This window comes from Triplophysa dalaica, chromosome 18 (genome assembly GCF_015846415.1).
Source record: "Triplophysa dalaica isolate WHDGS20190420 chromosome 18, ASM1584641v1, whole genome shotgun sequence".
NCBI lineage: Eukaryota > Metazoa > Chordata > Actinopteri > Cypriniformes > Nemacheilidae > Triplophysa > Triplophysa dalaica.
This window is the reverse complement of record NC_079559.1, coordinates 19,986,994-20,259,374: the sequence shown is the minus strand read 5'-3', so window position 1 is coordinate 20,259,374 and position 272,381 is coordinate 19,986,994. Positions and strand designations below refer to the sequence as shown.

The 272,381-nt window shown below is 39.6% G+C and overlaps 10 protein-coding genes across 35 annotated transcripts; 4 read left to right on the top strand and 6 right to left on the bottom strand.

Annotated features, from left to right (window-relative positions):
* Nucleotides 1-1,521: 1,521 nt before the first annotated feature.
* ubiad1 (UbiA prenyltransferase domain containing 1) lies at nucleotides 1,522-4,185 on the bottom strand. The gene is made up of 3 exons (XM_056772933.1): nucleotides 4,005-4,185; nucleotides 3,011-3,609; nucleotides 1,522-2,594 (listed from the first exon to the last, which is right to left on the bottom strand). Exons 2-3 carry the CDS (start codon nucleotides 3,561-3,563, stop codon nucleotides 2,107-2,109), a joined length of 1,041 nt encoding a protein of 346 aa, XP_056628911.1. The 5' UTR covers nucleotides 3,564-3,609; nucleotides 4,005-4,185; the 3' UTR covers nucleotides 1,522-2,106.
* A 10,892-nt stretch (nucleotides 4,186-15,077) lies between these two features.
* On the top strand, nucleotides 15,078-28,118 carry mmp23ba (matrix metallopeptidase 23ba). Its single transcript, XM_056772928.1, is given in 9 exon segments — nucleotides 15,078-15,907; nucleotides 23,359-23,498; nucleotides 23,805-23,931; nucleotides 23,933-23,945; nucleotides 24,988-25,155; nucleotides 25,283-25,447; nucleotides 25,930-26,040; nucleotides 26,512-26,638; nucleotides 27,129-28,118. Coding segments are annotated over 9 exon segments (1,146 nt in total). The 5' UTR covers nucleotides 15,078-15,787; the 3' UTR covers nucleotides 27,304-28,118.
* A 482-nt stretch (nucleotides 28,119-28,600) lies between these two features.
* On the bottom strand, nucleotides 28,601-39,367 carry cdk11b (cyclin dependent kinase 11B). 5 transcript variants are annotated; one of them, XM_056772913.1, is made up of 20 exons: nucleotides 38,191-38,287; nucleotides 37,840-37,889; nucleotides 37,482-37,610; nucleotides 37,165-37,280; nucleotides 36,878-37,005; nucleotides 36,515-36,665; nucleotides 36,050-36,198; nucleotides 35,181-35,318; nucleotides 34,800-34,895; nucleotides 34,577-34,708; nucleotides 33,225-33,293; nucleotides 32,922-33,121; nucleotides 32,622-32,834; nucleotides 32,310-32,415; nucleotides 32,108-32,229; nucleotides 31,675-31,782; nucleotides 30,845-30,961; nucleotides 30,407-30,555; nucleotides 29,256-29,445; nucleotides 28,601-29,016 (listed from the first exon to the last, which is right to left on the bottom strand). In XM_056772913.1, exons 1-20 carry the CDS (start codon nucleotides 38,270-38,272, stop codon nucleotides 28,924-28,926), a joined length of 2,538 nt encoding a protein of 845 aa, XP_056628891.1. In that variant the 5' UTR covers nucleotides 38,273-38,287; the 3' UTR covers nucleotides 28,601-28,923. The 5 variants fall into 5 exon arrangements, with proteins under 5 accessions (XP_056628891.1, XP_056628893.1, XP_056628892.1 ...); XM_056772915.1 differs by having other exon boundaries at nucleotides 33,225-33,290; XM_056772914.1 differs by having other exon boundaries at nucleotides 36,515-36,662.
* A 481-nt stretch (nucleotides 39,368-39,848) lies between these two features.
* On the bottom strand, nucleotides 39,849-47,837 carry si:ch73-236j9.2 (solute carrier family 35 member E2A). The gene is made up of 9 exons (XM_056772927.1): nucleotides 47,369-47,837; nucleotides 46,609-47,019; nucleotides 45,474-45,609; nucleotides 44,798-44,925; nucleotides 43,484-43,604; nucleotides 43,354-43,407; nucleotides 43,198-43,270; nucleotides 41,362-41,507; nucleotides 39,849-41,228 (listed from the first exon to the last, which is right to left on the bottom strand). Exons 2-9 carry the CDS (start codon nucleotides 46,886-46,888, stop codon nucleotides 40,997-40,999), a joined length of 1,170 nt encoding a protein of 389 aa, XP_056628905.1. The 5' UTR covers nucleotides 46,889-47,019; nucleotides 47,369-47,837; the 3' UTR covers nucleotides 39,849-40,996.
* An 8,263-nt stretch (nucleotides 47,838-56,100) lies between these two features.
* On the top strand, nucleotides 56,101-57,165 carry rho (rhodopsin). The gene has a single exon (XM_056772931.1). It carries the CDS (start codon nucleotides 56,101-56,103, stop codon nucleotides 57,163-57,165), a length of 1,065 nt encoding a protein of 354 aa, XP_056628909.1.
* Nucleotides 57,166-83,324: 26,159 nt separating this feature from the next.
* magi1a (membrane associated guanylate kinase, WW and PDZ domain containing 1a) lies at nucleotides 83,325-118,787 on the bottom strand. Of its 10 annotated transcripts, none has more exons than XM_056772889.1 (22): nucleotides 118,668-118,787; nucleotides 117,766-117,974; nucleotides 110,937-111,132; nucleotides 109,709-109,791; nucleotides 109,036-109,074; nucleotides 108,572-108,629; nucleotides 108,135-108,238; nucleotides 106,557-106,673; nucleotides 106,041-106,226; nucleotides 104,299-104,940; nucleotides 102,113-102,147; nucleotides 101,140-101,401; nucleotides 99,225-99,316; nucleotides 97,390-97,582; nucleotides 96,171-96,482; nucleotides 94,944-95,147; nucleotides 94,622-94,709; nucleotides 94,346-94,394; nucleotides 90,125-90,268; nucleotides 89,533-89,671; nucleotides 89,156-89,244; nucleotides 85,386-85,582 (listed from the first exon to the last, which is right to left on the bottom strand). In XM_056772889.1, the coding sequence occupies exons 2-22, from the start codon at nucleotides 117,842-117,844 to the stop codon at nucleotides 85,526-85,528; spliced, it is 3,168 nt and encodes a 1,055-aa protein (XP_056628867.1). In that variant the 5' UTR covers nucleotides 117,845-117,974; nucleotides 118,668-118,787; the 3' UTR covers nucleotides 85,386-85,525. The 10 variants fall into 10 exon arrangements, with proteins under 10 accessions (XP_056628866.1, XP_056628862.1, XP_056628865.1 ...); XM_056772891.1 differs by having other exon boundaries at nucleotides 109,036-109,071; XM_056772888.1 differs by lacking the exon at nucleotides 89,156-89,244 and having other exon boundaries at nucleotides 83,325-85,582; nucleotides 110,937-111,176.
* A 20,125-nt stretch (nucleotides 118,788-138,912) lies between these two features.
* On the top strand, nucleotides 138,913-187,284 carry ift122 (intraflagellar transport 122 homolog (Chlamydomonas)). 13 transcript variants are annotated; one of them, XM_056772896.1, is made up of 34 exons: nucleotides 138,913-138,928; nucleotides 139,028-139,157; nucleotides 139,858-139,953; nucleotides 140,873-141,035; nucleotides 141,550-141,618; nucleotides 141,769-142,191; nucleotides 142,569-142,635; nucleotides 146,008-146,092; nucleotides 148,105-148,183; nucleotides 148,344-148,420; nucleotides 149,328-149,394; nucleotides 149,500-149,646; nucleotides 161,007-161,082; nucleotides 164,651-164,842; nucleotides 165,556-165,694; nucleotides 165,855-166,057; nucleotides 169,574-169,711; nucleotides 169,882-170,046; nucleotides 170,179-170,376; nucleotides 170,604-170,744; nucleotides 170,820-170,873; nucleotides 171,880-172,041; nucleotides 173,024-173,190; nucleotides 175,728-175,899; nucleotides 176,096-176,198; nucleotides 179,109-179,249; nucleotides 179,407-179,504; nucleotides 179,730-179,830; nucleotides 182,201-182,366; nucleotides 184,555-184,666; nucleotides 185,252-185,380; nucleotides 186,082-186,158; nucleotides 186,498-186,662; nucleotides 186,795-187,284. In XM_056772896.1, exons 6-34 carry the CDS (start codon nucleotides 142,133-142,135, stop codon nucleotides 186,879-186,881), a joined length of 3,567 nt encoding a protein of 1,188 aa, XP_056628874.1. In that variant the 5' UTR covers nucleotides 138,913-138,928; nucleotides 139,028-139,157; nucleotides 139,858-139,953; nucleotides 140,873-141,035; nucleotides 141,550-141,618; nucleotides 141,769-142,132; the 3' UTR covers nucleotides 186,882-187,284. The 13 variants fall into 13 exon arrangements, with proteins under 13 accessions (XP_056628874.1, XP_056628883.1, XP_056628885.1 ...); XM_056772903.1 differs by lacking the exon at nucleotides 138,913-138,928 and having other exon boundaries at nucleotides 138,938-139,157; nucleotides 141,769-141,878; nucleotides 142,065-142,191; XM_056772905.1 differs by lacking the exon at nucleotides 138,913-138,928 and having other exon boundaries at nucleotides 138,935-139,157; nucleotides 186,501-186,662.
* Nucleotides 187,285-188,486: 1,202 nt separating this feature from the next.
* Nucleotides 188,487-191,609, top strand: exorh (extra-ocular rhodopsin). Its single transcript, XM_056772930.1, has 5 exons — nucleotides 188,487-189,112; nucleotides 189,388-189,556; nucleotides 189,725-189,890; nucleotides 190,600-190,839; nucleotides 191,117-191,609. The coding sequence occupies exons 1-5, from the start codon at nucleotides 188,752-188,754 to the stop codon at nucleotides 191,243-191,245; spliced, it is 1,065 nt and encodes a 354-aa protein (XP_056628908.1). The 5' UTR covers nucleotides 188,487-188,751; the 3' UTR covers nucleotides 191,246-191,609.
* Nucleotides 191,610-191,752: 143 nt separating this feature from the next.
* plxnd1 (plexin D1) lies at nucleotides 191,753-242,671 on the bottom strand. The gene is made up of 36 exons (XM_056772882.1): nucleotides 241,351-242,671; nucleotides 238,551-238,727; nucleotides 232,785-232,916; nucleotides 230,991-231,091; nucleotides 227,254-227,383; nucleotides 225,910-226,087; nucleotides 225,463-225,571; nucleotides 222,825-222,921; nucleotides 222,481-222,579; nucleotides 219,330-219,422; nucleotides 219,085-219,175; nucleotides 216,871-217,028; nucleotides 214,701-214,846; nucleotides 214,248-214,353; nucleotides 212,233-212,372; nucleotides 211,965-212,144; nucleotides 210,656-210,740; nucleotides 210,278-210,544; nucleotides 208,797-208,946; nucleotides 207,807-207,924; nucleotides 206,751-206,858; nucleotides 204,049-204,161; nucleotides 202,913-203,017; nucleotides 201,164-201,294; nucleotides 200,368-200,566; nucleotides 200,091-200,237; nucleotides 199,788-199,944; nucleotides 199,548-199,651; nucleotides 199,314-199,377; nucleotides 199,169-199,203; nucleotides 198,436-198,540; nucleotides 196,547-196,710; nucleotides 196,020-196,167; nucleotides 194,748-194,888; nucleotides 194,365-194,439; nucleotides 191,753-192,564 (listed from the first exon to the last, which is right to left on the bottom strand). The coding sequence occupies exons 1-36, from the start codon at nucleotides 242,569-242,571 to the stop codon at nucleotides 192,448-192,450; spliced, it is 5,691 nt and encodes a 1,896-aa protein (XP_056628860.1). The 5' UTR covers nucleotides 242,572-242,671; the 3' UTR covers nucleotides 191,753-192,447.
* Nucleotides 242,672-245,460: 2,789 nt separating this feature from the next.
* tmcc1a (transmembrane and coiled-coil domain family 1a) lies at nucleotides 245,461-260,455 on the bottom strand. The gene is made up of 5 exons (XM_056772926.1): nucleotides 260,075-260,455; nucleotides 255,133-255,390; nucleotides 251,995-252,680; nucleotides 249,392-249,527; nucleotides 245,461-248,408 (listed from the first exon to the last, which is right to left on the bottom strand). The coding sequence occupies exons 1-5, from the start codon at nucleotides 260,168-260,170 to the stop codon at nucleotides 248,109-248,111; spliced, it is 1,476 nt and encodes a 491-aa protein (XP_056628904.1). The 5' UTR covers nucleotides 260,171-260,455; the 3' UTR covers nucleotides 245,461-248,108.
* Nucleotides 260,456-272,381: the final 11,926 nt, after the last annotated feature.

The window sequence follows — 272,381 nt, the reverse complement described above, 5'->3', positions numbered from 1 at the left end:
ATGTTTCCTTTAAATTATGTTTTCATCAGGACAAGCACATGACATGTCAGTAAATAATAATGTTGTTTCTGGCATGAAATCAATTTCATTTCCAAACTTTCATCATACAGAATCTCTGCTTGACTGGAGATCATAAGCTGTATCATTTGGGTAAAGTAAGTCTACTGTAGTACATTGTGTATTTGTCTGGTCATGTCATCTGTGCAGAGTTTAACAGATCACAAAAAACGTATGGATTTAAAATATAATATACTAAAAGTATTATTATCAGTTGGCCCGTTATCATGGCATTTACAGTTTTGACCAGCATGTGTCGCCATTGGTATGTGTTTTGTGTATCTGTTGCGTGTCTTCCTGGATTGCAGCGTGTTTCTGGATTTGTTGCGTGCTTCTGTGGGAGGATAATTAACTCAAATCTTTTTTTTTCATCAAGAATTTTAAATAGGTGAGAATAGCTTTATTCATTTCTGTTGTATCATCTGTTAAAGTAGCAGTTTCCTTTTCTATTCATAGCACATTATAATAATATCCCATAATATCCCAAGCTGTAATTCTATTTTGTGCAGATCTCGGATATTTTAACTGGCTACATGGCTTAAACCAGATTGCAGATCTGAGAATTTTATTGTGAATTATTGTTACTGTTAAATGAGAACCATACGTATCTTTTCAAAGGTGGATCTGCACAGAATTTTCATCATCCCCTAAAAGATCACAACAGCATAGGCTATAGCACTGACATTTTTTGGCCCATCATTTACTTCCATATTGGGAAAAATCCCTTTATCATTTTAAATGATAGAGTAAGATATTTTGAAGAATTTAGGAAAGCAAACAGATCTGGGTTGACTACCATTTAAAAAAATCTGTATTGCTAACGTTCTTCCATTTTAGTAGGCCAATAATTCTTCGTGTTATTCAGAACAAAGAAATGTATAAGGGTTTGGAACAACAAGAGGGGGATTTACATTTTTGGGTGGAGTAGCCTATCACTTAAAGGGAAAAATTACAACCTGGTTAAGATATCATGATTTAGGGTCAGAATTTCCATTTCATTTGAAGGATTGCAGTCTGAAAACGAAACAATTCCATTTAAATGCTAGAAAAGTATAATATAATAATCAATATGTGGTGTATTCTAACTGTTGGTGCTCACTTTTATTGGTTCAGATCTTTCATGCCTTAAAAGTACGAGACAATAGATTTTCCCATATATATTACTTGAATCCCTAGTTTATCATCCTAAAGCTGTTTCACCACATGCCGCCAGAACAACTTCAATGTTCCCTGCCGTCGATCATGTTAGTCTACTAGGGTAAGGATATTTCCTTATTTGGTGTACTGATGATGGTGTTGAAGAGCATGTCAGTCTGAAATCTCCCTGGAGACTGAAGGCCACAGCATAACACACATTATTTTTATACTTATTCAAACATTAAGTGAAACTCCCTTGTGACTTATGGATGAGGCACTGCCATTATGGAAGAGATCACTAAGATAGAAATGTTTCATCACAGCATAAAGGTGACATATACAATAATATACACGGTTATTTTGTGAAAGTCTTTAGCAAGACCTAACACACGGTCAATGGCCCTACAACTAATCAATTTTTTTGCTGATAACAGATTTGCCTTCATGAAAACACGCATCATAGCTCACCAACTGTATCTTTGTCTCTCAGACTGAAGCGAGTGTTCATGAACACAGATAGATTTAGATTTTGTACTTGAAATGTGTCATTGGTTTTATAAAATAACAATCAAAAACATGATCAGAAACAGTTTCTTTACAAAACATGACATAATAAGAAGTGTCCTAAATATATCTGAAACTCCGATTTCGCTAGTAAACATATAGATATCATTTTATTTTTTATAGTCGTCCGCTTTTACCATACTGATGTCCCTGGACAGCCTACGTACCTTAGCACTGTACTGAGAACACTTGCTCACTGCGAAATATAAATTAACAACAATAAATTAAAGTCTTTCAACCTTAGATTAATGTTACTAGAAATACAAAAAGTATATAAAGCTTTTACCAATCTAAGGCCGTTTAAAACAAATAGGAAACGATATTAAAAAGAACAGGAACAAAAAGATCTTACAACAACGGCAGGCTACCCTTTGGCGCCAATATAATCCCAAAAACATAAAAGAGTCCCATGAGCAAATTGAGTTTGGCAGTCTTATGAGGAATCTTTGCGTAACACTGTCGGCGAAACTGCCTCTCAAGAGGAAAGGCCATTGGCAGTGTCAACAATGGAAGAGCCATGCTAATCGTATAGCGTGTGGCCAAGATGCAGAACAGCAAATAAGGAACAAAAAGCAGCAGATTGTAGATAACGTACGACATCGTGGGCCCCACCAAAATTGCCAGGGTCACAATACCCGCCTGCTTGTCCGAGTCCATGTCTCGCGTGTTGTTGCTGTGCAGGATGGCTTCGGTGTTGAGCGCCAGCGGCACAGCGTAGACCAGCGGCAGCACTGACAGGTAGCCCACCTGCACCGCATGGGCAAACATAACTGCCAGAGGACCAAAGGTGATGAGGATGACCACGTCGCCCAGAGCGACATACTTCAGCCCTATGCCTAAAATTAAAACGCAAAACAAACATGTAAGAAGCAAGAACTGGACAAGATTAAGAAATAACTACATATAGTCCGGGTTTCACAGACAAAGTTTATCTTAAACCAGGACTATAATTAAACTACGATATTTAAGTCACTTTATTTTAATGCCTTGGGTAATAGCATTACTGATTTGTATCTAGAGACAAAACAATGACAATGACATATTTTCATTTATTTCCAATTAAGACAGCTCAAACTTTCATTTTAGTCTGGGATTAGTCTTAGTGCCCGGTTTCACAGACCTGGTTTAGGAACACAAGCCTGGAAGATAAAGTAATTGTCAAAGTTAACAAACCCTTTAAATGAAGTTAATTGACAATTATTCTGACAAATGCACAGCTATTTTTGCAAAGTATATTCAAGTAAATGTTCACCTCCAGTATATAAAAAAGAACTTGACAGTCCTCCAAAATAAATGAGAGCTAAATGCTCTAGTTTTAGTGAGGACAGGAAGTACAACAGAGTGGCACACAGGCACCCTGCAGAGTACAATGCCGCCCCGAACATCACCACATCCTGTGGCTTCAGGATCTGATCCACCAAAGTCCTGTCATCGCTCTTCTTATGGTCGATTCCCTTGGAGAAATCATAGTAGGTGTTCACCAAGTTCCCAGCCCCATGGACCACCAGAACCGCAACGGCACAGACCAGGAGAATGAGGAGGTCCACAGAGCCTTCCAGTTTGTAGGCCAGAGCGCTACCCAGAGCCACAGGTGTGAGGGAGGCGCTGAAACTCCATGGTCTTAAAGCCAACACGTATGCAGCACATTTGCTCTGCACGTCCAGGGCCATCCTGCCCGCACGGGACAGCCTGCTGGAGTGGTTACCGTCGACGGCCGCAACTCCTGGTGATTTCGCCCCATTCAGTCCATTGGATCCTGAAAGCGAGTAGGGTTCTGTGCTCATCTGGTTTAAACTGGATGCCATAGTCACCTCAATCTCAGAGCGCTTCAGAAAAATCAGGACGACGCAGCTGTCAATCACACAGGCAAATGTGAGTTATGTTGGTCAGAAGAAATTAAATGTTTATAAAAACAAACGACAACTGAAAGATTTGACCATGGTAATATCATGATCGTCTTTGATCTAGTACAGTTACTTTGCTATGGTACAGTCTCATTTTTTTCCAAGGAACATTAAAGTATTATTTTGTACAATGATTAAAGTGACATGTACCCACATTATCCTTACACGTTTAAGATCACCTGCTGATCTACTCGTCATTTAAGACATTAATATTAATTGTCATTGTAGCAAATGAATCAGTGGTTCTCACGACTTTCTTCACTGATGATGGTCAGGCTGCTAAAGGCTAATGCTAGTTAAAGAGATTATAAGAGATTATGAAAGTGTCTGTCAGGATCATACCTGCGCCACAAACACACACAGAGAATTCAGCAGATGACTGTTAATCCACTAGCAGTTCCCCCATCATTCATATGTCCCTCGAGGGCACAACAGCAACAGAGTGTCAGTGAGTGGATATTTACACGACATTCCCAACATTAGCTTGAGAGTGTCTGACAGCAGCAGCCATTTCCGTCCAACACTTCAGAGTGCAACCGCTTAAACCGCACGTACAGAAACAAGCACAGGAACGTCTTCTTTCCGAGATGAAAATGGCCACATGCAAAAACGTTTTTCTTTTCCGCACGATTTGAATTATGCTGCATTTCGTAACTCGACGAAGACAAATTGAAAAATAAATATATAAATAATAATTAAAGATAATCAACACATAAACAGCAACAAAAATAGGATTTTACTGAGGTATTATTTTCATGCCAAAATGTTTCCCATGTTGTCAGTCATGAACAATAAATAAATAAATTAAAACAAAATCCTTCGCCAATGGAAGATCCTTCGCCGATCAATAAATAAATAAATTAAAAAAAAAATCCTTCGCCGATCGGTTCTCATTTACAAAGGATCCTCATAAGATAAACATATTTTAGTATGAATCAGACACTGAGACTGAAAATCTTATTTTCTGTTCATTGTTTTAGATTTATTATAGAATTTGCAGATATATCCAGAGATTGGGCGTTTAAGGAATGAATAGGGATTGCGTACAGTTTAGAGATTTATCTTCCTCATTTTTAAAAAGCATTTCCCTCCCTCTCATCCAGATTTACAATGACAACAATTTTCCATCAATAAGTACAAACTATGGTGTTGCTTTCAACTACTGCCACTTTTCTTATTAAAAAAACATTGAATGTTATATTTACTGCATCCAAGATGGGGTAGTGTTTAAGTGGAAACCTTCTCAAAAAGTTTTTTTTTGTATTTTTAAGTAATTTTAGGTATGCAGTAGGCTACTGTTTGGTCACGCTATGGCACACTTCAGTTTTAAAGGGGATGTGTGTGATATTTAGGAGGATTATTGACCAGTAGCGAACCCTCAGGGCCCTCTGTGATGGCCTAAACTATCATAAAAAATATATTTAAAAACGTTAAAACACTATTTTCAATTAAAGTCGGCCGATTGTATACAGTATTTGACCTTCTGGGTCGATTTGGACTCTTTCCATGTGAGATTTTCAAACACTGTCTGCGCAGCCTGCGCATGCTGCAAGAAGTCAAATGTGTGCCTTCTAGTAGCATCCCGCTGGCTGAGAGTACAGTAAATCAATGGGAGATTCATTTTGAGTGACAGTAAAACTGACCAATCATATCATTTTCCAAATGTGCACGCTTTGTCTTTTGCTAATTTTCCACCATCTGGGGGGTTGTTCACCAACAGTCTCGTAAAACGGAAGAAGCACAAGAAGTTGGTTCACCAAAAAAAGAAGAAATGTGGAAAACGTTGTTCAAAACAACAGGAGTAAGTTATTTATGATTTATTAGGCCGCCGTGCCTCAATTCATTCAAGTCATTCTCAATTCGTGCATCCTTAATTTAACATATTGTGCATATTTGCTGTTATTCTGCATAACAGTGACATTTAATCAGAGAAAGGCGAAGTTTACTATGGTCAGTTGCATACCTTTAGTTCACTGTACCCGTTTAATATTAAGATTTATTATAATCAAGTTTTTTCGCTGGTAAGGCTCTGTTTATTGTCGGCTAGTGTAGCACCGGTTTTCTTTGCTATACTCATTTCTATAGGAAAGCACAGTAAGGAATAATACATTACTGTACTGTGGTTAGTGTGTGTGTATTGGGGGGGGGGTGTGGCGTGTCCGCAGAGGGCCAAGGCTCAAACGGCATGGTTCACTATTGCTTTTGACAGAAATGCGATTTAATATACATAACAATGTCTTCAGTTGTGTTTTAAAGACCTTACATATGACCTTCAAATTAGGTATTTTTACATACAACTTACATGGAATTCGCCATGTTGTTTCTACAGCAGCACTAAACAGACAGACTTTACACATTGTGTTACATAAATATGAATGTTATCTCCTTCAGCAAAACGTGAAAATCTTAGTTCTTTGTCACCTCAGTAGTGCTTTGTAAGTAGTGTTGGGTAAGTTTCTTTAAAAAAGTAATTAATTACTAGTTACTAATTACATATTCAATTGTGTAATTAGATTTCTGTACAAATGACTCTCTCCAAAAAGTATTTCATTACTTATTAATATTGACTTTATATATCATATATCAAATTTGATTAGAATTGATTCAAGGATTGACGTAAAACGGCTTATTTAATTAATTCAAATAAATACTAAATAACGACATAAATTATTCTTATTAACCGACCAAAGTATTTAAATGTGAGAAGGATATATTACAGCAAACATTATAAAGTTAGACTTCAGATTACATCAGAAATAACAGTTAATAAATTACAGTAAAACAAGAGTAATCACTTACTTTACTATTTCAGGGGAAAAGTAAGTGTTGGGTGTAACTAGTTACTAAGTAATTAGTTACTGTAATTTAATTACTTTTCCCTTGAAAAAGTAAAGTAAGGGATTACTCATATGTTTTCTGTAATTTAATTACAGTTACTTTTGATGTAATTAAACTAAATACTTTGTGAAATATATGCTCGTGCAATAGTGTAATTGATATCAAAATTCAAAGTCTTACTTTAAAATCTGTGCTCACATTTGTAATACTTTGGTCAGTTAATAATATTATTTGAATGAATTCAATAAGCCGTTTCATGTCTATCCTTGAATCACTTAACTAATCAAGGTTGATGTAGGATATAGAAAGTAATTAGTAATGAGTAACTAAATACTTTTTGGACAGAGTAATTTGGACAGTAATCTAATTACACTATTGAATATGTAATGAGTAACTAGTAATTAATTACTTTTTCAGAGTAATTTACCCAAGACTGCTTATTACCTAGTAACTAGTTAAACCAAACACTGTTTGTAAGGGAGAGGGTAGCGTTTAGTCTCAGCCTCAGATGTCACGAAGCCCACAGACCGTTGGCTAAACGTCCATTGGATAACTTTGCTGGAAACACTTCAGCGGGTTGGAAGTCGTCATCTGATTGATTGAATTTCACAGGATTTCCGGTAGACACGTGTGTCGCGTTGTTTAACTGTGCGCCTGGAAACAACATGAAGCTGTCTGATCTAAGAGGTAAGCTGTCGTGTTTAAAACAGTTGCTATAAAAATTCATCACGATCGACTACTAAACGCTTAAAGGTGGACTCCAACCAAAAAAGAAAATTCTGCCATAAATTACTCACCCTCAAGTAGTTTAACATCCATAGGACCTACGTTTTTCCCCAGAATGCAAATTGAGGTAGCTTTGAAAGTTTTGGAAACTTTCTAATATAGATTGCAATGCAACCAAACACATGAGCAACTTGACAGAGCATCCGGTGTCAGCATCTCTCGGTGACACAAGTAGCGCTGTCGTTTGGCTCTCGGCAACACGTGCTGGATACTAACACTCAATTTCTGTAAATTTTCAAATATAGTCGTTAGCTTTGTTTGTTTGCAAGTATCCTTGTCGTATTATATTAATTTATACTGAACCACCTGTCGCGTGGACAATTTTACGATGTCTTTACACACTTTCAGCGCTTTGAAATTCCCCTTTAATTCTTAAAAGTATGCGTGGTTCACAGCATAAACGTATTATTATTTTGTTGTGGTTAACTTTGGACACGTTCGTGATTGTACACCGGTCTGTTGCTGCGGAGACATTTGTCAGCGGCCGATAGCTATTTAATAAAATCTATATTCAAAACTTTTGTTGTAGCCGACTACGCCACCTAGAGTTGAAACAGAGACCCCAGGAACTCACTTTTAAGAACAGGTTCTTTATCGGGGAATGGAACAGTGGAGAACAACACTCAGAAATAACAGCAGAAACTAGTTTATTTCCATAAAATTGTTAAAGGAAAATGATTTAAAAATAAAGTAGACAAAGCAAGAAACAAGTCCAAAGTCCAAAAATCCGAGCTCAGGGGACAATCAAAGTTCAACTCAGTCTCTGCTGGGCATCTGAATTGCAACTGACGTCCATACACTCTCAGTCCCACAGAGAGGCGAATATTCACTCGAGACTCCTTTAAAAATGTTGGCTGATTCAAATTCACTCATCCAGTAGAGTTATTGCAAGCAAGCTCGATCTCTTCCGTTACCGGCAACAAACTGGATTTAAAAAGGCACACCGCTAGATGAAAGTCAACGTACTCACAGCATGCCTGGACAGCAGGCCTGCTATCCAGTCCAATGTATTCACGACAGAAGAACCACGTCAGTTTTCACTCGTCTCGTCAGCCCTCACGGTAGTCCTTCTCAATCTTCACGATAGTACCTCGCAGCCGGTCATCGACCTGTCTCACACGCTGCTACTCCAATAGTGCTCCGCGACTCATCGACTGGTGTGCTCTGCTGCACTCGCTCTCATAGCTATAAGCTGTCTCACCGCAAGTGGAACAAACACTCACTCCTCGATGCAGGCACACGTGATTCATCTCGCTCTTGCTGTGTTGATTTCAGTTACGGACACACAGCGCTGCCACACAGTCTGTCACAGTAGTTGCACTTTTATAGGGAAACATTCACAGCTGATCAACCCCAAAGTTGATCACTTATTAGTTAATTGAATAATAGGAGATAGAGGCGTGGCTTGGGAATACTGCTTGCAACAAAAACACAGCAATCAATACAAAGCAAAACACAGCAATTCACACAAGAGAAAACACAGCAATAATGTGAACATGCATATATATATAAAATACATTGTGCAACACCTTTGATCCACAACACCCCCCCACATGAAAATGTAAGCAGTCCCTGCCATAAGTTATACAATTCACTCTCTATATCTAATAGGTCGCTGTCCAACATTTGTACGTGCAGATCGTCTAACAGTCTCATTTCCCATATTTACAGGTTCAGGGGCCGGAGCAGCCCAAATACTATATGGTACGGGATCCCGAACCATGACTATAGGCGTGGTATCAAGGGTACTAGGGGGTGCTAAATCTTCCACTTCAGAGGCAATACACAATTTAAGTGCATTACGATGCAGGACCTTTTCCTTCCCTCCCTTTTCAGGTCTTACCCGATACACCAAACCAGTCTCTCCCAGTGTTCCAATTACAACATGGGGCACAGGGCCCCACCAGCCACACAGCTTTCCACGACCTTGCCTATTCCGGTCCCTAACCCAGACTCGCTGACCATCTAGTAGAGGTACATCCTTAGCCCCACGATCATAAGTCTGTTTCATTTTCTCAGCAGCATGATCCATCTTATTCTTAGCTGAAGCATAGGCCCACTTTAACTTTTTGTAATGATCTTGGACCCACCCTCTTCGATCCCACTTTTGCTGATCAACCACTACACCCAATCCCAAATCTACAGGGATCCTCACTGTACGTCCAAACATCAGATAGGATGGAACGAAACCTGTGGCGCTATGTACAGTGTTGTTGTAGGCTTGCATCAGCTCAGGGAGGAAGTCAGGCCACCTATCCTGTTTCTCTTGCTCCAACGTACGGAGCATATTTAACAATGTCTGGTTAACTCGTTCTACCCTACCATTTCCTGCAGGGTGATAAGAAGTCGTTCGACTCTTAGTTGTTCCATATAACTGACAAAACTCCTGAACCAACTCGGACTCAAAATTTGGCCCTCTATCTGAATGAAAACGCAAAGGGCAACCAAAAGTCTGCACCACATGAGTCCAAAGGGCCCTCACTGTGGTCTGAGCAGTCTGATCTTTCGTTGGAACTGCCCATGCGTAGCGTGTAAACATATCAACCATAACTAATAGGTTTTGGTAGGTATCATTAAGCCTTCCTAAGGACAAAAAGTCTAAAGCCACTACTTCTAACGGACAAGACACTGAGATGGGATTAAGGGGGGCTTTATGACTGTCCCTACCCTTCTGCAGGCTGCAGGCAACGCACCCCGAATGGAACCCTCGCACCATCTCCTCCATCTTGGGCCAGTAGAAGTGGGACCGCACTCTGGTCAGCGTACGTTCAACACCTGCATGGGCCAGTGCTTCATGATATCGCCTCCACACCTCCTCTTGCTTGACAGCTGGACAAACAATCTGCAATTGACACTCTTGGGTATTTGGATCAATCATCTTTTTGTACAAAACCTCATCGTGGATTGTAAATCGTGACACATGGCGAAGCAACTGTTGTACAATCAGGGGTAATGCCCTTCTCTCAAGGGTGGTTGGTACACCAGCAGACCTTACATACTGCATCACCAACTGAAGATCCTCATCCCCTTGTTGTGCCTCTCGCCACTCATCAATCCCCAAAGCACCAAGAGCGGTGGCACCTCCGCTGGCGTCAATCTGCTGCACATCTGCAACCCGGTTCTGCTCTGTTGGGGGCACAGACAATCGGGACAAACTGTCTGCATTGCCATTCTCCCGCCCCGCCCGATATTTCACTACAAAGTCATAACTGGCAAGTTGGGCAACCCAGCGTTGTTGCACGGCCCCAAGCTTAGCTGTTTGCAGATGGGCCACAGGGTTGTTATCCGTAAACACTGTAAACTTTGATCCAGTCAAATAATCTTTAAATTTCTCTGTTACAGCCCACTTCAATGCCAGTAACTCCAGTTTAAACGAACTGTAATTTGCATCATTTCTCTCCGCAGGGTGGAGGCTTCGGCTAGCATAAGCAATTACATGCTCCCTTCCATCATGTGCTTGTGACAGAACAGCGCCTAAACCTTGATGGCTGGCATCTGTATACAGAACAAACGGTAAAGTGAAATCAGCATATGCTAATACGGGGGCTTTTGTTAGGCAAGACTTCAAGGTCTCGAATGCAGCCTGGCATGCAGCGGTCCACTCAATCTGACGTGTACCAGACTTTTTATCAACAGGGATGCCAACCAAGAGAGCATTTAGAGGTTGAGCGATTTTGGAAAAATAAGCAATAAAACGCCTATAGTAGCCTGCAAGGCCTAGAAAGGCCCTTACCTCCCGGACTGTTGTAGGGGTGGGCCAGCCTTGGACTGCTGCTGTCTTTTCAGGGTCAGGGTGTACGCCAACCTTGTCCACCACATGGCCGAGAAACTTCACCTGCTGTTGGAAGAGCCGGCACTTATCAGGTCTTAATTTCAACCCATAATGGGACAGCCGCTGGAATATCTGTTCAAGGTGGCTAAGATGGGTAGAAAAATCAAATGAGTACACAATAATATCGTCCAAGTACACTAGAGAAAAGTCTATTATATAGCCACTTAGGCAACGCTGCATTAACCGCTGAAATGTGGCGGGACCATTGCACAGTCCAAAAGGCATACGCTGAAATTCATATAACCCCAAAGGGGTGGCAAAGGCAGTCTTTGGGCGATCCTCCGGGTCTACACCCACCTGCCAGTAACCACTTGCCAGATCCAGAGTGCTGAACCACTCAGCCCTCTTTAAAGTGGTATAGTCCACGCAGAATCGCCAGCTCCCATCCTTTTTCTTCACCATCACCACTGGGGCTGCCCATGGACTGGCACTCTCAGAAATTACTCCCTTATCCAACATGTCTGTCAACAAGGTCTTCATTTCTTGATACATCATGGGAGGCAATGGTCGAAACCTCTCCCGAATGGGAGGCACATTTCCAGTGTGAATTCTATGCTGCACCACTTCGGTGTACCCCACATCATCCTCACTCTCAGCAAAAACTGTAGACCATTTCTTCAAAAGTGCATTGAGATCTTGGCACTGCTGCGTAGTCAAATCAGATCTTTGGGAAAGTTGACATATACCAGGGGAAATTGCATCTTCTGCATCAATCAGACTCACCTCCACAATACCTTCGGTATCCAAAGTTAGTCCAACGTCCCTGCATCCATAAATATCAGGGCTATTGACTTCATATAGCCGCCCAAGCTTCTGATACTTTCCAACGAAAACACTGTAAGGATGTATATTACAGAGTCTCACAGGGATTTTACCGTCTCTTACCATGGAAATTGTTCGTGCAGCAGTCACAGGTTGTTCCGACACAGGTTCCACAAGTCCACAGTAATCACGCTGTCGCAGACCCATTCGAGCACGTCCCCAGACTATGACTTCACTCCTTGGTGGAACACGTACACCTCGTCTGTTAGCCAGCCACACATTGCCTAGTGAGCCGTCTTCTTGAATACGTGCCGTAACACGCTGACAAACTGCTGTAACCTGCTGCCATGCTTGTCGTTCTCTGGTACTCTGAAACAACGATGAGGAATGCCCCTCATTCTGGAAAAGAGCACTCCAACATTGTGAAATTACATTCATGCCAATTATTAGAGGTTTTGTAGAAAATTCATCTTTTACAATGACAACACCCCGCTCTGGAAGATGGACTCCAGCAACTTTAAAATCAAACACAGCATATCCAATGTAGGGGATTTCGAGGCCGTTTGCAGCTCTTAGAGTCAAAACAGGGGCTTGGCCCAACTTGTACTGAGGGAACTTCTTCTCAAACATACTATGTTGCATCAGAGTGACTTGAGAGCCGGTGTCCAACAGTCCTGTACACTCAATCTCCTGAATCAGGACACTCACCATTGGACAGCCACCAATAAAAGAAGAAATGGTCCTTGGATTTTCTGATGGTTTTGCTGGCCCCACCGCCTGGACCTCTGCAGCAGGGCAAACTAGTTTAAATTCCCATTAGGAAGCACACTTTCCTTGCAGTACCTTGCTATATGTCCTGACTGTTGGCAACGCCGGCAGATCGGCCTCCCCTCTGCATCCCACAAATTCGAGGAAGGCTGCCCCCTTCGTCGCCTAGAAGAAATATTTTGTGGCTGGAAATGCACATAATTAGGTTGTGCATGATTTGATTGTATGACTGGACTAGATGACTTCAGCTCCTTCATCACCTCCTGTGTAAATTCTCGCATCTGTCCTTTAACTTCCTCCAGAATTTCTCGCTTTAATTCCGCTTTCCAGTCAGTCCCCTGTGAGCGAGAATCAATCCTACTAGGCCCATTAGTAGCAGCACAAGCCAGTTCATACCTTGGTTGACTGTATTCTGCTTCCAACAGTAAAGCCTCCTGGTGGAGATCTGCAAACGTTCCTTCTGGGTTTCGGCGTGCATACGTTCTCAAGGCTCTCAAAAAAGGTCCATCCTCCAACCCCAACAACAGCTGCTCTTTCAGTTGATCTTCAACAAGGGCCCCTTCTGGACTGCGTCGCCGCAACCTGCAATAAAGCTCTCGTAATCGCAACACAAACGTCTTAAAAGACTCATCTTGCCTCTGTCTGCAACTGAAAAAATGTGATCGAAGGACAGGAAGAGGTATTTCTCCAGCATACAAGATATCTAAATGCTCAAAAATCTTATTGGCTTTATCCCTATCTCCATCGGCCAAAACACTTATTTCCCGCTTTGCATCCCCACCCAGGGCACCCATTACGATTTTAACTTTCTTTGCTTCAGGTATTTCTTGGGCTTCTAAAAGCCCTTGCATTTGTTCTTTCCAGTCTCCATACTTCAAATCACAATCAGTACCTGTAAACTTGGGCACCCAAGGGGCACCAGGAAACACTGGCATCATCATCTTTGGAAAAAAAAACAATTTCTATCAAGTGCTGTTCCACCGTTCCCGTACCCGATCCTGCCGACTGCGCCAAATTATGTTAGCGGCCGATAGCTATTTAATAAAATCTATATTCAAAACTTTTGTTGTAGCCGACTACGCCACCTAGAGTTGAAACAGAGACCCCAGGAACTCACTTTTAAGAACAGGTTCTTTATCGGGGAATGGAACAGTGGAAAACAACACTCAGAAATAACAGCAGAAACTAGTTTATTTCAATAAAATTGTTAAAGGAAATACAAAGCAAAACACAGCAATTCACACAAGAGAAAACACAGCAATAATGTGAACATGCATATATATATAAAATACATTGTGCAACACCTTTGATCCACAACACATTTCCACGCCCCTCTAAACATGACGCAGCACAAAACGAAACATGATTGGTTGCCTTACCTGTCAGTCATATGGCCTCTCGGGCAGGCCTTGGTCAAAGAAAGCGGCACTAAATTCGGTGTGGCTATGCCAGACTAGGGAGCGATGGACTGAGCCTTTGGTTGCAATTTGCAACCTCATCACTAGATGCCGCTAAAATCTACACACAGAGCCTTCAAGGATGCAAAACTGTTTGGTGGTGCTGGCACACCTCAGTTTTAAAGGGGTCCTATTATGGAAATATAACTTTTACTTTACTTTTGGATGTCAGCTCCAAAGAGGATTTAAAAATGTTGTGTTTTTGGATAGTCTTCTGAATTTCATTTTTGGTAGCATGTGAGGACAGCATGAATCCATAGCTATGGTTTCTATGCCAAAGTGGAATTTTGAATGCTGTTTTGGTATTAATGCACAGATTTTTTTCTATTCTTTTGTGAAGTCAGTACGTACATTAATGATGACCTGGGACAAATATGATTCCAGAGTGGCATCTGAGAGTCACCCCTGGTTTTTCAAGACACAATGCTTTTGTCCAATGTCCGTTGTGTACGCTTTTAAAAGACGCAAGACAGTGCTTCTCGTCCGCATTATGTGACTCTTTTTACACCATGGCTATCTACACCGAATGTCAGCGGCAAGTCACTACGAAAGAAAATAGAAGAGCAAGACATTAGTTTACTGGTTTGTTGAATATCTGATTATACAAGATTCTATTGTCCTTTGTTGCCATGGTGTAGACCTGGTGTTAGCTTTTCTCCAGATTTGTTTTTCACACAGTGTTACTCTGAAAGTGGGTATTATGTCCTTTTTCAGTGCAACAAAAGAAAACAGTCATTTGCGATTCATAGAAGAATGGAAGTCATATGGGTTTGGAACAACATAAGAACATTTTGATGAACTACAGTATCCCTTGTCAATGAGACTATATCTTCAAACTTATTTCACTGTGCATTTCAACTTGAATTGCTTTATTTATTCATGTAATATACACATTTTGGCATAGTGCCAAAATATATTACAAAATTATAATTGTAGTAAATTGTTGCAGTACTGCTGTTTTCTCAGATTAAAATGAAAATGTGTTGGTCTACTGGTTTTCATATTCTTATCTTAACCTACTTTGATAGGCTAGTTTATATCTGCTTAAGAACGCATTTCACATAAACAAATCAGATCATTTTGATTGTTTCTTTGCATGATTATACACCAAACTCATAATTTATGTTCATGGATAGACTTGATAGACATTGATAAACGTTTAAAACTAATTATGAATACATCATCCATTCTGTGCAGACATTGCCTCACATTGATATCTTTAAAGGTTCAGTCAGTGAGAGTTGTTGTCTTGGACATGACGAACACAATTGTAGTCTTATACCATTTATATTTTCGAAGACTAAAGTAAAAGAATAAAACAATGTACATTTTTTATTTGGCAAGCAGTTTGGAAGGAACTTTTGCTGTGTAATATTCTAAACAGGAGAATAATGCATTGACTAAGAAGAATCACATCCAGATGTCTTTAAAAATATGATTAATCCTACAAAAATGACCATGAAAGAGATTGTGTGGTAAAGCAGCATTGATTGCATTACAATGTGTTCAGTCCTGCAGCAGTGGTCTTCATCTGAGCTCCAGTCTGGCAGACTGAAGCTTGCGCTGAGAGAGAGAAAAAAACGGACTCTCCGTGAAGCACCCAATGGCCAGCCAAATAACCCAAAGGAAATAAATGGTGAAGTTCGATGCTTCTTTGTTAACGCCAAGCAGAAGTCGCAAAGATGGTCGTTCACGGCAGTCTGCGAAGAGAAGAATACGTCGCCGGGCTGATTGTGCTGTCGGTGGCGGCGTTTGGGCTCTTCGTGCATGAAGTCTCAGCTTTTCCTGTCTGGAGATTTGAGGTATGTTAGTTTTTCATCAGGATTGTATCAGCGACGAGACATTTTCGCTCGCATAACTATAAACACGCGTCAAAGCGGCTACGGGGTCTTCGTGCATTATTCACAATGAATTAATATTGTTATAAAACTACAGCTATAAGTTAAGCAGACAGATTACGCGCAGTGGAATACGACGTAAACGCTACTCTCATGAGACTGACGCGACGCAACCATCGCAAGCTTTTATGACGGCCAGTCTGGAAATGATGATATCTTGGTAGTTTGGAGACACTAAGAACAATTATGTCATCGGAAGGATTGTCTCTCAGTAACATTTAAAGTGTGTTTGTGGGTCAGTGATGGAGAAGATTAGCCTATATATGGATTGACTGCCCATGCGCTTGACACAGATAAACAGCATCATTAATAATGACTGACGTAAACTAAAGACATTAAGTATTTTTACGAAAAAAACAACTTTCTGTTTCGTTTTGCACACGAGTGATTTCTTGGTCTTTAGCATATATGTCATCATTTACTCCCCTTCGAGTTTTTCTAAATCTGTATGAATGTCTTTGTTCTGATGAACACAGAGAAAGATTATTAACAGTTATTGGACCCCATTGACTACCATAGTAAGAAAATTACTTTGTAATTGAGATATTTTGAAGAATGTAAGATTAGCAAACAGTTCTGGGACACTTTTGACTTTGGCGTTTTTCTTACTTTGGTAGTCAATTGGTTACAAGCAGACCGGGACCCAATTGTATTTCTCTGTGTTCAAGCCAAAAAATGTATACAGTTTGGGAACAACTAGAGAGTGAGGAATTCATGACAGAAATTCCCATTTTTGGGTGAACCTTCCATTTAAAATCCAGACTAAGACTAAATAATACTAAATATGCTTAGTCTGCAAGAATGCAAATCTGTCTTGCATGTTACATTAGGTTTCTGTTAGAAACTAATAATATGGCTATTTATGTCAGGCACTGCCAAAAACGTTTGTGTTAAAGAGTCTAATGGCTGGGGAATGCAACCCCATATATCAGCTGGCTCATCACTGGCAAAACATCTACAAAAATACCATGAAAATTATCCAATTTCTGTGTAGTTTCCAGTCTATTAGAATTCACAACTACCTTGAATGATTGTCATGGAGAAACATGCCTGCAGAATGGTCGTATTATTGCATAATTTCCTTACCCTGATGTCATTTCAAACTTGTATGACTTTCTTCCTTCTGCAGAAAATAAAAGAAGATATTTTGAAGATAGTCTGTAACTTAACAACACTTCTCCCCACTGACTTAAATGAACACAAAACCTCTGAGATCTTTACCAAAATGTTCTTGTGTTCCAAAGCAGAAAGAGTCTTTAACAGGTTTTGAATGACAAGTGTGTAAATAGACGACAACACGGTTTTTAGTGTTAAAACTGTTTTTCTGTCAATCTCATATTAATCTCGAGTACCTATAGAGTAGTATTGCTACTTCATATCTTCGAAGAGTATTTAGTTTGATCACGTTTACAAAAGATAGATACAGCTCTACGAATGTTTCCGAAAACATACGGCGCGTGCAGGGGGGGAGGGGTAGGCTGAACTAAAGCACGTGCGCACCCATTGTCAACGAAACACAGACATCAGTTTCATTCACCCCATGAGGTTCATGTCCGGCATCTTTTAGCGCTGGAACAGCTCCATATATCAGTTTCAGACCATCTCCAAATCCAGCGTTATATCCACCATTTATATAACATTCATCACCCAAATGCAGTCAACAAACAAACACCTGAACTTCACTAACGTATGCTCTCTCTCTCTCTCTCTCTCTCTCTCTCTCTCTCTCCTGCACACAAGTGAAAGTGACGTCTGCGTATGCTCCTCCTCCTGCTCTCCTATGGCCGTGCGCTTTTCGAGAGAATTGTCCATTAAGGGACTAAGAAAAGTTGTTGCGAAACAGTTTTATATGTTCGAACAAAAAAAATCTGCAACCTGTACGATCGCTGGGGAGGTGTATCGAGCACAGAAATACTATGTAATATGCCCAACTCGTTTTTTGACAAGTTGACCATGTTTAACAGAATGCATGACACATCTTTACAGGGCTGCTTTAAGTGACTACACTATTCTGGATGCCAGAAGAAACGGTGTAGTCACAACATGGACTATGTCACTAACTGGTCCAGAAGCAAGATATATCTGTATTCAGTCTCTGGAACAAAAGCCATATGTAAAGCTTTAGAGTGAGGATACAACAGGCACTCCATCTCTCATGCAACAGTTTCCTTGAAAACTAGAAACATGGGTGTTTGGAGACCAGTTGGCAGACCATAAAGGAAAGCATCAATCTTTTTTTCTGTTGTCTTCACTCTTTATACTTCTGCATATGTTGTATATGGTTGTGTTTATTTTAGCAAAGTAACTAAAAAACTGTCCTAAAAAATGATTGTGTCAGATATAATCCAACCCTCTGTCCAAGATGGATGGACTCCAGAGGATGGATGGATTTGATGCCACAACCCTCGAAAAAAGAAACTCCAAAATAATCAAATGGAGCCTGTGATTAAACACTTGGACAGAAAGGCCCCACGGTCAAACACTGCTGTGATATTTTTTGCGAGATGCTAAAATCTTTACAAAATTCACATCCCAAGACTAGCTCGAAATTGAAAGCGGAGGGTCAAAGACATCGAAAGGATAAATAAGGGCATTTGCCAGTTCCAGCAGACCTGGACCTATTTTTCACTAGATGTTATAACACAATCTGTCAACTACCAAAAGTTGTCCATTTATGTTCTTTGCCTGTTTGTTTTTGAAATGCCCAATTGTGCTCAGTGCGTTGTGTCTCTTGCTGGACCCTCGCCTGTTTTGAATACATCTTTGAATAGTCCTATAAAATGTTTGCTTTGGGTTGCAGTGGCACAACCTCAAGAAACATGCAAATAGAACGGATCGCACTCGAGTCTTTGGCTATTTCACGTTTTAATCAGGGAGGCAAGCTGATCCCCAAAACACAGAGATTTGAGGGTTCCACGTAATTTTGGCTGTAAAACATGTTTTTCCATTTTCAACTATTTTCCACAGGAAAAGATTCTGGAGCTCAGAAAACGCGTCTGCTTGTAAATGCATGCGAAATAAAGACAGGCTTCTGGTCAAGTGCTGTAAAGTCCTCACTGTCCTGTCAGATCAAAATAGTCTGCATCGTCTCTACCAGTAATAGCTATCTTCATTTTACTGCTGTTATCACTCTTTAAAAGCAGAGTCTGCCAGCTCTTTAAAACCACTCAAACACTCCAGACATACTTGACAGTATTCCAGAAGATTAAGTTGGAATGCTTGTGAAGGGATGTGACAGATGTAGAAGACTGACTACATATGAAGAATTTCACATTCACATGCATTCATCTGATAGGATTATATGTTAACGTTATGTGCATAACAAGTCAAGATTTATTTTTCTAACCCAGAAACCAGAACCCTGGCATACTCTGTGTGTGTGTGTGTTTGTGTGTTTGTGTGTTTGAGAGTTCAGGGTCAGATAACCAGTGAAGGGAAAGAATGAATGCTTTGTAAATCATAGCATTACCACTTCTGAGGTCAAATTCCGGTCATATGCCTTCTGATACTAGAATGTAAATTGTAATGTTAAACTTATTTCTTATGATCCAATCACAAGTAGTCAATACTACAAACAGGTGTAAACATTGTCTAAAACCATACAGACCACAAGCACATTAGGCTTAATAAACTGATATATGTAAGGTCATGTCAACACGTAAATCTGTTTTCTTTCTCCCGCTGCATTTTTAAATACTAAACAGACTATTGACAATAACGTCACTTCACGTATTACTGCATGTCATCATTTACTCACCCTTTGTAACGGAATGGCTGCAATGAAGCGCATGACGAAGAAATTATAATCAAAAGAGTACTTAAACAGGATAATGCCTACCACACGTAACAATATTCAAAAGCAGACAAAGAAATCAGGAACAGACAGGCCTTGAAAACAGAAGGGGAACATCACTGAGATGAAGGTGTGGAACTAATTTAACTAAAATTGAACACAGAAGACAAAACCAAAAATGAAGAAAACGTTGACACCCTTAGATTGTTCCAAACCTGTGTATATTTCTTTGTTCTGATGGACACATAGGAAGATATTTAAAAGAGAATGTCAGGAATTTCATTTTAAGCTGATCTATCCCTTTAATGCAGAAATAAATCTCTTGAGGAAGGTGGAAGCAGGGCAACTATTAAAGTTTTATTGCCCAAGACAATAAAACTGAGGGCCTGTTTACACAACAACATTTTAAATAAGGATGGAAACATGTTCTGGGGCCTGAAAACGCAGGCTTTACAAAATGGGTTTTGAAAAAACTATTACTGTCATTGTCACTGTAAACTGTGTAAAAATACATTTCTGTGAAAACTGTGGCATCATTTGCATTTGCATAATATTACGTGTTCAGTTTATAGAAATGCATGAGTAAGTGTAAATTTACTGCACCACAACGACCAGCGGAGACACATTATTTACATATGCCATCTTTAAACACATGTACGTACTGTAGACAAAACACAAAAGGAAAACGTATCTGTTTTTACTACATCATTGTAAACATATCGTCGCCTTGGAATTATAAGGTGCTACCCGTGTTCGGAGTAGTTTTGAGGTATTGTGAGCTTATGATATTGTTCCTCATATCACCGGCAAAAATGATAGGAGGAAAAAATCTCTTTCATACATGAAAAAGACAGAGACCCTAAATGTAATACAAATTTCAGAAAATGTTGATATTGTACATTAAAATAGAATTATTCTAAACGCTATAAATCACATTTGGTTTTCGAAGTTCTATCTGCAAAACATTAATTAAATCAAAACATTTCCAAGCAACACAAACAATTTATTTATATTTTTTGTTCAAACATGAAATGAGTGTATAATAATTTGTAAAAAAATCACGTTTTTATGACACTTATTTCATATTTTAGGATGCCTTGTTCAAGTTAAACATAAAATGCCTCACAATGCACCGCAAAATACAGGGTGGGGTGCACAGATTTACTTAACATTTAAATGTAATAATTTATGCACGGATATGTTTGAGAATAATGAAAGTGTTTTAATAATGTACTTTAACTAGTGTTTGAAAATATTTGTTACATATGTTTTGAGAGATTTTGGTTTTTATGGTTGTTGATAATTACCAACTGTGAAGTATCATAAGCTTACGCTGTCACGTCACAGGAAAATCAGTGAACAGCTTCCCAATGTGAAGTGAGCCAGGGTCCTTACCAGTGCCCCAACCCATGTACATGATATACTGTACTGATGCACCCTGGGAGCTGATTGCTGTTGTGTCTATAACTTTCACCGCCATTGACGAGTTATCTCGTCAATTAATGAAAACGGTTCCCCGCCATAGACGAGTTATTACGTCAATCAGTGTTTGTACTGTTGTACAGCAGGTGGCGCTGTTACACACCTTCGGGAAAAAGTACATGATCCCAGAACCTAGAACGTATATGTTTTTGCGGTTTTTAATGATTGTTCTTAGTGTAATCTGGGCGGAATCTTTGACAAAAAACGTAATTATCTCAGCTGTTTAATCTAAGTGATGCATTTTTGAAGAAACCTACCCACATCTATGAACAAATGAAGATAGAAGAATACGGATTCTTTTGTTTAAAAGCTGAGACTCTGTCCTTTCATTTGACATATTGTTTGTCCATATATTCTTTACAGAACATTTACTGTGAGCCGTTAAAGTTGGGTGAAAATAAAAAAAAGAAAAAGAAAAAGAGGCTGGCGGCGAATAAAATAATATACAAATAATCTAAAAACCTAAAACAAAGCAGAAAAATAGTGTTGTTTTAGCTGCTCTCCTTGACAAGACTATAGTATCAAATAAAAATCAACCTTGACGTTTCTTTTAAACATTGTTTTGTGATGCACACTCAGGAGCCCAGTCACATGACAAAGAAAGCTGATCCTGATTGGATCTCTTGTGGACATTCAAAGTGCAGATTGACTCACAGATGGAACCTTATAGAACCAAATTATAATGTTATTTTGTAGATAGAACCATTTTGTTTTCTTAAAAAAAGTCATCAAATTCTACACATGTATATAAAAAACATGGCATACTATAAATAAAGTGTCACAGAATAAGAATATGTGAATGAATTCTATGGAGTTCTAAGCCGACGATAGTTCTGAGTAATAAACCGATAATCTTATTGTTGGTTAACAACAGACGTTTCACCTGTAAATAGTTGTTGTAGTCATTTAATTGTTTTTTTTTCTTGTCTAAATCTTGCTAATCACTCATAACGGATTAAATAGAACACCTTCAAGTTCATATTGGATTATAGGCACATTCAGTCAGTTTCAATCTAAACCTAAATCATTATTTGGAAGTTCTCTGACAAATATGTTTTCATTTCTGGGCGAACAGATTTTCAAAAGAAATCTTTTTCACCTCTTTTGACTTGTGCAAAATCTGCTCGCCCAGAAATGAAAATATATTTGTCAAGACAACTTCCAAATAATATGTGAATAATTTCAGTGCTATTACTGGTTAAGTAGCAATAATGCAACAATGAGAAACAGTCAATGACATACTGCAGTGAGAGTGAATGGAATCTTCAAAGAAACATTGAAGTGAAAGCAGGACTGAAAATGAGCTTTGATATTCACCCTACCCTAGTAACGTTTAAATATCCTACCCTAAATATCACTTTTACTATAGAAAAGATATAAGTCTTTAAATGTGTGAAGCACACAATCAAAACTAATGTGACAAATCTATAGTCATTGATTCCACATTCATATCTGAGAAGATAGTTTTCCCCAATGATGTGGAAAACCCGTATTTGACCCTTTTTTCCCTTGGGACACAAAAGAAGATATTTTGAGAAATGTGTTTTGTCTAGGTAAGGTTTTGTGTCCATACAGTGTACAAGTTCAGCGGGGTCCAATGTTGTGTGGTTACCAACGTTCTTCAATATATCTGAAAAACTGCAGTGGGATCATATGGAAAAACGATAGGATTTTAACAAGACGCCTCAATTTAAAACAAGTCAGGTGAAGACTTTTCTATTTGGAAATATGTGTCTAGACTGAAGCTGAAATCTTTTCTCTTACATCACGCTGCAAGTCTGGGTAGAATATAAAAAGAGACGTCTGGCTTCTTTATTAGTCTGACTTCTTACCAACTTTGAATCAACTTTCCTCTCTTACAAAGTCATTTGAAAGATATTTAAGGGCTTTCTGCAAATTGTGACTGCGCTTACTTCACTGCAAATTAATCAATGCAAGATGTGTGCCTGGCTTTACAAGCAACCTGCTCTTTAAAGATCTTCACAAGCAGAGTTATCAAGAGCAAACGTGGCACGAACCCGATGGAAAATCTTCATCACCGATTAATCCCTCAACTAATATGAGATTTTTTTTGTCCAAGGAAGAAGCTCTCATGTCTGGTGTTTTAATCATTGGTATTTGTAAAGACGCCCGCTCCCATGTGCTTCACCTTTCAAGAAACAAACGCTACACGCTAACTCCAGAGAAACTCAAATGGGACAAGTTCAAGCTGACCTACAAGTAAGAGTCTTGTTTTATTTAAGGTACATTTTTACTGTGTCACAGCCCTCTTGTGAAAACCTTCTACGCCTGGACTGCACAACATCTGCTTTGTTTATGTTCAGCAAAACATTTGCATTTTTCCCAAGGAGGCCCTTTCCAAGACCTTCTGCTCTTACAAACCGTTTCACAATAGGAAAATTAGGACGGAATTTGATTTTCTAAGATTTTTCTTTTCATATATTTTTGGTATGTTTAAATTAAATGTCTGGAAAACTCTGCACTGTGTTATTTGACTGTAGTGTGTTTACTGTTGTGTTTGTGCAGACTCTTGTCATTTCCAAGGAATCTTATGAACGCCAGTGACACTCGGAGAGGCATAGACAAAGCTTTCTCCATGTGGAGCGATGTCTCGCCCTTCAGTTTCCGTGAAGTCCCTGCTGATCAAGAGGCAGGACATCAAAATTGGTAAATGACATCGAATGTATTTTAGCTTTCAAATGTAGACATACAGAGGAATTTAGAGTTAAGGAATGGGTCTAGATAGACGGCGCAAATAATAATGTCAAGTCATTGTACTAGGTCATGTCTCTATGGATTGGTGATCTCAGTGATCTTTGACGGCCCTGAAGAGTCCCCATTACATCATTCTATTCAACATTCACAGACAAATAAAACCTGTCACGTATTGGTTAAGCCTCCCAGCAAACTACAAGACTGCACCGACTGCACATGGGTGTCCTTTACCATCCCAAAACTCCCAACTCGAGAACCTAGACTGAGATGGTTATGGCACAGAGGAGAGGTCCTGTGTGACTCAAGAAGATATCCGTAAATTGGGCACTAAATCTAATTCATTTGAAAGAACTGAAAAATATGTCCAGTGGATAAATGTGGACATTTATGCAAATAGAAGATGATCCATTGCGCATTTACTTTCAAGACAGAGAGTCCACACTGGCTTGACTGAACCACCACTGTGACAGCTTTTGGAAAGATTTGTTTGTTGGCTGAAACTAGACATGGCATAACCTAAACAATAAAGGAATGCTTCACCCAGAAATGAAAATTCTGTCATCATTTTCTCACCTTCGAGTTGTTCCAAATCTGTTTTAAAGTCTTCGGTCTGATGAACACAGAGAAAGATATTTGGAAGAATGCTTATAACCAGACTGATCTTGCCCACCATTGACTCCCATAGTGGGAAAAATTACTTTATCATTTTTTTTGTACTATTGAACACAAAAGAAGATATTTTGAAGAATGTAGGACAGCAAACAGTTCTGGGACACTTTTAATTTTTCCTACTATGGGAGTCAATGGGGTGGGCAAGATCTGTTTGGTTATAAGCATTCTTCCAAATATCTTCCAAGACATGTATACAGATTTGGAACAACTCAAGGTGAGTAAAGATGACAGAATTTTCATTTTTGGGTTCACTTAACACAAGTTCTAGGATTACCAAAGTGTTTTTTCCGAAGCATCTTTGTCATCAATTCTGTTTCGACAGGTTTCTACTCTGTAAACCACACCGATTGTCTCCAGTCGTACCTGCACCACTGCTTCGACGGTATCACCGGTGAACTAGCCCACGCCTTCTTTCCACAGACTGGAGAGATCCACTTTGACGATGATGAGTACTGGATTCTGGGAAACATGCGCTTCAGCTGGAGTAAAGGCACGTCTTCTTTTATTTACAAGAAGTTCCTTTTTTGTGTTTTACTAAATGCAATATATATGCCTAAAGTGTACACGAAAGTGCCAAATTAGACAGACACCATCTGATTGTGTATGTGTTTGTTCAGGAGTGTGGCTGACGGATCTTGTTCACGTGGCAGCTCATGAGATCGGTCACGTACTGGGTTTAATGCATTCCCAGAACCCCAAAGCATTAATGCATCTCAACGCCACACTGACAGGACGTAAACTCATCACTCAGGATGAAGTCTGGGGCATACACAGACTCTACGGTATGTCCCTAATGTGCACTTAAAATAATTACGATGACTCTAAACGTAACAATAACAAAAAAATTACCTAACAAAGTACAGTGATTTATTTTGTGGAGAAGCAAAATTTTACCAGCCTTTTGCATGTGATTACAATGAAGCGGTGTTTAAAGGGGTTGTTCATCCAAAAACGAAAATTCTGTCATCATTTACTTACCTTCAAATCTGTATACATTTCTTGATTTTGATGAACACAGAGAAAGATATTTGGAAGCATGCTTGTAGCCAGACAGATTTTGGACCCCGATGACCACCATAGAAGAAAAAATCCTTGATTGCGTAGATATTTTGAACGTTGTCAATGGGGTCCGAGAACTGTTTGGTTACAAGGACGTCAGTCTAATTTGTGCATGAATCATTTGATTGAATGTTGGTTAGGGAACTATCTCTGTAAGTTTCTTTTATTATCCGCCTCCTTTATCCTTTCATCTCTTTTATTTCAGGATGTTTGGATCGACTGTTTATCTGTCCTGCCTGGGCAAGAAAGGGTTTTTGCGAGAGCAAGAGGAGGTTAATGCAGAAACACTGCCCTTCCAGCTGTGACTTCTGTTATGGTAAGACCTCCATGATCTTCAAAACAAGCCTTTATTAACTATTTTGATGTTTAGGTATCAAGTACAACTTCGTCCCGCTTTAAATTTCACTCCATGCCCCCCAACGTCCCCTCATTTCAAGCCCTTAAAGCAATCAACACTAGTCCAAAACTAGCATAAAACCACCAACACAAAGAATATGACTATATCAACATGGTATCACAAGCATAGTAAAGGATCAGATTCGAGATTACTAGATCAAAAAAACATTTTTGTGTGCTTTATGCATCAGATGCCAGTCAGAACTAACATTTTTAGAATTTTCTAGATTAATTTAACCTAGTGGTTGGTTCTTGGATGTATAATTGATTGCCAGCCAAAAAAAAAAGAACTCAGGTTAGACCCAAGAGGATTGTAGCGGGTTCCTCTTGAATAGTCTACTGACATGCTTTATTAGACTTGCAGCAAATAATCCTGATGACTTTTCAACAGAATTCCCATTTCCCACTGTCCCACCAACTGCAGCCCCTCCACGAACTAAACATAAGTTTGTTGCGGAGGGAAGGAATCTCACCTTCCGCTGTGGTAAGAAGATAGCAGCCAAGAAAGGCAAAATCTAGTGAGTACCTCATTTAACACACACTGGGTGCTTGTCATCTCTATCCAGTGCTTCATTCACATAAAGAAACCAAAAGTTTAAAGTCTCTTAATCATTCTTCCTCAATATTTATTTCTCCATATAGTCAACTCATCAATACTGTGGAATAACACAAATGTTGAAGAAAAAAGACCCACAATATACAAACTGCTGTATATTATAGCAATGCGATACCCTTTGTTTAGAATTCAATAAAATGGCTTTTTATTATCTAGAATTTCATACTCAACCCAAATAGTTTTTAAAAAGATTTCTAAACTTCTTTATTTGGTTATCTGTTTTACTTTTGTAACAAAAGAAAATATTGTGTTATATTTCATTCTACCAAAACATTTAAGCATGCATCTTTAAATAGAGCAAATCCTACATGTGTCTCTCAACCTTTGAATGGTAGTGTGTATTTTCAAAAGGGTTTTCAACATTCTAACATTGAACATCATCTTATGTGTAGTTGGTATAAGGATGGCGAGCTTCTGGAATCTTCTCACCCGGGCTACACTTCCTTGAAGGACGACCACATTACTATTGTTGCAAACGCCATCAATGAGGGCACATACACCTGCATTGTGAGGAAGAAGAACAAGGTGCTGACCACGTACTCTTGGAGAGTACGAGTGCGTTTCTGAGGGCTGGAAATTCCCTCAGATGATATAACCAAAACATTCAAATGGGTAAAAGCAGACCCGAACCGGCCTCCCCTGACCCTGTGTCCTTATTGGAATAGCACTAATCTCAGGATACCTTCAGTGTTGAAGAATCACAACTGTAGTGATCAGGGTAGAAGAAATAACTCACCAAAACTGAAAATTCGGTCATTTACTCACTCTGTCAGTTCCAACATAATCCACTCTAAAAATTGTTGGGTTATTTCAACCCATCGTTGGGTTAAAAAGCAGACAAACCAAACTCCTGGGTTGAATTAACTCAAAGAATGTTTATATTTGACCCAACAACGGGTTAATAACCCAGCATAGGTTAATTTATAACCCAACGGTTGGGTTTGTCCATTTTTGACCCAACGTTTGGTTGAAATATCCCAACATTTCTTTAGTGTATGACTCTTTCTGGACAACATAAATGGTGATTTTTATGATGATGTATTTTTCCATATAATGAAGTTGAACCAATAAGATCATGATAAGATTACAACAATAGGTCTGTTTGTGGGCCCAAATGAAATTATGTACGTGTATACAGATCACGAATGAAACATTGGAGACATTAATAAATTCAAATGTAATGACAATGAGTAAAGGATGACTAAATATTCATTTTTGAGTGAACTGTCACTTAAGTTCACCACTGAAAAAAGAAACATGGAGCACACTTGAGCACATTCAAACTCATCAAAAAAACACAGTATTTTTAATGTCAGGGTTTTAACATTGGTGTGTGTTGTAAATACATTCCTTATTTGCTAATAAAACAATTTATTCTGTGATTTTTTGTGAATCGAATCGAAAGTAGTAAATAAATGAAGCCATTTTGCTATACAACCTGCCCAAGGAGCTTGAGCCATCACGTATTTGAGCAAGAACTCCACATGCAGCAAATACTCTTGACTTCTACCAACAATGAGCAGGATTGTGCTCATCCAAGCTAAATATAACAATAAATAAGGGCCACAAAGACAACACATTTCAGGTAGCAGTTTCCTCAGTTCGTAACGCAGGGAAGAAAAGGCGGCCAACAGGAACGGTGGAGGTCCAGTTGAGATCTTGAATACCAAGATAGTTTAATGAGAACCCAAGATTCCTAAAAGGGAACATTGAATCCCAAGTTGCAGCCAGTGCCATGTCACTGGTAGAGGAGAGACGCAGTTAAATAAAACTTTCAGTGAGTAAACATCACTGTAAAGAAGACTTTTGGACTGGACATACATGCAATTCTTGTAAATGTACAGTATTCAGAAACATAGTAGTATGTTGTTTTAAAAAAAAGTTTTATTTCATATTTAAGTGTCAAACGGGTTTTGGGGGTCTTCCTTCTCACAGAACTACGATTACAGACAGCACAGTTCAAAATTTAACAAGTTCTCCACTTTGCTGTTGGTAAAAAAGATAAAAGAGCAGTGTTGTAAGTCAGTTGAACATCAGGAACATGAAGGGCTCCTCAGCGCCAGAAAAAAAAGAGTCTGTCTCGATGAAGCTCGGTGAGCTATAGTCTTTCATCTCAAATGAGTCTCAGCATCATGTCATTCATTCAAAGACTGCTCGTGGCTCTGAATCAAGCTGCCCGGTGGCCACTTAGAACTTCAAGCTGAATCCTGGACCGGCTTTGGAGGCGCCCTGGTTAGCAGTGGTCAGATGGAAGCCAGTCTCCTTCAGGTCATCATCACCCTACAGAGAACAACAGGTGAATAAAATGTTGGTTATATTTAGAACAATGTAACAAAAAGCTAATCCTCATTTAGGATTGGTTGAATTGAGTGTGTTGTAATAGAATAAAACACAATACACCCTCTTTAGATCGCACATGTCAGAAAGACAAAAGATGAAAAATTGAGCTTAATAAGGAAAGTAACCGGGGTAAATGTTGCCGTCATGTGTACTTTAAAACCATTAGAAAGCTTTAATACCAGCTGGCTGAAGCCCAGGCCTCCTTCTGGGGGTCGCGGGCTGGTTCCTCTCTTCACTCGCTGCTGCTCGCTCTTGGCCGGCCAGGTGGGAAACATGGAGGGCTCGATGGGGAGCGGCGACTCTCGGAAATACTCATGCTTGAGTGCTTCATCCGCAGTGATCCTCTTGGCAGGGCAGTAAGTCAGAAACCTGAGGCGGACAGACTGTTTGTCAGACGAACGAATGGAACAGCAGAAACAGAGGAAGTGTGCTCTACTGTAAACGTCTAACGGTTAATGAGCAACAGGGAATTGGGTCAGAGATCGAGTTTGTATAAACCTCTGCGTTTCAGCACTGGCCTGAGATCAAACCGTGTCTGTATTTGAGAAGGTCAAGAAAAAGGTTTCGGCGCTCGCCAAAAAAAGCGTTCAACAAAGGACTGAGACGAACACAATAAAAATGGAGATATTGAAGGAGAGTAGTTACTTGTCTTGTTACATTTTTGTACATGGATGAAAACCATAAGATCACAGGGTTGTGGTAGAGCTGTAAACTTAAAAAGGGGGAAACCAGAAGGCCATCTATTCTTCACATTTACTTTATTGGCTTCCTGTGTGTATATACTGTACTGATCCGTCATTTTTTGGTGGTCAAAACCACAGAGCTCCAACAGGGGAAAAGGTTCATATTTCAAAGCATTTATTTTTAACGTTACCCATGACCTTCATTTTTTCTTTTCTCATACGCTTGTGGTATTTACAGCTCAGTTGTGAACAGATCTCATGTATTTGAGTTCTATATCATCACTTCACAAACAAATGTTTCTTTCAGGTGGGACTTGACCTTCATGTGTGGGCCAAATGAGATCACAGGTGTACAGCAGGCAGTCAGATAGAAAAACTACAATTTCTTTGAATGATAGTTTACATCTGTATCCAAACAAACACCATTGTCACTCTTTTATTGAAATTTGGATTATTTAACATAGAAATGGGTTTAGTGGTGGCTCGATTCCACTTTTTCCTTAACTGATCCCAATTCCAGTACTTGAGTTGTACGTATTGTCGGATACCGATCCAATACTAGTACTGTGTTTCCTTATCACTGTAGAAAGATTCTCTCTGTAAGATGTTCAACACACAGACATGGTGTTGGCATGCTGATCTCTTACTTGTTCATGAGGTCAAAGCCCTGGTCGGACAGCAACGCTCCAAAGCGCTTGCGGAGGTTGTTGTAGGGGTATTCAGTAAACGTCATCTTCTTTACCGCAGGCAGCTCACTATAACCTGGCCAGATCTTCTCACTGGGAGAGCCCAAGTCCTGTCACCACACACACAGAACAGGAAGTACTGATGAAAGTGGGAAAACTAAAACAACATACAGACATGACGAAAGACATTGATGTAACTGTGCATCCGAGATGATTTTTTAAAGAATCTCTTTGTCAATCTAATTGACCCCGTTGACTTTCAGTGTCTGGGAGAAAATGCTTAAAGATGCATTATACATATTGCAATGTCATACAAACACATGTGCTTTCTCACAGTTATAACAATGTTTCATATACTCATGTAGTATTTGAGATGTGTGGCACGCTTTATAAACATACCTTGAAAAGTTTGTTAATTTGATCAATCTCAGATTTGCCAGGAAACAAAGGCTTCTGGGTCAGCAGTTCTCCAAATATACAGCCTACAGACCACATGTCCACCGCTGTAGAGTATTCCTGGAAGGGACATCCATGTGTGATTATTTCAACAAGCCGTCAAAGTTATAAAAAAGTTTTAACCTAAGATAACGGAGTTAAGAAATACTTAACCCATGAGGTATTGCAACTAATAATATTCAATCTGAAACGGCTGTTTAATATAAACCTTTTGACTTATGTCTGTGTGTATATATAACTATATAAACAGTATGACAGTGATGACCGTTGGACTGCATCACTTGCGATGCTTGATGGGAAATCGTGGTTGTATCTGCACTTTTCATACTGTGGTTTACAAACAAGCAGTCAAGTGTCTGATTGATCTTTGCTAGTAATTCAGTAATTGGCTTCGAGAGCATCATAGTCAATCACTCCAGTTAATGGTGTGTCTGTCTAACAAGGCTTAAGGTCTTTGCACATACAGTCCGTTATTTTGTTATTTTACTTGAAATAATTTCAGAGACATTAAAGTCGGAAAACTACAAAGTCTTGCTTTAACGCTCCAAAAATTCTGAAGTAAATTTCGGACTCAATGTGCGATGACCTTTAGAGACGTCTTAGAAGAGAACTGCATTTCTAACTTTGGAACCGGACTCTTGCACTTCAAAAAAAGCCTGCCATAAATGTTTGACTTTTCATAATAAATGATTTTTGAGGTGAACTGTGAAACCTGTTCTCATGAAGACATTTATCACAGGTGAATGTCCTGTTTGAACATGTGTTTCACTGACCTTTGCCCCCAGCAGCAGGTCAGGAGAACGGTACCACAGTGTGACAACCACAGGAGTGTAGGGTTTGAGCGGAGAGCCGTACTCTCGGGCTAAACCAAAATCTCCAATCTAGAAGAGAAAAAAGCATTTCACAAGTTTACATTAGGAAACAGACAAAACTCTATTTTCCTAGAAATATATTAGAGTCTCAATGAGTGACACAAACGCTATCATTTATCATCACACATTGACTGAAATGGTCTTTTCTATTATGAAAACAAAATATATCTTTCATTTTAGAAATATTAACAACTTTGACATTATTTATTTTTACTGCGCATTGCAGAACCTTCTGAATGACCAACAATAAAAGAAAACATATGCTTACTAGTATATAGGCACATTTCTGTATCATGGGACTCATTTGCAGCAAATGCAACAGGTGGAAGTTTACCTTTAAAATGCCTTTGTGACTCAGTAGCAGGTTGGAGGTCTTCAGGTCACGATGAAGAATCCAGTTGTCATGGAGATGACGAACACCTCTCAGAAGCTGAATCATCAATGTTTTCACCTCACCTGCAGAAGAAACAAACATTCAAATCTTCAGAGATGTCACACTACATCATTCATCTAAACTAGTGTGTGTGTGTTCATACCGGGTAGAAAGGGTTGCTTCATGGTTTCCATGAGACTTTTCAGATCATGCTCCACATAATTCATCACAATGTAGATTTTATCCATATTACTGCCCACAACAATCTCCTACAACAGCCAGAAAAATCAAGAGACATTTCCTTACTTCATTCAAACTAGGAGGAAAGTCATTTGAAATCAAACAATATCATCTTTAATTATTATTAACGCCTACAAAAATGACTACTGTGTTATTTAAAACTATTATTATTAATCATTAACAAATGGAGCATATTGATAAAGTAAATCTGTAGAAGAGAACACTGCTGTCTGACCCTGACGGTGACGATGTTTGGATGCTGGGCTTTCAGGATGGTGTTGATCTCTCGGAGTGAGGTAATGGGAAAGCCCTCTTTCTCCTTCTCCATCTTCAGTCGCTTCAGGGCCACGATCTCATCCGTTTTCTTGTCTTTGGCTCTGTAGACGACTCCATAAGTGCCTTCTTCAATACGGTTCAAACACTGGAACTCCTCGACACTCCGACAGCCCTAAAGCACAGCGAAAGGAAGAAACCCGATGAGGGCTAAACATGTGTTGCGTGACGGTGCAACAGCAACGCGAGTATGTCTGCATACCTGTAAAGCAGGCAGGTATTTGGGCAGCTCTTTCTTCAGCTCGACGGGAGAGATGGGAGGCGATTCAGGGATGTAGTTGTCTTCTGGAGTGGCTGAATGAGAAGGAGACTGAGGCGTGACGTCTAAGGCCTCCTCACCTTCCTCTGCCTCCTCTTCCTCAATGCTTGCCTCTGAATCATGATCAAACCGTGACCCTGGAACTGTTGTAAACAGCCGGTGTTACAGAGACAACATTCCATGCAAAGTAAGAGATGTTGTACACTACCAACTAAAAAAAAAAACTGATGTCTATCCAACACTCACTAGGTGGAATGTGAGTTCCATTCTCTCTGTCCTCGTCCTCCTCTGACTGGTCTTCATCGCTTAACTCTACTGAGAAAACAAATGTACATATAAGGTATAATAATGTGAGAAAGAAATGTACATACAGTTTTCAGGTAACCATGAAAATAATGTCCAAACAAGATAGCTTCCAAGGCTCCTTATGTAAACTCATAACAATGGCTCAACGTTAATTTAATTATTCATAAGAATTTAAGTTGTGAAAACGCTCATTTATTAATAACACTTCATTCTGCTTCCACTTAATTCTTACTTGACTTTTGACAGCACTGGTGGAAGTATTATCATTCGGCCAATAAGCATTGAAAGCGGGACTTTTATTTAAACGGCATAAGTTAGTATCGGCTAATGACATGCATTTTTTGTGTCCGTGGGCATTATTTCCTTTTAAAATAACATAGTATAAATTCATTTTCTGGATTTATTTACCATAAATTTTTATTATTTTATTTATTATATTAAAATGTTTTGTTATCTCAAACTGGTAAAATGGCAGGCAGCGCAACTGTCCAAAAAAAGGAAAAGGTAAGGACTATTAGAACTATAACAAAGGGTGTCTAAAATTCAGAATATGACACTGTGGCATTATTTCTATTCATTTCGAAACCTTTGCTGTAAAAAAATTCACAAATGTGAGTACTTCTTAAGATAACTGAAACACTTTTGACCAACAAATTGGATGTTCTTAATGTCCCTGTGAACCAGAAGTTGCGATCGTTTTACTTCCGTATTCTAACATTTCTGCGTGAAAGGGAATTTCAAAAGAGAAAAATAGTGGGCGTGGCTTGTGACAGTTGAAGGGGAGGAGTCAACAGATGCTCTGGCCAAGTCGTCTAGTCTACATCATGTGAGATGGAAAGTCAGTTCAGGGCAGAAGATTTTAAGAGAAGATTATGAGGGTACATGCATTTTAAAAAGAAAATGACCCACATTGATCAGCTATTTACTATAAACGATGCAATATTTCATGAAAAATATGAATCGTCATTTTAAAATTCACTCGGACTTTAAATGTCAGTGTGCTACAAACACAAACATTGAGATGCATTGAAAAGTTTTTCAACAAACTAAACTTGTCTAAACACATTGTCTCGAACTGAAAAATGGGCATTACATCCATTTTTGCATAATTTAAAAGAAATCAGGTTTGTCATTGACCCGCGTATTACCTGTTAAGCTGTCTTGCAATATGAAAAACTGTGTAAAGCACAAGACAAATAAAACTGAATGGAAAGGAAAAAGGCACAAGCTCTCATTCTTCTCCCTTCTCATCTTTTTTAATATAGCCTGTGCAGGTGTGTTTATAGACCAACCTCCGCTCTGTTCGGACCCCTCAGTGTCTGATACTGATTCACCATCCTCGTCTCCGTCACTCGGACTGCTGGACTCCTCCTCCTCATTCTCATTCTCATTCTCCTCACCATCATCATCCTCAGATCCAGATCCTGAGCAAACACATACATGCAAACACATGATCAACACACATTTACCCCACCAGATACGAACAGACTGACAGAGACAGAAAGTGTGACGTACCCAGTGAGGATTCTGGTGTACTGGTCTTCCTCTCGCTGTCACTCACATCCTGAAGATCAGCCAGAAGATCTTTATCCTCAGTCTTCCCCTCCCGCACTGCATACAAAGATAACTGCCATTAACCCATTAAGAACAACACAAACTGTGAGTTACTGGAACATGAATTCTCTTTTGAACATCTTCTATGTAACTTTTCATGAAAGAATCATTTAAACAGGGAACATGTTCCTGGAGGGCCGGTGTCCTGCTTAACTCTGCAGGAAACAGGCCTTTCAGGACTGAACCTGGGTACTCCTGCATTAAAGTGTTTAGTAAACAGTATAAAAGCAACATCACACAGTCAAAAGTGAATATCCACATGTCATGCAAGATTTCTAGTACCTGCTCGCCGTTGTTCGCTGCTCTCTGCTTTCGGCTCTCTCTGCAGGCGAACAGGGCTCCGACTGCGGCTGCGGTGCCGAGAACGACTTTTATCCCCATACTCTTCAATGGGAAGCCCTCTATGATGAGACACGGGCCCTGAATGCACCAAATCATGTTAACAGACTTCAAATCAAGCCAAAACATATAGCAGCTTATTTCTCAGATTTCTGATCATTTTACGAACTAGGATACATTTGATCACTATGTGAAACAAGCACATGATGTGATGTATACGTTCAGAGATTTAAACCATCCAAACTGCACTAAACTGGTTCTCTCTCAGAAGTGCTGAAAGCCTATAGACCAATTCATTGGATGCAGGTGCGCCTGACCCCCAATAAACTTCCTTTTTTTATTTTTTATTTAACTATTTATATTATTATTATTTTGCATAATAATGGTCTCAAATGTTACATTTTGTTGTATGTACAATTTATTAAATAAACAATTTGTTGAATGGCTTCTGCAGCTTGGTCGCATTTAAACAAAGCGTACATTCACTGACATCTAGTGGTTGAGCTAGGTATCACAATCTAAATTCTAAATATTAGCATGACATGTTTAGCCAAGTAAGGGTTATCAGAAATAACCTACAGTCACTCTATTGTTTGTGAACGTGTACCGGAAGTTCAGCGGGGGTCACGAAGACCGCATGCGCAGTAACGTTTGTTTATGTTGTTGAGATGAAACCCTCTATACACAACTGATCAAATCCGTGCTGACCGAATCTTGGAACTTGTAAAGTACGCCAGTCAGATTGGCGCTTGGGATTTTATAAATGTCATGTTGTCTAAGAATTAAGGTCATGTGCCGTGTATGTTCCATACCTTCTCTGCGGGTGTCTCTTTCTTTGCGACGTTCCTCGGCTCTTCTCTCTCTCTCCTTTAGCTCCCGCTGTTCTCTCTGCTCTTTGTGCTGCTGTTCACGGAGCTTTCGCTCTCGTTCCCGCTGCCGCTCAAGCTGCTCCAGGCGATCCCTATAAAATAAAACACACGGTAATGCCGGAATCTCAGGGGTCTCCACCCCTGCTCATGGAGATCAAACAAACCATTCAATCAGGGTCCTCAGGATCACATGAAAACAGTCAAACAATGCAAATCTTCACGATTTATACATCCATTTTAAATGTATATACTATTTTAGTTTGTTCATTGTGTAAATAACTCTACGCAGTCCACCTTTAGAAGAGTTAAGATTGACCCAAGCTCATTCGAATGCTGTTTATATGCTTTAGGAAGCTTCTCCAGGAATATGTTGTTTTATTCTGACAGATGGCTGTGTGTATGATGTACCTCTCTCTCCGAGAGTGATCTCTGGCCTGATCTCTCCGCTTCTGTCGATCATAATCTCTTCTTACTTTGTTGTCATCCTGCCACTGTCTCTTCCTTCTCTCACTGTCTCTCTTCTCTTTCTCTTTGTCTTTCACACGCACGTGTTTCCCTGCTGGAGGGACATACGGTTCATTTAAACAAAATCTGATCGTCTTATTGAAAAGATTTATGGAGTTGGAGTATGGAAAAGAATTAAATGTGACAATAGTCATAAACATTGGCAATCGTATCGGTCTAATGGTTGTCTAAACTATTCTAGTACATCCTTTGTAAAGGTCTAAATAGCAGTAATGCCACTCATTACTGATTATCTTTAGATCAGACCTCCTTCTGCAGAATGGCTCCTGCGTCTCCTCTTATCTTTTCTTTTCTCCTCTTTTCTGTGGTATGATTTGTCTTTTCTGGCCATCTGCTGAGGGGGTTTAATGGCCAAAGATTCATCTTCCTCTCCTCTGCACAAAAACATTCAACATTTAAAATACGACTGTGCTAAGACACCCGCAACGTCTCGCATGCAACGTAAATTGTAGTGATCGACTGATGTTTGTTAAGAAAGTCCGAACTCTATAAATTGATCTTATTGGACAATCAGACAGAGTGATCGTAGTAACCTGTCTTCCGTCGAGTCTTCCCTCGCATACGGTGAATTGTGTATTGTTATTTCCATCCTTTGGTCTCGTAGCTCCCCTTCCTCCGGAGTATCCCGTTTGGATTCACGATCATCCGTCTGTCCAGAGACGATACAAACAAACAAGTCATTTTATGCATTTAGCTTTAAAAGAAAGGTTGTTCATTCAAACGGTAAAACACATTCACATGACTACAGTTCATTATTACAGTTGCTATAGCATTTATTTACTCCGACTTGTTACTCGTGTTGTCAATGGCCAGATGATCAAAGCTCTCGATTGTGAAATGATTTTCTTACATTGTTCTGGCGTTTAGGATCGCTCTTCTCCTCCAGCTCTCGTCTCCGTTTCTTCTCTTGTAAAATCTCGTCTAACGTTTTTACTTTCCAGGTTTCCTTTTCGTCCCCCATCAGCTCCAAATCGCCTCCCTATAAAACCCAACACGCCGTTATTGCTGAGGCTTTTATGTTTAGCTATACACATCAACATGCACAATCTTTCCTAAACATAAAATGACAAAACAAGCTTTAGGCAAGTTAGATTCTAACATTATTTTCAAAGGTTTGTGTAACAGTGTACAACAGACGTGCAGTTTAATAAACTGTGAATCAGACAAAAGTGTTTTGTGTGTGTTATTCAAAAGAAACATGAGCTTACATCAAAATACAATTCATCATTTATGACTTCAATTTCTCCCCTCCATCCATCTGTCAAACAGAGAACACGGTCCACCACCATTTCAGTCTAGTCCGTCCCACATGTTTTGTCTACTCCACAGTTCTCAATAAATACCACAAAAATGAACAGAGTGGTCCAAAAATATGGTAATAAACACCCAGTACCAGTACATACTGTCATTCTGATATCTAACACTTTCTATAAAAGAATAATAGGATCATTCTCACAAAACCACCGAAACATCACGGAAGCAAAGATTACATGCACAAAGCATTATTATTAACATGAAAATAATCTATTTTAGTATTTTTCTGCTTAAATTATAATTACCGTAACATGTTTTTCTTCTGAAATATAAATAACTGGATGTTCTACTGGATCCCAAAACCAGTCTTAAGTAGCAAAGGAACATTTTTAGTAAAAGACAAAAACACAATTAATGGGTCAAAATGATTGATTTTTCTTTCATGCCAAAAATCATTAGGATATTAAGTAAAGATCATGTTCCTACATTAAATATATAAAAACTTTATTTTGTGAGTGGATGGCCTGCCACTGTGCCCTTTAATTAACAACTTTAAAGGCAATTTTCTCAATATTTTGATTATTTTTCAGATATCAGATTCGTGAGTTTTATTATTATTATTTTTTATTAAGCTTTCAGATTATGAAAAAAAAATCAAAATTTCGAAAAATTGACCCATAAGACTGTTTTTGTTGTCCAGGGTCACAGTTGTGCTCATGTGTTAATAAAAACGTGCTTCAGCATCACTAATTTTCTAGTTTTAGCAAAAGACGGCACAAGTTTATAAATGGTGACTGTAATGAGATTTTTAAAGCCGTTTTGTATATAACATTTTAAAATAAATGTTGGTTAAGTGTCAGCAAAGTAAAGGATTTTTATAAATGCTTTCAAACACGTCATCCCTTGTTTCTAATGGAAAAAAAGCTTGGCGCGAGAAAATCGTATTTGATATCTTGAAACCGTGATTTCGTGAGAATCATGCAGGTTTCTAAGCATCCTAAACATAATTAATATATATTTGCTATGCAAGTGACTAAACACACAAACAAACTAACGCAAACACATAACGAGGACCATGACGACACTGAACAATGGCGCCAACGCGAACCATAGCATTACAACTTATGTTTCAAATACAGCAGATTAAAGAGTGATTTGAAAAGATGACAAAAGTCATCCAGTATTTACTAACATGGCCGTTCACTCTTAAGGATGTTTGTGTTATTTTGAGGAGGCTTACGTTAGCTCAACGCCGTTATAGTTACGTTAACTCGATCATTAAACCCGTGCGTGTGTTAGCGCACTCTCATAAATCACATTCAAGCACTTGGTAAATCTTTCATAGATGCTCATTTAACGTGCTATTAATACTGATAACTTAAGCGCTTTACCCACCTGTACTTTATTCGGCGCGTTTACACCACACCGGAAGAAAAACTAGTCATTCCGCGAGCTTCCGTCCGATAGCATCCGGTTCTAAAGGGTTCTCTGGGCGTCACGCGCAAACGTTGAAGATCTCACAGCGCCGCCTGCTGGCTGAACTGATATGAACTCTGTCATAATCTTTTTATTTGTAGAGTCTGAGCAGCTTTGATTTGAATCATTTACAATATTGACAAAGATTGACTGAGAATAGATAATAATGATGAACGCATGAAAACTATGTAAATAAGTTTATTACTCCTCTCGCATTCACCCTTATTAGGAGCGGGACAGGCAGGAACATAAGTTTTATTGTCTTTTTAAATAATTTATTTTATTACATTTCATTGGTTGTGTTCGATTCTCTTTTTATATTTATAAAAACATTGTTTTCTTTTCTTTTAATGGAAACTGTTGCGCTGTCCTTTTGTATAGAAAGGAAAAACCACAAATGTTTTTCCCCTTTGCCTGACACACATTTCTTTTTCCTCCTAAATCAAAATCAAGTCTTACTTGGCTAAATGCATAAAAAACACAAACGTTGAAGCTCATATATTTATTAAAGAATTGCAAAATTCGTTTAAATCGACTTGTGTTAAAAATGTACATATACAGACCAAATTATACAATTCCCATCACTAATTATTTAACACGGAATATAAAATACAGGTTATCTTATTGTACATGTCATTTATGTGCAACCCACCACAGCTGAACCATAAGTTTACTACCTCAAACTTCGACCAGTTTCAAGTATTCTTTCATCATATCCGACTTGTCTACTTCTCGTCTTGTCAGTTACGCAACGTCAGCAAACAACTTGAGGGAGATTTACAACAAATTACAAAAAATCGTATTCACTTAAACAAGCTCAAAATACATTGTGACTAATAGCAAGTCATCGAGTATTTTCACAATCATCCAACAGTTACAAGTGTGATGATATGAATGTTCTTGATCCAACATGTGCCACGTCACTCGAGAAACTCTTTGTTTCATAGCATGACCTATGGTTCCAGTAAATCATGACAAGACAAGTGAAAACACAGGGAGCTAACAGCCATGCCTACAATGACTGCAATCAGAATTCAGAGTTCTGTTACAGAGGACGGTATGTGCACAGCCCACATGACAATTGTTATTTAAGAAAAGTGGTGGAATGTAAAAGCATTACATTGAACTCCGGAAGCCTGAGAAAAAGGTGCTTGCTATCATTTTATGCAACGAACTTCCAAGATACTTCGCACAAAGAAAATCTTTGCCCCAAAATTAAGAAAAATAAATCATGCTATTTTGGATGAAATGTGATCTGCATATTTCTTGCAGATAAGATTTCTTCCATAAATGTGGAATTCTTGAGTCTCCATTTATTTTCACCACTCTAAGGAAAACTGATGGGTCCCGAAACCGAAAAGAATGAGTCATATAAAGGCACAACTTCTAATTCATGCGATACCAAAATTTAAGAAAGAGCTTGTGTAAAAAAGACCCGACCTTTTTTTAATATCCTTTCTGAATTTTGACCACCATTGAAATAATTGTCAAGCATATAAATGTTAAAATCCGGTTTTAAGAATGTTTACGCCCTTTGTTTTCCTGCTCGGATATATCTGCCTGGCTGGGTCAAAATCTTGGAAAAGACTGAAATCCACAAACCTCCTTTGGGGTGGAATACAACCATATTACAGTTTATTTGAGAGGCGTGGCTTCGCAGTCTTGGATAAGGGGGTTCTTTTCCGAATCTGATTGGACCTGAAAATGCTGGACAAGAATGTCTCTCTGCACTTGTTTTGCCTTGTTATAAAGCAGAACTCCCCCGAACACCATGACCGTGCCCACTGCAGACACCACAGTGATGGGGTTACTGAAAACAATGATGCTCAGCCAGATGGAGAGAGCGTGCTTCACTGTGCTCGCGACACTGAAAGAGAGGATAAAGTCATCGTTACTTTTATTCATTCATATACACTATCAATACGCTCACACCGAATGGTGAATCTCACAAACAATATTTTTATAAAATAGTTATTTTCCCAGACGGGTCACATACAGACCTGAAGGTGACGGGAGAGATGCGGCCCATGAGGGCATATGCTGTGACGCTCTGTAAGTGGAACAGAGCACCATCGAACAGCAGCAGCAACACAATGTCCTGGGACAATTTAAAGTTTCTCTCGCCCTTCCCGATCACAGGCATATCCTACAGTACGAAAACATCATCAGATACTAATGCAGTTTATGTTGTCGTAAACACACAGCAGCTGATGGACTAACGACAGCATGAAAGCTAAAATACATCTAGTAATATAAAGTTATTGTACATAAACCAATGATAAACAATTTAATGCCAAAGCATTGTTATGGTTTTATAGGTTATGTTAAGGGAATAGCCGCATTCTTGTCAGGGTGTTGCGGGAGGCTGCTCACTGACTAAATTCAAGGCTGTCGCTGCTCGTTTTACAGCCCATAAATAGTCTGCAGGTTGAAAATCTTAAGCCTTGTCACACCTTTCCTGAACGTGCCACTCACGTGCATCATTCATGTCCACAGCACAAACGCTGCAAAACAAGTTATGAGCCAAAGCTGAATACTCGGGGTTAGTGATGGCTTCAAATCTCAGAAGGAAAGTTTGTGCAAAAGTAATAATGATGCATGAAGCATTTAGTACATGAGTCCGCTGGTGTTAAAGGGGTCATATGACACGGTTAAAATGAATATAATCATTTGTTTACACACGATTTAAGGTTAAAAAAGCTTGATTTTCCACATACTGAGCATGTTTGTATTTCTTCTTTGCTCCGCCTCTCTGAAACGCATTGATTTTTTACAAAGCTCATCGCTATGAAAAGTGAGGTGTGCTCTGATTGGCCAGTTAACCAGTGTGTTGTGATTGGTGGAATACTGCAAGTGTGTGACGGAAATGTAACGCCTCTTATCATATTTGGAACATCAGGTTCCTCTTCAATTGTACTGACAGGTACACCACCTTACTTGTGTATACATTTGAGCGGTCTTATTCAAACTGACGTAGATTTGTGGGGGTGTCGTAACACGAGGTGTTTCAGGCAGGTCTGGGTGAGCGTTCGCTTTTAGATAGAATGCATCTTTTGTTCCCACACTTTAATTTGTGCAATTTGACATGTCTTATACATGCATTGGCAACTTATAACTAGGGCTGAACGATAATCTATCGCGATACCACTAAATCCTATTGAAATCAAGCTGGTTGCGATATGCAATGTGTCTATGCGTAGCTTGTCAGCGAAGAATGGTTTTGGGATCAGTAGGAAATGCATTAGGAAGAACAACACCCGTCAAAAATGATCATTATAAATATACTTTATTATCATAAAAATACCTCATGAGGTTTTGGTAACAGCGATAAAAAAGTCCTAAGGCATTAACTAGATTCTAGAACGTGTTATGGTCTTCTTCTGCAGTGTGTATTTGGAGTTCCTACACATGAGCGACCTCTGGCTTTCGGATGCAGCAGCACCGTACTTCACTCAAAAGCTGTGCATAAATCACGAGATATTTATCGTCGGTTTATCACGACAGCCCTACTTATAACACACCAAAGACACAAAAAAACGTGTTTTCACGCCATATGACCCCTTTAAAATGCATAGGAGAAATGACCAGAAAGCGCTATATAAATAAAGTTCACTTGACTAGATGCTGCATCTAGATGCTAGATCCACTGGATCTTTAATAGTGAAAGGGACTCCGGCTTGACTGAGGTAAAGAGACTTAATAACAAACGCCTCTAATATTATATTATATTATGTCTGTGATTCCTTGACCTTTTTTTTTCCAAAAGAGCTGATCCTAACTGATTAGCATGTGTGAAGTGTGCTCATGTTAGAGTTGTGTGTGCTGTGCCAACTGACCATAAGAAAAACCCAAGCTGGTATAAGCATGATGACCGCTGCAGCACTGGTGTAAAACTGAAGCTCTGAAGGACTACACAAGATAAATTACAAGGACAGCGTTGACATCCAGTGCTTTACACATCCTGCAAATGTTTACGAATCTCCAGCACTCACCTGAACTTATACTTTTCCCCACTCAAGAGTTTCTTAGAAAACACATTCTGTAAACTGAAATATGACATGTAATGTTTACTGCGAAAGCATAATTTTCACTCAAGAAAGTTTTCATCATTGAAAGCATTACCAGTCCATGATGTTGGTGGAGAGAGCGGCAGAGAAGCCAAGCATGTTAAAGCTGACCTCAGTGGCCGTGCAGAGAGCCAGACCTGCCATCACAGGAAACAGAGACAAATTCACCCAGAAACCTGCCACAGGACACACGGAGAAATTATTATATAAACCAAGACAAGCAGTGAACATGTACATCAGGACATATTGTAGTAAATGCAGTAGTTTTCGCTTCAAAGGTGGACACTAAGTGGCATGAAATGTAATTTCACGAGTTCACACATTTAATGAATAGGGAGGGTTATGCGTATTTGGCGTGCTGTCCGAGGGGAGGGCTCTGAGTCCAGAACTCAGCCCTGAGTCTAGAATTTTGCCCCTGGTTTGGCCAAACCCTGAGCACCTCCTTAGAAGTGAGATTTGGGGAGTTGGGGTTGGTGGAGGGATGCTAGAAAGCTGTCGAAGAACTGAGGAAAGTGATGTAAATTTATAGCCCTTGGTTGAATGCTTACAGGGTGTGCTCTTCCCATGTAATTAGGTTGATTATCTGACGTGTTCTTTATAAAACATCATAAAAACCGTTCAAACAAAATGATCAACACAACAAAAGAAAAAAAATACAGCTCGGTTTAGTGCAAATACAACACGAGAAGTTTGATTTATCAGCTTCTTACAACAAACAACGGACTAAATATCGTAGTAGTTTTTTTTTAAGTTTTGGCACTTTTACACCTTTATTTGGACAGGACAGTACCAAGCTGACAGGAAATCTTGGGAGAAAGTTCAGCACAAGACTCCAGAGACGGGAATCAAACTCAGGTTGCGGTCAGCGCTGTAATAGTTATCAGCAGCCGGAATAATATATGATTGAACTTTTTTTCATATTTATTTCGCAATACTATGCATGAATGTTGCTTTTCAGTATTTTTATTGTTTTTCACTGCTGTCATTCAACCATTTTAGAACCAAACTATTTCTACAACATTAACAGCTTGTTAAGTGTTGTGTTGCATATTACTTCAGAAAACGATACGAGTGATATTTGCACCCCGGAATATTTGGGGTGTCAAAAGAGTCCACTTACACGTTTTAAGGACACGTCCTACAGCCTAGAAAAGTAATAGCAAGCCGGACTTATGCATTTGCCAGAGGCTTTAATGCATTGAATGTATATATTTTATCAGTATGCGTGTTCCTTCAGAATGAACCCAAGACCTTTGTGCAAGTAATGCAATGCTCTGCCAGTTAAGCTGCATCAATCCCTGTCCTCAACGAGCCACATGATTCAACCCTGTAGCTAAAACTGTGACAAGCAAGTCAGAAGGCACAGTACCTGTGTATTCTCCCAGTATGAGTCGGGACATGATAACAGTAAAGATGGGCGCTGAGCTCTTCACTGTCTCAGCGAATGATACTGCAACATTTTTCAGACTAATCAAACCCAACACGACAGTTGTGAACCTGACACCATACAGAAAAGAGGACAAAAAATAACACAAGTAAAACAAGATCCCCTGGCCTTTATCCTCATTGATCATTTGAAAACAAATCTCAAGCAGATTCGGTTGTCCAACTAGCTTTAACTCCTAATGGGTTCGTATCACAAAAACTGTAAAGAACAGTTGTATTTTGCCAATTGTAAGTAGTTTGGTATAACTAAAAACTGAAAAAAACATTACAGTAAATTGAGATGAACATTTTTAAAGAAAACACTAACAATAACACTAACATAAAGTGCTAAAAATGTGCATTCATTTCCTATATGCACAGTATTGATTGATTTAATTTGATTCGGGGTGAAGTATTACAAATGTGATTTCAACACAATTTAAAATAGTACGATATACATGACCAATATCACATCAAGCCCAATGTATCGAGCATGTTCCTAAACTAAATAGGAAAAGATAGTGGTTAATACCGTATACAGCTATATTGTAAGGCAACACAATTGTATTTTTCTGTATTTTATCACATAACGATGAATGTAGTGTACAGTGCAAACACACCTCATCAACCCTACAAAGAGCATTATCATCAGAAAGTTGGAGGGGAATTCAGCACGGGATTTGTGGTGGTGCAGGGGACAAGGCACGAACATTTTAACACAGCCAATGACAGTGGTGGAGAGCATCTGGACCGCACCTAAAAGATAAAATCACGTCAGGTCCAAAGAACAGTTCAATACAAAACAAGTGCTTATTAAATAGGGCAAAAGAGGTTAAATTACGTCTTTGATGCTGAATGGATAAAACTCCCACAAATAAACATGTCTAAAACAAATTGAATTCCCAAATCAAAAGTGATATAAGTTTAGAGATGCTATATAAGACAGTGTTAATGTAATGATAAATACGCAAATGTATCTTCCCCTGCAAACTCTCATAACCCCGGGTTTTTCTCAATGGCGATTTTATATTTAACCTACATATTTCTTATACACTTGCTCATAATTTTAAAAAGCACGAACAATCCATGTATTAAGAATTAAAATTAGATTATATCGAAAAAAAACATTTGAAATGTAAGATAGGGATAGATGAAGTTTGGCCAAATTTTCCAAATACATGTTATGCCTTCTACTCACTGTAAAGCCAGAATATCAATGTATTAATGTGACCCTGGATGACAAAACCAGTCTTAAGACATTTTAAGTAAAAGACAAAAATACACTGGGTCTCATTCACTAATAAGTGTATAGATTTTTCGTATTTATATTTCTCAAGAAAACTTTCCGCCTAATTGACGCAATGTAAATTTAGAAAATTTGACCCATAGGTTAGGGTCAAGACATAAGACTGGATTTGTTGTCCAGGGTCACATAGGCTTAATACAAGTACAACAAATGCATATTTTATGATTCTTTAATTTTAATATTTATTTATATTATATAACGTCTCTTACAACCGATTGTTTTACGTATGGTAATGAGATGTTGGGGGTGAACAAAATCGCAAGCAATATTAATGGCCTGAAACATATTTTTCCTTCACTTGGAGCGGGGCCCAAATAAACTGATATGATATGACGGCTCAATTTTTTATCAAGGCAACTGTATTACAACTTGTTTGTTGGACTGAATTTTTTTGATCAGCACAGATCACAAGGGATGATTCAGAATGTAACATGTTTTCAGAAACTTACCCAGCATGCTGGGCTCTCCCTCCAGAAGAGAGAGGATGTACTTGTTGAGGAAGAGCGTGCAGAAGCTGAAGAAGTACCAAAGCACCAGATACACCAGAGCTCTGGAGTTCCACACACCCGAGTCAGACTCAAGTACTGTGGTCTCCGTAATGGTCACTTTTAAGACGGGTTCTCCTGGCACACTTTCACTCCGGGCCAGCATGACCCTCTCCATGCGTGTCCTGAAGCCAGTGAAAGGGTGCCAAAACCTGGACTTCCCTGGGCGCTCATTGCCAGTCATTATGATGGAAGGGCACCTTCTATGTCCAGCAGGGCAAACTCCAGAGGTAATAAAGAATTAATGATCTGAACGTTTACTCCATTCTACAATGGTAATAGGTTTTGAAGAAGTTAAGCCAGACCTTAGAACATCTACAAAAGCAGAAGAATGAATGACTTAACAATCCTAATACACCAGAATAAAATATATCAAGACAAAAAACGTTATTATAAAAACGTTTAATTAAATATGGCTGAAGGTATTGGAATATGTTCAAGAAAAACACAAAAAGTCATGTGGTTTCCATAACAATTCATTTATGAATTCGTTCGCTTTTGTTCGTTTGTTTTACAATAAAAGACCCGTTAAGATTATATCTGACTATGTAAACAACCGATTTAAGTTAGAAACATAACAGTTTGCGATACACACAATACAAAACATATGCACCTGACACATAACGTTACAGTACAATCTCATATAAACAATACATTAACTTACCCATTGTGTCTATCCAAGACACAATACACACTTCATTTTCTGCCACGCGACAAAAAGCGCTTTTACATGTCTTCATAATATTTAATGTCTAAACATCTCCACGAGTAATGAATGTACAACATTCTGTTATAATGTTATTTGTATTTGCGTGTTCAGCGTTGTTTCCTGACTCTTGGCTAATCTGGAGCACAGAATGCGGAGATTCGCAGACATTTGAGGTTAATAACTAACATGAGGCACAACAGAATGCGCTCGGTTTCAATGCATTATGCGCATTCAATACGCAGCCATAACCACATAAGCGTTTCATGGCGGAAGTATGCGAAATATCTTTTTATTATTAAACGTCAACAGAAAAAAAAGAACGATACCTGACGTTTAGATTCGCAAATTATTAAACAATGAAACACTTTAAAATCTGAGATTAAAATAAATAAAGTCTGGTGAGACTTTTATTTAACCATCAAACGAAAAGCGGACCAACAGAAATAGAAGAGAGTAGAATGGACATGCGCAGAAAAAAGAGTGCAGTAAGGGGCGGCAGCAGAGTGTAATCTTTAATGGCCCGGAATAATTTACATGTTTACATTTATGCATTTGGCAGACGCTTTTATCCAAAGCGACTTACGTTGCATTCTTCTATACATACTTAGTTATGTGCAATTCCCTGAGATCGAACCCACAATATTGCGTTGTTAACGCAATGCTCTTACCACTGAGCTACAGGAAAGAAACAATTGTTTTCAATCATAATTAGTTTTTAGAAATCAAAACTGTGTAATTTAACTTTATAGACCTTTATAATGCGGAAGTGGTTGTTGATGCATTATCGTGTCTTCCGAGAGTCAGACTACTTTGTCTTTATAAAGTCGTGATTCTGTGCGGTGAACACATACGAGCCCCGCACATGAAATGCGGGGAAAAATGATATCGTGGTCATGGCCGTACCCTGTACGTACATCGTGTGTAATACCAGTCGAGAAACATTTGTGTATTACTGCCAACTCTCATATCTTCTAACCAAGTAGTCCCTGCTGCAGACTGGAGCGCGGAGACGTCATGTATTTCGACGTCATGCATGTTTAAGTGCGCGTGCGCATGCGCAACGTGAAGTACTGTACCTTTAAACCACATGCGCCGTACAGACGAGGCTTGTTTACTTCCGTATACGAACATGTTCAAACAACACGAGGATGGATTCGATTTCAATTCACTAAGCGAATGAGCATATTTATGGTGTCTTTACAATTGTGTCTTTTTGTTTACGGATAACACTACTGGCTTTGTCAAAGTCACAGAGGATGTCATTAAAAAACATTATAACATTCTGTGATACGTGTTCACATTTAAAACGGCTTGGTTTCTTTTTAATATGTTTAAAAAACAGACCATGAACAAATTAAGACTTGAAAATATCAGCACTTTTACATTTTTATTATTAGTATAGTTTAGCTGTCTGAGTACTGCTGGTTTACATCAACTGCACTTCTATTTCTAATTTATTTTTCTTTTGTTCTTATTCTTTGTCTCACATTTTTTATCAATTTTATTGCCGTTTTATCTGTTAAAATCGTAAGTTTATTTGTGATCGTAAATAATTAGCATTTTAAAGATACGTTTTATTTCTCTTTGTCAATCGTTTTTTGTAAAGCACTTTGAATTACACCTGTGTATGAAATGTGCTTTATAAATAAACTTGCCTTGACTTTCCTATGATTCACTTACTCTAATAAAGAATTGGGGTACTTAGCGCGTGTGCAAAGTAAACGTTTTTACAGCACGAAATGACATGAATAAAGTCTCTACTGTAAGCTTTATTTATAAATTAAGATCATAGCGATTTGGCTAACTTTATATGCACCGACGCCGCGTGATTGACATAATATCCGAGGTCTGAGTGTACACATTGACCATGACATCAAAAAACATGAAAACATCACCTGTAAGGTAAACAGGACACACATGCGCAGTAACGAATGCTTGACCACAACACTTTAAGATGACGTCAACATGCATGACGTGACCACGCTACAGGCTTCAGCGAGAGGTATCTCCTTCTAACAGAGGTCTTTAGTGTCAATCAGATTGAGTTGGCAAATCAAATGAAGGGAGGCGAGGATTACCGTCCAATCAAATGAAAGAAGGCGGGAGTTTTAACTGTAACGCAAACTTCAAGACGCCAAAAACATAACATTTACGTGTTTACTCGTTTATTATCAGTGTGACCAGATAAAAACATTAACAGAACTTCCATAGTTTACGCTGAAGCGCGTGGCTTTGCTTTGATTCAGGTCTATTAAGGTTGTGGTAAAAACTAGCTTTGGAAACATTTAAAGGAGACATCATATGAAAACCCCACTTTTTCTGTGTTTAAGTGCTATAATCGGGTCCCGGGTGCATCTAGCAACCCAGAAAACGTGGAAAATAAGAACCCAGTTTGTTTTGGTGTGCCTTTCCCTGCAAGCATGTGAGAAATCGAGCCCATCAGAATTCGCTCCGGTTGTGATGTCTAAATCAGATTTCATTATAATGTTACAGCCCCTTAATCTACACAGTTCCACCCATCACGCTCCGGCATTGTTGTTTTCACAAGCGACAGCGGTGTACGTCATGCCGTGGCTTAAGTTCGTGGACAACATGCAATGTAGTCGCTGCACAAAGTCCAAAACTAGGAAGAGGGAGGAGTGGATTTATTTTATTTTTGGTGGAAATCCCTCAGAAACCATAAGTAAAAACCTGCTTGTTTGCGCAAATCACTTCAAACCGGAGTGCTTTTTCAACCTGGGACAGTACAAGCAGGATTAGCTTCAAAGTTATTCCTTAAGAGGTACCAAAGCTGTTTTGACAATGAACAGGCAAGGCAAGGCAAGGCAAGGCAAGGCAAGGCAAGTTTATTTATATAGCACATTTCATACACAGGTGCAATTCAAGGTGCTTTACATAGAATGATTGACAGAAAGAAATAAAATCTATCTTTAAAATGAAAAAAAAACTTTAGGTTTTTAAGAAACAATAAAACAACAATAAAATTGATTAAACAATGTTAGTGTATATATGAAAAGAATAAGAGCAAAATAAAAATAAATTAGAAATAAAAGTGCAGTTGATGTAAAGCAGCACAGTGCTCAGGTTGTGAATGCACAGCTAAACAAGTGTGTGTTTAATCTGGATTTAAAAGTAGCTACTGTAGATGAACATCTGATGTCATCTGGAAGCAGATTCCAGCTACAGGTGGCATAATGACTAAACGCTGACTCGCCCTGTTTTGAGTGAACCCTTGTTATCTCTAACTGACTTGATCCTGATGATCTGAGAAGTCTGTTTGGTTTATATTCAATGAGCGCACCTGAGATGTATTTAGGTCCTAGACCATTGAGTGATTTATAGACATTTAATAATACTTTGAAGTTGATTCTAAAAGTAACTGGTAACCAGTGTAAGGACCTGAGGATTGGAGTGATATGCTCAGATTTTTTGGTTCTGGTTAGAATCCTGGCAGCAGCGTTCTGTATGAGCTGCAGCTGTCTGATGGTCTTTTTGGGAAGACCTGTAAGGAGTCCATTACAGTAATCTACACTGGTGGTGATGAATGCATGAACTAGTTTCTCTAAATCTTGGCTTGATACAAAACATCTGATTCTGGCTATGTTTCTGAGATGGTAGTACACTGATTTGCTTATTGCTTTGACATGACTGCTGAAACTAAGGTCAGACTCCAAAATGACCCCAAGATTCTTAAGTCAAGGTATGTGTTTGCCTTGTTAGTTTCATCCTTATTACCAAAAACAATGACTTCAGTTTTGTTTTTATTTAACTGAAGGAAGTTTTGACACATCCAGCTGTTAATTTAATCAATGCATTGGCAAAGATAGTCAATAGGCCTGTAGTCATTGGGTGAGAGGGCTAGGTAGATCTGAGTGTCATCTGCATAGCTGTGGTAGGGAATTTGGTACTTTTTGATTATTTGGCCAAGTGGGAGCATATACAAATTGAAGAGGAGCGGAGCAAGAATTGAGCCCTGTGGAACACCACAAGTCATGGATGTCCAGTCAGATTTATGGTTGCCTATGTTCACATAGTAACCTCTCCCTTTAAGGTAGGTAAAGTAACCTCTCCCATTAAAACCATTTAAGTACCAATCCAGAAAGCCCTACCCAGTTTTCCAGCCTATGTAGTAGTATGGTGTGATCTACCGTGTCAAAAGAAGCACTGAGATCTAGTTAAACCAGAACTGATATTTTGCCTGAATCAGAATTCAATCGAATATCATTTATTATCTTTATGAGCACTGTCTCTGTGCTATGATGCTGACGGAAGCAAGACTGATAATTGTCCAGGTAGCCATTTAAGTTCAAGAATTTGGTCAGCTGATTGAAGACAACCTTTTCAATGATCTTGCCAATAAAGGGAAGATTTGATATTGGTCTGTAGTTAGACAGTATGGTTTTGTCTAGATTGTCCTTTTTTAGGAGAGGTTTGACAACAGGGCGAACACTGCAGGTTAGTTTCGTTTTAAACGTCTCAAATCATTTGTGCTAAGGTTGAAAAATCATTCACAGCTTACTAGTTATGCTTTAACGTTGTGTGTGTAGTGTTATAACTTGTCAATGACAAGCCCTTAAATCCATGTTATTCCGCTGAGATCTCAGGTGTGCAATCCGTGATCACAGGCAAACATACTCGCACAAAATGAGCGCTGTTTGCTGTGACAGATTTTTTGTCTTCGGACAAATGATTTGAGACGTTTAGATGAAACTAACCGCAGAGGAATTCATGAAACATAATTTAGCTAAACCATTGCCATGGAAGTCCTACACGTGTGTTGTGTTGATAAGCCAGACAGAAGAGGGGGTGCGCTGTGACACATTATCATTTAAAGAGACATGCACTAAAACGGGTTGCTGTGAGCAGAGCTGTTTCTGACGAGGCAAGAAGGGTTTTATTTACAAAGCCATTGAGTGTTTTTAAGCAAAATATGTTCCAGACATTTCATCAAGAGCCTAATAAATCATACCAACTTGTTGAAAGTGGTCTTATGAGGAGACCTTGAAACCCTATGACTTTTAACTAAGTTCTCATTCTTTAATTCTGTTTGTACATTATTTTATATGACCTATTTTTAATAAAAAAGGGTCTGAAACTTTAGTAATTTGATGTCATGATGGAAATTCTGTTATCACTCGCTTTCCTTGTGTATATATGTCATTCCAAACCCTAATGTTCTGTAATGAAAGACAGATTGCATTACCATCTTGTAATATTTGAATAAAAATATCAGTTGAGCATGTGTTTTCTTTCTTCACTGATAGTGTGGTCAGTCATAATGTTGATTTTGTACTTCATAGCTGATATAAAACAATATTTGATAGCAAAGTCTAGTTACACCATGTCATGGTCAGTTTAAATACATTACCTTATATTATATTTACATGTTCATGCTGATTTTAATTTCATTTTAAAATCAATTTGTTGCTTAGACTGTACTGGCCTTCACTGTTAAATGTTTTATTGACTTTGTAACATGGCATGAAAGGTCTTAAAAACATTAATATTTATGAATTATAGTGCTATAGAATGGTTTCCGCATCCGTGTGTTGTTGTGCTATGTTATGTTGTGAGCTTGGTTTTGTTGGCCGCACCTGCACCCGCACCCGCACCTGCAGGTGCAGGACCTGCAGTGCAGGACCACTTTTTACTCCCAATCTGCCCTTGTAAACATAAAAAGAAAGACATTGTTTTAGCTATGGTTATCTAATTTGAACTCAATGCACATATGTAGGTCAAGAAGTTTTGTTGTGGTTTACAAAACTTTGGCCATGGATTTGCGGGTCTTGTTTTTCTCTGCCACAGGTGATCAAGCTGGCGGCGTAATTTTTGGACTTCTGTATTTCAAAAATCCTGTAGACGACTGCCCTGGTCGTGGTTACGAATTATGATGAGAGCTTGTTTTATAAATTTGTTTACTCGTTCGAGAGACCCTTGTTCATGCTTAACTAAGTACAAGAGCAGTTGGCAGAAACTGAAAGTCACATCACAGTTAAAATAATCTGTCAAGACGACTCATTGCGCATGAAAATGAGGAATAAACAACAATTAGTTTTTCCTTTTTATTGCATGGAAACCTGTAAAAACAAGTTAATACAGGTAAGCATGCACACACTTCTACTACACACATACTGGTAGTGCCCCAATACTATTTTTAAATTAAATAGTTATTTTTAAATTAAATATTAAATAGCAGATTATATACACAAAAAGGCAAACCCACTATACAATCTATACACACTGTAGAATGAGTATTTATGTATTTAATTCAATATAATATATATAGCACTTTTCATAATTTTGCAATGTTGCAAAGCAGCTGCACACACATTTAGACTGTGGTTACTGAAGTAAAGAGAAATTATAGATAAATAAAATAAAGACATAATACATGCCATTATAATCAGAGGCAGATTTATTGATTTGGGGGCCATTTGCAATGCCCCAACTATGCGCCATTTTACTTTTGCAACCCTTATTCTTCTTCATCCTCAAAGCACACAATTTAAGTAGAGTTGCATGCTGGATTAGAGCATATTTCTATCATCTGCCATTGGCAGGGAAATATACTGGACAGGTTGTAGTCCAACACATGTATTAATAAAGGTTTAATGAGGAAACCGTGCTCTGTTTTTGCTTTAACTTTTGCAAATCTGTGTTTTTGGTTGCGTAGATGTTTTGTGTGGAAATCTTTCCAGATTATTGCAATAAATATAAATTAATTGAAAGAAAATTTAGCTACAATGTATGATACCTGTAGAGCCAATGCAAGGTGGGACCAGCAAGTAGATAATATGCTTAGGGATCCTTATTGTAAAGAAACTGTCCTGTAATCTGTAAATCCTCTTCAATTAACCCACCTGTGTGAACATTTGCTGAGCCTCATCATATAGTTATATTCATTTTTTATATAAACATTTATAAACATTTTGATTCAGTTATACATTTTCTGTTGGTTGTACTTTGTTCAAAAGTTTATTTATTGTTAAAACCTATACCTGTATATAGTCCAAAAAATAAAGGTATATATAACTCTGGTTGAAGGACAAATAACTTCTTGTTTCAGTTTTTTAACACTACACAAATGTTCAAAATGTAGGTTCTGCTTGCTGTCTCCAACAGCGTTGGCGGCCATAATTTCTGCTCAATGTGAACCGTGTTCCATCGGAAAACCGCACTGAGGCCCATGAAAGGCCAAGACGCCTGCGCCTGATGGTGTGGTAAGGTACCCTTGCAGGTCATCTAACGCAGGGGTTCCCAAACTTTTCAGCATGCGACCCTCAAAATAACAGTGCCAGGGACTTAAGACCCCACTGTCTTTGGAGGTGTGTGAAGTATACAAATATTACATGCAACCACTCACATGCACTTATTAGGTTTTTCCAAACATGTGCATGATGACACCACAAAAGAACACGGTCTAACATAATATGACTTAATAGTTTTTTAAATAATTAATTCACAAAATTAACCATATCCATTGCATAAATTTTACTAAAATAAAAATATCTGAGGGACCCGGATCCCCACAGCCCCCCTTCAATTCCAGCACTGACTATATCTACAGATGGTCAAATTTCATCAAAGTGATTTGAGTGCTGATGGATGTCCTCTTGATGTAAACGCCGGCCTCTTTTCGTACCTGAAGACGATGGCTTTTCTGACCGCGACCCTTCTCCGCCCTCCACCACTGGCATGCCTGCGTTTTCTTTGGTTGATTTTAAACAACGCTTCATTTCGACAAATAAAAATATCCTAAATTTAAAGCCAGAAAAATAATCTGCGTGCACATATGGGAATGTTTAATGTGGTACTGTTAATTGACTTGCTGCTCCTAACCTAATGCAGTTGCTAATGTGACGTAATCACCTCAGGGGTCTCAATCGAGGGGGGTGGGAATTCCAAAGGCTGATATCTTTTTATTTACATGGTTTTATTTTTAACTTAACTCCTATTTGTATGTTTTGTTACACTTATTGATTAAATACGATATTCCTTATAGTAAAAAAATTATTGGAGAATGATGGAGACTTGCCCAATAAAAGGAATAGGATCCCTGTTACTAAACAGGGATCCAGACTTATGAAAAACTTTTCAAAACAAGTTAGAGTGCTGGGAGAGTGTATCAAGTAAAGAAATATTACGTCATACGCCCAACTATAAAAATACAAGAATACACCTAGAAAGTGAATTGAAATTCCCTTTAATTTCAGAGGACAGTTATGGTTTGAATTTAGGGTTTATGATAGTGGTTCTTTGACAGGAATGTTGTTCAAGGACCAAGAAAAGATTTAGTTTTCAACGGGGGGGCCACGATATTACTTTTTGACCCAACTAAAGTCATGGTGTAATGCTCAATAGCGTATCAACCGCATTGCATTGAGTTTAACATACTTCGTCGTTGAGTTTTCAGAGATTTTACTGGTCATTTGCTGATACAACCTTAATAACTTGATAAGTTGCCAGATATGCAGTGCAATGATGGCTGAGATTATTTTATTAGCTATGACCTAAATAGTCTTGTGCTGACAGCCTGGAAAGGTTGTTTAATCCCAGGTGAGTCTCTATAAAGCAGGGTGAACACGCAACCCATCAATTTGTGGCGCTGTCCTGTCTCTTTACTCAGTCCTGACAAGCCAACCAAACATTCCTACAGAAGGGGCTGACATCTCCAAGAAAACACCACCATGAACGGAACAGAGGGAGATGCATTCTACGTGCCTATGTCTAATGCCACCGGCATTGTCAGGAGCCCATATGAGTATCCTCAGTACTACCTGGTGGCCCCGTGGGCATACGCCTGCCTGTCTGCCTACATGTTCTTCCTCATTCTCACCGGGTTCCCTGTCAATTTTCTCACGCTGTACGTCACCATTGAGCACAAGAAGTTACGTACACCCCTCAACTACATTTTGCTGAATCTTGCTATTGCTGACCTTTTCATGGTTTTTGGCGGTTTTACCACGACGATGTACACCTCGCTGCACGGCTACTTTGTGTTCGGACGCCTCGGCTGCAACATTGAAGGCTTCTTTGCTACCCTGGGTGGTGAAATGGGGCTCTGGTCCCTGGTTGTGCTGGCCATCGAGAGGTATTTGGTTGTCTGCAAGCCCATAAGCAACTTCCGCTTCGGAGAGAACCATGCCCTCATGGGTCTTGCTTTCACTTGGTTCATGGCCTGCACCTGCGCCGTGCCTCCCCTGGTCGGCTGGTCTCGTTACATCCCTGAAGGAATGCAGTGCTCATGTGGAGTTGACTACTACACTCGTGCCCCTGGCATCAACAACGAGTCCTTTGTCATCTACATGTTTGTCGTCCACTTCCTTATTCCAGTTGCTGTTATCTTCTTCTGCTATGGTCGCCTTGTGTGCACAGTAAAGGAGGCTGCTGCCCAGCAGCAGGAGTCTGAGACCACTCAGAGGGCTGAGCGTGAGGTCACCCGCATGGTCATAATTATGGTCATCGCTTTCTTTATTGCTTGGCTCCCCTATGCCAGCGTGGCCTGGTATATCTTCACCCACCAGGGAAGTGAATTTGGACCTGTCTTCATGACAGTGCCAGCCTTCTTTGCCAAGACATCTGCCGTCTACAATCCTTGTATCTACATCTGTATGAACAAACAGTTCCGTAACTGCATGATTACCACCTTGTGCTGTGGCAAGAACCCCTTCGAGGAGGAAGAGGGTGCCTCCACCACTGCATCCAAGACCGAGGCATCATCTGTGTCTTCCAGCTCCGTGTCTCCTGCATAAACACTGGAAAACAACACACTCTAAGCAGCAACATTCACTGGACTTCAGCAATCAGCAATAAAGAGTTCAGCCCAGGAAAACGAGTGACCACTCCCACTTACAGAAATAATGTCTATATCATCGTGTTTTTTTTTTGTTGTATTTTTTCAAAACTTAATTTGTTCAACCTAAAGACAGACCAGACAGACAGGACAGATCGTGTCCGAGTTTCTGTACATTCAATGAGTTCAATGTAATACCTGCATACGTTTCTTTTTGCTTTTCTTTGCGAAATGCAGCAAAAGGAAAAATATCTTTACTCTTGCTGTTGGACTCCTTACTATACTGGCTTTGTTGTGATTGTAGAAGCATGTATTCAGGGCAACATAACAATAAAAAGCACTTTGCAAATTAAATCACCCTGTTTATGTTTTGATTGAGCTATGCTGTAAAAATGAATGAAAAAGTATGACGAGAGCTTTAATGTGATGTATATGATGAGTTTGGTTCCAAAATGATACCTCTTCTTTAAAACAAAATCGAAAATCATGTTTTTATTGTGTTAGTTGAGTTATTATGCCTTGAATCAAAACAAACCAACTGCAGTTTGATTGATATTAATTGGAATGCACAATAAAAAACATGATTTTTGAACATTTTAAAAACAGAGCAAACTTGGAACCAAACTCTTTATATTTTCTTGCTTAATTAGGGAAGTCTTGTTTCAGTTTAAAACAATGTATAATCAAAATGTTAGTTCAGACTATTTAAATAAAAAGAGGCTATAACGTTTGAACAACAGGTATCCTGTTTTGTTAATATTAAATCCCATGATGGGGGAAGGGGACTCTCACTGTCACCTTGGATTATGGATTTATGCAGGATTAGAGAACAGATATGTATGGTTATGGGTATGAACAATAACCTTAATCTTGCTCCAGATAAGAGAAGTGAAAGATGTATAAGCAGATTATTTTAAGTAGTTTGCATTAGGTGGCATATTTATAGGGACACCTACCGTACACACTCGGACACACAACAACATATTGTCACTTAGTGTCAAGACATTGTTGCTAAAATTTGCCACCCAAACATTGTATTTGCTACTGATGGTGATTGACATGTGTTTCACCTCTTGTTGAACGAAGCTTTTGTTTTGATGATCGGCAGCAGCATGGGAGAATACGCTGGCTAATTTAGAGATACACAAGAATGAAGCATCCTATTTTAAGTAGGTCTCACTATTAAGCCTTGGGATAAGGGTCTCTGAACAATTTTTCATTGTGTAAGTGAACGTTAGCCTCCATTAGCAGATTACAATTAGATAAGAGAGAACGCTTCCTCACATGCATTGTGTTTACATCAGGGGAATCATAATCAGACTGAAGAGAAACAGGTGCGGGATAAATTAACTACTATGGATGTCATGAAACACTGGAAGAATCCAATTGCAGGCAGCAGTTTTAAGGGGTTTAACAAAGACAAGATTTAATTAAACACAAAACAAAGACCCACAATGGGGTTAAAACAACAATAATGATAACTTAGGCACGACAGAACAAAGACTAACTGAAACTGGACTAAACTAAAACAAACTTGACAAGAACAATAACGCTACAATATACTAAAATTTAACTTTGTCTTGACCAGATAATCCTTAGGGCATACAGAGACGAAACGTCCTTTAGAATCAGAAGCAGAAAGAGCTTTATTGCCAAGTACTGTATGTTTGCACATACAAGGAATTTGTTTTTGTGACAGGAGGATCCAGTACACAGAATCAGCAACAACACACAGAGACTATGAAACAATACAAAACAGTTACACAAATGATTTAAATAAGGGCCTATGGGTATAAAAAATTAAGAAATACAATAGAATAAACATAAGAGTTAAGATATGGAGAGTAAAGTTATGTGTGTATGTATATATGTACAAGTACAAAATTTGAATAGACTATTGTAGTAAAACGTATGTGTTATAAACCGCAAGATGAAAAATAATTTACAGAAAAAGTTGTATAGAAATAGATAGCGTATTATCTGCAGGATATATTTAAAATTGAACTTTAGTATTATTGCACAGAGTTAATTGCACGTAATTTTTTTTTGTTAAAGTTCTTAAAGATGCATGTAAAAAAACTTTAACTGTTCAAGAGGTAGACGGCCTGAGGGAAGAAGCTGTTTTTGTGTCTAGTTGTTTTGGTGCTGAGCCCTTTTTCTCACTCTGGATGTATACAGTTCTTGGAGGGTGGGCAGGGGAGCACCAATGATCTTCTCAGCAGTCCGAACCGTCCTCTGTAGTCTTCTGATGCCTGACTTTGTGGCTGAGCCAAACCAGACAGTGATGTGCAGAGAACAGACTCTATTACTGAGGAGGAAAACTGTTTTAATAGAGTTTGTGGTAGGTTTAACTTCTTCAGCTGATGTAAGAAGTACAACCTCTGCTGGGCTTTTTTAGCAATAGAGCCACTGTGATTGTCCCACTTCAGGTCCTGAGAGATGGTAATGCCAAGGAACCTAAATGACTCCACTACTGCCACAGTGCTGTTCATGATGGTGAGAGGGGGGAGTGCAGGGGGGTTTCTCCTAAAACCCACAATTGTCTCCACTGTTTTAAGCATGTTCAGCTCCAAGTTGTTATGACTGCACCAGACAGACAGCTGCTCAACCTCCTGTCTGTAAGCAGACTCATCACCATCCTGGATGAGGCCAATGAGTGTGGTGTCGTCTGCGAACTTCAGAAGTCTTACAGAAGGGTCCTGGGCAGTGCAGTCATTTGTGTACAGGGAGAAGAGCAGTTGGGAGAGAACGCATCCCTGGGGGGCGCCAGTGCTGGTTGTGCTAGTGCTGGATGTGAGTTTCCCCATTCTCACTAACTGTTGCCTGTCTGTCAGAAAGCTGGTGATCCACTGACAGATAGAGCCAGGAACAGATAGCTGGGTTAACTTTGTCTGGAGCAGTGATGGGATGATGGTGTTGAAAGCGGAGCTGAAGTCCACAAACAGGATCCTAACGTAGGTCCCTGGTCGATCGAGATGTTTCAGGACAAAATGCAGCCCTATGTTAACTGCATCCTCAACAGACCTGTTTGCTCTGTAGGCAAACTGTGGGGGGTCCAGTTTGGGTTCTGTGATGTCCTTCAGATAAATCAATACCAGTCTCTCGAATGACTTCATGACCATTCTTTGGGATGGGGATTATGGTGGAGCACTTGAAACAGGAAGGAACTGTGCACAGATCCAGTGATCTGTTGAAGATCTTTGAGAAGATGAGGGCCAGTTGAATAGTACAGCTTTTTAAGACAGGCTGGGGAGATACCATCTGGGCCTGGTGCTTTTCTTGTCTTCTGTTTCCTAAAGACTCTGCACACATCCTCTTCACTGATCTGAAGGGCAGGAGGTGCAGGAGGTGGGGTGACTGAAGGTGATATGTGTTGTGTAGAGAGAATGTCAGAGTTGGTGTGAGGTGTCAAGTTAGCATTTTCAAATCTGCAGTAAAAGTCATTCGGATCATTGACCAGGTGTTGATTGCCTGCAAAATTGGGAGTACAGGCAAACAAACACAAGCACAAGGCACGGGTAAGTACAAGTACAACGAACGATGCACAGAACAATAGACACGACAATATTTTATATGGAGACAGACAAAGGAGCATTAACAAGGAAACAGGTGTAGGGAATCAAACACTCAAGGAAAGCAAACGAGGAAACGAGATGGCGGGAACAGAGACGAGGACCGGAGAGAGAGTATAGAAGGGCGAAAGTTTCAAAATCTCTCTCCACACCTTAAACTTAAGGCTTCACCATGAATCTGCCACAAGACCAAGAATAGACATGACATGATAAGGCAGATTTATCACAAAGGAAATCAGGCAAAAGGGAACCCAGAAGAAAGATCCAAAACAGAACAGAATTAGCTGTGACACTTTGTCTACAAAGTCCAACTGAGGAGGGAGGGGGTGGCTAGGGAGCTGGACCTGTTATTAAACACAGACCAGCAAATTTCTTATCAAATTATTTTAGGTACATCATGCCGCGTGTGTCAACCCGACATTTACCATCCTTAAATTGAGCCTATACAATAGTACTTTGTGGGGAAAAAATATTCCACAGAATAAATAGTCCTATGTCATCATAATATGTCATTTTCCAGGACTCTCAAAAGAAGGGAAAAATATTGAGACTTACTTGAGGCTACATTGTCTGCATGTTTGTTGAGAGAGAAACGAACACAAAGAGAACTGTTTAATTAAATATAACTGATAAGACACTCATTTTGGTTGGTCTAATTTAAGTAGGTGTGACGGGGTAAGAGAATATGACAGACACAACTGGTAAGGCAGAGCAACCCCAGTGGGGAATTTAATACAAAACATAAAAGAATGTCTAAAACTGTTATGGGAGCACGCGGCTTTTATGCCCGGCAGCAATCGGTGTCAGGTGACCTCAATCAGCATTAGTCGCCGGGCCGTTTCCCAGGTGACGCTGATCCCAGAACGGCACCTCGTCACATCCCCCCCCAAGCGTCAACCTGGTCTCCGGGCAGCTCCTGTAGGCGCCTCGGGAAGATAATCGGGGTGGGAGGGAAAATGCCGCCTGACAGTCCGACCCATACTGACTAGAAGACGGACTGTACGACGGGCTGGAAGACGGACTGTACGACGGGCTGGAAGACGGACATGGTGGCTGGCTAATCCACGAAGGGGACCTCCACCTAGACAGCGCTCTCGGACGGCTGAGCAGCGTCCTCCGTTGGCTGGGCAGCGTCCTCCGTCGGCTGGGCAGCATTCTCCGGCGGCTGAGCCAAACTCTCTGGCAGCTGGGCCACGCTCTCTGGCGTCTGGGCCGTGCACTCGGGTGGCTATACAGCACTCTCCGGCAGCTGGGCAGCTCAGTCGGTCAGCTAGGCAGCGATCTCTGGCAGCTGGGCAGCTCTGTCGGGCAACTAGGCAGCGCTCTCTGGCAGCTGGGCAGCGCTCGCGGTCGGCTAAGAAGCATTCTCTGCCGGCGGGGATAGTCCCCGAACTTCGATGCCAGGAGCGTTTCCGTCCTTCTTCCGATCCAGGAAACGCGAAAATAAGGGAAACCAGATAGCCGAGACGGTCTCTTAACTCCACACCCGCATTCTCCACCAGTTGTGATGAGGTAAGAGAATATGACAGACACAACTGGTGTGCTGTCGTCCGATCCGTGCTCGGGCAGTCTGGTGTCCTGTGTTTCCCTCGCTGGCCTCTCGCACTCTCTGTCGTGGGGGATTTAGAAAGGACCCAGCGTTAGGTGTCTCATGGTTCGGGACCCAGAGTGGGGCCGTTTCCCAGGTGACGCTGATCACAGGACGGCACCTCCACACATAGGTAATAGGCAAACAAATTCACTAAGCCTTTAGTGTTAAGGGTGTGTTTGTGTTTTCGTGTGTGTTTGTGCTTTCGGATGAGTATTCACTTAAATAGATATAGTTCTTTATTGTGAGTACACAATTAAAAAGTAGACAATTTGAAGGTTATAATGATGTCTAGCAGTAATCTATGGCCTAAAATGACACCGTATTTTACGTGGTTTTCGCTGTCATTAGGAAAAATTCTTCAGAATTGCCAGTGCATTCATCGGCCAGAGTTCAAAGAAAACGTAGTAATTCTCAAAAGTGAATAGCATGACTAGATAGGCTCATAAGATGCGCAATATGTGGGTAAGACATGATTTTGAATTCATTAAGTTTTGTCAAGTCAAGTCAATTTTATTCATAAAGCGCTTTTTAAAATGTTTATTGTAGCAAAGCAGCTGTACATTAAATTTGACTATAAGCAAAACAATGAAGTTCTATAAGTTAAAACAAAAGGAGTGACCATATACAGAGTTCTTACACACCCACATGCATAGCACAATATACACAAGCAAGCATGCACGCACAAACATACACATACATTTAAGATAAAAGAGAGAAACACAGGTCAAATACTATAAGGACTATAAATGTATATATAAATGCGACAGTGCTTGCACAACTAGGCTTAATAAAAAGAAAATAAACTATCAATGAAAATATTATCAGTAATAATCTAATAGTAGTTGACATTTTTTCGCCGCTTCCTTCTCTCAGCTCTACCATGTCAGCTCTTGTCAGGTCGCCGCTTCCCTCTTTCAGCTCTACCACCAAATCTGAGCATGGACTGGATCCTGCTCGCTGCGGTACCCTCGGAACAATGAGAATAGACAACTGAGAGTAGAGTACTGTTCTACACTCTTTAAAGCAGGAAGTACATCAGTTGTTAAGGGAGGTGTTCCTAGTTCCGGTTGATCTAACTAATGCAGCCTAAACCTAAAGGATTTGTATTATGGAAGTGTAGTACAGGCAAAATTGCAAAGATGCGTCTTTAATCTAGATTTAAACTGACAGAGTGTGACAGTACAAGGAACAGTGTTGCAAAGTTAGACGCTAGATAGGAAAATGATCTACTTGATTCAGCAATTTTTACGTTCTCAGGAGCTCTGAGAGAAGTCGCGATGCTGCATTTTGAACTAGCTGGAGTTTTTGTAATAGGCCCACAGGGCAGCCGCCTAATAGTGCATAACAATAATCTAGTCTTGACGTCATGAATTAGCTTTTGTTTTGTAGAAAAATTTGTGAATTTAGAAACAGTGATTTCGTTTTGTATAAATTTTATCTTAATTTAATTATATCTTAAATGTTTCGTCAAGCACTTGTCCGGATTAAATAAATAGGAAGAAAACCTAGAACGTCCAGTGTGGAATGGATTGAAATGCCTAACAAACGAACCCAAATTTGCCTATATGGGTTCCCTTAAACCCTTGTATTTCTTTCTTAATCATGCTGCCAAGGGGGCCTGCACTGGGGCCTGTCATTATGTTACGCCACTGGCAGTAGTACAGTCGTGCAACATTTCGACACAGCAATAACCCAGTATGGTGTGTCGTCAAAAGTGCATTGTGATTATGGTGTCGAGAACGTTGATGTAGAGATAGTGATCCTATCGGCTTGCTATACTCTCTCTCCGGTCCGCGTCTTTGTTCCCGCCATCTTGCTTCCTTGTTACCTTTCTATTAGTGTTTCATCCCTGTCACCTGTTCCGTGGTTAATTATCCTTTGTGTGTCTTTCTTGTAATGTCCCCATGTTTCATTGTACTGTGCCAGTTCATTTGGTTCCTAGTCTTGTCTCCAGTGATCATTTCCAGTCCTAGAGCTTTCCATAGATTTAAGTGTAATTTTAGTGTCAAATTAAGTGTAGTTATTGTTTGCCTATTGTCATATTGTCTTTTTTTGTATTAAGTCTATGTCAGTTTAAATTAAGTTTGTTTATCTGTCAGTTAAAGTGTCCAAATTGCTACCAATATTACATCTGAGTGAAGTATCTTTTTGGTGAGCAAAACTCATCCCTATTTAAACAATAGTGAAAAGCACTTCATATTACAAACCAAGTATGAGAGTTTTCATGTTACTAGATCTAACAAAAATAATTTGTACCAAGGTGGGGTAAATGCTAATGATTAATGATGCACTTATTAACTGACTGTGATGTTCTGCAATACATATTTACGTCATTAGTGGAAGCTTAACAGTGAGTAGCCTATTTCTACATCATTCTTGGCAACGTAGTCCATAGCAACAACACAGAAGGAACTTGACATTTATTTTGCATCCCAGACACTTCAGATTTGGGATATTTTCCACCTCAAAATGTATTAGGTTTTTACTATTTAGTATTATTAAAAGCATTTAGTAGCATTAAACATTAATGTTATTAGTGATTTATTAACTTTAAAACAGAATTTTTTGTTACCATAAAAAAAGAGGTGTTCCAAATAAATTTGGGATTGAGGTGGGAAACATCCCATATCTGAAGTGCCTGGTACACAGGATTAGTGGTTATTTTGAGGGGAAAGTATGGATGCTTTTCACCCCAAGGGGGCGTTTCCCACTTTACCATATTTTAAGTTATCGTGGAGAAAGATTAGCACTCACTCAGCCTGTTGTACAATAAAAAACATGTCAGATCTGAGACATAGATCACGTCTCATAAGTTTACGATCACAGATAAATGCTAACTTTGATAGGTTGATGGGGCAAGCAACTCTGGCAAATGAAGACCAAGATGGCAGTTTAAGGTAATTTGCAGTTAGTGTGTAGTCATTAGGATACTGCTAGATAGATACTTTATTTTATATAATACCTGGCCATGAATAATTTCTGATGGGTGATTGACGAGGCACAGGTCTCTAAAATAAATCTTAAATCATGTGAACGAGCTTTAAGGTTACGGTGTTAACGTTAGCACTATTTGTATTCCAAATGTAAAATTTGGTGTAACTTTTGTACCTGTATATTGCGAGTTCAGAAATTAGACAAATCCAAGGCTGAGGAGGGTAACCAATCCCCCACAGAGCTCCTTTCTCAAATGCTTCTTTCTTAAAGTCTTTTGTTTAAGCCTTGTAGTTTCTGGATGCTTGGTTGTACCTGATTTACTCGCGTGGGGTCCCTTTATAATTTGACTGTCGGAATACTCTTTCGGGTGCTTTCTTTTAAGGTGGTTAAAAAGATTTGTTGTGTTGCCATCCGTTGAGCAAATGTCACCGATGTTAGGGCCGAGGGCCAATAACCACACTCCGGAGGAGCAGACACCAGAGGACACCAAGAGGCGGACAACAAGAAGTGGATTTAAAAGGGTAAGTATTTTATTAACTTAAAACAATAAAAGCAGTGATGCAAATGTTCGTGGGTGAGACAGTGGCTTCCTTCGTCTCCTCGGATGTGTTCGTGAGACAGGCAGCCGACAATGCTCAGACTCAGCTGGTGTGTAAGTTCACAGAACAGTCCAGGGGATGACAGCAACTTCTCCTCTTCCCCGAGGAACAGACAACGACGGTGTTCGGGCTCGGCTGGTGTGTAAGTTCACAGAACAGTCCAGGGGAGGACAGCAACTTCTCCTCTTCCCCGAGGGACAGACAACGACGGTGTTCGGGCTCGGCTGGTGTGTCAGTTCACAGAACAATCCAGGGGAGGACAGCAACTTCTCCTCTTCCCCGAGGGACAGACAACGACGGTGTTCGGGCTCGGCTGGTGTGTGAGTTCGTAGACCAGTCGGCGGAAGGACAACAGCTTCACCTCTTCCCCGAGGGACAGGCAATGACGGTGTTCAAGCTCAGCTTGAGTCCGTCGCCACTCCGGGCACAAAGGAAAACCTGAACACAGCTTTAGACAGATCAATTCAAAAGGATCTTCATATGCAGACGTCAATTGTCATTCATCTCAGTTTCTGAAGAAACACAGTCGTTAGACCTCACCACACTCGTGCATAAATCACTCTTAGAAATCCTCACGCGTGTGTATTTCACTCTCTCAGACACTGCAAACTCACTTCATCTCCACAGTGATTAGTCGACCTGTTTCTCCTCTTGCTGTAGGGTGAATGACTCCAAGGATGGCGACTGCAGAAGTTTGACGTGAACACATCAGCGGCCTTCCCCTCTGCTGTGTAATCTCTTCCCACTAGAACACCGATCAGACATCCAACCTTCAGCTCTCTCCGGTTACGCCACCGTCAAGACACACACCAGCCCAGATACACCACTACCTTGCTTGCCCAGAACACCACTCTTTTATACCCCCTTGTCCTGAGCGCGTGCTTCAATGAAGCGCAGCTTAATTCACTTCAGCTGCCGCTTGTTATGGCCAGCAATCAAGCCACCCGGTGACACCCTCCCCCACCGGATCCGTTCTAGTCCCGAGAACGGGGTCCCGACTCCCATTCTCCGTATCTTGCCGGGGGTACTCCTCTAGTCTCCCGTTGGGAGCGTCGAGCTGGGGCCTCGGCCTCCCCCTCCCTGGGCTCAGGAGTGGGGGCCCTTCGGATCATAGGCCAGCCCACCCAAGTTGGTGCAGGGGCCACAGGTGCTGGCGGCGCCTCAGTCTCTTGTCGCAGGTAATTTGGACAAGGACGCAGCAGGTTTCGGTGCAGGACTCTCACAGGGCCTGACTTACCCTCGGGACGGATGGTGTACACGGGTTGGTCAGGCCTTTGCTGTTGCTCCACTACGTAGGGGGTGGTTTCCCACCGGTCGCTGAGTTTACCCTTCCCCTGGCGCCGGTTATCCCGCACCAGTACCCGTTCTCCGGGTAACAAAGGAGCCTCTCGAGCGGTGCGGTCGTACAATCTCTTGTTCTTCTTTGCTGCTGCCTCCAGATGCTTGGTTACCTTGTCATAGGCAGAGTGGAGTTGACGATGGTGTCGGTGTACCCATTCAGTGGTGGTGGCGGGGGCTTCAGCCGGGACTGCTCCTAACAGCAGATCTGTGGGCAGGCGCACATGCCTCCCAAACATCAGGTAAGTCGGGGCATACCCCGTTGTGCTGTGGATGCTGTTATTATAGGCCTGCACCAGAGCCGGCAGGCTGTCCGTCCAGTAACCTTGGTGGTCTGCATCTAGTGTTCCCAGTAGACTCAAGAGCGTCTGATTGAAGCGTTCGCACCCTCCGTTCCCCTGTGGGTGATAAGGCGTGGTGCGGGTTTTCCGGCATCCGTACAGACTGCATAGCTCCTGGATGACACGGGACTCAAAGTTCGGCCCTTGGTCAGAATGGAGCGTCTCGGGACATCCAAAGGGCTGGAAGACGTGTCTCCATAGGGCACCGGCAGTGGTGGCGGCGGTCTGGTCCAAGGTTGGTATGGCCCAAGCGTACTTAGTGAACAAGTCAGTCACTACCAAGATGTTCTGGTAGCGGTCTGTTGGGCGACTTAAGGTCAGGAAGTCCATAGCCACCATATGTAACGGGGCTCTGGGTCGCACCGGAACCATAGGGGCCCTCACGTCTCGCCGGGACTTGAACAGCGTGCAACGGGGGCATCCTTGTACATACCTCCCCACCGACTCTTCCATACCACTCCAAAAGAAGGGTCGACGCAGTAGTGATACGGTCCGTTCTTGGCCCTGATGTCCTAACTGGTCATGATAGGCCTGGAGCAACGGCTGAATCTGTGCTTCGGGCACCACCACCTGAGACACCATCTCATGGGTCCTCGAGTCCAGAACAGACCTACAGATCACACCATCTCGCAACTTCAGCCTCTTCCACTGCCCCAGAAGCTTCTTTACCCTCACCGGATGTCCCTGTCGTTCCTCCACCCCAGGGAATTTGTTCCTCTCCAGGTAAGTCCACAGGGTAGCCAGCCCTTCATCCTGCTCTTGCCGTTCCCTCCATCGATGAGGGTCCCATCCCCAATTTGCTGGTATGCCTTCCGCTCGTGCTCCAGGTGCTTCCACCACTCCCACCATCAGCCCTTCTTCTGGTTCTGGCCCTGAAGTTCCCCCTTCCCTAGCTGGTGGTAATCGGGACAGGACATCGGCATTTATGTGCTCTCGGCCTGGTCGATATTGTAGCCGATAGTTGAAGTTGGCGAGCTGGGCCACCCACCGCTGCTCCACCGCTCCCAGCTTCGCGGTCTGCAGGTGTACCAGCGGACTGTTGTCGGTTACTACCAGCACTTCGGCTCCCCACAGGTAATCCTTAAACTTCTCGCACAGAGCCCACTTCAGGGCCAGCAGCTCAATTTTAAAAGAGCTGTAATTGGCATCGTTCCGTTCAGCAGGGTGGAGGCTCCGACTGGCGTAGGCAATGACCCTTTCTGTCCCGTCTTGTCGTTGGGCCAGTACGGCTCCCAGCCCGCTATTGCTAGCGTCAGTGTAGAGGACGAAAGGCTGGGTGAAATCGGCGTAAGCCAGAATGGGGGCCTGCAACAACTCCTGCTTGAGTCGGTGGAAGGCGGTCTCGCACTCCTGACTCCAGGTGATGGTAGGGGAACTTCGGCTCCGCGAGGTACCGGTACCGGCCAGCAGCTGATTCAGGGGTTTTGCAATTTTTGAGAAGTCCTTTATGAAGCGTCTGTAGTAGCCGACGAATCCAAGAAAGGACCGTACCTGCCTTACGGTCTTCGGAGGGACCCAGCCCTGCACTGCAGACACCTTCTCCGGATCAACAGCCACTCCTGCAGCGCTCACCCGGTGCCCCAGGAACTGAACCTCTCTTCTGAGGAGCTGGCATTTCCCGGGCTGGAGCTTCAGTCCATACCGTTCCATTGCCCGGAAGACTTGCTCCAAGTGTGACAAGTGACCATTGAAGTCAGGGGAGTACACGATCACATCGTCTAAGTAAACCAAGGCGGAGTCCATCAGCTGCCCTCCCAGGCATCGCTGCATGAGCCTCTGGAAGGTCGCAGGAGCGTTACAGAGGCCGAAGGGCATACGATCCCATTCAAATAGGCCGAAAGGGGTTGTAAAGGCAGTCTTCTCGCGGTCCTGTTCCTCCATCTTCACCTGCCAGTAGCCACTCGCTAAGTCCAGGGTAGAGTACCAGCTGGCGCCGGTCAGTCCCGTAAGGGAATCCTCGATCCGGGGCAAGGGAAAGGCATCCTTCTTGGTGACCAAGTTCAGTTTCCGATAGTCTACACAAAACCTCCAAGAGCCTGTCTTCTTGCGGACCAGGACAATTGGGGCGGCCCATGGGCTGCTGCTCTCCCGGATAACTCCTCGTCCCAACATTCCTTTCAGTAGGGCTCGTACTTCCGTATACAAAGTCGGAGGGACTGGGCGGTATCGTTCTCGACTTGGTGGGGCGTCTCCAGTAGGAATGGCGTGCTTGACTATGTCGGTACACCCATAGTCTTCGTCGTGGGTGGAGAAGACGTGTTGCCACTTGGCCAGTAGACTCTGGAGTTTGCGGGTTTGTTCTTCCGTTAGGCCCTCTCCTTCCAGGGACTCGCTCTGAAGGTGGCCCGGCATGCCCTGTGCAGTGGAACCAGGACGAGACTCCTTCTCCGCCAGGCCAACCTCGACCACTGTGGCGCTCACTTGGCAGAAGCGGACCTCCTGCTCCTCCCTCACCTGGTGGGGGTCTACAGGCGTGATACGGGTCAGTCGTTGGTGACGGTACAGATGGACGGGGTAAGTATTCGGGTTTCTTACTTTAACTGCGACTCGGCCACGACGGGCTACTGTTAACCCCCGAGCGACTTCAACAGTCTGGCACTCCCAGTGGGGTTCAACAAGGAGGCAATCTTCAGGGCCATAGGTCCGACCTGGCAGCCGAACCCAGACCACAGCTTCGCTCCGGGCAGGGACAGAGACAGCATACCGGCAGGCCACCCGACCCACGTCCTCCCGGTCGCGTTGGAAAATCGCCACCTGCACCCGCCGACAGTCAGTCACAACACGCTCCCACTCCTTCTTCTCGGCTGTGGAGGTGTAACGAAGAGGTCCAGCCTGGAACAGTTCCTCCCAACAGTCCATGATGACATTCATCCCTAACAGGGCTCGATGTTCTCCCAGACAGGAGTCTCGCACGATCACTACCCCCTTCTTCGGGATTGTGGTGCCGTGAATTTCGAAGTTGGTGACCTGGTATCCGATGTAGGGGATGCGCAGGCCATTTGCCCCACGCAGGGTGAGCCAAGGGACTTCAGCTTCGGGTAAGTGATGAGCATCAAACAGATCTTTGGACAAACTCTCAGACAACATAGTGACCTGGGACCCTGTGTCTACCAGGCACCGAACAGTAACGCCATTGATCTTAATCTCCAGGAGGGGACAGCGTCCCACTAGGCCGTCTCGTGGAGCTGAGTCCACACAAGGGTCTATCCGGGGGGTCCCGACCACTTGACCCACAGTGGCCGGTCGTTCTAAAAACCCCCTTGCGAGCTACGTCGGGAACCGCATTGGCGGCTGTAGTGTCCGGGCTCTCCGCAGGTGTTGCAGATCGGGCGCCCCTGCTCATCCCACTGGAACCTGGAACTGAACGGACGGCTGGTGCGTCTTCCCGGATCTCTCCCTCCGTCAGAATACGAACGTTCTCGAGGTAGGGGCAGGGGCTCTGGCCGTCCACGGCGGAGTTCTCCAAGAATGGATTTTGAGAGTTCGGCCATTTCTTCTCGGACGTCTTTCATTAACTCCGCACGTAGGGTCCGCTTCCAGTCGGTCGGTTCGGGCTGTGTTGGGGCACTCATTCCACTTGCAGCCATACACACCGGTGTTTCTACAGTCTGATGGTGATCTTGTTCCAAGGCTAGGGCCTCCTTACGTACATCTTCGAATGTCAGGGTGGCGTCCCTTCGAAGCTGTAACCTCAGACTCTGCCGTATTGGACCTTCTCGTAACCCCAACAGGAACTGGTCTCTTAACAGTGTCTCTTCCTCTCCCAGTCCATGATGTTCTCGATTCTTCAGCCTGGAGAACAGTTCCCGTAGTCGCAGAGCGAATGCTCGCAGTGTCTGCCCAGGTACCTGCTTACAATTGAAAAACTGCGTTCGTAACACTGCCACCGGAGTCGAATCACCGTATTGCCCAGACAGAAATTCGAATATGGCCCGTGTGGTGGCTCGGACGGCTTCAGGTGCTGCTCGGACTTCTCTCTTCGCCTCCCCCTCAAGTGAATTCAAGACAAACTGTATCTTCTGGGCTTCACTGAGCCCTTGCAGTCCGGCCAAGTACTCCACTTGCGCCCTCCAGTCCGAAAAACTCAACTCAGAGCCAGATCCACCATACTTTTGAGCCCACGGAACTCCCATGAACATAGATGCCATCGGCTGCCGGACGGCTGGCAAGTCCTCGTCCGCCATCCTGGGTCCTCCGGCCGCTCAACTCCGAGTGGTAACCCTGCCGATTACGCCAAAAGTGATGTCACCGATGTTAGGGCCGAGGGCCAATAACCACACTCCGGAGGAGCAGACACCAGAGGACACCAAGAGGCGGACAACAAGAAGTGGATTTAAAAGGGTAAGTATTTTATTAACTTAAAACAATAAAAGCAGTGATGCAAATGTTCGTGGGTGAGACAGTGGCTTCCTTCGTCTCCTCGGATGTGTTCGTGAGACAGGCAGCCGACAATGCTCAGACTCAGCTGGTGTGTAAGTTCACAGAACAGTCCAGGGGATGACAGCAACTTCTCCTCTTCCCCGAGGGACAGACAACGACGGTGTTCGGGCTCGGCTGGTGTGTAAGTTCACAGAACAGTCCAGGGGAGGACAGCAACTTCTCCTCTTCCCCGAGGGACAGACAACGACGGTGTTCGGGCTCGGCTGGTGTGTCAGTTCACAGAACAATCCAGGGGAGGACAGCAACTTCTCCTCTTCCCCGAGGGACAGACAACGACGGTGTTCGGGCTCGGCTGGTGTGTGAGTTCGTAGACCAGTCGGCGGAAGGACAACAGCTTCACCTCTTCCCCGAGGGACAGGCAATGACGGTGTTCAAGCTCAGCTTGAGTCCGTCGCCACTCCGGGCACAAAGGAAAACCTGAACACAGCTTTAGACAGATCAATTCAAAAGGATCTTCATATGCAGACGTCAATTGTCATTCATCTCAGTTTCTGAAGAAACACAGTCGTTAGACCTCACCACACTCGTGCATAAATCACTCTTAGAAATCCTCACGCGTGTGTATTTCACTCTCTCAGACACTGCAAACTCACTTCATCTCCACAGTGATTAGTCGACCTGTTTCTCCTCTTGCTGTAGGGTGAATGACTCCAAGGATGGCGACTGCAGAAGTTTGACGTGAACACATCAGCGGCCTTCCCCTCTGCTGTGTAATCTCTTCCCACTAGAACACCGATCAGACATCCAACCTTCAGCTCTCTCCGGTTACGCCGCCGTCAAGACACACACCAGCCCAGATACACCACTACCTTGCTTGCCCAGAACACCACTCTTTTATACCCCCTTGTCCTGAGCGCGTGCTTCAATGAAGCGCAGCTTAATTCACTTCAGCTGCCGCTTGTTATGGCCAGCAATCAAGCCACCCGGTGACACAAATCTTCTCAATGTAACATTTGCAAAAAACTGTTGTTTGGGCCGTTTCAGTTGGGGAAAACCCAAACCATTTCCATATTACTGATGTAGATTTTTTTTTATGGACTAACTCCTCTTTGTTTACCAACATCGTCACTGACTGTGTCGCTTAATCTCACTGAATTCACGAGCAATGTATACAAGCTTGTTAACATGGCGCCATCTATCGCAAGGATGTTGACGAATTCAATAGAACTTGCACTATATAGGACGATGTAACGATTATTCCGAAAAAAGTGGATTGTGCAGTCGTTTTAATTGTCTGGGTCTCTTGTTTATTGCATGTTGAAGCATATAGCCTTTGTTATATGGCTTGGTTTGTTTTGTGCCTCTCAGTGGCTTTTGTCCCCACCCCTCTTGTTACTCTCATTAGACCTTCATTAGACTGTCCAGCCATCCCAGCCAGCATACCATAATCTAAATCCTTCTGTTTGCTTTGACACTATACCAGCAGAAGTAACACTACTGTCCAATGTTATGGTAATCAGTGCTCAAATTGAATCAAGTCTTATAGGTGATCTTTTTTGGGGGGGGGAGGTGAGGGTTAGATTATATACAATTTATACAAAAAACACAATTTATTTGATCAGAATATGCATAACTATTTACTATTTATTAAAAACAGGCTTACATAAAAGATCAGGCTTCTTTTGCATCCAACAGAATAATTCTAGCATTATTTACCAATGTAGAATTTACTATTTTCCCTAAAACCAACTGGATGATTGACACTTTTTGATAATAATGTTTGTTATAAAAGAGTAAAATGCAAGTAACTAGTTTATTAGATATTTAAAATATAAATTTTGACAAGACCCAAAACTTTGCAGCATGTATGTGGCCGGTGGTTAATCTATTTTTTATTCTTATGGGGGGCCCCAATGCCTTGTGGGGGATCCCTGTTCCCCCAAGCCCCCCTTCAATTCGAGCACTGGTGGTATTTGAATGTCAATTTCCAGATCTGCCTTTTCAATCTTGCAGTCCAAGTATATAATTTCTTTGTTGGTTTCATATAGTTTTAAAGAAGTCAATATAATCTCCTTAACTGGTAACTAGGGATGGGTATCGTTAAGATTTTATTGATTTATCAATATCGATATCGATACTGCTTATCGATACCGGTACTTATCAATACTGTTAACGATACTGCGCTATATAATTTGATGCAAAAACACAGATGTGAAAAGATGTTAAACATTTTCAGTTTCATAACAGCTGAGCTTTAAAACTGCAGTTTACAAATGCTTCTCCGCTAACAGAAAATGACAAATAACAAAACGTGTGTGTGTTCCTTAGCATACCGCTTATGTGCATAGGAGCACATCATAATGTAATTCATCATATTTACTTTACATCACTATGGTTATTTGGCTGGTAGAACGTATGTCATGGAAACTCAGGGAAAGAACCCAATTGCAAGAATAGACATGACATGAAGGCAGACTCATTTCTGTTGTCCAGGGTCACATATGTACGTTTTTTTTAATAATTTTACTAGCATATTTACTAAAGTAAGTAAATATACGCTCTGGCCAAATTATTACAAACAATGTTATCGCTTGTTCCCAAATAAAGGACTTTTATTTTGATGGGTTGCCGCAAAGGTGTGTTTGACGGAGACTTCCACAAGCGCAACCGTGCCACTCTTTCACCCATAAACATGCAAAACAAGTAGATTACAAAAACATTGCGGAAATCATTTGGCCCTACTATAGATATCACACATATGTCGAGCAAACTTCGGCCATTCGGACATCATTCAGGGATGGAATATGACAGGCAGCAGCCTCTAATTTGCCATTTAACACCTGAATAAACAGAGATAAAACAACGCAAGTATCGATAACAGTATCGTTTGTCATGAAGCTTATCAATGTGGTATCGACACAATTATGTACCCGTTCTTGGTACCCATCCTTACTGGTAACTGAAAATACAGTAGATTACAGTTACATAATGTAGTACTACAGTACATTCATTCTACAGATTTAATCTCTGGAATCTACTAAACATCAATGAATTGTGTTCATCTGTGAAGCAAAATTTTATGGGCCCTCGTCCTGCTGTTCTTCCACATTCTGGGGGATGGGGAGAGATAAGACTGTCAGTGTCATGATTATGCCTCCTTTTGGTCATGTTTTTCTTAGACTTGTGGTAGGATTATGACAGATTCAAACGTTTAGTGTGGGAGAGAAATGGCATTGTTTGTTTTGGCATGCCATGCACTCTCTCCGGACTTGTCTCATCTTGTCTCTAGCTTTCCTGTAGCTCAGTGGTAAGGGCATTGCGTTAACAACACAAGGTTGTGGGCTCGATACCAGGGGATTGCAAATACCTGTGTAAAATGTATAGGATAAAGCATTGTTAGTCGCTTTGGATAAAAGCGTCTGCCAAATTCCTATATGTAAATGTAAATGTCTCATAACACCGCCCTATCTTTTCCTTATTATTGATTGTTAATTATTTCATGCCCTGCACCTGTGCCCCTCTTGATTTGGTTCCCTATTTAATGCCCTCGTGATTCCTGTCCTGTTTCATTTTGTTTGCTCTGTTTACCGTGTTAATACCTTGTGGATTACCTTGTCCATGTCTTGAAGTTTCATGTACTGTATATCTTGTCTTATCATTATCGTCCTGTAAAGTAAGTTTTAGTTATCCAGTTTCCTTTGCTTTTGCCCCCTCGTGGGAAGTCTTTTGTTTCTGTTTTTGTGCCGTACTTGTTTATTCCCATCGTGGGTCAATTGATTATTAAAGTTTACATTTTTGTGAATGCCTGCCTGTATTGGCTGCCTGCACCTGTGAACATTCCTGGCAGTCATTTTATACTTGGTTATAAACTTAAATTCTATAGGCTATGTAGAAATGTGTATGTATAGATTCAAACACAAGTGTGGACACTTTATTAATATTACCTCTGTAGGCCTTTCTGTTGCAGAAGTTGTCATCCTCATCATCCTGTGAGAAATAGTATTTTGTTGTCACATCTACTTATCACAATTTATGGTTTATTTAATGAGCTACTTACAACTGCCTGGGGTTCAGGAGGCTCCAAAAGGTAAATATTACCATCAGAATCTGTTGAGATTTACAAAAACTTAAATATCAAAAATAGCCTATATATAAAAAAAAATATAGGTAGGCCTCTCACACCTTATAAATGCACTTGAATCATGGGGAGTGTCTAACTCAAATCAGCTGTTCTGAAACCAAAAACTGGAAGTTTCTAATTTCTAAGTAAACCAATTTGGAGATCAAGGTTTAACCTTGTGGTTGAACCTCCTCATTGAAACGGGCCCCAGGATTTATGCTGGAGCCAGCGGTTGAAACACGAAAGATATCACAGTCCTTTGTTTGCTTGGGAGTCACGAAGAAACATCAGGAGTTGTAGAGTTCACTGGGAGATCGCTAGGAAACACAGAGGTGTGCGTAATCCACAAGGTAAGTAATTCGGGATCTATTAAATCTCTAATCCACAGGTTTAGAGTCCTTTTCCACTTTGGAGATCATACAATGACTGTGGCTGAGGCTGGCTTTATAGTGCAGAGTGTGGTGATTTGTGATGTGGATCAGGTGCGCTGGCTAGAACTCGGGTGATTGTGAGCATGGAAGTGGGGTGGAGCCTTGTGTGTCCGTGACATCATGTTAACAATAGTTGTTGCACCAGTAGTTATTGAACAAACATGAATAACTGTAATAACATTAACAAAGGACTTAAAGATGCAAAAAAACCTAAATTGTTCATTGTTAACTTATGTTAGCTAATGTATTTACCACTGTTAACAAATATCATTTTCTTGTAAAGTGTTTCCCAAAATTATTTTTGAAATGTGTTTTAGGCATTATTCCAGTAGGATTTAACATCCCACCAATACATCACATACTAGTAGACACCATTAAAGTTTTCATTAAAACATTTTCTATTTTGGGGACTAATTTTGCCTTGCTTTAGTGAATAAATATACTTTAAAGTAAACTTTAACAGTAACATCCATCTTAAACCAATTTCCATATTCAAATCAAAGCTATTAGCTTGAGCTGTTTTTTTTGTTTCTGTATCTACTTTTCATAATCCACATTAGTTCTGTGAGCCATCAGCGTTAACTAACAGTATTTGAGGAATTTTTCCGTTTTTATTCTTATTTTAGGTAATTTTTTTTTCTCAAATATTGCTCACATAAAGTCACATCAGAAGCTATATATTTGGTGGACTGTGCTTTTTGAAATATTTTGATCGTATTTAAAGAATACTTTTGGATGACTACAAACTACAATACTATAATGTGTTCATAACTATTAATATGTACACTAAATAATATTAAATGTTCACTTGTATTGATTAAGAATGGGATTTTTTTGTGTGAACTTTGATGGATTTTTACTTACGACGCTGTAATAACAGAAACTGAAGGTCTCCAGTTGTGTAGTATGCTTGTCAAAAGGATGTGACATAAAGAAGCCTGTGGAATACACCCCGATACAGGTATTGCAAATTGGTATATTTACAAACACTTTATGATTCTGTTTAATGTAGCTTATCTGTACATTTCTAAATCTGAAAATTTTTGAACAACATTTATTTTTCTCTTTTTTGTAACGGCGACCTTTGCTGCCGCGTCGAGGTGGCTTTCATCCAAGTGGGAGCGGAGGAGTTGCCACCGTCTGCCAGAGGCCGGAGCCTGCGTCCGCCGCCAGAGGCCGGAGCCTGCGTCCGCCGCCAGAGGCCGGAGCCTGCGTCCGCCGCCAGAGGCCGGAGCCTGCGTCCGCCGCCAGAGGCCGGAGCCTGCGTCCGCCGCCAGAGGCCGGATCCTGCGTCCGTCCCCCGAGGGGGAGGAGCAAGGGGCGGGAAGTGCAGAGTGCGGCCACCGACTGCCAGAGGCCGGAGCCTGCGTCCGTCCGCCGAAGGGGGAGGAGCAGGGGACGGGGAACCCGCCCAGACTCCCAGATGAAGGAGGGGGCCGGACGGTCGAGCCGTCCACCGAAGCCCCAGGGCCACCGCAAGGCACCGCGAAGGAGAGTACTCCTGCTGGTTGAGGACCGAGCGGCAGCATGTCGGGGAACCGGACTATAATCTTTTTTCCTCACTCCCCTCTCTCTTTCCGTTCACTCCGAGGGTTCCCGTCTCCGTTGTCTTGTCTCGTCGCTGCATAAACAGGGATGTGTTTGAAATTCTGGGGATTAACCTCTTTCAACGCCGTTGACGAGTTATTACAGCAATCAGTGTTTGTACTGTTGTACAGCTGGTGGCGCTAATACACACCTTTGGGAAAAAGTACAGAATCCCAGAACCTAGCGGTTTTTAATGATTGTTCTGAGTGTAATCTGGGCGGAATCTTTATTAAAAAACGTTAATTATCTCAGCTGTTTAATCAAAGTGATGCATTTTTTAAGAAACATACCCACATCTACAGAGTGATAAAAAACGAACAAATGAAGACATAAGAAAACGGGGTCTTTTGTTTGAAAGCCGAGACTCTGTTCTTTCATTTGACATATTGTTTGTCCATATATTCTTTACAGAAAATTTACCGTGAGCCATTAAAGTTGGGTGAAAATGTAAAAAAACGCTTGCATAGACTGGCAACTTTTTTTAAAAGAGTTAAAAGGAGCTTGTGTGCGCGTATCTTTCCCAATCCAATGGATTGGTAGAGAAAATTGATGGGACAATACAGAGGTAATATTATTATCACTATTTTAACATAATGTAATACATTTTTGTCTTAAAATACAAGGGCCCTGGGAAAACTTGTGAACAGCAAACCAAATACATGGAACCTGCAATTCGATGCAGTGATATTTGGACTCAGAACGAAGAAGCAAATCACAACTAAACACTCTCCGTTTTTCCTTATGCTAGGCCTGGTTCCCCTCAGAAATCCCAGATATCAGGTTTGAGAAAGTAACCAAGATTTGTTATCTCAGTCTGGATATCTGACCCAATATTGTAATTGTTTAACTCTTGATTACTATGTGTAGGTTGGCAGTGGGGCGGAGGAACCACTGATGCCTCCAATTCCAGATATCCTCCCATTACCACCAATGCCTTCCAGCATTCCCTCCTGCTCTGCCTAGGTCGGTCGACTCTGGACTCCACTCCGCTGGCAGCCACTCGTCACTCCATCGGGCCTCTCCTGCTCAGCTCCTCCTGCTCCGGCTCCCTCCTCTCTCCACCCTGGTTCCTCATACAATCATCGCCACCCTGTATCTCTACACTTGCTCCTTCCTCAATCAACCCCTCCATGACCATCTGCCTGCTTTTACCATCGGTTGTCCCCTGTTGTCACGGTCCCCTGTCTGCCCTCACTCAGAACCTGACTTCAATTCCCACAATCCTCTGGACCCGCCAAACATATTTGATAATATATGCCAGGATTTAACATCCCACCAATACATCACATACTAGTAGACACCATTAAAGTTTTCATTAAAACATTTTCTATTTTGGGGACTAATTTTGCCTTGCTTTAGTGAATAAATATACTTTAAAGTAAACTTTAACAGTAACATCCATCTTAAACCAATTTCCATATTCAAATCAAAGCTATTAGCTTGAGCTGTTTTTTTTGTTTCTGTATCTACTTTTCATAATCCACATTAGTTCTGTGAGCCATCAGCGTTAACTAACAGTATTTGAGGAATTTTTCCGTTTTTATTCTTATTTTAGGTAATTTTTTTTTCTCAAATATTGCTCACATAAAGTCACATCAGAAGCTATATATTTGGTGGACTGTGCTTTTTGAAATATTTTGATCGTATTTAAAGAATACTTTTGGATGACTACAAACTACAATACTATAATGTGTTCATAACTATTAATATGTACACTAAATAATATTAAATGTTCACTTGTATTGATTAAGAATGGGATTTTTTTGTGTGAACTTTGATGGATTTTTACTTACGACGCTGTAATAACAGAAACTGAAGGTCTCCAGTTGTGTAGTATGCTTGTCAAAAGGATGTGACATAAAGAAGCCTGTGGAATACACCCCGATACAGGTATTGCAAATTGGTATATTTACAAACACTTTATGATTCTGTTTAATGTAGCTTATCTGTACATTTCTAAATCTGAAAATTTTTGAACAACATTTATTTTTCTCTTTTTTGTAACGGCGACCTTTGCTGCCGCGTCGAGGTGGCTTTCATCCAAGTGGGAGCGGAGGAGTTGCCACCGTCTGCCAGAGGCCGGAGCCTGCGTCCGCCGCCAGAGGCCGGAGCCTGCGTCCGCCGCCAGAGGCCGGAGCCTGCGTCCGCCGCCAGAGGCCGGATCCTGCGTCCGTCCCCCGAGGGGGAGGAGCAAGGGGCGGGAAGTGCAGAGTGCGGCCACCGACTGCCAGAGGCCGGAGCCTGCGTCCGTCCGCCGAAGGGGGAGGAGCAGGGGACGGGGAACCCGCCCAGACTCCCAGATGAAGGAGGGGGCCGGACGGTCGAGCCGTCCACCGAAGCCCCAGGGCCACCGCAAGGCACCGCGAAGGAGAGTACTCCTGCTGGTTGAGGACCGAGCGGCAGCATGTCGGGGAACCGGACTATAATCTTTTTTCCTCACTCCCCTCTCTCTTTCCGGTCACTCCGAGGGTTCCCGTCTCCGTTGTCTTGTCTCGTCGCTGCATAAACAGGGATGTGTTTGAAATTCTGGGGATTAACCTCTTTCAACGCCGTTGACGAGTTATTACAGCAATCAGTGTTTGTACTGTTGTACAGCTGGTGGCGCTAATACACACCTTTGGGAAAAAGTACAGAATCCCAGAACCTAGCGGTTTTTAATGATTGTTCTGAGTGTAATCTGGGCGGAATCTTTATTAAAAAACGTTAATTATCTCAGCTGTTTAATCAAAGTGATGCATTTTTTAAGAAACATACCCACATCTACAGAGTGATAAAAAACGAACAAATGAAGACATAAGAAAACGGGGTCTTTTGTTTGAAAGCCGAGACTCTGTTCTTTCATTTGACATATTGTTTGTCCATATATTCTTTACAGAAAATTTACCGTGAGCCATTAAAGTTGGGTGAAAATGTAAAAAAACGCTTGCATAGACTGGCAACTTTTTTTAAAAGAGTTAAAAGGAGCTTGTGTGCGCGTATCTTTCCCAATCCAATGGATTGGTAGAGAAAATTGATGGGACAATACAGAGGTAATATTATTATCACTATTTTAACATAATGTAATACATTTTTGTCTTAAAAAACAAGGGCCCTGGGAAAACTTGTGAACAGCAAACCAAATACATGGAACCTGCAATTCGATGCAGTGATATTTGGACTCAGAACGAAGAAGCAAATCACAACTAAACACTCTCCGTTTTTCCTTATGCTAGGCCTGGTTCCCCTCAGAAATCCCAGATATCAGGTTTGAGAAAGTAACCAAGATTTGTTATCTCAGTCTGGATATCTGACCCAATATTGTAATTGTTTAACTCTTGATTACTATGTGTAGGTTGGCAGTGGGGCGGAGGAACCACTGATGCCTCCAATTCCAGATATCCTCCCATTACCACCAATGCCTTCCAGCATTCCCTCCTGCTCTGCCTAGGTCGGTCGACTCTGGACTCCACTCCGCTGGCAGCCACTCGTCACTCCATCGGGCCTCTCCTGCTCAGCTCCTCCTGCTCCGGCTCCCTCCTCTCTCCACCCTGGTTCCTCATACATTCATCGCCACCCTGTATCTCTACACTGGCTCCTTCCTCAATCAACCCCTCCATGACCATCTGCCTGCTTTTACCATCGGTTGTCCCCTGTTGTCACGGTCCCCTGTCTGCCCTCACTCAGAACCTGACTTCAATTCCCACAATCCTCTGGACCCGCCAAACATATTTGATAATACCTGCATCTGATGCACATTACTGAAATCTATATATACTCACCCACTTCATTCACTCGTTGTCCGGTATTCTACGCTGTTTGTGTTTTGCTGCATGTGGTCCCTGTCATATTGTCTTCTTCTTGGATTACCATTAAAATATATTTGATTATCTTTGTCTATCGAGCCTCCCTCTGCATGAACATGTTTTGCAGAATGACTCCCGCTTTTTCATTTATAGGTAATAAAGAGGACCTGGGGCCGTTTCAAAAGGGAGGTTCAACCAACACAAAGCTCAAAGTGAACTCTAAATTGATTGGTTTCAGAACAGCTGATTTGAGCTAGTTCTATCAATTCTGGGGAGTCTTGCCTCGAGTTAAGCGCTTACACTACAACTACGACAAGCCATGATCAAGGGAGCTCCGATATGACGACTCACCATGGCAATGGCACCTAAAAAAGCAACATGGCCGCACACTTTCCTCTGTTCAACTGGATTTACCAATGTGCTGAAAATGACTTAAATTTAAATTGATAAATGTACCAATAAACAAACACATTTATTAGTAAATGAATGGACAAATGAATGAAACAACAGAAATAATAAAAAAAGTCTCATGTTCTCACTTATTAGTGCTCGAGTGATGAGTGCGAGACGTCATGGTCTATATCCAGGGGGATATATGCTGAGGGGCATCACGGTGCTGAGGAGTTCGAGCAGCACGGACGAGGGACGTCTGCCAGCTGGCTGCCCGATGTGGTGGTTCTGGAGCGAGGATTCGGCTGGGACGGAGAGCTTGCTGGCGTGCTCCTGGGCCGAGGTAGGGTCGCGGCCCTCCAAAAGGGAGCGGAGGAGTCATTGCCATTGGCCGTGAGACTGAATCCTGCTGCCAACAGCCACAATGGTGAGGAGCAGGCAACGGCGGACTGACTCGCTGCCAATGCCCCTGCCAGAAGGCGGAGGAGGATCAGGCCGTCCACCGGACATCCAGCACCACCGCTTAGCAACGCGAGGAGTACCCTCTCGGCTGGGCTGAATTCCAGGCGACTGTTTTTTTTCCTCTCTCCCCTCTCTCGTCCCTGTCGATGAATGTTCGTCGGTTCCCGCCTCCTTCCTTCTATTTATTGAACCGTATAACATCGATCTCGGCAAAAACATATTGAGGTGCAGTCTAGAGCCCTGGGTTAGTCAATTTAATTCAATGCAATTGTTTAAAATGCGCAGCAAAAGTCTACCAAGATGTGATCACGTCACAGTCAGCGGCTGTTTGTGGATTGATTGGCAATCCGAATATCAGCAAATCTTTTTTGGACAAAAACTATTTTAAATTTAAATTACATTTTAAATAAATAAATTCAGTAAGTAAAGAAAACAATATTAGATTTTTTTAAATTAAAACAGCCAACACCAATTTATTTTTAGGTACAGGCACACACTGGCACACCCGCGGCCATGCCACTAGAACCACTTGATACAATTATCTTGTGTAATTTTATTGAAAAACTCTTCTATGAACGTTAATTTGTATGGAAAACTTTATTTGATAACAAAAATAGCATTCACAGACTTTATCGTGATAGCTACATATACAATATGATTCATCCAACTAAGAGGAAAAGCTTTACTGGGTAAGTCCAAATCTACTTACAGACAACTTATAGACTAATGTTATGTATAGTTTCATGAACCGAATAAACCTATGGACAATGCAGGATATGCATAGATTCATTAAAAATGGCATATATACATGTATTTCTTTTATCAACACAGAAAAAGTCTGAAGTCCATCTAACACTGCAGAGACCACAGACAGTATATAAGAGCTCTAGAATAAAAACAGATGTTCAGCCTCCTCCCTAAACAACATACAATCAGTCTCTAGTTTTAGTCTCTCTTGCCATCCCTTGAAAAAAATATATGTCTTTACACATTCTGATATTCTATCCACAGTTCCTGTGTAAAAACGTTAGCATTGCTTTTTTGCGAGGACATCCTTCATAAATTATTATTTTGTTTGTACAAAGAAAAGGCAACAGCATTAATAACTACAGGTTAGAAGTACATACAGTAGTCAAAGTCTGTACAAAGGAAAGCGGCTGAAATGGTCCTTTTAAAAGTACGATTCAGATGTCAGTGGAAGAATTCCCTGTTCCTGTAACGATTGAGAGATGCTATCAAAACAGTTGTGCTCAGTTCACAAACAAACACATATTTCATGTAAATATACAGTAGCTTAATCACTGTCAGAGCATGATGGGAATTGTGGGTCAGCTCATCAGGGCAGATTGTGGCAGGTTCCGAGTCCTAATTTTCGTATCAAAATTGACGACCTGAATCTTGAGTGCTCTTACATGTTCAGTCTGAGAATCACTTCACATTTTTTGTTTCCTATATTTTGGGTGCCGCTGTCCTGATCAACATAAAGACAAAGTCCGATGTCAATCAGTAGACTACATGTTTCAACTCTTCAAAATAAATATACATCTTAAATATATTATTCATTAAACAGTAGCATCATAGTTAGAATTTATATTAGCTACGATTATTCGTCCATATAAAAGTACAAACAAGCAATAAATGCTTGTGCTCTTGTCGTCAATGATCACAGTATAAAGGAATGTGGGACACACAAAGCAGAGAACAAAACTTTTCAAACTAAAAAAGCCATCTCTAAATCTAACATGCATCTCACTTGCAGCATATAAAACCAAAGAAAGAACTGAAAACTAGAAAGATTATTCAGCTGTGGTGAACCTCAGCCCGCTCAACTGGTCAGATTCTGAGGTCTGCGTGGTTCTCTTTGTAAAGTCATCTTTTGGACTGAGAATTCCGGGCGAGACGTCTGCCCACATCGCTCTCGTTCACTCTGCTGGCTTTCATTGTGTTGTAATAATTCCTAAATTTCGGAGTTGCACCTTCTTCCAGAAAACTTCCGTCGCTGCTGCTGTCAGATTTCCAGCTTCCGTTGGTTAAATATGCTTGTCTTTCAGCTCGGACGGACGGTAAGCTGTCATGCAGGATGTTTCTGTTTTTTAAACCACGCTTCGGTGTGTGTCCAAGAGTGAGTGCCTGGGTGCTGTGAGATCTCTCGGTAGTAGACATGGAGTAAGCCTCTTTTCTGGAGCCCCTGGCGGATGGTCCGGACTCGAGCTGAGCTCGGCATTGCCTTTCAGGTGTGGAGGTCTGCCAAAGGACCTGGGAAGAGGCTGGAAAGCTCCTTTCTGGGGACTGATCTTTATGTGACCGATCTGTGCGTCGATCCATAGACTTGGCCCTACTGCGGTCTGGAGAGAGGTTACGCTTCCTTGAGGAGGAGCGATCCAAGGATCCACTGCGCAACTGAGATCCAGCTCTCCCTCGAGTCTCGGAACGTCTGTGGGCTTGACTCGCAACATCCTGGATGGAAGCCTTTCGCCCAAATCCACCCTCTTTCCTTAACGTTTTGAAAAGCTTTGTGATGCCGCTCTCGGACTCAGACTTCTTTACCTTGCGGCGGAAATGATTTTTTCCACTGTCAGGGACAGATGAAGGGCTGACATGATTATTCCTGTCGTGTTGGTGTTGAGCGCTGGAGTAAAGGTCTGTGTTTTCTGCGTCTTTCACTCGGCCCCTCGCTTGCTCTGGCTCTCGGTTTTTCAACTGGTCCATCTTGGGTTGGGGTGGTGTGTGATGTTCTGATATATAGCTGGGCTCCGAGGGCTGATAAAATGGGCCACTGGTTAGAAATGTTTTCATTTCTGAATAATTTTGTGGCCCGGGCGAGGAAGGGTAGCTGTCATTGGGACCATCTAGAAATAAATGATGAGAAGCATTACGTTAAACTAAAACCACAGTAAAATCACATTTAAGAACTTCCTGCAAGCCTATGACATACGCACCACTTCATGTCAAACAACATTTTATGTACTGTATATATTAATCAGTGTTGGGCGTAATTAGTTACTAAGTAATTAGTTACTGTAATTTAATTATTTTTCCCCGTAATTTAATTACAGTTACTTCTGATGTAATTGAACTAAATACTGTGTGTAATATATGTGTGTCCAATAGTGGAATTGACATCAAAATTCTAAGTCTAACTTTAAAATGCACGTATTCATATAACTTTCACTTATTTGTAAAACGTTAATCAGTTAATAAGAGTACTTAATGTAGTTTTATATTATTTATTTGAATGAATTAAGAGTCTTTTCATGTCTATCCTTGAATCACTTAACTAATCAAGGTCGATATGGAATATAGAAAGTGATTAGAAATAAGTAATGAAATACTTTTTGGAGAGAGTCATTTGTACAGTAATCTAACTACACTATTGAATATGTAACTAGTAACTAGTGATGAATTACTCTTTCAGAGTAACTTACCTGACACTAATATTAACAGGTCAACAATTAATTTGTCAATTACATTTGTATACAAATGTAATACAATGCTGCATTTACCAAATTATAGAGCATTAAATGAGCAAAGCCTTTTTTCCAAGTATTTGGCAGTATTTTGCATTTAACGCAAACATTTAACGCAAAACACAAGATGAAATTTCCCTGACAAATGGATGGACAACTCAAGTCCTGCAGAGTTTAGCATCAGTCGTAATGAAACATGCGTGCGTGTCATTTTCAAGTGAGATTTTGATAACATTTTTCACCAAAGAAAAGTGGTTTTACACAACGACATTTTTGACTTCACATAAATGATTTGTAATTGAAAAGGCAGTGCACAGTATATTATATAGGGGACTTTGCTCACCCACCAGTTAAACAATCTGGAATGTCTTTACATTATTCATTTATATATTTCCATCTAACCTCTTCCTTAACCATGAAATATTAAAATTCCATTTCAGAACTTTTCCTTTCCACATTCAGATCACAACCAGGGGTTTCCTCAGATGAAGTTCTTCTGGCAGTCTCAGAAACTTTAAGACGCAGTCCTGCAGTGTGGCTTCTCTTATTGTAATAAGACGTAAACTTCTGTACGAGTCTTCTTGCTTGTGTTTCCTGTCATAAAGTCTGACATTAATTAGGTCCCACAGTGTGGCGTGACTTCTAGCTCCGCTTTCTATTCAATTTTTTTATAACGCTTTTCACCGTTTTGTTGTGATGTAGCCTTACATACAATTAGGCAGTTGTTTTTGTAGTAAAGAAAAAGAAAGAAAAAGAAACAGATAAATAAAGCTAAATGACACAATATATAGTAGGAGTATAAAATTTCCGTGTTACAATGTGCATTGATGAAACTTAACTGAAATAAATATTGTGTTGGATTTTCAATCAAAAGCTGTCGACTGTTTGAAAGCAGTATTATAGCATAGTCAGTAAACATCTTTAAAATAACCCTGTCCGATAGATTTGTCCTCTAAAACATCAAGAAAATTACACCGTTCCTGTCAGAGGATGCTAAAAAATCTATGTACAAGCTGCAGGGGCCAGTTACATACAGATGGCTGCTAAGACTCGGTCTACAATAGTGCGATTTCATTTGAAAACTGAGTTTTCTTTATCAAAACACACTTCATCCACACTAGCGTTTTCAAAGGTTTCCCAAAGGTTACCCATCCACACGGAAACAGCATATGTCATTTCTGTCAGGCGTTTATTTACTTTCTGCCTTATTATGTCGCTGCAAATGTGAGACACAGAGAGTGAGATAACACCGCAGGTAGTAACACAAGACTATAATGCTGTGAAAGTGAAACTTAACTCTGCCAAACAATAACACTGTATTCAAATGAATCCACTTTCGAGTGCGTTTTTGAAACGCTCAGTTTTGAAACGCATTAGTGTTGATAGGGTCTACGTCCCACTGACTAGCAGTTTGTTAGGAGTCGGACTAATCAGTTTTACTTTCCAGATTGATTTTTATTAGACCAATCTAGCTTTTTCTGTAACTGACATAAAGAGGTTCAGACGAGGCAAACGACAGTGATGTAAGCTGCCACACAGAGGAGACCTATCCTATTAGAACAAAACGAAAAATGCTGCCTTCATCATCAGTTCTTTGATCGATGGATGCACTTTTTGAAGCGCTCACATTCTACCGCTTGGACGTAAAAGGATACGTGTTAATATAACTCTGACTGCATTATTCTTCAAGAAGAAAGTCATATTCAGTTAGGAGGCCTTGAGGGTTAGAAAAAAAAGTCTCTTGGCTGAAATATCACTTACATTGCTGCTCTCTCTCTCTCTTTTTTGTAAATTCTTGGCATGTTACAGAAGCTTTTTACTGCCAAGCATGGAAGAACATTAGGGACTACAGCTGGAAACATATATAATATATGAGCATAATCTATAGTATAGTCTATGAGAATAATCTGGTGTAAGGATGTAGTATCCTGTGCTGTGCACTGTCCTTGTCAAATGAACTCAGTAGTTACATAATATTAAAATGAAGTTAACTTCCATCTCTGAATTTGAAACGTATTTCAGTGTCATTTTGTGGGGCAAGTTAAACCACTGGCTCTCATTCCTCACAGCATTTGGCTCACTTTGCTCCATATCTGCCATTTTGGAAAAGAAATGCTAGATAATTTAAGATAATATTTAATCTAAATTATTTGCATTGTTTTATTCGTAAAGAAAAGACCAACACGCATCATAAACATATTTTGACCAGGATAAATTTGCTTTGATGTAGTAGACATTATATCAGATATGCTAATATTCGACTTTGACAAGCCCCAAACTGTTTTTAAAGGGAATGTGCAACGGTGTTTCATGCATTCTGACTTCTTTACAATGTTTAATGTGCTGTCTTCTCATGCTTGATATGGTCAACTTGTTTAAAAGTATTCCTGTGCTCGATGCACTCCTTCAAAAAAAAAAAATGAAAGCATGCCCATGCGTCAACCAGCGGCCAGATGAAAGAGCACGCACACTCATCAACCAAGGAGAGTGTAAGAAAGGACAATGAGAACACGTCAACCAGCTGGAGCAAGAGAGAGAGAGAGAGAGAGAACTGCATTCCCGAAGTTCAGCTGTGTTTGTTTGTTCACTGCATTTCGGTGAGGAATGTTATATAAGCGGTGGATTTAACGCTGGATTTGGAGATTGTTTGAAACTGATAAATACTACATACTTCTCATGCCTGTTCTTGACCAGTTTTGCAAGCTTTCATTTAGCAAAACAATATTAATGTCTATGTGACATGCACTTGAGCATTTTTCACATCACCTATCGTAAGAAACATGACACCATAGAATGGATTCACCACGGTGAGATGAAAGTTTGGTGTAAATAAAGTACAGCACAGGAGGGGGTGATGTACAGTGAATATACAACACAAACAAGCCTAAACAGGGCATATTAAGTGCAACAATATGATGGGGAGATATGGCACACACAGATGAGTGCTCTACAAACCGTGGCTTGGTTTTGACTCATAAGGTAGAAGCAGGGCTCGCCCAATTTATCATTCCTCAGACAGGCGGCGAGATGGGGGCCCATCATTGCTGAAGAGCCCACCAGAGAATAAAAGATTAGGAAAAGAGAGAAACAGATAAGAGAGAAGAGTGATGTATAACACAGAATAGCAACCAAAATTATCGTTTTATTTGTAGAGTTGTGCTGACTGATTCGTCAAAGAATAATGAAGATCTGATTAGAAGAAAAATCTGAAGAATTCAATTAAAGAGAACCTCACTGATCACAGAGGAATAATTTACCCTACGAACAAAAGTAAAAATTCTGATGCAAATATGACTACTTCATAAAGCATGACTCTGCTATTTGTTACCCACCATACTCTGGAACGGATCCATCTCCTCTCTTCAGCACCAGTCGAGCTCGTCGCCCTCCATTTTTGATAAGCTCGATGGCACGAGAATGATTCATATTTTTTGTACTCTCACCATTGATCTCCAGGATTTCATCACCAACCTGAAAACAGAGCAGACATTATAAATTGCCTACACATAAAATACTTTTAAAACTCTGGTTTTAACCTTGAGTAAACTTGTGTTTTTATTAACTGGGTCGGCATAACCATGGGTAATTACCCTTTCAATCGTTTGAAACAAATGCTAACGTTTACACCATAACCAGTAGACTTGACATTAAGATGGTTTAAAACAGTCAACATGGTCTAACATGGCATTGCTTCCCCATTCAATTACATACGACAATGAGATAACATGGTAAACATCTGTAAAATGGCAATATATATATTAGTTATATAAATCGAACTGCAATTGTATTGTTTTAATTAAGTGATAATTACAAAAAAATACATGATTTTTGATGTTTTTAGAATAATTCCATATTCATATACAGTACATATACAGTGTACAACCATGGTACAGATACTCTATGAAATATACTACATTCACTTACTCTGATTTTGCCATTTCTTGCAGCTGCTCCATCCTCAGCTAGCCGAAGCACAAACAGGTCCATATTATATTCATTTCCTCCTCTCAGACTGAAACCAAAGCCTTTATTGTCTCTCTCTAAATCCACCGAGTAAATCTCCGCCTCCTAAACACAAACACACACACAAACACACAAACAATCAAACAATTGACAAAATATGAAACAGAAAAGTTTTGTTGACTTCTGCAACAGAAAACGAACATCTCAAGAATAAAAATCTTTTTTCCAAATCTTTGTTTACAAGTGAACAGTGACTCAAACAAACTGAATAAGACAGGCTTTTACACCCTTGTTCTGTCACAAGAGAATAATTAAGACCTAATAACTAGTGGGAAAAGTACGAAATCAGATCTGAAAACCCTCAATTAACTTAGTGTTATCCACCTTATTTTCAAATGTGGAAGTAAATCATATGACGTTCTTTCTTTAGATGTTTCGATGCAGGTTAGAAACAATGTATTAGAAGCACAAAACATTATAACAAGACGTAATGATTAATATTTAACACACTCGCTGCGGGAAGATGAAATAAAGAAGTGGCCTGACATTGCTCGGAATGTGCAAGTTTTCCATGCGTAATTTTAAAAGCACCGAGGCATATCAGTACATCTGCAGTACATGGGTTAATTCATTGAGACTGTGATGATAAAACATCATGTTTTTTTCCCCTCATAAATAAAGCGAATATGGGCAAGCAAATGAGCCTACAAATACAACGTGTTCAATAACATGTTCAGCGATGCCATCCTATAGGCAACCGTCGTAAATTATATAAATATATTATGTGGGTTGATGCATCAAAACTGTGCTAAAAGTAATAAAAATAAAAATTATTATAATCGTTATAGTGTACATTTTTAATATCATATTAATGTCTTAATTCAGCAAAAGTTCATATTAAGTGATTTAAAACATATAGTGTCAGTCTGTCGATGGACGGTTTATGAAATAATAATACAAAATAATTTATAAATCAATTATGCTTTTTAAAGCAGATCTGAGTCTCAGTCAAAGTGGGATAAATGTTAACTCTGTCCGGGGATCACACATCCACATTCAGCTTTATGGATTATGGTCAAAAGAAGTGTTTTGCAGATATTCTTTTCATTTGCACCAACTATTATGTCGGTTTCTAAGAGCTCAAATGATGCATTTGTCTTTCTGGAATCCATAATAAATGTAAGATAGCCGGTTAAAAGTACTCAATCGTGCAAAGTTTGTATGTTCATTATCAGGTGAACTTTTGCCTTTAAGGTAAACTTCTTTTCATTTTTTAAATGTTTGCACTTTGCATATCTTTACATTTTACATTATGGTAAATATTTTGGCTATTGCATACATTGCTCTGATGTGAAAATAGTAGTGAATAGGTTTTTTACTGTTTTTATTAATGTTTACAATATATCTGAAACTCAAATAGTAAACTTCATGCAGTAGGAAATTACTTCGCTGTATGTACTAGAAAGATTTTAACTTTGAAACCTCTCATACAGGTCCTGCAGGACAAACTTCCGGAAAAGATGCCCGAGCCACCTCAGCTGGCCCCTCTCGATGTGGAGGAGCAGCGGATCTACTCTGAGCTCCTCCCGAGTGACCGAGCTTCTCACCCTATCTCTAAGGGATCGCCCGGCCACCCTGCGGAGAAAGCTCATTTCGGCCGCTTGTATCCGCGATCTTGTCCTTTCGGTCATGACCCACAGCTCATGACCATAGGTGAGAGTAGGAACGTAGATTGACCGGTAAATCGAGAGCTTCGCCTTGCGGCTCAGCTCCTTCTTCACCACGACAGACCGGTACAGCGTCTGCATTACTGCAGAAGCTGCCCCGATCCGTCTGTCAATCTCCCGTTCCATCCTTCCCTCACTCGTGAAAAAGACCCCCAGATACTTGAACTCCTCCACTTGAGGCAGGAACTCTCCACCTACCTGAAGTGAGCAAGCCACCCTTTTATGACTGAGTCCAACATGCACCGGGAACAAGCCTGACTTACTGCCGGCAATGCGAACCAAGCTCCTACTCCGGTCGTACAGGGACCGGATGGCCCTTAGCAAAGGGTCCCGAATCCCATACTCCCGGAGCACCCTCCACAAGATGCCGCGAGGGACACAGTCGAATGCCTTCTCCAAATCCACAAAACACATGTGGATTGGTTGGGCAAACTCCCATGAACCCTCCAGCACCCTGGAGAGGGTATAGAGCTGGTCCAGTGTTCCACGACCGGGACGGAAACCACACTGTTCCTCCTGAATCTGAGGTTCTACTATCGGCCGGATTCTCCTCTCCAGTACCCTGGCATAGATTTTCCCGGGGAGGCTGAGAAGTGTGATCCCCCGATAGTTGGAGCACACCCTCCGGTCCCCCTTCTTAAAAAGAGGGACCACCACCCCAGTCTGCCAGTCCAAGGGCACTGTCCCCGACCGCCACGCGATGCTGCAGAGGCGTGTCAGCCAAGACAGCCCCACAACATCCAGAGACTTGAGGTACTCAGGGCGGATCTCATCCACCCCCGGTGCCTTGCCACCGAGGAGTTTCTTGACTACCTCGGTGACTTCAGCCCGGGTGATGGGCGAGTCCGCCTCTGAGCCCTCTGCCTCTGCTTCCACAAAGGAAGACGTGACGGCGGGATTGAGGAGATCCTCGAAGTATTCCTTCCACCGCCCGATGATATCCCCGGTCGAGGTCAACAGCTGCCCCCATCCACTGTAAACATTGTTGATAGGGCACTGCTACCCCCTCCTGATGCGCCGGACGGTTTGCCAGAATCTCTTCGAGGCTGACCGATAGTCTTTCTCCATGGCCTCACCGAACTCCTCCCAGGCCCGAGTTTTTGCCTCCCCAACCACCCGGGCTGCAGTCCGCTTGGCCTGTTGGTACCTGTCATTTGCCTCGGGAGTCCCACAAGCCAACCAGACCCGATAGGACTCCTTCTTCAGCTTGACGGCCTCCCTTACTTCGGTGTCCACCACCGGGTTCGGGGATTGCCGCCTCGGCAGGCACCGGAGACCTTACGGCCACAGCTCCGAGTGGCTGCGTTGACAATGGAGGTGGAGAACATGCTCCACTCGGACTCAATGTCTCCAGACTCCCTCGGGATCTGGTCGAAGCTCTGCCGGAGGTGGAAGTTGAAGATCTCTCTGACAGGCGATTCGGCCAAACGTTCCCAACAAACCCTCACAGTACGTTTGGGTCTGCCGAGTCTGTCCAGCTTCCTCCCCCGCCATCGGATCCAACTCACCACCAGGTGGTGATCAGTTGACAGCTCCGCCCCTCTCTTCACCCGAGTGTCCAAGACATACGGCCGTAGGTCAGATGAAACAACTACAAAGTCAATCATCGACCTCCGGCCTAGGGTGTCCTGGTGCCATGTGCACTGATGGACACCCTTATGCTTGAACATGGTGTTCGTTATGGCCAAACTGTAACTAGCACAGAAGTCCAATAACAGAACACCACTCGGGTTCAGATCAGGGGGGCCGTTCCTCCCAATCACGCCCCTCCAGGTGTCACTGTCGTTAGCCACGTGGGCGTTGAAGTCCCCCAGCAGAACGACGGAGTCCCCAGTCGGGGCGCTTTCCAGCACCCCTCCCAGAGTCTCCAAGAAGGCCGGGTACTCTACACTGCCATTTGGCCCATAGGCACAAACGACAGTGAGAGACCTACCCCCGACCCGAAGGCGCAGGGAAGCGACCCTCTCGTTCACCGGGGTAAACTCCAACATATGGCGGCTGAGCTGGGGGGCTATAAGCAAACCCACACCAGCCCGCCGCCTCTCACCCTGGGCAACTCCAGAGTAGTGAAGAGTCCATCCTCCCTCGAGAAGTGTGGTTCCAGAGCCCAAGCTGTGCGTAGAGGTGATCCCGACTATCTCTAGTCGGAATCTCTGAACCTCACGCACAATCTCCGGCTCCTTCCCCGCCAGAGAGGTGACGTTCCATGTCCCTAGAGCTAGATTCCGCGTCCAGGGATCGGGTTGTCGAGGCCCCTGCCTTCGACTACCACCCTATCCACTTTGCACCGGCCCCTTACGGTCCCTCCTGTAGGTGGTGGGTCTACGGGAGTTGTTTACATTATAACATTTTTAATTATTTTATATAAAAATGCAATAATATTCTTCTAAACACAAATCAAGGAGAAAATATTTACATTATTCAACTTTTAAAGATAAAATGTTCAATCTTGTACCTGATTAAAGGTTGCTGGTTGGATCTGGGCTTGTTTTGGTTTGCTGTTCCTGTTTGAAATATAATTGGATAAGGTCAAACTATATCAATGCCAATAAAGCACAAAATACATGTGAATCCAGGTTACATGTGAATCAACTAGAAAAAAATGTAGAGATTCTAATACAAAAAATAAAAACTATTTTTGACTTCCTGTACAGATTCCCTTGGATAAAATCAAAGAACAGTCCACAATATTTAATGAAATTGTATTTAATTGGGTGTGTGTGAATCTTACCGAAGCCCAGTGTTGCTCTGAGGTGAGTGTGCTGTGGTGATGGTGGCAATTTTCTCTGCATTTGTCAGTAAAGAGGAGTTTGACATCTCTGTCCAGTCAGAGAAAAATACAAATAATACTTAAACAGACCACTTTATTTGGTTTAATAAGTATATACAAAAAACTGTGGTAAAAATCGTAACGCCACATTTCCATGCCTGAAAAACTGTCATGCAATGGTATTATTTGAATAGCATTCTTACATGCTTGTAAGCTTTCTTACAACTTCCATACATGGTCAAGACAGTGCTCGGTTCACTTTAAATGTTAACAATTAACTCACCGTCTCCAGGTATGATGCGCAACATTACAGTGTTGCCGGCCTCTTTGATCAGATTTACAATGTCTGAGTGGGATTTGTTGGTGATGGAGCAGCTGTTGACTGCCAGGATACGATCACCCACCTTCAGCTTTCCACAGCGGTCCGCAGGACTGCTGTCAATGATCCGACCTATTTTATGAGGCATGGCCACACATGTGTTTCCGGCTGAATGATCACAGGCGTGTGTATGTGTATCATACATCAGAGCAAGAAAAGACCCAAAAAGAGACAGAATTATGAGATAAAGAAAGATGAAATGATAAACATAAGCCCAAACGTACAGAGTTGACTGAGTTAAAGAGTATGATTGTATGAAAGAACTTCATTTCAAATAACAGCAAGCACTAAACTTGCCAAACATGAATGAAATCAAAAGTACAATTCCTGAATTGGAAACTGAAGTTAAAAACAATTCTTCGCTAAGCTATTGGGGTTCAAGGTCGAGAAATAGTTCAAATGAATTTTTAGTTCAACTACTGACAAAACGAAGCAACAGAATAAACTATGCACGGAGCGCAGCCTAAATCTGAGGGGTGAATCAACAGAATAAACTATGCACGGAGCGCAGCCTAAATCTGAGGGGTGAATCAACAGAATAAACTATGCACGGAGCGCAGCCTAAATCTGAGGGGTGAATCAACAGAATAAACTATGCACAGAGCGCAGCCTAAATCTGAGGGGTGAATCAACAGAATAAACTATGCACGGAGCGCAGCCTAAATCTGAGGGGTGAATCAACAGAAAAAACTATGCACGGAGCGCAGCCTAAATCTGAGGGGTGAATCAACAGAATAAACTATGCACGGAGCGCAGCCTAAATCTGAGGGGTGAATCAACAGAAAAAACTATGCACGGAGCGCAGCCTAAATCTGAGGGGTGAATCAACAGAATAAACTATGCACGGAGCGCAGCCTAAATCTAAGGGGGGGGGGCTGTGTCCTGTTTTATGAAGCTTCCCAAAGTTTTAACTCAAATGTCACTTTAAGTTAAACTGTGGATGTATATGAATAAAACAAATCCAATTTTATGAAACATACATATTAACTTTCCCCTTTAGTATTGAGTTTTTTACTGGACTTACAAAGTAACGGCCAAATATTCAAATCTGCATTAAAGTATGTTTCTGGCCTTTTTTGCCCTTGGACATTTTAAAATGATAGCGTACTGAAAGAACACTGAAAGTCTTACCAAGCGTAGTCCCTGGATCAGTCCGTGACACAGACGACACAATGACGAAGCCGAAACCTTCATTCTCTCCACGCTTAATCTCAACATCATAGGGCTGTAGAGTGGTGGGAGCCATGGCCACTACGGTGCTTCCACTGCCACCTCCCCCTCCACTGCCAATGCCACTTGTGCTTCCAGACCCTGAGCTAACGGTGTTGAGTGAATTCTGGCTGCCCTGTGGTGTCCTTTTCTCCTCTGTAAGTGACGGCGCCTGAGTGCTGCTGTGGTGAGATGATGTGGGTGATGGTGGTATATCAACCTCACCCTTATACCCTATAAAAACACAGTGTGTATAAAACTTATTTTTATTTCAATTAAGGTATTTAGGCCAAAAATTAAATAAATATGTTCAGTCTGCCCTTAACATTTGGGAATTGTGTTGGGAATTATTAATCGTATTATTCAAGTTTTTTAAGCTTCACATAAAACTTTTTTATTTTAAAGAAGTTATGATTAGTAGTAGTCAGGGTTAGGGATTTCAGTTGTAAAGTCACCTGCTGGTATTACATATAAGGTGAATCAATTAGCGTACATTATTGATTTATTAAGATGCAGATGTTTTCACATTACATATAGGCAATAAGATTGCGGATGCATTTTAAAATAATAAACTAAGGATTCATTCAGAAAGGCTATGCTGATTTAACTTTACCAATCTCTTTAATGATGATTAATTATTAACTATATTTCTTCCTGGTATTTATGTAATAAACATACAGTGGTTTCTTTGCACGACTAAAGTACTTGAAATAAAATAATTATTATACATAATTATTAGGCAATTATTTAATTAAATAAATTACTTAACAAATAATCAAATGTGTCCATTTATTTTGCAATATTACAAAAAATACAACATTTATTATTGTTTTATTAATATATTTATTTAAAATATTTCACAATATCCCCTTACCATATGACCACAGTGTTTAAAAACAGGTATCTTTCATAACAGAAAGTGACGAATTGTGTATTTTGAATCGATTTTAGTACATTGTGAAAGTGCAAATCAAATGTTTTGTTATTTACCCAAATGGCCCATATAAATAGCACCTTATGTGAGTATCAGAGATAAACAGGGAACAGGGGATATACTACTAAACATTAACTAATAAATAATGAAATCAATTTTAAAAATAAACAAAGTCTAGTGTGGATGAAAACAAAATAAATAGTTTACCTCCATAACCAGTTTTGCGTCGAACAGTAAGGTTGACATGTCCTTGTTTAGCCGCTTGTTGCATGAGTTGAACCACCAGTTGGTGGGATTTGCCCACCACAGCAGTGCCATCCACACAGATAAGTTCATCGCCAGACCGAAGACGGCCATCCTCATCTGCTGCCCCATACTTAACTATGTGCCCTATGTAGATCTGGAGGATGAAGATTCAAAATGAACCAGTGGCCCTCAGAACTCTGTTAGAATGTGAAACTGCTATCCAGCCGGCTAACTAGAACTTAAATAGCTCACCAAAAAATTGAAATTCATTAATCATTTTAAGCAAAAATGTGCCATAACAATAGCATCATCCGGGCCCCTAAAGTCTATGTGTAGGCAAATCCGCAAAATTGTTTCTAAACATATTAGAAATATTAGAAATGCATTTCTGATGCATGACTTAGAACTGTGCACTGAATTGTGGAGTTAGACCGTTAAACAGTTTCTGTTTGTTTATGTTTGTTTTTGCATGTTTATGTTCATATGTACAAACAATCATATACTGTGTATTTAACCTTTGTGCGCTGTTTTGTCCATTTCAACTTAGTTTTCTTTGTCGTTCTGGTTGGTTAATGGTTTTTAAACTAGGTACATACAATTGTTACACTCACAAAAATGTCCTCATTGAAACCCATTAAAACATAAATGTATTAACTGTTTGCCATGCAGTCATTTATCATACATTCCATTGAGAAATCCTTTGATTATGTTGGCAAAGGTTTCAAAATTACGGAAATATATAAATTTCAAGAAAATTTTACATTTTCAAATGTGTGCTATTTACCTTTTGCTTATGCTATTTTTCTCCATTTTAGTCTATGGAGCATTTCAGTATTTCTGTGTCTGCTGTATTAAACAACACTGCAGGCAAACCAAAAGATACAGCTATAACTGTGTTTATGTGTTAGTATAGATGTCAAAGAGTGGGTTGTATGTGTGCACTGAACATTTTTGGTGTGTATGTATACAGTTTGAAAGAAAGACATCATATTTTACAGCTAATCCAACTCCTTAGATTTGACAATACTTTTTTTATTCAAACATGTTTTTTTATCCCTTGTTTGCATTATTATTATTCATTTTGAATAGTTATTTTTAACTGAGATAAAAGTTGAGCTGGATTTACATGTAGAAGTTCAGAAGCCCCTCAGTACAGTGATTACCATAAAGGCATAATAGATGTGGCATTTTGTAAACAAACTAGGTTAAAACACTGAAAATGAATGAATGTTCGGTAGTTTTTATCTGGAAAGGATCTGGTTAAAAAAATTAAAGGTAAAATACATTTTTTAACACATTATCATTTTATGAGGATTTTTGAATGATGAAATTTTTGTCCATTTTGAACAAAAGTTTGATTTTATTTAGAAAGTCTTACACTGCTCAAAATAAAAGAATTTTAAAATAATAGGGTTAAATTGTAAAAATGAATGGTTATGATAAGAACTGATTCTGAAGTAATTGTAAGTGTGAAAAATATGGATATATAATATTTTTATGACCATTTTTGGATATGGACATTTCTGTCCATTCTCAGACTAAGCTTTTTTATCAATGCACAAGAGTTAAAATTTGAATGTAAAAGCAAACAAAACTGTATGTAGCCAAGTATTTATTTTTTTCATTAAAAATTGCTGGGTAAAAGCAGTCCCTGCTCTAAAATGGCAGATGAAGCAACAGAATTAATGAAATAATTAATAATGTAATAACTTAACACATTTAAAGTCAAAAGTTAACCTAAAAGTTATATTTTAATATTTGTGGTTAGAAGGATTTGTGTGTGTTATCAGACTTACCGGTTCTCCAGGTTCGCTTCCCCCCAGGATCCTAAAACCAAAGCCTGTGTCTTTCCTCCACAGGAAAACGTCCTGTTCTTGAGATTCTGGCACTAAAGTAAAACAAAGAGCGGACAAGAACACTCACATCAATCTAAAATGAGTGCTCGACCAAGAGAGTATATGGAAGTAGTAACATAAGTGAGCAAACCAGAGCTCTAAAAATATATAAAAAATATTTTATTATTTATAAGACTATCCCACAGTTTTTTAAATATATTTTTGGTGTAGCGACTTCGGTTACTACTAAAGTATAACAAACAATTTATTATAGTGATTAACTGCAAATAACATACATCTTACTGTCTAAGAAAAAAATTAAGAGACCACTTCAAACTTATTTTTGTTCATTTTGCAAACTAGTTACAATCTTTCGCCCAAATTCCAAATAAAACATTTTTTTTATTATTTATTTATTATTATTTGCAGAAAATTGAAAGAGCACAAACTGGTCATAATAACAACAACAATATGCAATGTTTGGAGATCTGGAATGGTGCAAAAAATAATGAATCTACATTACTTAAATCAATACAAATGTTTTACAGGTATTTTGGGATCAGCCCATAAATGAGCAATGTTTCTCTTGTCATTCCTTAGGTTTGATTTTGTTGAAATTTACCAGTCACTGGAATGAAATTGTCACAATCCAGGTTTAAATGGTGCTATGTCCTAAAATTCTATATATTTATAATAAAATTCATTGATATATTAAATAAGTAGTTCATAAGTGTAAGTCTATTTTAACGTATCATAATTGCCCATTCTTGCTCTCTAAAAATGTTTAATACTGATTATACAGCAAGTCGAGTACAGTACATCTATTTGACAGAAAATACTTGCTTTTTCTGTTTATTTATCTTAATTCTTGATTTGCATATGGAAAATCAACCACAGCAGATCCAACCACAGCTTCTTGGCCCAATCACATCTCACGCTGACTCTCAGCCAAGTAACAACATATTGTTCATCATTGCTGCTTAGCATGCATGTTTAACTGGTCTGCTCGGGTCAAACTGTGGTAAACAGCTCATTTAAAAGATTTGGACCTCCCCTGTTACTCAGCATGAACCACTTAACAGACTGGACTGGGAATTGGCATTGTGGGACAATCTGGCATGAGACTGGCCTGCATGCACATGGTCACATACTAAAACGATAGCATCCTCCTCCCTCTAGAAGCCAAGCTATCGCTTACATATCCCATTAATAGGTAGCACTTTATGTAACAGTCACGTTCTTCATGTATATATGGTATTTTGATGAGTAAGTACACTGTAAGTACACTGTACTGTAGAGAAAGTGTGACATGCTATTAAATAAACTACATAACTAAAATGCTGTTGTTGTAATATTAGATGTGATGGAAAAGTTTTGAGTGTCACTGTAGGTAGTGAGTTCATGACTATATTCATAATACTTTATTTGAAACATAAAATATTGGCCAAGTCATCATTTGTAGACAAGCGTTGACTGTGATACATGACGGGTGTATATCACGCAACGCATCTGGTTAGGACATGAGTAGTAGTTAGTTTGCCAGATCAAATGATCATATTTGACAAATAAATATTTGTAATTTGTTTAGTCAGCTTCACAATATATATAGATTATATTTCTTATCTTAACATAGTTAAATTCTAACCCCCTCATCTTGGCTAAATAAGCACAAAATATGAATCGGTTTTCCTTACATTATAGTGCTGCTACCAAAGACCCACCTAACCCACCCGGTGTCATATGGACTAGTTTAAGTGTAACCAATTTAGTGATTTAAGATTACTATTCCGTTGCTTACATGTTTTTACTACAACTACTTGTCACAGCAAATATATGTACTCAATAAGGTGTCAGATCTGTAGATCTTAATACTTACTGCGACTCTCGTACATGCTCCTGGACTGAGCCCAGATTTTGAAAGGGTCTGGTTTTTTCTGGAGCGTCCCATTGGCTGCTGGAGGGTCAAAGGGGGGCAGCACAGGTAGTGGCTGGTTTGGGGGTGGAGGAACGGGTGGAGGAGCTGTCAGCATCTCTTTGGACATGATAGCCACTGGGTGTCCAGGTGAGTTTGTGTGAGTGCTGCGACGACTGCACACGCTGTGCTGAGAGCTTCCCTGACTATCTTTCCTTTCCAACTGCTGAAACAGAGAGATGACATGTTTTTAAGTGAAGAAACAGCTCACCCAAAATCTCTAAATGGTGATTTAGATACCATTAAGTATGATTATTGATCCATATTCTTTTCTGCAGTATTAACCTATTCATACAATAGCTTTGAGTACAATTTAAAGTGGAGGTCTGATGGAATTTTTTTTCTTCCAGTTTAGTTAGTGAGTGGTATAACTTTTTGAGCAGAAACGACATCGGCCAAGTCGCAACGCTCGACGTACACAAAAAAAGGAAGGAAGTTATTTTCTTCAATAGATATCTCTTTTTGAAGACTTCAAATAAACTGGAAATAAAGTAATGGGTTGTAGGTAGAAGGAACACAACAACGGTCAAAATCTCACAAAATCTTGTTGGATGAGCTACCCCCAAACATAAGTTTCACAAGATTTTAGCCGTAGCTGTATCCCTTCTAACTTATATCATATCAATGGTCTGAGCTGGTGCGATTGAGTGGGGGCGGAGATGATGTGTATGGTACATTAGGTAAGGGTGATTATTATCACAGGTCTACATGTGCTTTTTTTAAGCTCAAAGATGAGTTTTAAGTGTTACATGATCAGATGCAGTGGGACTTTAAAAGTATATAAACATTACATTTCAAAAGTACAAGACATGAGAGCCCTACAGGGGTGACTAGTCAACGAAAGTGTGTTGATCAGAGGCAGAAAAAGTTGTCTTACCAGCACTTTGGGACTTCTTTTGGGCTGCAGGACTCCTGTGTGTGAGAGAGCGACAGACAGACAGAATAATTATCATCAGCCTCACACCGCAGTATAAACATCTGAACATTTGTTAGTTTTTCCAGATGAAGTTGGTACAGATGGTTTTCCTCCTGTGTACTGTGATGAGCTGGGTGAGAGTGGCTCAGATGCTGTTACACCCAGCTGTGTGTGTGTGAGTGTGTGTTCCACACCAGCCCATTTTCTGCGACTGCCATGGAAACATTCACCTGTTCTTTGACATATACACATTCTGTCCTAACAGTGTCTTTACATCAGAGAGACTTCAGGCACGTTTGCACACATCCATCAGACACTAGATGCCATTACAATATGCTTGTAACATAATAACATTAATATATATAATAGAATATTGTATTCACAAGTACATTATGTAGCATACTGGAGTGGTTTCATGGACAGGGATTTGGTTAAATCAGGACCTGGCTGTAGTTAAATTAGGACATTTACATAGTTTTACAAACATGCCTTACCAAATATATTACTTGTGTGCATTTTGAGACGAAACAATGGCACTGATGTTTTTAAAGATAAGTCAGTGCAAGGTGTTTTTAGTTTAGACAACTCAAACAGTCCCCCAAAGTGGTTTTGTCATGGTTCGTGTGCCTTGATGTTTTGTGGTGAGCACATGGCTTTGTTTGACAGCCAGCCATGTGCCTTCTTGTCCTCGTGTTGTGACCCCGCCCGCTTGTTACCCTATTCACTGTTCTCACATGGGTTTGGTCATTGTTTTCTCCCTCTCCACTTCTCTTCTTTGTTTGTGTTCTGATTTTCTGCCCCTTATATTCCCTGTGTTTCTATTTCACAGTGTCAGACCGGTGTGATATGTCTCTTAGTGCTCATTGCCTAACCTTGTCTTATTTCGTGTAGTTGTGCTTAGTTGGACTCCCTGTCTGTCAGACACCTCGGCGGCTCTCCCCCCAGTGAGTTTACTACTCATATCGTGAGTCAACTCTCCCCCCAGAGGGATAATACCCTCTTTTTGAGTCATCTCATCTCCGCCGAGGCTTGCAGCCTCCGCCGCCATCTTGTCAACACCCCCCCGCTGCCGTTGATGGGAGCCGGTCTGCCACTGCCTCATCTACCCGCCTCCTGCTGACCCTTCCCTGGACCCGACGCTGCTGCTGGTTGAGCCAGTCCTTGTCCCCATTGAACTGCCTTTATCTTGTGGTGTAATAAAGTCTGTTTTTCACTCCTGCCTCCTCTTTCATGACAGCTTCGTCAGTCATAATCAAAGACGAAACCAGACAGCTTGTTAGTGTGTGTTGCGGACTTAATTGGAGTTAATAAGGGAGAGTGATGATATGTGGCTTAATTAGGAGTTAAGTGCAGGTGGGATCCCAGGATGGATTATGGGAAATGTTGTGCGGTTGTCACAGATGCTGGTGAGCAGAATGTGACATTTGGAAAGCGTGACCCAGGTCAATAGGAGGTCAGAGGAGGATACAGGCAGGACAGCAAGTCTCCAGGATGATATGATAAGAACATCATCTGTTATTGTGAAGGTTCCAGTTCTGAAGTTTAAAGAGTAACTGTCTTTAAAATTATATTTCAAGCAGTAATGTTGCTGTGTGTGAATGTGAGCAGCCTCCCGAGTTGTAAAGCCGAAAGTGAACAAATGATAAAGTTATTGGTTTGGGATAAAATGAGTCGACTCTGAATCACGTAATTGAGTCGTCTGTCGTTCTAATTTCAGCTCCGGGTCGGATTTGCGTCAGTCTGTGTAATACCTGCCTACGTTCCATTTGCGACACTGCACGCGGCAGACCAATCAGAGTAGACTAGACCATCTGACCAATCAGATCAGAGTAGGCTGACAGAAAGGAGGGGATTTGACAGATGAGTCGCCGAATGATTCATTTGAGAGTCAGAAGTAAGGTGACACTAACTGCCAAATATTAAAAAATTTAAGTGTTTTTACACTGTGTATGTACATAATCTTGTTGGACACTCCATAAACCAAAGTAGGACCTTAAAAATCACAAAATTAATCTTTAAAATAACTGAGTCCAGTTCGAAGATAAAGTTGTGTTGTGTTTTTAAAACAAATCATTATCTAAACTACAAATTCAATAAATGTGCCTTTTGTGTACCACTGCAGTCTTATTAGAAACACAACTGCTTACCTCTTTGCACCAGCATGTTAACTTCCCCTCCTTGTCCGAATTTGCTGAGAAAATCCACCACCTGGTTGTGACTCATTCCCTGAACGTTCCTCTTGTTCACTTCTACCAGAATGTCTCCTTCCTTTAGCCCTCGGCATCGTGGGTAATCCACGATCTGCTTGACCTTTTGTCCTTCACCAGCAAGACTATCAGCGATTGTAAATCCAAAGCCTTTATCCCCCTTTTCAATGTGAACTGTTATCAGTTCAGGTTGTGTAGCTATAGACGATGCCAGAGTCACCACATCATTACCATAATTGAGGCAGCTATCACCTGCAACTAAAAGAGCGCTTTCTGACCCAGTGCTGTAAACGGAAGGTTCACTGGAGGTCATGCCAGTGGCACCAGTTGCCATCTGAACAGCCATGCCAGGGATGTGATCAAACCCCTCCTGACCATTGACTATAATTGGTTCTTTATCAAGAATGGCCACAGAGGTGACCAGGCTGGTATTGGGGTCATTAGGGTCAAAGGGCAGAGGGTAGCCGCGGCACAGCTCCAGCTGGACCATGGAGCCGATCGGAATGGACTGAAAAATCTTCACCACCTGGGCATGAGTGTATCCCAACACTATTGTGTCATTCACACTGACAATAACATCACCTGAAAGAAAAAAATGCACACACATTAGGGGCAGTATTCCTGACAACCACACTATGTGTTGTGTTTCCTGCTTATATTATCACATTAGTGAAAATGTGTTAGTTGTGAAAACTGTAGTTTCCCACTTATAGGGAGAAAGTGTTGGAAAATGGCTTTCATTCATACAAACAGCTATGCAGTTTTTTAAACACGTGTCTGTTTATGTGTTTCTATCAAAATGATCTTAAAAGTACCATAATAATATTTGACTATGACCATATGAAACTGACCCATAGTGGCTGTTCAAATGTTGTGTCTTTTGCGCTTTAGTTATTATTTTAAAGAACGAGGCGTTTTGATGTATTATGTATCGTTGATTATGTATTCTTTTCTAATAACCTAGATATTTATAAGCTTGGAGGATATCATAGACTGTATAAAACATGGATGTGGTGTCTGTGACGTCCCCCTAGGTTTCTGAGGAGCTGTTTTGAAGCTTTAAGGGTTGTGGAGCTTCTTAGCAGCGCATCACTCCCTAATAAACGAAAATGGGCAAAGAGGCTTTTTCCTCTTAACATCATTTAGAAATCATCTTAATTAATTTGACAGGTGTGCAAGTGCAACATGTTGTCATAGCAACGTGGTACTTCCTGTTTCCTTTTCTGCCAGTATGTCGTACGAAGGATGTCTTGTTTAATTCTAAGTTGAGAATCCTTCATTTACGGTATCCTTTAGAGGATGATACCTCCAGAGGACACAAAGACGCAGCCTTACGAAACAAGAAAGCTTTAAAAGATGCATTCTGGATGAATGGTCGGACACAGTGCAAAAGTGAAAAGGGACCCCATACACTGATAATGCGGTATATTAAAAATTCATATCATAATAAAAATACACACAGTATTCGATATGAACCGGTATATTGCCCAGCACTACTATATAGTTTTAAATCATTTTTTGTACCAGGCTGTATACATGTTTTTCTGCTCTAAAGTTCAATGAGATTCTGCTGTCTATTGAAGCCAGTCTCTAGCGGTCAGTCGATGAATTGCAGTTTAAGTCACTTCCTTGTTGATTTCTCGAGGTTTGCCAGAAGGTTGACACTTGGAGAATACACTAACCTGTTTCCATTTTGCCATCCGCAGCAGCAGGTCCATCTAGCACAAGACTTTTGATCTGTAAAAACTCGTCAGGTTCATCTCCACCTACTACAGTAAAGCCAAATCCACGCCGGCTCTTCAGCAATTTAGTACTCATGAATATCCCTTTCAGTTCAGCTGGATTACGGGTGAAGAATGGTTTACTTCCTGAAAACACACACACATAACGTTTTACTTTCCATAGACGTAATGGATTTTATACTGTACTAACTGTTTATCTTATTCTGTCAACCTACCGCTAAGCTTTTGCATTTAAAATATGCATTATTACTGTGTTAAATATTCATTTTACATTATGGCAAATGCTAGTCACAATTGGTCACCACAATATTGTAATCATACACACACATTTTTTATGAAATATTATTTTATTAAAGAGTTATTCAATAGTATCATTAAAAGTATTAAATAAATAGAAATATTGAGTATTTCTGTGATTGGACGTCGAAACAAAAAGGACAATATATAAATTCTCACGCTTGGGGCCCTGGCCTGGAGCGGGTTGGCTGGTCTGAGGATCTCTGTATGTTTCCAGGTGACTTGGCACATAAGAGCCAATCACAGCTCCAGCAGATGAGTGCTCCTCAATCCATTCTAACAAAATAAATTGAAAACTTGCTGTGATGCTTTACTTGTCTACAAGCTTTATTGTACTAAGAATGTGACTGTAATAAAGTCATATTTTTCTGGGAAATACCACTTGCTTTATGCTGTTATTTTAATCAGTTAATCACCGTTATCAATTTGACCTTGTGGTGATTTTGAGATTTGTCAACATAATTTCAACCCTAAGGCTATGTTCACATTTGACAAGGAAAAGTTGACAATGGCTTTTTCAAAAAAAAATCTTGCAGCGTTGTGGTTACATATAGCAGCTGAGGGCATCTTTTCTTGCTATAATAACAGCTGCACCAGTAGCTGTCTATATGTATGTTCTCTGTGGCTCCCCGTGCATAGGATTAAAATGTAAAACAGACGCTGACAGCTTATAAAAAGAAGTCAAATGTGAACATAGCCTAATGGAATGAATAGTACTGTGATTTTTCATTTTATAAAAAGATTAACTTTTAAACTTAGTTTTAACCTAGAAATCAATTTTTTTTGGCATTAAGTACAGTACCAACTAGCCTACAAAATAAAGATGCATTTTAGCAATGGGCCAGCCCTTCCCAAAGTTATTAATAAAAACAGGCACTTTAACAGGCAACGCAAGTATACATGGCACATTGCATAGAAAGGTAGTAAATGCTTAATACATGTATTTTAATAGTGGCTACTGTTGGTGGACATATCTGATTTCAGTTACAGATGGCCGAAATATTACAAGCTGACTCAAGGACTTTACACACTGGATGCAAATTAAACAGTGAAATATCCCACAGGTATGTCTATGATCTGCGATATTGCTTTTTGAACATAACCATACATCAGTCTTTTCTGACGTAAATTTAAATGATAGATTAAGATGTGTTTATAATTTGATAATATGCTTACACACAGCTATAAGCAGTCCTTTGACAGAACTCACAGTTTGCTAAAATGCCACAACACTGCCATGGCTGTGAAAACCACAGGGAATTTAACTTCGCAAAATGGGATAGCCTTTTGTTGTTGTCATGTGTGGAACTAACAGGAGCCAAAATTGAACCTTTAAGGACTTTCATACATAATCACTGTACAATTAAGAAATTTTATACATGTCTGGTGGTAAACTGAAAGGTTACATATAGGCCATTTTCAAGATGTAAACAACACTGATCCAATGCACTTTTTTCACACAACACAAACGTTTAAACACAAATACAAACGCAAGAACATTTAGGACAGAATCAAAATGTTAAAAATAACATCTTTAAGACTTAAATAAATATGTGTGCTCCAGGGAGTGCATATTGTATACATCTTGCAAAAATGTCTATACACAATGATAAATGACAAATATGTACACCAAATGGCTTCATTTATACATTTTAAATGCTATTTAAAATTATAGATGCTATGTCAACATCACAAAGTATAAAAACCAGTGTATACAGTAAGTGAAATGGTACACACCTCTGATGTAGCGTCCACCTTCAGGTGACGGTTGGGTTTCGAGTTGGTTCTTACGTCGGGCCTCCAGCAATGGATTCTCATACTGAGTCTTACGATTAACATGACTGAGAAGACAGAGAGAGTCAGTGATTTGTTCTGGATGCTCAATCTAACTAATCTGTTCCAACAATAATTCAATTGTGATGATTATACTTTAACATCAACAACCTATTCTAGACAAACGCTATATATTGAATACATAATTAAATAGTGATTCAGCATTAATTGTTTTAACAATAATCTTGATTTCATGTAATAATATTGAATTATGTTGCTATAGATAAAAATAATCAAATAGTACAACATGTATTATAGTAAATCTAACTGATCAAATGCATGTCATAAGAATTTTTGTTGTCAGACCAGATCGATAAGAATTACTTGATTTGGACACTTACTCAACATAATATACTCCATACATTGGGTCTTCGATCTTCTCCCAGCCAGGAGGCAGTTCTGACACAGACAGGGGACAATTGAGAGATATCAAAAATCAAATAACTAATCAAATAATCAAAAAGAAATTGTTTGTATTGTATCAGTCGCTTGTTTTTAATATGTGTTCCCACAAATTTTTGGTTGAAGGTAATCTTACAACACAGTTATGAGCATATTACCTACATAATGTAGCTTTGTAAAACTTTTTATTTAAGCTATGGGTGTGCTAGTGATGGGTGCTCCAAGATAGCATGATATTATTCATTTGCTTGCTGACATTTGAAAAAGGTAAATAAAGTGCTTAGACTTAGTGACGTCAATTAGCAATAATTTAAATAATCTATGACTACATACTTTGACACACACATTCCAATGCTCATATGGTTAATAAACAAAACTTGAACAGGTGAGATATGAAACATACCATGATCGTTGTCTAGTTCTTCTGTGTGAACACCCTCTTCTCAAAAAGAAGCAAGAAAGACAAGACGGAAAAAAGAGGCATTTTTAATATCAGGTGAATCTGGTGTTTGCCAGAAAAAGTGACAATTGAAGAATCTCTATGGGTTTGTCTCAGTGAGCTCCCTAGGTGGCGAATCAGAATATCGTGTACAGGTCCGGGCTCTGGTAAGGACTCTGGATCACACGACAGTACACATTGGGACAATATTCTTGGGAAAATCAGTTTTGGAAATTGATTTCCTGAGACGAGATGTTGTGAAATGTCACCATTGGTATTTTTAAACAACAGGCAGAACCAAGTACAGGTTGCAGAATTTGTTTTTATTCTTGTTAAAGTACATTATGAACGACACTTTGATTATTCTGTGCAAATAGTGCCAAAATATTGCTGAATGTTATATTTAAATGTTAACTGAACTGTGTTCCTGGCTAGTTATGTGCTTATACATAAAATACATATAAAATACATACATACTAAGTACAAATCTAAAAGCAAATGGAGTTTACAGTAACAGAATGGCAAAGAAAAAACAGATCAGTAAAGTGGTGGAAGCAGAACAACATTAAAAACAAAACTAATAAGTATGCATGAATTAAACAACATGTCTTAACAATGACAGGCCAAAATGTCTTACCATCATCTTCACACTCCTCCAGTGGCTTCGACTGTTTCTCCATACATCGAGGGTCTATCCATGAGGTTGTCTTTGTATTATGGCTGTAAAAATAGCAATTTACAGTAAAGCAATAGCTTACCCATAAATCGAAACTGACTATTCTTATATAATAGCAAATCTGTATGAAAAAAGCAGGTAATCTAACGTTTTAAGAGGTAGCTAAGTCCTACCTTAACTCAACTCTAATATTATTGGCGCAAAGGCAAATTTTGCTAAAACCCACAAAATCGTCAGCGGTTTTACGTATTTGGCGCTCGTTTGGTGTCTCTGGATTGTCAAAACGCATCTCAAAATGCTTGCTACGGATGCGCTAAACGCAGAAAACCGAACCCATTCCGAAGCTTTTCATGACGGACGAAAATATCGTAGGCAGTGTGTAAATGACACATCGTGAGGTCGGGTTTATTTTTTAACGTGCAGAAATTTAGGCCGGCTGTGGAACACGGCTCAACGCGACAGCGGTCACATCTGGTGTGAACATGGGCTAAATGTTGCATTCTAATCACCAGAATTAACTTCTCTTTCTGCTTGAACGAACAAAAACAGATTTGCATTCATAGCAATGGTTATAAAGGAAAATGTTAGGGTTACTTTAAATGTGGCTAAAACGGCTAGTAGGTGGCGGCAATTTTTTTGTGTCAGTGAATCATTCAACCAACTTGTTCAAAACAGTTGATTCATTCAAGAACGAAGCAAGTTTCTTGATGAATGACTCATTATCTCATCCCAGTCGTTCAAAACACGGAATCATTGAGGAGAGAAACACCTCAAAAAGACAGATGAAAGTGTTCAAATGAACGTTAATGCGCACACATGCAACATTACTGATGGCACTATGATTCTACCGTTTAAAAAACAGAGCGACATCGCATGGAATTTTGAAGCTTTAGCATCGTGATGCTACCGGTACACCGCGCAACCCTATTTCCTAGCTGTCTAGGGCACACTTATTTAAATTTTTTGATTAGTAGAGAAAAATAATATATTTAATAAAGACATCAGTTGTAAAATTGGAATGTTGGCTTTCATTCATAAAATGATGCTGTTAAAGAAATGTGTTGATTCTACATTAATTTGGAGATAAAATGTGAAATTATTTGAATTTAAAAGTTTATCAATTAAAACTATTTCTTATACCAGCATAGTTATACTATCAGTATCATGTAGGACGTAACATGTTTCTTACTCTATAAAGTATATTTCTCCACTCTCTGTATAGGCCATCTCCCAGTTGTCCGGTAGCTGTCCAAGGGGGTGTTCGTCTGGAAGCAGCCCAGGGGGGTTATTAGGATTGGCTGTAGGGGACGCAGCCATGTTGCTCAGCACATAGGCGCAGACATTTTCTCTCACCACGTTGTGTGCGTCCAGGCGACTGGAGTCTTCTGTGCACAAAAGAGGAGAGGGGGAAAACTATGTGCTAAGAAATCTGGGTAAAAATAAAGGAGGATGTGGGAAAAGACAACAAAGGATATTTATGTCTCTGGGCAAACACAATCCAAGATGCAAACAAATACATACATTCCTCACGCAGTCTTTCGGTCTACATAGACAACTACCTTCAAAAGCTCCATCAGAAATAATCAAATGTTTGCCTTGTAATGGCACATTTGAACACACATAAGCATAATATCTGCACTTTATAGAATACACTCTTGCGTGCTATATGACACTGTGAAATATAATATTAACTTTATCTTTAACAGCAATCAAGATGTTTTAAACATTTCATAACACATTCTCAATGCAGACATTACATTTTCACATGTCACTAACTCCTGAACAAATGTAAAATATCACAATGAAATACGATCAAAATATGAATCTGGTGGAGGTGACAGAGACTTAACAGAGTTTACATATCTGACAGTGGAGACGCAAACATGAATTTGAAGTCATTTGATGGTCTATCTGGAGGTGTTTCCAAAGGTTGAGTCTGTCTTCACTTTCTTTATTGTCTCTGGATTTGCTTCCATTTCTTATTCTGCCTTATTTTTTCTTCCTCCACTCTCTGTTTCCCCCTTTGTCTCTCTAGAACTTTCTCTTTTAATGACTCTCTTCTCTAACTTATTCTTTTGTATTCTCTTTGTGTTTTCTGATACTGGATAATGGAGGTGTTTTTCCTGTAAAGTTTTAAACAGCAACCATCTGGGGTATGTAATGAAAAAGTGTAAATGTAACCCAGTCAGTGAAAGACTCCCCAATCTAACCAGATAGGGAGTTAACAACGACTAGTTTTATGCTTAATGTCATCTGCATATCATTTCCACATGCATATTTCCATCCACGTGATGGTGCGAGACATTTGGAACGGACCGTTCTATCACCAACCGATCCAACAGTCTCTACAATAATACACTAACGCACAGTTCTGGGTTGAAGCTGTACTCTGTGGTAACTTTTGGTACCAATATGGACCCGACTTTTGACAACACTAGTAGGCCATTACTTCCTGTCATGTTGATGTAAAATGTCAGATTCACTCTAATGCCGTCATCAACAACCACCATGACCAGATTTATCTGCACAGCGGAGCAGTGCCAAAGCATAACCCACGTTAAAACTAACCAAACAACTCTGCAAATAACAGGCAACAGCTTTAAATGATGCCCTGATACAAAGTCAAACAAACATGACACATAAACTGTAATGTTTTGGCAAACAGTCAGTCAAATCCTGCTTTGCCATCTTCACACATCACACACGTGGCGACGGCGACCTGATGGGTATACAGTAAATCAAACAACAAAAGAAAAAGAGAAAATACCCATATGTATACCAGAATATCATAACACTTATATCCATACGTTCCCTTTCTGTTGGTCTCTCGACGTTGTGTCGAGAACGACAGATGGGGTTCGCCCTTGAGAACCAATCAACTCGACTACTATAGAAAAGGCCAATGAAATTTGGAGAATGAAATTTGCATGCCGGTCTCTGACATCGGTGGCTACGGCCCGTAATCCGCCTGTGTTAGCAGAGTTAGTGATGTGGGGACCTCTGCGAACGTAAACCCGCCAGCCAAGTGCTCACGGGCCGATCGCACCCCGATTCACTCTTCTGAACATTCCCGTCCGGATCCTCAGGCACGCACTCGGAAATGATGTGGGGGTCGAGCTCAGGAGGAAGCAGAAGTAATGTCAGCCATGCTAACCCGGGGATACGTGGTTCCTGCAGTCGGAGCGTGGTGCAAACTGCGTCCACCCCGGGTGCCATTTTTTTCCCCGGAGGTGCATGAGAAGCTGTGTAAAACTTGGAGCGCTCCACTCACAGCCCGCTCCAGTCAAACCAGCTCCGGCTCCCTCACTTCCCTCGATGGTAGGGCAGCCAAAGGCTATGTCATCGCCTGGGTCGGGCGATGTCCACGGTAGTGGTCCAGGAGAGATACCCCCGGCTGTACCTTGCGCAGAAGAGTGACACCAAGAAAGTCCGCTTTCTTGATGCACCCGTCTCGCAGGGTGGGTTGTTAGTAACCGTCGAGGACTTCGCTCAGCAGTTTTTGACGGTGAAGAAGCAGACAGTGGCAAGTAGCCAAATTTTACTGCGCCGCGACTCGGCTGCCTAGAGGCCTCCGAGATCCCGCGTGACGTCTGCTTCCCGGCAGCCCAGGACCCCTTCGACATCGGCTCCGGTTCCTGTGCCCCCACAGGTACGGGACGGCTCCTGCATCGTCACCAAAGCTGGACCCTTTTCAGGGCCTGGCGCCCACTTACTCAGAGTTTTTCTGTTCTCCCCGGGTGTACTTGCAGCCGATCGCACACTCCACTGGACTGTGCCCGGCAACCCGACATCACGCCCTGGCGAGGTGTAGGGTCGTACACACACGACAGCTGCCACCATTCTCAAACCTACAGTGCATGCAGCTGTCCCGCCAGGCAGGCAAAAAGGCGGAGCCAACCTTCCCTCCGGGGAACCCCCGCGACATATGGTAAGCTCCGCCAGCCGACGAACCACCCCTCGTGGGAATGATGAAGCGGACCGTCCCCTTGGTCCCCCTGTCACAGTCCCTTGGAGCTCGATAGCTGCCCACACTGTCTCGGTGGCTAATAAGGGCGGTCCGTCTTAAATACTCTATCCAGCAGGGACGCCTCCATACTTCGGGTAGAGGTCACCACCCTTCTGGCGAAACAGGTATTGAGTTCGTCCCTCAAAACCAAGATGTTAAGTGGGTTATAGCCTGCACTTCATCGTTCCCAAGAAAGACGGCGGGTCCCACCCCACAGGTCTGCGTACCCTGAACAAAGCACCTTCACAAACTGCCGTTCAGGATGCTCAAGCAGAGGCGCATCCAGACATCTATCAGGTTTCAGGATTGGTTTCGTGGCAATCGACCTGTTCTTCCTTTCGGTCTGTCCCTGTCCCCACGGTCTTCACGAAGATCGTGGAAGCCGCCCTATCTCCCTGAGGGGAGGAAGGTGTGCGGGTACTAAACTATCTCGATGACTGGCTCATCTTTGCACACTCGCGAGATCTGTTGTGTACACAAAGGGACCGGTTGGGATTACAGGTCAACTGAGAGAAGAGCAAGCTCTCCCCAGTACAGAGCATCCTCTTTCTCGGTATGGAACTAAACTCTGTCACCATGACGGCACGACTATCCGCAGAACGCGCCCAGTTGGTGTTGAACTGCCTGGACACTTCAGGCAGCCAGTGGTCGCCCTGAAACAATTTCAGAGGCTCCTGGGACACATGACGTCCTCTGCGGGGGTAATCAGGGTTGATGCACATGAGACAGCTTCAACACTGACTACAGAGTCGAGTTCCGAGGACAGCGTGGCACAGCGGCAGCAGGTGCATGGTGATGACGCCCTTCTGCCAACGCACCCTAACCCCTTGGTCTTCCATGACTTTTATCAATGCGGGGGACCCCGTCGGGCAGGTTACGAGGCACTTCGTGGAGATGACGGACGCCTCCCTGGAGGGGTACGGTGCAGCGTGTAACTGGCACGCAGTAGCAGGCCGTTGGACGAACACCCGCCTGCACTGGCTCCTTGTCTGTGTTGGAGGACAGCAGAAGGGGAAGGCTGTCTCCAAGCAGAGGCTGGCGCACTGGGTCGTGGATGCCATTACGACGGCATACCGATCTCAGAATCTCCCATGCCCATTGGCAGTGAGAGCTTACTCCACACGGGGTATAGCCACCTCCTGGGCACTGGCCAGAAGCACCTCTCTAGCAGACATCTGTAGTGCTGCGGGTTGGGCTACGCCCAAACACCTTCGCAAGGGTTAACAACCTTCGTATAAACCCGGTGTCAGCCCACGTCCTCCGTGGCGACATGTAGGACTGGCATCCGGGGGGGCGCATGCCTGCGAAAGCACCTTTCCACCCTCCAGTAGGTTGGGTCAGTGTGCTATCTACCTCTCTTCTTACCCAAACATATGGCTAAGAACAGGTGTCTCACCAACCTTTCTTCTTACCCATACACTGGTTAAAAACAGGCATTCCATCCATCACTAAGCAAGCACCCCCTGGGGGTTGGCTGGGCAGAGCAGCCTTCCTCCTTAGGCCGGTATACCATATGAACTATCACAGATAGCTCTAACCGGACTTAGTTCTACCAGACGTCAGTAACACTCCCTCCGTGGGGTGTTCCGTCTGATGTATCCTCATGAGAATGGTTCCCACTCCTGGTAACCCATGAGCTTCCCCAGGTGGACCTCCAGATGTATCCATCTTTCACCAAGAAAGCGCTGGAACCACCCGACCACCACACTGGAAGGTTACAGTTTTGCGAAAGCTTTGAGCGGACACGCCCAGACCTGTTACCGTCGCTTCGCAAGAGATTGTGGCGCGATACAGCGTTGTGGCGTTTTCCATAGGTAACCCCATCTGTCGTTCTCGACACATCGTCGACAGACCGACAGAAAGGGAACATCTTTGTTACGTATGTAACCTCAGTTCCCTGATGGAGGGAACGAGACGTTGTGTCCCTTATGCACAAACACGTATCGTATTCTGCTGCAGTCGTGAGAGGCCCTCAGGCTCTTCAGAACAAGAGGTAAATGAATGCTGCACGCCGGCTTCCTTTTATACCGGACATCCGGGGGCGGAGACCGGCATGCAAATTTCATTCACCAAATTTCATTGGCCTTTTCTATAGTAGTCAGAGTTGATTGGTTCTCAAGGGCGAACCCCATCTGTCGTTCTCAACACAACGTCTCGTTCCCTCCATCAGGGAACTGAGGTTACAGACGTAACCAAGACGTTATGCTGGATTGTACCATTATTGTACGGGTAAACCCGGGTAAAGCCCTCAAGACATCCTAGATCTACATGACTTTCTTCTTTCACACCACTACCATTTATCCTTTTTATTTCAAGATTGCACAAGAGGATGACCTGTGACGATGGCAGTGCAGACGAGACAGCAAAACAAAAAGCTTAAAAATCTCATCCACAGTTCACTCCCATTCGAATGCCTGGAAGAAAAAGGATAAATGGTATTATAACTCTGACATATACACATTAAGGATGCCTTGAAGGCGAGTTTTGCCTCTGTTATCCCTTTAATATGCATTTTATCATGAAAGATTTGCTATGGGGTATGTGTAACTACTTCCAGTCTGAAAAGGTGTCGCCAGAGCGACTTGACAGTACTGCTTTTAAAAATCTCTCTCAGTTAAAGCAGAAACAAAAGGTACTCCGGACACAATGATATTGAAAGGCAATGCCATGGCACGATGAGCGTACCATGTCCAGGGTTTGAATTGCAAATGTAAAAAAAATTATGCAAAATATTATATATTTTGCCTTTTTAACATATAGTGACCACTAGGGATGTATGTACACAAGCTTCTTGATGTAATGTCTAAATAGCCCATCACTCATTTGTTTTTAATCAAATAATCTATGTTTAGAAGGATACAAATTATTTTGGCCTAAAACTTTGAAAACAAGATATCTAAAAAAATAGCAATGTAGGCAGCTCACCGGGTTTGGAACAGAGACTTCCATAGACACATAAGTTTAGATTTTAAACCAAGTCTTTGTGGTGTTGGCCTGTTGCCTGTAACTGTGATTCAGACAGCCTTCAGTAAGCTTGAACACAAGTAGCATGCTAATGCAACAACTGCAATCTATTCAAACCAACCACCTCAGCTGCTTCATTGACTGCATCAAATGTACCCACAGCAGCCTAATAAAAGATATAAGTTAACATACACAAATGCAAATGCTTTTTCAAGTAACGCAGTGTCCATACCAGATCCTACTTGATGTCACAACATACTAGAAAAGGTGACTATATTAAAGCGTATTTTGTGTCCACAGCCACTGCGAAGGCGATAAGCAACAAGCCACAACCGATTCTATTATTATTAGTAGAAAGCGATGAAGTACTTCCGTCAAAATCATATATTTCCAATATTTTTCCAATAGACTTTTGGAAGATTACAAAAATACACTTTGTGAATAAGAATTGGTTTGTCTAGCAAGATAACCATTAGAAATTAACTCGATATCAACGTCAACGTCAGCACCACCAAACCTCCGACAACTTTTTCAAACTTGACTCAAAACTGGCAAGTAATTACATTGTGAATGAATCTCCATCCACATTTTTAATGTAGCATTATTTGTGAGATTTATATGCATGATGATGACGTTTAATGTCGCCACCAAAGGATGTAGTCACTTGTAGTTTAGCAACTTGTTGCTTTTAGCAACGTGACAATATTAAGAGGCTTTGTTAACCACAGACCTTATTTTAGGGCGTTAAACCAAAAACCCATTCACAAAAACCATTGACTTTGGAACCATGGAAGCAGAAGTGCTAAAATGTTAACTCGCTTTTGGGTTTTGCATACAAAACACCTCACGCTGGTGTACCTTATTTAGCCAATTTTACTGGCGTGGACAACCTTATTTGTAGAAAATAAAATGTATCATGTAACTACAGCCAAAGCTACACACATTCGCACGCACACAAACATACACACACTCCTGCCAATGCTTTACACAAAGATCAACCTCCACACACATCATCCACTAAGAAATTCCATAAAAACCACAAACACACCTGTAAAAGTGTTATTCATGCCTGTGGTGATGACTGCATCCTCCTGCAGATCTGCATGCGCTACTCCTGCATTGTGCATGCAATTGTGGAATTTGGTGTGCTTAGATGTAGAATTCTGGGAAGCAGTGAAACTGTCACACAGAGCATCACGGGCAATCACTGTCCTACTGAAGGCCTGGCTGGATGGGTTGGGCTCCCATAATAGTTACCTAGGCAACCACAATTCCATTAATATGTTTGAAATGAAAGAAAGACATCGAACTGTATAAAACAAAAACAAAATGCAGACACACATACCACAGGCATTTCTGCTTCCAGTGACATGAAAACAAATATACAACAATACAGGATTGTGTTAAATTAGGGTTGTGACGGAACGCAAAATTCTCGGTTCGGTACATACTTGAGTTTTTAAGTCATTTTGTTAAAATTTTTAACATTTATAAACATCAACAGTTTACTTAAAACATATGAAATAAGAATGCAATATCGCTGCAGTAGGAGTGTGATAGTGCTCTATATCAACATGGCTGTGATTAGGTTAATATAATAATAAATTACAAAAAGTACTTCATTTGTACTTCATTTCATTCATTTGTGTATCATGACATAGCAAGACAAAACCTTGTGTGCGAGTGTTTAAGGGCAGTTTCACACTAGCACTTAACCAACAGTTCAAAAGCAGAAATATATAAAAGTGAAGCGAGCAATGTTATGCATTTTCCCGCCTTCTCCTGCGCCGTTGTTACTAAGAAATGAGTTAAACAACTGCTGGCTTGATGACGCAAATGAACAAACTATTTTTTTCTGAATAAAAGCACATGCCTGACTTGCTTTAAAATAATGCCTTAACTGCCTAATTTGATTTAAAATACTAAAACCATGCACAAACTTTCACATACCCTTATATGTGCCTATCTCTAATAGTCCCACACAATTCCAATTTCAGGAAATCCTTCACAAACAGGAAGCTGTAATCCACACCCTGAAGCTCACTGTGACAAGGAAGGTAGGTCTTACCTACAAAGCAAAAAACATAATGTTAACAATGTTATGTGGGCTGTATTTTATTTTGTATACCGTGTGTACTGTTCATATTGCAATTATAGCATTCGTGAGATTTAATCATTTTAACATGAAATATATTAAGAATACACATACCATCCTGCTTCAAACTCACAATAAAACAATAATCACATAAATTCTCTGAGCAGTGACTTAAAGGGAAAGTTTCTTTTTCTGCAGAACACAAACGAGGGAAAGGTCCGCAGACAGATCAATGGATGACATCGCAGTTGAAAGAGCGATTTAAAAGCAAACAGACATTTCCTGTTCCTGCAGGGGGAGCTATTACTGTAACTGAATATTGCCATGTAGATGTTGTCAGGTAAGTACTCTTATCAAACATGTGAAGTTTGGGGCAGACCGGATTTTATTGTCCAAGTTACAACAACTTCCTGTTTCATGGCAAAACACTGCATTTTGGCAGGCTTTCGGACGTGCCCTTCAACAAAAAGTCAGGATCTTCGCAATTGACATTACAAATCAAGATGAGACATGATGTTGATTTGACTCTCTGAAGGGTTTGTCAAAATATTACACCTGGAATTGGCAAAACCTGCACAAAATTTGCAGAGGAAATTAAAAAAACGGACTACTCCATAGTCTAAATTTCATGCATGTCTTGCCACACTCAATGTGAAACCTTTATATGTAAAAATTAAAAGCAGGTTTAGGCCTCCAAACTGTGTTTCGTTTCAGAGAAGAATAACAAGTTGTTTCCCTGACACAGGGGGACACTGGGCCCTCGCACTATATTTCAATCCATGTCCAAGGCAAACCACACAACTGCTTCTTTAAATCAAAAGAGTTTCTCTTTTAAGCTCTGGGAAACCCCTCAAAACAGTGCATAAAAATTTCCAAATCGCACAATCCATCCAAGATGGCTGACTTCCTGTTGGCCCTTACTCACCAATGAGCACACAGAGTTTTGTTCACGCGACGTAACTTCATCGCAACCAAGGCCTGCATTTGGCGGTGCTGCAGAGTACCTCAACCACGCCCAAGCACTATATAACATTTTTTCACTGATGTCTCTGCAAAGTTTCATGAGTTTTTGCCCATGGCCATTACCTCGAAAATGTGTGAGATCGCTAAAGTGGATGAATTGTGAAATACACGGTGAAAACAATAGGACTTTAGCACCTCAGGTAATACTCTCCTCGTGCAAATAGTCCAGCTGTAAATATGTATGTAAATATTATGCTATTTCCTGAATTAACTATGGATCCGCATAAATGGCAATTTGAAATGTTGTGATTATCTAATTGAAAAAGACTGCAGTGAGGACACAATATTTAAAATGTAAAGCAAGTCTGTTCCAGATCAAAAGCACGACTGCTCCCTTAATGTGGGAGTATTACTTACCATGTGAGTGAGCGCACATCTGTGTCCTCCAATCGGCACTGCCTGATTGAGAAAGACCCAATCCCAGTTCTATTTTATACCCCTTCGCCTACCACTCACCTCTTCCCCTTGAAAAAGAGTGACCAGGGGAGGAGCTGAAAACATTCCCCTTAGAAATGGAACCCCACTACTACACCATCATACGTAATAATACATCAGTGCTAGCTGTATGAGTAAAGGTAGATGCAGCGATATTTATCACAAACTTCCAAGATGCTGCCACCAGCTGTATCATATCAGTTTCGTGGATTACAACCTAAAGCCCAATTTTATGTCCTGCGTAGGACCTACGCCGTAGCCTATGTGACCGTTTTCATTTATACTTCTATGTCCTTGTCCGTGTCGAAAGGCAATGACCACTAGGCGGCAGTGACCACTACGCGTCAGTGACCACACGGCGTCAGTGACCACTAGGCATCAGTGACCACTAGGCATCAGTGACCACACGCGTGTTGCTTGTGTAACCAAGACAAGAGCCGAAGAAGAAGCAGCTCGTTTGAGAAGCATTAGCATTGATAGCGGCAAGTATCGGCTCTGTTCGCGTTCCGATACCTCGGACAGAGGAAGTGCCATTCGAGACACTATCACGAACAAACTGGGTTAATCAGAGCACGTTCTTCAGATCTTTAGCAGACATGGTACAGATGTACCTGTGTTAATTTGGTTTTAGCATATTGTATTTTTACTCCTGTATGACATATCGTTTTATTGCTCCCTGAGCTCTCTGTAAGTCGCTTTGGATAAAAGCGTCTGTTAAATGACTATGTAAATGTATACGGTCACCAGTCCTGTATACTAGTGATCGACCGATATATAGCAGCGGACTGTATATTGGGTCGATATTTGAACAAACAGAGAGTGGAATCCACAGCTAAAAACAGATTGGTGAACAAAGGTAAGTAAGATCCACAGGTAACTTGTAAATAAATTTCATGTGTGCCAGGTAGGTACAATCCAGTTACAGGTAAATACATTAAACAGGTAAGTATAAACCATGGGAAGAGTCTAAGAACTTGAGCGTACATCGGGGAACATAACACCAAGACCTGACAATGAACATGTGGCGTGGGTGAGTCCTTTTTAAATATAGTTGGGGTTAATGTGAAACAGGTGCGTGCAATCAGAAGTCTGGTGAGAATGAGCGTGGGAAACTGACAGTGAGGTCTGGTGAAGCAGGGTTGGCTGCGTGGCAGTAATGTCATGTGTTTAATGCTAAGCAACATGCTGCTAACTAGCCACATAACTGTTCATTTAGTTTCACACTGAAAGCCTTTAAATCTTTCTAAATGAATCATACTTTTAACACCTTAGCAATATACAGTCTCTTTTTAAAAGGAATTCATATGGAATGTTGAGTATATTCGTGTTGAGTAGGTAGCATCTAACCATTTGCATTGATCAGATGATGGGCTGAATGTGATTGTGGCTGGAGTGGCCGGATAGGGTCCCATCCCTGCCCGCAACGCGATCATGAACAAATAGTCTCTCCACCAAAGGTTTAATGTTTTTATAATAACAATCTCTTGTGTTGTTCAGCAGCATTGTTTCTGGGTCTGATTATGCAAAGCATGCATCTGTCACTCATTCAGACCTCAGAGTTGTGTGCACGCAATATACACACAGGTGCCTACAAACCAGTGTGTCTGTGTTTAAAGACTTGTTCCTTTAGAAGAAACATAGAAACTAGTGACATTTGGGGAAAAAATTAGCTTCCAGTGAGTTGAAATGGTCTCTCTGTGCGTCTTCTCCATTTATAGAGAATGGGAATGTGATGTCGGCAGCGCAATGCATCCTGGGACTTTTGGACACGGACACTGCAGTAAAGGCTGGGAAATAGTGGAAGTAGATGTTTAAATGTATATTGTGCAGTTTAAAACACACTAGAATGTAGAACGCTTGCTGCGTTATGAACTGCCATATCGGTTTTCATGACCGGAGTGGAAAATGGATTTGAAAAGAATCAATACAAAACCGCGTTTCCAAGCTGTCATTGTTACTGACTAGACATATAAATATAATTAGTCTGTAATTAAAATGTTGTCTGACAACAGAAACATAAAATGTGTAAAAAACTTTAAAATGTGTAAAAAACGGCTTCATTGGGCATTCAGGGAGTAAACGCAAGTATGCAAATTAAATGCAATTAAATGCATTATTTTATTGAGTACATTGGGATGACATCATGAATATGCCTCCCGGATATAGCAGGTAACGTCACCTTACAGCAATTGCGCAAAATTAAAATTGCGATGGCCTTACACAATCAGTAATGCACCCTTCAAAGGATGCGGACCCCGAAAGTCTAAAACTATGTATTCGTTGCTGAAACTATAGTTAATATTATATTATATTATACTATATTATTATAACACTTGATTAATTTCCTAACCAAGGCACAAGGAAACAAAGTCATGTGCACATGCTCACTCATTCTGATGAGAGGTGTGGTGAAATATGAATCCTTACCATCTGGCTGCTGTTACCAGCTCTGGTAGCGACTCCTTGTCTGTCCAGAAGTAGCCAAACATCTGTTGCTCTTATGCTGCCTTCACATGCTCTCAGAAAGAATTATGAGAAATATGAGATTCTTAGGTAAAAAATTGCACATTAACGCCCTCTGATGTCGTGTTTCCCATTGGGAAGTTGGGAAATTGTTTTGATACCTAGTTTCCCGGGATAGGCAGGCCTTAAACTTTAAACATGGCAGATGGTATGAGTTCTGCTGTTGTAGGTATGCTTTAGTATATATTTTTTCGCTACAGCTTCATTGCCTTGTATTCTCATTAAAACAGTACACATCTACATATAGGAATAGGCATGGGACGAATACCGGTTTCAAGGTATACCGAGGTTTGAAAGAGTCAAGGTTTCAAAATGGCTTAAATTTTCTGTGATACCGTTTCTAAGGTATGAGCTGTGTTTACACAAAAATACATAATTAATACATGTGATGCAATGTTTAGATCTAATATATGAGCTATGACAAAAGGATTTTTTTTAATCATTTTTTTAAACACTATTATGATTTTAAAGCTTTATTTTTACCTGACATATATGTTCTATGAATGTTGGTTAAAAATAAAATATGTTTGTTTCCAGTTAAAAAGTTTTGTTTGTATATGCAGACATTTGAAAAGAACACATTTTAGTATTGTAATTGCAATACCGTGAAAGAGTGACACGTTTGCTAAAGGTTACAAAAAATCGAAATCACATACCGACCCATGCCTATATAGGAATAATCATTTGAAGCATTTTGTATGTTCATTTTTGTAATAATCATGTTTCTTCAATATTCCAGAATAGTCAGCATGTTGACTTTCTAGCAGGGCTGACGCTGCTTATAGTCAGAGCATGCGGTTGTTTAGGGCCTCGGGTTTGGAGGTGTGGCCTCCATAACTGTAATGTGTCGCCAACTTGGACGTACATAACATCAAACTACTGCAAGAGTGTTTCGATAACATAAACGCAGCCGTCTACTTGAGTCTTGGCTGTCCTCACATGTAGCGTGAGTCGCGTGACGCATGTTCCTGCTATATCTCTTTTACCGTCTTTGGTGTTGTTAATCTTATATAATATATAATGAGATTTTTATTTTTACACGCTTTAAAACGTTTGCCCATTTTAACTTTCTATTGTTTTCACACTCGAAGTGCCCGCTCATGTAGTGCCAGCTCTCATACAGCACAAGGCTACGAGCAAATTCTCAATTGTGTCTTTTTTACTGGGAAATACAATGCATGTCAAAAACACATGAAAACAGTCCTTTGTGTCTTAGACTAAAGTAAACAGTCAGATTTACATCACTTTATCTCCACTTCCATCCTGATCACACTGTTTATTCTCAGATAACTGGCTGCATTACATTATATCATATGTATAGACTAACAACCTGCTGCTGCTTTTGTCTTCAATGTTAATGAAACGACAAAATACAAAACCATGAAATGCTCTTGACTAAAGAAATGTTTTATCTTTATTTGAAATCAGTGTGTTTATTTAATTCATACAGTGAAGCAGTGTTTCATTTCTACATTATTCTGTTTCTTTATTAAAATGCTACTGGACTGTTAAACAACCCACTGTACCTGATAATAAAATACATCTTTATGTATTCAGACAAATACTTTTCTTCAGCTGGTTGATTTTAGTCATTAAAATGTTGCTTTTTTTCATTTTACATCTAAAAGAGTGGAATGGTAATGTGTTACTGTAAAATGATAGCAAAAAACAACAAAAAATGTTATCCCTACTGCCCCAAATTTGAATTAAGAGCAAAATCAAATTGAAACAGACTTTTTAATAATATTATTAACTTGTCAAATTTGATACATTTAAAAAAATACTTTATTTTAAAAGGTGGAGGGGATGGGGGTGTGCTGTGAGGGGCCTCCAAATGTTTAGAACCGGCCCTGGATGTATGGTTTAAACCATTACCATTCACATTACACTACCAACATTTTTCCAAGTATGAACCTGGCATCCTCCATTTTTTCTGACAACAAAGCACCTGAACACAACAAGCCCAGAGTCATGCCTTCAGAGGTCAGAATTGTCCAATTTCCAAGAGCTGGTGAAGACAGCTTTAGCCTCCCAATGATGGTTTATGTGTTCTTAAAGGGTGAATTCACCAAGGTATAAACCGGGTAGACAGTTCCAAAGCAACAACTTAAACAAACGTTACTCATCATGCATGCACTGTCCTTAACTTCCTACACATTCGTAAACGATAGAGTCCCTGTAGATTATTTCTGAAAACAAGCAAAATAGATAACTAGTAAATGACATTACCTACTATCTTGTCAGTATTATTTTGGTTTACCAGTAGAAAAATTCATTACTTGGCTACAACCCATTCAACTCTTTAAATAAAATTAGGCTAGTTGTTTATTTGATACAATAATTATACAGTAAAATATTCATATGAACAAATATTAATATAAATTAAATAATTAGTTATATTATTAGCAACGAGCCAGTCTGATACCCAAGGTTTACTTCTTGCCAGGCGTTTGCGTCCGATGAAACCGTCTATAAATAAAAAGCTGCAGCGTTATAGTAAAAACAATTATAAAATTGTTAACCTCTATACACTGTTAGCTCTTCTACTTTCATGACGATAGAGATGTGGGTCTAGTTCCCATGCAATTTCTAGTTCCAGTGTCTTGAATCCAGGCTTTTCATAGTGAAAACATCTCTAAAGTTTTGTGACCTGGTCATGAACTTTATTTGTGATGAGTGTTTCTGCAGGGCTATCAAATTCAATTTTTTTATTTTTTGCTGCAGCCTAAAGCCAGCTGTCATGATTATGTCTCTCCATGTCATGTCTTTCTTGATCTAGTGGCAGAGTCATGACAAAGCCTTAGGTTTTGTGTGAAGAGAATCATATTATTGTCGATCAAGACTTAATATGCGTTCTCTCCGATCTCGTCTTTTGCCCCGCCCCTCTCGTTCCTTTCATAGCTTTCCACCTGTGTCCCATACCCACACCTGCCCATTGTTATCTTTCTTTGTTAGTCTCCCTTCATAATGCCCTTGTGTTTATTGTCCTGTGCGCGTTCATTGTGCTTTCTCGTGTGTATTCATTGTACTCATGTGCTTCATGCTCTTGTTCTCTGTGGAAATCAAGTCAAGTCAGTGTTAGTTTAGTTTTTGTCAAGTGTTGTTTAGTCCAGTTTAAGTGAGTCTACGTCACGTTGACTGCTCTTTTCTCAGTTATTCCCCATTGTGGGTTTTTTGTTTCGTTTTATGTTATTAAATCCTTTTTTTGTTACCCCTGATATCGCTGCCTGCAATTGGGTTCTTCCCCCACGTTTCATGCCATTGCTTCCATTCAATGCAACACAGACCGCCCAGGTATATTAATGGCCGCCCATGTATATTTGACGTTACATTTAGATTTTTTTTATCCATCCTTGATAAGGACTGTTTCTGTGATCAACTAACTAGTGGATACACAGCGCTTCCGCTTCTTCTCTCTTTCCTGACTTGTTTGGTGTGAGTGGCCGCACTGCACGTCCTCCTCTACTGTGTTCACATAAAGACTTTTCCGATGAGCTACATGTGTGTGCGAGCCACGCTCTCGTCCGCACGTGTTAGCTCCATGTAGTGTATTTAACTGTCACTTGGATTTAATATTAAAGAAGCGTTCATAAAGCAGCAACACATTGTGGGGAAAGAGCAAACAGCATATAGCCGCGCCTTGATGTAGATGTACTGCATTGTGATTTTGTCCGATGATGTTGCGTTTATAAATCAGGATTTAGCAGCAGTTAAAGTGACTGCTGGTGACATTCAGTTGTAAAATACAGTATAATGTGATAGATCATAGAGTAGAAGAAAAACAGTGATCAAGTGCTTATTAGCTAGATATGCTAATTAGTTTGTGACGTCACACGCCACTGTCAAAATCATGTGGGAAACACTGCTAAAGCACTTGTTTAAGGTACAAAATGTAGAACATTTTGTAATGAATCAACAGAAAATGCAACACCCCTCGGAGCTCAACTGTTTTTGGAAATAATCGTACAGCTGTATCGGTCTTTTATAAATGTGATCAAACCAAATACACTTATAAGATATGAAGTCAGCAATACTTGAATGTGTTACCTCCCCTTTAAAGTTGATGCATGCTTTTTTACTGCTGCAAACATTGCAATAATGTAACTGAGATCCATCCACCTCACTTATGATCTTGTCTACAAGCAAAGCTAAATCTCTCCCGAGGTTTTTTGGGTTTCTTTTAGTTTGCTTCACCCTCTGGTGCTCCACGTTTGGGGTCACACCCATACTTCTCTTGGTCAAAAGTGACCAAACGGCCAAATCTAGCTATTTTTCAGTTAAATTAATTTATTATTTTAGAGGTTATGGGAATTAAACCTTTATTTGTCAAATGTAAGCAGTAATTATGATCTTTTTTTTAAATTGAATGCATTAATATTATTATTATATTATTCCTATTCAGATTTATTTTTATTTTGGTCAGGAATGAAAATGATTTTTTATGACCATTATGCTTTTTTGAATCATATCCATAGTTTTTTATTCACTTTGCCAGTATGTAGTTTCCTACTATTCTAATAAAGTCGAACAAAAAATAAAAACCTAAATGTTGTGGTCAAAATGACTGAACACTACCAGAGGGTTAAATGAGTGTACTGCACTAGCAGCATGCCATTGTCACATGTGAAGTACTGAAATATTTCACTATTTACATCTGGGAACAAGAAAGAGATAAACCTTATAAGACTTCTTCTTTATTCTCACTTAGTTTTTTATGCTTTCCATTTAAAGGCTGATCCAGACCCAGACTGGTCATCAAAACACTGGGATGTTTTCATCTTTTTTCATCATCACGAGGTGGTGAAGCTCAAATTCCATAGGAATTAATTAAAACACTTGCTCCGCGTCATTGGAAACACACCCTGATGTATGCAGTAGCCAATACTGGGCCTGGGCAACAGGGGGCGGAGGGCATTTGGTACACCATGAGAGTGGTTCATACTGTGAGTAATGTATTACATTTTTCCGGTTTAGTTTGAATTGTATTACTCTCCTGCCAATCATATAATGTAAATGACTTCAGCGGCTGCATTCAAGATCCATCCATCCATCCATTTTCTACCTCTTATCCGGGGCCGGGGCCGGGTCGCGGGGGCAGCAGTCTAAGCAGGGATGCCCAGACTTCCCTCTCCCTAGCCACTTCCTTCAGCTCTTCCGGGGGGACACCGAGGCGTTCCCAGGCCAGCCGGGAGACATAGTCCCTCCAGCGTGTCCTAGGTCTTCCCCGGGGTCTCCTCCCGCTGGGACATGCCCCTGAACACCTTACCGGGAAGGCGTCCAGGGGGCATCCGGAAAAGATGCCCGAGCCACCTCAGCTGGCCCCTCTCGATGTGGAGGAGCAGCGGATCTACTCTGAGCTCCTCCCGAGTGACCGAGCTTCTCACCCTATCTCTAAGGGATCGCCCGGCCACCCTGCGGAGAAAGCTCATTTCGGCCGCCTGTATCCGGGATCTTGTCCTTTCGGTCATGACCCACAGCTCATGACCATAGGTGAGAGTAGGAACGTAGATTGACCGGTAAATCGAGAGCTTCGCTTTGCGGCTCAGCTCCTTCTTCACCACGACAGACCGGTACAGCGACTGCATTACTGCAGAAGCTGCACCGATCCGTCTGTCAATCTCCCGTTCCATCCTTCCCTCACTCGTGAACAAGACCCCCAGATACTTGAACTCCTCCACTTGAGGCAGGAACTCTCCACCTACCTGAAGTGAGCAAGTGGCATCTTGCATTCAAGATGTTTATGACAAAAGGTTCTCGCGCGTGTTCATCTTGTGAATACATATTGTAACGGTACTTTGATGATTCTGCTTCTGCTTCTGTTTAAAGCTTCTGGTTCCCATTTTAAGTTGAGCAAATAAAATCACTCCGGAAAGAGGACATGTAAAATGTTTGCAAAATATGTTTAATTAAATCTTTTCTGAAATTCTTTGTAAGGTCATTCTATTATGATACTAAAACACAGATAACAGAACAGACACTTCTGCAAATTAAATGTCAATTTTGTTAAGCATTTATGGTTTCTTGATGTATATCAACATAATAGTCAAGAAACTTTAACGTATAATTTGCGTCCCTATAACTGTTGAAGTTTCCGTTGGCGTTTTTGTGTATGTGAATCTTTTTTTTTAAATCTGATCAAAACACTTTTCGGTTTTCTACTTCGTTGTTGTCATTTTAACAACACCAGTAACACCACCTATAATAGAAGATAAATGAGTGAGTGGTTTTGGATAAAGAATAACATGTTTGAATAGAAAGTCTGTTGCAGAGACAGACACAATGACTAGATGCGATATCATTTTATTATTAGGCTTACAATACTTTGGATGTCAAATTTTCAACAATGTATCCATGAAATAGACTTTTCAATGTCCAAAAATGCATTACAGCCTAAACTTACAGAATGTGTGAATTAAGGTTGCTAAAGTGAGATGGGATTTGCGGAAAGTTGTGGTAACACAGAGTTCTGCATTGTGATTTAACAGTCTATCATTTTGACAATATTAATATTATATGAGTTTAACATCACATTCTAAGCGCATTGACAAGCCTGTAAATCATAACTGCGTCAAGAACATTTTATTTAGATTCGAGCAGAACATAAACTATAGCCTATACATCAAACATGTAGCTCTCACATGTTTATGTGCTATGTCCCTTTATGTAAATGTATGGCTTGAGAAAGGATAATAGATCTGCTGGCCAAGCATATTATTGGCTTCAGTAAACGACATCACATGACTGAGAATGCAACACGACTGCCCCCATACTGTTTATGTGTTTCCTGTGCCAGAGAAGAAAGGTGCCATGGGAAAATCGCAGGATCCTTTTCCCTTTTGAAGTGCATTCTTAATAGCCACATCTTTACACTGTAAGTTTGCGTACTGTAAAACTTCTGCCCAGAATAAAACCTTGTCTGAGGCAGGTTAGCCAGATAAGGTAGGTAAGGTAAGTAAAGTTACGATCAACAACGTGAGTCTAATTATTCCTCTACTTCGCCATACGTCGACAAATAAAAGGAGAAGCACTTCAGGCGATCCGTTTCAAGGTACATCAACAAATATAAAAGAAAGCAAAGTGAACTTTTGCACATACTAGAGGAATGATCACAGTCACACTTGCAATGCTGTTCGTTCGTCGAAATTTTAACGTTTTCTTACTAAACACATCGTTATCACTGGGTGAAAAATCCCCTTCGTGCTATGAGAGAGGAAGTGACCTTGCTGGCTGAGATTTTAGAGGAAGTATGTCATTGTCCCGTGTGCATAATATACCTCATTAAAACTTACTCAGAATAAGCTCGATCACTAGCTTTGTGCAACATGCCTCATGGTTAATGAAGATTGTTGCCATTGAATTTCTCACAAACAGTTGTTTCTGGTTCAACACATTCTTCAGAAGCTATTTAACTTGGCATGTCTCTGTGGTTTTTGTCAACACACACAACATGCACGGAAACAAAACCAAGCAGGTCTAAAGATGGTTGAAATGCGAGTTATTAACAACACAGACTAGTGCTAAAGACCTCTGCAATGCAGCGACATTCTGGCGAATGCAATAGAACCCTTTGTCGGTTCCAGAGATAGATAGATTGTTTTGTTTTGTTTTGTTTGAAGTGCATATGGTCATGACCTCTACTATTTGAGCCACAGCAAATACCCCCCCCCCCTTTGCCAGCACTGCCTGTCTGCACAAACCCTTTTCCCTCCTGCCATAAAATTGCTGGATGTCTCAGTGTCTAGCTTCCTCACACTGCAGCTGCCCTCTTCATCTGTAAATAGAGTCCCTGTGTAGAACTGGGGTGCACACACTGCACAGATGAATTAGATAAGATGTGTGTGTGCGTGCATGAGTCTATAACGCATGCATGTGTGTGAGAGAGATTGAAAACGGAGAACACAGCCATCTGTCCTTTGTGAGGTGGATGTAACTGATATTCAGCTCTAGTTGCTCCTTTTCTCTGCTTGATCACACACCACGTCAAAATATTGAATCTAATTGTCATTATCTGTAATATCACATACATGTCTGAGATGCTCAACCAACAACAGTAAAAGTGTCTGTGAACATCACATCATGACACAAAACATCTCTTGCAGAAATATCTGCTTTTCAAAAGCCCTCTTCTGAAAGCACACAAAACTCAGCCATGTGATCAGCCAAGGACCAAAAGAAGGAATACTGCACCCAACCTCGCTCAACCCCAATCCCCCCTAAAATAGTCTGTACTGTTACTTATTAAATGTTACATTATTAAAAACAGGCAACTGTTTGCCTAAAATAGATATTTTTCACTTAGCATAACAAAAACAAACAATCATAATTACTCAATTCTGGCAGGCCATATCGGACATAACTGTTCTAATGTTTATTAGTTTAACAGTCACCTATACAATATTTAATAAAATAGGTTGATGCTTTGAGCAAATATCTTATGCTAAAGTAAGATGGCATTAACAAGTGGCACCCCTTGAGTAGTTAGGCATACTTCATTTAAAGAGAACATAACCTGAGATGATGAAAATGACATTTCATTCAGTGTAATGTTGAGGCGTTTGAAAGTAAGAAGTTCTTAATCCGAAAGTGAATGAATAACAAAGTTATTGGGTTGGAGAAAAGGGAGTCGAGTCGACTCTGAATCACGCAAATGAGTCGTCCTGTAGCTCAGTGGTAAGAGCAAGGTTGTGGGTTCGATCCCAGGGGTTTGCAAATACCTATGTGTTTGGATAAAAGCGTCTGCCAAATGCATAAATGTAAATGTAAAATGTCCCTAGTCCGATTAGCGAACCGGCGGGGATATACGTCACTATATATAGTCCCCACCTACCTTTTGCTAGGACTGCCCATGAACACTTCACTCTCCTACCCCAAACACTGTAGCCTAATTCGCGTAGACCAATCACAGCAGACTAGACCATCTGACCAATCACAGCAGACTAGGCAAGCGGAAAGGAGGGGATTAGACAGAAACGAATCATTTGAGAGTCACTCAAGAAGTAAAGCACTACCTACCTATTATTATGAAATATTAGTGTTTTTACACCTATGTACATAAACTTGTTGGACACTCCATAAACCAAAGTAGGACCTCAAAAATCCCTAGTTATGTACTCTTTAATTTGATTGTAATCAGCAATAATTCATTAAGCAATAATTGAACACAAAAAGTAAAGAATTCTTAGGCCTCAAGAGACTTCACACAGCCACTAGATGCCACACCTGCGTCTTCCATTCAGCATTTTTTATCTCGCATTAATCAACATGTAATAAAAGTATTTTTCAAACACTGAATGTTGCGGTTTTAGATCATTTAAATGAATGGATTAAGTAGAGAGTTTAGCGCCTTTATATAAGACAGTGACTAGATCGGCCATTTATACAGTTACAAGCCATTAAATCGTGGAATGGCCTATTTTAGTCTCAGTATACAGATAATGTTATAATGTTAAAGCATATCATATAACGTAGACGTCTCGACTTCCAGACTCGTGATTTTCTGTATAAATTACAGAACGTTGTTCAGTTCCTAACTTAATTAAAAAAGACACCACACACTTTTTGGAGTACCAAAACAGCCGTGTTTGGCGTCTATTTTTCACGGAGTCTCTGGTCCCTCTGCATTTATAACAAGCGTGTGCATGAGGCAGAGAGCGTAGAGAGAATGTCTGATGACTACTCGCTCATCCCCAAACCATCACCCCGTCACAAATTAAAATAAATGTAATGTATGCAATTTACGCAGGTGATCCCAGCGATGTAAAAAAACTGAAAACTATAAGGGTTAACAAAATTTCTTGCCAAAGACTTGTACATAAGGGCATTAGTACTGATAAAAATCCATTCTGTGTGGATTGAATCAAATTTTTGGTCAACTGGCATGGGACCTGTAAAGCACTGCATTTCAAATCAATGTAAACAAACCTTTGATGTCCACAATCAACATCTGAACCAATGCTATTACAGTATGTTTATACGGCTACAATGGAGTAGAAAACAAACCAGATTTTCCTGTGTGTTTTATAAAAGTTACATGTACACACTGGCCAAAATTCTAAATGGTATTTTAACATAGATCCTCAAAAACAAGTAAAAATGCTGTATTTGGCATCCCAGGCGAGTGGATGGCAATGTTATTACGTGCCAAAAGCATTTTTAATATCCTTTGTCGGCGTCTTCAGAGTTCACACTAACAGAGGGATGTAACGATTACCGGTTTTACGATAAACCACCCAACGGTTAGTATTATCCATCCATCCATCCATCCATTTTCTATCGCTTATCCGAACTACCTCGGGTCACGGGGAGCCTACGCCTATCTCAGGAGTCATCGGGCATCAAGGCGTTAGTATTATCATGAGGATATATTTATATATATTCATCTTCGTCTGCTCCCGTTAATATGTGATCACAGGGCCTTTAGTATAAAAATTTGCAAGTTTGGTAGTATTTCTTTAGACAGACTGATGATTTTAAAAAGCTCAGTTCTGTTTTCTGTTTCTTTGGCGATGACTTATGACTGCTGATGTCTCATGGGTCCTTAAGTACACCCAGTTACTCACGACACATGCAGACAGATGATTTTCTGATTTGTGTTGTTTAAATAATTGTCCGATTTACTTAAGGTTGTAATCAACCGACAAGAGAAAGTTTTACCTAATGGCCCAATAGCCCCGGCATTAATAGGAATGTTTTTATTTGATGTTTATGACAACAAAAAGTGCTTTTAACAAGTCAATTTAAACTTGTTATCAGTAGACCTACTTTTTGGACATTTCTAGCACATGCCAACAAAACCGTGAAAATACCAGTAACGATATTCGTGATGTGAAATGTCATACCTCTACACGGCCGTCGTTTTAAAAAAAAACTTTGAAACACATAAAAAATGTTTTGTTTTTAGTTGAAAGGGTCTCATGTAAATGCCTCTTAAAATCAAAAACTGTTCTCAATGTTTGACCTAACCTGATGTGCCTGAAGTAAACATCAATGTCATTTTAGAACTGCCATGGAAAAGATGATCATTTCTGATCTGTTCCTCAAAGGAAGCTCATGCATGGATTTAGAAAAGTCTTTATGCATATGAACTCATCTTGAGGTGCTTTTTGTTACAAGAAAGAGAAGTGTACTATTGTGGTAAGCAAGTATCTCCCTGTGTTTCATACAGAAAGTAAATCTGCTTTTATATGGGTCTTTAATGACATTGGGTCAGTGAATGCTGCCAAACTTTTTTTATGATCTATTGATCATGTTTGCCTACAGGTCTTGACAAAAAAAATGGCGTTAACCAATTGTGCAGTCGTATTGGGAATGTACAGTATGAAGGTAATGTGAAAATGTATTATAACCTTTAATCACAGCTAAATTATGACACATTGTATTACGTTGTGTCACAATGATAACAAATCATCACTGATCATTTACTAGCTGCTAGCACAGTTATCAATTGACCACATGTGTACCCGTACGCTGCTTTTAACAAAACAAAATTTTATTTTGCACAGTCATTTGAAAAAAAAATCAGCAGTATCAAAATGGCGAAAAATAATGCAAAAGCGAAATATTTTGATTTGGTGCAAGTTTTAAACAAAACCAAATAACATTAGATGTCATTTGGAAACGTAAGAACATCCAACCACTAATGTTCAATAATCAAGCCACCATCATAAATGGCATTACTACAGCCTTAACAGATAACAGCAAAATGAACTAGGCATTTTCTGTATCATATAAAAATCCACAATCTAAAACAGTAACACAACCTACAATCCACCAGGATATGTTTGATGTGAAAAATGACCTTTATAAAATCAAAACATCTGCCTCATAAATCAACACAGCTTTTCATGCCTCATCCAGACACATCAGCACGTAACATCATAACACGACCAAACAAGCTGAATCATACGACAATGCACTCACCACAGCATCACCTTCACTTTTGTATATTCAAAACAGCCTTTGCTAACCCACCTCAGTTGCTTGCTGGAAGCACAGGTTTTGATAAAGCATGGCAGCCATTTCCAAGCATCAACACTGGGTAAAGAGTAAACTAGCACAGCCATTAGCACACCATTAATGTACTCTCAGCTGATCCTGAGATATAGATTATCAGTCTTGATATAGCCAGCACACCGTTTGATGTTAGCTATGCTGCACAGCCACGTCCATTCGCCCAAAAATCTGTGTTTGAATCAAAATGGTTCAAATACAAATTTCACATTTGGTAAAAATAAAGCCACTTGCCTTGATGTCAAGCGAATGAATGAACAAACACAGTCCTTTCCACTATTCCACAGAAACATAAACAGTCCTGTCTGTTTAAGCGGTAATCCTTCCTTTGTGTCAATGGTTGGCATTGAAAAGTGTCTAGTATCTCACTCTCTTCACAGAAGAACCCATCGGACACAAATGATATTGCACAGATATACAAAAGAAAGAAGAACAACAGTAGCGAGGGAGCACCAAAGCAAACGAATGAAAGAGTAGTGCGGTGGCAGCGGGCTGGTGGACAGTAGAGGATTTGAAGAATGAGGGAGCAGAGGAGGTGCAGAAAGAGATCAGATGGGGGAGGGAATGAAAGAGGGGGAGGGTACGCTTAGAAGGATCAGGGATAACTTTGCTTTAGCAGGAAGCAGCAGCTGGGAGAACAGAATGAAAATGAAGAGAGAGAGAGAGAGAGAGGCAGACTGACGTTAACTGCACGCCATAACAATAACCATCTGTGGGTGGATGGGGGTAACCTGGAGAAAAAAGCACCTGTTAGCTTTGCCCCATGAGAGTGTCCAGAGCCAGCAGGAGCGTAGATGGGGGTGGGGAACGAGACCCAAATAAAAGAGCCAACGCTCCCTCCAGCCACAGAAAAGAAATACAACAAAGGAGGACAAAGACACCCTGATGGTTTTAAACACCCAACAGTATGTGTCAAAGAGCATGGCGCGAGTGTGTCCTCCTTTCTATTACACAACCCTTGCGGATGTATGTCCTGTGTTCATGCTCGTCACATCAACAGCTTTGCAAATGCATATTCACTGTATATTGCAGAAGCTGGTTACTCAGCTGGCCTTTTAGGCATAACAGTTTAAACACGTAGTGAGCCACATGTATGGTCAGCATTTACTTGCATAAGGGACTCTAAACTTGCTGGTCAGACAGCGTATCGAGCACGCACTGCATTCAATGTTTGTTGAATGTTTGTTGCTTAGCTGCACAGCCATGACCCAAAAATCTGTGCTTTAATACATCTAGTTATTTGGTCTCATAATCTTTAAAGCATGAGAGCCTCAAACCTAAGGGAGCTGCCTGCATTTTTAGGCAACTTAAAGCCCACAAATGATTCTCAAAACTGTGCAGCGTAGGTTATAAGACACATGCAGGGGGTTCATATTTAAAGTCATTATGTCCTCCACCACCTTATCAGCCCATAGTGTTTAATTCTTAACATATGCTAATTTGCTGGATGTTCAGCCCTTTGCTGCTCTGTTAAGTTCCTTTCTATATGGCTTCCTCTGGTTAGCAATTCAGATGTTGCTGTGTGCCTCCATCTTGTCCTTCATCCTGCTGAATCAATGCTGAGCGCATCCATGCACACTCTCTGTGTAAAAAAGCTGCAGCTCTTAAAGGGACAGTACTCGGGAAATAGTGACAAGATGTTTAAGCTTGTGCATTGGTTTCTTTTTTTACACCCCTTTTATTTAAAATAAACCCCTCTAATTATGGTCACATACTACAAATATGATGAAAAAAATACTTTGAGTCTGCAAAACGATACGCCCTCCCCAAAAAAAAATATACTGTAATTTTATTTATATTGAACATGTTTTAAAAAATGTGGAAGGTAACAATTTAATATTGGCTAAATAGCCGGTCACTTATCCCTTAGGCACACTTGACATGATATATGTGAAATGTTTAATGAATCAAAGCGCTTTTAAACAGGGCGTAACGCACAGGGTTTCTGTCAATCTCATATTAATCTTGAGTGCCAATACAGTAGTATTGCATACTTCGTATCTTCGAAGAGTATTTAGTTTGATCACATTTCTAAAAGATAGATACAGCTGTACGGTTATTTCAGAAATCATGGCCTGTGCAGGGGGGAGGGGTAGACTGAACCAAAGCACGTGCGCACCCATTGCCAACAAAACACAGACATCAGTTTTTTAATCACCGCATGTGGACCATGACCGGCATCTTTTAGTGCTGGGACGGCTCCATATATCAGTTTTTGACCATCTCCAAGTCCAGTGTTAAATCCACAGTTATAATATAACATTCATCACCCAAATGCAATCAAACAAACACCTGAACTTCCCGGACGTATGCTCTCTCTCTCTGAATGTGAATGTGACGCTCACGCATGCTCCTACTCCTGCGGCCGTGCCGCATGCTTTTCCAGGAGAATAGTCCAATAAGAGCCAAAAAAAAGATGTTGCGAAACAGTTTTATATGTTCGAAAAAACTTTCCAAAACCTGTATGATTGCTGGTTTAGTGTATCGAGCACAGAAATACTACGTAATATGCCCAACTCGTTTTTTGACAAGTTGACCATGTTTAGCATGAGAAGACAGCACATTTAACATGGTAAAGAAGTCAGAATCGCTGCAGGGCCGCTTTAATAACTTTTCCTAGGGCGTGTCTCTAGAAGCTACAAAACCAAAGTTTTAAATCAAATTCAATAGGCAAACAGGAAGTGTGGTGGAATCGCACAATTCAGAAAAAGCCAAAAACTCTAATAATGTCCTTCTTGTGACAATACTGTATGTGGAATTTGTTGTATTGTCGTTCAGAAACCCCAGAAGTGAAACTCCATTTTCTTTCCAGAAAGTGAAGAAACACTGTACTTTCAAATACTGTGGTCAAAGTTGCCAAGCAATTTGTAATATTTAGTTTGGTAAGGTATTTGCAAAACCCTGTGACAAATATAAAGGGCAACTCATGATGGTGATCAGTGTCATTGCCACAAGTGGGCCCAAAGGGGCATGGGCCGGTCACTTTAGTCACTGTACCCTCTTACTTTGTGAAATTATAATAAACTAAATCTTTTTTTTTACTATTTGCCTAATAAATTGGATTAAAACTGATTAATGAGGAGGTTGTAGAGCCTAGTATGAGATCTGTTTTATTTTTCAAGCTCCATTCTTTTCTTTTCTTGTGAGCATGCATTATGTCTTAAATTGTTAAAAATATTCTGGACTCTTTTAAGAGGTAAATTCATTTTTGTTAAGCACAAAGCATGTCTCATAAACCATAACATTTTAAAAACAATTTATTAAAAGTGTTAAGGAATACATAATTAATAATTCATTATCTGTTAAGGGGCTTAACAAAGGGAACGTTTAATGAGAAAATCATCGCATTTGAATCATGTCATCATTAAAAATGCTTATTATGTAAACAACAAGAATACATTATATTCTGTGTTTTTGAAAACATTTAGATATGTGGGTAAAGAAATAAAAAAGATCAAGCGCCTTTATCTCATGCCAAGCAAGAAACGTGTTAATACAGCAGACGGTCCTATCACAACAAATATTACCTTAAACAGAACATACTTAACGTTTGAGTCAACATTTGGATTTAAAGAAATAAAATCCTTTGTCTGCAAAGACTCAGTGAAATATAACTTAATCTAAATCAGATTATATTCTCTAATCGCAGTTTTAGCCCATTTTTGTTTTGATGGGAGATTTCTGACTCCTGTGAAAAATGTATACAAAGTCAGCACACCAAAGCTCCAAAAATATCAAAAGTTTTAACACAACGTGTGATTTTTCGAGCACACATGTACTTCATCAGACTCTTTCTGACTCCTGGCCATATAGACAGCAATGCAACTGATTTTTAAAGCGCAGAATGTCAGTTACATTGCTGTATAAGGTTAGAATAAACACATATTAACATGTAAAAATGACTTGACTTGTTAATTATTATGTACACTGACCAAAATTATAAACGCAACGCTTTTGTTTTTGACCCCATTTTTCATGAGCTGAACTCATAGTCTAAGACTTTTTCTATGTACTGTACACACTCGCAACCAAGAATAAAACGTGTGACGTATGCCGTAAAGCAGGTGATGGGCGGGGCTTGTGCACCTACCCGCACACCAAATTTAAAAATCTGTCCGGTTTAGAGGTTGGTAAAAATAATTTTATAGAGATTATTTCAAGGTCGAAAAACTCCATAGTGTTGCTATAAGGGTTAAGTATTTTGTATTTTTGAAACACTCCCCAGCTCTGACAATATACTACAACTGTCAGTCACCAGCCGGAGTACTCTCATGTGGAGAATAAGGGCACTCCGGCTGGTGACTGTGACGGCAACAAATGTGAAGATGGTCCTGGTGTTTGTGAATCGTCCTCTGGTGAGAGTTCATACTCAAATTGTTAAATGATTAATATAATTAAAAGTATTAGAAAAATGCATTTTTCCCAGCGGTCTCATACTTTTAGCCCCCTCTGTCGCAACACAAATGATTCATGTAAATAGTAATGTTACTTATCATCTAACATTTTTTAAACCAGTCCGGGTGAAATAAAACTCTCGTTGCGGAAATGGGACTAAAAATCCTACTGAAAAACTGCACTAACATCAGTCACATGCTGGAGTGGTTTCAAAATGACCATGAATAGATTCTCAGACTCCTATTTGTTATTGCTTAAGTACTTTAATAACCGCGAAAGTGGTTTAAGTGAACCAGAGCTACGTCACCTAATGAGACAAATCCTGGTCAAATGCCAACACTGCATCGACCACAATCTGTACCATGGTGACATGGGAAACATCATCTTGAACAACAAGACACAGGAGGCCAAGTTGTGTGACTTTGGTAATGGTCAGTTTGCCTCAAGTTACACCATACCACACACCAAAGGCTATGATGAGTTGAGTTTGTGTAGCATTAAGCCCTGATGTCATGACTCTTTTGCAAATGTTGCAGCCAACACAAACATTGTATTCCCCCAATAGCACATGATCAACATTTACAGTGATTGATGACATCGCACTGCAGTTTATTGAGATTAGCTAAAGAAATGTTTGCTCATTTCTTGGTTTTGTTACAGGGCTACCACTTGCGGTTGCAAAGACTGTAAACAGTTTGGGTATCCTGCTGCAGGATATAGTACTCAGCCAGTATAAGCGGTCAACATTTTCTAAAGGTAAGAGACTAGAACTAAGAAAAAAAGAGAGGATAATACTTTCTACACTTAGTCAGACAGCTGTTGCAGAATAGTTGTAGAATAAACCCCAAAAGGTTGACGTCTGTCTAGTGTAGGGGTGGGCTAACTTTTTACCTTGAGGGCCACATCAAGTTTTCAAATCCTTGTTAAGGATATTATTCGCATATTATTCGCACAATCAAATAAATATAGTGTATGCAATTCCTTCCAGCCTGTGTTTTAGAAACACTTTTTTATTGGAAAAAATGGCAAAACATTTGCACACTGTCATAAGACACATTATTATTATAATTTCTAGTATACAATTTTTTTTTTCTTGACCTTTTTTTCAAATATTCCTCTTATTCAGGGATGTGCAATTAATCCCAAGGGGGCACATGAGAAATGGGACTAAGTGGAGGGGTGAACCAAAAGGCTGAACTTAATTCTGCTCAATAATGAATTTATGGCTTTTAAAATGCAGTAAATATCTGATCTGATATACTCTTTTATATTTACAAAAGAAAAAACACCACCACTAATACTTTTCTGCACCTCTACCCTTTGTGCATATCACGGGTTATACATACTAAAATGTTGTTCGTATTTCTTCTGTTTATTCAACCAATTGTTTTCCACTATTGCATAAAATGATGGGTCAAAATGTGCTTTTGATATTTTGTCTTGCTTTTCAATATAATATTATATATTTTAAAATAAAATCGAGCAAACATGTAGGCTAAATAAAAAATAATGAGCCCACTCCCTTTTTGAATATCCTTGTACTGTACTCACTGTTCACCAAAATGACTGACCCAGGTATACAGGGCAACACCTGCCTATGGATTAAAAACATCCTGACAAACCTGCCACAGTCAATTAGAATGGGCCCATACCAATCTTCTACTCTGAAATTCAGTACAGGAGCACCACAAGGCTGCATGCTGAGTCCTTTCCTTTACTCCATGTACACCTTTGACTGCACACCATCTTACAACAGCAATACCATCATCAATTTCGCAGATGATACGACAGTGGTGGGCTTGATCACCAAGGGCGACCAATCTGCCTACAGAGATGAGGTAAAGGGGCTGATGAGGTGTTGAGCAGAAAACAATTTGAGTCTCAAACCTAAGAAAACAAAATAACTCATCATTGACTTCAGGAATTTTATTAACTAATATTGAATTATTTTACATGTTTGAAATAAAAGTTTTTTCATTTATTCATTCAAAGATATCATCAATAAACAGCTACCTGCCTTGGAGAACATATTTACCTTCCGCTGCCTGCTAAAAAAAACAAAGAACATTCTAAAAGACACACATCACCTATTCAATCTGGGAAACGGCACAGGTCCATCAGAGGACGCACAGCAAGACTCTTAAACAGCGCTTTTGATAACAGAAATTGGCATGTCATCACTAAATTTATAAGTGCAAGCACATAGTTAACATTACATATGAAACAATGAATGAATAAATACTTTAATGGAAATAAGAGATGCATTTTAATGTGTGTGACAGCTAATGGCCACCTGAAGAGGGTTGATATTGCTAGCTAGCAAGTGTTAGTCAAGATGCTCTATTTGTTTAGAATGCGCGGCAAAAGTCTCTCAAGATGATGGAGTCACGTGACACGTCACTGAGAGACCTACATGGATTGGTTGGTAGCCCAAATTTTAATTTTAAGTTTAATTTAAATTTTAAATAAACAAATATAGTAAGTTAACAACAGTAGCCCATGTAAACAAATATATAATTAAATATATATATATTTTATTAAGACTAAAATCTAATTCTGCATCTTTTTTAGGTGTGCCAGATGCTGGTAAAAAAATACATTCCAAATTGCATAATACCAGTCTGACCACCAGATGGCGAAGAAGAGCAGTGTTGTGTCAAACGCTTCGACTCACTGACGAAGTTTGTTGTAAAAGCCTCAGTGCTTTAAAAGTTCGGCACATGTATAATTACGATTTGTTCTCTGGTGTTTCTTTCTGTTGATTCTGCTTTACCTAGTTTTTTGTTTGATTTTATTTAAGTAGCATCCTTTAAATCATCTAAGAGGCTTTTATTTTGAAAACCTTTATGTTTTGTGTTTGTGTCTAGCGGTCGTCGCTTTTTGATTTGTGCAGTTAGTTCGTTCATATTCAACCAAACGCGGCAATTTATCAATAATGAGAGCTGTTCCCACATGGATAGATAAAGTCCACGATCGGGATAAGGTTGAACAATGGTAAGCTGTTTAATTTTTCGATTAACATCAGTAGCATACAAGAGTGGATGTGGTTAGCAACCGTTGCTATGTAAACAAAATGAACTTCAGCTTCGCTAGACTGAGACTGTTAAATTTCTGAGAAAGTCTAAAGTTTTGTGTATTTTTGTTCTTCATTTGGATCCATGTTGACCACGTTGAGTCATTAAAAAACATCTTTATTACTCTTTTGTTGAACATGGTGTTTTCTTTCTAAATTTACATGCACTGTCATATCTAATTTCTGAAAACATGTTAAGAGCTGTAAAGGACTATTTGGCATGGGGTGAATATGCTATTATCTTTTCATTTTCGTAATAAATTGGGTTGTTTAACGGTCTCTTTCTTCTTTCTTTCAGTATTTATGATCTTGCCTTCAAACCGGACGGCACTCAGCTGATAGTGGCAGCTGGAAACAGAGTTCTGGTATAGCATCTTACCCTTCAAAACCTAGTGTCTTGCATATCTAGAAAATATTTCATATGGATTATTACATATGCAGAGTTTAGGAAAGCACATCAATCCAAAATACGTTCTTTTGAAAATAATATGCACATATAATGTTTCTACCGATATATATATATTCTTTTTTTTTAACTAAAAGTGTCTGTAATGCCTCTAGGCCAGGGGTGGCTTGCTGCATTTTCCAAACGGCATTAAAGTTTGTCCAACTTGCATTTGGAGTAGACTTTGAAGCTTGTGCATAAAGAATATACCCGTCTGGTATGCTCCCCCCTCAAAGAGACGGCCCTCAGGTCTGAATAAAGTGTATGCCCTACACCCTTCAAAGAACTCCCTTCAAAGACTCAGCCCTTCAAGGGAGTAGGGCAATGGAATGAACATCCATTTGGAAAATGCCCTAGTTCTGGAGGGTCACTCTACTGCAAAGTTAAACTCCAACCTGCCTTGGTTTCCCCTCCAGGACCAGCATAACCCACCCCTGCTCTCGGCCGTCCACACAGGTTTTGACCTGCACTTCGAGAACTGTTATCAAAAAAGATAAAGGATGATACTTCTAAACAAAAATGATTCAAAAGTTACAAAGTTAATGTTACCAAAATGTTTTTAAGTTACAGTTATTTAATGAGTACTGGTTTAAAGTGCAGACTCTCTGCTTTATTCAGAGTGTATTCACATCTAAATTGGCTCAAGGATTAAGGAATTACAGCTCTTTAATAAGAAGCCCCCCCTTTTTCAAGGGACCAAAAGTAATTGGACAGTCGAATCAAAGGCTGTTTTTTGGACAGGCTTGGGCTTTTCGTGAAGTCATTTTCTCATTAATTAAACATGTTAAAGGCCTGAGCCCGTATTTATCAAGCTTCTGAGAATTACTTGCAAGAAAACTGCTAAAAATTGACTTAAGAGTAAAACAATTCTTGTCTCAAAGCTGCGCGTAAAAGTTAGGGATAAAACACCTCAGTCATAATTCAAGTGGAGTGAAGGACTAAATCTTAAGTGTCAGAGTTGATTTACGACACTTTGCTGTGCGGCAAAAGGTATTTTTGATGACGACATTGGCATGGACCAATCACTGAATAGATTAAATGAATGGTGAAATTCCTAAAATATACAAAACGCATATGACAATAAAGTCTTCTCAAGAGAATAGATTATGAAATAGACATTGAGAACAAAAGATAACACGTTTCCACCATTTCTTAATTATCCATTTTTAACCTTTGCAAGTATTTTTGCATGTATAATGTGCAATGATACGGTTCCATTGTCCAACCCCTCTGTCCACCACATCTCTCGATCTGTCTTAAATAATGGGGAGAGGAAGCGTAATTCTTAGCTTTAAGAAATTTGATAACTTGCTTTTACACTTCAGTTTGGAAGTAGGAGTAAATGTCATGAATTCTCAGCACTTAAGACCAAAGTGGCACTTTGAGAAGCTTGATAAATACTGGCCTTGGAGTTGATTCTAAGTGTGATGTTTGCATTTAGAAGCTGTTGTTTTAAACCCACATCATGCGAATCGGGGAGATCTCCATCCAAGTGTAACAGACTATAGTAAGGTTTCTAAAACACAACAAATCCTCCAGACAGATACAGTGGTAGAAACATTAGGAGTTGCCAACAATCAACAATTTGGCATATTATAAGAAAAAAAAACACTGGTGAGCTCATCAGAAAGCCTTGATGTCCATATACAGTGAATCTACAAAGTCTAAACACTCACATTTAGACTTAAGTTAAATATGGATCAGTATACACCTGCCATCAATTAAAGTCACTTATTAACCCTTAAAAAAGGATGAATGTTCCCAGTTTGGTTACATCCATTTGAAAAAAGCCTAGTATCACTCCCTCCAGGAAATAAACGACACCATGGTTCTGGTTACTGATGGATTTATTGCTTTGTCATCCTTTTCTCCGTCATCACATTCACCGTCAGTGAAATCCACCGTCAAACTACAGTATGACAATGTAAAGGATAAACACGTTCACATACAATATAAAGAGGTAAATACAAATACACTCGGGAAATACAAACGTAATACACATACCTCGCTGGCTGCATATAACCTAGAGGGAATGAGTTCACTTGAAAATACCCGGTTCAAAACACAAAAATGAAAAACATCTTCTTTAACGTTACTTCTCTGCTCAAACCATGAGTAACTCTTGTAATACACACGCGGAGAATAACTTCTCACCAAAATGTAAACTTCCTTGTTGCACCTTAAAAAATGTCCGTGTGCAACGCAAATGTACTTTAGCTCCTCGTTAACATCAACACTCAATATTCATGAATAGATGAAACAAATAACAAAAAAAACATGTTAAAATAACAGAAATAATATGCATGCCAGTTATACCTAGAGCTTACTCAGCAGAAACAAGACCTTATTGTTAAAAAGTATAAATCGGGAGAGGACAACAATCAGCAAGTGAAGAAACTAGGGCACAACAGTGATACTACCAGGACCCCCTAAAATTGAAGAGAAAAGCAGGAGAAAACTGGTACGGGCAACTAACAAGAGGCCTGTAGCAAAATTAAAACTCCCTAGTTCTTTTTCGGCCTGGGCTATTGATGATGGCAGCCTTTTTTGACTAAAACATCCATCCAAGGCTGCCTGAAGGTCAATGTTTTAGAATGGCCCAGCCAGAGTCCAGATGGAAATCCCATTGAAAATCTATGGGATGACCTGAAGAGAGTTATACACCGGAGATGTCCAACCAATTTGACAGTAAGAGTGCTTATGCAAGGAAGTATCACAAAGTCAAGATGTACTAAACTGATTGTCTCTTACCTACAGAGACTGCATCCTGTGATAGTATGCAAAGGTGCTTTAACTCATTACTAGTTTAGGGTTGTGCACTAATGCAACCTGGTTATTGTCCCTTTTTTACTTTTCTTTTTTTCTCCTTAATGATTCTTATTGTCATTCACTTCAATAAATAGGTTGCAATAGGCTCCCACATTTTAATTTTTGCAATTTTACGTGTCTAATACATACATGGGCAACTTATTACACACCAAAGACACAGAAAAACAAGTATTCGCACCATATGACCCCTTTAAAACTATAACTATGGTCTGTATCACTTGCATTGAGACCCCCTTTAACGCATGTGATCTATGTTCGAAGCAACTTTAGTCTGGGACTTGGCTTAAACCCTGTCTGGGTAACCGCCCAATAAAAGATCTCCTGTAAGAACATGTAATTGAACTGATTTGACAGTTATGCATTTAGCCTTTATTTGTGTCATAAGATTATATAATGCTTTTCATGAAAGTCTTTTTTAGAATTATTTACTACATGAACTAAAGATATGTGCAATGTGTTTCAGGTATATGACACAGCTGATGGCACACTGATACAGCCATTAAAGGGACATAAAGACACTGTTTATTGTGTGGCTTATGCTAAAGATGGTAAGTAAATGTATATAATTGTGTCTTGCGTTAATATGGCCAGGGGCGGAGCCAGGGGATTTTGGGTGTCCAGGCAGAGGTCAGCAATCAAACAACACACTTATCTAACCCTTAAATACATTAAAAACATATTTTAGGTGTCCCGAGCAATTATGTAAAATGTTTTCTTTAATGACATTTTCCTATATTATTGAAAATTTTCATAATTTATTTGTCTACATAAAGATGAATAAAATCAGGCTTTAACCCTCTGGGTTAAAAAAGAGTTTTGACATGCCTTGATATTTGTGCTTTTATCAGTAGTTTATAGAAATACTACTGTCATTTCACTTTATTATTCTGAACAATCTATGCTACAATAATAAGCCAACAATGTGTATGCACATTTTTGTAAGACACTTTCTGTTTTGGAAAGGCCTCATGAGAGGGTCGTGTCAATGGCCATTAAAGGATATTTCATAGGCAAAGAAAACGTCCCCATGTTTTACTCACCCTCAGGGCGTCCAGGCTTAATATGACTTTCTTCTTGAAGAATAATGCAGTCGGAGTTATAATACCACGTATAATTTTTCTTCCAAGCGGTAGAATGGAAACTAATCGAATCCCTTATAATACAATATTTATGTGATTCACACCCACGCAGATAAAACGCGTATAATGGGCCTTTCAAGGCAGTTATGAAAAAGGATGTTTTTTTTCCAATTTATTTACAAAGTAAATAGTGCACAGTGTAATCAAAATATAAACAATGAGTGTCAGAGGCTAACAATGCATATGCATTACCAATAACTACGCCTGTGCAAAAACATACCACACTTTTGTGGTTCCACAGAATATACAGACGTACATATACAGAACGCGTTGTTACATTAATTATATAAACCAACTGTGCAATTTATAGTCCATATGTACATGTATATTATAAAATTTACATAAAAAAATTAACTAATGTAGTCTAAATTAGGATATACAATGTTTAAACTGTGATACATTTTTATGCTTTTATCATGTTTTAATGTATAAATGTAGAATTTATTTGTGAATATTCCCAAACTCGCAGTGCTATCTCTGTATGGGAAAGGTTAAAGTATGGGTCATAAACTAAAATGGATGAAACTTAAATTTGTAGGGAAATTATATAACGTACTGTATAATCTGGAAGTAATAAATGATGTAGCTTTTTAATGACCATAATTTATTATGAACCAATGTATGAGCAACAAACTCGTGACTCACGGTGGGAAAGTTATCACCACTTGTCAGTGCCACATGTAGTTTAGAACTATTGAGAGCTCCATGAACCATCTTTCAACAGCTCTAGTCCAAGCCAGCTGGGAAACCAGGGCTGCCAAGTCAGCAATTTTCTACCTTGACTACAGGAAGAACTTTTTAAACTTTTTAAACTATTGTTGCATTTTGTTTTCTGGAGGTTAAAGGTAGAAGGATATTGTTCTCCAGCTGTCTTAATCGAAATTAAAATGTTGAAATAATAAAAATAATGTTATGGTATTGGAACTAAGGTCATTAGAAAACTTTTGATTAAGTATCTGGCTGGTGATACTACGCAGATCTGGCAACCCTGCCAAGCATGTCTGAATCATTTTCAGATTACTTTCTCAAAAGTGGTTCAGACGGAAATCTATGCAGTGCATAACCACACATCAGCAACAGTTTACATTAGGGCAAGGACTGTCCACAGAAACAAGATATTTGGCGTCACATTTTGTTGTTTATTTATCCATTTGTGATAATGAGGTCATTATCGTATCTGCGGTCAACTAACTAGTGGATAAACAGTTTTTCCGCTTCTTCTCTCTTTTATTCCAAAAATTGAGAATATAGTTGTTTAAAAGTACAGTATAATGTGACAGATCAGATGTTAAGTGCCAACACTAATCCAAATGCATAAATGCTAATTAGTATGTGATGTCACTAGTAACACAAGCTCTGGACATGCATATGGCTAGCTGTCATTACTGTCATTACTAAGTCCTTCCTCTCATCTTCTCTAGGAAAACGCTTTGCATCGGGTTCAGCAGATAAAAGCATTATCATCTGGACCTCAAAACTAGAGGGTATCCTAAAATACACGTGAGATACTTATTGTTTATTTTGTTTATTTTATGATATGTTATTTTGGAGAATTTCTTTTGTTGTTTTATTCTACATTTAACCTAAAGCTATGAATAATACTTAAAATGATACTGTAGTACTTTATTGTTGTAATCGTTTCATTTTTTATGTCTTGTAGTCACAATGATTCTATTCAGTGTGTAGCTTACAACCCTGTCACACACCAACTGGCTTCATGTTCCTCAGGAGATTTTGGTAAGTGTGTTCGTATAGTGTATATGAATGCGTTGTTTCAGAGTCTCCATGATGGTATGGATCCCCATAATTTGCTGTACTTCAACGTGATGACACTATTAAGAATGCTTCTTTAAATATTAAAAAATATGAGATACAACATTAGAAAGTTTTTTGATAAAACAGAATACTTTGCCATGTTGTATCAAACCCATTATATGATTGTATTTAGTGTCTTAGTCTTATTATGTATATACTATTATCCCAGCTAATCAAAAACTTCAATGTAATTTGGTGCCCAAACTTTCATTGTGATAGCATAACTAGTTACGTTGTGGCAACCAAAAAGAAATATAATTCCTAGATTCGCCTGACAACTTAACTTTGCCATGTTGCTTGTCTGTCTTGGTAACTAATTTAACTTGTCCTAGTTTAGAGACTTTTTCAGTGACATATGATAAGTGTCTATCTGCGTTCCGAGTGATTTTAAGATAGTGAGCTTAACAGATTTAGCATTTCTTCTAGCAAAAATGATACCAATCTCTTTCGTACATGAAAAAGACATACACCCTACGTGTATTCTAAATGTACAATATCAAAACAAATGGGGATAATTGGAACAGGTCAAATGCAGATAGAACCATCTAATTCTGAAAAAATCACTTTCTGCTTAGAGTTATTAGGTTCTGTCTGCAAAACATTAATTAAAGCAACACAAACAATTTACTTTTGACACATCTCTCTTCATAAAGTTTAAAGTTGGTGGAATTGCAAACTGCATGCCGCAAGAGGCAGTGTCATGTGACTCATGTGTTGCACAACAACGCTTAGCTGCCTGCAGATGCACCTGCCTATTAATTAGGCAGAAATAAGGTTGCTGAAACACTAGACAACTTCTCTAATGACATATGTTTGTTTTGGACTGCAGGTTTGTGGTCTCCTGAGCAGAAGTCTGTTTCCAAACACAAGGTTAGCAGTAAGATCACATGTTGTGGGTGAGTTATGAATCTTTTTAGCTTTTTAAGAAACATCTTAAAGCATTGCACATTATTTTGTTTGTGAGTTGTTTTTTCCATCTTCCTTTGTTGTTGTTATGTCAGTTGGACTAATGATGGGCAGTACTTGGCTCTGGGCATGATGAGTGGGGTGGTCAGCATCAGAAATAAAAATGGAGAAGAGAAAGTGAAGATTGAGCGACCAGGCGGCTCTTCCTCGCCTGTCTGGTCCATTGCCTGGAACCCATCCAAGTAAGATGATAATTTTATGACATCGTCACCTACATCATTTCAAAGTTTTACGAAATAAAAAAATGACAAATACCATCAGATGGATATAATATGCCCCCACCCTTACTCTTTGCTCCAACAGAGCCCCTTCCCCAGTAAACTGTTGAGGTACTGTTAATAATAATCAAAAATATTTACATTAGTAAATTATACTTATAGAGTTACTTATACATGTAAATGCATCCATATACCCAGATACATACACACAGTGGTGAAAAGAGTGAAGGAAATTTGTTTGGAAAAAACGCTAGTCCTCCTCCATGATTCAACTAAATTAGATGTCTTGAAATCTGTGTGACGCAAGTTCCCTTTCTGTCGGTCTCTCGACGTTGTGTCGAGAACGACAGATGGGGTTCGCCCTTGAGAACCAATCAACTCTGACTACTATAGAAAAGGCCAATGAAATTTGGCGAATGCAATTTGCATGCCGGGCTCCGCCCCCGGAAATCCGGTATAAAAGGAGGCCGGCGTGCAGCATTCACTTACCTTTTGTTCTTCAGAGCCATCGCTCATGAGTACAACTCAGGATTCAATCCTCTACAACTACACGCTGGTGCTACGACGTGTTACAGCGGATCGTCCCTTCCTGCAGCGACCTTCCCCTGGGCGTCTCGGCGGTTCCGGAGGTGTTAGAGATTTTTTCTAAAAGTCCTTTTCAGGACTGACTGAGCATTCTCCAGCGCGGCATGTCCCGCTGTTCTCTTGGGTGCGGCACCCTCATCGAGGAGGGGGATGGACACGATCGCTGCATTAGGTGTCTGGGCGTCCAGCACACTGAAGCAGCGTTCGTTGACACATCTGCCTGCACTGCGGGCAGATTGTCATTCAGAAGTTGCGGTCACGGGTGGCTGTCTTCCTACGGGAACCAGCCACCATTTCGTCTGCTACCCGGGCTGTGACATCTGTGGCTACGGCCCCGATGACCACCCACGTTAGCAGCGTTAGTGATACGGGGAACTCTGCGAACGTAAACCCGCCAGCCAAGTGCTCACGGGCCGATCGCACCCCGATTCGCTCTTCTGAACGTTCCCCAACCGGCGGTGGCATACCGTCCGGATCCTCACGCACACACTCGGAAACGATGTGTGACGTAGATGAGATGTCGCTCGCAGCATCGGAGGGAGACTGGCATCCGACTCTGCCGAATCCAAACTCCACCCCCAGCGGTCGAGTTCAGGAGGAAGCAGAAGTGATGTCATCCGTGCTAACCCGGGGATGCGTGGTTCCCGAGGTCGGTGCGCGGTGCAAACCGCGCCCACCCCGGGTGCCATGTTTTTCCCGGAGGTGCATGAGGAGCTGTGTAAAACTTGGAACGCTCCACTCACGGACCGTTCCAGTGAAACCAGCTCCGGCTCCCTTACTTCCCTCGATGGTGAGGCAGCCAAGGACTGCGTCGAGATCCCCCGGGTGGAACGTCCGCCTGCGGTGCACCTGTGCCGCGGACGGCTACCACCTGGGGGGGGATCGACCACTCCTACCGTCCAAAACACGTAAGACTTCGGCATCACTGGTGTCGAAAGCTTGCGATGTTGCGGGCCAGGCTGCCTCCTCTCTCTATGCCTTGGCCATCCTGCAGGTCCGCCAGGCCAGGGCGTTGAGAGGGCTCCACGAGGGTAAGGCCGACCCGGGTATAATGCAGGATCTCCGTGCCACCGCTGACAGCGCTCTACGGGCGACTAAGGCGGCGGCACGGGCCCTGGGTCGGACGATGTCCACGGTAGTGGTCCAGGAGAGACACCCCCGGCTATACCTTGTGCAGAAGAGTGACAGCAAGGAAGTCCGCTTTCTTGATGCACTCATCTCGCAGGGTGGGTTGTTGGTAACACCGTCGAGGACTGCGCTCAGCAGTTTTTTGACGGCGAAGCAGACAGTGGCAATTAACCACATTTTTTTTCACGCCGCGACTCGGCCGCCTACAGGCCTCCGAGATCTCACGTGACGTCTGCTTCCCTGCAACCCAGGACCCTTTCGGCATCGGCTCCGGTTCCTGTGCCCCCACAGGCGGCACCCCGGAAGCAGAGGTCGAGGGGGAAACCTACACCCCGTCAGCAACCTCCTCGCGAGAAGGGACACTGACGGGAAGACCCCAGGGAGAACAACATCGGGCCCGAACCTTCACAGCCACGGCTCTGATCGGTCGGTACGGGACGACTCCTGCCTCGTCACCAAAGCCGGGCCCTTGTTAGGGCTTGGCGCCCACTTACTCACTGAGTTTTCTGTTCTCCCCGGGTTTACTTGCAGCCGATCGCACACTCCACTGGACTGTGCTCGGCGAACCGACCTCACACCCTGGCGAGGCGTGAGGTCGTACACATACGACAGCCGTCACCACTCTCAAACCGACAGTGCGTGCCGTTGTCCCGCCAGGCAGGTAAGCAGGCGGAGCAAAAACCTTCCCTCCGGGGACTCCCCGCGACATGGTTAGCTCCGCCAGCCGACGAACCACCCCCCGTGGGAATGATGAAGCAGACCGTCCCCTTGGTCACCCTGTCACAGTCCCTGGGAGCTCGAGAGCTGCCCACACTGTCTCGCTGGCTAATGAGGGCGGTCCGTCTTGGTTACTCGATCCAGTTCGCCAGAGACTCACCCAAGTTTCGGGGCATCATCTCTCCCTCTGTCAGAGGCAGGGACGCCTCCGTACTTCGGGTAGAGGTCACCACCCTTCTGGCAAAACAGGCATCGAGTTCGTCCCTCAAAACCAAGATGTTCAGTGGGTCACCACCCGCACTTCATCGTTCCCAAGAAAGACGGCGGGTTGCCCCCAAAGGCTGCGTACCCTGAACAGAGCACCTTCACAAGCTGCCATTCAGGGTGCTCACACAGAGGCGCGTCCTGACATCTATGAGGTGTCAGGATTGGTTCGTGGCAATCGACCTGAAGGACGCTTACTTTCATGTCTCGATCCTCCTCGACACCGGCCGTTCCCACGGTTCGCGTGCGAGAGGCGGGCATATCAGTACAGAGTCCTCCCTTTCGGTCTGTCCCTGACCGCCCTTTCTCCCTGAGAGGAGGAAGGCGAGCGGGTACTAAACTATCTCAGCGACTGGCCTATCTTGGCACACTCGCGAGATCTGTTATGTACACAAAGGGACCTGGTGCTCCGGCACCTAGGTCGATTGGGACTCCAGGTCAACCAAGAGAGGGGCAAGCTCTCCCCAGTGCAGAGCGTCCTCTTTCTCGGTATGGAACTCAACTCTGTCACCATGTCGGCACACCTGTCCGCAGTTGTGCCCAACCAGTGTTGAACTGTCTGAAATGAACATTTTAGGCAGACAGCGGTCCCCCTGAAACAATTCAGAGGCTCCTGGGACACATGGCGTCCTCGCGGGCTAATACCCCTCGAGTTGATGCACATGACACCGCTCCAACACTGGTTTCAGAGTCGAGTTCCGAGGAGAGCGTGGCACACCGGCAGCAGGCGCATGGTGATGCCGCCCTGCTGCCGACGCACCATAACCCCTAGTCTTTATGACTTTTTCGACGGACTCAGGTCCCTCTGAGCAGGTTATGAGGCAGGTCGTGGTGACGACTGAAGTCTCCCTGCAGGGGTGCGGTGTAGTGTGCAACGGGCACGCAGGTGGGGTGTTGGACGAACCCCCGCCTGCGCTGGCATATCAATTGCCAAGAGTTGTGGGCTATGCTACTTGCACTGAGCAGGCTACGGCCTCTCGTGCGAGACATACACGTGCTGTTCCGAGGACAGCACTATAGCTGTAGCGAATACAGATCGTCAGGGTGGCGTTCGCACACAGCAGCTAAACACAACTTGCTCGACGCCTCCTCCGGTGGAGTCAACAGGTGACTCGTTCCCTGCAGGCCACACACCCCGGGCAAACTGAACTAGACAGCCGACGTGCTTTCTCGCCAGTTTATGCCTCGTGGAGAGTGGCGACTCCACCCCCGTGCAGTCCAGCTCATTTGGAGGCTGTTCGGGTAGGCCCAGGTAAAACCTGTTCACCTCCCGTAACACCACCATTTGCCCGCTTGATAGTCCCTGCCCTCGGCACGGATATCCTTGCGCACAGCTGGCCGCGGGATGGGCGGAAGCACACCTTCCCCCCCCAGGAGCCTTCTTGTACAGACTCTGTGCAAGGTCAGGGAGCAGGAGCACCAAGTGTTATTGGTTACACCACACCGGTCTAACCGCACTTGGCCTCAGAGCCGATGCTCTGGATAGCGACTCCCCCTGAACCATTCCCCTGACAGAGGACCTGCTCTCTCAGGGGAAGGACACGTTCTGGCATCCCAGATCAGACCTCTGGAACACCCATGTCTGGTCTCTAGACGGGACGAGAAGATCCTAAGATGGCTACTCCCCCTATACGGCTGAGACCATCACCCAGGCTAGGGCCCCATCTACTAGGCGGTTACACGCCTCTAGACGGTGCCTCTTCTCGTCCTGGTGTCTTTCTCAACGAGAAAGACCCACTGAGGTGCTTGATCAGGATTGTGTTCCCCTCCTCACGAGACTGGAGACTAACATCTCCCTTCCACACTGAAAGTGTATGTAGTCGCTATTGCCACTCATCACGACTCAGTCGGTGGAAAGTTTCTAGGGCAACACGACCTGGTCACCAGGTTCCTAAGCAGCGAGAGGGCGGAATCCGCCTCATCTCCGCTCCATACCCTCTTGGGACCCTAAGTGGTCCTGGGGAGCCTCAGGGCCCCCCAAAGAGCCCCTCGGAGGTTCCGATCTTCCTCATAGAGTAAGACGGCCCTCCTGACGGCGCTCACTTCCTTCAAGAGGGTAGGGGACCACCGAGCATCCTCCGTGTCCCTGGATTGCCTTAAACTCGGCCCTGGAAACTCTCACGTTATCTTGAGACCCAGGCCCGGATGCGTGCCCAAGAAGTTCCCACTACTCCCTCCGGGGCCAAGTGGTGAACTTGCAGGCGCTCCCCATAGGGGAGGAAGACCCAACCCGATTAGTGTTGTGTCCAGTACGTACTGGACCGCACGCAGAGCTCTGAAGCTCTGACCAGCTCCGTGTCTGTTGGAGGACAGCAGAAGGGGAAGGCTGTCTCCAAACAGAGGCTGGCGCACTGGGTCGTGGACGCCGTTACGACGGCATTCCGATCTCAGAATCTCCCATGCCCATTGGCAGTGAGGGCTCACTCCACACGGAGTTTAGCCACCTCCTGGACACTGGCAGAAGCGCCTCTCTAGCAGACATCTGTAGAGCTGCGGGTTGGGCTATGCCCAAACACCTTCGCAAGGGTTAACAACCTTCGCGTAAACCCGGTGTCAGCCCACGTCCTGCGTGGCGACATGTAGGACTGGCATCCGGGGGGGCGTATGCCTGCGAAAGCACCTTTCCACCCTCTAACAGGTTGGGTCAGTGTGCTATTTACCTTTTCTTCTTACCCGAACACATCGCTAAGAAACTGGTACCTCACCAGCCTCCCTTCTTACCCAGACACTGGTTAAGAATAGGCATTCCATCCATCACCAAACAAGCACCCCCTGGGGGCTGGCTGGGCAGAGCAGCCTTCCCCCTTAGGCCGGGATACCATGTGAGCTATCACAGATAGCTCTAACCGGACCTAGTGCTACCGGACGTCTGTAACACCCCCTCCGTGGGCTGTTCCGTCTGATGTATCCTCATGAGAATGGTTCCCACTCCTGGTAACCCATGAGCTTCCCCAGGTGGGCCTCCACCTCGCGGTTAACTACTCAGTCCGCACGTTCCATGCGTTCTCCTCCAAGGACGAGACCATACCTATATCCACCATATTCCTCCCCACGGGTAGGAGGTGGCCTCTGTAGCGCTTCTCTGATTAAGAGTCGCGCTTACCCGGTGTAAACTGATCTGGACGGCCTCTCGCCTATAGAGAGCTAAGGCCCCGTCCGTGAAAGTTACCGGTCAGGGCTGTACCCATCTTTCTCCAAGAAAGCTCTGGAACCCCCCGACCACCACACTGGAAGGTTACAGTCTCACGAAAGCTTCGAGATGACACGCCCAGGCTTGTTACCGTCGCTTCGCTAGAGATTGTGACGCGATACAGCGTTGTGGCGTTTTCCATAGGCAACCCCATCTGTCGTTCTCGACACAACGTCGAGAGACCGACAGAAAGGGAACGTCTTGGTTACGTATGTAACCTCAGTTCCCTGATGGAGGGAACGAGACGTTGTGTCCCTTATGCCACGAACACGTATCGTATTCTGCTGCAGTTTGAGAGGTCTCAGGCTCTTCAGAACAAAGGTAAGTGAATGCTGCACGCCGGCCTCCTTTTATACCGGATTTCCGGGGGCGGAGCCCGGCATGCAAATTGCATTCGCCAAATTTCATTGGCCTTTTCTATAGTAGTCAGAGTTGATTGGTTCTCAAGGGCGAACCCCATCTGTCGTTCTCGACACAACGTCTCGTTCCCTCCATCAGGGAACTGAGGTTACATACGTAACCAAGACGTTTTCTATGCTCGATATGAGTGGACGGGGTCACGTGACTGGACTGATTATTCCCCCTAGCCAATCACATTAAAATTTAAAATAAAATAGCAACGACAATCTGAGGAAATATAGTATAAGTACTGATACAGCGCAAAAGTTTTACTCAAGTAAAAGTAAAGGTAAAGTCATTTAAAACTACTTAAAAAGTAAATTTCCTGAAAAAAACTACTCAATTACAATAATTTGAGTATTTGTAATTCGTTACTTTCCACCACTGCATACACACCATATACAATATACCAATATAAACATTAAAAAAAAAAAATATATATATAATTTTTATCAATGGGGTGCAGAGAGAATAAAGTGTCAGTGTGAGGAAAACCGCAGAGACAGGTCAAGAACAAAAATGAACAAAACAAACTTAAAAAGCTACCTGAAAGTTTGCCATCCTGAAATATATATAGAGACCTGACAGGTCCGGCTAAATTGAAATCATCTTTAAAGATCTCACATTTAAATTTCTCCATAACAAATATAAAATGTTGGCTACACAAATTTTATTTATTTAAGTTTTAACACATTAAATCCCCAGTGAAATCTAAATGTGCTCCTAAACGCTGACAAAATTTGTATTTAGAAGATAAACCCTAAAAATTGCACTTGATCAGATTAAAAACCGAAGTAGGAAGTTGTGCGAATGTCAAAAGATGACACTGGGTCATCAAGGGCGTATGACGTACGGTACAGAGCAGCTGTTGCTAAAGAAACCAAAAACCATAAATCTGAAAAAGCGGTACAAATTTCCATATGCTTGAACATATTAATGTATTTATGCATTTAAAATGTCTTAACTGTTTCCCTGGAGTGAGTTTGTAACCACAATTTTTCATATTTATTTAAAACACGATACATTTGCAGAAATACAAACATACTGTAGGCTAAAATATCTAATCATAAAACTTCATTTATATTCGTTGTAGGCTACCAAACATATTTTTATTCATCGTTTACTTACATGAGCTTTGGAAGGATTTACTAGTTTTACCATGGGGCCAGTTGCATAAATATAGCCGCTAAATTAAGACTGTGTCTAAACAACGATTCTCACTGACTAGCAGTTAGTCAGGACTATTCAGTCTTATTTTTCTGATTTCAATTACACCAATCTACCTTCTTATGTAACTGACTTAAAGAAATGATGTCCATTCTTGAAGAAAAAAATGAGATGACTAACTTGTAAGACTGGTCTAAGCAGTTTATGCAACCAGCTAATGATAAGACACTGTAACGTTTCATTGATATCTTGTCATTATGTTGCATTTATGAATTGTACATTATTATTCTTGTGTCTGTGACATAAAATAAATACATCTGCTCTACTTCATTGGCACAAGACATTCCTCTGGCTTTATAAACTGTAAAAAGATGTGTGCTGTTTGTAAAATAAAATATACTCAACATCTGTTTTAAAACACAGTTTTAATGGGTATTTAGGCGAACACTTGTGCAGTGTGCGCATGTCAGCAGATTATATTGGATTTGAAGCTTGTCATGTAAACATGCACATCAGTCGAATCACTTTATTTATCTTTCATGTAAACACTACATTCTTTTTGCACAATAAATTCATTTGGATGTGTCCATGTACACGCAGCTAGACTTTTACTTTTCTGTGGTTATTACGCTGTTAAATGCAGCACTGCCAGGCTGACTGTGTACCGGAAAACAAACGCTATTTGTTATTAAGGGGGCGCGGTCACTCGATATTTCTCTGTATTTTACAGTTGAAATTACGTCAACACATCAAATAATGCTGCGCATTCCAAGGTATTGCATTGGGGTTTCAATGTCAACACAGCAGACAAACTGTCATTAAATACATGAAATACGACATCTGTCACTGAAAATCTTTAAAAAAAAGTTAAGGGTGAACATGGCCTAAGGCTGTATTGTTTGGTTATTCATTCGTAAATAAAGTCAGAACTCTGAAATATTGTGGTGTAGCGATTTTAGCTGCATGTTAAAATAATGATGAGTCTAACTCACCAAAATAAGATTCTCCACCAGATCTATCAAGATCACATACATGAAATGAGTTATTTAAAACGTCAATTTCAGTTAAGAATTAGTTTAGCTCAAAGAAAAATACAAATAATAATCGTCATAACACATACATATTTTACAATTCTGATTAGCAGTATAGTGATAAAAATCCTATATGTATTCGTCCAGCAAATGCGTTGATGATTTATACACTAAGGTTATCTCATGACCATAAGTAACGTGCCTTTACCAAACAGAATTGAGAGCAGAGGTAGCATAGATCGAAACACAGTTTAAGTGACCCGTTTGTGAACTGTTGAAACGCTGACTGTGGGTTCTGAGTCCAAAGGTCCATGGCCTAATCGGACTCCCCAGAGGGGAGCCCCAAGCGGGGGTGTCTGTTGGAGTGTCCTCCGTGTCCTCTCTCTTTCCCTTCCAATTCCTAATTCCAAAAGGTGTCTACCCTGAAGTGGATCGGTGATGGTGTTTTAAATGCATACCTGCCCTGCCCCCAGATGGTCTTCGGGCCAATGCCATGAAAGTGTGTTTGCCAGAGAAAGTTCCTTTGTTTCTCATGGCGCCTCATTTGCATAGCTCTGACAGGATGGTCAGTTTGCATTTAATATCTAAACTAAGTTATGGACATAGTATGATGCATGCTATGTTTTTATAAAATAGCTCATCATATAGGGAATTCAAAGAGGAGTAGTAAAATATAAAACATGCCAGACATTGAACTGTGAATCATCCCAACGTATGAATACATCAAATGAACCCTAAATCTAAACTTGTAAATCTAACAGTTACAGACTATTTAAAGTGGCACGAGTGCCAACACACAACCTAGACATTTAGATACATTTAGAGAAAAGGATAGTTTAAATCACATAAGTTCCTATTTGTCAGAGAAGTTTCTCTGGTTAGCCTCAGATGTTAAGTTAGAGATGACACAGACACTTATCACCAATGCTTTGAAGCTTTAGAGTCGTAAATATCCTACAGAGAAACCAAGAGGGTTATCACACTCTAGGTGAGAGTTCAAAACCTAAAACCAGACCCCATTGAGCCAGGTTTGCTATGGTCTTTTGATGATGGTGTCTAGAAACCAGGACAAAAGGGAGTAAGGGGGTTCATGGCTTTCTTCTCAATGATCCAGTCACTACAGTGGATACCAATTTTCTTCCTAAAATGCATTATACCACTATATCGTAGAGATGTGCGTTATAACGTGAAATAAAAGAACTAGAAAATATGTATTTTTCTGTGACTTGAAATGAAGTTATCATGAGTAATAAATCCTAGATTTGCAATTTATTTGCTTCATCAATATTGTGACAATATTATTTATTCTAAGAAAATAAAAACAAAACCAACATGTAAAGCCATAATACAATGTAGCCTACCAAGAGGAATGGACTATTTGAATTTGCACATAGTGTAAATATTGTGTTACACTGAATGACAATGTTACATTATTTCAACCAAATTTTGACATTATAGTCTCAAAATTTTTTGTTGAAACCATAAAGTAGATATTTTACTTACATTTAATGTGCTTTCTATGGGCATAAAATCACTTTCGTAAATTTATTTTGATGGGGACATCTTAACATCTTTGACCCATGTATTTTGACACATTTCCGAGTGAAATGGAATCTTGAATGAGAACATCTAAACTAGTGGTTGTGGCTTTTGTCTTTTTCTTTGATTTAAATGGATGTATAAAACAGCCGTTGTATTTGAAATGGAACTGGGAGCAGACTGAGAGTTGAAAGTTAACAGATGCTCCGCCCAGGCTGTCTAACATACGTCATCTAAGATGGATAGTCATTACTGGAAATATTTATGTGAATTTGTATTATTTTAGGAGCAAGCAGCCCTTCAAAACTATGTTATTTCATTATTACTGGTACTGTTACTTTTAACAACACCCTGTAACCTACCCAAGGTACCCTACAACCACAGAGTCATCCCCTAAAAACCACCTATCTACAGCACAGCAACTACCTGTATACCTTAACAACATAGCAACACCATATCACAATCTTGTGATCATTATTTAGTAGCTAAAATGAATTTATTTGAATGGAGTAGTGTGTTTATTAAACTCAAGGGGGAGATGTTGCACCACTTGTAATTTGTGTTTAGTGCTCTGCTCTCAGGCTTAAGTGTCTGTTGAGTATCTCTTTAAGTATATACTTGAACAGCCACCTTTTAAGGCCACTTAGAAACAATTAGCATGCAGCCAGAGCACAACAGCAACCACCCATTTCTGGAAATTGCAGTTTTTGAATGAAAAAGTGCACATTTTTATTCTTGTTTTTTATGCGAGTGTTTCTCTTATTGATGTAGTTAGAAATGTTGAATTAACATACAGTTGTGCTCAAAACTGTGTCATCATTTACTCACCTTCCAGTTGTTCCAAAGCTTTATAATTGTTTCTTTGTTCTAGAACACAGGGAACGATATTTGGAAGAATGCTTATAACCAGACAGATTTTGCCCCCCATTGACTACGACAAAAGGAAATAATACAACGGTAGTCAAAAGTGCCCAGAACTGTTTGCTGTCCTACAACCTTCAAACACAAAAAAAATATAAAGTCATTTTTCCTACTATGGGAGTCAATGGGGGGCAAGATCTGTTTGGTTATAAGGATTCTTCCAAATATCTTTCTCTGTGTTCACCAGAACAAAGACATTTATACAGATTTGGAACAACTAACAGGGGAGCAAATGATGACAGAATTTTCATTTTCGGTTGAAATATTCCATTAATGTCAAGCCCTGCCGTGGTGCATGTTCAGGGTTGGAGGCTACAATGTAGATGTTTATGGGGAAACATTATGTACAAAGTTACATTAATCTCTGTATGTGTGTGTTTCAGGGATGAACACAATGATATATTAGCAGTGGCTGATTGGGGACAGAAGCTGTCTTTCTACCAACTCAGTGGCAAACAGGTGAGTGTCTCTGTTCGAAAACAGCCTGTTACTTGTGTTTTTAAAAATATGTTTATCAATGATGTTGGTTTCCGGTTCACCAGTTCGCTCTTTGCAAAACCCTACCCTAAAACTGACCAATCTTGTTAACATGTTTTGCATTTAATCTGAAAAGGCTACAGTATGCTAAAGACTTGTAGCATCTTGAGGAGACGTGCAGTGTGGTGTGGAGCCAAGCGCAAGTATACAAAGTATTAACAGACACATGCTGTGTGTGCCACGTGCTTCTCCAGTACTGAGAGCAGATCCGATAAGGGCGGAGCTTATCGATAACTCCCTGTTTCATAATTTAGCCCCAGGGGTCATATGGCACGAATACGTGTTTTTGTGTGTCTTTGGTGTGTTATAAGTTGCCCATGCATTTATCAGACATGTAAATTGTAAAAATAAAAGTGTCGGAACGAAAGATGCATTCTACCTAAAAGCGAATGCTCACCCAGACCTGCCTGAAACACCTCTGTAACCACACCCCCGCAAATCTAAAACTTGAACCTAAAATACACAATGCATTACATCTAAAACAAACGATAATTTTCGTTTTAGCCGCATCATATGACCCCTTTAAAGTGATAGTCATGGATGTAAAGATTCAGTCAGTGAGTTGAGACAAATTAGATTTTTTGTATTTTTCCCTTGTATTATTTCTCAAATGCTGCACATACCTTAGTCAAAAAAAAGTATTTTATGTCAAAAAACAAAACTAAATTGCAGTTTTTTCCCCGTATATAAGCACCCCTATTTTTGAGCATTTTATTGATTGCATAAACAAGTTCAGTACATAAATGATGAGTGTATGATCTTTGAAATTATGCATAGTTTCTGATATTTGATTGAATACAAAGTTTATAAACATGCAGACACAATAGAAAATGCCTTTTCCCTGGGCTCTTTGCATGTTCAGGGGTTTTAAAGCAAATTAAATAAAAATAGATAATATTAAATTGCTTTAATATAAACAAACTAAAACTTTGTGCTTTTCTTAGATTTTTTTACATTTACGAAATTTCAGCATATCCACATTTAAGTTTGCAGTAAAATCAGCAGCCTCTGCTGTTCAAAACATATTTTGCAATTCATTCAACATCTCAACCGATAGTCTGTCATCATTTACTCACCCTCATTTCAAAACTGTATGTTGTTAACTAGCCCCCAGTCACTTGCATTGGTTTTGTGTCCATACAGTAGAAGTGAATGGGGGCCAGTGATGTTCGGTTATCAACTTTGATTATATTGATTTATTGATTCACATAATAATTAATTACATTGATTTTTCTCTTTCTTTTTATGTGTGTATTTTTTGCTTTTTATGTACTTTTCATATAGAAATGAAGGAGGCGATCTCTGCATAGCTCCAGTGTCTTGTTAGTTGAGGGCACACATAAAAAAGCATCAGATCAAACAAAACATGGTTCTACAGCTAAACATATTATATTCAAATATTTTGAATTGACCAAGATTTTACAGAAATTGAAATTGTAGTATTTTTTCATATGTGTGAAAAAGTGGGTGAATTCAAGTCTTAATTGTTCACCTTATGCTTCCCTGTGTAGTCCATGTACTGTGAGACACGGCACAAAACATATGAACAACACGTATGTCCTATAAAACTATCGTTATTAGGCCTGCATTTCCTCCTGACGTACATTACACATGGAAAGTATTCTATAAAGGAAAAATGCACCGATCTTTATGGTTGTATTAGTAGCCTTCAGGGGTGTCTGAGCAAACACTCAGCATGCTGTTTACGTTACACTGCGATTAACAGGAGCATGTAAAATATGCAGTTGTCCTGAGCATGGGGGTATTTGAGAAAAGAGAAAGAGGGGTGTGTCCCATCGATGAAGGGAAACACATGCTCTGTGTTCTGGTGGTCTGACATTCTACAGCCTACAGATGTATGTACACAGTACAATAAAGGCCATTTAGGAAACTAATTTGACATGGTTTTGGCCAACTGCTACTGAGTTTGATGAAACAAGAGACTAAATGTGGACATGCATTTCCAAATATGAAACATGATCTGTCCACTTGCTCTCTTTTCCCCTCTTTATTATCATAATGTGGACATTTTCAGACTGCAATATCACGTTCTTATGCATGCATCATCTTAATAAAAACATCAGCACAGATAATAACAAATTAGAGCAATGCAGTGGTGCTGAAGTCGCATGAGTGCTACACTTTTCCATGTTTTGGTGGCCTGAAAAAATGAGTATACATTTAGTTTTTTTAAAAGGAATGAAAGTATTTCATGTGTTTCTTACGAGAAATGCTAGAAGTGTAAGGCTATTACAAGTCGTCTAGTTGGGGATCCCTTTAAAGGGATAGTTCACCCAAAATGAAAATTCTGTCATTATTTACTCACCCTTATCATTCCAAACTTTTATACATTTTGTTGTTCTTCTAAACACTAGGAAAGATATATTGAAAATGTTCAGTGACCAAGCAGATCTCATCCCCATTTACTGCCATAGTAGGGAAAAAAATACTTGGCAGTAAATGGGGGAAGAGATCTGTTTAGTTCCTGACATTCTTCCAAATATCTTCCTTTGTGTTAGCAGAACAACGACATTTATAGGGGTTTGGAACAATCTGGGGGTGAGAAAATGATGACAGATTTTTCATTTTTGAACATGTTTTTTTTGTATAAATTATAAGTCTGATTGATGTTTATTACTTTGGAAAATCAAACAACAAAAGTCCTGGTTTTAATTTTTTTACATGATTGTGAAGATGAACAAGAATCACAGGCCTTTCATGTGTCAGGGAGTTTCCAGCTCTCTGTGAAATATCCTCTGGTTCATTCTGTATAATGACTGAACTGTTGCAGAAAACATGGGGCTGTGTATTCAAAATAACTTGAAAAGCACTCAAAGAGTTATGAATTTCAAGATACTTTGTCATTTTGTTTTTGATGCTGGTAAGAGATGTTTTTTGAAGACTTGTTGAATTTTAAGTGTTTCTTGTGGTGTTGTATTGATATGTTTCCAAATTAACAAAGATAACAAAAAAAGTCCCCGTGAACCGGAAGTTGCGATCATTTTTACTTCCGTATTTTGACGCATTTCCGAGTGAAAAATTGTGTAAATTAGTGGTCGTGACTTTCATCTTTTTCTGGGATTTGATTGGATGTATAAAAAAAGCTGTTGCATTTTGAAATGGAACTGGCAGCAGACTGACAGTTAAAGGGGAGGAGTTAACGGATGCTCCGATAGTCATTAGATCAGATGACATCAGATTTTAACTGAAGATTATGAGGACACACAAATTTTAAATAGAAAATGACCCACATTGATAAACTATTGACAAAAAACACTGCAATATTTCATAAAAAATAGCCATTTAGACTTTAAATGCCCCTGTTTTGGCTGTTTATATTAAATTCACATTGCTTTTTTTTATTTTAATAACTATAAAACTAACGAAAGAAGTTTGTAAGCAAATATGTTCCGTTGGCAGAATATGATGGGTTACTACCTACATAACAAGCCTGATAAGTGCCTTAATGATGTTCTGTTTGTCTTTTCAGATAGGGAAGGACAGGCATTTGAACTTTGACCCATGCTGCGTGAGTTTCTTCTCAAGAGGTGAATACATTGTGATGGGCGGCTCAGATAAACAGGCCTCGCTCTACACTAAAGATGGTGTTCGGCTCGGCACCATCGGAGAAAAGAACTCCTGGGTCTGGACGTGCCGTGTGAAGCCAGATTCCAATTATGTGGTTCGAGTTTTATTTGTTGTACAATTGATAAAGAGAAATTGGGCGAATCTCACAAAAACAGGCCTATGATGTAAATAAAAATGTAAAAATCTTTTTTTGTTGAAATATGACAGTTGAGGGCTCCCACCCTCGTTATTGTTTTATTGTAATGAAATATTGTTGACTGCAAGCCACAGTTTGTAAGGGTTATATTATCTGGACATGTTATTGACAGTTTTTATGAGATTCACCTAGCTTTTAATTAAATGAATATTCAAGCCTTTCTGGTTGTCACACCTCTCTGTTTAGAAATGCTTATTAATAGTAAGACAGACTGAAGGTGTCACATCTTACAAAATCAAAAAATGAGATGTAGAAGACTCTGGCTATGTCTGAAATCTCCCCGTATACCCTCGTTCACTATTCCATACATGAGTTCACTTGAAGGAGCGTGTAAAAACCAAGACGCCAAATGTATTCAGCATGAACCAGATGGCTAGCCGTGACTGATCGGTCTTACACTTGTTATTGCGATGCATCATGGGAGTTCACTCTGTCAATTTCCACTTTGAATTTGGACTTCACTTAAAATGGATGTCCCCTCAAATAGTGCACTAGATATATGGGCTATGTCGGACACAGCCTGTGAGTTACAAGTGGATGTAGTGCATCAGCATAGCTCTTTCTGAAGGGTCTTGAGAGTCTTTTGTCTCTTGTGTTCCTTCACTGGACAGGTTTTAGGTTGTCAGGATGGCACAATAGCATTTTTTCAGCTTATCTTCAGCACAGTTCATGGCTTATATAAGGACCGCTATGCCTACAGGGACAGTATGACTGATGTCATCGTACAACACCTCATCACTGAGCAGAAAGGTGATATCTCATCTAAAACTCTAGAAGTTGTAGTATTACTAACTCAAAAACTGTTCATGTCATATATTCAGAAATGCTTCTCATGTCAATGGCAATCGCTGTTGACAACTCACTGTAACAGTATTTTCTTTCTTTTTTTTGTCAAACGTTCCTTTAATAGTGCGAATCAAATGCCGTGAGCTTGTGAAGAAGATTGCTATCTACCGCAGCAGGCTTGCTATCCAGCTACCTGAGAAGATTCTCATCTATGAACTCTGCTCTGATGACTCCTCTGATATGCACTACCGTGTCAAAGAGAAAATCTGCAGGCGATTTGAGTGCAACCTACTTGTCGTCTGCTCCCAGCACATCATACTATGTCAGGTACAACCTTCAAAAACCTAAGAAAGTAAGGCTTGTGCCATGATGTCCATACAAAAAGGTGACACATCCGGAGAAACACAGGGCCTTATCCAATTCAATATACTTCCCACAGAGTTTGCATCCCAATCTTAGACATCACAACACAATAATGAATAATGAACTGGACTACGCCATTGAGCCAGTGGGTTGTTGTTGGTTTTCTTTTCATTGTTGTTTGATTTTCATTGTTTAACTCAACTTTAAATGCAAATTATAGATATACACTCAACAGCCACTTTATGAGGTACACTTTTAAATCGTCTGAAAGCTGAAGAAATAAACTTTCTATTGATATATGGTTTGTAAGAATAGGACACTATCTGGCGGAACAACAACTGCTTATAAAAGTGGAATCTGAGGGATCAAAAAAACTAAATATTGAGAAAATGGCCTTTGAATTTGTTAATCTGAGGCCATCCACTCACAAAAAGAAAGTTTTTATACATTTATGGTAGGGAATTTATAAAATATCTTCATAGAACATGATCTTTACTTAATATCCTTATGATTTTTGGCAAAAAGAAAAATCTATAATTTTTTCCCATACAATGTATTTGTGGCGATTACTAAACTTTAGGAACAATCAAAAAATACTGCATTATGTACAGGTCACATGTCACTCAATGGATCCAGAGACAAACTGACAGGATTACCTCCAGTTGGCCTTACATCTACACCTACAAGACAGAGAAACCAAGCGTGTATAGTAAAGATAAACTGAGAGCGAGTACATCGATACATGCCTGCGTGTACTATCCATTAGAAAATGCATTTACTTGAACACAAAGTTGACACATAACATGGGCCTTCTCACTCTCCCTTTATACTAATGCACTTGTGACAACTAAAGAAACTAAAGAAAAGAGATGACAAACACTTTCCTTTATGTTTAGTTTCTGGCAAATAGTTAACTTCTTGTTGTGTAACTAACAAAGTTAGCTAACATACCCTATGCCTTCAAAAGTTCTCCTTACGTAAAAAATAACCTTGTTCCCAGTTTCTGATTTGGGAATACGTGAGATATTACGAATCATAATCCAAACCAACAAAAGACAGTGTTATGAAGTGAAACAAGATCATATTTAAAGATTGTTTCTGTTCAGTCCGCTTGTTTTGTTGTGTTTAACAACTGTCGTCCGTGTTTTTGCTTGGAAATTGCAGCAGGTATATGTTAAAATCTCAAATTGGAGACTGCATTCTGTCGATGTGGCACTATACAACACAACAAGATGATATTTCAAACTCCTTATGTAATCAAATCTGTGCTGGTTTGCATTGGCCACCTCCAGTTTTGCCTCCAGCTAATAGAGTGACATAAGCGTGACGTCAGTTGAAAGGGTCTATATGCTTGATGAAAAATTAATGAAAGGAATACAGCATTATGTTGTGGGGGGTGCCTTTGGAGGAACATACGGCTTGCAGTCATTGATGAATCAAACAATTCTTCAACAGAGCTACAGATTCTCTGTGATGATCTCTTTAACCTCAGCCTGAGAGATGTCTAGTCATGCAGTATAAGAACCATCAAATAAACAGAACTGTAGAGTATAAAGTATTTCATGGTCAGGGTTTGACTAGGCTCTTTTGACACATGTGACCTCTGAAGTGGTCCATTCAAGCTCAACAACCCCAATACACAGACACAAAAAGTGTTTTGTCTAGAAAAGTAGACAGAAATGCCTCTTAACTGCTATACTACGCCCATCAGCTGCTAGTAACATTCATTTGAGATTGAATTCTTTAATCAAAAGCACTTTGCTATTCATTTAAATAGACAGATGTCCCGGAGACACTTTTATTTTATAAATAAAAACAATTTAAAACAGAAATACATTTAATCCAAGCAACTGATATATTCTTTCATAATAGTTAAGAAATAGTGCCTACCTACACAGTATGTTATTCAATGCATCTAATTCACGATACTGTATGTAAGATTTTATAATTACATTACAGTGATTACAGTGACAACATACCACACTCAAACATCCCTGTACAGTATTCAAGTAATGCCTTGTGGTCTGGCTCTGAGTCATCGGATCCTAAAGAGCATTTGATTGGCTGAAGATCTTTTACGATTATGTCTTCTAAAGATGTTTCGGCGCTTAGAAACATGTCAGTTTATTGATGTCCTTAAGGCTAATATATTTTTAATTAATGGGAAAAAAACGTTAATTTTGATTTCAATCTGTCTTTAAGCCAGTAGGTGTGGCCTTAAGTAAACTATGTGACAGCAAATAAATACAGTATGTGATATACATAGCCTGCATCCAAATACCCCCACTTGAGATCTTTGCACTTGACCACTTCACTACTTTCATGACGTATTTCCTTTTTTTGGCCCATGTGTTCTAGTGCGCGTGAAGAACCCAAGTGAGCATTTAGTATTTCTCACCCGTTGGGACACACTTAGCACATGCAAACGTAACGCAAATTAATGTGGTGTTTCTAATTATGTGATAAAAAGCAGTTTACCAAAACGCATAACTAAATAAAGTTCACCAATAAAATGTGTAACACTACGTTTTACTACAAAATGATATGTAATATCTTATTATAAGTCAGATTTGTTTAATAGCATTAAAGGAGGTGTACCCAAAACAAAAGAAAAAAGAAAAGAAAAATACTTTTTAGCCAAAAATAGATTAAATAAAGATTACCTTAAAAAGTAGTTGTATAACTTGCACTGGAAAGATTTCTGCAACATCTTGCGAGAACCGGGCAAAACCTCTCATGATATATTCAGAACGTGATGCATGATGGGATACATTTAGCCATGATTTCTGCTCAGAAGCGGTGTTCAAGACAGTGTGGGTTTAGTGTGCGTTAAGGGCTCTGCACTTTGGTGTTTTAAAGACATTGGACAGACTTGCGCTCTTACTTCCTGTCGCGTGCACGTGCTCTCAAGTGGACACGAGCGCAAGCGGGGGTATTTGGACTCGTCCCCTTAAAAGTAAATCAGCATTTTTGGAAATGCATTAGGTCCAGTGTACTTTTAATTATTGGATAAAAGCATCAGTCAAATGAATAAATGGAAATGTATTATAATTGTTTTAAACACAAAAAATAGTGCCATTTCCCCACTTTTTTAATTAGACAAATAAATGAATATACGAGTAATAATTTAACATTTACATTATGTTAGTTACGGCTAATTCATTAGGATAAAATAAAGTCATGCGATCAGATGTAGCAGTTATAAAACCATATTTTTTCTCTTCTATGAACATGATTTGTGAATCCAATCATATTAATTTCCATCTGCATGGAGATAATAACTCCAATCATCCCGCACATTCCCACTCATGCTCTTTATTCTCATATTGAGACGCACTTTATAAACTTTTTTAAGCTTTTAGATGAAATGGATTTTGAGATCTTTTATTTTACATTGTTATACTACTTTATTTTAAAATAACATCAATTTAGGTCATAAATGAGTTAAAAATAATCTCTGTTCTGTATATATGCGTGCAGGAAAAGAGACTTCAGTGTTTGTCCTTCACGGCTGTCAAAGAGAAAGAGTGGTTAATGGAGTCTCTCATTCGCTACATCAAAGTGATCGGCGGCCCAGCTGGAAGAGAGGGGCTTCTGGTTGGACTGAAAAATGGAGCTGTATGTTGTTACATCAGAGCCTGTCATAACATTGTTGAACATTTTCCCATTTTATTTTTATGCTTGCATATGTTTTTATGCATGAATTATAAATAATTCCAGTTTTGTTTCTGTTGTAAGAACAATCAGTACAAATTTGCAAATGTGTGAAATGTTTATTCTGAATGTAGATTCTACAGATTTTTGTGGACAATCTTTTCGCCATTACACTGCTGAAGCAAAACACATCGGTGCGCTGTCTGGACATGAGCACGTCACGCAACAAGTTAGCAGTTGTGGACGAACACAACACATGCCTCGTGTATGACATCCACACAAAAGAGCTGCTCTTCCAGGTCTTATCTCATGCTTTTTGCTGAGGCTTTTCTTCTTCATGCTGAACCATGTGGCCAGATAATATATTCATCTCAAATGCCTCCGTACTCCTTCATCTCATGCCTTGGCGTTTGTGTGTGTTGTTTTTGTAGGAACCCAATGCAAACAGCGTGGCGTGGAACACACAGTGTGAAGACATGCTGTGTTTCTCTGGCAGTGGATATCTGAACATCAAGGCCAGTAACTTTCCTGTGCACCAGCAGAAACTCCATGGCTTTGTTGTGGGCTACAACGGCTCCAAGATCTTTTGCCTGCACGTGTACTCTATGGCTGCTGTGGAAGTACCACAGGTACAAAATGAGTTCGGATTAAGATCACATTACAAATATATAATATTGTTTAGCATTTATTAATCTTTGTTGATGTTTGTTTATGACAATTGTGCATGAGCTGATGTTAACAGATGGAACGTTTTGGGAAAAAGTCAAATTAATGTATTTTTATACATTAGTATAGTATTTCTTTTCCAATGTATATTTCAGTCAGAACTCATTGTTTTTATGCTTGTTCTTTGCAGTCTGCTCCCATGTATCAGTATCTCGAACGTGGGATGTTTCAGGAAGCATATCAGATCGCTTGTCTAGGTGTTACAGATAATGATTGGACAGATCTGGCCACAGAGGCTCTGGAGGGACTTGACTTCAACACAGCAAAAAAAGTAAGAGATGCACATATATTTTTAAGCTCATTAAAATCCAAATATCAGACTATATATCTGTCTCTCTGTGTACAGGCGTTCATCAGGGTTCGAGACCTGCGCTATCTGGAGCTTATCAACAGCATTGAGGTAAGATGTGTACTGTATAAATGACTGAACTAATATGTCCATAAGGGTCCAGTTTGCTATTATACAGCTTCTTTGACTGTTTTTGTCTTGTTCTCGTTCACTGTGATTTTAACAGCATTTAAAAATACTTTTAATACGTTATTTAGGTAAAGTAACAATAACTTCTTTCCTTAATAATTGTATAATGTAGGCAATGATCAGTAATGTGTTCATGTGTGCTTGGCTGGTAGAGGCTGTAAATGGCAGCAGTTTATAGTCCAGTGTAAAACATTCTGTGTAGTAAAGAACGGCAGCGCGAACATTGTGGGACATGTTTTGATGTGTCATGGATGCAAGAAAGTCATACATGAGTTTAGACTTGCAAATAAAAATAATGTTTGGGGCTAAATTGTAGTGACGGGGGCATTTACTAGGAATGCTTTTGATGTTTAGAGTATTCTTTGAAAACAATGAGGCATTGAATTGTAGTTGCTAGCGGGTAAATGCATTATGAGTGTTTTTGTGTGTTTGGGGCAGCAATAATATATGGTCGCTGTCCTTCTGAAACCTCGGATCTCCAAACTAAACTGTACTTTATAAATGATTAAAAACTGTGGTTTCAAGCACTTTTTAATACTTTTTATTGGTTAGGTATTTTCAAACCCCAGTGACAAACATAAAGGTTAAAGTTCAAGATAAAGGTTGACTAATACAAATGATTTAGAAATATTGAGATACAAGGTTTTAGTCAAATATAAATACACATTTAGATTTTTTTTATTTCACTCTAAAATCAAGAAATTTTAAAGTAAATGAACAAAATATTTAGGGTTCAATGTACAGTGTAGTACGTCACACAGGATTTTGTGTGACTATGGCACACGCTAAAGATGTCATGGTTCTGTCCTTCTTGTCATGAGTTCTCTAGTTCTTTGGACAGTACTTTGTCTTTTGAGCTTGTTGTGTTATGTGTGGAGACACGTCCCATTGTTGTAAAGTGTAATCCATTCTTGTGTGTTTTGTACAGGAGAGGAAGAAGAGAGGCGAAAATAATAACGAACTCTTCCTCGCAGACGTTTATGCCTACCAGGGCAAGTTCCATGAGGCTGCCAAACTGTACAGGAGATCTGGCCATGACAGCCGTGCGCTCAGCATGTACACAGACCTGCGCATGTTTGAGTATGCCAAGGTATGTTTAAAGGACTAGTTCATCCAAAAAATGTCTTTCATATTGGGGTGAACCATTCCTTTAAGGGTATTTTAAATAATATTAATATTACAATAAGTCACCCTTAATCAAAACACGATGTGAAGCAGAGTGCCTAAAACCCCCTTAGCTGTTATAAACTTGTAACCCACTGTCACGGTCCTGTCCTTCCTGTCCTGAGTATTCGGGCCTTGGGGACAGAGCTGTGACAATATCATGTCTTGTGTGTTTGTGTTCGTCTTTCGTGGACACACGGCGGTTTGTTTTGACATTTCAACGCGTGTCTTCCGTGTAGCTCCGCCCCCTTGTCTCTCTGTCAGCGTTCCATTAGCGTTTCATGTCCCTCACCTGTCTATGCGTCTTCCCGCTAGTTGCACTCATGTTTAAGTCTTGTCACCTGCCCGTCCCGATCCTTTTGTCATCTCTCCTCATTAGTTTCCTCTTATTTAATGTCCCTCATTCCCTCACTGTTTGTCGGTTCATTGTCTAATGTATATTGTCTATTGTCGATGTTGCTGGCTTCTTCGTGTCTCCACCACCTGGATTACCTTGTTCCTGTTTCCCTTCCTGTTTGGACTTATTATTTAGTTTCTGTTTTGCCCCATCGTGGGTTTTTTTTTTGTGTCTTAATAAATATTGTTTAACCCCATCCCTACTGTCTGCGTTTGGGTTCTGTCCGTCCGGACGTGACACCCACTGCTTTACGGGGATTATTGCTTTTATAAAACGGTTATTCCATGTGCGTATGCAAGGTTTCATGAAATAAATAAACTGATGTTTAGGCTGCGTAATGCGGTCAGCTGTTATCAATCGTGGTGTTTTATAACAGCATAGAACTCGGCTGGGCCAATCAGAATCATGGACCAGAACTAACCATTTTTTTACTTGAATAATATTGTCATGTTTATGTGAAGGTTTGGTTTAGATATAATAATATAATGACACAAGCTTGTGTGTGTTGAAGGACTTCCTGGGCTCAGCAGACCCAAAGGACACTAAGCTGTTGATAAAGAAACAGGCAGACTGGGCCAAGAACAGTAAAGATCCTCGAGCAGCAGCAGACATGTACCTGACTGCAGGGGAACATTTAAAAGCCATTGAGATCATCGGGGAAAATGGATGGGTGGACTTGTAAGAAACTGTACACAAACACACACAGACGCACTCAACTGCTTGTTGAGTGCACTAACATCTTCACTAACATGCACTTTCTGTCATTCATTTTTCCTTAAAATACTACATTACGGAATTTTACGACCATTAAAGCATTAAGTAGGATTCAGTACCAAGTATTTTAGTCTTTTGTTAATATTTTGCCCCTGCTGCAAGTTGCACCTCGACAGATAGTTAAACAGATAGAGGATGGAAGTGATGTCGAAACTAAAAAATTACATTTTTGGTGTTTTGTAACTTCAGTCCGACCGTAACGTATAGGTTTGCAGTGGTACTGTTTTAATTTTTATGATTATTCGTTAAGAATAAAAACAAGCAAACATTTTGCGCATACTTTTTGTTCAAAGAAAAGGAAAGATCTAGTGTTAAAGTTAAAACGGATAATCGGTGGAAAATCCCGATGTTCCATGTGCTTTTGAATTGGTCTCGCGGTACTTTAGTGGGATTTGCCACGCAATCTGCGCAGCCCCGCATTATGTTGAACCAGAGCCATTGATAGAGAGAGTCGTGTCTTCTCTGTTGACTCCAATGGAACAGTTTTTTTACAGTTTTAATAGTTCCCGGAAGTTACTAGTAACGCATGGAGCTGCGACTAAAAGACCAACTGAGGTCAACTTCTAAACCATTTAAAGATGAAAGCCATTTAATGAAAAAAGAAAAGAAAGAAATAAAGCATTTTAAGAGAAAACATAACTTCCTGGAACCATCTGAAGGCTCCATGAATCACGTGACACTCCAGCGTTTTGGACTTCCGTTGGCAGAACTCTCTCTATCAATGGCTCTGAGTTGAATGCTCGTGGGGACCTTGACTAGCATGTGCATTTGTGTTTTACAACAAACTTACCTTACACTTAAAGGGATAGTTCACCCAAAAATTTAAATTCTGTACTCATTTAGGTTGTTCCAAACCTGTATACATTCTTTTGTTCTCCTGAAGATAAGAAGATATTTGTAAGAATGTCAGTAGCCAAACAGATCTCATCTGCCATATAGTGTCATAGTAGAGAAAATAAATACTATAGGAGTCAGTGGGGGATGAGACCTGTTTGGTTACTGACATTCTTACAAATATCTTCCTTTGTGTTTAGCAGAACAAATTTAAACAGGTTTTTAACAACCTGAGGGGTTGACTAAATGATGACAGAATTTTGGGGTGAACTATCCCTTTAATTCATGACCTGGGCATGTCTCTGAAGTGCCCCTCTTTCCACCACATTTAGAAAATTAAAAAGCTTGACATAATGAATAAAGCCTACAGTAGAGACATTTCTTGATTTATAACAAACCATCCCCCCAAAAACATAAATACTGAATGTACGTTAATTATTATCACAATCCCAGGTTTTCAATCAGCGGAGAAACGCAGTTATGTGTTTGCAGTGGTATTTATTCTAAATGGGGGATTTATGCTGTCAATCCAACGATATTATAGAGCACATTTGGTTTATTTTAAAGTAAATAAAGCTATATAGTTTTAGAGTTTAGGTTTTGCCATTTTAATGCATTACTCTGAGCGAAATACACATGAGCGAACACGCGCAGAGATTTGCACAAGCACTCTTTCATGATCTCACTCTGCATTTCTCAATTTCTACAAAACACAAGCTCTGAATGCAACCCAGCAAAACCCGAAAAAAGCAATAACTTTATTTAAATATTGTAAATGATTAATGCTGAGTGAAGACAAATATACATGCGTTCCTTGTTAAATTATATGAAAATGTATGTATTTATGACTATTAACTATAAATACGTGTGCCTGTGGATGTAAATTCTTTAAACCTTTCATATTGTCAACGGGTTTGTCTTTTAACATATGAATCTCAGCTCTAACCCTTCGACTGAGTGAGATCAAGTTTAGACATTTAGCCTGCGCTGAGTGAAGATCTATGGATAGACTGCAAATCAATACCAAACAAACATTAAAAAAATTGGATAGAAGTATTTTTCTGGTTAAATACCTACTGTATGCTTAAGACACAGCACAACTAAATGCAAACACTTCCTTTTTTTGTGAGCCGTGACAAAGCGCGTGTGTTTCAAACAGGTTTTGTTTGAATCCTCTAAACTGACATTAAAATAAAAATTGGCAAAAGATCTCTAATGCAGTGGTTCTCAAACTGGGGGGGGGGCCCAAGATTGATCCATGGGGACCACAGATTTTGTGACATTTTAGGAAAATATTGAAATTTATCATAGATTTGATGCAATCAAACATCAGAAAATAAGACCACAAACCAATGGTATTGATGTTCCAGCATTGTTTTTGGTTTAATTAAAATTCTAAGTTTAAGAATGTACGTTTTTATTTCGGGTGCCGTAAAGCGATGCACACTACACACAGGGGGCCTCACAACGAAAATGTTTAAGAACCACTGCTCTTAAGTATGCTAATAAACAGAAAACAAAAATGGGCCACAAAGTGATATTGAAGTGTCGTGGGATATACCAAATGGCACATTACATGATTGAATATGTTATCTTCTCTTCCATAGGCTAATAGATTTGGCTCGTAAGCTGGATAAAGCAGAGAGGGAACCATTGTCCAGATGTGCCGTGTTCTTCAAGAAACTGAATCATCATGGCTATGCTGCAGAGATTTATAATAAGATGGGTGATCTGAAGGCTCTGGTGGAGCTTCATGTGGAGGCCAGACACTGGAATGAGGTATTTATGTTAGTTTGTGATTTACTTGGTCCACACATAAAAAAAATCAACGTGAAATGGCTTTTTGTTTTGGCCAACGTTATCTTAACCATGCAAGTGAGGAAACATAACAAGTTAACCAATAATACCATAGCCTAACGTCCATGACACAAACCATTCCCTTTGGAAATCTTGTCCTGTTTCTGTCTTTTCTCAGGCGTTTTCTTTAGTTGAGAAACAGCCACAGTTCAGAGATGATGTCTATGTGTCATATGCCCAGTGGCTGGCAGAACACGACCGCTTCGAGGAGGCACAGAAAGGTCAGTTTAACCCAGTTGAATTCATTCAAAAACTTAACACAACAATTTAAAAAAGCAAGTGTAAACATCTCTGTCTCTCTCTCACTTTTACAGAAAGAAATGAAATGATCAATATAGAGAGTATTTTTAAATGGATTTAACAGGGTAGAGGGTATGCAAAACGTTTGTATAGTGTATTTCTTTATTTTTATTATTAATACAACTTTATAACTCTGTTCAATGTTATTTTTTTGGTTTTATCTTTGTTGTTGATGAAGAGTAAATTTGAGCTTAACCAGGGTAGCAGGAATAGCTCTAAAAACAAATGAATGCCCTTAAAGGGGTGGTATTATTCCCAATTGCAAACTCTTGGTTGTGTAATTTGCATGTACTATAATTGATTTCATCCTTTAGAGTTTCAAATGCACCCTCTTTTACATCAATGTGACGCTTTACCATAACTGTGAGCTTTTAGTCTCTTCCTAGCAGGTCATTAGAAGGTGCTCTTAGCTTTGGTTGGCCTAGTAACAAAACCCTGCATTAACTGAACGAGATGTTTAACATGAGCTCTACTACTTTACTGCCAATGGTAGTCGCTTCCAAAAATCTTTCATCATTTGATAAACGTGAAATATTCAAAGCTTTGTCACATAACAAGAGACGCTAATTTCTTGACGCCATCGATCACTGTTGCTCGTGTCACCATATGATGCTAAGCTAATGAATAAAATCATGTCCCCCTGCCGCTACCAGTCACTGGTGGTGTGAATGGTGAATTAGATGTAAACAGTAACAATGGCATCAGTTTTGCCTCATTAGTTTAACACACAAATCAGTCGGAAGGATTTCTGAAAGCGGAGCAGAGGCCTGGGAGGCTGCGAGTCTGTGAAATTTTGCGACTTCCTATTTTTTCCATCTATGGCAAGGACGTGACTATCCTGTTTTTCCAGTTGTGGAGTCAGGTTGGTGTCAAAAACACAATTTAAAAACTTTTCAGTTTTTTATGCCATCATTATACTGTAAAGCAGCTCAACATTACCTCGCACCTTGTGTTGCGTGTTCCCAGGAGGTTTATGCAAATTTAAGGGTTGGTACAATTCAAAAAAGAGTTTAGAAGTATTAAGCGCAAGTTTCAAAGCCATCTGTTTGAATAAAGAGACTATGTGGGATATGGTTCCAAAGGGAGTTACGATTAATCTATTAAGCCAATTGATTTTAAAAGTTCTATTAAGATCTTCAAAATAATGTATCTTAAGCCCCTCCTCATGTTTTCTTATTGGTAAGAACCATTTTCTTAAATCCTTGGGATCTGTTTAAACCGTAATTTACAATAAAATTCTTTAGCATACAAAGTTAAAGAGGGATACACAAATCAAGATAAGCCTTCTACTTTAGATAATAGGACACAACCATAAACTGAGAGGTCACTGCCCCAATTCATCTCAAGTACTCGTTTTTCAAAGCTGTCCATTACTCGAAATGAAATGTGATCAAAAATGCCCATACTATTATCACTGGCTACTTGATAGTTCACGTTTTATAAACTGATATTACTGTATATAAAAATATCAAAAGAATGGGTTAGTTACTGTTGACATTTACCCAGATTATACAGTATATAGATGATATGATATCATAAGTAGTTTGTTAATGAATGTAATCGTCATTATTCTGCTCTAATTTATCAGTGTTTTTGTACGTTTTGAAAGATAAGTACTCTAGTTTTTTCTTTCGTTAGGGGTTTGAGATCACATAGGGTCACATACAGTATACACACTGAACTGCACCAAGAGCATTTGGAGGTGTGAAAACACCCATAGTGGACAAATCATACATATACATTTTTCATACATTTCTCCGCTCTGCTTTCGCATGTCCAGTTAACTGGGTCAACAATGACACTGTATGGTCTATGAGTCAGGGGTCTAATGTACATCATGCAGTGTTAGGAGATTACAAGAGGTGTCCTCTGTAGCTCAAGGTATTTTTTCTTCAAAGCAACATACAAAACGTGTTTGTGAAAATGAATTTATGTAACATCTGCTTAAAAACTATAACCAATTAATTCCAGATAGACAGCTGATAGAATACGTATTTGATTTTAACAGCCTATTGCAGGGCTATTAAACTGCCGGCCTGCAGGCACAATGTGAATAAGACAAAATCCCTTTTAATTTAATCTCATGAAAAGACACGAATATTGGATGCAATACATAAAGACTTTTGGAATCTGGCCCTTAAAGAAAAGTAGTTGAAGACCCCTGGTCTATTGTATCATGATCTTCACATGGTGAATGAAATGCCATATGTAGCCTTAATTTTAGAACGACCCCAATAATGAGTCAATTTAGAAACTATGCTTCTCTCATAGAGCAGCAAAGCATGACATCTGGGTAACACTGAAATCAATCAGAGATGTGCTTGTCACATATGCCCTAAAATATTGTTACTTATTTCAAGGCAACCACTTAGAACAACCTAGCATTTCATTGTTGGTAGAACATAGGAAGTGAACCAAACCTTTTCTTGGAGCGTAAGGCATGTACTTAAAACAAACAAAGTGGAGAAGCTGTTGAGATATTATATGACAGATGTTTTGGGTTCTGGTCAAGATGACTAATGCAACCTAATCAACAGCATCAGTTAAATTAGCTGTCAAGCTGTGACTTCTATGTATAGCATGGGAGCTTGACTTTAAGATGCAATCTTCTATTTAGATAAATATTCCTCTTGATTCGGAAGTGTGGGATGGTCGTACATATTTGACTCTGTCTGCGAAAACCCAGCTGAAAGCTTTTTGTGTGATTTTGCTAAATAATGAGATGTTATCCTGGTTTTCACAGGCAAGATCAAATAAAGTATTTGCGCGAGCATAACCTGTCAAGTGCCGCTCTGTAATTAAATCGGATTCCCTCTCTTGATGTTTTTTAGCCTTCCACAAAGCTGGACGACAGGCAGAGGCTGTGAGAGTACTGGAGCAGCTTACCCATAATGCTGTGGTGGAGAGCAGGTTTAATGATGCATCTTACTACTTCTGGATGCTCTCCATGCAGTGTCTTGACATCGCTAGAGGTGTCGATGAGTATTTGTTACATACAGTACTTTGATAAAAGGAGGTGTACAGTACAATATATATATATATATATATATATATATATATATATATATGACATTATAAGGCTTAATTGTCGTTATCTTTGTACAATTCCAAATTCATGCCCTTTTTCAGACGCCAAAGAGAAAAAAGACGAGATGCTGAAGAAGTTCCACAGTTTCCAACACCTGGCTGAACTCTATCACGTGTATCATTCTGTCCATCATTACATGGTGAGTGTTCATTTCACAGGTATTGATGAGCAACATAAAGTCAATATGGTATTTATACCGTATGATATATTTATAGAACTATTATAGTATGGTTGCTTGTTGGATGCCTTCTTTTGGATTAATCATCAAGTTAGTCAAATTAGACTAGATTGATATTAGACTTCTCTTGAAATGCTGAATGAAAGAACTAAACATTTATTGATATGCATATGCCTTTTTTTTCAGTCAGAGCCGTTTAGTTCCCACATGCCAGAGATTCTCTTCAACATTTCACGGTTCCTGTTCCACAACTTGACCACAGACGTTCCCATGGGCATCTCCAAAGTGTATCCTTTACTCGCACACTTGAAAGTTTGGAGGACTTTGTTGTGATGCCGTGAGATGACTGTTCATTTGACTGAAGTGTTTACCGGTAATGTGCAGACCAATCATTGGATGGTGAGGGTTTTGCACGTCTGCGATTTAAGATGTGTGTTGAATGCAAAATAAACCCTTTCAACACCTAAATGAATGTAGAGATGTTGAAACGCTTGATGCAAAGTTTTTTCAGAGTACACCGTGAATGTTTTACTTTCACAGCAACATCTGCTTCTACTGTCACTATTGCACATTTCCCTCACAGACACACACACCTCTTATGGCATTCTCACTTTCTCTCTGTTAACAGGGAGATATTTATTTTTGGAAAACTGGAGATGAGCAATTGAGAAAATGAGCACAGATGCCAAAAAAGGAAGACAGGAATGCTTACACAGAAATGGACATTTTTGTCACTTTCTGTCAAGACGCAATGTGTTCACACTAACAGTGACAGTTTTGTTGAGTGGAAGTGTTTTCAGAGACTGTTGGTTAAGTTCAATTTCATGCCAGTGAGCTGTGAAAATTGGGATAAAGATAGTGGATGTCACATGAATCGGTGGCGTCATATAGTTGCATGCTTCAGTAAGGCCATGTGCCCACCAAAGAATGGTTTTGTTGTCCGATAGACAAAGCCACCAGCTGCTGTTTTTGGTCCATGCTCTATTCCGGTGCCCTGACACAAATTTGAAAAATGTTCAATATGGTAAAAAGTGACATTGACAAGCTCTGTGTTTTTCCTCCAAGTTGCCCAATCACAGTAAAGGAAGGGGGAGCAAAAACCAGGGCAACCATTGAGCAATCCTACATGTACAACCATCTTTGTACAAAACACAATGTTGGATTAGTCTTTGTGTGTGATATCCCCAAACTACTACGATAACAATATTTTTGGATTAAACAAATTTACTACCAGGCGCCTACAGTAGATGTTTTTTCAGACCAGCACCTAACGTTTTGAACACTTTGGTGGACACACAGTCTTACTGTACTGAGCACTTTGGCCTGTTTCTGCGATGGGTTAACGGCACCAACCATAGTGTACTTGAACTTATATTACAAAGACGAGATGGTAGAGATGGCTACACAATTTTATTGAAAAAATAAGCCAAATCAGTTCAATTCAATACACAAAACTACCCAAAAAATGTCACTTTCTATATAATGAAAAAACACTTAAGGTTATACTTCATGCATAAATACACTTTTCCCCATATTTTACTCACCCTCAAGGCATTCCACCGCTTGGAAGTACAAGAGTATGTGGTATTATAACTCCGACTTCATTACTCTTCAAGAGAAAGTCTTTCACTCAGGATGCCTTGAGGGTGAGTAAAACATGGGACATTTTGATTCAGGCTTAAAGTACCTCTTTAATGTCTATAGATGACCAAGGCTGACCATGACTCAAGCCTTTCCAGTGAAATTTGCTTGCGATTTAAATGTGAATGTAAAACAAGATTCAAGATTACGCAAATGCACAATGGTAACCTCTTAAACCCATCAACATAACAAACACTCAGTGTTGGCAGCTTAGTGACTTTGTTGCTAGATTTCAGATTTTTTGTCTCCTTTAGCGACTTATTTACCACAAAGTACCTAGTAACAAATCAAGCTAGAGTAGTGAAGAGAAGCAGACCCGAAGCACTTAGACTTGTCAGATGCTAAGTGATGATGGCACTGGTATGCTAACCTCATCACCTGCTTTCAAAGGAAGCTTTAGCTATACTATCCATTAAAAATAATTGCCAACACTGGCAAAACAGCTTTCAATACTACATAAACAAAATACTAAACATGAATAAGTCCACTCCTGTTTTCATCTTAATAAAAATGTAAATGTCTAAATGAATTATCACATGAATTATATTTTTGATATTACCCAGACCCGTCCAAAGCATTCTGGTAGCTGGAGATCCGTTGCCCAGTTTTAGTAATGCTGCCTCAATACAGCAAGCGTCATTAATGTGGGCCTAACTCCAATAGATCAAGTTCAATTATTGAACACTTTGAATATTTTTTATAGCTTTTTGACAAATCTTCATGAAACAAGTTTGAACGTTTTCCATGCATGTTAAAAGACTAGGGGCAGAGCCTTGAAATCTGGAACTTAATTGGCTTGATAACTTAACTTTAGTTATTACAGTAAACATTGAATACTGTTTTAAACATACAGACATGATATACTATATTAAATATTTGTATAATTTCATTGAATATTACTTTTATAATTAACTCTATATTATAAAGTGAATATAAGAATGACAATATTACCATCCAATATGAAATTGATTGGGCATAAAAATTGTGTGATGTATGATCCTTGATATGTGGTTCAGGGATACACTGTATGCTCTGGCGAAACAAAGTAAAGTTCTGGGGGCGTATAAAGTAGCACGACATGCCTTTGAGAAACTACAAGGCTTGAAGATCCCGGCCCGCTATCAGGACAGCATGGAACTCAGCTGTCTGACAGTTCGCTCCAAACCTTACCATGACAGTGAGGTGTGTGCATTATGTTTTTCTCTTACAGCCTGCCTGTGGATTGTTGTTGTGTTATGACCACAGTCTTTATGTATCTTCTATTGGCCAATTCCAGCACCATCCCGCAAATCACACATCAACTCAGACTGAATCCAGAAACCTTAATAATGAGTTGATTGTACTTCAGTGGTCACCAGATCTCATGTCAATAGAGCGTCTTTGGGATATAGTGAAATGGGAGATTGCAAAGGGTTCCCACGGGTCATGGCATTTCTGGAATATCATGGAATTTTAAATGATCTGTTCCAGACATTGAAAGTCATGGAATTTTATATATTTTTTGTTGAAGTCATGGAATATCAGTCAATTTAAATTTTAGTGTCCATTTATCAAAATGTAATTTTTCTGTACTGTATTTTTTATCGTGTTTTTACACATTTCTGCATATTTTTGTCAAAGACAGGTTTCACTTCTTATATTTTATGGAAATTCTGCTTTTTAGTCAGGGAATTTCACATTTTGCTTTGAGTGGTAACCCTGTTTGCAACATAAATCTGCAGCAAATGTACAATACTGTTTACGTCAGTATTCATCAAAATATATTTTTATTGTATTACATATGGCACATGAATAAGAAATGTAGACATTTAAGTTTTTTTATAAAAGCCATTTTACAGAGACTGATTCACAACAAATACAAGATTTCTATACAAAAACTATTGATTCTAATACTGCATAGTTTCCTGCATGATCATCATTTTTCTCATTAGTTTTAGTTTTTTTTTCATTCCAGTCCCCAAGTTTATCTTGAGCCAATAGAGGGATAGTTCACCCAAAATTGAAACTTCTGTCATAAATCTTTCATCTCAACTCAAAATTGTCATTGTTACAAAGCAGCTGCACATGAGACATTTGACTGAAATTAAATAGATTAAAGTTATATACCTGTAAAAACAAGAAAATGATAAAAACTCAGAAGACATACATACTGTACCCACATACAAACGCTCCCAAAACACAATATGCACAAGTTCTATCACACATAGACATAGATACACACAGATGGACTCACAGACACGCACGCACAGTGAAAGCACACATTTAAGATAATGGAGAGAAACACAGGTCAAATATTGAACAGACTATAGTTTCCTATATGCAATATTAATTATGTAAAACTTTAAAATTGAGTCTGATTTAAACTGACAGAGTGTGTCATGTGTGTGTACGTGAAGGACTGTAATACAATAGAAGTTCGCTAAACCATGAAGGGCTTTATAGGTCATAAACAAGATCTAAAAGTTAATGCGATGCTTTATAGGTAATCAGTGCAAGGTTGACAGAACCAGGCTAATATACTCATACTTTCTAGTACGTGTAAGAACTAGAGCTGCCGCGTTCTGGACCTGTTGGAGTTTTTGTAGTAAGCCTGCTGGGCAACCACCTAACAGTGCATTACATTAATCTAGTCTTGATGTCATGAATGCATGAATGTACTTCTCTGCATCTAACAGTGACGGCATATGAGGTAGTTTAGATATATTCTTAAGATGGAAAAATGTAATTTTACAGGTGTTAGCGACATGGCTCTTAAATGACGGATTACCATCTAGTAGAACGCAAAGATTCTTTCACCAAAATCTGACACTTCTGTTTTCAGAGAAAATTTGTTACTCATCCAGTTTATTTATATTGACTATTCCATTATTCGATGGAACTGCTGTGTTTCATGAGGCTTCGAGGAAATATGAAGTTGAGGATCATCAGCATAACAGTGAAATCTAACTCTGTGTCGCTTTATTATATCTTCTAGAGGTAGCATGTACAATGCGAAGAGCAGAGGCCCTAAGACTGAGCCCTGTGGTACACCGTACTGGACTTGCGATTTGCGTGACACCTCATTGTTTATTGCAACAAATTGAAAACGGTCAGATAAATAAGACTTAAACCATTTCAATGCTATTCCATTAATGCCGACATCATTTTCGAGTCTATGTAGAAGTATGCTGTGGTCAATGGTGTCAAATGCAGCACTGAGGTCTAGCATCTCAGTGTGAGATTCTGTGAGATGAATACAAACTTATGGTCCTATCTTTTAGCTTGTTTGAGGTGGAATATGCTTCTTCATTAGATTCAGAGAACATCTAGAAATGCAGATGACACATTTCAGAGCTTTTAAGTTAAATGTGTGTATTTCTTTTTGCTGTAGGATCTGATTCCCATGTGTTATCGATGTTCTACCAACAACCCTCTGCTGAACAACCAGGGCAACTCTTGTATTAACTGCCGACAACCTTTCATATATTCTGCTTCCTCTTACGGTGTGTGAAGTCAAACATCTGTCAATTCTAGCCTGATTGATATTATTTACTTCAATTATTCAATTGTTTGAACACAATTTGGGCTTTTCTACCAGGGTAAGTTCTGAACTAACGATGAGCAATATAGTTATATAATATAACAATATAATCTTTGCTACTGTTGAAATCAATACAATTGTACAATTGTTGAAATCATGCTACTTATGATTTCAAAACTATTCAAATGGTCAAATGAACATACACTTAGGTTACTAAATGCTGCTAAAGTATTGTTTATTGTTAGATGCAATGTTTTGTGGGTGACATTTCAGGCTATGATATTAATATAATCTAGTTTATAATTCATATCATAAAATAAATGCATTTTTAAAAATAAAAATAGTTACATTATTTATCTGCCATCTCAATTAAATTCTGAATGATGCATGAGCCTGATTTGGTTGCTTTAGTTGTCCCTGAAGGACAATGTGGTAAAGCTCAGATTTATGTGACTACAAATGTATATTATAATGCAATATAAGTTGCTTTGGATAAAAGCGTCTGCCAAACGCATAAATGTCTGAACATGTGTGATTTTGTGTTTAGAGGTGCTTCCGCTTGTGGAGTTTTATTTGGAGGAGGACATCTCCGATGAGGAGGCTGTGTCTCTCATTGACCTGGAAGTGCCTCGTGTAGAAAGGAAGGGTGCTGGCTGGCAGGAGATGACCAGCGAGGGTACCATCTCACATTCATCATTAGGAATCTCTTTAAAATCTCACAAACTGACAAAAATAAAGTTAATCACCAGCATGTATCTGTCAAACCCCAAAGGGACAAAACTATATAAAGATCATATACAAGACCCAGAATAAATGAGTAGATCTTCTGTTAACAGGAATATAAAGTTCAGTTTTTTAATGCTTGCTAATAAAATTTAAAGATGTTAAAGCTGAAATTTAGTTTTGAGTTAAATTCAGTTTTAGCCCTTTTCACAGTTTTGCATTGTTGCAAAACAGCTTTACGTACATGAAGCCAGTGGTTACTACAGTAAATGCAAATAATAATGACTATATGAATGGTTATTTTCTGGTTTTCAATAAGTCAGCTCAGGCATTTCCGTGGATTTGTCAGCTATAGGACGTCATTCTGCACTCGCTGACTTAAAATGTGTCACAATATTGATGGGAATAAATTGAAAATTGCTTGGAGACACTGAACAATATTAGGGCACGTAAATACTGACAATTTCTTAAGCCCATTATAATAATACCTGTAGATGCATGGATTGGCTAAGTATTGCATGGGATTTAAATTATACCATCAAAAATGGTGTCTGTTATAAGACCTACTGCTAATAAAAGACAGAATGAAGCATGTGTAAATGGTTATGTGTGTGTGTGTGTCTGTGTGTGTGTGTGTGTGTGTGTGTGTGTCAGAATCTCAGTGTCTAAAGCTGGATGAGAGGATTGAAGACCCTGAGGATGACCCCTTTACAGCCAAACTCAGCTTTGAGGTGAGAAGATTTACCTAATAATAACTAATCTCTCTGCCTCTTATGCAATACAACAGAATGCTTAAAGTGACCGATGTTGAAATCTTTTATTCATATATAACACTGTTTGAGAAGCTTTCAGTATTATTTCTGCATCATTGCATTCTGAAGTCATGATGGAATGGCATAACAAACTGATAACAACACAGAACCACTTAAATGAACGTTAAAATGCATTTCATTTTCTTGAGGTGTTATTTAGCGGAACATGATGCAGATACATGATACATGTATTTTTTCTATCAGCCCATCAGGTTATTTTATACTGAGCAAACTTTGCTTCTTGTTTTTGTGTTACAGCAGGGTGGCAGTGAGTTTGTCCCAGTGGTTGTGAGTCGAGCGGTTTTGCGGTCCATGTCCAGACGAGATGTCCTGATCAAGCGCTGGCCCAAACCTCTCAGCTGGCAGTACTACCGATCTCTGCTCCCTGATGTCAGCATCACCATGTGTCCTTCATGCTTTCAGGTACCAAAATCTTTATCACCAAGTCGCTGCGTCCTTTATCCGGCTCTATTATCTCAGCTCTTATCAAATGATTTCTACTGCCGCTGTACTTTCCTTGTAACAAACATTAATTCCATTGTGTCTTTTTTGTAGATGTTCCATAGTGAAGACTATGAGTTGCTAGTTCTTCAGCACAATTGTTGCCCGTACTGCAGGAGACCCATTGACGAGTCCAACTAACCCGGTTATTTGTGTGTGTGCAGTGGATTAGCCGAACACGCTACACGTGTGCTGGTCCTAGAGACAATTACTTTATCTGTGTGTGCTGTTGTGATGCTGAAGGACTGAGGTGTTTTGTTAATTGAGCCGCTAGAAATCCGTAAGTAAATACCAGGTCAGCGGATCAGTCTGATAGGATGAAACAGATCAGAATGCTCATCCTACCAAAGGGGATTATACCGTTTTTACACTTTCATGTTGGCATACTTTTGGTTTAATACACTTACTTTAAATAGGTTATAAGACACAGGTACATGCTTTGTTTTTCACAATTGCTGTTTGCGAAGACTAAATTGAAGACACATTTCAAAAATGCATCATTGTTGTAATAGTTTTTTATTAATAAAGAGGATTTTTTGTTTAATCATGTAGTGGATTCAGTTTAATACTGTACATGTGTCACATCTAAGACTGATCATTTTATTTCCTAAGATATTAGAAATGTCATGATTAGTTTGCAAGATCTTGGCCAAAATTCTACAGTTTGCACATAGTATACAAGACTTAAAATGACCTTTTAGGCTATCTGTAAATTGTCTATTTGTATGCCTAAAATTTACAAAATGTTAACTTGTGTTTATGCAAAAATGCACAGTATTATTTTTACATTCTTCATATACGTACATTTCGCTTTATGTCGTTATTTTTGTTCTTTAGAACATTCCTTTTTCTTGCTATTGTGTAAAAAGCCAAGTTTAAGTGGTCATATTTGATTTTTTTATTCTTCCTTTTTTAATTCTTTTTTTAAATTCTTTTTTAATTCTTTAGTTCCTTAAACTCATTATCCTTGGCAATGAGTTTAAGGAAGGGTTTGGCTCTGGACAAGGTTCAGCGGTCACTGTGGGTTTTTGGTTATGGTTTGCGGTAGATTAACATTGTTACCTATGTTAATAACATACTTTAAAAGTAGTCGCTCGTTCCTTTTATATGCTCCCAATCTCCTACGTGATTTGAGCCCGGTGTGCGCACAGCTGGCGCCCATTCACAATAACTCACCAGTCTCGAACCACGGTCTCGCCCCGCCTACTCTACTACACATGATAATAATACTTTATATAAAGTGTTATCGGTTAAGTTAATCCGTGGTTATTAATGAAAATCAAATCCATATCTTATCAACGCAAAATAAAATTTGTTCTAAAATAGGCAATAATTCAGCTGTAAACATACAATCAGATCAAAAGTCTAAGAAAGAATTTATGTTTATTTAAAAATGCAAAAGTTACAAGTGTGCAGTGTCTTCAAAGCCACAGACTGAAGTGCAGATGTTTCAGCCCATCCTCTCTTCAAAGATCATTTTTTTACCCTCATGCAATGTAAGTGACTTTTTCTGCGATGGAACACAACAGTAGATATTTTGAGAAATGACTCAGCTGTTTTGTATTCATACAATGGAAGTCAATGAATGCCAGTGTCCCTTGTAGTAACTGATGATGGAGGTTTTTATTATTTCATCATGTTCTATTGTGTTGTAGCTGTATTTTTTGAGTTATTACATCTTAAAACAAACCAAATGCAGTTTGATAATAAACTCTTCATTTTCTATTTCAAATGGCAGAATTTTAAAGGAATGACCCAAGTGTTTTTCCTCTTTGTTGTCCTTCCTCCCGCTCACCTCCAAGGATTATCAAAACACTCTCTGACCTCAATCTGTGTGTAACTCAAAATTCCTCACTGTAATCTCTCCTATGCAGTTAATCTGAGCTGGTGGGGGGCATATAAGAGAGTCACTTGTGTCCTCCATTACTTGTTCTCAGGGACTTCGTTCGCTTACTAGCGAGGAGGTGTAAAAGCTCGTCTTTTTATTTTACTTCTGACCGGTGAACCAAACATGAACGGGACGGAAGGCCCAAACTTTTACGTGCCGATGTCTAACAAGACGGGTTTAGTCCGCAGCCCATTCGAGGAGCCACAGTACTACCTAGCAGAGCCGTGGAAGTACTCTCTCTTGGCGGCATACATGCTCTTTCTCATCATCACTTCATTTCCCATCAACTTTCTGACACTCTACGTCACTATTCAGCACAAGAAGCTCCGCACACCTCTCAACTATATATTGCTCAATCTGGCTGTGGCTGATCTGTTCATGATCGTGGGGGGATTCACCGTCACCCTGTACACATCCCTGCATGGATACTTCGTCCTGGGAGTCACAGGATGCAACATTGAGGGCTTTTTCGCCACCATGGGCGGTAAGTCCAATCTTTCTAGCCCAGTGTTTCTGGAGTGTTTCTAGTTGTCTCTAAAGCCTTCTTTTCAGTAAATGAGCCAAAAACAAGATACATTGACCGTTATATAACTTTTGTTCTACTAAACTGTTCCTGATTTACCGTAAATCTCCCCCTCTCCTTTTTAATTTGCATCACAAAATTGTGATGTATAGTGCTTTCCACTAACAAAGATTTGTTTGACCGAGGTCAGCGTTTTATAATTTGAATAAAATGACAGATTCAAGATGTTTTTTCAGGTGAGATAGCCCTGTGGTCTCTAGTAGTGTTGGCTGTTGAGCGCTACATTGTGGTGTGTAAGCCAATGACAACGTTCCGGTTTGGGGAGAAACATGCCATCATGGGGTTGGGCTTCACCTGGGTCATGGCCCTCACCTGTGCGGTGCCTCCACTGCTGGGGTGGTCCAGGTAAGAGTGCCACCTAAAGTGATATGCCTTGAGATTATACATTTTGTGTGTTGAACGAAACAAAAACATGGTATGCAGGTTTTACCCTATTATACGACCAAATGTTACCTTTTTTATATCAATGGAACACAAGGAAAAACTAATTTATGTATGTATGGATTGACACAGGTATATACCTGAAGGGATGCAATGCTCTTGCGGGATAGATTACTACACTCCTAAACCTGAAGTCCACAACACCTCATTTGTCATCTATATGTTCATCCTGCATTTCTCTATTCCACTTATAATCATCTTCTTCTGCTACAGTCGTCTTCTCTGCACTGTTCGTGCGGTATGGATACACACCAAAACATACCAGAGTTGGCAAGTTCATGAAAGATATGTCCCCAGGTGGACATGCCTAAGCGATACTTCACCCAAAAATGAAAATTCTGTCCTCACCATCTTGTCATTTCAAACCTGTTTGACTTTCTTTCTTTCTTCCGCAGAACATTATGAATTTGAAGAATGTTGTCTACCTGCTCCCCTTCACTTGCTTTGGTTTTGTTTATACACTAGAAGCGGTTAACAACTTTCTTCAAAATATCTTCATTTGTGTTCTGCGTAGAAATGACAAGAGGATGAGTGCAGAATTTTCATTTTTGGGTGAACTATCACTTTAAATGCTCGGTTTAACCCAGGTTATGGCTACTGAAAGGGCATTAGGAGGCAAAATGTACAGCAAAGTAATATCACAATGTAGAAGTAAGTTAAAAGTATGTAGGCTTTAAAATTTTTAATCAAATATATTATGACAACGTTTGCCAATGAATTATGTTCATTTTTAGTTGTCTTGTATATGTTGGATACGCAAATGAGATTATTTAAAGAGAAAGCAACTCATTTGCATTGACACATAGTTGTGAAGGATGTGTTTTTTAGCATTCATGAGCTATTGAATTATATTATCAACATTACTTTCATTTTGTAAATGGTAAATCAGTTCTATTTTTATCTTGTCAAAATCCATTGAGAAGAACATTGTTTGTATGTTTTTTCAGGCTGCGGCTCAACAGCAAGAGTCAGAGACGACCCAGAGGGCCGAGCGGGAAGTGACGCGCATGGTGGTTGTCATGGTGATTTCATTCTTAGTCTGTTGGGTACCGTATGCCACTGTGGCCTGGTACATATTTGCTAATCAAGGTACAGAATTTGGTCCCGTCTTCATGACAATTCCAGCATTCTTCGCTAAGAGCGCAGCACTCTACAATCCTGTCATCTACATCCTCCTCAACAGACAGGTGAGACATACACGGCACATGTATAAAGACTTTTATCAGGTGATTTTTTCAATTTGTCATTTTTTTGTCATTTAGAAAGTGTAAATCTGGTGGGCCACAGTAATACTAAAACTAGGTTTGGCTTGAATAGCACCAAAACGCAATAGAAAATGTCAGACTGCAAAAAGGTTGTATTTGAAAATATATTCATAATGTTAAATCTCTCTATGTTAGGATGAGTGTCAAATACTTGTTTATTAAACAAGGTCAGACATGCTGTGTGTTTGTCCTTGTGCAGTTTAGGAACTGCATGCTTACGACGGTCTGCTGTGGTAAGAACCCATTCGGTGAAGAGGACACCAGCCAAGTGCTCTCCAGTAAGACTCAGTCTTCAGTGGTCTCGACCAGTCAGGTGACTCCTGCCTGAGCACAAGAACCCCTGACGTCACCGCGTGACCCGGACAATCCCTCCAGAAGATCCATTTGGCCAGTCTGCACCCTCTCAATTCACATATTATGTGATAATCTTTAGCATTTGGACAATCACTTGATATAATAATACCGTATGTTCTGAGCTGCATGTGTCTGATTGTGACATAAACATCAACAGTACCAAGATAACTGTTTTTATATTTGTTTAGCCTTAATCACCTGTTGTGATGCTGCATAACATCATTCCATGTTAAGTTAAGAAGTTAACAGGATATGAGACGCGAGCGCTGGAGCCGTGAGACCACAAGCCCAAATCAACTCTGTAAATGTCTAGATGTCAGTAAATGTTGTCGGTGAAGAAACTGTGATGTAAATATATATAAAGACATGAATTTTCATATTTCCTCAAAATCATGAATTTGTCTGCAGATTAAAATAAAAAGGTATGACACAACTTTGTCATGTTTCAAAAACGAGAAGTAAACTGCATGTGACATAAGGGTTCAGTCACGATCATGGCCATATTTTATAAAACGTCTGTGTCCAAGCAATTAAGGACATTTTTCCAGAAGAATATATACAGAATATGTAGCCTATCGTAGGTACAGACTCTAAAAAAACGTAAACACTTTAAATAAAAAAGGTATGCCACATGGTCTCCTTCAAGCCTATTATATGCATATAATGTTACTCCACAGCAAAGTGACACTTGTTTAGGTGCTTTATGCACCAACATGATATCATCCTGCTTAGGAAACTTATTCACATTAAATCAATCGCACACGAAAATCATCAGGCACACAGTTATAAATATTGCTATGTGTTATATAATCCAGTGCATCATCGTTGGCTCTCCCAGAGCGTGGGGTCAGTGCGTTACATAGCCACGGGACCTCATGGCCCGAGTCAACAGTATCTCTTAGTTCAATATTCAATAGTCAACATTACACACCCTGTATCGGGTTTGCTTCACACATTACAAATGCTCAATCAGATGAGCCAATCATAGCAAATATCAGTGGAATATTATCATCAATGGCTTTTCCACTTGTTACCTGCTAAACTCACATTAATTTGGTAGAGATTCGTTAGCCGTCATCAAACCTCAACAGAGAACGTATGTCATTTTAACAGTCTTAGGAAAGTGAACATGAGCTGGCATCTGATTGGCTCATATCTCTGGACTCTGTGTTCTGCTCAGGCCTCACTGCTGCACTCATAGATGTTGTCTTCCACTAGTGCGATGACCTGCTCGAACTTGTGTTGCAGCTGAGTGCGTCGAGCTGTCGGGTTCGATTCTAGTGCACTCACCACCTGAGAGAGAGAGTGGGATCAATATTAAAACATATTACAGAATATATGAAGAGTTTGGTTCCAAAACGTGATAAACGCCATAAAAAAAAAAACTCGCCAAAATGATACAGTATTGTATCAGGTAGGTGTTGAAACATCACTTTTTAAATTTACGCAAAATGCGATATGCGCCGTGTTATTCTGTCATGTTTTCACACTTTCTTTCCAAACCGCAATAAACGCCAGTCTCACTTCTCTGCAGAATGCGAGAACCAATCACAGCACACCGTTCCATGCATTATAAAAAGTAATGGCGCCGCTCTGAATACGGTCGGCTCCTAGTTTCCCTGATCTACTTTGTACTTCGTGTTCAACAAACAAACAAAAAAATGAATAATTTTGACGCATTGATGAAGCTGTGCTGGTTCCTGCAGTGGGGAAGAAATATAATCATTTACGTGAGGAGATTAAGAAGACCAGGCACTAATTCATAGCAAATGTGGATCAACTCACTTTGTTGTGTTTTTTTCAATACTTTTAATATAAAAAATAACTTTTATATTGATCCATTTTATATTGAATTACATTTTGGGGCAAAGTTTATGCGTTTTTATAATCAATCTTTTAAAAGGATTTTTTTTTATGTTATTAGAACCTAAAGATGAACTTTGAAACAGAAAATAGTGGATTTCATCTTGCACTTTCTTCGTAAATAAAACACATTTTTACTTAAATGAATCAAAATGGATTTATAGCGTTTTGGAGCCAAACTCTTCATATTATCATAAAAATTATTATTGTAAGAAAACTCTTAACATCCAATATGGCATTTTAAATCTGTAGAACTCAAAATACTTTTCTAACCACAAAACCGCGACCAAACCGTATTATGTCAAGTGATATACTGTACATTTCACTGGGCAGATAAAGAGATGATGTCATGACAACCAAATGATTAGTGGCCAATGAAAAGCCTTAGTCACATTTCAAAGTCCCTGCAACTTAATCTGATTGGAAATGATTCAACGGTTGTTATTATGAGGTACAACTAGACAAAACAGTGGAAAAAGTAATGCTTCACAACATTGTCCTGAGATCTATTAAAACCTTGAAATGGAGTCTATTTGTTAAGATAAAACAGCACTCAACATAAGATTACACAACAATAATGCATTCTGCGAGCACCAATTACCAGATATTTCTTAATAATAGGTACATTTTGTCTAAAGAATATGTGAGCGGTGCTTGCCGTGAAAAAACTTGGCACTGGACAGATATTAGGTGGTCATACTGCCAGTCACAAGGGAAACGAGCCAACCATCGTGTCTCTATTGTGTTATGTAAAAACGTTTTGGTGGTCTGATTCAGTAGAATCAAACCTCTTATCTCTACGATGATCTGATGCATACTTTCTGTGTGTGGTTAAGACCTTTGAATGTCTCTATTTTAAGTCATAAAGAAAACAAACACACCCTTAACACATGTGATCTGTTGCGATCTGCATGTTAACAATAATCAGCGTTACACTTTAGTGGCTTGTTTTGCAAACCCCTATGCGGTTGCGCTTTCATGTCGCGCCAAGCCTCTATTTAGCAGCTACCGTTACACAATGAGCTCAATCACACAGATGCAAATCAGAGTGTTTCAGCGTGTTAATGAAGCTCAGTGATGGCTAAAGAATGCACCGTAAAATAAGTCCAGGGCATCAGCGCCAGGGTGGCAGCACGCTCAAACATGCACAGGAAAATGAGCTGATCACAGGACCAATCCTCATGCTGTTTCAATTTCATTACAATTGACAAAAATGAAAAGCTTTCTCACCTGATGACGATATTTCTTGGCATATGTGTAGATTTCAGTTAAGGCAAGGGTGGTGTTGAACTCATTCCTGTATTTCTATGACATGAACAAAAAGAATGATGTGATATGAATGATGAAAAACATGTTGCCTCGGTTTCCAAACGTATCTGTCTGCAGTAGACTAACTGGAAATATAGAGTGGTAAACTTTGTTTGACATATTGCTTCTTCTATTTACTAGTCTTGTCCAAATGCATTCTGGGATTGCCCTTTCGCTTTCAAATTGGGAGCTTTCCTCAAATGCCTAAAGGCTACATACATTATGTGCAGCAGGAGGCTTTTTTGAGAAGCTGATCAAAATGTAATTGGACGTGAACTGTAACAGTAAGTGTCCGTCCCGCTTACCCGTGATTCCTCAGCGAGGTGAGCGTTCATTTCCTGTTCGCTCAGTGGTGCCATCTCCTGAATCTGTTTGTAATAACTCTGAACCCTCTTCTTATACTCTGGGATCTCTTTGGCATACAGCAACTTATTGGTGGGAGAATCCTTGAAAATAAAAATTAAAACAGTTATGAATGTAAAAAGTGCATTAATGTGTGATTAAAAAGTGTCATGGACTTCATATACCGTACCCATAAACCTGTGTTTTTTCCACAGTCATGTATGTCAATTTAGTTTTTCATTATCATTTGATCAAAACTTTCTCTCTTTGCCATATTCGCATTTAGTTTGTATCTTGATGTTTTTTTACGCAATATTTTTGCATGTTGATTGAAAATGTCTAAACGCAATCTAAACAAACTGTGTTCCCCGAGCGTATAGTTTAAAGCAGCTTTAAAAAAAGTTTCAGCACAATGTTAAAATGCTGTCTATCTGAACTAATGGAAGTGTCCATTTAAAGCCTCAAAACACTGTTTACCCAAATCATCATTTACACATTCGTGTCATTTTCTTTCTTCCCCAAAACGCAAAAGAAGATATTGTTAAGAATGTTGAATAACAAAATATTGCCCCCCCCTTTATTTCCGTTGTATGGGCACAAAACCATTGAAACATATACTGTCTTTGACCGACATGTTTTATTTTGGAGTGAACTCTGTTTATTGTCTGTAATCCCCAGTGAGCAAGCTAATGTGAATGTGCCGAGGACTTTCCGACTTTTGAGATAAAAAATGTTGGGAAGCGTGGCTCAAATAGCCGGATCAACTATAATCCTGTACAAGCATGAATGTAGAGAGCATAAAAAGTACAAAAATGCTTGTAATCTTTTTCACATTTAGGAGACCATCGGTATTCATGTTTCACAGCAGGAATCTGTATGACACTGATGCAAAGCTGTCTTAGGTTATTTACAGTTGCTACAGTGCAGATTTATATTAAATCATGTAGATTTCCTCTGTAATGTGAACATGGGTTCAAATGAGTGAATAGTGCTCATCAGTGCAAACCGTTGCAGCTCTGCATTTATAAATAAATAACCTCTGCACTGAAGTTTTATCAATCCATGACTCAAAACCCAGTTGCATACAAAACTGTGATTCAGGAAAACTTGATCAAGGCTTGACTGTGTATAGTCAACTGGCATTTTGTGTAAGGCTGAGACATCAAAATCATGGTCATCGTAAAGTACATGAGAGTATGTTATTCAAATATTTGGAGATGTGTCTGTGTTCTTACTTTGCCCAGCTGTAGGTCAGAGAGTGAGCATGCATCAATGAAAGCTTGAGCAATAACTGACAAGCAGGCGTCCATGTGATCCGTCTTATCGATGTCAAAAACAAACTGAGGGTTTTTCAGGATGTTCACCCAGAACCTGAGAGGCAAACTGTAGAGAGATACATTGGAGACCATTACAGCCCTGTGATGCATCATTGCGGATGCCATCTTCACATCATTTACATTTCACTTGTTTTTTTTCAACATTATCATCTTTGTTTTTAAGTGATAGTTCACCCAAAAATGAATTTTACCCCATAATAATCTCAAAATAATTATAGCTTTCTCTCACAAACGTGTCTTTCGCTTCAGAGGATATTTATGTACTCAACGAAGTCGATTTTGGAGCTTCGAAACATTAGCGCCCATTCATAGTATGACTAAGCTAGATAGATAATTTTCCAGCTACCAAGAATGGCATCATAGTGACTAAATGATGGGGTAAAGTTTCTTTCTTTGAGACCTGTCTTAAACACTTTTACAAATACCTATTGGTTTTCCAAATATGCAGCGTGTCGGGGTCTGTGATCCCACGATGGTCTGCCTGTTCTTCTAGAAAGTCAAAGAAGTATTTCACAGCGAATGGTGGTTTATCAGGCGGAATGCTCAGAATGGCTTGAAACAGATCATCTAAGAACTTCTGAAGTGTTCCCTGTACAGATAGGACAAAAACAATTTCATTGAGAAATGGATTCATAAGGATTTATTCATAATGCGTGCAGAATACATTTTTAATACTTTAGAACTCATTGATTTTACCTTTATCAAGAATAAGGAATTAAAACACTGGATTTGAATGTTATGTACGGGATAATGTAGAGGCAGCCGGTTGTTATCGCAGAAATAATCCACAAGATTGTGTTCCAGACCTGACATAAAGCGGAGGGGAGGGTCTTGTATCACACTGAAGGGGGTTATTTCGCAATAAAAACCGGCTCCTTGTACGTTATCCTGCTTGTTACATGGCTACTTGCCACATAAGGAAAAACTGGACTTGAAATGTTAATTTGAAATATTTTATTAGCTCATTTTTAAGGAAAGGAGGAAAAGCTGTTTAGTTTCTGTTTTAAGATGAGAAACAATGTTCAAATGCCAAAAACAGGTAATTTGGTTTAATCATTTGTATATAAAGTGTCATATATGTTTTTAGGAAACATTTGTTCTTCATTTGTAAAAAATGCCTGTCAATACGATTTTAATGTATCCGGGTTACTGTGTGTTATTAGTTTTGAGGGGGTGTTATCTTGGATTATTACGCGGGGCTCTGGAATACTTGATTGTGATTGGCCAGTTGCGACATTCGTTTCTAGTGTCTGTTATCCGAGAATAACAACCCCTGGAATAACACCCAGCAACACGGATGCTGCAAATCATTTTGACAGGTGCAGAAACAATAGCTATTTCTTCTCAGACAATGAAATTTTCCTGTCATTTATTACAATACTATATCATCATATAGTAGTATAGACCGTTCCTGAGTGACAATAACGTTTCTGTGCATGCGTGGATTATATATTAATATCATATTAAATAAAATAAAATACAAATAGTTATATTATTAGGGATTATATATTAATACATATATTACCTATCAAATAAAATATAAATAGTTATGTAATTAGGGATTATATATTAATACATATATATCATTCCATTCCATTCCATTTTCTACCGCTTATCCGAACTACCTCGGGTCACGGGGAGCCTGTGCCTATCTCAGGAGTCATCGGGCATCAAGGCAGGATACACCCTGGATGGAGTGCCAACCCGTCGCAGGGCACACACACTCACTCATTCACTCACGCACTCACACCCTACGGACAATTTTTCCAGAGATGCCAATCAACCTACCATGCATGTCTTTGGACCAGGGGAGGAAACCGGAGTACACACAAATCGGAAGCGGGAATCCAACCACCAACCCTGGAGGTGTGTGGCGAACGTGCTAACCACTAAGCCACCGTGCCCCCCGTATATTACATATTAAATTAAATATAAATAGTTATATTATTAGGGATTATATATTAATACGTATTTTATATATTTAATAAAATACAAATAGTTATATAATTAGGGATTATATATTAATACGTATATTACATATTAAATAAAATACAAATAGTTATATTATTAGGGATTATATATTCATATGTATTTTATATATTAAATCAAATATAAATAGTTATATAATTAGGGATTATATATTAATATGTATTTAATATATTAAATAAAATATAAATAGTTTTATATTATTTTAATTAGACACTAGTCACACATAGACCGAAAGTTAACTGCGTTAAAACGGTCTATATTAGTACTATTACAATGTTTATGTCACTGACAAATGAGCACAAATCAAAAATATGCTTTAGGTCACCTTGGTAGAAAGCAAACGTGTCAGGTAGATCTCAGGCAACACTTTCTTTCTGTGGCTCTGTCTGTGGGACTTCCTGTTCTCAGTCAGTTCATCATGTGGCAGCACCTACAGTGACATGAACATTAATTATTAGCGTTATGGGCACTCTTATAAACGGTCACTAAATATGTATGATTTGTATAATCATTAACTTAAATATAACATTTTTACACAGAAAGAAATACAATTAAACTTTTAACCTCGCAAAGCTTTTAATAAGTGATAACATACACCATAGCCATCTAGTTGTTATCACATATACTGTAAATTATTCAGTTTTTTATGATAACAACAAGCAGTATGTGTATTATCCTACTTAGTACACAGTAACTTACTAGACATAAAATGGTAGAAATCCCATGTAGTTACTTTAAAATACCCTCTAATTTCTTGGTTAAGTAGTACATTGTAAGTACACTATTGCTACACGTATCTTAGTGTATATAAAGTGCATAATAATTAATGCAATCAGTAATATCAACATATAATGCCACAATTTGCCAAAATATGAGCTATTCCAGCCAGATAAATTTAAAGCTCTGTGTTTTTACTGTTTGTCATTTATGTTTACTTTTATTTTCTCTGTGTGTCCTTACAATCAATGTGTGAAGGGAAAACATTAAGTCCATTGAGTTTCCTTAAAGTCTCCCGAGCAGCATTTGAGCAACGTCATTTTTATTCAATAAACACTTACCAAATGAACATATTTCTCTGTGTCCAGATCTTTTACTGTGGGCAGAAAAGACACAATTATCCAGAGGAAAATGACGTAAAACACCTAGACCATTTGCACAAAGAAAGTGTTTGGCATTAATAACCGACGAGTCAAGGCCCATTACCTCTGCCCAGTGTGTTCTCTCTCTTATCTTTCATGCTCATGGCCAGTGACGCCCCATCTGGGATCTATAGAAGGCAGATCAAAAGGTTAAATGTCATCAGGCTTATGGATACAGAAATTTACTCTAGAGACCCTCACTGAGCAACTCATTCCATGAACACCTAAAAGACCCCAAACAGACTGTTACATATTTTCAATTTCAGTATACACTCTCCATTTCTCATTACCAACACACCTGATAGTGAAAAGTGGTATTGAGTTTTTTTCTTCCGTCTTCCATGATAGATGTGTCATCCACATTGTGTAAAATTCTGCTTCTCTGTCCCTTTGGAAACCATTCTGTGTGAAACAGACTTTATTAACACTATAAATAAATCTTTAATTATTAAATACATGAAATGACAAGCCACATTTACTTATTTCCTCTCTGATGAGCCAAGCAAAGAAACAGTCATCAAATTGAATGATAAATTACCCAGTTCAACATCTTCCTCTTTGGGCCATTGGGAGAAGGGAAGGTTCTTGTAAAATGCTTCGAGTATCTTTTCTTTCAATTGACAGATGGTGTCTGTGTTCATCACACGGACTATCACAGAGTCCATTCCAAAACCTTGGAACGACACGTTAATGTTCTGGAACACACACAGACACAAGGAGTCGGCTATCAAACCATTCAACAGTCCCGTTTATAGGATCAAAAATGAAAGAGACAAGCGTAATATCTGAAATGAGAGAAGGTGTGAACAGAAAGATTAGTCAGAAGTCACGTTTAGCTCACCTGTGGTTTAGCCTCAATGTTTTCCCTCAGAAGCCATTCCTCGTTGAGCGTGTACCGTGCTTTCCCCGTGATGGCGTCGATCGAACCCTTGTTGATTTGCTGTCTGATGGCGCATAGCAGCAGGAAGAACGGTTCGCCTACAGTTTCCTGACAGGACAAGAAGGAAAGTTTGTGAATGTTGAGATATAACCGAGTTATGATGGCTAGAGATCATCCTGGTAGACTTTTGTGGCCATTCTTTATCCTAATTTCTCACTACTTTTGTATACATGGGCACCTTTAGGTAGCTGTACATGCAGATGGACATCCAGTTTGTAAGCATCTTCTCCACCACTGACTCTGTTCGTCTGAGCATCAGTTTGGGGTTTTTGGAGGCTGATGCATCGATCAAATCCACCAACAACTCCTTCATGATGCTGGTGTAGTACTCAAGTTTACCATGGAGGGCAATCGTAAGCAGAGAGGCAATATTGCACCTAAACATCAATGGAAAACATGCACACAATGAAAACAAACCTAGAGGATTATTATTAAAAACATGTGCATGTGGGAGTGAAAATATGATACGCAGAAAGTTGGTGAAGGCCCAAGTCTCTGAAGAACACCAGCCATGAATAGATCCAGAGAAAAAGAACCTCTAATTCCAAACATCCATCCCTTTCTACAATAGTACACAATAGTATTGTTCTACTGATGAAGCTAATCAGGTACAGATGACAATGACAGACAGTATCCTTGAGCGCAGGATGTGCGTCATAGTTGCATAAATAACATAAATAAATCAAATAAAGGTGAACATCTTTGGCATATCATTTGGACCTGTAAATATGATTTTTGCTAGATCTTTTTCTTTGAATAGTACCTCAGTAATGTAAAACCAGTCTCTCTTAGAAAAAAATGTGTTTTGTGTTAACTGAAACAAGGCATGTGCTATAACAGACCTATCTCTGCTCATAAAATGTACTTGTATAAAATTGTGTTCTTTAAAGACCTAAAAAATACATATAATATCATTTCAAAATTATCAGCCTGAAAAAAAGGTTTTGTTTGTACTTATATTTCACTGTACTCACCTGTCTCGCACTGCAAAGTCTTTCTGCTGCTCAAGTGCATGAACAAAGGTGACTAGAAAGTGTTTGTTGTTCAGAAGAGTGGAAAACAGTGTGATTCCCTCATCCACATTGGGCCGTGTGGTGTTAGAAGGCTTTAATAAAGACAAAGATACATCATAACCAATGTGCAGATTTTTTGATCATCATCTGAAAATTACAGTTTTTTCATTTTGAATAACAATAGAAAAAAAATCAATATATTATGCATAAATTGGTCCCTATATTCACCATCTAAGCGCATGGAATAAAGTGCAGGGCGCAGGTGCACTCAGGGCGTTTCTGAATCCACTTTTGCTGGTTTAATGGGAAAACAGTCGGCGCACCCGGGTGCATGGTCTTAACGGGTTGTCCTGATTCTCTAAGTGAGTCATGGGTGTTTTTTGGCCGTAACGTGCAGTAAACCAATCAGAGTCTCATCTCTCATTCCCTTTATGAAAAGAAGTTGCGCTCTTGCATGGCGGACTTTGCAAGACCAAAGACTGGACGCTTCTCAAGAGAGGAAAGCTATCTAAACGACAAGCCGGATTTTTATCTTTAAATCCACAATAATCATCATTTACATTATATTCCATTAATTTTTTGCATTTTTGTTTACTGTAATAAATAAAGTAAAAGTGGACACGCCCAGAGGCGCATGTTCCTTTAATAACAAAAATATATTTTCTATTAACGTGCTCCTTAACTAACACATTTTTATAACCTGCTCCTTAACTAACAAAAAATAGTTTCTACTTACGCGCTCTTTAAATAACAAAAAAATATTTTCAGTTCCTCAAAATAGCAACGCGCCAACACTGCGTCTGAAAACACCTCATTCTTAGACCAACACACCCAAGGGCGAACCAATGGGCTCAAATGCATTTGCTATTTAAACAACGCAGCGCAGGATGGGAAAATGAGATGTGTCGGGCTGAAACTAGCAACAACACTTGCGTTGCACCGGGTGTATGATAGGGCCCATTGTGTATGTCCCGTTGTCTGCACTACATGACTGGGTAACACTTTTTTTCACATACAAAATAAATGCCCTGTTGTACAACATTTTGTTTTGCAATATCAGACTGTATCATATTAAAGCAATTTATCACGGGATTGAGCCAATAATTTCACAACAGCTATGCACAAACTGTCCACAACACATCTAGAAATAGCTCAACCATAATCTTCCATGTCCGTATATGAAGGACAAAATAATGCAGATAATATTATGAAGTAAATGGAGTTAATTATCAACAAGTTAACATTGATGTTGAAACCGGACAATTGATTATTAAGACCCACTGTAACCACTCCCATAGCCTCACTAATATTAATAAAGCATTTATTTGTAAGAACTTATAGTTCACCTCTAAACAACACAAATCAAGGGCAGGAATGGTTGCTGGTAGGACAACAGAAGTTTCTTTGAGATTACACAAACACTAATTTATTACTGACGAATTGTACTTGACTCTAAATCTGTATTTTCTGCAGGCACGCATCAATGTAGAGCAGTACATTCATATAAAAAATAAAGAGAAACTGCTTCTAAAAGAGTTACATAAACATTTGAATATGTCTAAAAATGCAGAACAATCATTTGTTATCATGTGTATGTGTACAACATGCTCTTGTGACAATTTGTCGTACATATACATGAGTTCACACAAGAAGTTGTCAACACAAGTAAGACAGTGTGGCTGAATTCTCGACAGCGTTGGTGTGCCTCACCTTACAGTTCTGCAGCAGAGGATGAGTTTCAGATAGAGCTCGAGGGCCATGGGGACTGTTCTCATAGACAGGCTGAACCAGACGTTTCTCATAGTCAGAACACATCTACACACACAACAGGTACTGTATGACAAAATTCTGACCAAAACCAAACCCAATATTTGTGCGTGTGTGTTTGTTTGTGTTATATACACTGTAAAACTTTTTTAGTTTTGCAGAAGGTTTCCCAGTAACTTACTTTAGATGTAATTACTTTCCTATTAGTACCGTTTTCATTTTGAGTTCAACTTTACTTTATCCGAAATTAAAACTTTTGAGATTCAAATGCACAAGAAGAGACTGTCATAAGCACAGCAACACTGCACACAAAATGACATTTATACATTTATATAACTTCTTACATTACAATACATTTATATTTTAATAAAAACAAGACAGAAATGCTCAGGTAGAATGTCATTTTTGCAGTGTTGCTGTGCTTCATTTTCAGAGTTTAATTGTTTTAATTGTATTTCTTGTCAAGAAAGAGCATCTTAATGTTTAGATATTTGTACTACAAAACCAGACAAAACTTAAGGATGACTTTTTTGCAGTAAAGTGACCTTAGAAATCTAGTCATGTTTTATGAAAGAAAATATAAGAAATAGGAAAGTTTATGTTTAAAACAACATTGCTAAGTTTTACAGTGTATATTTGAACAGAATTTCATATTTAACATCTTGCCTTTGAAGCATAAATGATTATAGACTGAGTGTAACATACACTCAAATGTATGTTAAGTATGATTCTTTGGCCAAATTACAGATGAATTTGAATAATAAAATGTATTTATTATTTACTTTTATTTTCATCAGGTCTTGTAATAATATCAGGATAGCAAATTCTAACCTCATATTGTGATGCCACTTATTATGCGTCTATAGTATTTGAGATGCAAAATTTCTTTTTTAAAGGGTATTTAGTAAATGTTGAAATTAAAATTGATAAATGTTGTTAAACTATAATGCATTTTAATGTTAACTAATCTAGTTAATATAGAAGTGTTACTATATTGTTTTACACATTAACATGAGAACGAACAGCAGCAGACATCTGTAGTGAAGGGTTAATATTAAACCCATTATGTCCTGCAGTACCTTAGGAAAGAAAGTGCGTGTCACAAACTGCTTGTACTCCAGGAATGGGATTCCCTGTGTGCGGTTAAGTTCTTTGGTCAAATCGGTCATGTCAGTCTGTAGTTCTGCAAAACCTGCATGACAAAAACATACATTAGGTTTCTTATACAATGTGTATGACTTTTCATAGACAAAATTACTTTTATACCATGCGAACTGTATATTCTCTACCCCGTAACTATGATTTTGACGTTAGTGGGTACATACGGTATGAAAAATTGGTCTAAAGAGCCTAATTGTTGAATCCCAATCCATTTAGAGATGTGAGTTACAGAGAACGACATTTTTTTGTGTGTGTGTGTGTGTCTGCAAGCAACTCATTCGCATGGTACGCATTTTACGAGGGTAAACATCTTTCATTTCCACTGTTCTGTAAGCAGTGTTTGTCTTTCATTTCAAGAGTTTAGCACATGGCTTGAGCTGATATCAGATCAGTCTTTGAAGGGAAAGTCCTGGTGTAGGTGGTTCTGCTGGGATAACAGGAAGTGAGACATCCTCTTATTGTTTCAACACAGGATGTTTGTGTCTATTTGGAGATTTAAAAACCATGGAAACAAAAAATGTAATGGAAGGAAAGAGCTACATGTGGTGAAATGTTGCAATTCTGTAAGCCTAAGCCCCTCAGGCCACATTCACAACTAAACATTGCAAAACTACACGAAGAATCCAAATGTGCTGAATATGGGATTAAAAACATGCACAGCAAACCCTTCCGACCTGATTCCACTTAATGTGACCAGTTTGTACAGACATATTGAAAGAATGAACAGATGTCTGGACAGAAAAGCCTGTAAGAAGCTCTCATCAAAAAGCAACATTTCTGAACGTGACTTTCTGTGCTTCAAGTTAAAAAAATTACTTTGTGGAGCAGTTTAGCTCCTGTGTCATCTACAACATTTGTGAGAATGATAAAAGATGTAATGATGAAAAACAATCTTTTTGAGAACTTCTACTTGAAGCAGGATCGCAAAATATCAGCAGAAATATAAGTGAAAACTGCAATGATTTATGATCAGCAGTTTGGGAAACAACAGCTGCATTTCCAAAGTTGGGCCAAACGCTAGTGTGATGTGGATGCCCAGGGTCAGTCGTCACTTCCGGAGCTTGATCGGGCTTTGCTGGGGCTTCCTTTAGGTCAACTGTGTTTTTGTCCCACCAAATACCTTGGTCCAAAGAAGGCCAGCTAAGGGTTTAGAAGTGGTAATGATCATTGGCGGACATTGTCAGAGGAACTGGTTTGCCGTTATTTAAAATACATTAACAGCCAAATTTCCTCAATAACTTCATCAAGAAGCTAATTTAACTGATGTAGAGTTGAGCCGGATACTCGGCTGAAACGAGTATCCGGTACGGATAAAGCACTTTTGCCGAGTACGAGTATCATACGAGTAATACGAGTCAATATCTGTGCTCGGATTGAATAAAAATCCTCATTGGGTAGCTGACTGTGTCTGCGTTCTGTGATAGGCTAGTCACAGCGCCCCTCCCCTACACATATGCAGATGTATTGTGTTGCTGACTGTGTCCGCAGCTCTCTCTCTCCGTCTCTCCCTCGCTCAGGTTCGCGGGTCTTTTCCGTTAACGTTTAGGGTTTCTTCAGCATTAGGTTTGTTTTTTATTTCGGTTTGTAGTACTTACTTATTAACCAGTAGAGTTTGGTAAACGTGGGGTTTGTTCAGACGTGGTGCTTGGTAGAATGCGGCTCTGCCTGTCTTTTTTAAACCGTCAGCTGGCTCTAACCAGTTTTTAATTAAAAGTTAAAAAAATAAAGTTATGTTGAGATGAAAACTCTTGTTCATTACATTTTACTTCATAATTGCAACCGCATGTGTTGTATTCATTGTTGCAAAACTTATTCTGTATAAAGTTCGTTTGTCATCGTGATCAAAACCATTGATCTGAAGCTCAATGCTGATGCTGTCATGTAAATATTTTTCTAATCAGCATTAAATATAAAAATTTCTGATCAACCCATATCAATTGCATGCTTAAAATAACATACCGATTAAAGCCCCGCCCATCTCAAGACAACCCGACCCAATTTCCGGGTTAAATCCCGCCCACTTCCTGGTTAGGCCCCGCCCAGTCCGAGTACAGATACGGATAGAGATAATTCATATGGTCAACAGATACAGATACAGATACAGATACAGATAATGCTGTACTCGCACATCCCTAGTAGAGAGCATAACTTTGATTTTGTTTTTCTCTGCATGGCTTTTCACTCTTTGTGGTCCACATATAGTCTACGTAATCCATTTTGAAAACTGACCATGGTTTTAATACAGTTAAAACAAAAAAAAGAGGGCGAACTGTAAATAAAATAAATCCAACCAACACTGTTAACTCGAAAATATGTTCAGCATCATATAACAAATATTTAAGCGACTTCTCTGTCATTTTAATTCATTAAGTGAGACAAATATACATAGAAATTTAGAGCTTGGCTAGAGGGACAGAGGCTCCCTCAGTCCTGCCGAGCTCAACGGCGGCCCACGTTTCTCACAGCTGGAGGTCCGAGGTTATTTGCTTGGCCCGGCCCATAGAAAGGCTTGACTTGCGCTGGTCCACCAATGGAAAAGCAGCTAATCAGATCATTAGATCCATTCCTCCTGTAAACCGTCGATGTGAAAACAGTGAGTAGGTGTGTATATGTGTGTTACCTTTGCGTATTTCATCTCTGATCTGTGACTCCATTTCCTCCATCTGTAAGAGAGTCTTCTGCCAATACCTCTCCGCCCTGCGGCTCTTTGTGCAATACACCACCAACGCTACACACAAAGAGTCACACATTGTTTTTACTCCCAATTCACTTTTTCTTCAGGTGGATGTTACATTATCAGATTTTTGTATGAGCAAGGAGAACTTCAACGTGCTGTGTGGACAAAGAGATCTGATCTCACTATCATCAAGTAAGTCCGAGACACAAAGACACAGAAAGACCTGAGACAGCCTAAACACGTGTTCAGCCTCATCCATTATGGGAAGAGACTTCTACAGAAAGGAAGTTCCAGAGCTGGCTGTCTGGTGCAATCACAACAAGCTGGAGATCAACACGCTCAAAACAATGGAGATGATCTTGGACTTCCGGAGAACCCCACAGGGACTCCCCCCACTCACCATCATGACAGTCAGGGCCACTGAGAGGATTATTGGTGAAACCAGCTGCCAAGATCTTTACACCTCTACAGTGAGAAATAGGGCTAAGAAAATAATTTTCGACCTCGCTCACCCAGCTCACTCCCTCTTCCAACTGCTGCCATCTGGCCGGCGCTACAGAGCACTGACCACCAGAACAGCCAGACACAAGAACAGTTTTTTCCCGCAGGCTATACTCGGCCTGAACAATTAAAAGCTCTTACTACACACTGTCCATCAAATTGCACACTTGCACATACCATCTGGAAACTGTACATTGTAAGAAACAACATATCTTAATGTATATTTGCACAATGTTTGCACCATGTGTACACTTTCTTCTCCAATAAGCTCCTGTCGTCAAGTCAAATTCCTTGTGTGTGTAAACATACTTGGTAATAAAGGTCCTTCTGATTCTGAGACGTACTGAATGAAACCGAGCACTGATCTCTGTGTGGGCCATAAGATTGTTTAGACATCTACATCTCTACTCACTTACTTTCTGCGCTGTAGTGTGAAGCATCTAATACTTTTGCTATAGATTAGTTTTTATACCCTTGAATGTATATATGTATACATACCCACGGTGCAAAGCAGCAGCAGCACACAGCACACAACGATAGAGATCACAATGGCCAGTTCACTGCCTCCACCCATCTGCACCATCGCTATGACCTTATGAAAGTGACCCACTCGCACCTGAAACACACAATATTACGACTTTTTACTATCACCCGTTCCGTATACGGGACACCTAAGTTTGCGTCAATATTGTGCATGTACTTTCTAATCGAATCATGACAAACTATATATCGTGGAAAAGGTCTAAGACTCTAGAATACAGATTTCTTTTGTGTTTTTAGCAATAATCAGCTACTTTTCTTTTTTCAAACGAGACCAACCGTAGGTCTGGTCAATGAATTCCAAAAGAATACCGCCATTTTAGTTCCAACATGCGTTTTCATGTGCAGGCTCAAAAAGGGCTACGACGGTTAACAGATTTGAGTATTTTCATCAAAAGCAAATTCCTAATGAATAGGTTAATCAAGAAATAAATTCATGTTTAGATTATGAGTTTACAGAATATTACAAAATATTTTTTTACACAACCCACAAAATCTGCATTTAAAGTTGGGGTTAACCATAATATTTTGCACTGCTATTAATACTGACTAAGAACAGCTGTATAGTATTGTAAGAACATTTTTAAGTTCGCAATAAGTGCCAAAACTTCAACAGTACATTAAAGCAATAGATGCCTTTCATCACTTAGTCTTTTATCGAACATATGACCTTAGCCTTGCCAGCAACAGAGGATTACTCTTACAGCCAGTGTGCTCTGCCCAGATTTCGCATTCTTATTGTGAAACCATTGCCCTCTGACACATTTAATAATTTCGCAGATTTAGCTAAATTAACTATTTGTCTTCTGTGTTTTATTGCCAGAAATGTGCTATAATCACATTTATAATTTCACAGAGTGTTTTCAGGATATAAAGTTGTGTTCACCCAAAGGTGTCGCTTGAGACTGAGATGTATGTGAAAACAGTGTGTTCAGGAGGCAGACTCACGGTGACGGGCAGATCTCCAGTGCTGGCACTCAGTGATCTATTGATGGTGCAATGGAAGAGCTGGTCATTTTGGAACGTGATGTCACAGAGGTCCCCGCCAATCATCACAGAGTATTCATCCGGCGTCAAATCCAACTCACTCGGCGCTTTCTGCAGTACAAGAGAAGGAACACCATTTCAAATTTCGAATCTCTTAAGATTGTCTCTGCATATACTCATGTGAGAGTGGGACGAATGGGTATTTGAATAAATTACATTTTATATTTTATTAACATTTTCTTTCTATTAGAAATGTAACCTCCCATCCTATCCTTAAATTCCTTGGTAGAGAATACAGCATGCCCTCATTGTTCTATAACTGTAAACATGTTCCTGTCAGATGTTCTAAACCAGGGCTAATCAACTTAGCTAGTGAGTTTAGTTCCAACCCTGATCAAACACACCCAACCGAGCAAACCAAAATACTCAGGACCAGGGGCGCACTGACCGGGCATTAGCGAGTTGGACACTTATGCATAAAACGCAATGCACACGTTACATACAACACCCAGCCCCGACCCAACCGTTGACAGAATTGGTGGAGGGCCGGTGTGGGCCGAATAATCCAGGGCCGATTTTGCTTCTCTGTCCACCCCTGCTCAGGACTACTTGAAAATGATGAACTGGATTTGGACTTGAACTAAACTATACAGATCACTCCAGTATAAGAGCTGGCTGGCTCCGCTCTAAACATCCCACCACAAATTTCCGGACCATTCTATCTGTTTAATAGCGTTTTACACGGCATAGTACTTCACGGTACGGCACGGTTCAGCTCACTTTTGGAGGGTTTTCCACTGGGTACAGTATCTAGTACATGATGCTTTTTTTAGTACCACCTCGGTTGAGGTTCCATTTTATATTAATGTTAGTTTTTTTATACAGGAGCATATATGCTATACTGTCAATACAGAAGACAAAATGTGCAAAATATGAATAAACGAAACCCTTTGGCTTATAGCCATGCAAGAAATGTCCTGATGACCGTCTCCCCTCTAAAAAAACACGAATGCACTCTCTCTCTTCTCTAAGGTGCACTTGGCGACCTGCCTGCTCTGTCTGGGGCCTGACGTGTGCTCATTAAATAAGTAAGTAAGAACTGATCCACGCGTGTGTAGCACATGCATGACCCAGTCCTCAGATAAGGCTCTACATGTGGTCAGTTTGAAAGGTGTCGGGAGTGGGCATCCGTCCAAACACCCTCTCCAGTCCATAGTACCAGACTTTCCAACAGCTATCATCTTTAATACAAAAATGTAATCCCGCGCCACAAGAACCTGTATTGGGTCTAGCGAGTCGCAGACCTCTACTCTGAGGTGCTATGAAACCAGACCAGCTAGTGTCAGTAAAGGACAGAAATGACAAAATACAACAACAATAAACAAAATCAATGAAAGCTGTGGGTGTACACTGCATTTTGTCAAATGTAAACAATAACTCACATTAATGATAAGGATAAGTGGCTCTCCAGGGTGATGTTTAATGTGCTTCTCTTTGTTGGCTGTATAAAACTGCGGGTCTTCCACATAGTCAAAGCGGAAGTGACCGGTATGAGGGACCTCGTCCTCCTCTAGCATCTGGCTTGCTGAAGACACACCGTTTCCCCTGTAGAGCACCTCATTAAAGTAGAAATGAGCTGTGGCCTGCTGGGATTCCCTGGCAGCAGGAGACTCACACTCGATTAAAGTGGACGAAACGCAGGAGCAATTCTGCAAAACACAGTACAAGTGACACAAATGACTTAATACAAAATTATTACTCACAACTACTCGTAAGAATATATCCCCACTTTTTTTCTGACCAAAAAGATAAAAAAATACCGTCCGTCCAATTCCAGACACCTCCATCATGACAGATTGTACCAGATGAAAGCTGTCTCCAGTGACTGAGATTTTGCGACCGCCACTACAACAAAATCACATGAGAAAAGAAATTAACAAACTTAACAAGGTTTTTAGAGGATCTATTGACAGAAATGCAATATAATATACATAACTATGCCTTTAGAGGTGTATAAAGACCTTTCATAATGAGACGTTTAGTTTTTACTACCTTAGAATGAGCTATTTCTATCTAGATACATTCTACACGAATTCGTAATGTTGTCTCTACAGTAGCCCTAAATGGACAAACTGCTCTACAGAGAGCGTTTCGTAAATACTCCATCAGCGAAGAAGCAAAAACACGACGACAAGGGAGGTAGTGAGCCGTTTTGTTAAAATTCTTCGTTTACATAGAACACAAACGTCTTCAAGGTATTCCTGTAGAATTCAACCAATCAGAGGACAACTTCAAATACACTGTGTGCTTCAGATAAGTCTGGTGTAGGCTTCAGACATTAAACCAATGGTCCATGGAAGGACGTCTGAGACTACCCAAAACTCAATGAACTTTCACAAACAGCAAAGTAAAGTTTGAAGCTACTGCTCTCGAGCTGTGTTGTCATGAGATTCAGGGGCGCTTTTTGGGCTTAAAGGGAAACTTCAGCCAAAAATGAAAATTTCATCGTGTACTCACTTACAAGTTGTTCCAAATCTGTATAAATTTCTTTGTTCGGGTGAAGAGAAAGATATTTGGAAGAATGCTTATAACCAAACAGATCTTACCCACCATTTACTCCCATAGTAGGAAAAATAACTTTATCGTTTTTAGTTCTGTTGAACACAAAAGAAGATATGAAGGACATTTTGAAGAATGTAGGACAGCAAACAGTTCTGGGACACTTTTTTTTTCTACAATGGTAGTCAATGGTGGGCAAAATCTGTCTGGTACAAGCATTCTTCCAAATATCTTTCTCTATATAGATTTGGAACAACTCGAAGGTGAGTAAATGATGACAGAATTTTCTTTTTTGGTTGAAGCATCCCAAAAGTGTCTCGATCGAAAACAACTTGTACTGGCATATTTTAAACTATATCAGTGTGATGGTTTTGCATTTAGATGCACACCAGTAATGTTTTTTATCTGTAAAGTAAGTTCTTAGTCTCGATTTAAATATCTTAATTTAACCAAAGCCTAGTCCTGATTTAAGATATTCCCTGTCTGGGAAACCACCCCGTAGATTTATTTCGATGTTTTATTTAGTTTATTTTTTATTTTACTGCTTTCTTTTGTGCTCAGGTGTCTCACCTGAGGTAGCTTTTGTTGGGTTTTATGTAACTGATTGTAGGGTTTTTCTCATAGCAAAATGTGAAATTTGGTGAACCACTGTAACACTGCCCGTCGTCGTAAACCACACACACCGATACACTCTCCGGGACAGAGGACACCCCTGGTGGCATCACGCACTTGATGACATCACTGGACTGCCTGAAAAGTCATAAAGAGTGTGTAATAAAGCTCCAGAAATATATGAGGTGACAAATGCTTTTGTACAGTGATAAAAGACCGTACTCACTTGACAATGTTGCAGTTCTGAGTACTGTTGACTTTGACATTAATCACGGATCCAGCATCCAAAAATTCACCGCGAATAGTGAGTCTGGTTCCGCCAGCAAGAGGACCTTGCCTGGGTGTGAAGTCTAGTAGTTTGGGCTCCTGTGTCGTTGACAGACAATGTAGGAGATTTAGGAACACAAAAAAGTTGCTAAAATAAGACCTTCAGGAAGATTCAGCTGTACTGAAAACAAGTAGCTAGTCCAAACAAATAAGGATCTCGCAATGCTGGTAGACCCTTTTGGTCAGAGACAGTAACAGTAGAAATTAAATTTAGTTAACAAAATGAATTAACAAAGTCAATATAATATGTACATTTGTGCAGTTTGCAGTTACAGTGTATTCAAGCTGTACATTTGAACAGTTTTTGTATTCCCTGGGAACCAAAATGATGACCTTTGAGATGCCTCTGCCAGTTTAGCCACAAAGCTACAGAACACAAAGGGACTGTGTGACTGCATGTTTCAGTTTGTATATTTACAGGTCTGCTCTCTGAAACAGTTCTGGAAGGTTGGTTTAACCTCCCAAAATCAATGTGTCATGCACGTATGTAAATACTTCACGCCCACATTTGAGTCAGGCCTGCAGCATACCTTACACTGCCCTCGGAGACACACACACACACAAATGACATCACATCACACCCAGTGTGTGTGTGTGGGGGGGGTTAAGACCAGCCGAGAGTCAGGGAGAGGATGTAAAAGTGTATGTACAGTAAGACAGAGGTTTCTTGAACTCATGTAATGGGCTAAAGGTTTAAGATTGGAGCAGTACCCTTCACACTTTTCCGCGCCATCTATTTTTATGAAATTCTTTGAGTGTCAGAGAATATAGCAGGTCTGGGGATTTTGCGTTATGTCGGATCACAGGAATGACTCATGACCAAGTGTGCCTCTGTATGCCTCTGCAAAATGTAATAACTGTAATGAAGGTACACAATAAACGTTTTACTTTAAAAACAAAAAGCTTCACTCATATTAAAGGATAGTAGTTCACTTTCAAATAAAGTTTCATGACAATTTACTAACCCATATCTTATCCAAGATGTTCATGTATTTGTTTCTTTAGTCAAGAGAAATTAAGGTTTTTAATAAAAACATTCCAGGATTGGACTCCAAACAGTTGAAGGTCAAAATGACCGTTTCAGTCGAGCATTAAAGGACTTTAAACGATACCAGACGATGAATAAAGGTCTTATGTAGTGAAACAATCTGTAATTTTCTAAAAAAAAAAAGGATCTGCTTTATAAACAGAAAAAGCGTATACTTTTTTGGCTAGAAAAGACCTTTATTCATCGTCTGGCATTTTGACCTTCAACCATAAGTCCACTATGTGGAGAAAAATTCTGGAATGTTTTCATCAAAAACGTTAATTTCTTTTCGACTAAAAAAAAAACGTAAACATCTTGGATAAGATGTGGGCAAGTAAATGATCATGACAAGTGAACTACTCCTTTAATCTAACTTTTATTTTTAGGCTTCCATTTTTAGACATTCAGTATGTAATCTGTTCAATCCCCCGCCCCACTAAACCATTTGTTGAGTCAGCGATGTCAAGTTGGCTGCTTGCACAAAAAGACTGTGTTTGCATGCACAAGCTTTGTTCCTCACAAGTTCTCCTCACATATCGCTTACTGAACTTTAACTATTATTCATAACCATCAGAGTCAAGCGTACGTGATGTTTAAATAATACTATAACTTAGGCATTCCTAATGTCACAATTCACAAGTGGAAAAAGATTGTAAGATCATATTTACTGTATAGCATATTTCAGAACACACATCATTTCAAAGCAGCTTTTAAAGTATAAATAATGGTATATAGTAGATAAATGAAGAGGTGGCTCAGAACAGCCATAATATAGTCTGGACTTTTGTGACGATTAGGATGAGAACAAAACAAGACATTCCAAAACAAAAAACTCTAAATACCCAAATAAACTAAATAAAAACAAAGACCGAAAGGTTTATACTCACAACAAAGGAGAACATTTCTCTCGAAACGCCCTCTGTATTACTGTTTATGCTCACTGTAACATAATCCCTCATCTTTTCCAATGATGCAGCAGTCTCACAAATGAACCTGTGGCGACACACACATTTCAGATTAGTGGTTCATGTCCGGTCAGCACCTGGACTTATTTTTATCTTATGGCTAGTTCAATGTGAGAAACTAGCTGGTTTTTGTGCAACGTTTAGAACATTTGAAATGTTATAGACTGGTGTCAACCAGCATTAAGCTTAGACATTTTCAACTAGCATAGGTTATTTGTCCATGAAATTCATCATTACACAAATCTTTTTTTATTTACTATAGTTGGCCTATGATATCCCATTGTTTTCAAAAGTAAAGATTGGTAAAACGGGGACTGCCATACGTATTAAGGTATAGATAAAAACTAGTACAAACGTAAATGCGAGTGTACTTACTTTACTGAAACAGTGTAATATTCAGGCAGTATTTTACAGGGCACATGCCCGATGGACACGTTCACATGATCAGCGCTGTGTCCAAGATTTTTTCCCTGTATTGTGAGCAGCGTTCCGCCCATCAAAGGCCCTCTGATCGGTTCAATCTACATATCACAAGAAGATACAATAATAGATTAAAGGATGTTAAATGAATGTGTATAAAAAATACAACAAGATTTTGAAAACATTTACTTTCGTTTTTGGAACAACTCAATGACCCCAAATCTTTACAACTGAATCAAGAAATATTAAATAACTATCATTTTTACGCAGGACACTGAACCAATCTGCTCTGCTCTTTGTCTGCGTTTTTGGTTTCCTTCTCTAATATTGTTTCCAAACCTTAGTAGCTCCTTTGTCAACAACTGAGGGCTGTGACTGTCTGGCCTTCAGTTTTCTAAATCTCAAGACAACGTATCATAAGAAGATTAGGAATTCCCCCAAACAAAAACACACTCGCTGAAAGTATATTTTAATAATAAATCATTTAATATAGCAAACATTCTAAATAAATGAAATAGGTGTGTTCAATCAAATAAAAATGACCAACTTCTTCCAATACTGTTATGCTTATACTGCATCTACACCTAAAGGCGTGAGAGGGCTGATATGGAAGCTCAAAATGGTTTTAGCAGAGAGAACAGAGACAGACGTCAGACTAAAACTCCCTGTGTTATGCAGACACTGTGTGCTGGCCTCAGACTAATATTAGCTCAAGACAAGAACTAACTTAATCACAAAAGCTAACAGCACACCAGGTGCACCACTGATAGTGTATTACGTGATTATTTGTACAACTTTGTCTCTATACACTATATAAACATGACTGGAGTTGTCACTTTCTGAATGACACTACACTAATGTTCACACTTTTGAAAGGAGGTTTGTTCATTCTGTCTGGGTTTTAACAACTGTGTGCAAAATATGAAAAGGTTGATGAACCCTTACATTATAAACTCAATATTCAAAGGCGGCAAGGGGGAGGAGCGATGCGTTTTTCATTCTGCTCGCAACACAAAAATCTCTGCATTTAACACTGTTGTAAAACATCAAATGTTTAAACTTAAAAATGAAATCTGTAGAATTAAAACGTGTAAAACACACAACTCGCTGAAGGCCTGAACAGCCAACCTGATAATTATTTCCCTCAGTGAACGAGTCCCAGTTCACATCATTCATACTCTTAATTTACACCTCATACTGAAGGGAGAGACGGAAAATAGAGAAAGTGTGAAGAGAGGACAGAATGCACAGCATGTTGTTTTCAACAACCTATTCCAGAAAATACATCTGATGTAACATAAGGATCATTCTTTTACTCACAGTCCTGTTTTTTGTTCTGCCAAATAAGCAAATCCCAGATTATCAATTATTAACATTAGCGTAATAATTTTATATTAAAAACGGTCTCTGCATCCTTACACTTACTTTCAATGTGATTCCTTGACCAAAAAAACCCCACAGAATTTGTCTGAGCATTTCTATGTGGTACTGTGACAGCCCAACATCAGTCACAGTGATAGTGACAGTGACTGTTACAGTCACTCAAATATGACACATTTTACTGGCTAGATTATAATTTTCGTCATTTCTATATACTAGATCTTCAAGTGTATTTTTTCTCAAAGTAGCTTATTTTATTATAGTATTGCTCCTAACAAAAAACTGAAAAAATTACATATTAATGTTTAATAACCATAGATAAAAAAGTTGACATCATGTGGATGTTAAATACTGTGAGACAATTACTAACGCATTTTTTATTAATACTGTTGGACTGCTTCTGTTTCTGATAAGACAAATTAGTCCCTTCTGTTGCTTGTATGTGTCAGCTTCGTATATTTTCATTTTAAGACATTAGCATACATAAAAAAATCTAAACTACCCGTGATTATTTTTAATCAAGTATGAATGTCATAGACCATTTTACGTGACACAAACCTTTGTCCAGTTTTAGTTGTGAAATCTTCAGAAACGTACAGGCACTAGGTTGAATACCTACTGTAAGATACTTTTATCTTCACATTTCAAACCTCATTTTCACTACGGTACGTTTAATCTCATTACTGTCTAGGAGAAACAACATGCACTTTCCTATGGGTGTGTCTTATATGAGTGAGAGGCAAACCTTCTGGATCTGAGGGTCTGGGCAGTGCGTTGGGGTGAATTGGCAGTGGTCTCGTGGGTGACAGCTGTAATCACACCAGGCGCATAGGTGACCCTGTTTCTCACGACCCCAACACTGAGAGCAGTCACTGTCCCCCGCACTGCAGCTGTATACCTCCACTATATGCATACAAACACATACAGAAAAGATAGCAATGAGTTATGAATCACCTCACATTAATATGTTAATATTGAGTTGACACTAGGGCTGTCACAATATCAGACATCTCTCCACAATTATTGTGGCCAACAGAATTCACAATAACAATATCACGATAACTGTTAGAAATGTTGAAAAACATCATGCTACAAATCAAATTAAATCTTTAATCTTTAATTATTATTTTTTAAATATGAGTGTAGGAAGTTGGAGAGTTTGTAACCATTTGTAACCATCACCTTAATGTTCCATGGTACAAAACCTCAACATTTTTACATGAAGTGTCAACCAGATTTTCTATTTCTGTGGTATAAATGTATATAATATTAATAAAGTTAAATGTTTGTCAATGTTTAGGCATGGGGAGCCCCACTTTCTGACTTTGCTTTGGGCCCCAAAAATGCTTTATTTCACCCTACCACAGCGGCAGTGTTGGTGTGACTAGTTACTTAGTACTAGTTACTGTAATTTAATTACTTTTCCCTTGAACAGGGATTACTCTTATTTTTCTGTCATTTAATTACATTTACTTCTGATGACTAAACAGACCAACAGTTTCCAGATCCCCTGCCTCGGTTGGAAGAAATGCCCCATGCATTTGAAACAGAAAGACTTTTCTGACAGGAAGCTCCTGGCCAAGATTGATGCTGCGAATGCCTCTCCTTAACCACCATAGGTGCCACTAATAGGCAGATGGCATAACCCATCTGTTTGGTGGCACAGACGGCAAGATCTGTGGCGCGTAGATCTTTTGACTTACCACATACGCCTTACCCACAAGCCAGATTTCACTCTGCATAGCCCGGAGGGCAAAGGGGGTTTCCATCCTCTGCACTGCCCCTTACCCACTCTCATGCACCCCAATAACTGAGAAATAATTTTAAGTGTCCAGGGTAAAAACATCTGCTAGTACCCTTCGAAGACCTCGACAATTCAGCGTGGAGACAAGAACGTGAAATTACAGCAGGGAGGCTGCACATAGTTAGAAGTCATAAAGTGATCAGAATAAAGAAAGTTGATGGTCTAGGTTCAACTGAGCAACACACAAATGATCACCTGAAGCACGACCTCAAATGTCTGTACCTATAGATCCTCTTCAGTTGTAGACAGCAAGGTCATTGTTTGGGTCAGTAAAGCTTGCAGACCCGCTTCCAAAACCGCAACAAGTTTGACAATTACCTGGAATATCCTTTCCAGCACCTTACCTTATTGTGTTAAATAGGCCGTCAGCCAAGACAGCTTGACCACATCCAGACTCTTAGTTCACGGCAAATTGTGTCCATCCACAACACCACTTAGGGCCTATTCACATTGTCCCAATCATGTGTGTGCTCACAACCACAACAGCACATTTAAAGGATTTAAAATACCAGTATATCTGAAATGTTCTGCATATATTGCATACAAAGGAGTGGAAAACAAACCCATTACGCTGTCAATGTACTGTCTGAAACCCACTATCATCATGACCTTCTGAAAAAACTTGTTTGCTTATATTGCGTATGTGTGAGAGAAAAGCGACCGCATCACAAGTCCCTCTCTCCTATGGTGAGTTAACCCTTAACCTTCAAAGCACTATGGCTTTTTATTTATAACTACATAGATCTAAAAGAGCATGAACAGGCTGATATAACAAATCATAGTTATGCGATTTACTTAAAAAGCGCTTTGATGAAGTTATTTTGCTCATTGATGTATATAAATAATGCAAATTTCACCGTTGTACTGTGGTACACAGGCAGCGTGTTGCATATGCTGCCGGTGTGAAAGGACAATGGGCATGCTGTGCTAAGATATGCGTTAAATGTCTCACTATATGAACAGCAGGTGATCCCCATGAAAAGTGATTATTAAACAAACTAAATGATGCTTATTTGAATGCAAAAAGTTTCTGTGATGGTTATGCTTAGGGGACACAATATGCAGTTGGTACAAAATAGAACTTGTTATATAAATACAAAGCCCTCAAAATGTACCGTATAAAAACTAAGGTGTTTGTGTAAATGAGACTGTTACCTGTCATTGGCTGTGGGCTGTCTATATATTTGTCGGTTCCTTTTCTCCGCAGGTTTAGATGAAACGTCTCACTTAACAGCGTCGTCTTCAGCTGTACACACATAAAAAAATGATTGTGTTTGTAGTGAACTGTGGCCTATGAACAAGCAAAATGTTTAAAAAAGAACTAAACAGTCCAATTTGATGTAATGTTGACCGTGAAATTATTATTTGCTGCTGTAAGTGTTGTTATAGAATGAACTTACTGTCACTCCACTGCAGTTCAAAGACGACCTCCCATCAAGCCAGTCAGCTCTGTACAGCTGCCCATTGCCAAAGTCACACTCCAAATCAGTGCCCTACACACACACACACACACACACACACACACACACACACAGAGTAGCATGACAACCAGAGCCATAGCTATGTCCAATTAAACCAGTCTCCTGAGGGAATAAAGGCTTGTTGAAACAACATCACAAGACCATCATACAGACAAAAGAACTCTCATGACTAACCGTTGTTTGTCTTCTCAAACAACCCACTCTTATGTCTAGATTCCCATTTTCACAGCTGCTCGCTGCGATGGCATGCAAACTCTTCCAAAATACATGCTTGTTCTGGTTCACTTAGTAATACAGAAAAAGATTGAAGCAGACTTTCCCTCTCTCACTTACATGATCTCTTACGCTTTTTTATGAATCAACTTCCATGTTTTTTTTAAGATATGAAATTTGGATATGAATAATACGATTTTAAAATACTATATATCATTGTTATATTCTTTTGGGACCTGTAACTGACATTGTGAATTCCAAATCATTCCAGCCCTGAGAGAAAGGAAAAATATCACTCTCTCACAGCTCAATCATTTCTCAAAGATTAAACTGAGAGCAAAAGGAAACTTTTGCATAAGTTTCCAGCGTGTCAAATGTTTTCTCCTGAGAAAGAAACCTAGAAATCTTACAAATGTCTTGGAGTTTCAAAATAGTTGTCAACCATGTCACAAACTCCACTCAGATTTGCGTAAACTCTGATATAAGGAGCAATTTTCCTCCATTTGTGTTTTTATTTATCCTGACAAACTGAAATCTCCATCTCCAAGAATGAGCAATAAAATTTTCCTTAGGGTTTAAACCTTCACAGAATATACGCTTTACATGTGAACACGTTAATCTATCTGAAAATGCTAATCTAACTTTACACATGCCAAAGACCCCTCAGTGTGATGTTGAAGAGAATGCAGATTGGAGCATCTGAGGACATCATCAGAGCGTAGCGGCAACTGTGTGGAGTGGAGGAGGGACCACATTACCGCATAATCAAATTAGTGGAACTTTCTTTAAAGTCAACGTGAAATCAAATAGATTTTCAAAAGAAGTGTTTTAAACGGTGTTGCGGTGATTATCATAAATGATTTATCCGTGCACACCACTGCATGAAAAACAACAACAAATCTTTAACACATAAAAAAAGATGTAGGACCAGACTGACTGTCCAATGGCTGGCATTTTTAGCTCTCCCCTCCAGGCCCATTTTACAACAAACCAATGGAAACGGAAGGGCAAAATAAAGCCTCGCTCTACATATTTTTTAATTTCAGAAGCCGTTTCACTCGAATATACATCACGATAGGGAAGTCAATCGCAACTTTATAAAATCACGTAACAGTGCTATCCCACTTTTGAAACGGGAATACAAAGAGTTCATAACAATGTTTCACAATCAAGCTAACAATAAAAGCAATTCATATACTGCATCCAGAGAAGTAATGCAATAAAGCATTTTACCATTAAGAGTTATTTTCTCTTGGTATTTTTCTGCTCAAAGTCTTTCACAATGTCTGTTATGTCTTCAGACGCGCACACTGACTGTCAATGCTGAGCCTGACAAAAGCAAATTCGGAAAGTCTGTCCTGGCTCACTGTGCTTCTAAGACAACTTTAATTAGTTTCTATTTAGAAAATTAAATCTTGTCACTTGCCACAGAGACAGGGAAGTTAAAAAAGCTTCCGAGTGACTGTGACACTCAGACAACGTTTTTCAGATAGGCTATTTTATCTTACTCATTTTGCAAGGTTTTCACTACTTTGCTAAGTTTCAGGACAAGTGTGGCTATTCTTAATCACGAATGGATAACAACCAGTCTTGCCAGATTGGGTGGACAATTTCCAGCCCAAAGGTTCAGTAAAACCCGCCCACTCCAACAGAAGCCAGCCCAAATTTATCTGCCAAATTAATGTGATAGAAATGTATTTCAATGTCAATCAACGATGATAATAACCATTTTATCTCCTTAAAACGAACTATGGCAAGATGAAAAAGTATAATTAATTAAACCAGGAAAAGGTCAAGTGGATCAAACATAGCAATAAAGAGTTAGAAAATATCACTAATATGTCCAGAAACCACTTCAAAGCGACAATCAAGAAATGAACCAATGATCTTAACCCTCCAAAAACACATTTTGTGCAAAAAGAGCCCACTATAATATATCGGATTTGGAAGCTGAGTAGCCATCTTTTTCTTGTTCATGAACTTCATTCACACACCACGGCAGCCACAAATGTGCAAAAATTCATTGATACAACAGAACAAAAAAAAACTGCAGAGAGTTGCCTTAACATCTGACAGAACTACAGTACGTCTTTCGTGAAGTATATTTTGTAGAACATATAGTGCAAAATTGAGGTCTCCCTATCCCAGACCTGATTGGTTAAACGGAACAAATAGGGGCTGTGTTAAGTTATAATGTGTTCATGACTGCACAACAAATTATGTTTGAACATTTAAAAGTATCTCCACTAATCAAAAGCAAATAAAAGGCAAGCTGCATGTGTAGGTTTTTAATTTCATAAGCAGCCCAAATTTTGTCCACCCACCCACTCTCAGGTCTAACCCGCTCAAAAGAAGCCCAATTGGGTGGGAACCCGTCCAATCTGGCAACACTGATAACAACGATGACATAAGATACTGCGAGCAAATGGTAGGCAAAAATCTATTCCAAAATAAGTTCACATTTATTTACATCATAAATACAATTTACAATACATTAATACATAAATACAATTCCAGCAGTCCCCGTCTGTTACGGCACTGGTCATCTTCTAGACCTATTAAACCCATTACTTCTTCACCTTAGGTTGTTCTAAGCTATAAGATTATAAATTGTTTAGACAAACAAAAAACTTAAACAGTAACTGAACAGACAAGAGAACTGTGGGCCATGTATGGGACCATCAATTAATATTACAGAGATACTCCACCCAAAAATGAAAATTCTTATATTTGGAAAAATGTAAGCAACTGTCATTGCTGGGACATCATTCAGAGGTGCCCTAGAAATGCGTGCTTTCCTAAATTCTTCAAAATATCATTTTTTTTGTTCAGAAAAGATAATAGAAAAAAAGCTTACATGTTCTATGTTCTTGATGTCCAATGTGAAAATTTGGGTTGATCCGGTGGGCAATGGAGGAACTTTATGGGCCACCATTCTGGGACAGCTCATGGAATACTGGGAGAGAAAAAAAGACTTTATAAAGTCACCAGTAAGATTCACACCCCTACTTCCCTACTTCACACCCCTACTTTGCCAGGCTACCAAAGTAATTTATTTGGAATAACTTACACAAACAGCAGGTCCCTAAATTACCAGGTGAAAAGAATGAAACTGCACCTTCTTCTGATGTAACACAGTTTTGTAAGCTTGACACAGTGAAGTAATGCTGTGAAGATATGGGTCACAGAGTGACTGCTCACCTCTAGAATATCTTGTGTAGTATTTTTATTGGAAACGCATGAATTGAGCCGCTGATCCCAGTAACAACGCCACGCAGAGCTCAGACAGCTTGTGCACCTGGGAGGAGACACAGACACTTACTTATGACAGGACTGACTACACGACTCATACTCCTAAACATACACATCAAGAGTCAGAGATCAAACACAACTTCATTGTCTGAAAAGGTCAAAGGGGGACACTGAAGACAGAGGGTCCACACAGTGCAAGTGTCAGTAGAGCTAACAAAATCAGCGAACCCCATTTTACAGTGGTAAGATACTGTGTGCTTGTTTAAGATAAGCTTCACCACTAGTTTGTGGGTGTGAATGTGTATTTGACTCGGTGGGGTGTGACAGATGTTAGATAGCATCTCTTGTAACAAGGGTGAGTAATTTCTGATGGTGAGTGGTTGGTCAGTGTATTTTGTGTCTCTCTAGGGGGCCTGTATGCATGTGTGTGTGTGTGTGTGTGTGTGTGTAAGAGAGAGAGAGTAACCAGATGTCATCTTAAAAAGCCTTATCACAAACAGAGTGTGCTTTAATGGCATTCTTTTTGTTAAAATAACAATCAGCCATTTTCCTCTTGTCTCATTCCTCATTTCCTATTTTCCTCTGTATCTCATTCCATATCATTTATATTATTTCAGCCCACAATGTATTTAAAAACTTTTTGTAATGTAATGGTATATTTTCTTATTCTAATAGTTCTCTTAAAATATAATATTTTTGGATGAATCTGAACAGATTTCGTTTTAAACTCGGCATCATACACTTGCTTGTGAAAATGTCAGATAGGACACACTAACTGATCAAATCTGCACACTGTCACAGACTTTCTCCAACCAGTGCAGACTGAAAATCTGGGCAAATCTGAGCAAAGTCTTGTGGTGTATTTTAGCCTTAAATCGCTTTGTGTAAAAGTGCCTGCCAATATAAATAAAAAAGGAAGTGTGTGATTATTCAAACACATTCATAAATACATTTCATAGAGGTTAAGATACTATTTCACCAAACCCTGAAGGTGATGGAATATATGCAGTTATACGTGTGAGATTACACGGCACTGAGCTTATTATCACCTTCATTGTGTCATGTTGCACATTTGTAAATGCCCAAGTGTAAATGAACTCACACACTGACAACATCTCTCTCTCTCTCTCTCTCCTTATATATATCCTTTTCCATTTAAAGTAAGTGTTAAAGTGTTAAATTCTAGATGAATCATATTAGACATGAAGAACACATTCAGGTGTATACTGCATGTATGGTTGGCATGTAATAGGCCCCGTTTACACTGAAGGTCTTGATGCTCAATTCTGATTTGTTGCCTGTAGAAAGGTTCATTAAAAGGAAGGAAGGAGTCGGGAACCGGAAGACATTTCAAACATTTATTAAAGTAATATAACAGCCGGCGGCCCCTCACGGACGACCGCCGGCGAACAAAACATAAACACAAATATAACCATAACACAAGTTTGGGCCCGGTCCTCTCTCCTCGGCGGTCCGGTCGCTCGTTCCTTTTATATGCTCCCTATCTCCTACGTGATTCGAGCCCGGTGTGCGCACAGCTGGCACTCATTCACAATTACTCACCGGACTCGAACCACGGTCTCGCCCCGCCTACTCTACTACACTGCCTATATCCGATTTTTTCGACCATCCGTTTACACGTACTTTCAATTGTGACACCTATCCGAGTGATGTGCTTACACTTGCCAAACCATTTGAAACATTGCGCATGCGTGAACACGGGCTATTGAGCCAAGAATACTCTCTAGCCATGATGGACGAATACAAAATGTGCTTTACGTTTGCTCTGCGATATTTGAGAAGTTCACCGAACATTAAATTGATTGTGAGGCGGAGGAGGAGGAAAAGAGCCATCATTGCAGCCTGCGCATATGCTTTGATTGTTAAACGATTGTTTAATTGTTAAATGTCTTTGATTTAACCGCATCCACTCGTTCTTTCTCCTGATCATATGTCATAAAACTGTGAACAAGTGCCAAATTGTCGCCTCAGAAAATCTGATCTGCCTGTGTACATGACAGTCACATTGACACATATCTGATTTATATCTGATTTATTTCCACAAATGAATGAGGCCTGAAACTGATCTCAAAATATCTGAAAAGCATGCGTTTTTTATGTATACGATCTGTTTCACATTGGAGGAAAAAATCTGAATTGGGTCACATTCAACTGGTAGTGTAAACAGGGCCTTAGATACAATATATATTATCCAATCAGAATTTAGAGTATGACTTATATTACATATGCTTTTATTTAAACATAGTAATTAAGCGAAAATATTTACAGACAAATGATTTTAAATAACTTACATTGAACGCGATGTTGCGAACTCATGACACTTACAGGAATGAACCACTTTGTTTGTGTTAAAAGTGTAGTAATCACGTTTATTTTTTTACCATATTGATTACTACTAGCAAAATCTTGGCTTTACAACAGTAACCGTGTTTTATTGGTTTTAACTGTAGTTAAGACATTGTTCTTAACAGGGAAAGCGACCCCTAAATTGAGATATCCCAACTGATGTATCTTTATCAGCAACAATTATGTAATGTGTTTGCAAAATGGTGCAAGTTTTACTCACGCAGTTTTAAAGTGAATTTGACCAGTCCGTTCACACTCATAAATGATGAAGCTTCCAAAAACGACAGGAACGCCATTAACCTTGATTGCCACAGGGACAGTGATGTGATCTAAACAGATAACAATGAAAGTAAATCATATGCTAAGGCTGAAAAAATACAGAGTTTTTGGTTCCAGTTGCCTTTAGTTTACAGAATGGGTGCTTAAAAATGAGCATACTGTATTAAGGCATGCTGTAATTTTCTTCATGTCTCAAATATGCATTGTCTTTCTGTCTAATATCTGCTGTGAAATGGCGTTCTCTTTATTCACTGCAGTGAGTTTGTTATTAGTAGGATATAAAAAGTAAAAAAAATCTGTACAGATTATTTACAACACAAAGATTTAAATAAAGGTTCAGAAATGCTTGCTGAAAAGTAAGGCATATTTTACACCTGTGCTTACATACCTTTGCCAAAGGGAATTGTGCCATAAATGCCAGAAGGGGGTAGAGGACAAGTCTGGATTTGAGTGGTGCCATAGTCCAGATGCACAGTTGCATTTGTAGCTATGCCAAACCCATAATCACATTCCACCCTGAGACCCTGCAGATCTGGGACACTTCCGTTTATCAGAATACCGACATCCTGAGTATGAGAGAGAGAGGAAAATAAATGTGTGACTCATTTCTTAACAGCACTTCTCAGTTTCAGATCCTTTCTTTAACACTACTGCCTTCACATTTTGAGGAATCTCACAGAACCTGTCGAGGACATAGAAATCTAGATCTTACTTCCAAAAAAAGACATGTATAGATATAGATAAACATATTCATTAGAATAGGGCATCCCAATACTTCTGTCCATATAGTGTATCTCATAAAAGCACCCAACAATGCATTCTATCCAAGCCAAAAGACATACAAATAATGCTTTTAATGAATGTGATGCAGTCAAAATGAATTTTTATTTGCAAAATATGAATTTTACTTCAACTGGAAACCTGAGGAATAACACACAAACATCTTTTCACAGACACTCATCTAGCAAAGCAAACGTCTGCTATCACACGCTACATTGAGATCTATTGTCATAAGAATGGTAGATTTCCTGACAGTGGTGCCTGCTTCCTGTTTCCTATTTCCTGTTTGGGTTTAAGAGTAATTTCCTTTAACCAGAATAACCAACAGCTGAGAATTTCTTCCAGAACAGAAACACAGACATTTACCTCAAACGCAGCCTTCAATGAGGGGTATTATTAACTGTTCTTATCAATGTTAGTTTGTTGTGTACAAAATCTAAAGACACAAAATTGTGAGCTGACCTAAAAATTATAAGTGCATTTAAAAACGTATGACCGTGTTTATACCAGATGCAACACAAAAGATTTAAAAACATTACTAATATAGAATGAATTGTTGCTCGTCGGCTATCATGTCACACCTGGTGTAGACAACAACTCTAAATAACACCGCCTACCTTACATCCTACAAGTCATATATCTGAAAAATGTCATCTCAACACATATTGTATCTGTCGCTTTTGTTTTGACCAAATGAATGGTGGATAAAGCCATCACTGCAATCCTTGTAGATGTTGGAGCCAACTCTCAAAATACCTTTGGATGTTATCTTTTGCATTACATGAAGCCGTCACTTTCACTTTTTGACTGCAGGCTCCCTGGAGCTTAAGTTTACTTTGTGTGATTCCCCAAATGTAATCAGAGTCAGAACTTCATAGATTTAAGATTTGGCCATTCAGTGTTGTCCAAGAGTATATTGAGCACCTAAAATAGATGTGTTACTGCAGAATACCGTGATGTTAGCGGAGCGGCTGATTTCAGAGGGGGTGATGGTCATTAAAGGACATTGTCTGACACCATCTCCTGTGCTGATCCATGAGCGGTCCTGAGTACCGCTAGAGCAGTCCTTCTGAACCGAACACCTGCAGATCACACAGAACAACAGGATATCAGATGTTCCTATAGATCCTCTAATGCCAAAATACAGAGCAACACACTCTCTTGAAAGGATGTTTGTTTCTTCTCAAACATACGCACACACACACACACACACGCACAAACACACACACATGTTAGGATTCCATGTTTTATGGGGACATCATATAGACACAATGGTTTTTATACTGTACAAACTGTATATCATATTCCCTACCTCTAACCTGATGAAAACATTCTGCTCTTTTAGATTTTCAAAAAAAAGTTAATTCTGTATGACTTATAAGCTTGTTTGTGAGCAGTGAGCAGTTTGGCGAATACATGAGAAAGTGTCTGGCACTGTTTCAAACAACTTCATTGCAGAGATGTGAAGAGGTACACAGCGCAGAGTGTGCACGTCTTCTGTGATTGAGTGTTGTGATTGGACCAAAGCAGTCGGCGCGTCATGGGCCTTTTTCATCCTCTTACCGTTATCTGCATTCTTCATTCTCACGGTGCATCATACGGGTAATTTTCAGGATATCTTACAACTCATATTTAAATCTCATATCCTGATTTAGCGGAAAGGTTGTGTTTGCACACAATCTGTTAACTGCAATTTCTGGTAATTTACCCGTAGACTGAATGTGTGAAAGGGGATAATGATGCCCCAGAACTGTCAGTAGCTAACCATTCTTCCAAATATCTTTTTTCTGTGTTCAACAGAGCAAAGAAATTGATACAGGTTTGCAACAACTAGAGGGTGAGTAATTCATGACAGAACCTTCATTTTTGGGATGTGTATGATGTGGCAGGTTGTGTTAATGAATTGCGCAAATTCTTCAGACGTGATTACACAGGGCCGTTTCCCAAAGTGTCATTACATGTCACAGAGTCTTGTTCCCTATCTCAGGGAAACAGGGTTACGTAACCTGAGACTTTATTTTTGTTGCATTTATTTATCTTTCTTTATGTTAGCTAATGTTATGATAGTTCAATGTGCATTAACTAAAGATAACTTACAGCTTTGGATTAAAAAAATATTTTTGTATATATTTAATATATTTTATAGGAATTAGGGCTGTCGATAATTTTTTTTATCTGGTAATCACACATTTTTTCAGGGTTTAATCGCAGATAATAATAGTTTTAAATATAGTTTTACGTTCTTATTATTTCACATTTAATCTCCAAATTAATGTAGAAACAACAGATTTCTTTAATAACATCATTTTATGAATGAAAGCCAACATTCTGATATTAGTACTGCAACTGATGTGGCCATTTAATTGATGTTTTTTTTACATTAATTATAGCTGTTCAACACTGAAGTACAGTATAATTGAGAGCTTTCATGTCTAACAGGTAGGAAATATACAGAAATTGAATGAAGGTCTCAAACCCTTTACAGTCTTTAATGCTAAATTCTTAACTAAACACAGAATTAAAGCTACAAAACACACTGAATTCCTGTTTTCTTTGGTTAACATTAGTGACAGGAGTCACAGCAGAAGGTTTAAGAATGCGGCCCTTTTAAGAGCTGTTTCTTTACGCAGATCTGACACCACTCCCATTTTCACAAGTCTTTGCATTCGTTTAGGATTTTATTCAAAATGTTGAAATCTGTGCTTACGAAAATGTTAGACGAAACGGCTTTCTGGCATAATCGTTTGTGTTTTTGCACTCAAACACGAAAGAGAACTTTATACTTGTGCTGCGCTGTCTGACAGAGATCGACTGACGCAGCCTTAAGCCCATGACTGTGTATACCAGACGGGACCGCTGTTGTGTTGCGTTTTGGCGCGTCCCACAACTATGAACTGTCTATCTATACTGAACGTGTCAAAGCAACTGTTTCTAATCGCGCTTAAATAGTTTAAAAGCCTTTACATGAATAAGAGTAAGATTATATAATGTAACTCTAGACAAAAGGTGACAAAACAAACGGATACTGCATTATTTGGGTTAAATATTTGAACGTGTTAATCTAAAAAAATTGCAAATTAAATTATTTTTTAACAAATATTTGGGATGTAAAAGAGTTTGTTACATACCTTTTTTTTGCAATTTAACAAATCTTAAGCAACATACATTTTTTATGAATGGTGTCTGCTCCCACCATTTTATCTGTTAAAGGACAACTGGATGGAAACAGCCTGTAGACAGTTAATTTCTCAAACATTTCTTTGCACATCTTTGCTTTGCCGATATCTCGATGGAAACATGACCAGTGTGTGTGCATAGGCCAAGTCCTACAAGCAATTACATTTTGCTGTCAGTTTTCTCCAGCCACGGCTCATCCCACATCAGCCATATTCTGATGTCCCCTCAGAAAACTACCCACAGCTATGAAGACAGCTGAGAATCTACTGTAGAATTGTGTCCGTAGACATCCTAGGAACAAAGTGTCTTAACAATTTGCACATTTGCTAAACATTAACTCTCCTGGGCTGAATACACGTCCAGACTCCCTGCAGCCACTTCTGAGGGCTCAAATCTAACTGCTGTGGACCACACTGTGCACAGGCATGATCTTCTTCTTCAACCCTTATGCTCAGCCGGGGAGTGAGTTATCTACACAAGACTCTCTCATGCAAAATCAGTGCCTTCTAAACTATCCAGCATAAGGCTGTGTTCACACTTGACTTCTTTTTTGACAAGATAGCCTGTGAAAAAGGTGATTGACGTAGGGTTTTTTTTTTTCAGACAAGTTGAATTTTTTTCTATCTCAAGAGACGCTCTGAGCTGCAGAGAAAAGACGCCGGTGCTGGAGTTTAAAAAAGCGCTTTTTGGAAAACACGGTTTACTCCATAGGATTATAATGTAGAACAGATGCTGGCAGCTTCAAAAAAGAAGTCAAGTGTGAACATGCCCTAAGACCGGATTCACACAGCACACGTAATCAGCATGTATTTTTTCAGTAATTTTGTACTGACTGAACCCTACTCTCATCATAACCATCATTATGCCGTCAATCACTCTCTCCTACAGTGAGTGAACCCTCTATAGTCTTGTTCCATGTCATTTAAAGCACGAGACATTGTGTATTGCACATGTGTGAGTGAAAAGCGATCGCATCACGCTGCCAATCAGCCTCTCCTATGATGGGTAAACCCTCTATTATCTTAACTTGTATATTATTCTTCACAGCACAATCTTAAGTGCAGTGGCTTTTTACAGTATTTATAACTTGGACTATGTCCATCAGTAAAATAAGCTTTTTGATGATGATTTGGAAGAGGTTTTGCTCAATAAATACTGCTGCTGCTTCTCACTGCCACCACAAAAGGGTTCATGTTTTTACCAAATATTGATAATTGATTTCAATATAAATATTGATTTCATCTTGCACACCCGTTTCCTGTTTAGATCAATAAACCTGTATAAATTCACAAGCGTTCATTTGTATAAAATAAAAAATTGAAGACCTCTGTATTTAAAGACCCTAAAATTCTTTAGTTTATTTACATTATTTTTTTATGGTCCTTGTGCTTTCATCTACATTAAATATACAAACTCATTAAAGCACTAGAACGCTGAGAACAGTCCTAGAAATGATGTGCTAAATGTAATAACCAAATCACCATCAGCTGGTTTTAAAGCAAGTTGTTTTACCTTCTCTCCAGAGTACACCAACCACAGTAGGCATCGCTGACACTCAGGCATTCATTACAGGAGCTGTACTGGGCACAACTGGCCACCTTCACCCGCAAGAGCTGGTCAATGATAAACACAGTGTTACACACAAACATCATCACCAACTTTTTCTAAACACTGCATACAAAAAACACTCACATTCATTTACAAGTCAGGTGAAGAGATGCAAGCAGGCATTTCCTACTGTTCTCATGAGTATCACACTCACACACTGCTTATCCAGTCATATGTTGAGTTTTACACCTTCCATCAATGTTCTCACCCATATGATTATGCACATAGAACTGTTTATTATCACCTTAAGTGCCAAATTCAACACCCAAACGATTTGATCTCTGTGTCTTATGAATGCAGTGTGCATGCTAAATTAACAACAGACAGGCAGATTATGCAAGCACATTTTAAATAGCCTACCAGCCAAAAGTTTAGACACACTCGACTGGAATTATTTTAGAAGCGTATTTTTACACAACTTGAGTGGTACCTTTAATTTATTTCACCCAAAATCAACACAAAATTTGTTAATCAGTTTTTCTCAACTGGTGGGTTGTGACACACAAGTGGGACGCAGAGAGTACAGTCTTAAGAAACAATATCAACATCAAAACGTAATTCTAAATGTGATGAGACTTTTATTTTGAAAGACGTGCGTGAAAGCTGTTGGCAGATCTCTGAGTAAGTGCTCGCTGTCCCAATTCAATATCAATATAATTGATATAGATATTCAATATCTGCGTTCTAGGTGAGGTGTTGTCAGGCTGAATGTCAGTGTCAGCATTCTATCGTTACTTTCTTTACCTTTTACAAAATAAAAGTCTTTCAACTCAGAGAACGAACTATCCTGTCCTGTCAGACGTTATACATTGCTATACCTACGTAAATGCAGCGCGAAATAAACTACGAGCTTGGCATGCAACGTGTTAAAAAGTAAAGTAACGTTACTTAAAAATCACATAACTGGTACTTTGTGTGTTAGCTGTGAAGGATTTACATGAAGGTATGATATTCATATTCGTCTTTCATTAACAGTTCCTGTTAGTATTGTGTGTTCACCATTGTGACTCTTGTTTCCATAACCCCAGAATGACATGTTATTATGGCTTTGTGTTATTTTGTTTATGTTTATATTGCTTTGGTGGCTCAAACCAACAATTTTGATTAAAAAACTACATTGGGACTGCTGTTTAATAGCCTTAACTAATAGGCTGTGAATCCATCAATAAAAGTCATATTAGTCAAAAAAATAAAAAAAATCGTTGTTTTTAACAAATTACATATGACGTCATATATTCTAAAAAGTGGGTCGTGGCTTGATGACCATGGGAAAATTTGGGTCCCATGGCAAAACCAGTTGAGAACCACTGTGTAACATAACACAAACAATGTGTTAATAAAACATCCTTTTTAAACATGTCCATTGCACAAGCAAGTTTTTGTGTGTCTTGCCAAGAGAAACCCTCTGACTTTTCTTGTGTATTTCCATGGGTTCTCAGGCCAACGGGATCAGCGCCTGTGATTAACAGTATGGCAAGACCTTGAATGTCTTATTGTTCTTTTTTTGCTGCAGAGTGATATATTGTTCAATGGTGAACACTGATTCACTTTATAGCTTTGACATATTTTAGCACCTTTTTTGGCTGGCTGTTACATATGAGGACTTTTGTTTTCTTCAGTGTCATTGTTTTGAAGATGTTTACAATAATATCAAAACTGTGCATTGTGAGTGACTTTGTAAAAAGGTTTTATACTCACATGATGTGTTGTCATGAGGTACATGTAGTTCCTGTCGCTGGGGTCAAAGGTCATGATGTGGTGCACTGGATCATTAGCAGAGAGTTTGGATGACCATATATTAGCAACAGAGAGGTTAGCCAGCAGAGACAGCTGTTGAACATCACATAAAGATTAAAACACTGTTAACGCCCTTCATAATCACTTATATCTTGGCTATATTGGGAATAGCACCCTACCAACCTACCTATACAGTAATATTATACTTAGGTAAGTTTTAAAATGTCTGTTTGGGTGAAAAACCCAGAAAACCTACCACATTAGTCATATTGTAGAATAAACGTTTGTCAAGGTTTGCTGTGTGTTCTCACAACGCAATGCAATTCTTCAACTTTGTCACGAATGAACCAGAAAACCAGCATTTGTATCAGTCTTTAATAAAAGTATTCCCACTAATAGACTGACTTCCCATTTATAGTCGTACTTGTTTTAGAACATATGAAATTAAATGCTACGCAATTCCAGCATCATAGATATAACCTTTGCCTTTGAAATGTAATTGAATTAAGATAATACAACACAATAATAATACAATACAAAACGTCATTTAATCTGTACTGTGCATTGTGCAGTTGCCTCCATTCATTCATGTTCATGTATAATATGAATATGTATATATGGCCAGTCAGACGGGGAGAGGAACGAGTGGGTTGATGGTTAGGTTGTGAGCTGGTACATGAGCCGAGGTTGAGATCTAATTTCATTTGATTCAACTAACACAGATCCTGAAATAAGCTTATCTCACTATCCCAAATCACATTACACACACTCCCAAAACCATCAGCACTGTCATGAAACCACCCGCTGGGTATACACACCGCTACACACACACACACACACACACAAACACGCACACACACGTGTCCGCAGAAGCACACACACACAGACGCACATACACACATTATGCAGACCCTTACACGGCTAATCACAGAAAACTTTTACTCTTAATAGTGTGTGTAAATGTATGAAGAACTTTGTGGCACACTGTACTCAAATTTTCCGACTAATTCTTAAAATTATTAATACATTAAAAACTAAATTATTAAATAAAATATAACCATATCTTTGTATGTAAAATAAACCATGCAGTCTTTAGTGCCTCTAATATGGATTCGACTATATTCATTTATATTGAATTACTTTCTGAAAACTACTATTAGACAAACCCCCCAAAAACTGACAAGCACTGTGAATTTAATTTGCATTTTGTTGTATTATATTTATTTGTGCTATTTTTACAGCCAAGAACACGATTAAAAACCTTGACTGTCATTATAAGTTGACTTGTAAAAATGTAAAAATGTTATCCTACAAACATAAAAATAACCTCTTTTTTGAGCCCCAACAAAGACACATACATTTGCAGTCCACCATTTGCTACAATAATTACCTAACATGTTGTAAAACATAATTTCAACTGTAGCCCATAGCATTTAATAAGTTTAAGGTTAAGTTTTTCTGAAGCTCAGTGGTAAGAGCATAGCGCTAACAACGCCAAAGTCATTGGTTCGATCCCAGGGGATTGCACATACTTAGAAACAAAATGTATAGAATAATGCAATGTAAGTCTGCCAAATGCATGAATGTAAATGTAAGATTATGTAAACACAAGAGTCTTTAACACACACTGTCTTACGTGAGCAGATACTCACCACAAAGACATCTGGAGCAGACGCTCATTCAGTCTGGCAGGAAAACATAAAACCTTTTTTACACGAGCCCCCCTGCAGCCACATATTCCATATCCTAAGTTAAATACTGAGTAATAGCATTACTCACAAACAGCTAACAGATTGAAGAGCATTTTTCCATGGCCATAGAGAGGGGCTTTAAGACTTTTTAATAACTACTAAAAGGTGATTTAACTAAGTATGACACATCTCTCTGGAATTCTGTCCTAATTAAGGATTCTTTTCTACTTTCTGCTGCTTGCATAAGTTTTATGCAACATACATACTTTTTTCGCAAAGGTTTCGTTTTGTGAAGTGTGTGTTCAGTAAAACAATATTATTAAAAATCTAATAATAAATTTAACTTTGTGTATGTTTTTTTTAAATAAATTATACTGCAACAAAACATGGTTTTACCATGTGCTAGTTCAAGTCTAAGGACAATGATCTCACAGAAAATGTGAATTAAAAGAATTTTAGGATTTCTTTATTAAAAAATATATAATAATAATAATAATAAATGAAAGATGAAAAAAATGATTTTTGTGCAATCTGTGAACAAGTAATAAAGTACTGCAGGATATTGCCATATATTATTAAGTTGGAAATTGAAAATAAAGGATATGGGGGATTAATTAAATAAAACGGGGTCAAGTTGTAGAGTTTGAACGTAGTACTGTAGGGGATGCCAAAGCTTGACAAAAAATGTGCTAAATTTTGTAAGCATTTGAAAATAAATCTATACAATAAAATCTTTATTTTCCATAAATTCTTAAATTAATATTCTTCAAAGGTTATGATGCCATCATAAATAAGGCCCAATAAAGAGAAATATAATTAATGTATTGACTAGAAACATTATGTCATAAGACAAAATTTGATTGGCCACGTCAAACAAAAGACACTGATAATAAATGCATACAACATTGTACTGCATACTTCTTAAGCCCTGTTTACACCTGGTACTAACATGAGTTTTGGTTGATCCGTTCACAAACGGCAGGCGCTAAATACAGTTGTAAAGAAGTGTGAAATGTTTTGAGCTTGTCAACTTTTGACCACTTCAAGAGGTTGAAAAAGCATTTGACCCGAAGGGGTTTATAGTGTAGACGCTGATGTGGTAAAATGCATTCAAACAGCCACAAAAGAACGCCTACTAGTGTTGTAGACCGTCTTGGTCTCGGGACAGGTCACAAGACCATTTTTGATGGTCTTTGTCTTGTCTCGTTCTCAGCTCTTGACTTGGTCCCTTGGATTTAGTGATCTCAAGACCACAGCTGTGGGAATTACACTACATTGCTGGCGCATTGTCTGATTTAAGTTTTAACGTCATTAATGTGATCGGATGTAAAAGCAAAAATTTAATTATTTTTTATTTGATTTCTTTCCTTACTGTTGTGTCGGTAAGAGATAAATGAAGGATTGTATTTAAAAAATCTGTCAAGAAAATGAATACAAACGCCTAGTTTAGAAGGCGCTTTCCAAGATGTGATTGCAAAAAAGTACTTGACTTGTTTTAGATCTTTTTAATTTATATTATAACATCTGATGTGATCTGGATGTGATAAAGATTTTACATCTTTATTTAATAAACCATGAGTTAATAAGTGTGCCCTAATAAGGGTTGGCACTCCATCCAGGGTGTATCCTGCCTTGATGCCCAAAGACTCCTGAGATAGGCGCAGGCTCCCCGTGACCCGAGGTAGTTCGGATAAGCGGTAGAAAATGGATGGATGGATGGATAGATGGAGTTAATAAGTGGCTTCAGACACAATTACAGTTTTTTTGTTCAACTTGGCTAGTTCCAAACAAATCTACGAACAAATAAGAACTTTTGTGCGTTTCTACAAACCGCCTGTGTCTTAACTAATCTCACTAACTAGCCATTAGTTAAGACTAATAAGTCTTACTTTTCAGATTTCAATTAGACCGTTCTACTTTTGCAGGTTTGTAGAAGTTCTGACCAATCTTGGAGAAAAAAAATTAGATAACAAACTTGTAAGACTAGTCTAAGCATTTTATGCAACTGTCCCTGGGTCTCTGCCTGCCTTGGTCTTGGCCTCGGAACCCGCTGGTCTTGGTTTCGGTTTAGGTGGTCTTGACTACAACACTACCACCTACTCCCTGCCTACGGACAAAAGTCGTAAACATTATAATATATGCGCTACCTAACAGGATTTAAACTTTGCTGGCTGAAGACCTAAAAACAAAAACTTTATCAAGCACAATGTTTTCTCACTATTACGGCTTTCTAACACAAACTTGAAGCGTTTCAGCAATTTTTTGCGGCTGTCAGAACAGAAATGAAAACCGCTGTTCTTGGTATGTTTACCTGCCATCTCTGATCGCGTTCATGTAAATTGTGAGCGCTTATTTTGTCCATTTGATTAAAAGATTCGAAAAAGGCCATATATAAGCCTGTACATAAACCCTCCCCTCCAAGAATTCAGGTGTTCATGAAAAATCTTAGCTCAAAGAGTTGCTACTAATGACAAAATTCAATGAAAATTCTTTGAAATGTGGGCGTTTCTCCTTAGAATCACAGAAGAAATCCTAATAAAGAAATTCATAAAGCATTTTAACCCTTGAGAGGTCCAAAATTTTAGGAGTAGCGAGGAGGACTTTTAAGAGACTTAAGAGTTTATTTAGCAGCAGAGAAAATGGATGAAACACAAAAAGTGAGAAAAAATGTGTTGCAATGCATGATAATTTTCATATTACTATAAAGGTTTATCAGATTTTGTATTGTTTTGTGTGTGTGTTTAACTTTTGTTTATCTTGGTTTTCTTGTTTAGCTGCTTTGATGCAATGAAAATTGTAAAAGCGCTATCAAATCGTATTACATTGAATTGAAAGACAGTGAGTTATTAAGACAGAACACATTAGATCGTGCAGGGTTCATGTTTGTGACCGATCTGATTAGAGACACACTAACATCTCCAAGACAGACAGAAATTCCATAGCGCCAGAAATAGAAGAAATCACTACAATAACATATTCAGCAACTGGAGAAATGCAGCTATGCAGCAGAGATGATTCGGTTCTGTCACAACCTTCTATAGTGATCACAAAAACTATTACAGCACTTACAGAAATCTATTGTGTCACTGTTCATTTTCTATCAAATACGTTGACATTAACAGCATGGTAAATAAAAAAAGAAAGAAAGAATTTTTAAATATATACAGTATATATATATAGTGCATGTGTGTGCATGAGTATGGTAAAACAGAAAAAAAGACATGTGCAATTTCAAACTAATGAACCCTATACTTAAAAGCGCACTATTTTCCTTCTTGGTCAACCAACCAATCACAGTCTTTAAAAGACTGTGTCATATGTAGCAAAGGGGTCAGCCCCGCCTCCTCGCTAAAAAAGTATATGTCTTTTCTTGCTCAGAGTTTCTCTCACATATATCCTGAATCGTTTTTAGCTGAGACTCCTACGTAGAAGTTTTTAGCTAAATTTAAGAGCGTTCTTAGAGGATTCTTTAGCTTTAAGCATAAGGGCCCAGGTATAAACGAGTGACTCCCTTGTCCTTGTGATCCAATTGACCAAAATGCATCGAAATAACAGCTATACACAAGTCCTTCCCTATTTATTATTGGCACTACAGTGACCATGTTTTTTTCAAACTGTAATAAAAGCATGTTTTTTAGTTTTTGTTTTAAACCATGGTTATCTTTTCGTAAGGGTGAGGTAAGTGTAAATCTGTCTAAAGCACAATTGAGGAAATAAAACCTTTAAAAAACATTGTGTTTAACAAAACTGAGCTTCTGTGTAAACAAGAACAAGGGCAAACACACAGAAAACAAGACACTAGGACAATGGGTTTGGACCACCTGATCAGATAGGAATGCTTTTAAAGAGGTTTCCCAGGCAGGCAAACACCTTTTAGTAAATACTGTTAAACATCTGAACCCACCAGGACACATGCAAGACTTGTGTGTTCACTGGTGTGTGACACTAATGCTGTACGTACATCTGTACACTGTTATTACTCGCAGATGTGTATGTGAGAGAATTCAAGTATTTCAAGTGAACGCATGTTTCTTACCTTACATAGCCGTCCATTGCTTTTCCCCAGGAACACCACGGTGCGGTTATGGACACTGTCTACAGCGACAGAGCTGAGCCCTGGAGCCTCATAGATGGGCCGGACCCTCAGAGGTTTTCTCAGCGCCAAAGGATGCTGCAGGTGAGCGGCACCACAATTCAACTGCTCCGGCTGAAGCTAAGAAAATAACAGGATGTTGGGGTGGGATAGGTAACTGAGCATATGAGTGAACGGGGTCCTTACTTAAAGGCGGGGTGTCCGATTTCTGAATTGCGCTTGTTTAGACAAATCGGACCGAGTACCAAAAACAACCTTGTAGCCAATCAGCAGTAAGGTGCACAGTGCACAGGATGGACATTAGTCGTGACGAGTGCTGACGAAAGATGGGAGTAGGGCTTTGCCTGATTTGAACATCAACAACAGCTTTGACAAATCGGACATCCCGCCGTTAAGTCTCTAATATGAGTGAAATATTTTACCTCAATATACAAAGAAAGAAATGACATGTTCTGTTCTTTCTATTATGCATAGAATACAAGGTCCGGTCTTCTTATAAGACGGATCTAATCTTAAATTTGATAAGCAATAAAAGTGATGACATATATCCGTGTTATTTCTGGGACAACACATTTTGTGTTACTTTCCACACAACTTGTGTTGTCCCTTTTATTTATTTAACACAAAATCAACACATGATGTGTTAAATAGCATAACACATAAAAAATGTACGTGTCCTTTTTGAGTGTGTGGCTGCCTTCAATAAGCTATTACACTGTGATTTGAATTACAATAATTAAATAAAAGTTATGAACAGAAGAGCATCCTGACCCTTCCGAACACACTGATTAATCTATTGTTTATTCAAACGTCTGGATGTTCGGCGCTCCATTTGACTGTAGTCTTTATCCAGCCTATCCCGTTTTAGCTCCATTAGAGCAACAGTTACTATGTCATATGAAGTTGGTGTGAGTAATGCAGAGAAGTGAAAGGTTCATTGCAGGGTGACGGGAACTGAAGCGGGGGAGAGAAAAAGAATTCAATGGGTGGGTTTTTCTCACGAGTTTCACCCCTCAGCGCTGTGACCTCGTGTACTCTCAGAATGTAATCCATCAGATAAAAATAAATAAATAGTCTCTCCGAGTACTAAGTTTAACCATCAATTTGTAATGCTGAATTACGATAATGTGGTGTAGTAGGAATAATGTGATGTTATAACATAGACTGAGAGCATATGTTTGTGTCAATAGAAGGGGGCATGCACACAGTGTTCACGGGAAAGCCTGCATTACATAAAAGTGCCTTGTGCCAAATAAAATATAATACAGAGTTTGGTGTTTGTTCCAATAAGAAGTTTCTAAACTTAAGCCTGATGAGCTATAATAGGTACGGTTGAGCAAACACCACCACTAAGTAATTACACAATGGTTTTAATTACAGTGATTGAATAAATATGATGAACAGATGAGGATCCTGAACCTTTATGACACATAAAAGCGAAACAATTACAAAAGCGAAAACAAGACAACAAAGAATGTCCTAAATAAGCATCAGCTTGTCATATGGTTTTCATAAAATGTTATGTTTACGTAATAAAACATTACTTGGAGTGCACAGTATACTAAAATGCAGGATAAGGGCTGTATGTCTGTCTAACAAACACATTGTTAATCATTCCCAAAATGATAGCTAATCAAGGAAAGACCACATTTTATGCACTTTACTAAATTATATTCCTCATTTTCGTCAAAAGACCAGTTCTTAAATGGCATACCATATATTACATGTTTTCTACAGCGTGCAAACTATTATTTTTCACATAGTGTAAACATATGTTATATAAAGATGTCATACATCACGTTATGTCATAAACCTAGTAGTTTGTGTCATAAGTGGGTGTAATAAGTTTGACGTCCTAAAGTGGCTGCTCTAAGCCGCTGAAATGAATCAAACAAGGACTGAACAACAAGAAAATCACTCACTGCCGTTGGCTCAATAACTTTTGTAGCTTTAAATTCCTCCCTGAAATTGGCAGACTAGCATTTTAATGGTAAATCTTGAATTTGGCCATCCCAAACAATCTGACACCGATAATAAGCAGTGTTAAGAATTTGAGGAAGACAGAAATTACAACACCGACTCGAAGAATGCCATTTTGCCCACTCTCCCAATGGCCAGACCACCCCTGCAGACTACCTTTTTGGAAGCTACGCACCATAATGGCCAAAGAACTCATATTGCTTATAGGTGGGTTTGATGGGCCCCCTTCTTTCGAGTGGTTTTCCGTGATCCGTGGGCACCTCTGATTTGACATATTTGTGTTATTTTATGTGACATGACATCAATAAAAGGCTGCCAAAATTAAGATGGCCCTCAGGACTTCTACTTTACTAATAGACTAAAACAGTCAAACTTTTAAGCACAAGGCTATAAATCATCATTGAAACTTGAAGGTTATTAGGCTTAATTATTATGTTATAATATAACACCATGTAGCCTATGGGCAACTTGTCCTCCATGCGCATCAAATTTAAAATTAAATGAATGTTATCTCTATAAATCATTTGTTTAATTCCGGGGTATGGCTGGTCACAAACGCTCCTTCCACAACATGTACTTGCAAGTCAATTGTTATAATAAATAATCCTTAAAACAGATTATTGGTTCGCAATATATTTATGTTAAATATTGCGTACATATATTTGGATATTCACTAGCTACTCTGATTTTCTCAATACGAGTTTGTCAACGCGTAATTAAATAAAGTTTATGGTAAAATTTGCAAAAGTTATAAGCAGCTTACCACGATCGTCCCTTTGGCCTCGCACTCAGCCCCTGAGCCTTGGATGACGCTGTCTAGAACCTGCACATCGCTGTTTGGACCGTTTGAGCAGTTGCGGCGGCCCTGACGGATCATCTCCTCCACATCCGACACCCGAAACGCACATACGGCCGACTGCCTGCCCGCCCTTGCAAACACCCCAAAAAGGTAAGGTTCGGGTGTTTCTGAGCTGTCAGTGCTGATGTCCACTGGATATATGGAGATGAGTCGGTTATATATATTCCCATCGGATCCACACTGAATTCCCATTTGAATATACGATTCGGTGAGTTTTCGGCTCTCCGTGGATGAGGACCGGCGGGGACCATCCGTATCCAGGCAGATGCGCGCCAGGATGCTGTTGGGCTGGCTTTCTTTGAGACCTATATTGGCGTCGTTGTTAATAGCGATGTATGAATACGTCTTGAGAATAAAAGCGTGAACAAAGTTGAGCTTGTTTTTCTGCTTAACTTCTTGTTTGATTTTAAAGACGTTATCTTCCGAGGGGTTGATGTCGTATGTGAACAGCCGGTTGAGGTCTTTGGTGTTTAGCGAGCGGATGGCGATTTCTGGTGTGTTTTCGAAGCGAAGGTCCTCTTTGCTGTGGTTTTTGGGAAAGAACTCGGTCCCCATGCCCGTGTAGGTTGCCCCCACTAGCAGCCGCGGCGCTCCGCCGTGACTCCGAAAGATAAGCCCAACGGTGCTCGCGTTCTCGTGGTTGGCGACGATATTGAGCATGCTGGGGAACACGGTGGACCCTTCCTGTGGGAACGTGACTGCAACTCGGGACGCGTTCTCCATACTTCGCAGCTCACAAAAGCCCTGGTACACCGAACCGCACGTAACCAGAACGCCCTGCTCGCGGTCCAGCGCAAGAAGCTTGTTGTGGTTGTCGGTGAACACCTTTTCGTACTCGCACATCGCCTGCGGAAGCTGCGGCGCATGGCAAAGCGGGTTGTCGCGCACGGGTCCGGTTCGCGTCTCCACCTCTAGCGCGAGCGTCGCGTTTAGCTGGTACAGGCTATTCACTGAGGCCAGGTAAACCCTACCTGAAACCGCGTCCACTACGAAGTTATTAGTGGCGTTTGGAGACGCAAACGCCTGTTGAATCTGAAGAGCACCGATCGTGCGCGCTTGGAGAGCCGTCAAAAATACGGTGTAAAAGAGTTTAAGAGACGCTTTCTCGGTTATAGAAGGAGGCATTTTTCCTTCTCGCTGGCTTCCGCGGGTTCTGAACGGAGAGTAGCATTGAGCGAGCGGAAAAGAGCGCAACTATCCGGGAGGAAAAGCTGTTTCCTGCTGAAAGCCTGAGCACGGAATGACGTGATTGAAGTGTCCCGCTTCCTTTAAGCAGAGGAGCCTCACAGCATTATCTCTACATTTACGCACTCTTATATTAACGGTGTCTTTTATGCTCAGAAACATATTCCCCACATTTTGTTGAGATCTATACTTACTTGTATGCTGGGGCCCTGGTACAATACGGTATAAGAGGGTAATGCCATATAGAATTTTATGGACCATGGCATACTGGATAAGTACCAAGTAAAATGCTCCGTCAAGTAGCCTTAAAAGGTGCTTAATTATAAACCTAAATGCACGGGTATAATTAAAAAATAAGAATTTACAGATATAATAGAGACCAATTGGCTCAAGCCAACTAAAATTGGTTTCAAGGTCAAAAGAAAAGATCTATGGTGAAAACTACAATTTTGGAAACCACTGTGATGTGATTAAGATTTCAGCTAAAAAAGTTTTTTTTTCAATTAAGATTTTTGAGGATGTTTCAAAACTCCTCCATCAGAAGAAAAAATAAAAGTTAAAAACACACAGAGTAAACATCACAAACAGATCGATCTATATTTTACATAAAAGAGACATCTTTGTTGTGGTGGCCTTGTGGTGCAGTGATGGTTTCATATCACTTTAAGATATAAAAGTCTTTTGAAGGACTTTCAGAATCTGCACCAAATATTTGAAACTTTAGAACTTGTGACATATAACTACAACCTTATGCTGATATATAAATGTAGTAATTGCTGGTGCTGAACTTTCACCTGAGGCTCATGTTTCTTTGTCTTTCAGATTAGTCACACAGATCCACATTGAGCACTGCTGCAGGAGCAGAAGGCACAGTAAGACCCGTTAAAGTGCTACCAGATGGCTACTGTTCCTCTCTGACATTACAACATTAAAATTTTACAGAGAATTTGTCATGTTCTTTGTTATTATAAACATTTCTAAGGCAGGCAGAATGCAGGCTAGGTCTGTCAATTTAAGAAGTATGAGAGAACTATATATAACTTGTAGCCCTATGGCACTAGATTCTTTCTTGGGCATGTATGGATATGTCAAAAAAAACACTGCATTTCTAATTATTAAATTATAAGGATATGAATATTGGACAGAGAATCAAACTTTATTCAAGTCAATTTGTATAAAGTACCTTATTTTACAAACCACAATAGATAATAAATGATTCCTGAACTCATCAAGTCCAAAATAAGACTAAATCAATTGCACTAAAATACACCAAGAATTTAGACATATTAGAATTGGGGGAATAAATGTAATTTGAGAATCCACCAAAACACAATCTTTTATTAAATCTTTACTTTTGAATAATATAAAAAGTATACAAATGTATTTTAATTATTAAATAATATTTATTATAACAGGTATATTTTTTTCAGGTTATTGAAAAAAATATTAGTAGAAAATGATTAGATAACTGGTTTATTTCTGGCTTACTTTATGTATTTATTTGGATTTCTTCAAGGTTTCCAAACACATAAAAAAGTCCTCATTTGCACGTTTCTGGGACATGCAAACTGCTAAAATGCTTTCTTTAAAGTGTTAGTATATTTAAAATAAGGGAAATTCAGGAGAAATCAAGTAAGCATGTAAAGGAAATACAAAAAAATGAGAGGGGGAGTGGTGAGAGACCAAACACAAAATCCTCCTTTCAATCCGTGTCACTGCTAAGCTGCCTGAACTAATCACGATCTGTTTCCGGTCAGATAACGCACAGTGATCACGCACAACATCTTTTGGTAAAAAACTTGTTCAATCTCTCGCAAAGACCGAATACCAAAATATGACATATAACAATTAAACTACACATTCATCATGTGAGTATTCAGTTAGAAGACTTTAAAGTAGGTTTTGCTGCGCAACACTGTTCAGTTTAGTTGTGTCTGTTTGCGAATCTATTTTAAAGTAGCATACTTTAGTATGTGTGGCTTACAAACACCAGAGGGACATTAAATATTACCATTAGATGTCATTACCTTAACATTATAAATGTAGTCCTAGTAGAATCCCACTAGAATGATCGGCGCAAATGTGATGTATATATTAAGACGTGTCCAAGTTGGTTATCTCAGCGTAAATTGATAAATATTCAGAAGCATTTTCTGCTTGCAATGAATGAAAGTGCAATTATGCCACCTGCTGGAGAAATAACAGATCACTGACAAATGAATATAAACGTTATCTATATTCTGCGAGCAGACCTTTAATTAAGCTTAGCTACTTTTAAAGTAACGTGGGATCAAAAAGCGTGAAAATCAAAAGCAAAATGGTTGTTTAACTTGTTAGATTCATTTAAGCTTAGGTTAGCATTGTTGTAGGTACAGTAATGATATTTATACACTCTTAAACACATAATATAACTCACAGAGCTCTGATTATAGTTTATCTTTATTATAAATATGATTTAGGCCTATTTAAGTACTAAAACGAGCTGTAAGGCACTAGAGGGGTTTAAATTGTTCACAAATACATAAACATTGTGTGGCAGGGTAAAACACCTCTTTGAGCTTCATGGTCTAGGGTAGTTCCCTTGAGTTTTTATAAAAAGACACCAAGTTTATCATTAACAGATATTATCATTATCAAACATATAGTGTTATTGATTATCATACATCAAAATAAACAGCTTATAATCAATGACAGCAGTCTCATTTATTAATATGATTTCCAATGAAATGCTTAAAAAATACCGTAGATTGATGCTGTTTGTAATAATTTAAAAATATACATATATAATTAAAATAATACCTATATGAGAAACGCAGATAATATAAAAAACAGTGTTCCAAATGCAATCAATGGGCCTCATTCGTGAAACTCTTGCAGAACGATTTTTTTTAAATGTCTTATTGAACATTTTGTTATAACAATACAGTGTTACAACATAAACATAGCATTACATTAAGAAAAGTAAGATTAATGAAAAGAGAGAAAAGAAAAAACATTACCAAAAAAACAAAACAAAACAAGATAACCCCCTCACCATAAATAAATAAATGAATAAAAACGGGAGAGGGGATAACACACACAAAAAACAAACATATTACAAATGAAATAAATTGAAAAGTTTAAAAGCTGTGCAAAAGTTCATTGTGCTTTCGTGTTAGATGAAAACATAATTGTATTTGCTTTCCTGCATTGCGTTGGTCAGTTGCACGACCAAAATAAACGAATAAGTGTCATTATGACAAAAAATGCATTCGGTGTATAAACAGGTTCCAAATGTTTTCTTTAGAAACATTTTGGTAGGGTATATATTACGGAATAGTTTAAATATATTTCTTTGACTTGTTTGAGAGGAGATATTATTTTGCATGGACCATATCATTTTCCAGTTTAAACAGGGCTGCGTTTCCCAAAAGCATCGTAAGGCTAAGTGCGTCATAAAACCAATCGTACTTATTAAGTAGCTATTGAATATCGTAGTATATCTACGGGTGCTCTAAGTCTGGAGTAGTCGTCGTAACACCGTGTCTACACCAGCCGCGACGCAACATGACAACCTGCTTGTTCTTTATCGCCGCGTCCAGTGTGGACGAAATTTGAAATTATAATGTAATACAGAATCACCTGGAGGACAACCGGAGAATTGCGCATAAACTTAATCACTCCTATGTGTGACTTGCCATGTTTTTTCATTTATTTCGTTATTTTTTGTTTGTTTAATTTCTAAATTACTAAAAAACTGCAGTACAATAAAATCAAATGACTGAACACATACATTGATAAAGAATACAAATATATAGTACTGTATATAGTATAGCAACATGATACATTTCTAATAACGATAAACCAATCTTTTTAATTTGTTGCATATCTTTACATACTTATTTTCTTCACCTCTTTCTCTCATCTTTAACTGTGGTCAAACTTGTGGCCTTGCTCATTGTGCTGTATCAGGATATAAGATTGTAGTCATCGTAACGGGGTGGAAACTGCCTAAATTTGGTCGCTGTACCAGCCAGGCGTAGAAAAACATGTTTTTCCCCATGTTACTGGGTCATTGAGTTCCATAAACTGTGGAAAAGTGCACTGGCTTCACATATGCAACAGAATGGCTTACTTTAGGCCTCATAGCCTTAAGGCCTCACAGGTCCTTAGACATCACTGGATTCTATAATATACTCAAAAAATGCTCTAAAACACTCAAAATCATCCCAAAGTACTTCTGTGTTAATCATCATTTAATAGATATACTTATTGTAACATACTTTTACACAGTACATTTATTTGTGTGTTGCTCATCTATGCATTTGGCTTGCTCTTTTTCTAATCTAAAAAAGTAAACAGAGCTTTGCTCACCTTCTTCAATCTATTTTCTCCGTGAACGAATATAGACTCTTTATATTTATATATTATTTCATTGATGTTGCAGTTCAGCCTTTTATTATTAGTGATATCCTCCAAATCTGCTAAATAACATCACTTTCATTAGATTTTTATTTCTAGCTATGTTGCTATTAAATGTAAGCAAATATTTACTAACTTCATATTTAGTTGACAATTACTGCCCTAGTTTTACCCAAAACTTTGTTATAATGTCACTGACATTGTCTTTAAGACAATCTTCCTTAGACGAGAATGAGGTTATTAAGTTTTGAGAAGACGGGGTTTTATACAAAGTTACATCATTTACAAAAAGCATTACAAATATCTGACATTTGTGATCAGACAAAGGTGAAGGTATAATATTGAAACGTTATGCAGCTCCTTAATAATAAGCCAGAGGTCAATGCGAGATGTGGGTAGGCTATTCTTTTAGACAAACTGATGACGCTGTATTTTGATGCACTACGTGTCATAATGATATTTCACAAGATCTTTTGGCCTGTCTTCTTTTTATTTAAAAATAAAATGGAGAGTTCGTCCATACACAGCCGTCCAATCATAGTGGAGGAGCGGCAGGACAAGAGTCAGTGCCTGCAAAGCCCTGTCAAGAGACACAAGCTGGTTGTTTTCAGAAGAGCACCAGGCATTATTTCAGCAGGATGAAACACTTCGGTCGACACGTTCTTTTATTAATTTATTGTTAGGCATATACACTATTAGTCCCTTATGCATCGATAATTTACCAACTCTGAGAATGGCGTTCAGAATATTTGACAGCATTGCTAGATACATATTTTGCATAGTTATAATTCATGTTAAGCTATTTTATGGATTATGCTAATTTTGAATGAACATGCATGTTCTCCCTTTTTTCAGAATGACTGCAATTCATTAACATACACGTATTTAACTAACTATTAAATCTGACGTTTACAAAGTATTTGTGAATCCAGAGGAGAGTTTTAGGATGGTTTGTTTACGAATGTTTCATAAATGAGGCCCAGTGTGAGCAAACTTTCTTGACAGCTGTACAGCAGTTTTTATGTAACATCGAACTAGAAGAAAATGGTCACTATACATCAGAGCTTGGCTGGTCATTAAGGAGTGTGCAGAATATGGTAGATGTGTGATGAAAAGTTGTCCCAGTTCCTCCAAAGAACAGTAAAGAGAAAAAAGAGTAGCAGTGAGGAAACAGAGCGGATTTGGGTCTTCATCAGTGGGATGACACAGTTGGCGACAGTGGACACAAAGACAAGCACGACAGCCATGACAGCCACCAGTACATTAATAACTTTGCCGAGCAGAGTGCGTGCTGTAGTATTCTCCAAACCCTCCAACTGCACCACCTGCTGGAGCTCCATCTTCGAAATGCGTGTCTGACAAGCCTCCAGAGCCTCCTACATAAGAGAAAGTTAAAGAGATAGTCAACCCAAAAATGAAAACTCTATCATCATTTACCCACCCAAAGATTGTTCCTTAACTCTATTCATTTCTTTTTGTTACAATAAGCATGAATGAAGATAATTGGAAGAATGTCAGTAACCAGACCATATCTCCATTTGTGTTAAGCGGAACAAAGAAAATATTACAGGTTTGGAACAGTCTCTGGTTGCGTAAATCATGACTGAATCTTCATTTTTGGGTGAACTGTTTCTTTAAGAGACAGAATGTGAGAATGAAGCACAACATTGTATATAATATCACAGTCATAGGCTGCATGAAATGACATACTAGTCATAGTGACGGTGCAGTTTGTATAATGTGCACATAATGGACGGTTTGGGTTTTGTATATAATGTTATTTTCCAGTTGTTAATAAGTTGTATATAATGTTATTTTCCATCTGCTTCCAGAAAGCAGATGGAACAGCCAGTCTTAACATCTCTTTCTGACTTATTAATAATGTGACTAGCAAAAGTAATCACAAAATAATAACTAGTTGACACTTTTACTTGAGTGAACACACTCATGTGACAACAATTATCTGTATAGAAATACTGCAACAGGATATACTACACAGTACACCAGTATTCCATTCTTAGAACAACTATTGTTGATTCATTTTACAAGCTAAAAGTTCACTATTAAAAGGCAATCTAATATATCTCTTTGTGGTGTCATGCTTCTGTATTAAGTATTCACTCAAAAACAATCGAAATCCATAAAGATATATTGCTAATAGCCTAAATGCAACCGGCAATGTTTTTTAAGCAAACCTAATATAATTATATCAACATATCCGTATCCATTATACCGTACAAATATATAATATCCATATCTTTCATTCCGATATCAGCTTGCTTCTGTCAATTTACAATGTTTTTGTTTGAGGTTCTTAACAACGAACAGCATGTAAACATTACATGAACAAACACAGCACCTGTATGTCATGGATCCTCTCATTGGACTGATATGCAATCTTCTCCTCCACACTGCCCAGGACCTGCTTCAGGTTCAAGATCTCATTCTGATGAAGTTCACTAAGGTCATTAAGCTGTTCCTCTAAACGCTCACACCTTCAAACATACAGATAATACACTGGTGTTAGGCACGGTGAATTCCATGTGCTGAAAGTATGTATCTGTTTATTTGAGTATAAATATTAGCGATCATGTATTTGAGTGAAAAAGAAACAATTGGCAGTGTATGATTTTTATTCAAATGAAGATATCGGTGTGAATTTATTTGAAGGAAACAATTACACATTTTACATCTAAAATGATAACTTTTAAAAGTGTGGATTGGTTAAAAGGAATCATGGATCCTGTATGTGTTTAAGGAAATTATACAACATTTCTTTCTGTGACGGTTTGATGGAAAAGCCTGCACTAGATGGAAGCTGTGATCTTATTCGGGGGCTGCAACCTTCTAAGGTCGTGGACTTAAAAGAGAGGACTTGTTCTTCAAAGTTGCCTCAAAAGTCAAAGAGCCGAACTCAAATGAGACGGTCTAGCCTCGAGGAGGATTTCCAAATTGCATGACCTGCTGCTGATGTTGTGTGGTGACAGCAGCAGGACACATCAGAGATGTTTCTGACTTTTTAAAACAAATATGGAGCCAGAACAATTATATTTTATTTGAGAGAATATGACATGTTTATGTTGATTGTCTTAAGTTTTGTTAAGTAAAAGTATTTTGTTCTTGTTTTCCCCTTGAGGGACTATGAGTTATGTTTGTCCTATGTCAAGAAAATGTCTTTTGTTGAAGAGCTGTCTGTATCTGTGTTCTGTTCCATGTCAGTTTCATGACATTAAGACCGGTGTTACAATATATTCAGTTCCTGAAATATTTGATTCCGCTGGGTGGCTCTTATATGAATATTCATTGCTTCCCTTATAGTGGGCATGTCTTGGGGAGCTAGAGAGTAGAAAACTATTGACCAGCTCAGATTGCTTATTTTAGGGGGTGTTTTTTTCCGAAAAAGATAATAAAGTTGAACCAAGTTTTTTAGTTATCCGATTGTTAGATTGTTTAATGGAAATCCTGCTGGATTCATTATCTGAATGCTGAGATTGGTCATAGCAAGCCAGCCGGGTTAGATATCTGTGTTTGCTCCTCCCGAACATTGTAAATAAAACATCATATAGTTTTGGCGTTGATCCTTTTAAGACTGTGGGATGTGTGAGATTAGCAGAACAGGGGCATTTAATTCAGAACAAGGAAGTACATTCATATGTGATATGATATCTTGCATTATGAGTAGATGCGTGTCCGGTATGCTACTGTTTCACACTGGATACATGGGCATAGTCGTCGTGTGGGCACTGACCAGCACGCATGGTGCAGCTTAAACCCGACTGCCTGTGTACCATCCGTCTTCGTTTTCCCCTCAGATGATGCATACAATATAAGCATGTAACACAATGTGTAATTTGATCTGTGTCTCTGGGATTATGGTGAGATAATGGTTGATAGCAGGAAGCAATCGTTTGTTTTACTGTTTGTTTCTAAACATAAGCCTATAACATTGTGAATACGCACATCTGACGCGTGTGCTGTGGCCCCCATGATGCCCTAGAAATCGTATAAAGCGTTCGTATGTAGAACCCTCTAAAGCCACCTCCATTAAAATTTCTGGGGGGTATTCCAGAAAGCAGGGTTATTTTATCGTCAGCTAAACCCTGAACTCTCGGTTGGTTAATTTATACTTTGATCACTCAGAATACAGGCATTTACAATGGAACGCCGAGTCAAATAAACCTTGTTTAATCCGTGCTTCCACGTCCACAGGGTGGTCATCAAAAGGACACGCCATTCCTAGTGACCTTTCTGAAACTAGCTAACCCTGGAACATTACCTGCTCTGGAGCAGGTTATCTTCAAAGAGCAAATTGCCATGGTTACTTATATACCCGTTTTTGGAGCCGAAAGTTGAGGTTATCAGCTAACCTACCCTTAAACATAAACTTTAAAATCCTAACACTTAACCCCCTTGTATTGCTGAAAGTAAATGTAGGAGCCTGATAAAGTCCACTGAACTTCATACAACCTTATTACATCTTGATTCAAGTGTTTAAAGTGGTGAAGTATTGGATTTCATGCACCGCATGCTAATTTTTGCTAACCATTATTATTTTCTCACTTGTGCTGCTCTCGGATGAAAAAAGCTTTGAACAACGCAAAAGGTTTTGTGGAGCAAAAAGTCCATCATAACCAATCAGAAAGAAAGAAAACATTTTCATAGACCCAAACGATCATCGTTTCCATGACCGATCGTCGCTGTCAAGTACTCAAGTACTCAAGTACCCGTTCCCATCCCATAGCGAATTAAAATGCATGTCATGCATAAGTGTAAATGTCTGAACATCGCAAACTTTTGGGAATTGATCAGATCTAACAGTGCATACTGCTAAATCATGAATGCACTGGCGATACCACAGTGATGGTAGTTACAATTTTACTGCAAGACTGAACGCCAAAACAGAAAAAAGTAAATGCTTTAAAAAAGTAATGATCTCTGGTATGTGTGTGTGTGTGCATATACCTAAACCTCTCCTCCTGCAATGCCTGCATCAGGAGCGTACACTCTTTAAGACAACTGCCCTTCAGATTTTCTACTGTCTCTTCTAGCCTTGCCTGTGCACGGCGCAGATCCTCCACCTCCTTGATAAAAGTGTTCAAACAGCCACTGTGTGCCCTCTCCAACGAGTTCCACCTTGAGCTGGGTGGGCCTCCAGGAGCCCCCATCACGCTGTTGGCTCCCATCGATCCAGAGGTAGCACTTGAACAATCCTCATCACTTCCAAACTTTATGCTCGACTGCAGCTGACAACCAGCTGATCCCAGTGAGCACGCTGCGGTGGTAATGCCATTATCAACATCCTCCATGCCATGCTTTAGAATATTTATGTTGTCAGCACTTCCGAACTTGTGGCGAATTAATGAGGCGATCTCACGAGGTTTGGAGGCCACAGCACCAGCGGCAGAATGTGTGGCATGAGTAAAACTTGACAGTCCACCTTTAAAACTATCTACGACTCCTTCGCTGATGCCAGTTATGACTCTGGACCCCACATCTCGTAGACCTTGCTGCATATCCCGCAAAACATCTTTGGGCTGCCTCTGAACACCGCTGTGCTCAGCATCACGCAGACGCCTATGGTAGTGTTCTAGCTTGCGCTGCAGCTGAGCGATGTTGGCTGCGGATTTCTGGTTCTTCTTCTCAAATACCTGAAGAGGGAGCCATTGTGGCATTTAAAACACAGTATCAAAGGTATGCTGGATATGAAAACAAAGTAGCAAGAAAAATTTCAACAAATGTGGTCTGAAACAAGGAAAGAGGGAAAGACAGAAATGGAGAGCATGGCAAAAAATGTTTCATGCACAAATTTGCATGCAAATAGATAAAGAAACTGGACAAAAAACATCTTACTTGTCTGACAGTTATCAGTTTGTCCATTTAAATGGGGAATTGTCAAATCTAATGAGAGTAAATTAGGGATTACCTCAGGGATCGGTTTTAGGACCCTTGCTATTCTCCATATACATGCTGCCCCTTGGCAACATTATTAGAAAACATGAAATTAGCTTCCACTGTTATGCAGATGATACTTATCTGGTCTTGATAAGATATACACAATAGCTGATTCCTTTCAGCTATTCGAATTGACAGAGTGCATTCAAGACATAAAAACATTGGATGAGAAGTAATCTCCTCCTTTTAAATTCCATTCAAATTGATATATTACTTATTGGACCAAAGACATATATTTTGGATTATAACCTGCAAATTAAAGGCTACACTGTTGCTCCAAACTAATATAGTTAAAGACCTAGGCGGTATATTAGACAGCGACCTGACGTTTGGAAATCACATCTTAAATGTCACAAAACCTTAGAAATTTTGCCAAGCTACGGAATGTTCCATGTCTTGCTAATTCATGCATTTATGACCTCAAGACTTGACTATTGGAATGCACTTCTCAGTGGTTCTCATGCATCATACATAAAAAAACGAATAAGGAAATTGATGCTTCGTATTTAAATTTTATGAATTAAAACTATAGGCACAAAATAAAATGGTAAATTTAAGAACAATATTAGCTTTACAATAATTAACAAGATGTTTAATTGTACATGAAAGTTGGCTGGGACTGTTTTGCGGGCTGTGCATGGTATTCTGTCCCATGGGCTCATGGGATATAGGAGTATCTCTAGTATCTGTCATTGAGTGTTCAGAATCTGGGCGTAACCAGTAAGCCATCCGGGAATTTCCGTTAACATTGGCCCAGAGAAAACGCCTGTGCTTCTGGATCATGTTTAGATACGGCTTCTTTTTTGACCTATAGAGTTTAAAGAGTGGATTGTGTTCACCAACAATGTTTTCTGGAAGTATTCCTGAGCCCATGTTATGATTTCCATTACAGTAGCATTACTGTATGTGATGCAGTGCCGTCTAAGGGCCCGAAGATCACGGGCATCCAGTATGGTTTTCCGGCCGTTACCCTTACGCACAGAGATTGTTCCAGATTTTCTGAATCTTTGGATGATATTATGCACTGTAGATGATGGTCACTTCAAACTCTTTGCAATTTTTCTCTGAGAAACTCCCCTCTGATATTGCTCCACTATTTTATTGCCGCAGCATTGGAGGAATTGATGATCCTCTGCCCATCTTGACTTCTGTGAGTCACTGCCACTCTGAGAGGCTCTTTTTATACCCAATCATGTTGCCAATTGACCTAATAAATTGCAAATTGGTCCTCCGGCTGTACCTTATTTGTACATTTAACTTTTCCGGCCTCTTATTGCTACCTGTCCCAACTTTTTTTGGAATAGGTAGCTCTCATGAAATCCAAAATGAGCCCATATTTGGCATGACATTTTAAAATTTCTCACTTTCAAAATTTGATATGTTATCTATATTCTATTGAGAATAAAATATAAGTATATGAGATTTGTAAGTTATTCCATTCCTTTTTTACTCACAATTTGTACAGTGTCCAAACTTTTTTTGGAATTGTCTGAAATTATGATTTTATTGGTCAAATTTGTATTTTGCATTGTAAAATCAGTTGTATGAAAACAGTTCCTTTAGTAAAAAAAACATGTTACACTTGCAATATGTCCAAATACAGTTTTTTTGGAAATAATTTGCATATGTCAATGTGCACCAGAGAGTACCGTTTTTCTATATCATTTGCCCGATAAAATAAATAAATCCAGCAGAAATCGGAAAGTTTTCACACAGAAATGAGGGCCTGGTAGCCTACTAGAGCACAAATGCAATGTAAAACAACATGCTCTCACATAAAACAACATTCAAATTATCAATTTGATTTGATGAATTAAAGAGTGACCCAAGCACAGAAAGTTAGAGCAATTTAGAGTTGAACTATTAAAATTGTATTTTTTTAACAATCATTCTATACATTTTTGGGGTCATATTGAATCTAAATGGGAATTTAGCAGAACATGATGGATAATTATAAAGTCTGGCCAATAAAAATCAATAAAGGCCTATATTTTGTCAGAACTGGACTTACAGTTCATTGACCTGTGTGTGGATGACTATGTTCGTCAGCCACCACCGAAGACAGAAAATAAAGTTACACAACAGAGCAAATAAAAGATGTCTAAGATACAACAGATACAATAAATAAAGACAATCACTTTACTACACCTGTTTAATACGGATGCTATGCTGCTTGTCATTGGCACTGCCGGCTAGTTTGAGGTATTCGGCCACGTTGTCATCACGAGCTGCCTGCTCGATGCGCAGCTGCTCCTTTAGTTTCAAAATCTTCTGCTGCAGTTGCGCAATCGCCTGCTGTGTGCGCTGGGGATCGAGATTGCCTTCCTCTGACCCCACCAATGATCCATCATCCTCAAACGATCCAGACAGCGCAGCTTGAGTGAGACTGCCATCCAGCCTCTCAATCTAGATGCAGCATTAAAGAGAAAAGGCAAAAGGAAGCAGTGAGGGCCAACAAATAGAAATGGCCAAAAAGAAGCAACAGGGGCATTTTGGAAATGTCTTTCCGTGTCTTTTTGCAAAAACAATGAAGCAGTCACCCATTCCTGACATCTGATCCACATGCAGCAAATGGTGTTTAATATAACAGTCCAAACAGAACACATAAAGGTAAATCCAGGTACAGCGACACAAGAGGGAGAACATACAAGAATGATACACACCAGACAACTGAACACAAAGGCTATTCATACAAAGATGATGGGACAAACAGGTTATGAGACACAGGTAAAACCAATTCAGGACAATGAGACAAAGCATGATGGCAACTGGAGTCCTAACAAAACCTTGATAGCTGTATGGACTTTATATGCGAGAAAGACTGCCGGCACGGAAATGAGGAGCTAAACACAACCCATCCATACTGATGCTTCACAGTTTGCTTCCAACTGCTTCCATGTGTTTTTAAAACTTTTTACATGTGACTATGTAGCGTGGCAACAAGTTCCGTATCATGTTTTGCCACGGTTTGCTTATAGCCCAGATCTGCCAAACAGGAGCGGACTGCCCAAATGCCACCATTTCTTGCGATTTGTGGGCTGTATGAAAGTGTCAGGTTTGGGCCAAAGCAATTTTGCTATCTGAGAGGGCTAAGTGCGTTCCATTTAAACCTTATTCACAAGTTCTGCCAGTAGTGGTCACTCGTGCAACGTAGCAATGATGCCCCTCAAAGTCAACAAGAATTTTTTTGCGAGGAAAGGGAATACAAATTTGGAGTGGAATGCAGCCCAGGATGACGAAAAAATCAAGGTCATGTTCAGATGTTTATCAAAATGGCTGATGGGGTTCAATGCTTTATGAGAAATAAAGTCCAGTTCACAAATGCACAGGCAGGAATGGTGACATAAAGCCTCAAATGGCACTGCGTGTTCTGATACTTCAGCTAACCCTTAAGACTGTCTTGATGCTTCAATAATGATCCTTTGTAAATGTAACTGTTTCATATTTATTTTATTAAACGGGTCATATGGCATGAACACTTGTTTTTCTGTGTCTTTGGTGTGTTATAAGTTGCCCATGCATGTATTAGTAAAACTGCATAAATTAAAATGTCTGAACAAAAGATGCATTCTATCTAAAAACGAATGCTCACCCAGACCTGCCTGAAACGCCTCCTGTAACCACACCCCCACAAATCTACGTTAGTTCGTAGTATGATTTGACTAAGACCACTCAAATGTTTACACTACTAAGTTGGGGGTACCTGTCAGTACAATTGGTTTGGAACCTGATGTTCAAAATATGGTTGGAGATGTAACATTTCCGTCACACACTTGCAGTATTCGAACCAATCATTATGCACTGGTTAACTGGCCAATCATAGCACACCACGCTTTTCAGAGCAATGAGCTTTGTAAAAATTTTTAGAAAAAGTTTCAGAGAGGCGCAGAAAAGAGGAGATACAAACATGAATGGTATGTGGAAAATACAGCAATTTTGAACCTTAAATAGTGTATACACATTGCACAAAATCTAAAACAAATGAGAATATTCGTTTTAGCCGTGTCATATTAACCCTTTAAACTTAGCCGATAGATGTATTCCCAATGATGAATGTCATAAAATGAATGCTATATTGTCTTACTGATTCCATACACTTCACAAAGTCCCTTTGGAAGAATACCTTTGAGAAAAACTATTTAATACTATTTAAGCATTTCTAAACCTTATTAAATTTTCTCACCCATTCCGTCAACCTACATACACTCTCTCCCTCCCGCTTATCCTCTGCGGCCTCAGCCACACTCCCTCCCCCTGAACAGCTCTCTCTCTTGGACACTAACGCCACCACTGACACTCTCTGCTCCACACTTACCTCCTGCTTGGACAGCATATGCCCCCTTACATCTAGGCCATCTTGTGCATTCCCTTCTGCCCCCTGGTTATCTGATGTTCTCGGCGAGCATCGAAAGTGGCACAAATCTAAAGAATCCACTGACCTCAGTCTCTATCAGTCTCTCCTCTCTACTTTCTCTGCTGATGTCTCCTTTGCAAAACTCAATACTACCATGCTAAAATCAACAGCTCGCCTAACTCTCATACTCTGTTTAAAACCTTCTCTGCACTTCTTTTGCCGCCTTCCCCCTCACCTAGATTAAGATTTAACAGCTGATGAGTTTGCATCTTTCTTCGTAAAGAAAACTACCACTATCAGCAGTCGGTTCTCTGCGCTGTCGACTCTTGATCACTCCCGAACCCCCGACACATGCTCGCTCCCCTCTTTCTCCCTCCTATCTGAAAATGATGTTTCCAAGGTAATTTCTTCAAACCACCCAACGACAGCTGCCTTTGACAACGTTAACCACCACATCCTCCTGTCGACCCTCAAGGCTATGGGTGTCTCCGGAATGGTGTTTCAATGGTTCAGGTCTTACCTTTCAGTTAGGTCATTTAGAGTATCCTCGAGAGGTGAAGTCTCGGAGTCTCAAAATCTTGATAAAGGGGTGCCTCAGGGCTCAGTGCTTGGGCCTTTGCTCTTTTCTGTATGCATGACATCCCTTGGCTCTGTCGTTCGAAAACATGGCCTTTTCTATCACTGCTATGTGGGTGATACACAAATCCACCTGTCATTTCTGCCTGACGATCCGACTGTTTCTGCACGCATCTCGGTATGCCTGAGTGAAATTTCGCTCTGGATGAAGGACCATCACCTGCAGCTGAACCTTGCAAAAACAGAACTGCTTGTAATCCAGTCAGACCCTAAACTCCATCACAACTTCTCCATTCAACTGGGCTCATTAACCATCACATCTTCCAGAACGGCCAGAAACCTGGGAGTGGTGATAGATGATCAGCTAAACTTCACAGATCAGGTTGCCAGCACCACTCGGTCCTGTAGATTCATCCTCTACAATATCAGGAAAATTTCATATCTGAGCATGGGGGGCACGGTGGCTTAGTGGTTAGCACGTTCGCCTCACACCTCCAGGGTTGGGGGTTCGATTCCCGCTTCCGACTTGTGTGTGTGGAGTTTGCATGTTCTCCCCGTGCCTCGGGGGTTTCCTCCGGGTACTCCGGTTTCCTCCCCTGGTCCAAAGACATGCATGGTAGGTTAATTGGCATCTCTGGAAAAAATTGTCCGTAGGGTGTGAGTGCGTGCGTGAGTGAATGAGTGAGTGTGTGTGCCCTGCGATGGGTTGGCACTCCATCCAGGGTGTATCCTGCCTTGATGCCCGATGACTCCTGAGATAGGCGCAGGCTCCCCGTGACCCGAGGTAGTTCGGATAAGCGGTAGAAAATGGAATGGAATGGAATATCTGAGCATTCTATGCAGGTCCTAGTCCAGGCTCTTGTTATGTCCAGACTGGACTATTGCAATGCGCTACTGGCTGGACTTCCTGCTTACACGACCAAACATCTACAGATGATAAAGAATGCAGCGGCAAGAGTTATCTTTAATGAACCGAAGAGAGCACACATCACTCCTCTCTTCTTTAAGTTACATTGGCTACCTATAGTCACACGCATCAAATTCAACACTTTGCTCCTGGCCAACAAGACCACCACTGGTTTGGCACCCCCTTATCTTCAGTCGCTAATACAGACATATGTTCCCGCGAGAGCCTTACGCTCTGCAAACGAACAACGTCTTGTTGTGACATCCCAAAAAGACGAAAAATCGCTCTCAGGAACCTACTCTGGATCGGTTCCACATTTGTGGAATGATCTGCCTGCTGCTACAATATCAGCAGATTCTGTGGCCATCTTTAAGAATCGGCTGAAAAATCTCTTCCGTCAGCACCTGACCAATCATTTCTGATTTCTATATCTTTTCTACAATATCTATTAAAAAAGCATGCTTATTTAAACTTAGATAAACTAAAATTGGCTCTGTACACTGTAGTAGGCTTTGTGAGAAATCTTTTTCTGGCACTTATGCTTTTTGTTGTCCTAATGTTTGACCCAATTGCTTCCATTGTTTACCCAACCTGTAAATTGATTTGGATTATAGCATCTGCTAAATGACTAAATGTACATGCTGTCTAAACTGAAAACAACATGCACTGACATATCTTAAAATAATATCTCTAAATGCGCACAAGGAATGTTTTTTTTCCCCAAAGGTATGTTTGTAACAAATACTTGCGTAAAATTATTTTATAAATTTAATTTACATATAGGCCTAAATTCTATTTGCACATTACGCAAATTTTTAAGGTTTGTAGTTATTTAAATTTTAAAATAATATGTCATTACTATCATAATATCATATTTGATGAAATTAGATTATAATTTCATTATAACTGATAGTGTACTTGATGTGATATATTTAAATGATATACTATAATTATAGTGCATTGTTTCAAGTAATATAAAAAAATATAATTTTAAACAATTTACATTCATGCATTTGGTAGACACTTTTATTCAAAGCAACTTACATTTTATTTACTATAAATTTGTTTCTGAGTATGTTAATATCTTATTTTATTGTCTTCAGAAGAAAGAAGGTCATTCATGTTTATGTGCAATCTCTGGGATCGAAACCATGACCATGGCCTTTTATCGCCTTGCTACAACCACTGAGCTATAGGAAAAAAACATTTTATGTATAAAAACTTAAAATCTTATAAACCCTCAATGAACTTACAGTATTGGTTGGAGAGTTGGACGGAGAGCAGTCAGGTGTTATCAAGTTCAGAATGATATCCATTGGAGAAATCATTAAAACTGAAATTAAAAGCATGAATTACATCCAACTATTCTTCTGTGCTTGTAGATATGTAGTTCAGAGTTGAAGTTGAATAATTGAGCTGTTCCAACTTAATGTGACGAGCTTACACAGGCTTTTGAACCACAGCCAATTAATAATATTACAAGATGCAATTGCTGAAGAGGTGCTCCGGAATCTAAAAAGGAAAATGATGAACCCAGCTCATAAATACATCCTCAATGGAACCGAAGGAGGTATTGTGAAAAGTTAATCCTGAAAAATCTGCAATGAAATGCATTTGGAAATGCACACGGTTCAAATCCAAGCAGAGATTCTTGGATAACGAAAAATCCAAAAGCTTAGTGTGAACTATGTGTGGGAAAGAAGAGAGTGCCAGAGCCCATGAGGAGGTTTTGTCTCCCAGCGAATCATTTGACCAACAATACGATGTTGGAAAACTAATGAGGGAATTCTTTCAATGGAATTTAAAAAGTTGTGAGAGCCTAGCCAACGTGACATGTGACCAACCTATTCCAACTGATCACAGACAAAGACCCAAAAGACATAATCATCCACAAACTCCAGACTGTGTTCATAGCTTGCTTTGCTCTCAACAATTCACACTCCAACATGATAAACTTTTGCCTAATCGTGGTTTCTTTAATACGGTAACTTTTCAAGACATTAAGCAATTATGTGTGTGCTTAAAAGTGAAACAGAGGGGCAGATGGTGTTCTGCCAAAAATCATCTCAATGGAAAAGAGGGACAGAGGGGGCTAGTGAAGTTGTGTCTAATGAAGCGGTTTAGGTGAGAGGTCGCTTATACAACATTAGCCTCAATCAGGATTTTCTTGAGGTCAATAGAGAAAAAGATTCTGTAATTAATGCAAAAATAACATTGATCAAGTTTTTCTAACTGTATTCTCATATTGACTAAAACACACACAATATGTTAAACTAGACCTTTCACAAACAGAATCCATCTGGACACATATCAATACAATAGTCCTACACTATTTATTAACATTATTTTATGCATTAGTTATAAATAACACTGAACAACAGGCTACTTCTGCAGCATTTAGTATTCTTATAGATTATGGTAATTTTAGTATTTGTTTTTTTTTAATCAAAGGTTGTATCTGGTAACATTAGTTAAAAGGCTGGGTTTTAAAACCAAATTGGTGATTCGATTCGATTCAATTTCGATTCAATTCAATATCAATTAGTTACCAACAATTAGATCAATCATATTTGCAGATATGGAATCTATATTTAAGTAAAGATGCTGGTTATTGAAACCCTATATAAGTGAAATACACATTCACATTAACAGAGCCCTCACAATTATGTTTAGAACTACTCTTTATTTTGACTTTGCGTAACCAAACAATTAACCACCATTTTTATTGGTAAAAGTTCAATTCATACCAACATGAAACATGTTTAGAAAAATAAACATTTGCACATGTTTTTTGCATATACACATAATGTGTACATTTTTTCACATGTGTTTCTTCTGTTATATGTCCTCTGTGCACTGGTGTATAATGTAATGTGTATATTGTGTATTATCTATGTATATTGTATTTATTGTATAGTACAGTGTACTCTGTATGCCGTATATGACATTGTATAAGAGTTTTTGTTTAGAGAGAAGGCATCAGGATGTTCATGGTACATGTACATATACTGTACAACCCTAACAATACAATTATTATCTTATATCCACAGATAACAGTTAACATAGTCCACAGAGAGTTGTGAACTGTCTGTGATATTAATCCCGTGCAAATCACCATCTCTTTGATTTGGTGGGTTCATATATAATTTTCCTTGTTTGCGAATAGTGGAGGCTGCTTTGAAGTGTTCTGATATTATTTCGGGTGCTGGGTGATATCCACAAGTCTGCCGTTTGTTTATTTATCATCCAAACTCTTGTAACATTTGAGACCCGTGATTGCGGTGATCTTTAGTCCGGTTTGGGATCACTGGTCTCAAATGCTGACAGGTTCGGTCATATATCATTAAACGCAATACAAGTATATGCTATGCAAACTACACTTTGATGTTTGGAAGCACATCAGCCAATATTGACATGTATTGCAAAGAAATGGGCCTGTATCTGCTACAACAGAGTGGTATGGATGCTACACACACACACACACACACACACACACACACACACACACATATATATATATATATATAATATGAAAAAAGATAACCGACACATTTGTTTCATCAATATTAATTACATTATGTTGATGCTTTTATTTCCAAAGATGACCTTTCAGCCTTATGCTTGACATGTGGGGACCAATATCCTTCCACAGAAGATACAAAGGACTCTTCGGTCTGTTAATCAGCAATTGCTCTTTGAATGTTCTTTGAGTGTTGCTTTAAAATATGGTGTAATGTCATTGTCTTGTTTAGATTCAGTGCTGTAATGGGTATGAGGAACGTACCCAATATAAAGAATGTTTATGTTTGTCCTGGATGCCAAGGCCCTGTTTAGTTTTGTAACAAGATTTCTATGAACCCTTTGACACACAAGTAATCACATTAAAAATATATCATTAGCCAGATTTTACAGAATGCATCCTGTGTATAGAGTTTAATAGTAAAACAACAAATTCAAATAACACATATATTACGAGCTGTTAGAAATTCATAAACTGCAGTTGACTACTCTCTGTCTGACCTTTCATCTTACCTTGGATGTTCATTTAATCTCCAGCCCCAGTCACACGGAATCAGTGGAGAGATGATGCCAATCCCTTTGACTGACAGATGCACTTGTTCCGGCTGTGCTGCGAATGTACTCCATCTAAATTCTTTCCTAGTTTTCTTGTCATATAAAGCTGCTTTACAACTTATAAAATAGAATACAATTGATTTTTTTCTAAGGAATGCATTCTGGTAAAGCCTAATGTGTTTATCCATGAATAAAATAGGAAAAGCGGACTCTGTGTGAGTTATGGGCAATATGTTTAAAATGTCAATTTTGTCGTTCGTTCTCTCTTCCCCTAAATGGCCTTTTAGCTCACAGGGAAAACACCCATAAACACCTTTCGCCTGCTCATTGTTCTTTTGAATTGTTGTTAGGCTCTTGACAAACGTCACGTTACAGTCAGCTGTTGTTTGCGGATTGGTTGGCAGTTCGAATGTTGGCAGATATCTTTTTCAACCAAAATTGTTTAAAATTGGAATTGTTTTAAATAAGCAGATACAGTAACTTAACAACAATAGCCTGAGTTTTGGACCATAAAAGTACTATAAAATTATAAGCCATCAATTTTATAGGTGTGCCAGCTGCCACTGTGAGTGGCACCGTGACCGGCACCGTGGCCACGCCACTGATACCGGATAAGTTGGATTGATATACAAATTGAAAGTGAATCGTTTATTTGAGTTGTTTGAGTCTGAATGATTCATTAACAAATATAAAAATATTCTCAAGGTCGATTTGATTCAATGATCCTGATGCTGTTTTAACCCATATACACATATCTTTTTATTTGGAGCTACATTATCTGAAAAGTAACATTCATATGATATTTATTTGTACTGTAATGTATATAGTTTTGTATACAGCTACAAATGCATAAATTGGGTTATCACATTTTTTGATAGTCATAAAACACTTATGCAAAGCTTTTTTAAGACACTCTCAAACACCATGAAAAATTAAGCAAAAGTAAAAGCAAAGAAAAGATTGGACTGACTGAGATTGTTATTATTAACAGTTTATGGGGTTGACAATCAACTAAAGAATCTGCTTATTATCCAGTAGATGGCAGTAGAATCCAAGGTATATACCCAAGCAATTAAAATGTGAGAACGTTATCCATTTTCAGAAGTAGTTTTAAGATAAAAACTAAATAAAAACAAATTAATTAGACCACTTTGGCTTTGTTTTTGTCTTCTCTTGACACGTAAAGCAATGCTTTTTCTTTTGATCTTTTAAATTCAGACTAATTTTTAGATGGCTACTGATGACACGATAATAGCATGTAAATATTTCTGTTTATTTTTTTCAAATGCTATTATTATGTTTAAAAATATTACAAAAAAATATATTTATTTATGGCAAATTACATGCCACACTTGTTAAATATGTTATTTTTTAAGTATTATATTTGAACAATTTAGTTATATTGAATATTGAAGTGATTTGAGGGTTTCATAACCAATATCATTTCCTGCAATATATAACTAAATAATATTCATATAATCATTTGCACTCTATACTGCTCACTTGCACATCAGGTATATTATACTGAATGCTCATTTGCACTAATGGACTACTTTCATCTACTGCACTATAACTCCAATAACTGCATTAACTCATTTACTGCACTGTAACCTTAATAACCGCATCAACTCATACACTGCACCATACCTTTAATAACCGCATTAACTCATCTATTGCACTGTAACTTTAATAGCTAATGTCTATAATTAATGCACTCTTAAGTCACTTGCACTATTGTATAGTCGAATTGTTATCTGTTCATAACCACCTGTACATTAATGTTCACAGTATATAGCCTTCTGTATATATTGTTCATATATATTCTTCTGTATATATTGTATATATTTTCATAGAACATTCCTTCTGTAAAGTTTTTTTTTTCATAGTACAGGCCCACTGTATAGTATTTTCCTCATATTGTATTATGTATTTATTAACACTGTATATCCTGCACTTGCTAATTGCACTTCTGGTTAGACCTAAACTACATTTCTTTACACTGTACTTGTATATGTGTAATGACAATAAAGTTGAATCTAATCTAATATTGAAGTGATTATCATTAGGGTTTCAAAACCAATATAATTTTCCTGCAATATACAACTTAATAATATTCATATAATCATACAGCTGGCAATACATTAATATAAGGCAATGAATTAAAGATTTAGAGTAATAAAGTATTTTGGAGTAAAGTATTTATTTCTCCTGACTCACTTCTCGTTTACCGTTTTACATTTACGTAAGCCTCTTTCATTACTCTTTTCCCAAACTGTCCATTCCCTCTCCTTCTTTATCTGTTTAATGATCTACCGCTTTTGCAGAATTGTTATTTTATCATTACTTTCTGTTTTCCAAGAAGAAATGCTTCTGTTTGCTTTTTTTTTTTCAAATATAGCAGGAACGTTGACACTTGAAAACAAGTAAACAACTATGTCACTCTCCTCCATTTTAGCCCAAAATGTACAAACATCCATCCGAGCTGACATGGAGGGAGAGTGTGATCATCGGAAACCGCCTGACCACTTAAAAACACCATACTGCGAAAAAGAGATGTGCAACACACTTTCCATATTTACCAACATTATTTTATATGCACTGAAATGTACACATAAACAAACATCTCTACCTGCTACAGTTACATTTCTAATGAGAAATAAACACAATTTGATAACTAGAATGTTCTTGAAGGTCAAATTTAGCCTCATAAGACCACTTTCAACAAGTTGGTATGATTTATTAGGCTCTTCATGAAATGTCTGGAACATATTTTGCTTAAAAAAACCTTTTTAAATAAAACCCTTCTTGCCTCAAAAACAACTCTGCTCACAGCAACCCGTTTTAGTGCATTTCTACCAGAAAGACTCAGGAAACATAGAACGATAAATAATATTTATTAAACATAATGTTAAAGATCTTTGGGCATAGGCACCGTCCAATAAATGAATCATGGCAAAATGATTCCGATGTTCCTGCCTGAAGATAAGGCAGGGGCGGATTCTACCCCCGGACTGAGGACGGGACCCTGACCTGGTGGTGGTGGTGGTGGGGAGGATGGAGGTTTCACTCATGCGTTAGTTTCTGCGAACGAAAGAGAGGGTGAGTACCATCCTTTTATAATACGTGCTGAGGGATGATAGGCTAACCGTAATTGATTATGCTGTGAGGAGTCTTCCTGATAGAACTTGCGCGGAAGCTTACATGTCTCTTTAAATGATAATGTGTCACAGTGCACCCCCTCTTCTGTCTGGTTTATCAACACAACACACGTGTAGGACTTCCATGGCAATTGTTTAGCTAAATTATGTTTCCTGAATTCCTCTTCGGTTAGTTTCGTCTTAAACATCTCAAATATTTCGTCCGGAGACCAAAAAATCTGTCACAGCAAACAGCGCTCACGTTGTGCGAGTATGTTTGCCTTTAATCCACGGATTGCACACCTGAGATCTCAGCAGAATAACGTGGATTTAATCATATCGCTATCATATGCTAATGTTGTCCTCCTATACGGTACATTTACGTTAATTCAGACTATTGATAAATATAACTCAGTTTTGTCTCGTTCAGTCGATCTCGATGCCTCTTGAGGAATAATTTTGAAGCTAATCCTGCTTGTACTGTCCCAGGTTGAAAAAGCACTCCGGTTTGAAGTGATTCGCGCAAACAAGCAGGTTTTTACTTATGGTTTCTGTAGAATTTCCACTAAAAATAAAATAAATCCACTCCTCCCTCTTCCTAGTTTTGGACTTTGTGCAGTGACTACATTGCATGTTGTCCACAAACTTTAGCCATGGTGTCACGTACACCGCTGTCGCTTGTGAAAACAACAATGCCGGAGCGCGTTGGGTGAAACTGTGTAGATTAAGGGGCGGTAACATTATAATAAAATCTGCTTTGGACATCACAACGGGAGCGAATTCTGAACGGCTCGATTTCTCACATGCTTGCAGGGAAAGGCACACCAAAACAAACTTACTGGGTTCTTATTTTTCATGTTTTCTTGGTTGCTAGATGCACCCGGGACCCGATTATAGCACTTAAACACAGAAAAAGTGGGGTTTTCATATGATTTCTCCTTTAATGCAAATCTACGGTACTGTTTTTTGTCATGTTTGTTGACTTTACAGTATAAGTTATAGCCAAGTAACACGATTAATAAAAATGTAATATAGTATGTCTGATATTATTTGTATTACTATTTTACAACTGTGTCGTCCCTAACTATTTAGTAGTATAGTCTATTCTCTCTCAGTGAATACTGGGTGAATACTTCTCAAAATATTAATACAAAATAATTGTTTTGCAAATGAACATTTAATCTGTAGACTGTTGTGTCCCATTTCACAAGAACTCATGATACCTGACTATAAACATCCAACTACACAGACACATAGCTAAAACAGTCTGTTTTTCTCTTCCACAGCAGAGACATAATGGAAAACATTAGTGTTAAAGGATGGCTCTCTATCTTATTTAGTCTCTACACACATACACGCTCCCTGTGGCTCTCTTCAATTACAGTTGTTTAGCCGCAGACTTGGTGTTAATGGAGAACAGGCTAGCCAAGTAGTGGGGTGGGGTGTTGTGTTTAAGAGATTGAGGGTGTACACGCTGGCATTGATCCCCAGACGTGGGAGGCTGTGACTGGGTTGTCTGTGCAGGCAAGCCTGGGGACCCTGGGATCAGAAGGCCACACTTTGCTAAAAATCACTGGAGAATGAAGAGCTTTTTCTTGCTTCTTTCACTTCTTATTCTTCTATACACGTCAGTCCACATGTATCCATTGCTCTGCATTTATGCGGCTTGGCCCTTAAGTGTCTACATTTGAGAGTTAGTCAAGATCAAGCATGCACATAATTAGGAAAAAATAAGTGAGTGCCTCTTGAAAATTATAATGTGTGTCAACCTAACACCCTAATTTGTACTGTGTAGAAAGGGACATCACAGTGGGAGCAAATGTTTGTATCCATTTTAGCAAATGTTGTTCATCAACCTCGAACTACATAGTACATGAGCGGTTTTGTTTTGCATGGTTTTTATGATCAACCTGTTACCAAAATTGGGGACCTTTATACAGCGTTTGCACATTACTTTTAATGTTGTAACTTACTGTTGAACAGTACAATACTTTATAATGGTCTCTTATTCCATATAGAGTAATATGTGACTAATGCCTCCATGGGTTCTGTGCATAAGCAAAACAATATTAGAGCACAGTAAAGCATAGAACACACCAAGTCAATGCCACATACTATCGTAGATTGAAAGCAGGCCGTGAGATCGGGTCACGTTGACTGCCCCAGGGACCGAAGTTTCCATGAAACACCAAGCTGACCGTCGAAACTGGGGTCCTTCTCGGTTCTTATTTGTGCATCCTCCGTTTCCTTTCCTCACATCTTGGCTCCACCCCTCCAGGATGCGAGGGAAGCATGCAATTAAGGAAGGGCTGCGGTGTTAAATCAAGTGAAATGGAATATTGTCGCTCTCTTTAGTGTCACTTCGAAGAACCTTCAATTGGTGATGACTGTACACACAGCACATTAAAAATGTAAAACATAAAGTTATATTCATACTTTAGGTAGAGTTCATAATCCGCATTAGATTAAAATCAAGTTAGAAACATGCTTAAAAGTGGTCAGAAATGTATATGAAGTGTGTCAAATACTGGATATAGTATACTATACATAAATGATTATTATACTGTTTGAAATAGTTCTACATTTTCAATAATATAATGCCTCATTATCACATTTATCACAAAATTGGATCGAATCGTTTGAAATGGTTCGCATCTCCAGTCAGCACTTATCCGCAAATTACTTCAGTTACTCACTTTCTGGCGTGTATGAATGTCCCTCAATATCAATTAATGAATCAATATCCCAGAGTTTCATTTATTCCAACAGTACACTGAACTAAACTGCTGTTAAGAGAGAGCTGATAAGCACGAGCGGCTCTTGTTCTCGAGTCAAGAATCGGCTGCAACACTTTTTTATTTGAATGCTGAATTTTATTTATTGAGTATTTTGGCCTCGTTTTTTTATCAAAAGGATGGTAACTTATTGGGATAATAAAGCCTTACACCTACTCCTAACCTTACCTTACCCTAAACCTAAACTTTAGGAATAAAACTTAATTTTCATTTTTACATTAATTAAAAAAATCAAATGCCTTCATTTCTGAATTGTGATTGAAAAGGACAAAGAGAGATTTCGGCAAAAGGTTGATTTGAAATCAGGTCTCCAGCATTAAGGCTATACACACTTTACATCGAAGGCCTTGGAGTTGTTGTTTGAAATGGCAATGTTCTTACACTTTCTCTATTCCAATCTGATACTTGCAGGGGGGAGTTTGTGCAAAAGTTTCTACCAACAAGGCGGGTTTTTGTACTCAGGGTAAATAGACACTCATTTCTATGCTGAATTCTACTTGCATGTTGAAAACAGAAAACGTCTCGGGTTACTTGGCTGTAACCCTGTTCCCTGAAAAAGCGGGAACGAGATGCTGCGTTTCAAACGCTATGGGAGGACAGTCTTTGTTCGACCGGTTGTGAAGCACGTGTGTCAAACACGGCAAAAATTATTTTGGCTTTAAATAACCTCGGCAGGTGACGTGGCTAATTACACCCGCACCTGCCGGTTATAAATACGCGTGAATGCGGACGCGTCATCAGGTTCAAACTTTGTCTGAAAGGACGTTCGGGCACGCCTACAGTGCGGCATTGAGGCGCAGCATCTCGTTCCCGCTTTTTCAGGGAACAGGGTTACAGCCAAGTAACCCGAGACGTTCCCTATCAAAAGCTACACTCGATGCTGCGTTTCAAACGCTATGGGAACGAGAATACCACCGCCACCGTACTGGAAGTGTCTGGACCCCCAAGGTTGTGTGACGTGTGTGCACAATCCGAGAGGAGGACTCAGGCACGACTCTAGGATGTAGACTCCAGGACACGTGAGCCGGGAGTGGTATGGACATCCAGACTATAAAATCTAACAAATGTGTGCGGAGAGGACCAGCCCGCCGCATCACACACTTGCTGCAAGGGGACTCCTCTTGCTAAGGCCATAGAAGAAGAACCCTCCCTTGTGGAATGAGCTCTGACTCCTAGAGGTGAAGCTTGACCGCGTGCCTCATAGGCCAGAGCAATGGCATCCCTCACCCAATGTGACATTGTTTGCTTGTTAGCAGCCGCCCCTTTGTTGCGGCCCACATAGCATATAAAAAGTTGCTCTGATTTACGCCACTGGCTTGTGCGGTGGACGTAACTCTGAAGAGCACGTACTGGACACAGTAGGTGTAATCTTTCCTGCTCCGACGTCGTGAACGGCGGTGGGCAAAAGGCCTCAAGAATAACCGGATGCACGGTGGAGAACGGAACTTTAGGAAGATAACTCGGGTGAGGATGCACAATAGCTTTGACCATCCCAGGGGCAAAATTTAAACAGGACGGCGAGGTCAAGAATGCCTGCAAATCTCCGATTCTCTTAAGAGAGGTGATTGCTATTAGAAAAACCATTTTAAAGGTCAGAAGCCTGACAGGCGCTGATTCCATAGGTTCGAAGGGGGCGCTAACTAGACCCTCGAGCACTGTCGCTAAGTCCCATGGAGGGACGGTCCTTCTAGAAGGAGGCATCAGTCGCCTCGCTCCTCGAATAAAGCGGACAACTAAAGGGTGCTTACCATCAGTAACCCCTTCAATCAGGGCGTGGCAGGCCAAAATGGCGGCCACGTAAACCCTGAGAGTACCAGGGCTTATCCCTGAGGACAATTTCTCTTGCAGAAATTCCAACACTGAAACTATCTGACAGTGAATTGGGTCTGCATGGTGCGCAAGGCACCATCTGTCCAAAACGCTCCATCTAAGGGCGTAGCACCTTCTATTGGAGGGAGCCCTAGCGCTTAGAATAGTCTCTAATACATCAGGCGGGAGCCCAGTGCCTCTCAGCTGGTGCCCTTCAGGGGCCAGACATGGAGGTTCCAGAGCTCGGGACGAGGATGAAACACTGTCCCCTGTGCCTGAGATAAAAGATCTTTCTTGACTGGGATCGCCCAAGTAGAGCCGTCTAGGAGGGATACTAGGTTGAGAACCAGATTCTGGTTGGCCAACGGGGAGCTATCAATAAGAGGCGAGACCCCTTTGACGGACCTTCGCCAGGACTCCCGGGAGCAGAGCTGTCGGAGGAAATGCGTAAAGACGCAGTCTGGGCCACGTATGGGCCATCGCGCCCAGACCCAGGGGTGCTGGATGAGTCAGAGAGAAGTAGAGGGGACATTGTGCTGTCTCCTCTGTAGCAAAGAGGTCCACCTCTGCTTCGTAAAATCTTTCCCAGATTTGTTTGACTACTTCGGGGTGGAGTTTCCATTCCCCGTTTGTCAGAGCTTGTCTGGACAGCAAGTCTGCTCCCACATTCATATGCCCCGGGATGTGAATTGCTCTGAAGGACAGAAATTTGCCCTCCGCCCAGGGCAGAATCTGCTGGGCCAATTTGTTCAAGTGGCGTGACCGCAGTCCGCCCTGGTGATTTATGTACGAGACTACTGAAGTGTTGTCCACTCGCACTAGGAAATGGTAGCCTCGCAACTGCCGGAGGAAGTATTTCAGGGCCCGAAATACAGCCATCATTTCGAGGCAATTGATGTGCTAATCGAGAAGATGACCTCTCCAGATCCCTTGGGCTGGACGGCCATTTAAGACCGCACCCCAACCCGTGAGGGATGCGTCTGTCGTTAGCATCTTGCGACGACAACACGGACCGAGAGTGGGACCTAAAGTCAGAAACCGAGGTCTGAACCACAAAGAAAGGGTGCGAAGCCCCTGGCGCGTCACCCTTATATGCCTCTGGGGGTTGGCCCTTGGATGAAATCCCCTGGCTCTGAGCCACAACTGAAACGGTCTCATATGCAGGAGGCCCAGAGGTATCACTGCGGAAGCCGCCGCCATGAGACCTAGAACTCTCTGAATGTAATGATTTGTCACTTTCTGGCCTAACCTGATGCTCCTCAGGGTGTTTTGTACGGACTCGACACGTGCCGGAGACAGATGTGCCTGCATTTCGATCGAGTCCCATATGACCCCGAGGTACGTTGTATTTTGCGTAGGGGAAAGAACGCTCTTTTTGACGTTGAGTCTCAACCCTAGAGCTTTGAGATGAGCTAGGACGACATCCCGATGTCGAAGCGCTAGCTCTCGACACTGAGCTAAAATCAGCCAGTCGTGTATGTAATTCAAAATGCGGATGCCCCGGAGTCGCAAAGGAGCCAGAGCTGCATCCATGCATTTTGTGTATGTGCGGGGTGACAAGGCTAGGCCGAATGGAAGAACCCGATACTGGTAAGCTTCGCCCTCGAAAGCGAACCTCAGGAATCTTCTGTGTTGTGGCAAGATCTCTATGTGAAAGTATGCGTCTTTGAGATCGATCGTCACGAACCAGTCGTGACACTGAATTTGAGACACAATCATCTTGATTGTCAACATTTTGAACTTGA

What these genes read in the sequence shown, in the direction of transcription:
- ubiad1 (XM_056772933.1), bottom strand. Translation starts at nt 3,563, where the DNA reads ATGGCATCCAGTTTAAACCAGATGAGCACAGAACCCTACTCGCTTTCA. An exon ending in TTCTTTTTTATATACTGGAG is followed by an intron (nt 2,595 to 3,010) that starts GTGAACATTTAC and finishes TTTTAATTTTAG; the next exon opens with GCATAGGGCTGAAGTATGTC.
- cdk11b (XM_056772913.1), bottom strand. Translation starts at nt 38,272, where the DNA reads ATGTTCCTTTGCTACTTAAGACTGGTTTTGGGATCCAGTAGAACATCC. An exon ending in AAGAGACACCCGCAGAGAAG is followed by an intron (nt 35,319 to 36,049) that starts GTATGGAACATA and finishes TGGTGCATTCAG; the next exon opens with GGCCCGTGTCTCATCATAGA. An exon ending in GAAGCAACCCTTTCTACCCG is followed by an intron (nt 32,230 to 32,309) that starts GTATGAACACAC and finishes TTTCTTCTGCAG; the next exon opens with GTGAGGTGAAAACATTGATG.
- si:ch73-236j9.2 (XM_056772927.1), bottom strand. Translation starts at nt 46,888, where the DNA reads ATGACTGGCAATGAGCGCCCAGGGAAGTCCAGGTTTTGGCACCCTTTC. An exon ending in CTCTTTGTAGGGTTGATGAG is followed by an intron (nt 44,926 to 45,473) that starts GTGTGTTTGCAC and finishes GTATGGTGTCAG; the next exon opens with GTTCACAACTGTCGTGTTGG. An exon ending in CAGCTTGGGTTTTTCTTATG is followed by an intron (nt 41,508 to 43,197) that starts GTCAGTTGGCAC and finishes TTCGTACTGTAG; the next exon opens with GATATGCCTGTGATCGGGAA.
- rho (XM_056772931.1), top strand. Translation starts at nt 56,101, where the DNA reads ATGAACGGAACAGAGGGAGATGCATTCTACGTGCCTATGTCTAATGCC.
- magi1a (XM_056772884.1), bottom strand. Translation starts at nt 117,844, where the DNA reads ATGCACAATGCAGGAGTAGCGCATGCAGATCTGCAGGAGGATGCAGTC. An exon ending in TCCAGGCCAGGGCCCCAAGC is followed by an intron (nt 106,227 to 106,556) that starts GTGAGAATTTAT and finishes GTGTGTTTTCAG; the next exon opens with GAAGTAAACCATTCTTCACC. An exon ending in GCGCATCATACCTGGAGACG is followed by an intron (nt 94,710 to 94,943) that starts GTGAGTTAATTG and finishes CTGACTGGACAG; the next exon opens with AGATGTCAAACTCCTCTTTA.
- ift122 (XM_056772896.1), top strand. Translation starts at nt 142,133, where the DNA reads ATGAGAGCTGTTCCCACATGGATAGATAAAGTCCACGATCGGGATAAG. An exon ending in CGGGATAAGGTTGAACAATG is followed by an intron (nt 142,192 to 142,568) that starts GTAAGCTGTTTA and finishes TCTTTCTTTCAG; the next exon opens with TATTTATGATCTTGCCTTCA. An exon ending in AGCTTATCAACAGCATTGAG is followed by an intron (nt 170,874 to 171,879) that starts GTAAGATGTGTA and finishes TGTTTTGTACAG; the next exon opens with GAGAGGAAGAAGAGAGGCGA.
- exorh (XM_056772930.1), top strand. Translation starts at nt 188,752, where the DNA reads ATGAACGGGACGGAAGGCCCAAACTTTTACGTGCCGATGTCTAACAAG. An exon ending in TTCTCTGCACTGTTCGTGCG is followed by an intron (nt 189,891 to 190,599) that starts GTATGGATACAC and finishes ATGTTTTTTCAG; the next exon opens with GCTGCGGCTCAACAGCAAGA. An exon ending in ACATCCTCCTCAACAGACAG is followed by an intron (nt 190,840 to 191,116) that starts GTGAGACATACA and finishes GTCCTTGTGCAG; the next exon opens with TTTAGGAACTGCATGCTTAC.
- plxnd1 (XM_056772882.1), bottom strand. Translation starts at nt 242,571, where the DNA reads ATGCCTCCTTCTATAACCGAGAAAGCGTCTCTTAAACTCTTTTACACC. An exon ending in GCCGCTCCGCTAACATCACG is followed by an intron (nt 226,088 to 227,253) that starts GTATTCTGCAGT and finishes TCTCATACTCAG; the next exon opens with GATGTCGGTATTCTGATAAA. An exon ending in CAGAGATGAAATACGCAAAG is followed by an intron (nt 204,162 to 206,750) that starts GTAACACACATA and finishes TTTGTCATGCAG; the next exon opens with GTTTTGCAGAACTACAGACT.
- tmcc1a (XM_056772926.1), bottom strand. Translation starts at nt 260,170, where the DNA reads ATGCTTTTAATTTCAGTTTTAATGATTTCTCCAATGGATATCATTCTG. An exon ending in CCAACTCTCCAACCAATACT is followed by an intron (nt 255,391 to 260,074) that starts GTAAGTTCATTG and finishes TGCTGCATCTAG; the next exon opens with ATTGAGAGGCTGGATGGCAG. An exon ending in ATAGCATCCGTATTAAACAG is followed by an intron (nt 252,681 to 255,132) that starts GTGTAGTAAAGT and finishes CTCCCTCTTCAG; the next exon opens with GTATTTGAGAAGAAGAACCA.